The 288,358-nt window shown below is 42.4% G+C and overlaps 2 protein-coding genes across 2 annotated transcripts; one reads left to right on the forward strand and one right to left on the reverse strand.

Moving 5' to 3' along the window:
• Positions 1–36,587: 36,587 nt before the first annotated feature.
• Positions 36,588–43,811, forward strand: DYNLRB2 (dynein light chain roadblock-type 2). The gene is made up of 4 exons (XM_088026918.1): positions 36,588–36,695; positions 37,179–37,254; positions 42,731–42,898; positions 43,768–43,811. Exons 1-4 carry the CDS (start codon positions 36,588–36,590, stop codon positions 43,809–43,811), a joined length of 396 nt encoding a protein of 131 aa, XP_087883044.1.
• A 37,560-nt stretch (positions 43,812–81,371) lies between these two features.
• Positions 81,372–234,889, reverse strand: CDYL2 (chromodomain Y like 2). Its single transcript, XM_088027504.1, has 7 exons — positions 234,662–234,889; positions 130,313–130,901; positions 108,849–109,066; positions 101,287–101,459; positions 94,826–95,036; positions 90,163–90,306; positions 81,372–87,503 (listed from the first exon to the last, which is right to left on the reverse strand). The coding sequence occupies exons 1-7, from the start codon at positions 234,683–234,685 to the stop codon at positions 87,345–87,347; spliced, it is 1,518 nt and encodes a 505-aa protein (XP_087883630.1). The 5' UTR covers positions 234,686–234,889; the 3' UTR covers positions 81,372–87,344.
• Positions 234,890–288,358: the final 53,469 nt, after the last annotated feature.

Below are 288,358 nucleotides of genomic sequence, written 5' to 3' on the forward strand. Positions count from 1 at the left end.
AGGGGAGGGGGGAGGGGGGATTGGTTAGCCTGGTGATGGGTATTAAGGAGGGCACGTACTGCATGGAGCACTGGGTGTTATACGAAAACAATGGATCGTGGATCACATCAAATACTAACGATGTACTGTATGGTGACTAACATAATAAAATTAAAAAAAGAAGAATATTAGGCATATAAGACTCAATCTGGGGCAATCTTGATGCATTTGAGTAAAATAACTCAAGAGTTTATCTCAGGTGATGACTGACCAAAGATATTCTGAAATAGTCAAATGGTACCTACTGTTTGTGGACATCACATGTTCAGACAAAGTGGCAACAGGGCGGTGCGCTAAACTGAAGTGAACAGCCACCACAGGCTGGTATGGGAACAAGTGTGATCTATAGAGGAAAGCAAGCGACATGAGCAACAGAGGTATGCAGGGTCATAACCTGGCTTTGGATCATCTTGCATCTCAGCTTGCAAAGACAAGAGAGGGAGAAAGGTCACAACTTCCCAATGAGGTAGGTATACACTAACATTCTAATTTTGCAGTAGAGAAACTGGGGTTCAGGAAAGTGAAAGATTTTCCCAAACCCATGAGCTCCGTTTGTTCTTCACCCCACCCTTTCTACATCGCAACTCCTCCAGCCGCCAATTTTAAGGATGAAAGGAAGAAATGAACAGTCTTTCCAGGCATTTCCAAAAACAGGGACAGAAACCACTGTTCATGAAATCAGCTTACATGCCCAACTCTAACACACCGTAAACAGAAGCTGAGGTAGGTGTGGTGAATTACTGTGTTTAAAACTATTCCTACATTCGAATATGATTGAAAGGGTTCAACAGAAAAAAAAAATAGTTGGCCTCCTTCTGAGCTAAGGTTTGAGAGAAGAATCCATCTGGTAAGTGATGGAGGTTATAAAATTCAGCATTTAGTGAAATAAGTTCTTTCAATGTTAATTGCTGACTCATCCTAAATGAGAAATAAGAACTGGAAGACCATAGCACACACCTCATTGTGTCTGGGACAAACCAAGATTGTCTCTTATTGTAAAATGAGAAGCTTGAAATATTCTGCCTCCCAAGTGAAACAGATATCTGGAAAGAAAAGATGTTTCTAGAAGTCATTTATCAAGCAACAACGGAAGAGTAACACATCTTCCTCTAGAAAACCAAGGAGTCCAGTATTCCTGAATAAAGTCTATGGAAAACAGGTTAAACAAGATAATATATGAAGCTATATACTATATCCTCCCTTGGAAGAATAATAGAAGTGTATTAAAGGCTCTGATAAGTCCTGCACTATACTTACTGAATTTAGAGTATTTCATCTAATGCATGAAATAACCAAATATGTTTTGTCATAGAGCCATATTTCATAACACTTATTAGTATCCCATAAAACTACAATTCCTGGAGACATCTTTCATAAAAGGCAGAGGTATGTTGGTGGTGGAATTCCTAGAGAGTTATATACAGAATCTACTTTGTAAACCAAAAAAAAAAAAAAAAAATCAGGAATGGGTATTAAGCTCCTTAGCCCCAGATACTCTATTCAAGTAGACCTATAACCCAAAGTCAAGTTGTAATTCAAGTTAATCTCATAAAGAGACAATTAGTATGTAGACCAAGTGGTAAACTTAGACATGTATTCAGAAGAGTATGGGCTTGATTCTGTTGTAGTATTCAGAAACAACTACTTGAAGGAAATAGAATTTGAAATTAAGTATTAAAGGATAGCTTAATCTAGGTAGTAGAGGAAAGGAGGAGGAGACAAAAACTCATTTCAAGCGACAGAACGATATGCTCAAACTGCTTATGGCTTTACTCTCACTGAGCAAGCCATGTAGAGGACTCATTTTAATTATTAACTGTATTAAGTCTGGTAATTTTGTAAAATGGCAGAATTCAGGTGAAAACAATTCTGTTACTCAAAAGCAATTACAGAGAAACATCTTATTTTTCAGCCATTCAAAATGAAGAAAAGCATACAGTAAATGTGATTGATTTCCCCCAACTTCTGTGAGTGTGCGCTAATAGATTAAATTGAACTTCTGATTAGGGGTATTTTCTTCCGTCACTTCTTCTGTGTCTATCACACTTATAACTTCATCCCAGAAGGCTGTTAAGTGATTCTTATGAGCTAGAATTTTTCCAGTAATTTTTGCTTTGTGGATTTTACTCAGCCACAGTCTTGTGGGTACGGTTTCCAAATTAATTTTGTCCACTCCAGGGCAGTATTTTTCCAATAGAAGAGCCTGGGCCAATCACAATGCCCACTGTATAGTTACTTTGCAGAGGTAGTTTCCTTAGAAATTGTCTCCACAAGCCTTTGTTTATATATTCCTTCTGCCTGGAAAATCTTACCCACCTCAGCTGCCATCCCCATTTTACCTGATCAATTCCTATTCATCCATATGACTCAGCTCAGGCATTATATATTCTAGAAAGCCTTTGTACTTGCAGACAATAGAAATCTATCTTAAACTAACTTAAGGGGAAAAAGGTGGAGGAGGGAAGCAATTCATTGGCTTATATAACAAGATGGACAGGCCTAATGCCTAGCTTCAGGCATGGTTGGATCCAGGAGTTTGGATGGTATTAGACTTTGTCATTCCCTCCTTCTCCGGGGCCTGCTTTCCTCAGTTCTCTTGTTTCATTCTTAGGCAGATGCCCCCACAGTTCCAGACAATGTCATCACTAGAACAGGACAGGAGCACTCTAAAATTTAAGGGTGTATTTTCTGATCTTAACACAAATCTTTGGAACCAAACTTTAATTACTTTGATTGAGAGGAAGGGGGAGATCTTCAGTCATTTTAATGTGTGTTTTATGTTTCCAGATGCTCTATCCTACTTTTAGAAGGAAATGTTTCTCATTATCATAAAATTTACATGCTCATACATTTCACTGAAAGACTTATTCTTTCTAGGTGATAATAAACAATTCAGTAATTTGGAGGGAAAACGTCACAGAAATAATTGTGAAAAGGTACTACAGAAGTCTCCAGAAGAGAGGCAGCATGGTAAAGTAGAAAGAATGAAATTCAGTTCTGCTCCATCTTAGGAAGTTCGTGCAGACTCTGGGGACCTAAGTAGAACTATATGTAAAATAAAAGACATTTGTGGACAGAATCCTCCACTATGGCACAAAACTCCTACCTTGCTTCTAGTCCTAATTCTGCCAATAACTCATTCTGTAAACCTAAACAGAAGGTATTCACCTCTTTGGATTAGGTGATGATGATGATATTGGCAAAAGGAGACCACCATGGGTGACGCCATATTTCCCAAACTCTCCTGCAGTTAGGATACGGCCATGTAATTATTTCTGCCCAGCAGACCATGAGTAGAGGCAACAGTACCAACTTCCAGACCAAGGCAGAGGAGAAGCCAGGCCTATATAAATTCAAAGCCCAAATTTTTAAATTCTTCCCACTATGGTTTCCTTCATTTCTTTATCTAGATAATTAGGAGTTTGTTTCAATTGATCTATAAGGCCCTATCAAAATCTAAAATATTTTGTTAACTATTATAGTTTTTCTGAACAAATCTGGAATTCTGAAAATGGTGTTCAATGTGTCAGAGCTTTACAATGACATTAGATATAAGAGTAATTGGATTTATATTGATTAAAAAGAAATTACACATAATTTTTTTCCCAACACATCCATGTTCACTGAGCTTGGGATTTTTCTTTGCTGTTCATTTGATTATTTAATTGATGATTATTAAGCACTCTTAGGTTCTATAGATTCCAAGGCAGTGAGTTTGAATTGAAGGAATCAGATGCAAATGATTCAGATTTGTTTCATCTTTGATCAAAATTCACTGTTCTTTATAGACACAGTTCCTACAGATTCAAACCTAAAGTTCATGTGAATGATGTGAGGGTGACCCAACTCTTGGTTACTATTAAAATACCCACATTTGTCTTCCAGTATTTGTTGTGTTAACCAACTTGTTTGAATTTTAGATCGGTTAGTAAGCATGTGAGTATCTCTTGAAAAATTCTGAGTTTGAACCAGACTATCTCAGAAGAAGAGAAATCCAGTGAGGTTTGGAACGCATAAACATAAGGCCATAATGAGGATAGGAAGGAATAAAGCAGGATTAATTGAAGTTCTACACATGGAATAGTCAACTCCCCTCCCCCATGTTCAGAACATCCCAAAGGTAAGTGTTTACCTGCAATGAAAACAGCCACACACACACACACACACACACACACACACACACACACACACACACACACAAGCAATAATAGCCACAAGGACTTTTCCTCTAAAAATACTGCATAAACAGAGAAAACCCAGGGCAGCTAGAATGAGTGTGGCTGTGGACAGCACTCCACAAGCATTCGGAGGTACAAAGCAGTATGTCCAGATTCTTGCCCTCTGTCTCAAAAGAAAAACCTCACAGTCAACCATCCCACTCATCCAACAGATCCCACTCAGTCTTCCTGCAGCCTCATTCTTACATATGAATGAACGAGAACCACTATGCCTACAGCTCGCCTGAAAAAGATCAAGACAAATAAATGTGGTAACAGAGAAAACAGAGATAGATACCCCCAAAGAAAAACCCTGAACACTATCTTCAAAGACATTGGGAAAACATGTATATCCATAAAACAAGAATGGGATGTTCCACAAAAGGAATATCCCAAGAAAACATAAAAAGACAGAGTAGAGGAAATCCCTCAAAACAAAGTAACAAGTAGAGAAAATCTACTGGAGAAGCATCTACTGGTATCTATGCTTAAAAGTAAAGAGGCAAATATCTTGAAAGATAAAACACCCGAGAGTGAACTATGTGTCTCTGGAGAGAGGAACTGAATGAATTACCTAAGGTATTTCATCTTTTTTTTTTTTTTTCAAGTAAACAGGCCTTTATTTGGGCAATTAGAATTGCAATTTGGGAGACACAGATTCAGGTAGAAACCTGAACTGTCTTCCAAGGAAGACAAAGAGGGAGCAGAGACGTGAAGGTGAAAGGTCACGAGAGTGGTTCTCACTTAGGTCCTCCATGCAAAACAGGGATTGAGACTAGGTTGACTGGGATTTGCTGGGTTAAGAAGCAAATCAGGGATTGAAACTTGTCAAATAGAGTTGGCTCCATTTTAAAAAAAATTATAGTTGACACACAATGTTACATTAGTTTCAGATAAGGGTACTTCATCTTTTATGTTATACACTTCTGTACTATTTTATAAGCATTTATTAATTTGAATTAAAAATATAATCCTTGCATTAATTCACCCTCATCAAACAACTTTTAAGAGCGCGTTGCCACATAGACCTCTTAACAAAGCATAGAATATGGTGACCCTATAGAATAGACTCCTATTTCTGTTTATCAGCTGGTCTTTCTGAGGACTCTATTAGACTGAATTAATGCGTCAGAGCAGAGCTTCTTGAAATAGGTTTGTTGGGTTTTTTTTAAAGATTTTATGTATTTATTTGAAAGAGAAAGAAAGGGTGGGAGAAGCAGACTCCCTGCTGAGCAGGGAGCCAGATGTGGGGCTTGATCCCAGGACCCCAGGATCATGATCTGAGATGAAAGCAGATGCTCAACCGACTGAGCCATGTAAGCACCCCTCGAAACTGGTTTTGCGAATACACTTACCATACCAGAATTCCTAAAGATGAGGCCCTGGAGACTGCATTTTAACAAGCCCCTCAGGTGATTCTGTGCACACCAAAGTTATGCAAACGATTACATCAGGGCCCAGTTCCGTCTGAGACAACTGCCAATACTGCACCAACAAGGCACTGCCCTCCTCAGGAGGAGAGCAGCCTCCCTGGTAGATACGTGCTGGAGCTTCAGACGCTCTGAAGCACAGATCAAATTAATTATTGCTTGGCAGTATCACAAGATCTAGACGAGCGGACCTTGAACTCTAAAGGTATTGGGGGAATGAGGGATGCTCAAACATGTACCCGATTTGGATTTTCCAGATAAGGAATATAGCAAAAGCATAACTATTAATGTTCTGAGATAGTTCTAACTCCAGGTGACCCAAGGTCCTCACCTTGTGGCTGGAAGGCTAAATCACAAACTTCCCTTCTCAAGATCAGCACCAATACCTGACATTCTAACAGAAACAAAACAGGCTCCCCCAGTCAACCTAGCCTTGAATACAAGCTCTTTAGATGCTGAGCTTTTGTTTACTCCTGAATAAATTCAATAAAGTGCAGTAACCATTATAATAAATGTAGATGTCACTAATTACAACACTAGATTTTAAGTGCAACACTAGTGTCTCAAGTGGCCTGTAAAACTGAGTAAAATCACAGCCAATTCAAATTTAATTAAAACTATCAGTTTAATTTAGTTTGCTTTTACAATAAAAACTACACTAACCCATTAACTGCATTCCGAATCTCCCATTACACAGAACAACCAGCAGTGTGAGGGCCTCCACTTTGGTGAATGGTGCAATGCATTCATTTACCTTGTTATCCAGCAAAGTTTCAGTTGTTCTAGATCCAATAAACGACCAATTTTTGCCTCTGAAAATGAGGCTCTTAGATTCGTTCAGGCAATTCACCATGTGGTTCGAATGGGCTTTTGTCCAGTTTCTTGTGCTTTTGAAAATTCATCCCCAAGGCACCTTCTAAGGACTTGATCATGGTATCCAATCTTGAGGTGAATTTTCAGTGGCCAAGAAGGGGTCCTTGGGAACCGAATGAAAGAATATGGGGAACCCGGGCAATCATGACCTGACCCTAGTCCTGTTTCTACAAGCTGAGTTTCCTTGTACAAACTTCCTCCCTTTCCAGAGCTTCCATCTCCTTTTGCTGGAGGAGATCAGAGCAGATTGGTGCTTTCAAAGATGCTACTTTCATGATCTTTGTCATATCCAGGTATTACCTGTTAACACCTGCAATTCATATATACTGAGTACAGTAAGTTTCCAAGGTACCATCTGCTTCAGCCTCATCCTGAACAGTAATATTTATGAACTCATGCAGTTTCATGTACCATTTCTGCATTTTTTTCCAACAGAATTAAAGTAAACATATAACAACTAAAATTACTTAAAATATTTAGCTAACATCATCCTACATACCCCAGGGGATTATGCATCACATTTGGAGAATATTAGCCTCCCTGACCCCTGAGATCCCTTCCTGCTCCAGGGATTTGCAAGTCTATGAAAAAGAATTTTATCACTTGACCCAGGTGAGCAAATGAACATGCACAAAAATGAACTGCTTACAGGGCTTGCCTGCTTCAGAGCAGAGAGGGTAGTTTCTGTTGAGAGAGAAGCACTGATCAGAAACAAAATTCAGAAGGTCATACATTTTATTTTAGAAGGAGAGAAAGGCTTCCAGTAGTTTAGCAAATTCATGACAAACTGTACAGTTTGGTCGAATGTTGGGAGAAAGATAAACCCCTAGGAAGGAAGAACTAAAGTATAAAGAAAAAGTAGGCCTGTAAAAGGATTTGCAATCTTTTAACCACACAGAAGAGAGAAGCCTGGGGCTCAGAGGAGCCCGGGCACATCTGTTTGGGCCTGAATAGAGATTTCCCCAGGTACTCTCCACTCTGGGTCATCCTGGCTCAAGGATGCCTCTTATGGTGATGAAAGTATAATGAGAAAAACTGATGCAAATGAGGTAAGGAACCATGGGAGAAGAATCCACACATGACCTGGTTGGGTCTACCTCATGGGGAGATCTGGGAAGGAAGAATAGGGAATTATGCTGCCAAGAATGAGGTCATTAAGAGAAGAATTTGAGATATATGCAGGAGGGTTGACTTCGGGCTGAGTTTTATAAGGCATTCAGAGACCTGGGCTGTGGCTTCTCCTGGCAACAGTGACTGAGTCAGTGTTGTGATAATCAGGTACTATAGATCCATTTTGAGCCACTGCATGCCTGCACACATAGAAAGGGAAATGCTCTCTGTCATGGCAGCCTGTGTGTGGTGGTCAGAGCGAAGCAGAGCATCATCCAGGATGTGGCTGAGCTAGGACAGAGAATCAACAGTAACCTGTTGAGACTGAATATACAAATGACCTATAGCTGGACTATTCACAGTAGAACTCCCACCCACAAGCTCTGCAGCAGTCAGCCCAGGAAGCCAAACCACAAACTGCAGCTCTCAATCCAAAACATACAGGGCTTGATCAATAACATCCAGCTTCCCTAATTCTTGTCTCCTAGTTGACTCAGGACCAACCAGAGAAAGCCAAATATGCTCTGGAAACCAATCACATAGGCTGCCCTGCTTTTAGCCCACTTCCAGCTTCCCTGTGGGAACATCCTCCAATAAAGGCATACATAGAACCCTCCCTTGTTTTCACTATACCACCGTCCTTCTCCCATGCCTGCTTGGGAACCTCTGCCTATCACCAATTTGGGTTTCTTCTTGTTCTCATTTGGACGGTCATTGTTTTAATTCCACAGCCATCTGAAACTGCCTAAATTTTGACATGGACCCAGATCCATTCAAAGTCCACTGGTTTACCTAGGAGATAGATTACTTGCCTTTGGTAGTCAATCCACACATAATTTTTAGGTTGTCCTTTCATTCGTGACATACAACATAACACATACAACTTGTGCATGTGCACACACACTACTGGAATTGGCTTGAATCATTTATGTATTCAACTGAATTACTTATGTCCTCATTTCAAGCATGTCGAAGGCTTCCACCCAAATTTACCCTGGTGAGTGTGAAGCCTATATTGGGGCATTTGCTTCACTTAATGTGACCCACAGGGCAGAAACCAAGTGAAGGTAGGCCCCTACCAAAAACATGTAAGGACAAGCCTGTTGTTGCCTGCTGCTACCCAGAAACTGACTGTGTTTATGTGGGACTCAACATACAAATGATTTTCTGAGACCAAGGATCAGTAAACTATGATTGTGTATTTGTCCCACTACCTGTTTTGTAAATAAAGCTTTACTGGCACACAACCACACCTATTCATTTACTTACTATCTATGAATGCTTTTACTCTACAATGGCAGAGGTGAATATTTGCAACAAAGATGATATGGCCTATACCCAGATCCATTCTTTTCTGTCCTAATCTGTGCCTAGGAGCCCCCGCAGACCGCATCTCCCAGAGTCCCTTGCCTGCTAGCATCCAGGTGGGTTTGCTCAATGGGAAGTACCTGCAGGAAATCAGAGGGTAAAAGGAGAGAGAGGCCAGAGTATTTCTTCCCTGCTTTGCAAGTCCACAATGGTATCTGTGTCTTTCCATGAACACAGTTCCTTCCAGATGGCTCCCCCTCTACATTGCTACACTGCCAGTTCTCATCAGCTTCCCATAATTTTATGTACATCCTAGGGGTTAAGTGATCTTCTTATTACTGCTAGTCAGTAGGGAACTCACTCACCATCCCTCATCCATTTCTGTAACCCTACCCATACCTCAGTCCTTTTGTCCCTCCATTTGAATCATCTGGGAGCCACCCTGCCCATATCTTGGTCAATAAAGTCCCACCACTGACCCTTCTGAACCATGTATCTTGAACCATGTATCTTGCTGAGACCCTGATCAATACACCCCTTGTCTATATTTCAATAACTCACTTAGTTAATCAACTAGCCTAACCCACTCAGGACATAAGGTCAAAACACATTCACCCAACACATGCATGAACACACAACATTTTATCAGAGAAGAGACACTTAAAGCCTGACATTCACATTCATAAAAATATCTTTTTATCAGCCTTGCTCATTCCAATTCTGTAATCTACTTTAAGGAGAAGCTGCTCTTTCCATGAGCAATCAGAGTTTATGTCAGGCCGTCCATCCATATGAGCAGATGAACATCATTATAAGCCCGCTATCGAGATTGCAATGTTCCCAAACATTATTGCTACGCAGTCAACAGTTATAATGAGTCAGGAGCTCACTGCTCACCAATAAGTGGCACTGGCCTTTTTGTTCTCTTCTGAGTCAATCTCTTTATTGTTTCACTCCTTTGGTAGAGATTGTTTTAATATGTCCCATTCCTGAGCAAATTCTCTCAGCTCATCTTCAAAATTCTGAAATTCCACTTGGGTTCCCACTGGGCTGTGTTTGTTTATAAGGTCACAAAAGGTTTCTTTAAGCTAAATCAAGCTGGGTAGCATTGCTGTGCCTGAAGTTTTCTGTAAGCAATATCTGTAGCAAGATGAAGTGGGTTTTAAATCATTTGTAAGAGATTGAGTTCCTTGTCCACGCCGACCCTAAGGACATTTCTTGCCTGTTTTTTTTGTTGTTGTTGTTGTTGTTTTTTGGTGTTTTTTTTTTTTATGTTCAATGACATAATGGATGTGAAAGTTCTTTGTGAACCATAAAGACCTTTCTAATGTAGGGGATTATGACGATGATCTCAGAGTTTGGGAACATCCTGTCTCCTCGGGTTTATTTTATTCCCCATTTTTCAGGGGTCATCAGATTCTAAAGGAGACCAGAACTTTTTTCCAAGAGTTCCTTTTATATTTGGGATAGAGTAGAACCTAATTAATAATACAATTATTCACTTATTTATTTACAAAATATTTATTGGATACCTTCGATGTGCCAAGCATTGGCCAGGGTGCTGGGGGTAAAACAGAGTAAATAACACAGTTCCTGTCCTTCAGGACTTTAACATTATTTGGTTCTCACTCTGTGCCAGGCACAGTGCTAAATACTTCACTCACATTATCTCAATTCATATTTATAACTATACTAAGTTAATTACATTATCCACATTTTACAAATAACACGTAATAACAAAAGCAATGATATCAATGATGAACATTTATTGAGTGCTTACCATGTGTCAGGTAGTAACCTAAATGCTTTACAAGCATCTCAGCTAATATTCAAAATTCCCCTAAGAGGGGCGCCTGGGTGGCTCACTTGGTTAAGCAACTGCCTTCGGCTCAGGTCATGATCCTGGAGTCCCAGATCGAGTCCTGCATCGGGCTCCCTGATCAGCAGGGAGTCTGCTTCTCCCTCTGACCCTCCCCCCTCTCATGTGCTCTCTCTCTCTCTCTCTCTCTCTCATTCTCTCTCTCAAATAAATAAATAAAATCTTTAAAAAAAAAAATTCCCCTAAGAGTATTATATTGTCCCTATTTCCCAACTAACAACTAATATTTATTGACCACTTAATATTGGCAAGTATGATCTTAAGCACTTTACATGAATTATCTCATTTAATTCTTTCAAGAACATCATGAAGGAGATACTACTACGATCCAAGTGCTTAAGGAACATGCCCTAGTTCATATGGCTGGAGGTGGTGGAACTGACATTCTAACTCAGCTCTTTAGAAAGCCCATGACCTTAACCATGACACTAAATTGGCTCTCAAGAACACATTATTCCCAGAATAACTGACTATCAGGGGGAAAACAAACAAAAAGATATTAAGGTACACATCACAGCAAACACTGAAGGAGGATGGTTGAGAAATAAATCTGAAAGCAGATGTTGTCTTTATTTACCTTATAGTCTTTTTTTGTTACATGATAGCTCCCAAATTTCAAAAAAGACTTCAATTTATCTCAATTTACTATAGGATTTGCACTGTTAGTAAATATGGTCTCTGAAAAATCACTAGCAGAGAAACACAAAGGGCTTAAAACCTTTAATTCTCCTTAATTCACTGCTAGTATCAATGCTTTCCAGGTAAATCTTTATTCTGTAATAGTTCAGATTAATCTGAGACTTCCTCCTGAGTATTCCTACAGAGGGGTGCAGGAAATATGGAATGTCTGTCAAGTATAATGATATTCTGAAACTATTCCTCAAAGCACATGTGTGTGTGTATTACCCCCCCACAAACACACACATACACACACACACACAAGAGCTTTTTTGGTAAACCCTTGCATCAAGCCAGAACTCAATACATGGCTGTAGAACAGAATGGAATGAGAAAGAAAGTAATAGAGTAGAATAATATAGAATAAAAAGTCATCAGGTCAAATGAAATGAAACAGCATAGGCTAGAATGTCTAGTAATTAAATACAACAGAATACACTGGAATGGAAAACAAAGGAAGAGAGGAGAAGGAAAGAAAACTGATGCCTGACATCAGATTGTTTGGGTATATTAGCATTTCCATATACTTGCAGAATCCAGAAGGAGGGCTTGACTCAATAGCTGGTCCCTGAGAGCCACAGCAGCTCATGCTGGACTGTAGATCCAAATAGGGCTACTCAACAGTGAAGGAGTCTCCCCTCTGCCTCAAACCCTCTGTTCAGAGCATCCAACACCAAGAATCTTCTTTTACTTCCAGGTAGGAGAGGAATTGGGAAATCCTAAATTAAACCTAGTTCCCTTTTAAGCTCTGTCTTCCCTGGAGGTCAATAGCTTCCACGTTCAGGGTCCTTGCTGATGCTGGGCATGAGACACATCCAGAACAAACAGATTTTGTGGTAAAATCACATATAAAGAGTTTTGGCTTTGGGTAGTTTGTCTATAGCTTTCAGAAATCCTATGTTGAAGGACATACATATTTGCTATGAGGTTATGCAAATGTGTCTGGCTCTTAGTTGTCTAATAGCCTCAGAGGAGGCAGAAGCATGTCCAAAGAACATTATTTTAACAGCTCCCCTGGGTCAGCTTTGGTCCCAGGACCGGTATTCTCCCAAGAAGGGCTCTATCCTGCATCACCAAGGCATCCTTGGAGATCATGTCCTTAAACAGTAGGCTGTGAGCCTGGATATCAAGAAGGAAGACTGAGCCCAAGAAAGCTAATCTATTTAAAGGTGCTGGTGGGAATGACAAAGTCTCTGGTAAATTAAGAGAGTCAAAGAGTCTCCATGACATGACCACAGACATCTCACCAGCTCCCCTCATACAGGTGTGTATGTATCAGTTCTGTTTCCCTGGAGAAGCTTGACTAATACACCATTGCTTTGGCCTTTCCCCTATTAATATATAATGTATTAATGTTCCACCTATTAATTCATATATGTGTATGTGTGTGTATATACACATTTTTAGAAAGTTTGTATAAACATGGGAAAAATTCTGGAAAGATACACACAGATACAGTGGTTTCCTCCCCCTCCCTCCCCTAACCCCTCAGGGAGTAGGGGGAGTATTACAGTTTAGTGGAGAAGTTTGTTTTGTTTTGCTTTTTATAATAATCACTGAAATACACTAAGTGCATTCTAAATGTTCAGAAACATGCTAGTGTGCTACATATACAATGCCAATTAATACACATAACAACCCTGCAAAAATGCTCACTCTATTTTGCAGGAACTCAAACGAAGGCATTGGGAGGGTAAATAACTATCCCAAATATGTAAGACTTGAATGCTGCAGAGCCACAATTCAATCCCAGGTCTGTCTGATCCAAAACTGTGTTCTGTCCATGATGTACTTTTTCCACAAAGAGATGATTTTAATATAAATAATATCTATATACCTATACATGCATATAAACATATATACATATATGTATAAAACACATACATACATGTATATGTAAACATATATAAGATATATACATATATGTATATAGATATATACATATTATAATAAAAACATACATATACATATGTATATAGATATATACATATTATAATAAAAACATACATATACATACAGAAAATATTTTTTTTTCAATGTACCTATATTACTCCTACATTTTTTTAAGAATACCATGGAGGACATTAGGAGAAGGAAGGGAAAAATGAAGGGGGGAAATCAGTGGGGGAGATGAACCATGAGAGACTATGGACTCTGGGAAACAAACTGAGGGTTTAAGAGGGGAGGGGGTGGGGGGATTGGTTAGCCCAGTGATGGGTATTAAGGAGGACACGTATTGCATGGAGCACTGGGTGTTATATGCAAATAATGAATCATGGATCACTACATCAAAAACTAATGATGTACTGTATGGTGGCTAACATAACATAATTTAAAAAAAAATTTTAGTATTTACTCCCTAACAATAAAATGAGTAACATCTGGGAAAGGGAAAAAGAGAAATAAATTCACTGAGGAATAATAGTTTCCTTTTTACTGATTTAGTCTGCATTTCCCCAAACAGAAGAGCCTGAGACAAGGACTTGGGTACACATCACTTGTTTGTGAGGTGATCCAGAGAAATAGGAAAAGCCAAGATAAGGAGGTATGTTGGGGTCACTGCTGCAGACAACACAGATCGATTCTGCCAGGAGGAGGAGAAGCTGGGTCATTTTCCACTGGCTTCTGCCCCAATTCGTGGAGGACGGTCCCCAAGGGTGTTACCTCCGGGCCTGGAGAGAAAGCTTGAGGTGGGATCTGCCACTTGAGGTGTGTCTCATCTGAGGCTGACATACAGGTAGGCAAGGGGATGTGACACAGGATACCAAAGGAATCTGTTACAGGCACCATGTGAAGATTACCGCAAAGGGGGATCTTTTTTGTTTTGTTTAGATCATTTTTTGTTGTTTAGTTCATTTTGTTGCTTTTTTCTAAGGAAAAATACAGGAAGTAGCACAGACTATTCATCTGAGCCAACCCTGAGTGGTAAGGTGTGGGCACACAGTTCTGAATGGACATGGCTAGGGGAGATGGGGTGCCCGGGCAGCAAACAAAAACGCAGGGCAAAGGTGATCCACAAGAGAGCGGGGCTGCCTCGCAGAAAGGCCTTTCAGACCCTCATGATGAACCTCACAAGCTCCCTTGCTCTGCAGTGATGCTCAGAGAAAGGAACAACCAGCAGGGAGAGTCTCACGTCAAATTGCATCTGAACTTAAACTACATTCCTCCTAACAGCTGCCTGGGATAAGGATCCTGGCAAGTGCTTTTAGATTTTTATTCATGTGCAGACAGGAGAGGAGGTGAGGAAACAATTCGGAGATGAAGAACTCCAAATTATGAGAAGAATGCCAACTGTCAATAATCAAAATAATTCTTCTCTGCATAATCAACACCACATCGGCACAGCTGCTGACAAAGGAACAATAAACTCCAAGTAAAAATAAAAATCTTTTTTTCATGCTACCTTACAAGGAAAATCTGTACTGGAGCAAGGCTTTGTGAAGTATTTCCTAAAGCATGCAATCAACATTTTCTTGAAATTACAGCTGGCATCTTGCATCTAGCAAATGTCTTTCTTTCCATATTATTATTTATTTATACCTTGTAGAGATGCTTTAACGCTCAATTGCTAAGCCATTTGCTTGACAATTGATTGTGTACTGCCTGATGGCACACCTCACATTGGAATGCTCAGAGTATGTTCTTACATGTATGTCGATGTTGTATGTGATTTAGATGGTGTGACACTTGGCCAGTGCTAGTTATGCAGGAGTCTCAACCTCGCTACGCATTTCATAGCATGGCATCAGTTGTTTTGTGGAGAGAGACAAACTCAATATTCATAAACTGAACATCAGCGAGTCCAGAGTCATTAGGGTGTAAAGTGTTAGCTCTGGAGTCATACAGCTTGGGTTTGAATTATACTCTTGCCATTTACTAGCATGTAACCTTCAGAACATCACTCGACTTCTCAAGGCCTCAATGTACTCAACTGTAGAATGGGAATAAGAATGCTCCCTCAGATGTCTGTGGAGGGAATTAAGTAAAATAATGTGTGTGACAAGATCTGCACAACACATGGCCCATAGTAAGTGCACAGTCAATGTTAGCTGTTATAACTGCTCAGGAGTTGAGTCATATTTCATCCTTCTATCTTGAATTTCTTTCCATAAAATAGTAATGGCCTATTCTCTCTTTGTTCATGGAAGGATTTCTAATTCATAGGATTTCTAATTTCTAATTTCCCCCCTAGTTATTCACTGGGTATTCAGTTGGTAATGAATTGCCAAAACAGCTATTAAAATCTGGGTCCTTCATGGCTTATGGTCAGAGACACAAGAGGTAAAGAGTGCCTTAGGGCAATGAACACACATCTCCCAGTTCAAAGAGTAAGCTTGCGCAGGCTGATTTATTCCCTCTTTTCTGAACACATTCTCTTCATCTCCCTCACATATGATGCAAGTGACTTCAGTGTTGTATGGAACAGGGCTGAAATTCAGAGATGATGGAGAGCTAGTCCCCAAGGAATAGGTTCTCTTGAACTCCATCAGCCTTGGTCCCTCTTACCCCTCATCTCCCCAAAACAGGTCAGCACAATGCTTACAGATCATAAAGTGCTCCCCTTCTTCAAAACTGCGCTAATGGCATTCCACTGCCCTAAAATAAAGCCTGATTTCACAAATATGGACTAGCTTCCATGGTATGCACTACTCTGTGAGGGCACACAGTGCTCAGAGAGAAGCAGAATCAGGCAAGAGTGGAGACAGATGTGAGCCCACAAAATGAACTAAAAATCTTATCCCTGGTATAATAATCCCACACATCCCTGAGAACAGGCCACTCAGAAAGTGAAAAAGAAAAACAAGCCACATCACATCCAAGTGATGACCCCTCCGTTTCAGCCACATGCCCCAGTGGCATCACAGGAATTGGTAAGAGGACTTGCTCTTTCTAACATCATGCACATTGAGGGGACAGACAGTCCCCCAGTATCCCCTGGGCTATTTAAGATCCTAGGCTCTGGGCCGGTCAGTCCTGGCATGGATCCCAGCTCCTTAGGCAAGTTCACTTATCTCCATAAGCCTCGGTTGTCCCTCTGTACAATAGAGATATAAATAGCACCTGCTTCTTAGGGTTTAGTGAGAATTTAAGATGACAGACAAAATAGTACTTAGAGCATCAATAAATATTAGTATTAATTCACACAAATATTACCATTTACTAATGGTCATTCATAAATTTCTTCTCATATTCTAAAAAATGATAAAAACCATACTACATATCCAGAACTAAGCACAGGGCCTCAAACCATATACAGAGGAATGAGGTGAGAGATGGAAGAGGGGTAACCAGGTTCATAGACTGATGCTTAAATACTTTATTCTCAGACAACCACCTCAGCCTCAGTCACAGCTTATTTGTTCTTATTGTATGTGTTATTCTAACAGGCTTAATTATCTGGCTTCCAGTTCCAGAACCAATTCGAGGCAGCTACACCGATGGGAGTAGAGTAGTGCTAAGAGCAGGCAAACCATCTGAAGTAAGATGCCTATCCATACTTCCAGCCTCTGCTTCTCATGGGTCTGCACCTCCATTCCCTTCAACATCCCCCAAACCATATGATTTCAGTTCTCTTTGTCACCTAACTCTCTCTTTTAAATCTACTCCATTCTCCATTTTTCATACCTCCTTAAATCAAAATTAAATGCAATGTTGCATGTGTGGCTTGACCAAAACTCATTCGAGTCCAGGTTTTATGAGGTCACAAATGCAAACACTTTCAGAGGCAGTGAGATAGAGTAAATGACTGAAGAAAGCAAGAATAAGACAAGAGAGCACCTGGGTGGCTCGGTTGGTTAAGCGTCTGCCTTCGGCTCGGGTCATGATCTCAGGGTCCTGGGATTGAGCCCCGCATCGGGCTCCCTGCTCAGCAGGGGAGTCTGCTTCTTCCTCTGCCTCTGCCCCTGCTCGTGTTCCCTTTCTCTCAAATAAATTAATAAAATCTTAAAAAAAAAAAAAAAGAATAAGATGAGCAATGGTGTCTCGTCTGTGAGCAAACGAAAGTGCCCGGCCAAAGGCATTCCTGCATCCACCACAAGAATATCCAATAGTCTCACCCAGGTGATTGTGAAAGCCAATTGGGACAAAGCATTTGGGCCCAGTAAGACTGAAGGAAAGAAGGGATATTTCAAGTTTGCAGGACAGGTGTCTTCATCCCTCTTTCAGACACAAACAAGGAAACATGAGCCACAGACAAGGAAATGTGAGTCATCTTGCTCCTGGCTGCCATCTTAAAACTGTGAGAGAAGCTGCCCACATGGAAAAAGTCAGGATGGAAAGAACCGGTGTCCCTGATGAAGGCATGAATTGCTGAACAACAGACCCTAGAGAGAGCACAGCCTACCTCTTGACTTAAGAGAATAAATGTTCCTACTGTTTAAGGTGGTGAGAGTCGAGGTTTCTCAACTTGCCCTTAATAGTGTCCTAGAAAATACAGAACTAATATTTTAACTTTTAAGTACTGTGATAACCCAATAGGATTGGGAGTTCCTTGGCTGGGAGCAGTACAGAACTCTTAAACACTTGAAAAGTGAGATGTGCTCTAAGTACAAACTCAGAAAAACTTAGTACAAAAAGTACATGTCAACTATCTGATTAACAGACTTTATATTGTTTACATCTTGAAAAAATATTACTTTGGGTAGGTTGGGTTGAACACTTTTAATCATAAAGTTAATTGTATTTGTTTCTTTTTGCCTTTTTTTAAATGTGGCTACCAGAAAATTTGAAATTACGTCTGTTCTCATCTTGTATTTCCATCGGACAGTGCTGATCCAGTTGTTGTATTTCCTCCAATCAGCCTAAAGATATTAGATCATACAATACTATTTACTCATATTTCATTTACTGTCAGAAAAAATGTCTGAACTTTTCCTACCCTTCTGTATGCTAAATCATTTTTCTCCATTCTTTCCTCTGTATAGTTATTTTCTTGGCCCAAGTGAGGAACTTACATTGATCCTACTTACAGCTTATCTGAAGTGTGTTGCAATAGCCCAATGGTTCACCAGAAGGCATGCTGGAAATTTGTGGGGGCCAGCTTGGGTTGTCACATATGGGGAGCAGTGCTACTATTATTTAGTGGGCAGGGGCTTGCATGTCTCTTAGCAGATAAGACAACTGTCCATTTTCCCCATGCCATGATGAAAAATGTGTTCATATATAACTGGCCAGAATCAAATTGCATTTTAGTTATAAATATGGGGAAAGGGGAGTTTGCATGGGGTTAATTTAAATGAATTTTCCAGGAAAACAACTACTGTGTAAATCAAGACAGAGGTCTACTTTGTTTTGTTCAGAACTTTAGAAGTTATTCACCATTCTAGAAAATCACATCGTTTATAACAATGCCATCAATGGTGTCTGAGTCACTAGCACAGCTCAGCTGCACAGGTCCACATCTGAGCTGCTACAGTAAGGCAATTCTGTGCATATGTATTAATGTAGTTAGTTCACCTTTATTTCAAAATGTCCCACGGAGGAAAAAAAATCAATCCTATTCAGTTGAAAATTGTCTTACTTCTCTTAAATCCCAACTAACTCATTAGATCAGAGGCAAGCATCTAAGTACAGTCAGTTCTGACATAACACAATATATGCATTCCTAAAATGCCAGCTCACTCCACAAATCACACAACCCAAACCACAGGGTCTATGGGGAAGTTGGAACAAGGGGCACAACACTCAGGAACTTTGATAGTGACATAAAGAAAGAATGTAATAAAAGTAGTTGCATGTTAAATGGTTAAGAAATACACAAGTACTATCTAGAACGTGACACCTGACCTTGAAAAAGGCCTGAGGTTTGCTTGTAGAAGTATGAGCAATGGAAGGGTTGTGGCTTGTGGGTTGTTGGGACGGGTGAGGAGGGGAAGCAGGGCTGTCTGAATCAGAGGGAAAGGTGTCCACCAGCCGTGGATGAGTGTAGCTCACCACACTGGTGAAATGAGGCAGCTGGCTGATGTTTGGGCTGTGCTCATATGGAAGTTATATGTTTTCTATAAGCAAATTTAGGTACCTTTTTTCCTAATCTCTGCACCAGCGTGGAAATTTATAAACTGTTGATCTGTTTGCATGCTGTATGTATATGTGTGTTCTATGCATAAACAGAATACTATTTTTTGTCCCCCAAGAAAGAATCTTTGCCCCCTTGGGGACACTACTGCCCCAACCCGGCCGCTGAAAATGCATGCAATCAAGGTATAGAGAGAGGATGATAGGAGCACAGAGGGGGGGTGACTCACTGCCTGGGACAGTCAGGGAGGGCAGAAGAGGAAATGACATTTGAACTAGGTTTTGTAAGATGAGTAAGACTTGCCATCTGGGAAAAGGAAGGGAAGTGGTTCTAGAAGGAACAGCTTCCAGGCATGTTTGCTAAATGTTTGTACAGCATGGTATGCTCTGAGATCTACACATCCACAGAAAGAGTGGGGAACTCAAAAATACAAATTTTAGTACAATTTTAGATACAAACTGACTCTTACGAGGTATCAAATCCTAGAAACCTTTTGGGGGCAGGAGCGTATAAGGAGCAGAAAGTGGAAAAAACATTGAGTTACTAAAGATAGGTATTAGGTTCCTTTAATTTCAGCCTATGTCTCAGATGGAAAGACTCCTGAGTAATAAATAATAGAGCACACGTTGGGCACAGTTCATTCACCACACTCCCAGACACATTTCGAATACCATTCAAAGCGAGTAGTGAAAGCTCTGATTAATATACAACACAGAGCTCTCTATATATACTCCCAAGGGTAAAAATACTGCTGAAAAGCCAGTTCTTTTAAAAGCTGAGCATCTTACACCACCTTGTGAATGATAATAAATGGCAGGCTAAGCCAGAAGGTAGACTGGCCCTCTGTCTGGGTCTGCAAGTTTTATATGCACAGAACTAACTACAGACCTATTCTTTGGCCAACACAGCAGGATCGTCTTCCAGTGAGATAATATGTCCTATGAGACTCCTGGTATTTCCCAATTCTGACTCGGTCAAAAATAGCAACCCCAACTCCCATGGGTTGTTTTCCTTTTCTTCTTTTTTCTTCATATTCCCCATTCAAGCTCCATTAGGAATGTGCATCCATTTGCTATTAAAATAATATGGCAGTCATTTTCCCTAAGGCCAGGGAAGTTTAAGATTTTTCCATAACATCGAGTCCCTCCCTGGCCTCATGGAGCTTGTCATCCACTCAGAGACAGGCACAAAACCACACAACTAATTTCAAATGTGGTTGAAACAAGGGAGGATTAAGTAGGATCAGACACATGTGACAAATGTAACTTAGAACCCATAACTTCATGTGCAAATCAGGACACTTCATGCTGTGCAGGGCACCGTGACAAATACAAATGTATGTATGGGTGAGGAAAAAGAATGAGCATGGCATCCTCATGAAAGAAATATGACCACATTTGCCCTCTCTAATTATTGTAATTAGAACTCCAGCCATTTGAGTGAGTACTGTCCAGCAGGAGATTTACTTACTGGTCATCATGGACCCAAAGAGAATTACACTGGGACATTACAGCACTATTTGTAGAAGAAAAAGTAATAATCTAAGTACCCAAGAAAAGGAGATGAGTTACGTGAATGAGGCACTCTATACAGTATTCAAACAAATGGATGACAGCTACATACCGTAATGTGCAACTACATCCAGAAAATATTGTTGGGTAAAAAAAAAAAAAGTAAAATGCAGAACGACATGTAGAGTGTACTTCCATCTGGGTGAAATTTAAGTAGAGACACACAGGTTCAAGTAAACTTCCCCATACACAAACTGTCTCCAGAAAAATACACAAAACATGATGACAGTGGTTGCCTCTGGAGGGGAACTGGGTGCATGAAGGTCAGGAAGGCTGAAGAGACAGGTCACTCATTACACCTACTTTACTATTTTTGGAAATTTGCCACATCTGATTAGAGAAAAATGATTTCAAACAGTATATGGAGAAAAGTAGTATTAACCAACAAGAGAAACAATTCACTTTATCTGCCCTCCATCCCATGTGCTGGCTTAATAGAATTCTCTAAACATTTAGAAATAAGGTCAGAGGAATTAGATGGGTAGAGACCAAGGTTCAAATGTGATTGGGGGGAATCAGGAGAGTAAAGAAAGGGGGCAAAATTTCACATGAGCAACAGACAAAGATACATGGGCTGCTGATCACAAAAGCTAAAGGATGCACCTGGGCTGGGAAACATGATTTTAGGTGATAAAAAACTGCTGGAGAAAATTGATTCACATAATGAGAAAAATTCCCTTTTCCAATCTTTTTTTATTGCTCAGCTATAATCAAAGGGGAAGTCTGAGTTTGGCACAAGTATGTCTTTATGACCTCTGGACACTTTCCTGGAGTTAAAATTTGATAATGTGTTTTGATTTGACTGTATTTCTTTTCACTCCTGTCCTTCTAAGAGAAAGCAACTCCGATTTCCCATTTACGACTTTGAAACAAAGCCTCCTTCTAAAATAACTGTATTTAATTTTAACGTTTTAAAATGAGCCATTTTAAAGGAAAACATTAAGTAACACAAGAGGTGCAGGGGGATGGCAAAATTTGTCAGTGTGCTACATGAATGCCAGAAGTTGAGCAAGTAGTGCCCGGAGAGAAAAATCCTTCTCAGCCTACGGCAGAGAAGCTGCACAATTGTGTGGTTGTGATTTGTTGTTGATTTTTACTTTCATCCATTGAGCAACCACTGAATAAAAATGCGGGAGATTGTTCAGGAAGCTGCAGTTTTGTTCTCATTGCCGAGGGTACTTAACAAGAATATCATTAGTTTCCCGAGAGCCGATTCCTTGGATGATTAAGAATACCGAGAACCAAAAACACAGGCACAAACTCCGAAGGCCTAATTACAAGTGTGATTCTTGTCCCCGTGTGTAATGCGAGCCCTTTGGTTAGCATCCCAGGACAGAAGAAACACCTCAACTGAAATCACATTTTCCCCCTTTCTCCCTCTCCAGTTCTACCATTTTTTCATTAGCTAATCCCAATTAGAGTGCTTTTTTACTAAAGCCATAAATCTCTGCCGTTCCCAATAAGCATAAATTATATAGTAAATAACCGTATTCTGTGTCTCTCCAGAAAAATAAACTCCCTTTCTTACTTTTTTTTGGCAGTTCATGAGACTGAGTTGCTAAGTCAACATTCATGCTTTCTGATTTGGGATTTCACCCTGCTTCTCATCTATCACTAGTCTATAAAAGCCACACTTCTTTTAGGAAGAAAACTACTACCAATGCACTTCTCTAAAATTCATCATAATAAAAGTACACTTTTTTTTCCTATTTCTGAGTGATTCCAGGTAGTGGGAAAAGCTTGATCGTGGTGTTAAAATCTACCTCTGCCATTTCCTGGCTAAATGGACAGGGACACTCACGCTAACTCAAACCCAGGTCTGAATCATCAACTGAGGAGACCGGCTTCATAGAATTTTGTCCCAAAATAAATGAAGAACTTAATAGACAATGTTTAGCACAGTGCCTAGCACAGAATATGTGCTCATTAATATTAGTTGTTCATATTGTACAAACCAACGTGGTGATTCTGTTGTTGTTCTTCTGTGGTCAGTAGTTGCTTTAACCCAACATTTTCTGTGTTAAACTAATTAATAGAAACATACCTTATCCGTGATTGATTTTCAAACTCATTTATTACTCGTTTCTCTATGGTTTAATTTAATTAAATTGAGCAGCATATCAAATATTGATTTTAATAAAATCTTGATTAAGACTCGAGCAATTATCAAACACAATTTTCATACCATTCCTGCATTTCAGTGGAGTCAACCTGAAAACCAATTTGCTTTTAAAATAAAGAAGTGATTTTATATACATACACACACACACACCCTTCAGGCCATTTTCAGAAATAAAGGAAGAAATGGCCTCCCACTCTTTTCATTAGCAAAGATAAGCAGCAATATCTGACTAGGGTTCTAAAAAGCTGAATCCAGCTAGTCATCTCATCTCCAGTCGGGAGTGGAAGGGAAAAAACAAACTACAGCCAATTCCTTTGATAAACATTAATTTAGCAACTACTACGTACAAGCCACTATCCTACACTGTCCAACACAAGTAGAGGTAACCAAGAGCTAATCATATAGCTAGTTTTAATGTGTGTGGAAAAATCCATCAACACATGCAAGTCTTCAATTTTACTGAATAATAACCAGAGAAGTATGTGTATTTCAATTCTTGAAATTACTCTATGTAATTTATGTGTACAGACTCATTCTTAAGAGAATATAATGTAAATGTGATGGCATAAATTATCAATAGTATCATATTAGCAATTAACCATCAGTAAAAGACATTTAATAAGTTAAATATTTGGTTTGATAGTTAAGGGCTGAAAAAAAATGTCTGGCCAATAGCTATCACAGCAGCACCACCTAGAGGAATCTGAAAAGTAACACAGGGTCAATCCCCCAACTTGCCATTCTTCCTATTTAGGTGAAAAGAAAGGTAGCTACTGACTTTCATCATTTTATGTCATTTAAAGCATTTCAAATCTATCCACATCATTTAGCATCTTCTTAAATCTTGAAATTTTTATGCAATAGCTAAATGAAATTGAATGTTCTCAAAATTACAGTGCAATTAGACAAAGGATCCCAAATGTCCTCTGGGGGAGGCGGTACGGGATGTGTGCTGGAGCATCTGGGGCCAGGAACGCCATGGAACGTGACCTGAGTCCATGGCTCTCCACTCCCTCCAACACACACACCTCCTTATTCTATTTTGATCCCAGACACATCTGCGTCAAAGATTGGACATTTGGTAACATTTCAAAATCATATTCCTGAGCTACCGACCAGTATTTATTTAGAGGAGGTAAGAAAAAATTAACTTTCTATTGTTAAAACTGTTTATACTAGCACATCCACTTACTGATTCCCTTCTACTGGCCAAAGCTGAATCAATGTTCTGGGGTGGATTGACAGAAAAATAACAAAACATCTCCTTTTTTTTTTTTTTAATAGTTCTCATTCTCCTATTATTTTTGTAATTTTTCTGAACCAGAGAGCTACTTTGGAGTCCTGTTAAAAGGCCTACAACTGAGATAATAAAATATGTCTGCTATTCATAGGAACTGGCACTCTCCTTACGTTATTTGGTTTCAGAACCTCAGCCAACTTCGCAGACCCTCAGCTGACTGCAGCCTCACAGGGGAATGGTGAAAATGCACACGCAGTGTGGCTGGTGCCAGGGAGGCATGGGAGGAGCGCTTCATTTCCACTGGAGGGCACTGTCCACCTCAGTCAGAGGGGACTAATTCACAGTTTGCCAGGCAAATAGTAGACAGAAATCTGACTTAACCTGCACTCTGAAGTCAGGATTCCGAAATGAGCACACTAGTAAAGGGCAGATGGGACAGTGGCTCATTCATGGTGATTCTCTAAATTTCAGGTACATGCACTTGGGCCCAGTTTACCAAAGGAATATGAGCTTTTGCCTAGAGAAATCTTTTCCCCATTCTGTACGCTAAAGCCATCGCTAAAAGTCATACTAAGCTGCAGTAATTTTAGTTCTTTCAAATTTCTTTTCTTGTACATGTTTTACCCTCTATTCTACCTCCACACCTATCACCTCACAAGTGTCTGGTTCTCCTTTATGACTCAGCTTAGATACCATTAACTCCAGCAACCCTTCCAGGATTCCTTTACATTGGTTCAAGATGACCTCCGATGTGCCTCAGTTGCAACCTATACGTCCCCCATAAGGAAGATTGATATAATTACCGATATACTAACCATGTCCCCCATTAGGCCGTAGGTGCCATTAAAGCCGGGGATATTTCTGTCTTATTCACATATTCCCTGCATCCCAACGGGAATATGGCCCAAACCCTCCATCAATATTATTGAAGGAATGATTGCTCTATAGAAGTATGATTTATTTTGGGGAGGACTCTGATATTCTGTCCAGAGCCTCCATTTCTTTACCTTCCAAACGTGTGCCTCAATACCCACTGTTTTGCTTCCTCACTTAACTTGTTCTCTTGATGCCTACAGTGGTCAGAAAAAAGGCCCAAGATTCCACAAGGTAAACTGCCTCTTGCTATCAGGGATTATGGCAATTCTGCTTGGCCATCTCTTCACCATCTCCAGAACTTATTCTAGGATCCACAGACAACCCATCTGAATTCCTGAGTTAGCTGCAAGAGAAGTGGTCAACCAAGATATTGACAGTAGGGATCTTTCTCCGGTGCCTGGTGAGTCAATTGGGAGGGAGACAAGATCCCCTCCTCTTTCCAAGCAGCTAACAAAATCCTATCCTCCATTCTATGCAGTTGACATAATAGCAGAGAAGGAAAACAAGGGAGTTCAACTTTGTTTCCGGCTCAGCTACTTACTGTGTCCATGGAAGGACTATATTTTAGAACTAGAAGAGCATAGAGCCATCCAGGTAACTTGAAGAGTACATAGTAGGGACCCAAATACAGAGTCAGAGCCATCCCGGGAAGCTCTACACTGGTATTAAATAAGATTTACAATTCTGGACCTTACTCTGTCAGTTGACTTTTTTGCCTCAGAGTCTACTCAGGAAGTAAACCTGCCAAGCTCAATGGGTCACTGTGAGGGCAACTTAGTCAGGGCATATCAAAGTGTTTGGAAAACTATACCCAGCCAACAAAAAGTGAGAGATTATTGTTAATAGAAAGACCACAGACTGCCCCAATCATCCTATAGCCATTATCCTCAGTTTTTAAAGGTCTGCAGAGAATATTTCACTGCTAACATCTTGACTTAGGTTTAATTGGAAAATAAAACTTACAGCCAAATTATCCTAAGATATATGAAATGATAATCAGTAGATCCTGAGAGATCATTTAGGTTGTACTAAAGGGGGAAAAGTATATATAGTTGTGTTGTTTTGTTTACCTCCATACTTATAATTGTGTAGACAGGAATATACATGCGGAGTACCAGAAGTAAACATTTTTCAGCCAATTCCCTTAGATAAAGCTCATAGTCTTTAGTTATTCAAAAAAAAAGTTTTTTAAATTACTGGAAACTAGCAAAACACAGGATGAGAATTTTCCAAAACAGACAAGTTATTAAGCCAGTTTCAAGACTCAAAATGAACCCCTAGTGGGATAAATACAAAGAAAACCACACAAAATGAAACTTCAGTGTATGAGTGATCCCGTTTCTCAACATCCTCACTGACATTTGGTGTCGTCTCTATTTTGTGTTTAAGCCATTCTCATAGATGTGTAGTGCTATCTCATTGTGGTTTTAATTTGCATCTCCCTAATGGCTAACGATGTTGAACATCTTCTTACGTACTTAGTTGTCATCTTTACATCCTCTTCACTGAAATGTCTTTTGCCCACATTCTAACTGGATCGTCTGCTTTTTTACTGCTGAGTTTTGAGAGTTCATTAATTCTTCATTCTTCATTAATTATTTTAGACACTAATTATCAGATACATGGTGTACAAACATTTGCTCCCAGTCTGTAGCTGGTCTTTCATTCTCTTAACAGGGTCTTCCCATACTTACTTTGATTAAATCCATCAGTTTTTCCTTCTATATATTGCACTTTTGGTGTTAAGTCCACAAGCTCTTTGCCTAACTCTGAAGTATTAAGATTTTCTCTTTTTTTTTTTCTGAAAGCTTTACAGCTTTATATTTAAGTCTGTGATCCATTTTGAGTGAATCTGTATGTAAGGTGTGAGCCTTAAGTCAAGGACTTTGTTTTGGTTTGATTTGGTTGCTTGTTTTGTTTATAGATGTTGATTTCTCCAGCACCATTTACTGAAAAACCTATCTTTCCTCCACTGAATGCTTTTGCACCCCTGTCAAAAAATCAGTTGGGTGCATTTGTGTGAGACTAATTCAGAGCTCTCTATCCTGTTGTTCTGACCTGCTTGTTTATCCCTCCACCAATGCCACACACTCTTGATTACTGTAACTACATAACAGATCTTGAAATTGGGTACCGGGATTCCTCCAACTTTTTCTTTTTCAAAAATTGTTTCTCCCATTATATTTTCTGTGCCTTTCAATATAAATATTAGAATGATTTTCTCTATATCTGTAAAATATCTTGCTGGGATTTTGGCAGAAACGGTGTTAAGCCTATACATCAATTTGGAGAGAACAGACACCCTCCCCCATTTATTTTGACCTTCACTTTCTTTAATCGGAAGTTTGTAGTGTTAAGCATACAAGTCTTACTCATGTTTTGTTAGCTTTATACATGCGAGTTTCATTTCTAGTTGTTTTTCTAAGTTCCTTGGCATTTTCTATGTAGTCGTTTCATGACATCTCCAAACGGGGACAGTTTTATTTCTTCATTTCTATGTTGCCTTTTATTTCCTTTTCTTGCCTTATTGAACTGGCTAAAAGTTTCAGCCCTGTATTAAACAAGAGTAGTGAAAGAAGACTTGTTCCCGATTTAGGAGGAAAGCATTCAGTCCTTCAACATTAGGTATATCATCTGTAGCTTTTTTGTGGATGCCCTTTATAAAGTTATAGATGTCCTCTTTTATTTCTAGTTTGCTGTTTTTTAAAAATCATGAGGGTTAAATTTTGTCAAATTCTTCAACTAACAAAATCATGTGTTTTCTTTTCTTCTTTAGCCTATAAGCATAGTGGATTACGTTGACTGAGTTTTGAATGTTGAGTCCGCCTTGCATCCCTGGGATAAACTCCAGTTGGTAATGGTGTATAATTTTTTTATACATTGCTAATGCTATTAGCTAATATTTTGTGAAGGATTTCGCATGTACATTCATGGAAGATATTTGTGCATAATTTTCTTTCTTTCCATTTACTTATTAATTTTTGTATACTGTTCTATCTGGTTTTAGGATCAGGGTAATGCAAACCTCATAAAAGGAACTGGGAAGTTTTCCCCCTTCTATTTTCTGAAAGATGTTGTGTATATATCATGTTAATTATTCTTCAAACATTTCAGAGAATTGTCTAGTGAATCTCCAGTGAAGATTTCTTTTGGGGAATTTTCAAATATGAATTCAATGTCTTTAATAGTATGGGGCTACTCAAATTACCTATTTCATACTGGGTGAATTTTTGTGGTGGGTGGTGTTAAGGAACTGGTCCACTTCATCTAAGTCATCAACTGTATGCATGTGGAGCTGTTTACAGCATTCCCTCGTTTTTATATCTTCAGAGTATGTAGTGGTATCCCACGTTTCATTCTTGCTCATCTGTGTTTTCTTCCATTCTTATCTTTGACCATCTTGTTAGCAGTTTGTCTATTGATCTTTTCAAAAAAGAAACTCTTTAATTTTCTCTATTGTTTTTGTTTTAAATTTCATTGATTTCTGCTCTTATTTCTATGATTTACACTCTTCTGCTTACTTTGATTTTGCTCTTCTTTTCTAAGCCCTTCATGTGAGAGCTCACATTATTAATTTGTTTCATCTTTCCTAATGTAAGCATTTAGTGCTATAACCTTCCCTCTCAACATTGCTTTAGCTGTATCCCACAATTTTGATATCCTGTATTTTCATTTTCATCTAGTTCATCATTTGTTTATTTCTCATTAAGATCTCCTCTGTGACTCATGGATTATTTAGAAAGTATTGTTTATTTCCCAAGTATTTGGATATTTTCCTAATATCTTTCTGTTATTGATTTCTAGCCTGACTCCACTGTAGTTGGAGAACATACCCTGTATGAGCTCAATTCTCTTAAATTTGTTCAGATGTGTCTTATAGCCCAGGATATGGTCTATCTTGGTATATGTTTTGTAGGCACTTGAAAAGAATATGGATTCTACTGATGTTGATTGTTCTATAAATGTCAACTTGATCTTACTTGTTGATGATGTTGACTTTTCTATCCCTGGTGATTTTCTGTCTGATTCTTATATCAATCAATTTTGAGAAAGAGGTGTTGTAATCTTCAAATATCACTGAAGATATGCCAACTTCTCCTTTCAATTCTGTCACCTTTTGCTTTATACAGTTTGCAGCTCAGCTGTTTGGTGCATACATTTTAGATTTGCTATGTCTTCTTGAAGTGACCATGTTATCATTATTGGTCCTCTCTGTACCTGGTAAATTTCTTTGGTTTAAAGTCTATTTATCTGATATTAGTATAACTACTCATGCTTTCATTGGATTGTTTACATGACATATCTTTTTCCATCCTTTTATTTCCTATATGCCTATATTATTATATTTGAAGTCAATTACTGGTAGACAGCATATAGTTAGGTCATGTTTTTTAATCCACTCTGATGATCTATACCTTTTTGTTAGTATATTTTGATTGTTTATATTTAATGTGATTATCATATGCTACAGAGGAGGTGGCAGTCCAGGCTCCCAAATGGACTTCACTGAAACTGCTGCAAGGCATGGGGAGGTGCCTAATTAGTTAATACCAAGAAGGATGAAAGAACTGACTTCTTACTAAGCCTTCTCTGATATTGTCTGGTGCAGGATGGGGGGAGTTATAGTGAAGTGAGAGTGGAAGTCTATACTCTCCACCTGGCCTTTCTAGTCTTTTTCTGTGGTGTTCGGCTGGAGAAGAATGGTTATTTTCTATGACTTTCCATCTTGCTGGCTGGTCCTTTCCTGGTTCCTTGGCTAGAGAATAAACTTTTTTTTTTTAATTTTTAATTTAAAATTAATTTAAAAAGCTTTTTAAAATGTCCATGTCTGTCAGATTTTTGGGTTACCAGCTTCTTCAGCTCCAAGTCCAGAATATACGCAGCAAAAAGAAAACCCAGGTAACTTATGATCGTGTCATTCCTTGGGTCCCAAATTCCCTTGGCAATCTAATTCTTTCCATATTCCAGAGTCTTCTTGTGTTTGTATAATTTCCAGGCATTTTAGTTATATATAGTAGGAAGAAGAGGGAAAAGCACATCTACTCCAGATTTCCAGAAACACAAATCACTGACCATTTTTTAAAATTAATTCTAACAATCGTTTAATTGATGTGCTTAGACTATTTACATTTAATGCAATCACTGATATATCAAGATTTAATTCTACAATTATAATATTTGCTTTCTAATTGTTCCACTTGTTTTCCATTCCACTGTTTGCCCTTTTCCCTTTTAGATTATTTGAACAATTTTTAGTATTTCATTTTAACTTACCTATTATGATGTTTTGCTACATCTGTATGCTTTTTTATTGGTTGCTCTAGTAGCTATATACCTCATTTTTCAGTCTACTTAGAATCACTACTTAAATTCCTCAAGTGGAATGTAAGATCCTTACTCTTAGATAAATCACTTTCCCTCCCCGACTTTCTACTGTAATTATTTTACATACTATATGTATATATTCTGAAAACTCTGAACAATGTTATAATTTTTTTGTTTTCAACCATCAAACATATTTTGAAAACTAAAGAGAGAAGGAACAGACTATTACAGAGACTGGCAAATTTTTTCAGTAAAGGGACAGATAAATATTTTAGGCTTCTGAGGCCATACACTATGGATGTAATGATTGGAATTGGCCATGTGGATGCTTGTGGAATACAGATAGTGTTCTATTTCTTCACCTAGTTGAGAGTTACACAAGAGTTCATTTTTTAGTAGCTCACCACCCTAAATTTTATGCATCTAACTTTTTTTGTGTCATACCTACCAAATTTAACCTAATTTTGAAGCTAAATAGATCAGAGAGCTTGAAAAAAATAGATGAAAGACTTTGGGAATGGATTATCAGAAAAAAAGAAGGGGTACATAAGGTATGTGGGATTTACTGCTCCCTTCAGCCCTTCCTTCTTTGAACAAAATTAACAGATGAGAAAATACTTAGTTTGCCCTCAACTCTGAGATACTGAGAATCTCTACTAAGTGCAATTCACTGAGTTGGGAACTGCTTACTGGTGCTAGAAGTTGAAAAATAGGACTTATGGGGGCACCTGGCTGGCCCAGTTGGTAAAGCATGCAACTCTTGATCTTGGGGTTGTGAGTTCGAGTCCCACACTGGGCACAGAGATTACTTAAATAAATAAATAAAAATAAAAATGGAGCTTGTGGGAAAATGAGATTAGAGGTCAATGAAGAATATATTCAATATGAAAAGCAGGAGAAAGGGAATAAGAGAAGAAAGGGAAAGATGTCCTTTAGTGAGAAAGTCAATAATATGAATTCTGGATATTTTTTCCTAGAGAGGGCATGAAAGAAAAGGAGGTTGAAGAGAAGGTGGTTAAGAAGAGAGAAAAGAAACAGGGGACAGAAGTAGAGAGGAAGAGGCTAGAGAAAGAGATGAGATGGAGGGAGAGAGAAGAGAAAAGGAATGAAAGATAAAAGGAAGGATGGACTAAAGAAAGGAAAAGACACAAGAAAGAAACGTGGCAAAATGACCCATATTGGGCATCTGGTACAAGCCAGGCATTTACCCGTAGGATTTAAATCTCAATCAACTTCCTAAGGTAGATACTATCTTTCCTCTTTTATAAATGAGGAAATGAAAGCTCTGAGAATCTATTTTACTCAGGGAAACACACCTAGGAACATCACCCCAGCTGCATGCAACTCCAAATTCTGCACTCAAGGAAACCATTTAATTCCAACAGAGAGAATTCCTTTATGGCAAGTAAATGTTTATGTGACACTTGACTCCCAGAAAGAATTACCCTAGAGGGTGTCCTTGTCCTAATAAGTAGAAAATAGTTGACCTTCTGAAACCTTAAACCTATAATTCTGCAAATCTATGGCAACAGGCCATATTATGTGGAATACTTATTGAGATCAATGACATCCTCTAATTCTGCCTTACTACTAAGGGGCATTTTCAAAGAGTCTAATGAAAGAGTCTAACATTTCACTTTCTGAAGTGAAATAAGTACTAGAAGTTCTGTTTAAGTTGACAAAGAATGCCTTATCTTATGAGAAAATGGGCACCAAATATATTCCATGGCCCAGTTGATAGTATTTACCAACTAAACACGAATGCCAAAGATAGATAGATGTATGGGGTGGTATAGAAAATTCCAAGAGAGGACTCAAGATTGTCAAATTACCTGGATTTCTTCAGGCTAAGCAAAGAGCACTAGCAAACTACCAGTGGGAAAGACAGACCTCAGAAAAAAATCACCTCATTTTGACAAAATTATTTGACAAAATTATGTGAAGAATAATGGACTTTGTATGTACCACAAATTTGGGGGTCACTTCAGAATACTTGAAAAAAAATATGCATTAATTCTTTCACTTAAGTTCAAAGTTATTTAGCACTTACTGTAGGTTAAAAGGAGGGGTAACGGGATGGCAGGAGGAGGAGAAGGGAAAGGATAATTCACAAAAAGGCATAAAAACTAAACCAAGCTACCTCCAAGGAATAATTAGAAGTGAAAATCAATAAGGAGAAAATGGCTCATATTCTCTTCATTGATTTCCTGTGCACAGTGAGTCAAACTTGACTGTTGGTTAGAAGTCAGTTTGGCTACTTCTTATTACTTTTTCAGCAGTTGGGTACTCCTGTCAGTGCCTTTCACGCCGGAGTCTTGCTTTGCTCTAATCACAGCTGTCAGCTATTGAGCGAGTTTGACACCCTGACTCCGCAAACGAGGGGATTCACACTCTATGCATATGCAGTTGATTCCTTCATTAAAGCTGAGTGACAGAACAGATATGGTGAAGAGCCACCGATTTTTATAAGCAAAACAAATGGCTACACAATCAAGTAGGAATATCCTTGATCAGAAACACCCAGAGAGCCTTAGAATCAGTCTTTATAAAATTCAACCATTTTTATTACTGAAAATACCTACACTTTTACTACTTAAAATGCTAGATAGAGGCCATCAGTCAAGAGCCAGATCTGTACACACACACGACTCCACCCCTACAACCTTAGCTGTCCACTCCAAATAATCCTGGTTGGAGATCCAGGTGTTGGTCAAAAGGAGGATTACTTAGCTATTGTGATCTGGGTTTTTGGGAGGCATTAAGTTTCTTGGAGGAAAAAGGACAGAATGACAGTGACCATTATCTCCTCCCCCAGCACCAAAACAAGAAAGCAGAACTAGAGCTTCTCACAGTATTGTCATAATGTCACGAAATGATAGACTCTAAGCTGAAATGGACCAGCTTCAAAATTGTTTCAGAGCGTCCCTGACAGGGGTGAATTCAGATTCTGGTTGACATTCTTAACAGTAAGTCTGACTTGTTTGGCTGGAGGCTGCTCTTGGGAAATGGAACCACAAACCCCATCAGTAGCACAGGAAGTCCCTACGGCCCGGTCCAGTGGGGATGAATTCCCAACCTGTAACTTGTATCTAGCAATCAGTGTTTGCCCTCTTCAAACCCCAAGACATCATGACTCCAGCCACCACACGTTCCTGCTGCACTTCTCACAATGGTTAGTCTCTGCCTCCCAGGCCACAGAGACATTACCAATGCCCTTCAAAAGGTCAAGGGACTTCTGACCATCCCTAACTGACCTTTTCGTTTCCTCCATCAGCTCCTTAAATAGCTAGTGAAATGCTCTTCTATGGCAATTTGTTGAGCCTCCAACACTACCACCTGCAATTTCTCAGCAACTCAGAACTGCTGACAGATAATGACCAAAAAAAAAAAAAAAAAAAAAACACCAAAAATAAAACAAAACAAAACCCTAATGGATTAAACAAATACACTGGTGAGTAGAAACTCTCCAACTGACTGAAGAGCAGTAAAAGGGACACTACCACTTGAAGAGAGTGGAAGATGTAGCTTACCCTACTGTCTGGGGGGTAAGGAGATATAAATCAACAAATATATATATATATAAGTATATATACTTATTATATATATATATACTATTCAACGCTGCGATAAATTTTAAGGAAAAAAAAAAAAACTATCGGTGGGGGGCCGGGAAACAAGAGGACAGTGCGAACGGAAGTACCCTGAGCGTCGGCAAGGCCGCTGAGTCTGTCACCAAATCTCTAAAGCGGCCCAAGCCCAGAGTCAGACGGACCCATCCCCTGCTCAGTGGCTCCAGAGCACATGTCACACTGGGACAGTGTTGCTTCGTGTGTCGCATTTGGTCTGTCTCCTCTGCTGCAGTGTACTCAGGCCCAGAGCGCCCGGCACGTGGCAGGGCCTCAAGAAAACGTTCTTGAATGAGGAAGTGGCTGTTACATTAAAGCGTACCTCAAGGAATGAATGACTGAATGGACGAACGAATGACCAGGCCTATGCCCGCTCGGCTCCTCAGGCCCACGACCACGCGGGCCTTGGTGTACCCAGGTAAACGACCGGGAGCCACCCGCCTCAATCTCCGCCTACGGCGGCCGAAAGGTGTCAAGACCACTTCAGGGCGGAAGAGCCGCCCCCGGCTGCCGCCGGACCTGCATACGCGCAGGCGCGGGCACCGACACTTCCGGGAGGTCACATCCTCCCCCGTCTCCTAGCAACGGCTGGAAGCGTTGCTGACGTCCCGGGCTGCGGTGGAGCCGGACTGAGTCGAGTCTCGCCGTCCGTACGATGGTAAATCTGGAGCCTCCGTCTGCGACCCGTCGCTCCAGGGGCGCCGACGTCGGGGGCCTTCCCTGGCCGGCCCCCGAGGCCGACCCTGGCCCGCCCGTCCCGGGGTCGCGGCGAGGGCTGGGGGCTCCAGAAGCTTCTTGGAGGGGCGACGGGGAGACTCTGGAGGAAGGAGAGGGCGACCTTGGAGGGGAGAAGATACCTAGATGGGGGAAACTATCTTGAGGGATAGATACCTATGGAGTTGATTCCGGGGGCTGGAATTTGCGGGGTGTAGATATCGAGAAAGAGAGAGATTGGGGGGGAATGAAAGATGTTGAGGGGGTGAGAGACGTCGACAGCGAGGAAAAGTTTGAAAAGGAAAAGACGAGATGGAGAGGAGGGAAGTCAGATCCTGGGAAGGAAGAAAGATGCGACAGGGAAAGCAGGGGAATGGGGAGAGGGGAGACGGAGGCGACACTGAGAAAGAAGAAAGGAAAATAAAGAGGAAAAGGAGGAGAGAGAAAAAATGAAAAAGAAGGAGAAGAAAAGGAAAGGGGAGACTGGGGATAATTTGAAAAGGAGAAAGGTGAAAGAATTTTAAGAGGAATGAAAAGGAGATTGGAGATGGGGATTAAGAGATTGTATTGGGGGGCGCAGAAATCACGAAAAAACAACTGGAAGAGGAGAGGGAAAGGCTGACAGCAGAGAGGCATTTGGGAGAGAAGTAAAAAAAAAAAAAGATAAACGGGTGTGAGTGGTTGTAAGGAGCTGTGGACATTGTCCTTAAAGACGGCAAAAATGTAATACATTTTGGATCCCCTGTATAACTATTTCGCTTTAGTGCAGTGTTTCCCAAAGTGATATGCAAACTCTAGTTGCTATGTAAGATAGCTCGGAAATAACAAATAACACAGCAAATCACATCTGAAAAGTTATTCCTCTTTCTTTCTCCCCCCAGCCTGTAGAACTATATCCAGGAGAAAGCCCCCGGCACTGTTAGGTCCTTAATACCACTGTCATTTGGTAATTTCCATTTTTCACCTGAATATCAGAGTTCAGGCTCAGACCTTTCTTTGGGGTAGAATTTAATCATATGCTCTCTCTTCATTTTGTTTGCTTTTATGGTTATTTCTGTTTATGACAAATAGTAGCAGATTTCCATTCAGTAGTGGTAGTGATGTATAGTTTCCCTGTAAAATGTGTTTAAGTTTTTAGTAGTGAGATAATTTAAAGAGCATGCTAGGTAAATAATAGAGATGATATTCATAATGGCAAAAAGTGAGAGTCCAGCACACAAATGCCTGAAATGCAGAAGTTCCTGCTGTAGTGGTGGAAAAGAGGACATAAGTGTCCCTGCCCACATCAAGTGCAAAGGAAAACTATCTTTTTTACTAAAGTAGCATAATGTTCACCTCTGTGATACTGGAAGGAAAAAATAAATCACAAACCCTCATCAAGAAACTGCAGGATACTGTTTGAATTCAGAAAATCCAGTGATCACTCGGGAATCATGTGCAAGTTTGAAAAAGATTATTTGTGATTTTAGCATTGGTAGAGGGGAATAAAACTGGTACAATATAGTCTGTGCATAAGATTAATTCAGAAAGCTGAGTTAATTAAAGGAGTTCCAACATAATCATTCATGGTTGAACATCCAGCTTGCACTGAGACCCAGGCTCTCGTTACCAAGAGAATCCTGGAATGTGTTGTGTTTACAGAATATCCTGAATTTAATAATCTGAACTCCCAAGTAGGTAACATTTAGGACTAAAAATCAGATATCTCGTGAAGGGATACTTTTAGACAGAGGGAGGTAACCATATATCTCTAACTATTTGAAGGACTATAATACAGAGAAGGAATTTTTCATATGAATACAGAAAGATCAATGAGCAAAGCATGAGTAGGAGAAGATTTCTGTCCAATTTAGAGAATGCTTTTCCAGCAAATAGAGACATTAAAAGTTGCATGAACTCTTGTGAGGCAGTGAGCTTTCCACCCCTAGAAGAGTTCAGGCCAAGAGATGTGTCAGGGTTTTATGTAGGAGTCTTATATAGGCTTGGATACAGGACCTGACCACTTCAAAACTCTCTTCCAGAGGTCTGAGATTATAGTATCCAGTTCTTTATGTTAAGGAGATTGGGAGGTAGGTGTCTCTCTAAACTTTATTCACTTCAGGATTGGGGTTACCATAAAAGCCCCCTTTGGTTAATTGCCTTCCTGATCTCTTCAGGCGGAGGTGGAGGAAACCCTAAAGAGGATCCAGAGCCATAAAGGGGTTATTGGAACTATGGTCGTAAATGCAGAAGGTAAATATATAACAGGATGCCTTTTTGACATGCATAAGCCAACCAAGAACCTGTTTGTTGTGCCAAGCCTAGGACAGACATCTTAGAATTTGAAATAAGTATATTTTCCGTGTTTTAGCTATAACATTTACTTCTCAAACAACTACTGAGTCTCTGTTACATACCAAGCGCTCTGCTGAGAATTAAAGATACGAATAAGACATGTCTAGAAATACCTATATATTCCTAAGAAACACTATACATTGTCTAATTTGTAAAGCTTTGGTAACTCTCCTAATATTTCAGAAGTACCAATTTAATTATCGTATTGAAAATAGGGAGAATATCATTGTTGGTAGTTACTTTTTATTTTAACATTATAAAATATACGGAGTTTCAGTCTTCATTTTAAGTGAAATTGTTCCTTTACCATACTTAATAAAATCTTTGAGAATCAATTTTAATCACATATGGTATAGTCTTTGTGAATATAGCATTTCCACCTATGAAATCTGTAGACTTCCATCAGAAACTTGCTCTCATTCCACAATCACTGTTAACAATCCACAGAGCATTTTCTCTGGCACATCACTACCCACTCAGGTATGGTGGCAACCTCTCAAAGGCTCCTGCTAGTTTCATTGCTAATTCAGGCATTTGCAAGGGCAAGAAGTACCACAAATCTCAGAGCATTTGTTGAAATAAGAATAGCTACTTCACGCAATTCATCATGCAACCATGAAACTGGCACATTGCCATAGCACAGTACTTGCATCAGAATCTCACACCTATTCATTATTTTGGCACAAATCTATCAAATGTTTATTGAGCAACTGCAAACCACAGTCAAATTCGGACTTCGATCCCCTATCAATTAAAAATAGAATATAACCTACCTTACTGATGGTTGTGATCATTAAATGAAATAATAATAGTCAAGTGCCTGGCACAATACCCAACACTTAATGGAATTATAATCAAATAGTTCTGAGAATGTGGAAGTTTTTAATTGATTTGGACAGATAAAACATTCAATGTATAGATAAAACATTGGATGTGTTTTGCAAATAATAAAATAAAATGAAAAATAACACCAAGTGAATATAATAAACTCACCCACCTTGAGTGATCAGGAGGGAAAGGATTTAAGATCAGCCTTATAGGTAAGAAAGAGTTATGCCTAATATTTCAGGAAGTGGTACAACCCTAGGACATTGTTCTGGTTGAAATGATTTTAGTTCCTAGGATGTTCATAAACTCTGCACACCCCCTAAGACTGGCTATCTGTGTGGCTTCAGAAAGGTAATGTATCCGTTTCCCTCAGCTGCCATAACAAGGTACCACACACTTTGTGGCTTAAAACTTTAGAAAGTTGTTATCAGTTCTGGAGGCTAGGAGGTGAAACAAGGGTGTCAGCAAAGACAGACTGTTCTTTGAAGTCTCTAGAGAATGCTTCCTCGCTGCTCTCTCAGCTTCTGGTGGTTTCTGGATTCTGGTCCTTGGCATTCCTTGGCTTGTAGATGCATCAGTAGTTCATTCTCTGCCTCCAGCCCCACGTGGCATCCTCCTCTCTGTGTCTGTTTTCTCTCCTTAGAAGGACCCCAGCAATTGGATTCAGGCCCACCCTGATCTAGTGTGACCTCATCTTAACTAATTACATCTGTGGAGACCCTATTTCACATTCTGAAGTTTAGGGTAGACTTGAATTTGGGGGGGGAGGGGACACTGTTCTACCCAGGACAACTCATCTAATGAGTTATGTTGGAAGATCTTAGTCAAAAGTACATAATCCTAGCAATATGCATCATATGTCTGAAAGCACCCATACCCTGCAATTTGTAGTGTCACTCCTAGGAATTTATCCTAAGGAGTGAGGAAGAAAAGATTTAAGTATAAAGGATACTCACTGAGGCATCATATATAATAGCAGTAAATAAACAGACAAATAATTCTAAGCAGCAGAGAAAATTTTAAATTAATTATGTAATATTTACTGGATGAACCATTACTCTGTTTAAAACGTTAAGGAATATTTAGAGTCACGGGAAACTAAATATTAGATGAAAAAAAGCAGGGAACAAAGCGGTAAGCCAATACTTTCTAATCATAAATATATCCAATCACACATACACACTTAAAATACATATGGAAGAAAAGGCAGGGAGGTGTTATGGTGATCATCTCTGAGTGTTGGAATTACAATTGACTTTTGCTTTACTTTCCTGAAGTTTCTCAATATTTTTCTTATCCAAAGGCAACAAAATATCATTTTTAATACCAATTAACTTCATCTAATTAACCCCTACTAGGATAAGATTATATTAGGATTCAGGGCACTCGTCTGAAAGCCAAATTAACTTTTTTCCCACAAATATAAACGAAAGGTTTATTTTTGTGGTCACATTATTAATAACCAGAGTGTATAACAAGCATGTTTATTAACAGCATATGGTATAAGTTGTGTGACCAGAATTCATAAGATATTCCATTTCAGCAGCCTACTCGATTTTAGATGAAAGTACCATTTACTATAGCGCAGCTTTGCCGCTTTCAGAAGACCCATGATCCTTATACTGAAAATATTTAACTAAGATGGTGTTCATGTGTTCTTGTTTACTACTAGTGGTTTTAGTGTCATTTTCAGCAAATCATTTTAACATATTTTCAGGTTTTATTCCTGACGAGGTAGGCCTTCTACCACATTTATACATTTAGATCTCCTCATATGATGTGTTAACCAGAGTCCTTTGGTTTCACCGTTACTGAAACATAAGCCTCCTATCCATGACAATAAGATAGACTTATGGGTTTCGCCCACTGCTGAGTGGTACAGGTTTTTATTAGAATAGATTCTTTGTTAATGTTGGTTTCTCGTTTATAAAACCATTCATTGTTTACAATATTGCAGCACTGACTGTTGAATTAGATACTGGTGAATATACATATTTGTTTCCCAGGCAGTCATAACTATTATATATTCTTATGTATATATAAGCCTGATTTCTGTTCGCTTTTAATTTTAAGTATTCCTGACATCTCTAACAATCCATCATTTGAATTTCACTAAATTTTATCAGCCATCCAGCCAATTCCTTATACTTTTGAAATACAATCAACCAAAATACAAATGTACAGTCGAAGACTACCAGCTTACTGGGATCATAGAGAGTCCTATTTTAAAGTACTACCATAAATTCAGCAATATCAAATTCATATTCTTTGTTCTGGAAGTTCCGTCGTAGGGATTTATCCTACCCCTAGACACAAATGTGAAATGGCATGCACACAGACATATTCTGTAGCCTTGCTTACAAAAGTCAAAGATTGGGAACAGCCTAAATGCCCGTCAGGAGGATTTATTAGTTACATGTTCATAAGGCATCCATTCAACAATCATGTTATGCAGTCACAAACCTGAGTGGCCCAGCCTTATGTGTACCGAATGGAATAATTTTCCAAGTCTTGGAATGAAAATAAAAGTACAGAATAGAGAACAATACAATTAAGGAATGAAGAATGCAAACACAAACATACTTGAACACACTTAGAATGTCTCTGCAAGGTTACCAAAGAAACTGGTAGCAATGGCTATGTCTCAAAAGGAGACGTAGGTGAATTTTCTACCATGGGCTAAAATTGCTTTCTTAATAAATTTTTAATTACCTCACATGGTACCAAGAAAGAGCTCAATAAGTATTTGTTGATTGATTTTTTTCAAGTGGTCTGTAGTGGATATGAACAACTCCAAGAGTTTCCCCGGCGTGCACTTATTATTCAGAAAGGCTAGCTGTTTTATTTACTGACTTGGATCATGAATAGACTAACTAAATAGGCCTGAACACTGGATTCATAATCTTGTCATCTATATTTTAAATAATTTATTCTGGTTGTATTTCTTGTTTTGACACTGAGCAGTGCAGACTTTGTAGGTAGTCACTCTTCAGGATGCAAAATAAAACTAGTCCACGGGAGGTGCTCTCAAAAGGTGGAGTGCTTGCTACATTTCAGCCTGCTGCTCGTTAAAGACACAGGCCTTGCCATGTTTCATCAGCTGTGAATGATAGAACTGACTTCGAGGTACAGTGGCCAACAAATGATTATACAGAAATGAACACATTTGATACAAAATCTCATTTATTGAACAGATTTTCCTGTAAATATTGTCCTTGTCTTGTTTGGCAAGACCCATTCCAGAGGTAATGGTTTTCTTAAAAGAGAAAAGCAAGTAGTCTGTTTCATGGTCAGAATGGATGTTCTCAAAGAATATGAAAAACTGGGAAAATCCTTAGTTTGTAATTACTGTTCCACACCTGAAGTCCTCTCTTGTGTAACAGTTTTTGGAATTGCATTCTCTGAGGGAAAGCCCAGAGCTATGTTTGCCTCTTTCACTGCGTGGCCTTAATTCAGGTACTTGTAGAATCTGAGCAACCCCAAACTCACCTTCATATGTCCCCCTAAATTAAGGGCAAGTTGGCAAAACAAATCCTTGCAATTCCCTGGCTATCCGGTAGTTCTCAAAATCATCGGAAGGCCCTCTCAGATTCAACACAACATATGTAAAGTCCCTAGCACAGCACCTGTTCAAAAATAAGCCCCAAGCACCAAGCGACCTGAATTGAGCTAGATTGATTTGAACTGAATTGAATTATACTTGCATATTTGTCTGGCTAGATTTTCCCAGTTAAATTAATAGGTTCAGATTTAAATGCACATAATGGAACAATAGAGCACACAAGCAACCAAATTTAATAATGCTTAAGCCAAGAATGAGTGCAAACCAAGGGATGCCCAGCAAAACCAGAGTGCCTTCGCTGCTGTGTCCCCTACTATAAAATTTAAGATATGCAAGATACTGTATGGGGAGATACAAAGAAATGTTGTTTAAAATCCCTTTTTGATATACTCTTCAACATGGGCTGTGATATCCCTTTCTATTTCTGGCCTTAGGGGAGGAAACTAGCACCAGGTCACAGACCAAGCATTTCGAAGCACAATGGTTGTAGACTGGCCGCTTGGAGGTACATTTTGTAGAGTAATATGTTACCTTAGTTCTGAAGTAATCAATTCACAGCTTCCAAAAAACGTATGCACAAAAACGTTCATCACACCATTAGCTACGACAACAACAGTAACAACAAAAACCGTTCCTAACAATCTAACAATGGGGGATTGGTTATATTATGTTTATAAAAGTGGACAGCCATTAAAAACAATTTGATGACATTATCACTGACAAGAACAGCTTGTATATGCTATCATTTAAATGAAGAAAAAAAGCAAGAGTCAATTTTGTTATGATAGTTTGAGCAAGTATATTTTAAAACCCATGTAAAGACAAAAAGATTGGCAAGGAATAAGCTAAAATTGTTACCAATGAGTAATCTCAGCCATAACATTTTCTTCCACTTTACAATCACCAGTATTTTCCAGTGTTTCCACCGTGTGCATATTCTTTTGATAATCAAAAAATGTCAACCCAAAGTGAATCTCGTAACAGGCATTCCTATCCGAACAACGTTGGACAACTCGACAACGGTTCAATATGCAGGTCTTCTTCACCAGCTGACGATGAAAGCCAGGAGCACGGTCCGTGACATTGATCCTCAAAACGACCTCACTTTTCTTAGGATCAGATCAAAGAAACATGAAATCATGGTAGCCCCAGGTAATGTGGCATTTTGTTTCATATTTAAAACATCTTTCTGCTTTACTGGATAGAAGCTTTGTTTCAAAGAACTGGAAGTATAGATTTTAACATGCAACATGGCTCATAATGTTCTTCAATTACAAAATGAAGATGTTTGAATCTGAAAAATCCAACCTGGAAATTTTGTGAAATTAGTGACAAATGTAACCTTTGAAGAAGTTTAAATTTTTGCCCATTTGTATTTATTATCAGTAATCAAAATTTTTAGGAGATGTAGGTCCCACATTAGGTGAACTTAGGACATTGAGACTTTCAGGAGAGTGGAGAAATGTCTCCTGTCCAAGGGATAAAGTAGGGAGTGGATCAAAGGCCTGTAGGGTCTTATACCTTCCCTGGGAGAGAACACATTCACTTGGTCTACGGACAGACAGCAGCCGTAAAAATACTTCTTTCCCTGAAGGAATTACATGCACAGTATCAGCCAATGTCTGTATAAAACAGGACTCATGCTCCAAAGTCTAGTCTAGAACAAACTTCTCTATAGAACCATCTATAAAATCAGAATGACCCACAAACTGAAGCTTTTTCTCCACCTGTGTTCTCACCCTGGCTACACATTAAAAGCACTTGGAGAGCTTTACAAAAACAATTACTGACACCTGAGGCCTCACCCCGGGCCAATGAAATCAGGACCTCTGGAACTGGGCCCCAGGTCATGGTAGCTTTTGAAAGCTGGACAGGTGATTCCAAAGTGCCATGAGGATGGGAAACCATTGGTCTACAGAAAGTCCAAGTGATGTTTTGAAGAGAAAAGTAGGTTAGCTGAAGTATTCATTTATTAAGTTTAATTTTTCAGGTGGGTTAATTTTGTCCACCTCTCTCCACAGATAAGGAATATCTTTTGATTGTCATTCAGAATCCATGCGAATAGCCTTGCTACGGCCCAGCTTGTCCTGTGACTCCTGGCTGAAAACGCTTTACTCTTTATTACTAAAATTATATTCCAATCGAACTGACCTTTTGGACATTGTTTTCTATTTTTACATTTAAACTACTGTGCACGTCTCATTTAGTCCCTTTTGAATGTATTGTAAAGTTGTGATTTAGCTATGTAATAAATGAATTCTGGTATGTGGGTCTCTCTTTTTTTCTACAACACACAACTGAAGGATTCTCATGAGAAGACAGGCTTCCTTGCGACAGTCTTTGAAGTCTAGAGATACACCAAGAAGCAGCGGGGCTGTGTCCTTTTGCCCATTTCCTTAGCATGTGGGGAGATCTGGTGGAGCACAGCAGGAGCGACAAGGGAAGTAGGAAGTCCTGACCCTCTGGGGGCGCTACATGCTTTCCCAGGTTAAACAAGGGAAGTAAAAAGTTGGAGGCGTGGTTCTGGGCAGGGTCAGCTCCAAGGCTGAGCGCCTCCTCCCACCTGCGCAGCAGACTCCTCAGAGCACAGCCTGCGGGACCAGCAGAGGGTCTGGGGCCAGGTGCACGCTTGGAGGGCTGACCAGAAAACTCCAGAGGGTGTATTTTTACTAGGCATTTCAAAGATTCAGAAAATAATGAAGCTAATAATAGGGCGCCTGGGTGGCTCAGTTGGTTGAGCGACTGCCTTCGGCTCAAGTCATAATCCTGGAGTCCCTGGATCGAGTCCCGCATCGGGCTCCCTGCTCGGCAGGGAGTTGGCTTCTCCCTCTGACCCTCCCCCCTCTCATGTGCTCTCTCTCTCTCTCTCTCTCTCTCTCTCATTCTCTCTGTCTCAAATAAATAAATAAAATCTTTAAAAAATAATAATTAAAAAATAACAGAACAAATATAACAGATTTCCAAGCCCCATTAGAACATGTTAATATTTTGCTATATTTGCCTTCTATCCTCTCTTTTCTCAATCAAGACTTTTATTTTTGAGATAACTGGGGAGTCACATGAAATTGTAAGTAATAACACAGAGATCCTGTGTACCCTTTACCCGGTTCCCTAAACTATAGCACGTATCTGACTTTCAAGTCATTTTTCCACACTTTTTATTGTAAAAGACTTCAAACTTGCAGAAGTGTGGAAAGTATAGTACAGTCAACTCCCACATAAGCTTCACTCACATTCACCAACTCTTAATATTCTACATTTGTTTCATCTCTTTCTCTAGATAGTGTATCTATTAGTTATATACATAACCAGAACCCCAGTTTCACATTTAAGACAGTTAACATTGACATAATATCATCTAATACACAGTCATATATTCATATTTCCCCAATGGTCCCAATAATGTCCTTTATATCTTTTTCTTTTAAATCCAGGATTCTTTTTTTTTTACTTTTTTTTTATTATGTTAGTCACCATACAGTACATCATTAGTTTTTGATGTAGTGTTCCATGATTCATTGTTTGTGCATAACACCCAGTGCTCCACGCAGAACGTGCCCTCCTTAATACCCATCACCAGGCTAAACCGTCCCCCACCCCACTCCCCTCTAAAACCCTCAGTTTGTTTCTCAGAGTCCATCGTCTCTCATGGTTCATCTCCTCCTCCAATTCCCCCCCTTCATTTTTCCCTTCCTTCTCCTAATGTCCTCCATATTATTCCTTATGTTCCACACATAAGTGAAACCAGATGATAATTGACTTTCTCTGCTTGACTTATTTCACTTAGCATCATCTCCTCCAGTCCCAACCGTGTTCATCCTTTCTGATGGCTGAGTAATATTCCATTGTCTATAAGGACCACATCTTCTTTATCCGTTCGTCTGTTGAAGGGCATCTCGGCTCTTTCCACAGTTTGGCTATTGCGGACATTGCTGCTATGAACATTGGGGTGCATATGGCCCTTCTTTTCACTACATCTGTGTCTTTGGGGTAAATACCCAGAAGTGCAATTGCTGGGTCATAGGGTAGCTCTATTTTTAATTTTTTGAGGCACCTCCACACTGTTTTCCAAGGTGACTGTACCAACTTGCATTCCCACCAATAGTATAAAAGGGTTCCTCTTTCTCCACAACCTCTCCAACATTTGTTGTTCCTTGCCTTATCAATTTTAGCCATTCTAACTGGTGTAAGGTGCTATCTCAAAGTGGTTTTCATTTGAATTTCCCTGATGGCTAATGATGATGAACATTTTCTCATGTGTCTGTTAGCCATTTGTATGTCTTCTTTGGAGAAGTGTCTGTTCATGTCTTCTGCCCATTTATTGACTTGATTATTTGTTTTTTGGGTGTTGAGTTTGAGAAGTTCTTTATAGATCTTGGATATCAGCCCTTTGTCTGTAGTGTCATTTACAAAAATCTTCTCCCATTCCGTGGGTTGCCCCTTTGTTTTGTTGACTGTTTCCTTTGCTGTGCAGAAGTTTTTATCTTGATGAAGTCCCAAAAGTTCATTTTTGCTTTTGTTTCCCTTGCCTTTGGATGTGTCTTGAAATCCAGGATTCTATCAAGGGTCACATCCTGCATTTGGTTGCTGTGTCTCTTAATTTTTTAGCTGTTTTTAGAACCCTGTTCTCTTTTTTCCACCTCTAGGTGGGATCAAATTTGTATTTCCTCTCCGCAGAGTCCCCAGTGCCACCTGCTCCCCACTCTGTAGCCCCCCCCCAATTGGACCCAGACACAGCCTGTAAGTAGAGGAAATTCAGCCCAAGAGAATGTCTCAGTCACAGGCTTTCCCTTCCTTCCATGCCATGACTTGGAGACCAGATACACCACCTTGGACCCAACCTCATCCTTCAGCCCAGTGAGGTGTGGGTACCATAACTCACTCACGCAGGGACAGCTTCAGCATCCGCTGGCAGTTCCAGACATAAACAAGGCCTTGTTAGAATCCAAATGGCAAGAAAATGCTTTATTGAGGGAAAGGATCACAGAGATGATCTATCCAACCCCTCAATTTTACAGGTGAGGATTTCACCTGAAACAACAGTCAGGTGTCTTCCAGGAATTGGGTATATGGGCTCATATCGGACTGATCTTGTCTATGGAATTGGTGCTTATAATCTCTTCAGAGGGCTTTTGCTCTTGTGAGACCTGCTCCACATTTCCCCCCAAAAAAGTGTCTTTAGGAAGTAAAAATTAGCTCATTGTTATAAAATGTGCCAGAGGTAACATTTGATTCCAATACCTAAATCTGTCATCTCCCCATAGCTTCCCAGCCCACCCAGAGCTCATCAGCAGGTGCATGGCTGAGTGGTAAAGCCACTTCCTTCCTTCTGGCCCAGCCAGAAATTTCAAGCCCCATTTGAGATGTAGCAGTGGGAAATCTCTGGCAGGTGCAGATGACACCATTACAAGTGCCAGGGCTCTGTGTGGGCTCTTCCTGGGAAGAAGACTCTTCCGTCCTACTGGGCAGGGAACTCTGGCTGCACTTCTGCATCCAAAGGACACCGTAACCCTTTGTTGGAGACAGAGACCATGGCAAAAAAAGTAGAACTGGCCAACACCAATTGCAACAAAGGAGGATATGATCTTTGGGAACTTGTACCACCCCTCTCTGCCTTCCAGCACACAGACATTCACGTTCCCCCCTTGGATTCATAACAGCATAGTTAATTAGCCCTATGGAAAAGACGCCTGAACCGATAGACTAAAGATCCACAGCCATACAAAACCATTGCCAAAGCCTTCATTTCCTATGAGAAGTACAAGCCTGGACACATTGGGGCCTCCCCTTAGACCAACTTGCTATAAATTTTACCCGAACAATAGGAGAGCTATTTGCAGACTCACTGGAGGAACATATCGCAGCCATAAATATTAATGATAATGAACCTGGAAAGGCCAGCTTAATAAAATAGCTGAAAATGCATTTACACATCATTAACGTTACAAACTCCCAAATCTTCATCACTGAAGAACAGGACCATCCCCGCAGAGAATGGGTAGGAGCCTGTCCAAAGCTCCAGCAGGTACTGCCTCTCACAGTTCCTTTTGCAGGGTACATTCTGGCTTTTGAGCTAGATTGCCTATCATCTTCAAAATCAAAAATTACCATAGACTAAGACTTGGATTTCCTCCCCCTTTCTTAGTCTTCGACAGATTACAATTATCCCTAGTATGTCTTTGACATGGGGCAAAATATTCTTACTTTTCTGACATTAGAAAAGAATGTACTGCCCTTATATAGGACACTATAGCATGTTTAGGTGAAATGGCCAAAGATATTCAATCAACCAGTATTTGGTCTTATACTCCATTTCTTTAAAAAAAAAAAATAGATCATGTTTGGGGCCAAAACTGAGCTTTCAGAATGGTGCTAACAACTCCAATCAGAAGCCTTACAAATGATAAACTGGTACCTGAAATCCTGGGAATCATGGGGCTAAAAGTGCTCCCACAGTAGGAAATCATCTCTACTAATGGAAACTCAGGCATCGGCATGGCAGTTTGGAATATTCTTAACATCTTGAATATTTAAGGTTAGTAACACATTAATGTATATTTCTTATGAAAACTTGGTATAGAAGGTTGAGTTAGCCATGTACCCAACCATTCCTTGAACACAGAGAAAAGAAGACTGAACCCCTTCCTTTCTACTGGGTTCTTTATCTGGGAAACCTCCACGCCTTGTTTCCCTTCACCATATGACCTCAGGACTCGCTCTCTGGAGGTCACCAACCTTAAACATTCCTGTTGCATACAGAAATGATTTTAAAATTCTTCTTCTTATATGGTATATGTATACAATGGAATATTAGGCAGCCATCAAAAGGAATGAAAGTTTGCCATTTGCAATCATGTGGATGGAACTGGAGGGTTTTATGGGGAGTGAAATAAGTCAATCAGAGAAAGATATGTATCATATGACCTCACTGATATGAGGAAGTCTTAATCTCAGGAAACAAACTGAGGGTTGCTGGAGTGGTGGGGGGTGGGAGGGATGGGGTGGCTGGGTGATAGACACTGGGGAAGTTATGTGCTATGGCGAGCGCCGTGAATTGTGTGAGACTGTTGAATCACAGACCTGTACCTCTAAAACAAATAATACACTATATGTTAAAAAAAAAAAAAAAGAAGAAGATAATAGGAAGGGAAAAATGAAGGGGGGGTATCGGAGGGGGAGATGAACCATGAGAGACTATGGACTCTGAGAAACAAACTGAGGGTTCTAGAGGGGAGGGGGTGGGGGGATGGGTTAGCCTAGTGATGGGCTATTAAAGAGGGCACGTACTGAATGGAGCACTGGGTGTTATATGCAAACAATGAATCATGGGACACTACATCAAAAACTAGTGATGTAATGTATGCTGATTAACATAACATAATAAAATAAAATAAAATTCTCCTTCTTTGGTCAACCTTACAACTTGAGGTGTAACACGGTGCAGCTGAAAGAGCATGAGCCTAGAGTCTGACTTTACTACTTACTGGTTAGCAGGATCCACACCTCTCTGGACCTGAGTTTACTGGCCCAGAAATGTGCCCACCTGCTGTGGCCTAGCACTCCAAACTACAACACAGCATAGATGCCAATCATTATTATGAATAATAGCAATATCAGAAAATAAGCCAACTTTACCAGAATACGAGCCATTTAATACATCTCACTGTGGCCTCTTCTAATATTTAACCACATGCATAAATAGATTTAAAGAGTTGTAATGCTGTTAAGGACACAATTCTGTCAAATTCCTTTATCATTTAATAAGGATTTCCACATTCCTACGTACTGGGTTTTTCTTAATATCTCTATGCAATTCTATCAAGTTTGTCAGTGGTGACCTGACCCAGAGGAGGCCAGTGAGAGACACTTCCTTGGTATTTAGATTTGGAAGAGAGTCAGAGAGGAAGTCCCCATGTGGTTGGACTGATGCACAGGTGTTGGGGGTGCCCCTATTTTCAGCAGAGAGTAGCAGAGAGAGCCAGGTCTCAGGAGCGAGGAATGCATTTGCCACGCTTTATAACACAGATTCCCTGCAAATGTTCCAGGTCCTCAACTACAGTTTCACCTTGGAGTTTATGAAGCACCTCCAAAGCCTGCTAGTAAGTCTCCCTCTGTTGTGTACACTACCAGAGGGGGTTTCGTCTGTTGCCTGAAACCAAAGCATCCTTACCTAACCACTAAACTATATCTGGCTCACCCCTGGCCGCTTTCATCAGACTCAGTCCAGGAGCCCAGTGGCTCCCTAGGAAGTGTATATTCATCAGAGGCCTTGACCAGATGGATTGTGGTCACCCACTCCCTTGCTTCAACACACAGCCCATGGCTTTGGCTAGACAGGAGGAGAAGCCATTGCTGGTCTCCTCAGGAGGCAGAGCTGTGGCAGGAAAGAGGTACTGAGACATCCCTCTCATGAGGTGCAGAGTCTCTACCTCATTTCCACCTGGTGAGTGGCCTCTGCCTCTGAGGTTGGCTGCAAAGAGACACGGCCACCTGGATTCCGGGCAGATGCATTCTCCAAGCACCACTCCGGGTGGCCCCGGGCGTCTGGGATAGCGGAGAGCCATACGGGAGACAGAAGGGATAAAGAAATACAGCCCAGACCCCCCTGACAACCAACTATCCCCTTGGACCCAGAACTCAGTGTGGAGTCGAGGAAAGGACATTGCTTTGTAGCCAGACAGGTCTGTCTTTCACTCCCAGCCCTGCCATAAATAATATTCATATTCATATTCATATTCATATTCACAAGAAGAAGTTGTTATTATTTTTGGAAGAAGAAAAAGAGGAGAAGGGAGGGGAGGGGGAGGAAAAGAAAAGATAAAAGTAAAAGGACAAGAGCGCAGAGGCCAAGCTGTGTTCCTCACTTCCTGTGTAACGGGCGTGTCGGATCGGCACAACAGACAGGAACAGCAAGGCTGAGAGAGGTCTCACAGCTGGCCCAAGGTCAGTCAAGCTTTTAGGCAGCAGAGGAGGCGCTGCAAACCCAAAACTTGACTCAGGCACCCACTCCTAACCACTCCCTTCCATCGCTGACTCACCAGACCTGTGCCAAGGAAATTAAAATTGCCGAGCCTTAGAATCCTTATGTGTATAGTATGGACCATAAAGAAAAAAAAATAATATAAAGCACCTGACACTGAGTAGATGTTCAACAAAGGGTCGTGGCAATTGTCACCATCCCCCTCATCAATACCACATCATCATAATCACCCTTATCCGTACTACCCGGAGAAGCACTGAGTGCTGGGAGATGCCCACCACAGCTGTTATGTTATCATTATAAGTATAATCGATGTCACAATGTGGACATTTGACAGTATTCCATGGAGGTCATCAGATAGAGTAGTTGCTCCTAATTCTTTCATCAGTCCCCTCAAATCCCCAGCGATCAACCATCTGTCTGGGTCTAGAGGATGTCAGACCACCCTCCCCTTCATGGAATGTCATCAGATCCAGAACAGCTCAGGGGACTAATGTCCCCATCAATAGTGCATCTTCTGTTGTGTGTGTTCAGCAAACCTATGCTTTATCTGCCCCCCACATTTTGTCTACACGTGTAACCAGTTTGAACCATTCCTTCCTCCCCCCTCCCCACTCTGCCTACACATATAACCAGCTTTTCTATTTAGCCTGGATTGATAAGTCAATTCAATCCATAAGATTGATTTTCTGGGAAGTATTCACCGGCTGCATTCACTCAACAATCCACTCAAGAGAAGCTGTGCATTTGACAGTCTGTGGGGCTTAAGAACATGAGCTCTGTCTTATTCTTACACTCCCCCAGCCTCTGATCTCAGTGCCTGGCAGAAAACCTGACACAGGGTCTGTGGGGTAAATAGTCAATATCCATCCCTACCCAACCCTATCTTAGAAACACTGTTCCCTGGATCACGGGACTGGTTGCAAAGGGGTTCACCAAGTTAATGAGCACCTTTGAAGTAGATATAATTAGCTACATCCCCCAAGAATACCCAAGATGGGATTCTGACCAAGTAGAAGTTTTAGAACTTCTCAATTCAGATCGCAAAATGAATTAAGGCAGGTCACTGAATCTCGTGGGCCTCCTTCTGCATCTGGTCCTGGACAACCTCCTGCTTCCTGACTAGCCCCAAGGAGCTGTCTGGGGCCTCCCCATCAATGCCAGGGGAGCAGAAGGCCTGGCTCCTCACAATATGTTCCAGCACTCACAGCTGCACCCTCCGTGGGGCAGGAATGGGAGGCCTGTATGGGCAAGTCCCACACCTCTGGGGAATGGGCTGGCGCCAGCGTCAACACATTACAATGGCCCAAAGGGTGCTGTCAGCCAGCTCCTTTATCCAACATGGCCTTCAAGTTGTTCACAAACTCTGAACCTTTCAGTGGGCATTTGATTACATCTCAGGGAAGTGGGGAGAAAGTGAATGTCCAATATCTCTAAGAGAGAGAGAAAAAAAAAAGCACAACACCATCAGTGATGCCAGGAGGCTGGGAAAGAGGATATCATTTGAACATGTTTACCTGCCCTTGCCAAGCCCAGCAATTTCCGGGAGATGCAAGCAGAGATTAATAACCTTTTATGAAATCTCAAATTAATAAAAATACAGGCTCCTTTTGAGAATTTAAAGAAGGTGTGCTTCTTATTCAGGGAAGCATTAACCAGGTAGTGCCCATTTTGCAAGCATTGAACCAGGAATTACTTTATGCTAGGCACACTCTGTGCCCAGAAGCAGACATGGGTGATGTCATCCTGCTCCCCAAAAGCTCCTGGTCTATAATGGAGATATGAGTGCAGAATACATTTTCAATACAGTGAGATAGTAGGAATCAGCGTAGCATGTGTAAGGGACGGTGATAACGCAGTACAGGTAAGGGGCTGATAACAGCTTGGTGCTTAAGGAAGGCTGCGTTCAGGCACACATACCTGAGCTGGGTGCTAAAGGCAGAATAGGAGCTTATAATGTTAAGAAGAGGGCGGGAGTGATCTGGGCAGAGAGAACTGCGGAGCGAGGCTTATTCTAGGCCAGCGGTTTTCAAACCTTGCTTGAGGAATAGCAATCTTCGTTCCCACACAACCTGAATCAGAGGTGAGCAAAGCTGTCCCCTCCCCATAAAGCACGGCGGGACCCCTTCCATTCCACCCTCTTCTCGTGCCCTTCACCACCCCACATTTCCGCACCATGCTCCTTAGGGGGCTGAGCCCCGACCTGCTGCTGAATCGGGATCTGCATTTAGGAAGATTCCCAGCAGACTCCTGTCCTCATTAAAGTTTGAGAAGTGCCTGCTCCAGGATGCAGAAATCTGTTTCCCCCAACAAGTACCCCCGGGAGAGGGGCTCTGACTGGGCAGGCTTAGGAAAACTCCCGCTCTACTATCTCTCTCTTCTTGAGGTTTTTCCTCCATTGCCAAGCCCAAGCCACTCAAAGCCACCGCTAAGGACAACTAGGGGAAGAAGTACAAAGGTGTCACCCCAATCCTGACTAAAAGAAAGAAACAGGAGATGCTCTGGAAAACCCAACCAAAGCTGATTCCCCAGTCCGGTTTCCCCCTCCAAGCATTTGGGGATCCCCAGGGTACCCTGGCCTTCCAATAAGCCAGTCCAGCTAGTTTCCATGTGGCATCTCCTGATCATTACCTTCACTGCTACAAACTTCTTCCCTTGGCACTGCTATGTCCACAGGACAATGGGGCTCCTGCGGGAACCACTGATACCTCTGGGAACTACCACCCTGGTGGGCACTACCCCCTCACCAGCCACCACCTTCTCCTCCCATGCCAGGCATAATGCCCCACCCGCGAGGTCTACTCAGAAGTAGCGGAAGGAAATGCCTCACTCCTCATTCTGGAGTCCTTCTGCTTGGGCTTCGGGTGAAGTCACCCTTTCCGTTTTTACAGACAAAGACCTTACCTGGGTCCAGACCCCATTCAATAATCAGACGGTTCTTCCACCCAGAGATGTGAGTCTCCCCTGGCAGATTTTACTATCCCCATTTTCCCGATAAGAAAAATGAGGCTCCCGTGAAGGCAGTATCATGCCCAGAGTCACACTACTCAACTCAAAGCCCCGTGAGGTCAGAACCCAAGGGTAATTTATCACCACAAGCCCAGGCATGAGTCAGAGTCAGCATTTAGTCTATACGTGGCTTAGAAAGCCTAGATGGAGAATACATGGATTGTGTGTGGTGTAATCCATGCTGTCGGTTAGGAGGGGCACATGGGGGCACGCACTTTAAATCCATAAGGGCAGATTTATCACTGGACCCTCCACCTCTCAGATGCATGGAACACTTACAGTCTCTCTCAGACCTCTTCCTTCCCAGCACTTGCCTGAATATCGATTCCCGACTTGGGGTTGCAATTATTATTTCTGTTGCTGTCAGTACCGAAAACAGGCTGTTCTACTCTCAAGATGAGGATAATCGGCTCCAACACAGCCAGAAATTCTGTCGCATGTGTTTGTGTATGTGTGCACACACACGTGGAAAGATCTTGAGAAATACACACCAGGCATTAACAAGGATGATTTCTCAGTGGGCAGGATTATGCTTTATTCTATTGTCTCCCTTTTGCCCTTCTTTATCTTCTGTTTCTTTCACTTTTTTCTTCAACTTCAATTTTTACCGAAGCATGATGATATGCATATAAAAAGCACACATATCATAAGGACCTAGTTTGATGAATTTTCACAAACTGAACACACACATGTAACGAGCACCCCCCCCCCCAAAATAAACTAAATGCAACCATCCCTTCCTTCAGGTCTCTAATGCACCCAAGGAGCACTAAGAGCCTGGCTTTTGTCACCAAAGGTCAGTTTTATCTCTTTGTGTACTTTATATACATGGAATCTGACTCTTTTGTGTCCAGCTTCTCCCGGCCATCCATGGTGAGACTCACCTGTGCCGTGTGTGAGTGGTAAATCACTCATTAACATCGCTTGTTGCTTTTCTCAAGCATAGAAAAAATTACTTAAATTGTTTTTTCCTTTGGTGGCAGGAGGGAGTCAGAAGGGTGGAGCCAGTTGTCTCTTCCTTGCAGGAAGTAGGTCTGGGAAACCAGGGCAGGAGTATCTCAGAGCGATGGTAAAAAGAAGCAAGAAAAGTCAACCCTTGCAGCCATGGATCCCCAGGTACCAGCAGGTATCACCGTGCCATGGAAAGAACATCCGAGTTGAAAGCCTAGGTTCAAATCCTGACCCAGCCACTAACCTCTCCAGGGAGTGCCAGTTCACGCTCTGAGCCTCAGTTTAGTCATCTGTACAATGGGAGATCTTAATTGTTCCCTGTAGAAGATACTGTTGGCTCCCACCCAGATCCCCTTAAATACTTTATTATCATTTCTATGTACTCTTCTGCTGGCCTGCGAGGTGGGGTTTGCTCCCGCCTGCCCTGGGGTACCCAAAGCCACTTTGTAAGCACAGAGAGAGAACCCTCAGTGTCTGGGCGTTTGCTCATGCTGACCCTCGAGGCCCTCAGCCAGGGAGTGCTGGGTGCAGGGGTGTGCAAGTTCAGCCCCTGTGCACCCAGGGGAGGTGCACTTCGCCCTTCAGAGGCCCCTGCAGCAGACTGCAGCCCCCCGCCAAAGGGTCTTGGCCTGAAATCCCACCTTTGCTGGGCAACTTCTCCTTCCCATCCAACTCCCTCTCTCCTTGGCTGGTTTCCCGTGAGCGCCTCCTGAATTCATCACATGCACAGGAATCCTTGCAGAAGGCCCACTTCTAGGGCACCCGCCTTCAGACACGCCAAGGGATGTTGTGAGGTCTACGTGGATAATTGTGTATGAAGCGCCTGGCCCATGAGAGTTACTGGCACCTGTTAAATCTCTTCCTCATGTCAGCTGCTGGCTGGCCTGGCTGTGTGGCCGCACACCTTGAATCCTAAAATCCCTGGGGTTAGAAGGAACCATAAACATCCAGGACTCCTAGAGTCCTGAATTACCTTGAATCACTGCCATCTCTCCCTGAAGAGTATTACAGTAGCCTCTAAATGCAATAACCAGGGACAGCAGAACCACCCCCCTCCATAACGCCAGCTTTATTGTGCTACAATCAGCATGGCCATCTTGAGTGGAGATAAAGCTGTGGAGAGCGGATATTAAAGCCCCCGGCAGCTGAGCGTCCCCAGATCGGAGGCTAGATTCCCCACCAACTGTTCCACAGCATCTGCACCCCCTTGACCCTACGCGTTCTGGCAGGGAAGGCGGCTCTGTCCTTGAGCAGTGGTAGGCAGCCCTGTGTGTTAGCATTCACTCCTCTCAAGAAGGGGGTCTTCCTGTACCATAAGCTAAGAAGTGCAAAGGATATCAAAAAGAGAAAGAGAAAACATGGCATGCATGGAATTATCCTCTCTTTCGAAAAGAAAATGCATTGCTTTTGAATAATCTATGGCATTGATCTCTATTTGGGGACTATTTTAGAGTCACCGCCCAACCCCCCACAACAGGATGGGATCATGGGAGCCAGAAACTCACAAGGGGTAGGTGTTTCATGTCAACAGTGGCCGTTTCTGTGCCAGGCACTCCTTTAAATGTTTAACTGTGTTTTGTTTTGTTTTTTAACATATAACGTATTATTTGTTTCAAGGGTACGGGTCTGTGGTTCATTAGTCTTACACAATTCACAGCGCTCACCATAGCACTCCCCAATGTCCATTACCCAGCCCCCACCACTCCAACAACCCTCAGTTTGTTTCCTGAGATTAAGAGTCTCTTATGGTTTGTCTCCCTCTCTGGTTTCATCTTGTCTCATTTTTCCCTCTCTTCCCCTATGATCCTGTCTTGTTTCTCAAATTCCACATATCAGTGAGATCATATGATACTTGTCTTTCTCTGATTGACTTATTTCGCTTAGCATAATAACTTCTAGTTCCATCCACTTCGTGTAAGATTTCTTTTTTTGATGGCTGCATAATATTCCATTGTCTATATATACCACATCTTCTTTATCCATTCAGCTGTTGATGCACATCTAGGCTCTTTCCACAGTTTGGCTATTGTGGACATTACTCCTATAAGCATTGGGGTGCACGTGCCCCTTCGAATCTCTACATTTGTATCTTTGGGGTAAATACCCGGTAGTGCAATTTCTGGGTCGTAGGGTAGCTCTATTTTCAACTGTTTGAGGAACCTCCACACTGTTTCCCAGAGTGGCTGCACCAGCTTGCATTCCCACCAACAGTGTAGGAGGGTTCCCCTTTCTCCGCATCCTCTGTTTAATGGTCTTTGAAGGAGGTATGTTCACCTTGGATTTACAGATGAGGAAACAGAGACCCCAAAAAGGGAAATGGCCTATCCCGACCCCCATAGCCGGTGGTGATAGAGCTAAAGAGCCTCCAAGGCTGGGTTTTCCAGCAAAGCTACTGGCAGGGGCTTAGGCACAAAGGACGTTTTAGTTTCCTAGGGCTGTTGTAACAAACACCACACACTGGGTGGCTTAAGACAACCGAATTTATTCTCTTGCAGCTCTGGAGGCTAAAGCCCTCCTCTGTGTCCTCCCAGCTTCTGGCGGTGGCTGGCACTCTGGGGCGTTCCTGAGTTTGTAGCTATGTCACTCCAATCTCTGCCTCTGCCATCATGTGGCCTTCTTCCCTGTGTGTGACTCTGTCTCTGCCTTCTTCTCTCCCTCCGACGACAAGCCATATACCACGCTTCTTTAAAGGACATCTGTCATACCAGACGAAGGGCGCACGCCACACCAGTATGCCCTCATCCTAGCTACTTACATCTGCAATGAACCTTTGTCCAAAGAAGGTCACATTCTTAGGTCCTAAGGGTTAGTATTCCACTGCGTCTCTTGGGGGGACACAATTCAACACACAGCAGAGGACAAGCAGGCAGAAACTCAGTTTCTAAATGAGGAGATTCTGACAGAGTGAGGAGAGGCTTGGCCTTCTCCTGCACCCAGGGACCCCAGGATGGACACTCAGTGCCTTTGACCTTGAGTCAACAGCTCCATTCGGTCCCCCTGCTACTAAGAGATGGCCCCAGAGGAAAAGATGAGCTCACCACTGCACTGCAGCAGGAAGGAGTAAGAACATGGGGGAGGGGGGTGGATCTCTAAAACGCGGCGCTCTCTCTCAGGCAAGACCTCTATGAACCTGCCCTGACTAAGACTCTACTCTTATGGAACACTTTGCCTTAAACGGAGACAAGGCTTCTCAGCTGCAAGCATAGAAACAAACTCTGGATGATTTTAGCTAAGAGGGGATCTATTTTCAGGATAGGGTCTGGCTCACACGACAGCTGGGAAGGCGGGAGGACCCGGCGGAAACCGGGGTCAGGAACGAGGGAGTCTACGAGGTAGCCAGGACTGCATTTAGAATCAGAGCCAGCCCAGTGAGGACACGGGTGCCACTGAGCATGGCTCCACTGAACGGACCCACCGCCAAAGGCCTGGGACATCACTGCTGAGGCCCCCACAGCTACCGGCCAAGATTCTCCACTGTCTTTGCTTCTGGGGGGGCCACTAGCTCCAGATTTAAAGTCATTGGTTGAGCTAGCTCACACATCTGAGGTCTAGCTGCAAGGGACTCTGGGAAAGCACGTTTCTAGTTTTTTGCTTTTTTTTTTTCTTTAGTTTTAAAAGAGAGAGATGGCCTCTCCCTCCTACGACAAGCCATATACCAAGGAATTCCACAAATACGAGAAGGAGGTTCAAATGGTGGGCAAACAATGGAATGTAGCTCTTAGGTAAGATGAAAACTGCTTCTTGAGAAAGCAAAAGAAAGAATGAGGATGGCAGGGCCAAAGCGGTTAGAAATGGAGCTCATGGCTCACAGACTTGAGATACTGGTGCCAGAAGCTTCTGAGGGGCCATAGACACAGAAAGTAGAATCGCGATTGCCACGGGCTGCAGACGGGGGATGGGGAGTGGCTGCTCATGGGCACAGGGTTTCTTTTTCAGGTGAGGAAAATGTTCTGGAATTAGTGGTGATCATCACACAACCGAACTGTATACTTTAATGTATTATACTTTAGTGTATTTTATGTTATGTGAATTATATCTCCATTAAAAAAAAAAAAAAAGGAGTCTCAGAGAGCGATCCAGGCCCTTCAAATTTGCAGGAGGAAGAGGTCTCCTGGTCATAGAAAAATAGTGGGATGGGCATTGAGGCATGTGTATATGGGGAGAGGTGCATTCCCTCAAATTTTCCCATGATGGTAACACAATCTGATAGACAGGTGTTGGTCTGGGGGAACGGGGCAGAGCGGACCAAATATGTCAGCGGTCCCAAACATCCCATTTTCTTCTTGGAAAATATTCCACCTCTCCGCTCATTGGCTCACCATGAAGACACACATTCCTGCTATTTCTGCTCAGGATTACAGAAATATAAAGCCCAGTGGTGATGGTTTTCTATTTGAGATGGAAACTTTTTCTCTAACGAACTCATTTGAGAGCAGTCAAGGGTAGGTCATACGCTACTAGAATATGGATTATACCATAAATGGCCTAGACCGTGTGCAAGGTCACCCCACTGAATCCTCTCCCCAGTTTTGCAAGGGGTGGGGGGTTATTATCTCCCTTTTGCAGATGCAAAAAAGTGAGCCGCAGACAAACTAGATGATTGGTATCTCGGTTTAAAGCCCTGCTTCCTTCACCAGCATGGCTTTCTTGAGTATATTTAGACAAGGATATAAACTTCCATGAGGGTAGCTGAGGTTGGGGGCAGGCAAGGCACCAAGAAAAGGGGGCACAAGAGTAGCTACAGGAGACAGCAAATGACTTTTAAGAACAGGAGTGTTTAATTTTCAACATTTTACTTTATGGGCTGTGCCTCCCCAAACCTTTAGCGAAATTGGCTGTACAAAGGTCGTGGGTGAGCATGGACTTTTTTTTTTTTTTTGGCAGGGACTGGTTGACTGATTGATTAAAGAAGATGTTTTCCATTTGGATCCATGCTGGCAGAAATAAAGCAACAGAGATAAGATTTAGAGATGGGGACTTCCCTTCCCAACAGAAGCCAGAAATCTGATCGAAATTTGAACTTGAGGTTGGAAAACTGCCTTGGAACTAACAGGCATTGCAGCTGACTATAACCAGATCTTAGGGGACAGGGAGCCCCATTTGGTATGAAGATTTCACACTTCTTAACTCTCATATTAGACTCTGAGCCCTTTCAAGGTAAGATCAAAATCTGAATTGACTTTGTAGTGCCGCTGTCTAGCACGTGGTAGGGACTCAGTAAAAGTTTGTGGAATTAATACGTTTGGGGATAAGGCCCCATGTGAACAGATCACTATATAAGTCAGAAACTACATTTGCCTACAAGCAAAAGAAGTTGATTTCACTGTTTAAATGGGTAGGAAGTCTGAAGGTGAGCAGATGCACTCTAATGTCACGATGCCACAAATGTGCTTCTACTATTCTGTTCTTGCACCTTTATCATACACCTTCATGGTCGCAAGGTGGCTGCTGTGCCTCCAGACATCATGACCTTGTCCAGAGGAAGAACAGGGGAGTGATCAGTTGTTTTCCCTGAGCCAGGCTCTAGTTGAGATGGGAAGCTTTTTCCAGGAACTCCTGTCTACATTTCACTTGCCAGAACTGCCTACAAGAGGTGCTGGGAATTTAAATAGAAGTGAGTTAAATAAATAGATGATGAGAGCCAGATACAGTTTCGGCGGGTTATGGGGCAGGGGGAGGTGACTCCCTTCTCATTCTTTCCAACTGAACTGGGAATCTACTTGGAATTTGAGCACTGTTCACATCACTCCGAGAGTGATAATTGCCACGAAAGAGAATGGCAGAGGCCTGCACACAAGGAGATCGTGGCCTGGACAGATGAAGTTGCTTGAAGGTGCACAGCGGGGGCTCAAAACCAACTCCAGGGCACTTAGAAGCTCCCTGTCTTTCTCTCCCCTCCCCAGGCCAGGCCCATGGGATTCTCAGGGCCCTGGGAGAGGGTGGCCCGGGAGGGAGACATAAGCAGGCCCTCGTTCCCTTGTTGGCTTGTCCTCCAGGCTCTGTCCTGTGAGATCCGTGCATGCGCTTTCTCAGGGGCCAAGCCAAGCCAGGCCTTGCTGGCATCGTGCACCGTCTGGAGGAGAAATCTTACATCAAATAAGTTCAAGGTCTCTCAGCTCTGCACCCTGCTCATGCCTTGCAGCCAGAGATGGAGGGATGCTGCTGGGGCCACTGGAACTCTGACTCAACACCGGGGGCTGACAGCATGGACCGCTGCTGCAAATTCCACGGGGGCAGCCCGAGCTCTCAAGGAGCACGGTCCGGACCGGGCCGGAGCCAGAGGTACGGAGGACTCTCGGGGCCTCCCCCTCAGCCCTGCCGTGGTGGCTCAGGCAGGGTTCACAATACTGCTTTATGAGAAAGTGGACGGCACTCAGAGAGTGGGGGATTGCCTCTCCTGTGACTCATTCCCGGACCCGGCGTCAGCAGGAGAGGGGGTGGAGGTGAACACAAGGGCAGCCTTTCCAACCTTGTCTGGGCTCTGTGTGACCAGCCACCAGAAGGACATTTTACATCGCAGCCTGGCACACCCACCTATGGATATGCATACAAAATGGAAACAAATCTGCAGGAAGCCTCGTTACCTTTACTACGTGCAATACCTTGTGACTTATTTTATTATATCCTGGTTTTTCCTTTCTTTCTTTCCTTCTCTCTTTTTTTTTTTTTTTTTTTTTGCAAGTGTTGGTTCTGACCCACAGAAATGATGTCAAGAATCCATGGGGGGGAAACCAGCAGTTAGGATTTCGGTGCCTTAGTACAAGGGCTTCACAAGACAACTGAACTGGGTTTGAACTTGCTGGCGTGTGAATCCAGCCAAGTGACATAGCCTCTGGCATCCGGCCACTTTTCTTAACCGCTAACACCAGGATCCAAGTTCCTGGCCTTCTTTCTGGACCACAGCATGGCTTCCTGATGGGTCTCCTTAAAATGCATCCTGAAACCCCCTCCTCACACATTCCACGTGTAGCCTGCGGCATATTTCTAAGTGCGGGCATGCCGGCCCTTACTCAATGCCTCCATGCTTTCCCTTTGATCTCTCAGTAAAGACAAAGCTCCTACCTTGGCTGACAAGCCAACAAAGCCTGAGCGGTTTGGCTCCTGCCCACCTGTTCCATCCCCCACCCCTCCCCACCCCTCCCCACCTTAGGCACACCCTACCCTACTCTCCCTCCCCTTTCTCACATCCCCTTCCAACCCATTCCCTGGCTCCAGCTAACCCGATTCCTCCTGAGGGCCTTGTCAATGTCCTCACTATGCTGTCTCTTGCCACAGGGCCTTTGCGTGTGCTTTTTCCTCCTCTTTACCGGGTTCACTCCTACCTATCTGTCCTTCAGATCTCAACTCAAAGTCACTTTCTCTGAGAAGCCTTCCCTGGCTTCCTAAACTAAGTCAAACCCCCCAGATATCCCTTCTGGATGCTACTCCCCACCCCCAGAGTGGTTATCAAGGTTGCAGTTTTACACTATTTAGAGAGTCATTGGGTTAACCCATTTGACCCCCATTGGACCCCCAGACCCCTCCTCAGTCCCACTGGTCATTAGAATCAACCACAGCCATTTCAAACAGTACAGAGGCCTGCCTCCCCCAACGCTATCATAACAGCAACCCCCACCCCATTCCAACTCGGTCGCTCTGGGACATGACTGGACATCTGCACTTTCTACCAGCAAAGACAACCACTGGGCTTGACCTTCAACTGCATGATGGCAGGGACAAGGTCAGCTTTTCACCCCTCTGTATGCCCCAGTGCCTCCCTCTGCTTCTGTGTTTGTGGAAGGAAAGGAGGGAGAGGAGAAAAGAGAGGGGAAGGAAGTGTGCGAGTTCCAACGCAAAGAAGCAGTGGCTTTGCTCTCAGTACCAGCCCCTGGAAGATTCTAAGGGCCTGTTGAGGAACAGAGAGGGCTAACACCATGAGGACCTGTGCTCTTGATGTCCCAGTTCACCAGCCCTGCAGCCTCCCCCAAAGCAGAGAGGGTGCCCCCACAGGTGGTTGGACAGTGCAGGTTGAGGGGGGGTGGGGGAGGGTACAGAGCTTGGAGCACCTGGAGGAGAGGATGGGATGTCGCCTCTGTGCCCTCTGACCTGACTCTGTGTCGGGTCCTGGCCAGGAGAACTGCCGGGTAGGGACAGAGCCAGTCCCTCAGTGAGGGGTGCTGGGGGAGAGAGCACAACAGTCCTTGACATAACAGACCTTGTCCTCCCCAGGCTTGTAGTATGGTGTAGAAGGACCTCCTTGATTCCTTGCTTTTCTTTGCAGCCCACAGCCCATCCATCAACAAGCCCTATTGGTTCTGCCTCAGAAAGACCGCCAATCTGCTCACTTCTCCTCACCCCACTGGCACCATCCTGGCCTCCATCGTGGCTCACTTCCTGTGGTCAGCAGGGTAATGGCCTCCAGAGATGCCCACATCCAAATCCCTGGAGCCTGTGGATGTGTCACCTGACATGGCCAAAGGGACTCTGCAGATGTGATGCAGTTAGGGATCCTGGGAAGGGGGGGTATGGCCCTGGATTGTGTGGGTGGGTCCCATGTAATCAGGAGGGTCCTTACAAGAGGGAGGCACGAGGGAGGGTCAGAGTCAAAAAGGGAAATGTCCGGGGAGAGACTGAAGATGCTACAGTGCTAGCTTCCAAGACACCAAAGGGGCCCCAAGCCAGCAAATGTGGGTGGTTTCCAGAAGCTGGGAAAGAAAGGCAAGGGACAGGTTCTCCTCGAAAGCCTCCAGAGGAACCAGCCCTGCCTTCACCTTGATTTTACCCAGCAAGACACATTTGGGACTTCTGACCTCCAGACAGCGGGATAATAAATTTGTGGTGTTTGTTACAGCAGCAAGAGGACCCTCACCCACCTCCTTACTGCCCCCTGCTAACAGGTGTTCCAGGTTTCTCTGCTCCCTTCCGTCCACTCTCTACTGGGCAGCTAGCCTGGGCTGTGACGTGCATGCAGCACATTGCACCATCTGGGACGTCATGCCCCAGTGGTGCCCGCTGTACTTAGAATTTTACCTCTTTACCGTAGGCCAAGAAGCCCTTCAATTCCTGGCCCCTGCTAGTCTCTCTGGCCACCTCCTCCTTCCTGGGACACCCCCCCCCCGACTCCTCCAGGTTCTACTTTGCCCCGAACACCTTTCTGTTCCTTGAGTAATTCAAACTTGTTGCCACCTCCAGGCATTTGCTCTGCTGCTTCTTCTCCAAGAATACTTTTGTCATTTTGTCATTAAGGGCTTGTCCCAGGGTCTTCTCTGATGACACCCTCATGTTGAAGAAAGAAGGCCTTCTCACCTTAGCAGATCTTGGTCATATTCCCCCATTTTATTTTCCTCCCAGCATTTACCAGGAACTGAAATTATCTTGTCCATTCATTTTTTTTTTTTTTGGCCTACAATTGTGGGGTCGTAGGAAGGGACTTGTATTTTGGTCTTCCCTCTACATCCCCAAAATTGTCAGCTCCCCGGGAGCTACTAATTGTCTAATTGCTTCTCACTGCTCTATAATGACGGCTGGGGTAGAGCAGTACTCAACATCTGTCTGGTCTCATGTCTGAATGAATGAATGAATGAATGAGGGAATGAACGACCAAACAGCAAGGTGCTTGGCACAGAGGCGGTGCTCAATACAGGTTTATTTAATATTATCCTTATCATGATGATCACCAGCAGAAAGCTTGTTGCTAATAAGGGAGCCCTGCACACATGGGTGGCATCGTCATTAACTTCATTAGCCCCCTCTAGGGGGATAGCTAGCTGGGGTAGCTTTGAGTTTCTGCAACCCCCAAGAGTCTAGTTGGAAGCCACAGGGGCCTGTGATGGGGTGCAGGAAGTCTGGGCCAGCAGGGACCAAGTCTGGTGGCCAGATGTGAGGGCAGCAACTTCCTTGGGGGAGACACTCGTGTTATCACAAGCGCTAAGTCAGAGAGGCAACAAATGCCCAGTCTCAGCATGTGGGGACACGGACACACGGACACACGGACACACACACACTCCAGCCCCACCAGGGCCCTGCCAGGAAGATCCAGCAAATGAGGAACCTCTGCAAGGTGGATTTGCAGGCGCCTCCCCGGGCGCCGTCTGGAGCGACCCTCCTATCATTAATACCCCATGCAGCTGAGCACATGCTTTTTTGGGGGATGAGTATAAATAAACAGCAACAGGAGCCTTGAAAGAAATGACCCCCAGAGGAAACCTGATCCTCAGGCAATTAGAGCACTTCTGTTCAGATAATTGCCAACTGAAACAGTGAGCCGGGTGTCAGTCGTCAAAAGGCGCCGGCGCAGGCCACCCCAGGCTGATCTGATCGTGGCCCCCTGCCCGGCCTCACGCTGGGATCCCTGCCTGGGTCTGCCGCACGGGCAAGGGGCACAGACAGCGTTCCGGCCTGAACGGCATGTGCCATTTGCAGTGAATCGGAATGAGTACGGCTCAGGCAGGGGTTCTCAGTTAGCAAAGTCTGAAGACATTTTTGGTTGTTCCAACCTGGACTTAGGAGAAGCCAAGGATGCTGCTAAACATCCTGAGATGCACAGGACAGCCCCTGCCACAGACTGTCAGCTCAGAAGGTCAGCAGTGCCGAGGCGGAGAGACTTTGGGCTGGGGCAATGGGAAACCTACAAGGGCAGAAATTTCTGATGTGCCCAGACACCCGCTGTGGGCCACAAACACTTTGTCAAACACAGACCTCAATCATCGAACTCTAAAAACATCATTATGAGGTTTGATTACCATCCTCATTTTACAGGTAGAAAAACTGAAACTTAAAGTGGTTTGTATATGTTTTTAAGCAACTTGCCCAAGATCTCCTTGCTGGTCAGCACAGACCCCGACCTCAAAGTTGAACTGATACCTCAAATCCTTGAGCTTTCGCCTCCAAGCTGGACTGTCATCACAGCCAAACAACCCCTACCCTGTACTAGTCACGCTCACATGAGCATCCTCTGAGCCCTGAAGGAAGTGTGGCGTGGTGGGAAAAGCAGGACCTTCGGCTTGCTGTACACCAGAATTCACTCCCCTGCTCTGCCATTTCACCTGCCATGCACCCTTGGGCGTGTTAGTTCATCTTTCTGGGCCTCAGTTTCCTCATCTGTAAAATGAGCTGAGAATGTGGCTCACCAGAGGGTTTTTACAATATTGTATGTAATCATCTTCGAGCAGTGCCCAGTTCGGCAAGGACCTCAACAAACAGTAGCTATGATTACGATCGCCACTAATGGTTTTGGGATTAAGAGCCACAGAGGTGCCGATTTTCATCAGAGGGTGAGGGTGGAGGGTAGAAAGGAAGAAGTCTAAGGGGGTGGAGGGAGTCTGTTGCTGTAACTCCCAGGACTCTTGCCCCCAACTCTCCTCTGCACCCCTTCCTTTGGGGAAAGTGTTGTATTTTGTTTACTGGTGAAGGTACCATTGATTCTCTGACTCATCAAATACCCAAACCTATAAAAATAAAGTTCTAACAATATGAACAGGACTAACCAGGTCTAGAGAGGCAGGCTGAAGTGTGTGTGGTGGAGCATCTGGGTGGCTTGCTGGGCCACCCCGCTCTGATCCCCGCCCCACCCCAGCCTTTTCTCGGGTGGAGGGCAAGAGAATGAACACTTCTTCACAGCCTGCTCTGTGCGAGTGCTTTTGACACAGCTCATCCAGTTTTCCCAGAAGTCCCTGTGAAGTTGGCAGAGGCATAGCATACCTGATTCACAACTGGGGAAACTGAGGCCTGGGGAGGTGTATTAATTTGCCTATAGTTGCACAGCTGGGAAATGGAGATGTGAGCCCTGACTCCAATGCCAGGCGACTTTAACCACTTCCCCTCAAGCCCAATGTGCTTATAGGAGATGCCAATAAGACTGATGGGTGCCCTAGAAGCTTCTCTCTGGCTCCTCTCTTTGTCCCACTGGTATGTTGGCCACAATGAGCACATTTCCCAAGCCCCAGATCAGCTTCCTGGCCTGGAAAGATTAGTGTACCCAGAGGGGACTGAAAATCAGGACCTTCCAGAACAGCAGGAAAAACACTTCCTACAATGATACTAATGTTCTAGATGTACACCATCCAATATGGTAGCCACTAGCCACAGGCGATGGTGCATTTGAAATGTGTAACTATGGAACTGAGTTTTCCATTTTATTTCATTTTAAATAATTGAATTTTTAAGTTTAAATAGTCACAGTGGCTTCCATATTGGACAGTGCAGAGAAAATGTAGAACTCTTAGTCTCTGGACTTTTTGCTAACCATGTGCTTCTCAGAGCTCCTGTCTACAGAGATTTCAGGTTTAAGATCCACAGCCCTCAATTTCTCTGGGTGCAGGAGTAAGAAAGTCTCTTGGATGAGTTGAGTTCATAGAGGATTGCCCTATTCGTGTTTCAAGTCAGTCATAGGTCATTCAGCCAATTCGCATACACAGGCTGAGACCCTCCTGTGTCCAGGCCTGACCTGGCTCTACCCTGGAGGAGCCCAGGGCTAAGAGGAGCAGTTACAGAACAACAATAATCATGATAGAATGATAGTGATGATGATGAGGGCAGTGATCATGACAAAGGTGATGATGATGGTGATGACTGGATGATGATGATGATGGTGGTGGTGGTGATGGTGGTGGTGGTGATGATGATGGTGATGATTGGATGATGATGATGATGGTGGTGGTGGTAGTGATGGTGGTGGTGGTGATGATGATGGTGATGATTGGATGATGATGATGATGGTGGTGGTGGTGGTGATGGTGGTGGTGGTGATGATGATGGTGATGATTGGATGATGATGATGATGGTGGTGGTGGTGATGATGATGATGATGTGGTGGTGGCGATGGTGGCGGTGGGGATGGTGGTGATGATGATGGTGATCATAATGGTGATGACGATGGTGGTGATCATGGTGAGCATGATGGTGGCGATGAAGGCAATGACAGTGATGATGACTAAGGTGACGAAAATGATGATGGCAAAGGTGATAATGATGATGATGACAAAAGCAATAGACATGAGGGGAGAATATGGACTTGGAGTCACTCTCTGGATTCAAACCAACATTCTGCCATTTACAAGACCATGGGCAGGTCATTTCCCTCCTTTTACCCTCAGCTCTCTCTTTTGAAAAATAAGGTCAATAAAAGCATGTCTCCCTAAAGCGGCTGAGATCATTAAATAAAATACGTACTGTGCATAGCATAGACTGACATAGGAAGGACGGAATAAACATTAGCTTTTACTATAATTCACTAACATTTATTTGGGATATACCATTTCCCAAGTTAGTGTCTTATACAATCGAGGCCTTCACACGAACTCTGCTCTCATTCCCACTTGACAGGTAAGAAAACTGAGACTCAGGTAAGTTTAGAGGATTTGCTCAGATTCTTAGAGCAGGTGGCAGTGCTGTGATTTGAGCCCCAGTTTACATGACTTCAAAATTTTTAAAGTTGCTTAATTGCTACAAATTAGAGATGATAGCAGCTCTCAACATGACATGCGGAAAGAGGAAGTATTTTGGTGCACCAGCTGTGCAACTTGGACCAGTCATTTCTCAGATCCTCAGGTGCTTTCCCGGTGAAACAGGACAATTTCAGTCCCTGGATCTGGTACAGATTATATGGAATCACATGGGTAAGAATGACAGTCCATGTAACAAGCGTGGCATGGAGCTGGGACACACGGGACACGCACTAGCAGCTCCCAGTATTAACCAGCATTAAATCATTTAGCACAAGCCTGGCACAGAGCACTCTGTATGGATGCTCCCCCCGGGACCTTTCCTCCACGCCCCCAGCCCCTTTAAAGACCAACAGCACTAACCTCCAAACCCCACCATCTGAGAGGGCCCAAGGAAAGTGTTACTCCCCATATGACTTCTGACTGCCTGGCGAGGCCATGGCGAGGAGGAAAGCACCCTGTCTGGTCACGCCATGCCTCTGCCGCAGGGACCTCCCTGAGGTTGGGGGTGACCCGCCACCCTAGATTATCACCCCGGGGAGTCAGAGTGCAGAGGCTCCATGAGAAACCCTGAAATTACTGACAATCAGCTGGGGTCAGAACTGCCAGGGAGCAGAGAGGGTATTTATAAACCTAGCGCTGTCTGAGCCCTCAGGAACCTGAGAGGGGAGCAGCTTCCCCGCCCCACAGGGAAACCAAAGAGGAAAAACACCAACACGCTCTGAGTTTGGCCTCTAGTCAAAAGCCGCGGAGGGCACATCCAAGTCCTCTTCTAAATTTAGAACATTCAGCCAAACCCGTTCTCCAGCTCACCCAGCATCTCTCCCTTTGGCTGGACTAGGACTTTCTTCTGAGAGCCAGGGACACAGATGGGAGCCCAGATCCCAGCCCACTTTGTCTCCATTTTAAAAAGGTCCCATCACGCTGAGCGCCGGGACCTCTGGGGCCTTTCTCCCACCTGGGACAGCACCTTCCGGCAGGAAGGGATTTGAAGGCAGAGGCCAGAGTTCAGAAGGCGGCACTCGTGGCTGACTCTAAGCGGCCTACAATCTTCAGCAAGCCTCTGGGGCCTCCTCCATCTCCATCACTGCCTCTCTGTGTGAACAAGCCCTCAGGCAAGCGAGTTTACATGCGCGAGCCTTCATGTCACCATCTCTTCTGAAGGCACAATGGGACTCCCAGGAGATCTCCCGGTCCCTGAGCTTCAGATTCTCTACCTTTCACAGGGGGAAACCACCCCTCAGAAGAATCCTGCAAGGATTAAATTGATGGGAAGGAGAGAGTACTTAACACGGGGTGCACTCAATCCATGTGGCTGAACCAAAATGGGAAAGTGGAACCGTAAAGTCCCTTTTACTGAGTTCAACAACACATTTATTCAAATATGACCTGTGTGTTCCAGGCTCTATTTTTAGTCTGGAGATAAAAACAGGGGTAGTGGTAATTATAACCAAAAAGGATTTCCCTATCCTGGACCCCGTCTACAACTGAGTAGTATCTGGTCTATTTTTAAATGTCTGCTGCTCTTCTAGTACCACTATCTCCATTAATAATTGTAATAACAATAATTCATACTGATAATAATACCTAACAGCTATTGAGCACTTACTATGTATAGACATGGAGTTGAGGGCTTTACATAAATGATCTTATATAATTTAATTCAATTATTAACAGCTAATATATAAAGAACCAGGATTCATTTGACACAATAAAAAATATAAAACAGCAATACTGGTACCAGAGCTCTTATTCTCTCATTTAATCCTCACATCAGCCCTCTGATACGCTACTCAACACCCTAGCTGGGCCCATAGGGGGAATTGTGCATGAACGTGTCCCTCTTGGATATTCCATGGAGTCCGCCATATCCTTCCTGGCCAGTTCTAGCTTCATCTCTCTATGAGAGGGTCACCGTAGTGCCCCAAATCCCACTGCCCTGCAGCATGCCCTCTAGTGTGACGTCATTCTGTGCTTCAACAGCCACCCTGACTGGGAAAGTACCTGTCCTCATTTGTCTACATCCTGTTTCCCTCGTTACAAAATACTGCAGCCATGGGCTCTCAGTGCCTCACCAAGTGTTGACATGTAGCAACTCTCTAATTTTGTGCTCAGGTTTTATTGCAGCTGCCTTGCCCTTGGGAGTTCAGCAGGAAAGTGTGTTCCTTACACACGGGCCTCTGTTCTCAGACCAAGTTCCTTGGTCTAGATTCAGTCTTCCCTCAGAATGGCTTTTCTCAGAGGCCTCTAGCAAATCACCCCATGAGGCCACCACTTCATCCTCTCGACTTGCCCCAACATTTGATTCCCGACAACAGTTTGTCCTCCTGGCTGGGACTTCCACTCAGAAGATGGAGCTACCGGCCGTCCACACAGAAGTTCAGATCTTTCAGTTATCTTCTTAGTACCTGGTTGGTTTCACAATGACTCATCCACAGCTTCTCTCTGCTATTGTCGGGAACTGTGCATTGTTGAGGCAACTGGTTAGCATTAGGAATGCTTCTGTGCTCATGATGATTGTTTGATAAGGGCTCGATGATTGAGACAGCATTTCCGTCATGCATCATGCATCCATCAGGAAGGTAAAGGGTTCATGTGAGGTCAGACTCATGCCTTCACCTCTTCAGTTCCATGTCCCAACTCCACGGGCTAACTGGAAGGAAGGTGAGGTTCTCAAATATCAACCAGGAACTCCAAAGCAAGATGTGCTAGAGTTCTGCACATGTTTGGAATGAAGAAATGTCACTTGGTGTGGACCAGTCATCAAAACCTGTGAAAACAGCCTGACCTCTGAGACCAGCCAACACAGCCATACCAAGATGGCAACCGGCTGATGAAATGTTCTTGCAGAAAATAACCCAGGCCCCTTGGCTCCCAGCCTGTGAGTCAGCAGCCCTGGCTACTGCTTGTTACTCACCGCGAAATTGCACGTGTCTTGAAATTCGGCGACATCTGCAGTTTCAGTCTTAATCAGGCTGCTTTTGGCATTTCCCTTCCTGGCATCGAGCTGTTTCTGGGTATTTTTTTCAAACGTGTATATAGGGAATTCCATAGTAAAACCCCTAAACTGAGTCCTGCTAAAGCCACAGCTGAAAATCCCATGACTTGCACATTTGTCTCATGGTTCGATGCTCAGGTTCTGGTGTAACTGCCAAAGACTGGCCAGAGACAGTAAAGGTAGGGTGCCAATCTATAACTAGGCAGAGCAATTTCCTTCCAACCCTCCCCCCGCCCCTGCCGGCCTTCAGACCCAACTCTGCCATGTACCAGGTGTGAACTTGGCAAATCACTTCTCTGGGTTTTTCTCATTTCATCTAAAAAAAATGGGGGAAATGGTATGAGACATAAAGCACATAGAAATTTAATTAAATGCTTAATTACATATTTCTAACACATAAGGACATTTTAAAAAAGCATAACCACAGTATCATCCCATCAAAAAATTACCAATAATTTCATAATATTCATAATCTCTCTCTCACGCGCACACACACACACACACACACACACACACACACACACACTGTTTTTTGTTCAAATCACGATCTGAAGTAGTCTATACATGGCGATTGGTAGATAATGTCTCCATAGTTTCCTCCTCTCATTTATATATTTTTCTTTGAAATTCACTTGGTAAAGGAATCAAATGCTGCAACGCTTTGTTGTGTGGTTTTCCACATTCTAGATTTGATTAATTACACTGATGGAGTTTTGTTCACAATATTTCTTTCCCCTGTATTTCTTGGACATTGGAAGTTCAATTTAGAGGCAGGTGGTATTGTGTTCTGCCATGAGGAGGGAAATATCATCTCGTTGTCTCCCTTTTGGTGAAGTTACAAGGAATGGTGATTATCTAAATCTAACAATTCATTAAGGGTTGCAGCTCAATCCCTATTAAGCGCATAAAAGGGGCCTGAGACAAACAAAGTATAAGGACCACCATTATGGAGTAAAGGTCCCCAGGGTTTAAGATGAGACCACCCCATGCTCCAAATTCAGCATGCTATTTACTAGCTGGGACTTAGTGCTAGACTTGGAAAAGTTACTTAAACTCTTTGAGCCTCAATTTCCTCATCTGTATAAAGAAGAGAATAATATTACCCAACCAATTGGGTTGGGCGATAAATAAAAACCAGTGTGTGTCATCCAACGCATGGAAGGTAATAATGTTCTCCCCGCCTTGATAACAATATAATCTAGAAGCTGATAGGGAAAACCATTCTGAGTGAGGCCCAAGGCAAAGGATCTATGGTAGACGGAAGAGAGAAAGACAAAGAACTGCACCCCCTCACCTCCTTCTCCCTCCTCCACCATGCTGTGACCTCCAGAACTAGTGTGGGCTTTGACAACTAGAACAAGGTTCAAGGTTCACCATTTCCCAGCTGTGTGGCTTCTGAGAGCCTCAAGTTGCTTGGGGGCAATAATACACAACTTTTGGGTTCATTGTGAGGATTAATGATATAGCATAGACAGTACACTGGCTATGGGGCCTGACACACTACAGACAGTCAATAATGGTAGTGGTTGTTTGCATACTGTGAATAATAACTGTATGAGGAATAGTTGTTGTTGCTCTAGGTGGTGGTGGTGGTGTGGATATTACTGAGGATTTGGGGAAGCCTAACATCTCTCAGTTTCTTAACTGAGAAACACAAAGGGTAAAAAAAAAAAAAAAGTGGCCTGTCAGGATTGATTAATGGGATATGACTCTCCAAGTTGAACTCCCTGATAAAACATGACTAGCAGCTGCCACAGGATCCCCTACCTACCTGCCACCCCAAGTAAACCTACTCCTTTTCCGCTGAAAGAATGGCAGCTCTCTGCCCAAGGGGGCATACCCAACCCTGGGGGACAGATGCGTATTTTGTCTCTGAAACCCAGTCTTTCCTTGGAAAACAAGGCCCAGTAGATGTTGGGCTTTCACTGATCAGGGGGAACCTTCCTCACCCATTGAGACATTTAAACAAGGGGTAGAAAGCAGTGGGAGCTGTTGCCACAGCACCCTGGAGCCACTGGTGGGATTTCTTCTAATACAGGCAGAAGTAGGAATATGGGAAGGGGGAAAGAGGGCTTCCCTTGCAGTAACAGAAATCCAGAAGTGCCTTCTGTGGCTAAAATCCCCCAAATGACAACATCAAATGCTGGCAAAGCATGTGGAGCAAAGGAACTCCCGTTCATAGCGGTGGGAATGCAAAATGATATCACTGCTTTGGAAGACCCTTGACAGTTTCTTATGAAACCAAACATAGTCCTACTATACCATTCAGCAACTGCACTCCTACCTTTACTCAAGTGAGTTGAAAACTTGTATCTACACAAAAACCTGTGCATGAATGTTTATATTTATAGCAGCTTTATTCAAAATTGCCAAGACCTGGAGGCAACCCAGATGTCCTTCAGTAGGTGAATGGATAAGCAAACTGTGGTAAATCCAGACAAGGGAATATTATTCAGCAATAGAAAGAAATCAGCTACCAACTCACAAAGAAATGTATGTTGCTGAGTGAAACAAGGCCATTTGGAAAGGCTACAAACTGTAGGATTCTAACTCCATGACACTCTGGAAAAGGCACAGCTATTTCTGTCTAACAAGTTACCACAAACTCAGGGACACAAATTTATCATGTTACTGTTTCTATGAGTCAGGAGTTTGGGCCCAGCATAGCTGTGCTCTTGGCTCAAGGTCTCACAAGACTGAAATCAAGGTGTCCATTGGGGCTCGGGTCTCATCTGAGGCCTGAGTCCTCTTCCATCCTCACTCAGGGTGTTGGCAGAACTCAGGGCCTTTTGCGGGTAAGGTCCCTGTTTTCCTACTGAGAGCTGTTGACTGGCGGCTGATATCAGCTCCTAGAGACCTTCCTGACATGGGATGCTTTCCATTTGGTCCTTTTAGGCCAACAGGAGAAAATGTGCTTTGAATCTCCCACTTTTTCCATCTCTGACCTCTAGTCCCATAAAGGTTCACCTGATTAGGGCAGGCCCACCCACACTGAAGGGCAGGGCATGACCATCAAGGGGTGGGAACTTTGAGGCCATCTCAGAAACCATGGCCCCAAATCATTAAGCAGCGGTCTTAAACTAAACAGCTTTGGTCTCCATCTGCCCAAAACACCAAGAACAACCAAAGATGAAAAACTATTTATTTTAACACACCCAGGATCAAAGCAGGAATGCCTTTATTTAGAAAAGAGAAAGAGCTGCAAAAAAAAAAAAAAAAATTTTTTTTTTAGATAAAACAGCCATTCTTTTCTTCCTCCTATAAGTAAAGAAACATCCACCAGGAGGATTTAGTTTTATTTACTCAAATTTAATTGAGTACTTACTGTTTGCAGAAAATAAAGGGATCCATACAGTATATTTTCCTGCCCTCAGGGAGGAAACCGAACAGAGAATCTCATTCATTCATGTGTCCATTATTTTATTCATTTATTCATTCAGTGAACATCATCTTGGCTTTTTCTCTGTGTGAGGCACAAAAGCCCCAGAAATTCAAAATTGGTGTTTGCCCGCAAGGAAACTCCCAGTGTGAAAGCAACATTTTGAGTCACAATATCCTTTAATATGATTTTCCAATACTTTAACAGCAGTATCAAGTCTGACAGCTTGAGTACGGTACACAGACATCAGAATGTGGGCCGCATGGTGCAACAGAAAGAACAGAAGCCTTGAAATCTAAACTCAAATGGATCGAGTTAACATCCCCAGCGAGGGAACAGGTGCACATGATGTGCCTCTGGATATGAGGCACTGGGAAAGACAGAACATCACTTCTGTGATTGTTCTTACAAAACATGCATAGCCTGAATTTAATAATAGGGCAAGATGAGACAAACCCAAATCTAGGAGCATTCTACAAAATATAACAAGCTGGTTATACACTTTTCAAATTGTCAAGGTCAAGAAAATCTCAGACAGGAGAAGGAATGGTTCCAGATTAAAAGGAGACGAAGGGAAAGTAAATACAATGTGTGATCCCGGACTAGATTCTGGACCAGAAAAAGGATATTCATGGGACAACTGGTAAATTCTAAATCATTGGATCATAATATTGTTATTAAAGTTAATATCCTGATTTTTACAATTGTGCCGTGCTTATATAAGATGTTATCCTTGGGGGGAATCTAGGTGATGGGTAGGGGAGATATTGGAGGGTACCATTTTTGCAACATTTGTGTTAAGTCTGGAATTATTTCAGAATGAAAAGACAAACAAGTAAGTTGGAATTCCTGCTCATTGCTTACCACTGTGTGTCCCTGGGCAAGTCGCTTTGCCTCTCTGAGCCCCAGTTTTCTCTCCTATTACATGGAGGCATTAAAAGAGATCGGACATGAAATACCTTATAAATAAGGAACTAGCCTAACCCGAGTGCCCATTATTCAACAGCAGGTCAGGATGCTATTTCTGAATCCTTAACAAAACAAAACAAAATCTAGAAGTACCGAAGCCAAGAGGAGCTGGGTCATCACGCGATGTCACATGGTGATGGAGGGAGAATTTGAACCTGGCTCTATGTGATTCCAAATGGCATGCTATTCCTGCCACCCCGGGGCTGTTGCTATGATGAACAATGCACAGTTTACGGCTCTTGGAGGAGGAGAAGGGGAGAGAGACTCCACCAAAAAACAGGAAATGTGGCCAAGGGTAGACACCGTCTTAAAGACACAACCGCAGGACTTCTAAACAAAAAAATCATCAGGCACAGATCTATTCCTCCAGGAACTGGCCCACAACATCTGAATTTTCTCCACTTTCTCAGTCACTGCTTATTACTATCCAAGGGGCTAGGAGAGCAGCTCACACGCCTCTCTTTGGAGATGAGTGTGAACAAGTGTGTGTGAGCAGGTGGCACCCTGGGACACCGAGTGTGCCACGAGGCTAGGACCCACCAGGTCCCCTGTCACCTGGAGATAGCTCATTTGCCATCTGTCCTGGCAAAGCCTAGGGCTCTATATCTGACAATAGGTGGAAAATCGCAAGGACCAGCCTCCCCCCGCTCACCCAACGGGCATGGCCCCAAGTGCTGGAGTAGCACTGCGTGTGTGTTCGTCTGCACATGGGGGCTGAACCTATGGATTCCGACCATCCTACAGCCGCAGATCATTTCTAAGGCCCTTAATCCAGGAGGTTATTAAGTTACAACCCCCAAGTCACCATCTGGCTAGGGGATTTCCCATGTGGTGGGGTCTCCTGGCACTTCTCAAATGACACAGCTTGGATGTCAGTCTCTGATGAGTCGAAGGGACCCCGTGTCTGCCTCCCAGTTGGCCCCCATTCCTAACCAGGTTTCCATTGCTTTTATGGGAAAGGTGAGAAGGTAGACATCAGGGAATCAACATTTAGGGGATGCACCTGCTCCCCTCTTCCAGGCGCCTTCTGCGTTTAGCTCACATAGGCCTCAGCATAACCTGTGGTAGGAGTTACTGTGTCCACCGTACAGATTAGGGAATCAAGACTTGTCATTCATTGAAACTACATGAGACATTTCAATCTCAAGGTTGTCTGACTTCAAATCACGCTTTCTGCCACGGCCTTAGAGTCTCTACCATTCTTGCCTTTGATCTCTGCAGTTGCTTCTCAGTGCAATCTCCCCACATTTCTTACAAATTGACAGTCCTAAAGGAGGAATTGTTGATTCATGCACACACTGCCACTTTCCGCCCGCCTGGTGCCCTGGATGGCCCCCTCCCCATCCTTGGGCAAGAAGGCAGTTGTCCTAGGAAAGTGCACAGCCTCCCCCCTGCCCTCCCTCCTGGATCTCCCACGGTGGCTCATGTCCTTATTTGCCAATTCTGTCCCTGGGTGCTGGCTCTAGGCCAGCCTGGTGCCCCGATCAGCCTTGTCCCCTCCCTGATGCTGACATCTCCACCTGGCTCTGTGCCCAAAGGGCTCTCATTCTCACCCCAGCTTAGGAAGGTTCCCAGTCCATCTCTGGTCCAATGCCACCACATCTGCATTTCCAGGAAGGAATCTGCAGGATGGAGAACTACAGACCTCCCTGGAAACCTCAGAATCCAAGAGCTTCTGACGGGGTCGCTCTGTGGAATCCCAGAGGGAAGGTGCACCGGGTCTCACACCGGCTCGCATTTCATCCTCACGACCCTGAGAGAGACTAGGACACAGGGCCAGCAAGCAGGAGGACGTGCCAGGTGTCACCACCAGGGAGGTTTTCTGGGGACAACACTCCATTTGGCTACCAGCAGAGACAAGTTCTCATCTGAGAGACCAGAGGGACTTGACCCATCCTGCCCGACTTTCTCCTGGGCCCGGGGTGGGGGGGAATGTATGTATGCGGGTATCTACTCATCTAACCTCAAATAAATCTAACACAAATATAATCTCATGCATATATGTAAAGCTCATTTCCTCACTACAGAGTGACTATGTACCAACTTTTCAGAACATTTTATATTTAGATAAAATCTCATTTATATATGTACATAATCTCATTTATATTTTTCATATATTTGTATAACTTTTATATATATAAAACATTACACATATATGTAGATCACATTAAATCATTTGTGTCTATCTGCCAACTGTCCTAAAAATTATATATTTCATTTATATAAATCTTATATATATAAAACCTTGCTTATATATAAGAATCTCATTTAATCATTAGTGACTATATGTTAGCAAATGTTTTAAATACTATATATATAATTTCACTTATATATAAATCTCATTATGCAAATCTCATGTAATCATTAAAAAAGATATATGCCAACAACTGTGTTAAATATTATATATACAATCTAATTTTATATGTGAATGTCATTTATATAAATAAATGTCATAGATATAAAATCTCATATATAATACAGTCAAAGATATATGTGTGTGTGTGTGTATGTGTGTGTAAATGTCATTTAATCATTTAAAAAAACCCTACAAGACAGGCACAACTGTAATCCTCAAAGACTGAGCAAGGTCAAATATCTGTGCATATGATACCAGGTCTCAGCAGAGCTCTTGGGACCCCCACTCAGACCTGCTCTCCTGAAGCCCAAAGCTCTACCTGCCTCAGTCAGGGGCAACTCCAGTTTTCAGCCATTCATGCCCCCCAATCCCAGGCTTTCCCTTGACCCTGCTCTCTCTCTGACTTCACAACCAACAACCAGTAAATCTTGGTCTGCCTTCGAAAGCAGCTCAGGACATCACTCCTTCACTCTTTCACCACCTCAACTGCCCCACTTCTGGTTCAAGCCTTCATTAAGGGAAGATGAACAATTGCATGTCTCCTACTCCTCACCCCACTTTTGCCTACTGTCACAGAGCAAATCCGTTAATGCACAAGTCAGTCCAGGTCACTCCTTTCCAGATCCTCCAGGGGCTCTCATTTCACTTACAGGGAAACCTTGAGCCCCTATCACAACTCAAAAGGCCCTACGGCATATGCCTTCCATACAAGGACTCCCCATCATGTTGAAATCACCACTTACAAGAGCCTGAATAGTTTCTAGGGATAATGCATCTAACATTTATTAAGAAGGGTTTGTAAGAGCTTCTTTGGAATTCTACTCACTGCGACACACCCATACTGGGCAAGTAAGTGAGGAGGACTCCCCTTTCATCTGAAATCAAATGGGGCTTCAGTGGACCCCAAAAAACATAAGGGACACAGTGGATTGGCATCTGACTCGTGCCTGAGAAATTCTGTGGACAAGAGACCTAGGCTGACTGGCTACTCCACCAGTGAGGCAGTCGCCGATGTTCAGGAATTAGCGTGCACCCCTGTATCTGCTTGGGTAGAAGGTGCCCCAGTGAGCCACATGTGGTCCAGGCATGGCAAAGAGCAGGCTGGGGACTGGCCTGCCCTAAAGGGGCCAACAGACTTCATCTGGAGGAACTGGTAGTGGAATCAGACCCCTAGGGGCTGAAGAGGGATCAACAGGCTGATGATACAGGGTTCATTTAGCAATTATAAGAGACAGGCCATCATCAACTGAAGGAGGGTATCAAGAAACCCATACAAGTCCCCTGTGGGAGATAGTCGGCTGTAAATATCTGTGAGGCCCAGAGAATGAAAACCCCTCAGGCAACAGCACCACTTGGTCCTTGTACAACTTTCCTGCTCCCCACCAATACAACCAGAAAAGACAGCGAGGTTCGGCAAGAGTAAGTGGAACCTAAACCTTGAATGAAGGCAAAAACATTGATTCTTAACTGGGACATGGCCATTTTTTAAATGATCTTTTTAAATTCAAGTATAGTTGATGTACAGTATCGTATTAGTTTCAGGTATAACATCATGATTCCACAGTTATGTACATTACACATTGCTCACCATGACAAGTCTAGTTATCATCTACCACCGCAGTTATTACAATACCATCGACTACATGCCCTGTGCTGTACTTTTCATCCATGATTTTTTTTTTAATTTTTTTAGAGAGAGAACACGCATGAGCATGGGGGGAGAGGCAGATGGAGAGGGAGATAGAGAATCCTAAGCAGGCTCCAGGCCCACCATGGAGCCCGATGTGGTGCTCGAACTCATGACCCTGAGATCATGACTTGAGCCAAAATCAAGAGTTGGACGCTTAACCAACAGAGCCACCCAGGCGCCCTAATTTATTTATTTTATAATTGTAAGTTTTTACCTCTTAATCTCCCTCCCCTATTTTGCCCATCCCCCACCCCCATAATTATTGAGTTGAGACTGTGTTTGTGACTTTAGTTTTTTTAAGATTTTATTTATTTATTTGACAGAGAGAGACACAGCGAGAGCGGGAACACAAGCAGGGGGAGTGGGAGAGGGAGAAGCAGGCTTCCCGCCGAGCAGGGAGCCCGATGCGGGGCTCGATCCCCGGGATCATGACCTGAGCTGAAGGCAGACGCTTAACTGACTGAGCCACCCAGGCGCCCCCGTGTTTGTGACTTTAAGGAACATTTACCAGAAAGTTCCTGCATCCTACTTGTGTTTTCATCTCAGATTAGGACTATCCCATTAACCAGACTTAAAGGGACAGTGAGAAAAAAAATAAAGTTCCTTTTGGGATTACACTCTGCTCCTGCTTATTTACTACACTGGTGAATCATTTAATTGTTGCTCTTGATGTTGGACCAGATGCAAGTCCCAACCCCATCTCTGTTTATTTCCTCTCATTGTTGGTGAAGGGACTCTTGAGCAGAATGTCCCATCAAAGTTAGCCTGCGAGAGGCAGTCAAAGGAACAAGGTTTGGCTCATAGACGTCACATTTGGAATATCCGAAAGGCCTCCTAGGCTACTGGAAGAACCAGAGGCAGTTAGAAGTAAAGGACTTTTCAGGTGTGACCTTGACCACTTAGAATGGCGTCAGGACCTTGCAGAAAGGCCAAAGAGGCTCACAAAGCAACAACGGGGACAATGATGACACCAGAAACAACAGAAAGAAAAAGGGCAGGAAGGCCAGCAGAGGGAAGATCCTGGGCTCCAGCCGAGGCTGGCTGGCCCACAGGGACTGAAAGGTGACCCAAGGGAAAACGAGCAATCACTAGTGCACCCCCTTCTCCACTCTGAGGGTGTTCACAATCGGGCAGGAAGGTGTTCTCTCCAGTACTGCATTGTGGACAGTTTCAGAAGCATGGCAGTATTACCCACCTTTCCCACATTCCTAGACCCTGAGCCCCTTGGCGACAGGGACCGTCTGAGTAAGCTCCGTCTTTTAGCAGGTCCTGCGACAGAACAGGAGGCTCGATCCTGCTGCTGGATGGACAGTTAGACGTTGACCTCGTGCAAATCCCTTTCCCAGGATTCTGTTGCCATGAACTCCGAAAAAGCTCCTTCCCTGCGATGTTGCCGGAGCCAGGCCTTGGAGGCCAGGGGTCACCCCCTAAGGGTCCCTCTCTTAAGAGCCGTGTTGTGATGATCGAAGCAACAAGATTGTGTGTGTGAAAGGATTTTACACAATTCCACAGTGACAAATATTGTGGTTAGCCACGTATGGCAGCTGGGGTCATGCAAGGTCAAGCTCTATGGGGGTTTATCTTTGGTGAGGAGTGAGCCCTGTGCAAGTAAACTTCCACCTGTACCAGGGGAGGAACAAATGCTTATATCAACCCCCCTGAAAAATAATCCCTGGGTCCCCCCATTCTACGGTCCTCTGGGGTCATGCTGTTGTTGCCCAGTGGCTACCGGCCTGAATCACTGAAGCCTCAAGTCAGGAACCCAGACACCACCTAGAGGCATCAGGTGTTTCAACCCCCTGGGGGTCCAGAAGCTTCTCTATTCAGAAACCACAGGTTTGTGAGTCTCATGTACACAAGCAAATGCAGACGAAGTTTCAACCTTTTTATTCAAAGCAGCTTCTCACAATGTATAAATACTGCATATTAGCACACATGAAAAATACAACTTCTAAGGCACCCAGAAATGTGTTCATACACGTTACAGGACCATTCACAAAGAGAGTGTACAAGTTGCTCTAGACAGTCAGCATTTGATAAGTCAGAAGATTATTATCCCTCAGTCCTGCACCCAGTCTCGGGAAATATTTACAACGCAGTGAGAAAGGGCCAGCTGTAGCTGCTTTTATAATTCTATGAAGTACTCATACTTACAAATATTCAGAACTAGTTAAAGACTCTCCCATGATAACCTGGCAAAATAAAACAAGTAGCCTAATTTGCAAAGGTCTCCTTGGATTTTGGTGTGTGTGTGTGTGTGTGACACCCACGATCAAATCCACACACTCCTAGGGTGGGCTGGATAAGTTTTTGGTAGCCTGCTTCATTATCAGAAGTTTGGTAATAAGCCTTACCACTAGAATGCCACTTCTTCAGCATCAATCATTTCTCAACCAGTTAATGGATTGGTGACTTCATCATGAATTAAAAATGGAGCATCCCTTGGTGTGAGAATCGAGGGAAATTCTTCTCATGCCAAACAGGAATTGGAATGGGTCAATGAAGAACAAAAGGAGGTGGAAATTTAGCAACTGCAGGGTGCTGCTCAGTGTAGACACATTTTTAAAAACTCACGATGGAAGTTCCTACTCAGATGGAACAGTCTACACTGGTGAGATCATCTAGAAGAATGCCAGACCTCCACCTTTCATGATATGGATAAGGGCTGGGACTGCACAGCAGAAACACCACCTGAGATAGCGAGTTTCAATCTGAGAAACTCATCTTTCAGAGCCTTCTCAAGGTGATAACAAATCCCTCTGCATGGCCAGCCAGGTTGGTGGAAGTGAGCAGCTTCTCTGTGCCATAAAGCGTGCACACCTCTGTCTGGATGTGCCCACACAGTCTATGAAACACGTGCTTTGTTGGATTAATGGAATTCTTTGGTCCTTGGTTTTATGAAAGGCAATATTTTCACAATCCTGTCAATGTGGACATCAGCAAATGACTTCCAGCTGGGACTAATGGCACAGGGACAAATTTAATACCAGATGGAACACTCTACACCCTCCAAACTTCCCGGAGTCCCCTGAATGAGCGAGCTCCAGCATCAGGTCAGGTGCTGGGCCAATGAGGCACGGTCAACCCGGATAGACACCAGCTGAGGCTTCAGATCCAACATTCTGTTCTCTGGACTGCACACACACTGCAAACACGGAAAGCAAATCTCCATCTTGATGACAGACTTTATGAACGCTTATTGGAGATGCACTCAATAACCTGACGTTTAGCCATACGAGAGCCCTGGTCTCCAGTCATCTTTAAAGCCTTAGTAAGGAGAATCAGTTGGTGGCTAGGGAAGTGTGGCCAACCGAAAGGAATCGTAATCTTTAGAAAAAATTTAAGTCCAAACTCTAGATGGTTTTATTAGACCCCAGACACAGTGGATGCACCACCAATGAACTCCATGACTTAGACTCCACTAAAACAGCCCTGGGTGACTGGCCTCAGCTGATGTGATGCTCTTAATCTAGTTTGCCTTTGCCCTGCTAAACTCAGGTTTAAGTATGGCTTCACACACATAGTTCATTGATAAGACACTCAGGACACATGGGAATGCTGATTACGTAACTGAAATTGACTTCAGATTGTCTACACAGTAAGACTCACATGTAAACTTTGTTAACACCTCTCAAGGAGTGCTGACCTCAGCCAGGCTGGATGGTGCCAGATCATCCACGAGGGACCTGGGGTCAACCGCCAAGGTCAGGAGTAGGAAATGCCATTTGTTCAGAACAAATGATGGACCAGCAGCCCTCCCTGTGACCATGTCTAAACCATGTGAATAGTGCGAAGGGGGCTCCAGAAAACCTATCCTTGGTCCATTCATATGGCCAAAGGCAATCACCAAGCTGCCTTTCTGGCTCCTGCTGCCATCAGCTCAACCAAACTCTTCACATTAGCCATGACTTACGGACTGCGTTGAGTCCATCAACATGGCTTATGTTGCTTGGAAGAAACAACAACCCGTATTACCTTTTTTTTTTTTTTTTTTTTTTTTTTTTTTTTTTTTTTGCAACAAGCTTAAGGCTCTGTTCACAGACACCATCAACTGCCACACAGTGAGACCTTACGGGGAGGTCCTAAACTACATATGTGGTTGCAAAGGCTGCAAAATTTACTGATCCTAATGGTAAGGCTTATCCACAAATTCAGTACATTTTCAAATTATACTTCAAACTCAATTACTCTGAGAAAAAGAAAATTAACCTGCTCTCCAACAATAAAAGAGCAGTAGATTCTAATGAAAAAAATAAAACCATTGGCACCAAACCAGTATGCTATTTTTTGAAAGAACAAGTGATGTTAATGGAAAAGATTGCCTAAAACGCATATCCTAACTTACCACAGAAATATAAAAGTTTATATTCTGAAAATATATACTGTATTAAAGTCTGTAAGCATTTCAACCAAAATTTGCAGAAATAACTGAGCAACACTTATCTACAACAAAAATATACATGCAAGACAACCCCCAAATGGTTTCCCTTAAATATCTACAAAGGCAAAGTGTAGATTTTTAAAGATTATACAAAACCATTTACAGAGAATAAAATAAAATACTTATGAAATCTCATTTAGAGTCTTAAATACTGTGTATATTAGTGAGAGTGTCTAAACTAATATGTACAACAGATCTAAGTGTCTGAATACAGAAACACAGAAGAGAAGCAATTCTGCATTTTAAATATTCACTTAGGAAGATTTGAAGATGTTTCTATTTGTTTCTCTTAAAAAAATTTCCACAGAAACTAGATTGGAAAATTGCACGAATGTGACTCAATTTCAAATTAAAAAAAGTTTACAAAATCTTTTAAACCAACAATTAATGGGAAATGCAATTCAGCATTCAGTCAAGGCTTTTTTTTAAATGTGGATACTTGGAGCTACAATTGCATTGATCAGAGTCCATTTTGATCATTATTTTTCCATCCTTATACTAAACTTCATATGGAAGAAACATATTATCATGCTTCAGAGAGAACATTTCCTAGTTTAATCTATACCGAACAAGTATAACATTTTAAATCAATTCTCTACTACCTTCTCAGAGCTAGCCGATTCCATTCTTAGAGGGTAATTCTTGATGGTTTTTGCCCACAGACATTATTTAAAAGCAGGAAGGGACACATGGGTACATCAGCGTTCGTGTGGTTTCCAAATGGTGAGCAGCTCTGACCACCTTGGCCAAGTTTGCACAGAGTCCTCTTGGAATGGGGCTGCTAACTCCAGTGGTCCCATTACAGGACGCTGGGTGCTAATCACCTGGGGCTGGAGCAGAGCGGGGAGGGGAAGTCTAATGTGGGGCTGGCGGGACGGCAAAGTAAGTAGGTTACCTACAAGGTTCCTCATCTGAAGAAGTACCCTCACTTGCCACCCATGGCGGTTCTTCCAACCCCAAGGTGAATTCTGGGCTTGGGCTGCCAAGACCAGGAAGCTCCTCAAAGACCTGCCCAGACTCTGGGAAGGGACAGAATGTGGGGGTGGAGGCAAAGCAGGGTGAAGAGAGGGGGAAGCAATCCTATGGGTGGAGAGAAGGCGCTGTGACCAAAGATAAAAAAGTGAAAACCTGAGCCCCCTGTCTTGAGAAAGCTCTTAGGGTAAACCCAGACACATGCACAGATCTGGCATTTTCCATCCCAGGTCAGTTTGCTAAAAGTTACCTGGATTTCATCTCCATATCATCAAAACAACTATCCAGAAAGTGGAGAATTCAGTGATGCAGTCTACCCTGCAGCAAGCAGATTTAACCTACTTTGGCCCAATTTGTGGAACATCCTCCTTGAACTGACTGTGTAGAAACAACCAAAACACAGACCGTCTTTCAAAACACCTCCCGTTATACCCAGAACCTACAAATTAACAGCAGAAATTCTACCCAAGTAACGGTTTCACATTCTTACCCTATCCTCAGAGATCCTTCCAACAGGGAAGGATAGTAAGAAGAGGGGCTTTCCATAGAGAGACACAAGGCCACCTTGGGGATGGCATCCAGATGAACTTCATATTCACTGTCAACAGGACCATGTCTCGAGGCTTAGTGTAGACACTCAACCCGCTTTTAAAACACAAGGCAGACAGAAAACTGTGGCAACAGCCTCCCTGTTCCCAGCCAGCCTCCCCTCCCCCCACCATGCCCAGCGCTCCCTGCTCCGCTCACTTGTCTCCAACAAGGGCCAAGACAGGCTGGCGACCACAGAGGGAAAGAGAAGAGCAGGGAGGCAAGGCGGCCTCTGAGAACATACTCAGGGGCTGTGACGGACATGGAACAACCCCAGCACTCCGAGAATCTAACTGGCCCACAGAAGGGTGACGCCTCAGGCAGAACACGCTCCTGCCGCTTCACTGCTCCAAACCCCAGGTCCACCTTTCTCTTCATCAACCCAAACCCAAACCAAGTCCCGCCCCTTCTCCTCAGCTGATCCATGGACGTTGGGGTGATGGTCTAAATGCAGATGTTGGCAGGCAGCCCAGGGACCCTGGCCCAGGAGGCCTCATCCCTGGTTATTTCGCCCTGATGTAAGTAAACAACTAGCAACAAGATCGTCTGCGCTTCCAGACACGAAATGATTCAGACCAACTGACCGCTCAACGGAGTGGGAGCTCTTTGCCCACCTCCCCGGAAGGCCAAAACCAGACAATGCTGTCCACATGGAAGAAATTGACTCTGAAATCCAAGTTCAGTCATTTGCCCCAAAAACAAAGGGCTCACTCTAGACAATATGCAATCTCTAGGCAGGGACTATTAGCTCTTCCTGACATCACGAGTCAGGGAGTGGGTATGTCTCAGTACCATTCAGGCTGGAGGCCCCTTTATCTCCTTCAAGGCAGCAGAGTGAAGAGAAAACTCTCCTGTAATCTCTCCTAAGAGCAGGTACTCAATTATTACAGCTGAGAACTGTTTTACATGAAGAGGATCTGGTGCAGAGCCTTTTATCCACGGGGATCCTTCCATTTACATCTCTCCGAATTTTATTTCTGCGTGGTTCATTGCTAGAACGCACCAAACAGCATGAACCTTGTACGGGATTTGGTCCAGGGCAGTATGAAAATAATATCTGTGTCAATGACAGATATCATAATATATAAACAAAAATAAATAAATTAAATAAGTTTGATTAAAGAAAAAAAATCTCCTAGTAGTTCATGTTTTTGTAAAACTAGCTTTACATATAATACACATAAATTATCAGAATTTCCACTTATTGTTTTAAAAATATATATTTAACAAAACATTCCTAAACGTACAATATCTGGGTTTGCAAATCACTCAATTGGGTTTTAAGACCAAGCCCTAAAAGTCACACAGATTTGCATCAGAGAGAAGACTGAGGCTGGCTCCACACAACCATTTTGCTCAGTGGTCTGGAAATTCCCTAAGATTGATTGTCCCCTGTCACCGGATCTGCACTTAACCGGAGAGAGCCATACAGCCACATCTCCAAAGCAGAGGCACTGTGTAGACACAGCCTGAGTCAGAAGGATGGGGGAAAACTGGCCTTCCCCTTCCCGGACTGGGATGGTGCATTTCAGCGAGTGCGGAGAGGACCTGGGAGAGTATCTGGCAGAGGCCTGGGAAGATATAGCCCTCGATAGCTCTCTGGCCAGTGGAGGGACGGGGGTGGGGGCGGGGGCACCCGGGGGGAAGCCGAGTATGCTGCGTTTCCCATCTGTTATACAAAATCAAACCAATGCGGAGCAACCAAAGGACAGGAGGAAATGGACACAAGAGAGACACCTTGACAAACACCTTAGCCGGCGCACACCGTGCTCGGATTTCTGAAGCACAGGGCAAAGCTGGAAGTCAGGTGCCCTCGAGCGCTGGGGCAGGTGGGCTGGGGCTCTTCAGACTTCGTAAATTTTGTCCTGCAGGTAGCTGAACAGGGAATCCAGGCCCTTGGAGGAGCTCCAGAGCTGCTTGAGCATGAGGCATTCTTTCTCATTCACATCTTCAAGCACGGACTTCAGGAAGCTCCGAACGAGGCATTTCGACTCTTCCAACACCTGAAGGGAAACGCATAAGCCTCGTTAGCCGGCCCCAGGGACTCTGCTCCAGAAGAACGTACTTGGCCTAGGAGGCACCAGTTAACCTTCCGATGTCCAAAGCCAGAGGAGACTGCCTGCTGTCGTCCAGAACTTCCCAGGCCCCGTGTCCCCGGCAATGCCAGGAATGGGCTCCGGGCACGCCAAGGTGTTGAGCCCTCGGTCCCTGGGATGGCGCAGTGGGGCCTGTGTGACCCCCTGACCGCGAGAGCTTTGTCCTTGACCCTAGGGTGACATAAGCTCAGTATCATTTTCTATGGGTGTCATGAAAAAGTTTGGGAAACACCGCTCTCACCTGCCATGTTTCGCTCTGATTATGTGCACCCGCGTGACAACAGCGCCTACCGTAAGGATGGTTGGCATCACTGAGTAAGAGAACTAGCTGAGGGCTATCTGAGGATGCGGAGGACTCACCCCAGCAGGAGTGTCTCTTGTTGAGGCTTAGTAGGAAGAGCAGCGGCAAGAGAACTAGCAACCGTTGTAGTAATGAGTAATACCAAGTGCGGTAACTGCAGTGATGCCTAGTAACAGCGAGGACAACAGTAATAACCCTACGGTATTGGAGCAGCAACAGCGGGAGGAGTTAGTAATGCCACCGTGGGGACGGCCGTGGCCGTGCTGATGCAGCAACGCAACGACAGCAGTGACATCAGGACTACGGCAGCGATAATGGTGGTGACAGCGAAAATCATCACAGTCATGAGTGACAGCAAATGTGCTGATCACAGTAATAAGAGCAATGCTATTAGAAGTATATATGAGAAGTACTCTCCCTGCTTTCTTTCATTTCGTCCTCATGCTAGCTGCAGAAAGAGGTAGTGATTTTACCTCCACATTATGACGAAGGACCTGAGCTCAGCGGAGTAAAGGTGCCCGAGCTGTGCAGCGCACGGGGCCTGCAGACGCCCGCTGACCAGGGCGGGCCAAGCGCAGACACCGCGGGGGACTGAGGCACCCGAGCATCCTTCGTCCTTCCACTGGCCTCCGCCCTCCTCTGCTGACGTCAAGGCTTCGCTTCACACTTTCCCAAAGTGCTTTCAAAGAGAAAAAGCAGGACAAGGGCTCCCTTGCTCAAACAGGCTGGAAGGAAGCTGGGATCTTCCTCCTCGGCGCCGGGCTGGAGGCTAAGGGGAGTGAGAAGGGGACGGTGGACCAAGGCCGCCTCCCGCCTCACAAGAGCTCCCCGGAAGAACCCTGGCTCCCAGGTCCCAGAGCAGAGTCTGTTCTCGAGCAACTCACCCCCAAAGCTCCTGAATTCACAACCGGGGACAGGAGAGATTTCCCTGCAGTATTTCTTCAGCAGCTCACTCGCCTCCGTACCTCTACTGCCCAAAGACCAGACTCCTCGATGGAACTTTGAGGCCTTTCTCCCACCTTCCTTTTCAACTTTATTGTCCCTCACTCACCCCGTGAACCTGCTTCCACCACTGCGTGAACTCCACGGGGCTTTTCGCACGTGTGTGCCCTCACACTGCTTCCTCTGCTTAGAATGTCTGCATGCTTCTCCCTACAGCTGATCCTAGGCTCATCAACCGTCCCTGTGTGCCCAGGACACGGGGATTCCTGAGACATGGGATTTCCAGTGCTAAAACCAGGAGAGTTCCAAGCAAAGTGGGACGAGTGGGTCACAGCAGTTATCAGGAAGATTAAAAGACAATCCGCATAAAGAGATTAGCAGAGGGCATAGCTCATAATGCGTGTTCACCAATGAGGCGGACCTCTCCCTCACCATCACTGGCACTGTCAGGTTTCCTGGGAGCAGAGCTTACACACAGTAGGTGCCCAGTCAAGGCTGATGAGGTAAATTGGGAGAGGCACGGCGGCTGGGGCAGGGGGGAGGGGGAGAGGCATGGCGGCCGGAACCTTGGGGGCGGGGTGCAGACGGAGAGAAGGAAGGGACACTCACGGGTCTGATGCCATAAATCCACCCCAGCACCTCCCTGACTCCGAAGCACAGACAGAAGCCCCCTGACCCCAACCTTATTCTCCCAAATCACCTTTCTCATTTCCTAGACTGGCCCCGTGGCTCCAGGAGCAGGCTTTACTCCACCTTTCAACAAGATATTTCCATACTGCGCTCCAAGTGACTTTTATGAGATAAAATCGACACTTAATTAAAATCCGGCGCCTCTGCAGAGGTGTTATTTATTTATCTGTTTCTCGATGTGTCCTCAGAGTCAAATGGCGACGGTTAAACATGCCACGCACTCGGTGGGTAGAAGAAATGAAATACGGGGACGGCATGTGCTGGCTTCTCTCATCTCCAGGATGGTTTCACACCCTTTGTCCTTATGTGACTTTGTTTCTCATATTCTTTTAAAACTACAGATGTTTTGTGCTTCCGTGTGTGTCTAGGACTTTCTTTTAAGGCAATGCACTCTACCCCAGGGTATAAATCTCTTCTGTTAGGTTTTCAGGCTGGACATGGCGGAGAATCTCTAAGAACACCGACTGTCTGTCTCCGGATGTAAGCTCTCGACCCCGAGAAGAGGCACTGACGGCTTTACACACACACCCTGCATGACCTTTGGCAAGTCAGTTAGTCCCTCTCAGCCTCATGACCCTCATCTATAAAATGGGTCTGTTGCACAGACAAGCACACAGAGACACAGGAACTCACCACTGCGCTGCAGGAGGCCATCTCCTTGACCCGCAGCATGACCTCCTGGCTGAAGGTGGTTGGCCAGAAGACCTGGGACACAAGTCCCCTGCTGCACGCCTCCTGGGCAGTGAGCTTCCGCCCACAGAACAGCATCTCGTTGGCCTGAAAAAAGCAAAGGCAGGGGAAGGCTGAGGGCCCAGAGTGCCTCCCGCGTCTATTAGCGAGGCCTGGGCTTGACTTGTACCACTGTCCTGGTTCTCTAAGACATGGCTATAAACTGGGGGCGGGGGGGGGGTCAGATAAGCTTTGGGAACTACCTGCAAACATCTGTGTCTGTGTGCATCTTTCTGAGCAGAGGGTCCACAGCTTTCCTCCAATTCCCAAAGGAAGCCACATACCGACTGTGGTTTCGTCTGCCCAACACCCCTCCCCACATCTGGCAGCAGGCCCACAGGAGTGAGCAAGCATCTCAGGCTGGGTACATTTCAGTGCTGACACCCCAGCCATGACGACTGGTCCACAGAGGAACAGATATGTGCCCTGTGTAATAAAGCTCTCCGCGAGGCTTCCCAGCTAGAGACGATGGGATTGCATGAAAGTCAAGGAGCCCATGGCCACCCACTGCTGTGTCCCCACTCTTTGGAGAGGTGAGACCACAAAGAAAGGAGGGCTAGAGAACAAGAGTCCTAACTGAGCTGGGATTCCTGGATCCCAGCAACCCCAAAGAAGGCTCCACTTCTGCATATGCAAGTTATGGCAATCACTGCATTCTTTTCTTCCTGTTTTAAGCCAGTTAAAAGTGTCTACATCACCGGCAGCCAGAAAGGTCCTAAATAATACCATCATACCAACGCAGGGGCACACATCTCTCCTGGTGACCCAGGGCTGTGCATACCTCTGCCCAGTTGGAAAGGGCAAAAAGCACCCTTCCCCACCTGACCACCGCCCTCCCTGCCTTCTGTGGTTTCCTCCACACCCTACTCCCCAAAGAATTTCCTTTTGCTTTGTAGTTCACAGCTGTTATACGTGTTCTGGGAGGAGGCTGATGGATAAAGTCCTAGGCACAGACAGCGCAAGGCAGTCACCACTAAAACTTACCAAGTGACTCTCTGGCTGATAATTAGGGTATAATGGTCACCACCATGTGATGGGGTCCCTATCTCCTTCAGGATAAACCCCCACATCCTTCACGCAGCAGACAACCCCTTCCCTGACCTGCCATCCATCTGCCTGCCCCTATACGCAGAGCCGCTCTTGGATCAATGTGGAATCGCCAGGCTCTCTCGGCTGCTGGGTCTCTGCGTGTGTTTTCCCCTTTGTTCTCGTTGTAACTGATGGGTCATGATGACCCAAAGGACAACCTTTCATGCCAGAGCAGAGAAATTTATCAGGCTAGTAATGAGCCAACAGCAGGCATTTGGTTAGAGGTTTGAAGACAAATCTGTCATTATACTTATTTAGAAACACCTCTGTCTCGGGAAGGAGAAATGAAAGGAAGGAACACTACAGAAGCAGCCAAACAGGACACGGTCGGCAAGAACATGTCTCAGTCAGCAACATTCTTGGAGTTTCAGAAATGATTGAAATAAAAGAGAGACAGAAAGAGATAAGACGCACAATGTTCACATTTTCGCAACCACAAAGGACAGGGAGGAGCGGGAGTGGCCCTGACTTTGGGTAGAGCACGGTGGCCGAGATCAAAAAGGGAAGTGTTTGCTTCCCAGGCTCCCCACCCGCCTCATTTTTCTGCCATTGGTGAGACTGTGAGTGGCCTCAAGCAGCCCCAACCCCAAGTCCCTGTATCCGAATGGCCTCCCCGATCCCACCCGCTGGCCCAGCTGCGTAGACAAGGTGGTGCTGGTGGGTGTGGGGCTGCTGGTGGTCTCCACCGATCTCGTATTTTCTTCCTGTTTCATGCTACCATCAAAGAGGGACAAGCCTACACTCAAGGGGTAGAGTGGGGTTTCCCATCCTCCCAGACTCACTTGGGAGGTGCCCCCGCCGGGAGCTTTCTCTAAGCACCCCTGAACCTTATCACAGTCCAGCAGTACGGCCGCTGGTGTAATTTCCCCGCCTCCCCAGGTAGGAAGGCCAAGGTTTCAGGACCAGGGCGGAAGAAGGCACAGGCTGCAGGATCAGACACCCTTGCTCTGCCTTCTGCTTTGCTCTGGGACCCTATGCAAATCTCTTTGCCTCTCTGAGCCTATTTATTCATCTCTAAAGTGGGTACCAGTTACCACTTGGGAGGATCCAATGAGATAATGAAAGAGCAGGGCAACACCACACCAGCCATGCATCCGTACCCACAGACCGGACTGTCAGGGATGGAGCCCCCCTGTTACTCATCTTTGTACTTCTAAGCAGGTAAGGCAATGCCTGGTGCCTACTGGAAGCTTACTGAGGTTTGTGGGCTCAAAGAAGGAGCAACACCTGCCAGAATTTCACCTCAACTCTCCATGCCTCAGTTTATCTGTAAAATGGAGAGCAGTAGGACCTACCTTTGCAGGTGCTCAGAAAAGTGAACGAGACCATCCCGTGGGAAGAGCCCAGTAAAGTGGCCGGCAAGTAGGAGGTGATTAGTGCAAGCTTAGAGAATCTCGCTGGGACAACCTGCTCAGTCCTTGGTCATCAGAATGCCCATGTGGTTTGAGTGTGTAAAGCAACACAGGGGACATATTTTTCAGAATGGAAATCTCAAAGAGACAGCAGGGAGCATCAAAATGATCGGGCATCCCCGTGCAGAATCCCAGTACCAGTAACACTTCAGTGAGGACCCACAAAGCCCCGGGTGAAGCTGACACCTGAGGGTTTCACCCACACACCTCAGCCTGGGGTGCGGAGAGGGAGAATCTCAGGAATCCTAAGGGTGGAAGAGACACTAAACTCAGTCCGCTGGGTCAGGGAAGCAGGTGGTGAGTATGCTGAGCCCACAGGCCTTTGCAGTCACCTGGGAGTTACCTTTTGGAGTTGGGGTATGTGAACGTCAAGGCCAGAGACCAAACAGGAAATGGAACAAGAAGGGCTGGGGTCATTAAAACACTCTGAGCTTTGCCAAAGACCTCAAACTCAAACCAGAAGACCCATCAAAGGCTTTGTAAGAGACAAACAGATAAATTATTGGAGGACCAAGGAGAAGTCAGGAATGGCGAGGATGGAGGAAAGTGTTTCCAGGAGCATCTGTTACAGCAGAGCGAGCAAACAGTGTTAGAGCTGACCACGGGCCCACTGGGTTCAACAAACAGGAGGTCACAGGTGTCCCTTGCAATGGAATGTGGCAGGTTTCTTCTTCAATATTAGAATGACTATACCCACACATGCGGGTGCTGGGACTTTCTAGAGCTAGTCTGGAGGACACACCAGATCTGCTTACTCCCATTCTAGAGGGACAAACTGTTACAAGGAGATGCAAATTGATTTCAGAGAGTACTGTGTTTCAGAGACCCCCAATTTCAAATCCATTCCTTGGATGTGGGTCCTACTTTATGATCTGCTGGTTAAGAGCACAGACTTTGAAACCCCATAATCTGTGTTCCGATCCCACAACTGCCACTCCCACTGTGTAACCCTGGACAACTCACCCTCTCTGAGCCCCAGTCTCCAATCTGTCAAGCGGGGATAACGACTGTCCTCCCTTACCGGGTTGTAGGAGGATGCACTGAGTTAGCAGCTCTCAAGCGCCGGCCACGGTGTGTGCTTTCTAAGTGGCCCTGACCACACTTGCCTCTGGCTGCTGGTGCAGGATTGACTGCAGCCCACGGTGGACTCCACCACTCGTTCAACACCACTCTGACGGTGACACGTGACACGGTGAGTTCCTTACCTTCTCCAGTTAAGCTTGCCCACTGTGTGATGGAGACCATAACGCAGGTTCTCCAGGTGGGACTGCCTGTGATTATCAAATCCCTTCCTGCTTCTGGGACATGTGGCAAGACTACATTTCCCAGCCTCCCTTGCAGGTAGGTGTGGCCATACCACCGAATCCTGGCCCATGAAATGTGAGTGGAAGTGAAGAAGCCCCTTGCAGGCCTGGCCCAGGAAAACCTCCAGGCTCTCTCTTCATGTCCACCAGATGAAAGTGAAGGTAGGTCTACCAGACAGAAGATGCCTGGGCCCCCAGTCAGTGTTGACAGCTACATCTACACTGGACTGTGGCAAGAATGAGAAATTTTTGCTGTTTGGACCCTAGAATTGTGGGATTGTTACAGCACACAGTCCCTTCTAATACATGGTCTTATCAGGTTGTTGTGAAGAATAAATGAGATAATGTAGGCAAAGTGCTAAGGTAAGCAAACTGAACTTAGTTTAGTTAGCTTAAACTATTATGTGCTTTAACTAGTTAAGTGCTTAAGTGAACTAACTGAATTAAGTTAACTTAGGTGAACAAAGTACACCTTTGATAAATGAACGTCCCCATCGACCTCTCGACCCTTGGCCACACCTGCCACTGGCATCTGGCACCAGTGGTTCAAGGCTCCCAGATCAGCCTGACCTCAACCCAGCTCCCCTGCGGAAGGCAGAGGAAGCAGAGATACTCAGCAGATTCCACAGAGCGGGTGCACCCCTGGGCTCCTTACTCATCTGAAGGGCCATATCCTAAATCCAGGACAGAGAAGGGGTCTTGTTGGGACCCAAAGCCACTTATCCCAGAGAGAGATCCTGCCCGAGGAACGAGGGGGCTTACCAGTGCGACGCCCAGGATCTGGGGGAAGGTATATGAGGAGCAGCCAGCAGGTGTGAGGCGGATGGTGGCATAGGGGGTCTGAAACCAGGCCTTCTCGCTGGCCCACACAATGTCGCAGAGGGGCAAGATGGAGGCACCCAGGCCCAGGGCAGGCCCATTGATCGCAACCACGATAGGCTTCTTAAACTGGATAAAGGCCTTCACAAAGTCCCTGGGAGAAAAGAGAAGACCCTCTTTAACAGGTGGGTAGGCCTGCCGAGACCTATTCGACACCCTTTAACCTGCCAAGGCTGAAATAAGTTTTCCTGGTGCTATGAAGCACCCTCAGATGGTCAGAGGGAACCGGATGCCAGGCAAGCATCTCATTCTCCTGAACACCGAGCCCACTGAGCTGCAGCCACAGACCTGGCACACTCGGTGGTCAGTGGCATACTTTCCAAAAGAGATGTGTGGAGTGACCGCATGTCCCACTTTTCCCAGAGGGTCCAGAGTCATGCCCATTGTCCCAGCACTGCACCCAGTTAGTACTCCCTGGATATTGACAAATTTTAAATATCCTAAGGAAGACAACCTGAACATCAATGTCTAGAACCAGAAAGAGAACCAAAAGGGGGGCATTACAAGGAGGCATATTTGAATGCAAGGAGAGAAAGAATGTTCTAACAGCACTGGCTGAAGGTGGAATGGCTGGCATTTGGAGGTATGAACATCTCATTACTGGAGGTATTCCAATTTTGGCTGGATGACCACTTTGGGCGATGCTGTAGAGGGAATTCAAGCTTCAGATGGTGGGCACAGGTGATATTTAACCTTTTTTAATCGTACGACTGTTTGGTTCTGAATCACCCAAAGGGACACCAGACTAGTCAAGGGTGGTTCTAGAATGCTGACAAGGATCCATATATTGTGGTGGTTTTGACCAAAACTGGGGAAGGACACTGAGCTCCCCTGGAGGCGTGAGGCATCTGGGGTCATGGCTCTGCAATTAGTAGACATCTTATCCCCCCTCCCCTTCCTCATCAACCAAAGTTCAGAGTGCACCTGTACCTATTAAGCAGAGTCAACTCTACTTTCTTTGCCCTAGAATGCTTTTCGCCTCTCCCATAGCTGCTATCTAAGATCCATAAAATGTTAATACTCATCTGGACATGGAGGAAAGATCCAAGATGTCTAGTAAAGCCTGCATCCTTCATTATTCTCAGATGGAAGACTGGAAACTACGAAGAACTCACAAGAATAAAATCCATACTCCCGACCGTGACCTTGGTCTGCTTCTGCTTACTCCCCCAGGCTCATCTCTTGTCTCCCTCAAGCCTGCTCACAATGCATGAGCTGCACGGGCCTTCTGAGAGTTCTCAGAAAACACCAGTATCACAATGTGCAATTATCCTAATTATTTGCTTGCTTACTTGTTTTTGGATTTTCCTCCCTCTTCAGCTCCTTGTGGAAACCTGCAGGTCTGCCTCATGCATGGCTTGGTGTCCATACCTACTGCAGTTCACCCTCAGTAACTGCCGGATAGATAAAGGAGTCTTCCAGGACGAGAGTGAAAACTGCAGATGTGCGGCAGGAATGCACTCGCCGCTTGCCACACCCACTTTCCCTTCACTCCTCTTCCTGAGTCTGCTGTTGGAGCACATTTCCCCGTCTCCTTCACAGTTGGCTGTGGCCAAGTAACTGAACGCTGGCTGATGGAATGTGAGTGGAAACCTAAACCCACTTCCAGGCCCGAGCACGGAAGCCTCCTACCGTGCAGCCTGCAAACGCTTTCACCTGACAAGCATGGCCGTCTTGGAGGGCGTGTGTGCTGAGCCACAAGTTGGAAGGAGTCAGGGTTCTTGAGTCACACTTGGAGGACAGCCACGGGCTGATCAATAGCATCCGTTTTAGGTTCCCAAATATAAGAAGTAAATTTCTATCATAACTGAGCCATTACACATATTCAGGGTTCATTCATTACAGCAGCTAGTACTTCACTAATACAAACGTCCAGCTGATTTATGCCTTCACGGCTGCTACCATTTCCCTGCAATCCTTACCAAAACATGTGGGCATCACGGTGATACACTGGGATCGGATTTCACTGTGAGAAGCCTGGGGTGGGGGGTGTCTCACGACCTGAATGTTGTCATGTAAGTATGCACGCTTGCCCAGGCTCGACACAGCCCGTCTCCTGACTCCCGTGCAGTGGTTTGTGAGTAGAAGGCAGAGCTCTCTCAGCCACTGCTGACCCCCGAAAAGGACACTGCTGCACTCTGGCACCACAGCCCTCTGATTCCTGGTTTTCCAGTGGCCCATTTCCTGGTCTGACTTCCTAACTTCATGGCCTCAGTCACTGGCTTTAACATGTGCTTTTTAACCAAATGCAATTTGGAGCCTGCACCATATGTGGGGCTTCTTAGCAGGATCCTTGGAACCACAGGGTCTGATTTGGGACCAACATTCCACATCTAAACCCCTTCATACAATTCCAGGACCTTGAATCTCCAAGTTGGAAAGGAATTCAGGAGCCATTAAGCCAAATCTTCCACTCAGTGCCGGATTCCCTCCCTAGCATCGTAAGGATATGCCATTATCCAGCCATTGTGGAATACTTTCAGTAAAGAGGGTCCTTCCTATCAAGACGCCTCCCCACTGTGGACCTCATGAGGGCCTCTCTGACACTCCCACTCTGCTCCAACCTCCGCACAGCAGCACTTGAGGAATTCACCTCCACCCTCATGACCTTATGGGAGCATACCATTCCAGAGCCCAGAGCCTTCCCTCTTCGGTCTCCAACCTGAGCCCTGTGCAGAGGGATCACACATCCCGAGGAGGGCTAAGGGGACCGAGTGTGCCCAGCTATGCCCCTGCACCCCCACGCCATCCTGTTTCAGTCCATGCTGTCCTGTGGGCTCATGTCCTGGACACGAAAATGCAATGCACAGACCACTCTCCCCATCCTCTTCCTCTCAAGCAGAAGATCTCTATCACAAGGGCCCAGTGGACACAGAAGCCCAACAGCAAACAGGATATTGCATTACAGATGCTGCCGCTCAGCTATCTGATCCTGACTCGGGCAGCGGGATGGTGCGGGGGAGATGGCTTGCCATCTTCTTCAGCATCAAAGTCCATCAGTCATGCTGACTCCAGCCCCCACAGCTTCCTCCACTCAGCCTAGCCCTGTGCTCTCTGCCTGCCTGAGTGTTGGGCTGCTCCAATGTGGCAGAAGGAGCAAGAACTTTGGGGTCAAGTCTCCACTCTGTCGTCCCTAACTAGTACTGAGATCTTGGACAAGTTACTCACTCTCTGGAATCCCATTTTCCTCCCTGTCAAATGGGAAAGCCAACGGTTTGTCCCTGTAGGGCTGTATGGGAATTGAAGGAGACAGTGCCTGGCCCACAGGAGACCTGGGCCACGGCTGCTTATAGTATTATAGTCAGTGCACCTGCTGGGTGGGGCTGGGGGGGGCGGCTGCTCTCTCCATTCTCAGTGGCTGGTGATCCGCCCTCCAGGCCCAGGGGACACTCTGAAGCAATGACCTGCATACAAATGCCACCTGGGGCCACTGGCCTTTCCTGTGTGACCTGGCTATCTATTCCCTTTAACCAGAGCGCCGGGGTGTAGCTCTCCCACTGCCAAAGTTCAGAGCCAAGTCAGCCAGTACGAGACCTCTGAGCACCAGATACACATGGTGATAGTCATCCTGGAGCCATCAGACAGGGGCTCTTGAAGCCCACTCCATGGTCAGAGCAGGCTTAGCTAGAGCTTGTGGCCGGACATAACAGTACTAGCAATGAAAATAATTCCTTACCCCTGTCCTGAGGACTAACTATGTGCTGGGTCAATCCAAGTTTTTCACACGGGTTATCTGATTAATCTTCATCGGCAGACCATGCCATCACCTGTGAGGAGTTCAGGTGAGGGCAGCCTCTCTTTCAGGATGGGGCTGACAGCTCTGTTTGGGTCCTGGACAGAAGCCTGTGCTGAATGAATCATCTGAGCTCTTCTCACATCTGCTAGTTCATTCAACAAACATCTGCAGAGTGAACACGGCATACTGGGTCACGTCTGCGCATGTTTTCTCTAGGATACGATGAGGTTGGGGCAGGAGCAGTGCTGGGGGTGCTGCCGCCGTGCAGCGTGCCCGGATCCTGAAGGTCAGCCCAGCCAAGAGCATGCATGTCCCCAGAGAACTGCAAGGACTCTCTGTAGGTTATAAGGTTCTGTGGCCAAAGTATGTTTCAGCCATAGACTTTGAACAAAGTTCATAGACTTTGAACAAAGTTCTTTCACAAGAGAATTCTCAGACTGCAAATATGTTCCTATGCCTGGAAAATCCACAGAAGCAGGGACAGAACTTGCAGCATAGCCCAAAGTAATTTATGGACAGTGCCCTTCACTCATGACACTTCTCTGGAAATCTGCAGAACATTCTCTGGGAAATGCTTCTCTGCCACCTTGCGTCCCAAACTCTGGAGCATGGCTGCCGGGGGAAGCACTCCAAATTTGGTGGAGCGGGAGCCTCCCCTAGGACTTGGTGATGATGGGCAAGGTGCGTTTTCTGACCCCGTGGGCACTCTTCGCTTTGAGGGCCATACTGTACACAACCCCATCCATCCTTGTGAAGCTGCTCATCCACCCTTGGTCCTTTCAAAACCAAAGATGAGCTGGTCACACCCCACACTCCCTGATTCGGTGTCTTCTGGGGTTGTCAAGCAGCTGGGTTTTAGAAAAGCTCCCTGTGGATTCTCTGTGCTGTTCGGGCTGTGAACCGCTGGTCTGGGGGCATCCCCCATTCCCTCTCCTGGTGTTGCTGCAGGCTCACAAATTAGGAACTTCCACTCCCTTTGAGCACTGGGAAGAATTCCCTCAGCTACAACCCCCTCTACTCTGCCTAAGAAAAACTCACCTTCCTGATGTGATAGCAAATGTCTTAAATCCCACTGACCGTGTTTCTCAAGACATAAGCTAATGCATTCAGCATCTCCTCAAATCTGGGACTCCTGGAAATCCAGCTAATGCCTCCGCTGAAGTTCGTAAACCACATGACGGCGATGGCCAAGGCTTTCCTCAGGCCCCAGAGATGAGCACCCCATCTCTGATGGTCCCACAAATGAAGGAAGCTTACGGGGGGGACCCTGTTGCCCCCCTCGCCATGTGACGAGGCAGCTATTAAAAGGGACGGCTGAGTCCGAGGAGAGAGCAAACCGCTGAGGATACAGCCAGGGCTGTCTGTAGCCAGGAAGCTTGGGAGCAGTGTGCAACCACGATGCCCTTTCCAGTAACAGCATTCAGCCTTTTTGTGTCTCTTTGGGCAAGAATTCTGCAATGGGAAGCATGCATGTGTTTTGGAGCATACTTCACTGGATGCTTCACCCTGAAGAGGGGGCTTGGAACCCCACCTGTGACAGCATCCCTACGTCATCTCTTGGAGACCGCATCCCATGGAAGGCTCCCACAGCCACATGACAATCAGCATCACGTGACGCTGCCAGGCACAGTGAGATTGGAGGCCCAGCAAACCCCTCCCATGAGGCCTGAGGCTCCATGACCCCACAGGGAGAAGTGTTCCTTTCCCAGAGACCAAGTGGCATTACCACAATGTGACTCTTGTCAGAGCTTGGGGCAAGGTGCAGCAGCAAGCCTGAGCCCTTCCCAGGGTGGAGGCTGAGTGACAGCCCTTGTTGGAAATAATACTTACTTGCTTTTGATAAATCTAGGAGTAATGGGGAAATAACTACCCTTCAGGGTCCTGAAAAAGATACCAGTTGTCGGGATTGTTGGGATGTCAGCCCCAGGATCCCAACTTTTGTCCCAAAGGCAACAAGAGAGGGGGAAGCACTCCTCACCCCACCGGGTCTGCAAATGCACAGCTGCCCGGGGTACCCCTTCCATCCTCTCCCCAGTGCTGGGCCATGTCAGCTTCGGGACACAGGAACACCCAGAAAATTGACGATTTCACCATTGGGCAGAGGGTGGGAGTAGCATGGATAACACCTGGGCATTATCAGATGCTGGGCTTAATATAAAGAAATAAAATCTCTTTTTGATAAAAAAAAAAATAACCTAGAGAACAAAGGCACCCCTAATTTTGGCAGAAAAATACAGGATGCCCAATTAAAATCCAATTTCAGATGAAAAAAATAAGCTAGAGAACAAAGGCACCCCTAATTTTGGCAGAAAAATACAGGATGCCCAATTAAAATCCCAATTTCAGATTAAAAAAAATAAGCTAGAGAACAAAGGCACCCCTAATTTTGGCAGAAAAATACAGGATGCCCAATTAAAATCCCAATTTCAGATAAACAACAAATAATTTTTTTAGTGTAAGTATATCCCAAATATTGCATGGGATAGACTTATGATTAAAAAAATGTTGTTTGAAATTCAAATTTAAGGGGAGCAGGCTGCATTTTTATGTGCTACATGTGACAAGAACAAGGCAGGTCCCAGAGTGTCCAAACATGAGCAGAGCTCACCTGATGGCTTCTGCAATCCGGGTACTCTCCTTTCTCCGGTCACTGGACAACCGGCCAATTAGGTAGGAGTAATCTAGGCCGCTGCAGAATACGCTGCCCACTGCACTGAGAAGTAGCAGTTTGCTGTCATCTGTGGCCGCGTTGCACAGCGCTCGCCGGACCTCCTTCATAATCTGCGGGCAGAGATGGATTGGCAGGGATGTTAAGTGTCTGCCTATACGCCAGTGGCTTTCAGACCTCAAGCCTGCCAGAGGCCTCACCCTTGAGGGCAGAGGTGAGTACATCTTCTCTTCCTGTGCAGGAAGACTCTCCCGAATTCAAGCCACATCCAGACTAAGCAAAGAAACACCAAAACCAGAGCTCCTCTGCAGCATCCCCAAAGCAGGCAAAGTGCTAAGAAGGTGGCAGTGGGGTCACTGGCCTCAGACTCGGAAGTCTGGCTTGGAGCTGTGTAATCCCTGGTAAATCCCTGCAAATCTTCTCCCAGCATTAGCCCTTTTCAAGGTGTGGGAAAAAAAAATTCCTATGCACAGCCCAGGTGAGGTATGTTAGCCTTTTCTAGAAGGCTAGGTTTAATTATACTCTTGCTCATCCTTAATTCAACTAAGACTTTTGATTGGTTCGTAGGTAGCACGTGGGAAGTGGGCTTTGGCATCAGAACTCATAAAATTTTCAAGGTGCCACGGAAGACAACCATCAGACACCGATTCTGTATCCAGCTAAACTATCATCCAAAAGCAAGGGCAAGGGTAAAAATGAGGCATTTTCAGCAAAAGAATGTTTACCACTCTTAGACCCTCGCTGAGAGAATTTAAAAAGGATGCACTTCAGAAAGAAGAAAACTATATTCAGAAAAACAGACATGCAAGGAATAACAGCCAACAAATAAACGCGGTGAATGTGCTGATAAATCAATATAAGAATGACTATAAAATCATCAGACAGATATTGACCAACTGAGGCTAAGGGTTTGCACAAAGGTAGAACTGGGGTCCAGGTGGTAATAGCACATCAGATGAGAGAAGGAATGATGACCACATGCCGGGGTCCTAGGTCTGGGCATGGTGGAGAGGTGAGGGTGATGTTTAGGCTTCACGATGTGTACAGAACTTAAGGATAACTTCTTAAAAGTACATGGATTACAATGAATGGGGAGGGGGTTAAAATAAAGAAAGCTCAATCAGTCCAACTGAAGTGACAGGAGGATGGAAAAATAAGTGAGTAAGTGCAAAAAAGGCATGGTAAGAGAAAACAAGGCATGCACTTGCCTGGGTGGAGCTGAGAGTCCAACTGGGGAGACAATAAGTGAATAGGCTTTTAAGGGATCGTTATTAGTTTTTCAATAGGCATAATCATAGGGTACAATGGGAAACTACTATGGGAGCTGTGTTTTTAAAATTATACTTTTTTAAAGAACCCATTTATTAAGCACTTGGAGGTGCCAGGGATTGCAACAGGTAATTTCCACGTATTTTACTCTGAATGAAAATCCCATCTAGGAGGGAATGGTATCCCCATCTTGCAGGTAAAGCAAGGGAGACTCAGAGTAGTGGTGTGAAGCTGCCCGAGGTCAGCAGCAAGAGGCAGAACCATGATACGAATCTCACCCCCAAATCCCTTCTCTTTCTACCACTCCATATTGTAGGATGAGTTAAAAAAAAATGGGTGAAAAAAAATAGGGCTGGATGTCAGTGCGAATGGAGAATCTCTCAGCCTGTGTTCTGTGAGGATGGGAGAGGCACTTTCCATTCTAACAGGGTATGAGCCACAGATTCATTTTGAACATCAAAAAAGCGAAGAGGCCACTATCTTGTGGGTCCTTTAATCCATCTGCCTCCAGAAATAGACACACTCTGAACAATCCACGAACTCTATTTCTCTGAGAGGCAAATAAAAGAAAACCCCGCTGTAAAGACGTGAGCTGCCATTCCGCACACGACTCAGAGAGCAGCCTCTCTCTCTGAGGCCACATTTACTTGTCAATTAGTAAAGACAAAATCAAACAAAACAGCCACCTCCTTTATGAGTTAAATGGAAAGTAAATTTGTGTTTCATTCATGTGATAAAAGTACAAACTATATGTATGTTTTTAATTTAAAGAATGTTATATCTAGTTAGCATAGCTTTCTTTTGCCTTTCTCGTGTCGATAACCCAATTTGGACTGATGGCTGAGGTTCCACCTCCTTGAAGGACCCCAAATTGTATAACGTACCTGGTTTGTTCAAAGTAAAACATTCTAAAATGATTACTCCCTTGCTTCCTTAAATTCCTCTGCTGCACCCACATGGTCACTTGCTAGGCTATAACCGACCAGTGCCCTCAGAGGCTCCTGGGGAATGCCTCTGTAACAAATGGTCCAAGACTGCTATGCATTTTGAAGCCCTAAATATGTTCTTGAGATTTATTGCCCTTGTTAGACCCTTGCTAGCTGTAACTTACTCCAGATGTCAGTATCTGCCAGAGAAAGCACACGCCCCTGCTACTTCTACCTTCTGATCTGCCATGGGTTGGAACCGGATAACCAAATTCACTAGAAGTAGGTTGAAAGGGGGAGTAGACCACAGTCCCTCTTTCTACTTCATCTTTACTTGCTGAAATCAGCCACCCAGGGCCCATCTCACCTGTGACCACCTTCCTGAACGCTTTCCCAAATATCCCTGACTAAACGCAAACTCTTCCTTCTCCCAACACGCCACGTGTCCCTCTGTGACCCTTGTGACAAGCCCCCCTGTAGAATGTGAGCGTCCTTGCCTCACCCTACCTCCTGCTTGACGATGATCCCCTCCATGGGAGTCATACCCTTGTGGAATGCCCTCCCCGTGGGTGTAGACCGGATCTAACGGCTCATGCCTAACCACAAGGTACAAGAATGACAGGACGTCCCGTTCAAGAGGAGACTGGGATACAAGAAGACACAGCTTGTCTTGGCTGTCCTCTTTTGCTCTCCCTCCTCCTTGGAGCTCTCAGTCTGGGGAAGCAGACCATGTCATGAGGAGCCCATATGGAGTAGCCATAAAGGGGAGACTGATGGCTCTGGCCAGCACGGACCTGCCAGCAGCCACTTGGGTGAGCTTGGAATTGGATCCTTTTCCATGCCTTCAGCAGAGACCACAGCCCCAGGCAACATGCCTTGACTCCAGGCTTTGAGAGACCCCGAGCCAGAAGCATCCAACTAAGCCATGCCAGGATTCCTGACCCAGAGAAACTGAGATAATGTTCATTGTTTTAAGACGCTAAGTTTAGGGCAATTTGTTATGCAGGGATACATAACTAATACAATTCCTTAAAAGCTAAAACAGATGAGACTTCTACTTACCTGTATAACCCTTGTAACACCTAGTCCAGAACCTCACACATAAAAAAATTTAATAAATGTTTATTGATTTGAATGAGTGGCATAATATTTACCTCTTCAAGAAGCTTACAGTGTAATGGGGGTGGAACCTGATATTTAACAAATTATCACACAAATGCATGTACATTAACAACAGTAACAAGTTCCAGAAGGGAGGGGCGCCTAGTGCTGGGAAAGCTCCTGAGAGGGGCATGTCACCTGGGCAGGGATCTGGGGGCTGGGGACGGATCCCATGGAAGTAGTGGTTGAGCTGAAACCTGAATGAAGTGCAAGGCCACTAGGCAAGGATGTTTCAGTCAGAAGTACAGGTATATGCAAAGGCCCTGGGGGCAGGTGTGAGCATGAAAGAAAGCCAGGCTGACTGGAGTGCAGGAGAAGAGAAGGGGGATGTGTGGTACGAGGCAAGGAAGCTAGCACAGGTGGGCAGGTCAGAACATACCAGCCTCGCAGGCCACATGAACAGCTGTGATTCTTAATCAGAGCAACTAGGAATCACTGAGGTGTTTGAAGTATGTGCACACACATGTGCGTGTGTGCAGGTGCGTGTGTGTGTGTGTAGAAGGGGTGACTTGATCAGATTTGCATTCCTGGCAGACCACTGTGCCCACATTGAGGGGAATGGATTATAGGGTAGGAAAGATGAAAGAGCGTGCTTGTTAGCAGGTTATTACAACAATCCGGACAGAATATAATGGTCCTGATGGAAATAGAGAGAAGAAAGCCTATTAGTGGGCTATTCAAAGATGAAAGTTAATAGGCCTCAGGGGTATGTGGATGTGGTGGGTAGATCAAGATGGTATGAGGTGTGACTCCCACATGTCTGGTGTGCTCCCTCGGACAGGGGTGGTACAGTTCGCTGAGGCTGGGAGCACTGCAGAAAACCGGGAGTTGAGAGAGGGCTTGGCGTCTTCAATGGGGAAGTGGATGGGCTTTTAATCACCAACACTTTGGGCAATCTATTTTGCTGGTTCTTTCCTAAAGGGGCATTTTCATTATTTTCCTGGTTCTGTGCTATATTCCAGACAGGAGCAATATTACCACATACCCACTGGCCTCAGAATCTAGTTAACACACTCAGTAATGTATGAATTTCTGCCCATGAGGCCAATCCAACCAATGTCCCATATACAACTAGAAAAAGAAATTCAATTATGACATGCAGGGTGGCCTCGTCCCAGTTGCTCCATGAGTAAGTAAGGCTGGGCCTGCTGGAGGCTGTTAAATCACCTCTGCTTCATCTTAATAATGATGGGAACACTTACTGAACACTTCCTATGTGCCAGGCATTCTGTGAGCCTCTCTGCAGACATTATCTCTAATCCCACAAGCAAGATACACTATAACTTCTACAAATGAGGAAGCTCAAAGAGGCAAGGTGACTCCCCAAGGCAAGCTGGTGGAGGCAGGATTGGAACCTAGTCCACCAGACTCCAAAATCTATATTCCTCTGCTAACACCACCTCTTCTTTTCACTGAGATCTTTCTTTCAGGGCTACTTTGCCCAGCTGGCCAGCTTATCTACAGAGTCAATCCACTTTGGTTGTCGAGATGGCTGAAAACACCAGATCAGTATTTTTTCTCCATTTTCCTCCCATTCTGTTACTGACAGACACCAATTAGGAAAGGAACCCCTAAATCACCAAACCTCCATCTCAGGAATTGGAAGCCACACATGTTCCGTGGTGAGTAGGCAATGGTTAACGCATAAAGCTACTCCAAAGAGATAGGATGAACTGGGAGACCCCATATTGATTCAATTTATCGAAGGAAAATGCTGTGCCTTTTAAAAGCATGCTTTCAAAAAGTAGTGAAGGAGAAAAAACTCCGAGAAGAGTTGGTCTCGTACAGATGTTTCACACTGAACTTAAAATAACAAGGCTTCCAGGTGTATGTATAAACGTGTGAAGGGCAGCCTCTGGGGTAAACCTTGATGGTTTACACCACTTTCTGAGGGTGTAAGAGAGAGACCCCAAAAGACCATGCTTAGAGGAGGGGCAGCAAGTGACCAGCAGCCCCACAAACTGCAAAGGTTGTAGCTACATCTCTTGCCTTAAGGCAATCATAGTCCTATCACACACACAGTCCCTTGAAGGAACTATAGTTTACGTAAATCATAATGATAAGACATGTGATTACAAGTTCAAGGACACAGCACCTCCCACCCCACCCCACTTGCTGGGCCTCCCCAAGTGTACCGGATACACTGGGCAATGCCAGACCACCCTGCCGAGCCCAGTCTGGGCAGATGGCCACTCCTTGACTGTGTCCCTGTGGTTAACACACCTCTGTGGTTTAGCCTCTGTGTCTTCACTACTACTGTGGAATCAGTACAGGATATCACAGGACAGGGAAAGGGAGGTGGGGACTTTGCTGTCTTCCATGGGCCAGGTGCTGGGCTGAGTGTGAGAAACAATATGGTGGGCACGGGTGGCAAGGGTCCTGCCCCCTTAAGCTGACGGGACCCTAGGCCTAAGTTCTCTAAACCTGCATTGTCTCATCTGTAAGAGGTGGATCAGGAGAACCGTACATCAGAAGGGTCCTGGGAGAAGGAAATGGGATAAGCGGCAAATTCAAAAGACAAAGAGCCGCTGGTAGCTGGTGTGGTCAAGGTTTTTGTCATTGACCCCTCTGCCGCCTTGTGGCAGTTTGGTCTAGTTGGGGAGGGCTTCTTGGATGAGTCTTTTCCCACATTTGCACCATCAAGAATCTCTTAAAAAACATTAATCATTTCTTCATTGCTCCCACTCAGTACCCCAGATCTTAAACGGTGCTATCTATGTAACGGCATTAAATATCCATTGTCTCCCCATTCTGTTCACCTAAAATATAAGCATGGTTAGCATTAAAAAGGTAAGGTGGAAGAAACAGGTAAAAGGGACTTCATCAAAATTTTAAACATCGTACATCCAAGGACGCCATCGAGAAAGTAACAAGTCCCAGAATGACAGCGTATTTTCAGATCATACGTCTGACAAAGAAGTCTTAAAACTCAACAGTCAAAAACAATTTAAGGAACAGGCAAAAGATGTGAATAGACATTTCTCCAAAGAAGACAGACAGACAGACAGCCAATAAGCTCACGAAAAGATGCCCAATATCATTAGTCATCAGGAAAATGCACATCAAGACCTCAGTGAGATGCCACCTCACACCCACTCCAACAGCCAAATAACAAGAACAGATAATAACAAGTGTCAACAAGGATGCGGAGACACCAGAGCTCTTGGCCAGTGGGAATGGAAAATGGCACAGCCACCGTGAAAAACAGGCCGGCAGTTCCTCAAAAAGTTAAATACAGAGTTACCATATGACCCAGCAGTTCCGCACAGAGGAATATAGCCAAGAGCACTGAAAACACGTTCACACGCAAACTCGTACACAAACGTTGGCAGCGATACTCATCATAACACAGTAGTCAAAAATGGAACCAATACAAATGCCCATCACTGTCCATCAGTCGATGGACAAAATGTGGCATATCCATACAAGGGAAGGAAGGAAGCACAGACATGCACTACCCCATGGATGAACCTTGAAAACACTATGCTCGGTGCAAGGAGCCGGTCACAAATCACATATAATACACTTCCATTTACATGAAATGTCCAGAATAGGCAAATCTGTAGAGACAGAAAGTAGATCCGTGGTTGCCGGGGACCATGTGAGGGAGAATGGGGAGGGGATGGCAGTGGGCATGGGGTTTCCTTTGGGGGTGATGGAAATGTGCTGGAACTAGATCGTGGTGATGGTTACATGACCTTGAGAATATACTTAAAAAGTGTACATGTTAAAAGGGTGAAATTCATGGTATGTGAATTCTATCTCAATTGAAAAAAAAATAAGTGAGCTGAGTGAATAGGATTCCTTCCAAAGCAAGGAAATTTGACACACTTGAAAAAGCCCAAGATATGGTGTTTAGAGTCTGGGGCTGCCCTCTGACTAAAGCTGGGACCCAGATTGGTTTTCTGAAACTCTCCACTTACTGGGGTCTTCATCTGTAAAATGGGATAGTATCATTACTTGGTCATATAGATCAAATGGATAATGTATGCAAAGTGATTAGCACATGGTGTCCCACAGTCAAGTTTGCATGTGTGTTGGCTATAGTCACTGGCTCCCTGATGGAACAAAGAGAGAGCCAGTGCCCCATTCTGAATGAGAAGCCCTCTCCAGCCTGACCCTCCCCTCAGGTCCCCTGTCTCTCACCTCGGGGGTCAGTGCGTTGTTGTCCGAGGTCTGGCTGGACAGCAGGATGTGTGTGAACCCCTCTTCCTTCCGCACGACAATGTCCCGAAACCTACAGTTGCTTTCGTTCTGGCGGACGCTGTACCTGAGCCTCTTGTCAAAGACATAGTCCTTCTCTGCTTCCAGCTTCCTCTTCACGGGGCTGTGCAGGTTTAATCCCCCGTTGGTCAGAGCAGAGCCTTCCAAAATCAGATAACCAAAGTGAGAAACTGACATAGGAACAAGCACACGAGAGGGTGATCACAAAACGTTCAGGCTGGATGTGGCTGGGACCTCCATGCACCCTCTGTTCTTGGGTGGAGAAGGAACCAGGGCTTAACTGCTTCATCTCCAAATGTGAACCAGGACAGAGAGCGCTCTCTGTGGAGGGCCCCAAGGGATGACCCTTGATCCCCCTCCCACACATCTACCATGAGCCTCCGCCTCTGCTCATGCGCCTTCAGTAGCAAGGAACCCACTACTTTGAAAACTGATAGCCACAAAACAAAACAAACAGACCCACCAAAACACTGCAGCTTTATTCATAATCACCACAAACTGGAAGCAACCAATATGTCTTTCACTAGGTGAATGAATAAACAAACTGGTACATTCGTAGTGTGGAATATTATTCAGCCATAAAAAGAAATTTGTTAGCAAGCTGTGAACGTACACAAATGAATCCTGGATGCTATTTCTAAGTGAAAGAGGCCAGTGTGAAGGGCTAGGCCTGGCACAATTCCCATTACACAGAATCAGCCAAACGATCAGTGGTTTCCAGGGATCAGGCAGAAGAAGAGAAGATGGAACAGGGAAAACACGGGGTATTCTGAGGGCGGTGAAACGACAATGATGAATGTGGGACATTAAACCTTTGTGAAAACCCAAAGAACTTTGCCGCACAGACAGTGAAGCTTAAAGGATGCAAATTAAAAAAAATAAATTTAGAAGACTGAGGAAATCCAAGGATGGCATGCAGCATGTGATCAAAGAATCGAACCGTATGACCAACGTGTGAACCACCTCACCCAACGGGGGCGGGAGGCCCTCGGCACCTCAGAAACCCTAGGAATGACTGGAGTCTGTAAAACTAAAGGCAAGATAGCCCATAGAGAAAGCTTGTCCTCCAGCTGGTGAAGCCCATTCCCATGGAGGTGGATGAGAGTTCAGATTCTGATACCATTATCCATGTGTCCTGGGACTGAATGGTTAAATAAATGGATGGCAGATGGTAGGAGCAACGCTTCTCACAGCTGGAGTGGGAGTTTACAGATCAGCAAGGGGAGAGGGCTAGAAGGATCCATGTGGCTGTGGGTTCAGAGTGGAAGACATCAGGATGAACTCATGTTTAGCTTAACACAGATACAGATAGTTACATGTGGACACAGTTACAGGTACGTGTGCGTACGCAGGGCACTATACACATGTGTATTTCCTCCAACTGTCAGCTGAGAGGGCCCAGAACCATCGACACCCCAATAGCAGCGAGCATACCAAGGGCCCAAATGTTGGTTTCTGATACGATTCCCAGTAAAAGGAACCAGGACTCCCTGAAGAAATGGCAGATTCCAGGCCTGGGGCAGGAAACACAGAAGATAAGCTTGTAGTGGTGGGAAGGAAGGAAGTAGTAAAAAAATAAAAAATAATAATCTCTGCAGTGAAGAGACATGTCAAAAGGACAGAGGCGCCAACTGAAAGAGCTCCCAATGGCCAAACGTGCAACAACGTGAGCAACACAATAGACTAGAATTGCATTATAACTGAAAGTATAAAATCAATACCCGTGAGTCCATACTGATGTCAGTAAATAATCAAATTCATAAATAAATGGGGGGAGAAGAGACAAATCTCCCATGCAGAGGAAGTCCAAACAGTTTCTGTAGATTCTCTGCCTGCAGAGAGGTGGAGCCTAAGTCCCCAGTTGTTAAGTGTGGGCTGAGCCGGTGACTTTCTTCCGCATCGCACAGCATGGAAAGTTGGGGGACGGGGGTCATAACTAGACAGTGGAGAAACCTGACTGGGGCAGATGGAGAAGCCAAAGCCCCTCAGCCAGGTGACGGAGACCAACAACAGCAGTGATGAGTCACGGTGATGGCGTGTGCCCTCAACACAATGTGTGGTCTTCCCCCCCCCAAAAAAAAACCCTACATTCCCCCATTTCTAGGCATGAGAAAAAGATCGAACAAATTCAAATCGAAGGGCACTCTATGGAATACTTCCATCAGTACATTTCGAAACAGTCAAGGTCATCAAACACCAGGAAAGTCGGAGAAACCATCACAGCCCAGAGGAGCCTGAGGAGACATGACAACTTACTGTAATGTGAGATCCTACATGGGATTCTGGAACAGACGTTAAGCAAAAACTAAGGAAACCTGAATAAAGTAAGGACTTTGGTTAATGACAACGTATCATGACTGGTTCATCAACTGTAGCAAATGCACCACTCTAAGGTAAGATGTTAATAACGGGAGGGAGCTGAGTGTGGCATATAGAGAAACTCTGTATTACCCTCCCAATATTTCCGTTAAGTCTAAAACTGTTTTAAAAAGTGAAGTTTACTTTATTTTAAAATTAAGTTAATAATAATAATTTTTTAAAGACCGAACAAAACAGTTCTCAGGCAATTCTGACATGCAGGCAGGTTTGAGAACCTGACCAGCGGTTCTTACACTTGAACGTGCATCAGGATCACCTGGAGGACTGTTAAAATTCCACCTGCTGGGCCCCACCCCAACCACTGCTGCCACTGCTTCAGCAACCAGGCTCTGAGAACCAGGGTCCAGACAAATCAGGGGGTCATCCGTCACTAGGCACCTCCCTGATGCTCAGGTGAGCCCTCTGCTTGAACACTGGTGAAAGTCTGAAGATCTTGTTGAGTGTCCCCATTGCTGCTGGGGGTGGTGGGTGACTGCCCCCATGCAATCGGTGAGTTGGGCACTGCAGGGAGGTAGGAGGAGGGGGTACGAGGAAACACAGAGAGGGACTTACTACTTGTTGGAGCCTTCCATTTAGTTTTTGGCAGGGATGCTGGAACCCAATCAGAAGCTGGCCCCCCAAAGCCCAGCCTGCCCCGTACTTGGGAAAATTACTGCGTGGACAGAGTGAACATGCCCTGGTGGCTGATCCTCTGAGAGCAGCTTAGGAGTATCAAGAAAGAGAACATATTTAAAAGACCTAGGACATAGTAAGCAATGTATGAATGGTGGCTCTTACTTGCTTTATAATCATTATTGCCTGGCTCAGCACAAAAGTAATCCAGCAATATTTTCTGCATGAACCCTGTCTCCCCAACAATACTGTAAGCATCTTAAGGGCAGGATCACTGTCACACACAACACAGCCCAGCATAATACCTGTGCACCAAGAAATCCACGGGAATTATTCCGTGGCCCCTGGAGCCTTGAGTCACCCTGGGGGTGGACTCAGATCCTTACTTAGCCTCGTGGGCCTCAGAATCTCAAGAACCAAGTCCAAGGCAGGGAGCAGGAAATGATTCCCCGGACGGACCCCTCCTCCTACACACCGGGTCCCCACCCAGGTGGGCGCCCAGCCACAAAGTGGCAGAGAAGCAGCGGGGCCTGTGTTGTTGGGCAGCTTCCTTGAAGCCTCCTCCTTTTGTACTGTTCCATTACTCAAAGCAACTGGGCTTTGTCAAGCCCCACTATGCGGGTAAAATGATTCAATGAACTCCGGAAAGTAAACGCAAGCATTTAATTAAAAGGCTGGTGTAGAGGGAGCTGTTTCTTCAGGGTTAACCTCAAAACCTTCGGCTCCTCGGAAGAGCTCCCTAATTGGAGCTGGCCAGGGTTTCTGCAGCGGCCCGGGCAGATCCGTGCCATGGCCTTGCTGGAAGAGGTTAGCATATCACAGGAGCTGCTCTTGGAGGGCACTGGCTCCCGCCTGTGAGAAGTCAGAAGCTCGGGGCTTGTGCAGGTCAGTGCCTTCCAAGTCTGGAAGGTCCGCCCCCTCCCCCAATCAAGTCAAGGCACTAATTAACAATTGTATGAGAGAGGAGGACGGGAGGCTTACCTTTTGTGAGCAGTTGTCTAGGTTGTCTACAAATTTCTCAACAGGCCTATGAAACTGCCTGTCTTTGTCTATTTTGCAGGTGACGAAAAGTGAGTAACTGGCTGGAAGTCACAAAGATTTTAAGTGGTGGAGCCAGGGCTGGAGCCAGCTCTCCCTCATTTTATTTGTTCATTTGAAATCTGATTATTTATCACCTCCTATGGACCGGCTAGAGGCTAGATGATGGAGATCCAACAAAAATCAGAGAGCTAAGGTCCCTGCCCTCACAGAGTTTGCTTTGGGTCGGGGAGATGAAAAGTCAACAAGGAAACTATTACCTAAAATTGGGACACATGAGAAAATATCAAGTGACGTGACAGAGAATAATGGGGGCGGGGGGGGGTCTCTGAGTTCAAAGCCTGTGGTCTTTCTGCAAGAGCACAGGATAAAGCAGCCCCGAAAGGACCATCTGACCAAATAAACCACAAAACTACCTGAGGAAAACAGACCTCTTTATTCTCTATCAGGCCACTGGGCTCCCACTTCTGATGGTGACTTGAAGGATGTACCATCTCTGGGCCAAAAAGAGCCTCCTTGAGAGCCTGAATTCACATCTGAACCTAAGTGGCTAACATGGGCCCTGCATTTTAGGAGATTCCGAGCAAAGCTGCCCTCCAGAGACCCTCAGGTGCTGGCCTCACACCGAGCTGCCCTCAAAGCCTCTCCCCCTCTGTGGCATCATGCTTCCTGAGACTGTGGCGGGCTGACCGGAAAGACACCACGGGAAACAGAACATGCTGGAAGCATGGAAGCTGAGGGCTCTGCAGCCAGACAGCATGGAAATTCCAGCCCCGTATTTGCTAACTGGGGGAAGCTGGGAGGCCACATGAGCTCTTGAGCATTGGCCTCCTTGATGAGAAGATGGGGCTAACAGGGCCTGCTTTTCAGGGTTGTTTTGAGTTCAGTTACAGAGCCAATAGGGGATTAGCAAGTGCCTAGTCATCCTAGGTACTTCACAAACGTTGGCTGAAGGACCCCAAGTCATTCCAAAAAAGAAGAATTAACTGCTGAGCGCTCCTCCTCCCAGCCTCTAAGGCTGAGGCACAGACCCAGGCCAGGATGCGGTGTTCCAGACACAGAGAGCTGACCGCCCCGTGAGTCCAAAAATCAGGGGGAAACCCAACAATAGGCCAGCCTTCAGCCCCTCACATGCCTTCTCATGAGCCGCAAGGCTGGGCGGCTCACTCATCCACACTCTGTGCCCCCATTACCCATGTGTGGATTGGGAAAAAAACATTCCTGCCTCACAGGATTGTTGCCAAGTAAAGGAAGTGACGGCAGCTGCATTCCTGGGACACAGGACAGTTTCCTTCCTTCTTTTCCCCTCAAACCTTCCCACATTCCTTCCTTCAGGGTAAGTACAAAGGAGTTTTTGACGTTAAGAAGGTTCCATAAAATCACGCTCTGACACAGCCCCTCTGCTCCAAACACGCGGAAGTGGCAGATAAATACTGGGCTCGCAAATAAGATAATCATCTCTGTGCGTGAGACGCAGAATGTCGACACAAAGCACTACATGGCGCTGGGGGCTGGGAGTGCTGGGCAGGAAGCACACTCCAGGGCGGCAGGAACCAGTGTCCCACACAAGACGGAAGAGGGGACCCAGGCCCAGGGCTTGACCCCAGGGGATGGCCCGAGGCCCCCTCCATGAAGGCAGGCCAACAATAAGAAAACCACCTGCTGCCCACAGCCACAGCTTTGTTGGGAGCTCTGGGCCAGGTGGAGGCAAACACAAACTATCAGAGAGGGAGGGGGGGAAGAGAGAAAGCAAAGAAAATCAAAACACAACTTTCCCTCTTAACACGAGCCTGTACACCAAAATTCCAAAACCTGCAGACATCTAACGCTTAGAAACCAAGCCAACAAAATCAACACTTATGACATGAGTTACTCCAAAGAAGATAAAATGAGTATCATGGAACAATCTGACAAGGACTTTAAAACAGGAATGTTTTGAATGCTCAAAGTGACAGATGAAAGGGGAAAAAAAAATAGATTCATTGAAAATAAACAAGAAATTCTCAAACAAAAACAGAAGAAAAAAAAAAGGGTGGTAGTAAGGTAAAGAACAAATGAGAAGAAAAATGGCAAATGGGAGAAAAATATTTGCATATCATGGATAAAAGACTAAGACCCCCAGACTGTAAGAAGTTTTAAAGACGAGACAGAAGGCCCCAAATTCCTCCTTTAACAAAGAGTGGACAGAAGATAGGGGCAGGCACCTACAAATATTACATGAAAATAGCCCTTAAACATAAAACCTCAATTTTCTTTGATAATGCAAATTAAAATCCCAAAATAATGGAGTAAGAATTAAAACTACACTGAGACACCATTTCTCACCCACCCACTTGGTGGAAGTTCAAAATCCTGACACTCTGCTCTGCTACAGAGGATGTGGGGAGTCGGGCATTCTCTTAATTGTGGGTGGAAGGCAAAATGGCATAAAAGCAATGGCAGGGAATTTGGCAACATGTGACAAAGCTGTTTATGCACTTACTCTCAAGCCAGCAATCCAATTCTGGAAACATGACATCAACATAAATCTCTAACAGTACAAAAATAAATGTGCCTACGATGACTCCTTACAGCACTCTTTGCAATTGCAAAATATTGGAAACTATTTAAATATTGAAGCATGGGTTGGGGACAGAAACTAGGGTGCATCCACACGATGGAATACTACGCAGCTGTAAAAAAGAATGAACACTCTCTCTATGCACTAATAGGGAGTGGTTTCCAAAATATATCTTCAAGTGGAGAGAGACCAGGTGCAAAAGTACTTCACATTTAGTGTAAGAAAAAAAGGGAAAGAGATAAATCTGATTTTTTTTTTAGAAAGAAACACAGGCGGAATATACCAGAAGATGATGAAAATATAAGTGGGCACAAGCCGTTTGGCAGGGAGAATAGAGGAGAAGGGGGAGGGGAGAGATGACATTGTTCTGAGTACATTTTTTCTGTTTTAAGTCATGTAAGTATATTAAAGCATGTCAAGAAAATAAAATCAGGGAGGATGAAGAATAACTGAATGCAAACAGAAAGAGAGGAATCTAATCCTCTCTCAAATGAATAACATAAGCACACTGGGAGAGGGTAGAGAACCAATATAAGTAACTTTTGAATACAAAATTATGACTTATACACCCTTGAACTCTCCCTAGTGGGTTTGTTTTCACAGAGCTTAGGGTGGAACAATTCCAGAATTATTTTATAGGCAGTATAGGGTTGAGCAAATGAGTAAATGTGTGATGTTGTGGAGAGACAGGGTTCACTCAATGGAAGAAGGGTCAAACAAATACGGATTGGGGATGGTGAGGAAGAAATCAGTGGGATTGGAATGGAAGAAATTTGGACCATAATAGAAAAAATTGGAAAATGGATCATAGATTAAATTATTGTACCAATGTTAAGTTTCTGAAATTTGTAACTGTACTGTAGTGGCTTAAGAGAGTATCCTTTTTCTTAGAAAATACCCATACTGAATATTAAGGGATAAAGAGGCATGATGCATGCAATCCATACTCAAATGGTTCAGAAAAAGAATAATAATCTGTATATAATTTATAGTAACTTATCAATTATAGTAACTGCTGAGTGTGTATGTATGTAAATCTATATCTAAACATATATACACATACATATACATAAACATATGGAGAAAGAGAGGGCAAACATGATTAAAATGTTTAAAAAAACCCAATGAATGTGAAAAGAGCCTCTTTACGATGTTTTCTGTAAGTTTTAAAATTACTTCAAAGCAAAAAGTCAAACACACTTTTAAACAAATATCCTGCAAAATAAGAATCAAACTAAAATTCCATTCATGGGATAACTCTAAGAAAAGAATATATGAAGAGGTAATAGCTGAGTATTTTCTAGAACTTAAAAAAAAGGGCAAGTTCTTAGTTTGAAAGAGCACTCTGGTTACTAAGCAAGATGAAGACACAAATGATAATGAAACTGCAGAATGTCATGGGTAAAGAGAAGATCTTAAAATGTAGCCTGGAGAGGGAAAAAAAAAAAATCACATTATCAGGAAGGGTTTACAGACTGATAGCAACAGTGACAACACTGGCCTGGGAAGAAAAAGGAACTTCTGCCAGCATCTTCTTCTGCTGAGAAAACCAGTACCAACCAAGACTTTTATACCCAGCTAAAACAGCATTTAAAGGCCTGCGTAAGTGGGCATTTTTCAGATACCCCAATGCCAACAGCATTTATCTACCAGAGTCTAAAGGAATTACAAAGAGAAACTTCACCATGTAAAACAGTTAATTCAGAGGAAGACATAGGACTCAAGAAACAAAACTGGTCTTAAAAATTTTCAATATGTGAAAAAAAATTCATAAATGTAATCACTTGTATTGAAAATAATAAGCACAGTCTTTGGTGTTTAACAACATTGGGTGTACAAAACAAAAACAAGGTGTCCAATGAGAATTTAAAGCCAAGTAGTATCCTCCTTGCTATATCCAATAGGAGGACATCCTATTTGTTTGAAAAAAATTCATAGTTGAGTATGAATGCTAAAATTTAAGAATACAAATACAGTATGTGGCTGACTTCCAAGTCAGCCTAGTGCGAGGGAACCTATAAAATGTGCAGTTCAATAAAAAAGCTTCAAAATGTCAGGGAATGGGGATGGGAGAAGGAGCAGAGAAACAGAATGCAAAATAGAAAAAAAATCCAAATATATTAATAATTGCACTAATCTGTGAGAAGATTAGGTTAATATATTAAAAGATAGAGATGATCAGATTGAACAAAAGATGAAAGAATCCAGGTGGGTGAAGGATTCCCTAAGGAGAGACCTTTAAAGACAGAAAAAGTCATCTCAGCTCAGCTATAGGGAAGAGGAAACTGGGCCAATCAACTGAGAAATGGAGGGATGGCTCCAAAACTATCAAGAAATGGCGTGCAGCTATCAATCACAAGAAGGAAAGGTGTGTCAGGAAATGCACTGCAGTTTGTAAGATCCACAAAGAGAAATAGGAAAACAAGGGAAGCTGCCTTGGGATGGGGGAGGGCAGAGGTAAAGGGCTGGAGGGGGCCACAGAGGACGGCGTAGACGAGTGGTGGACCACAGGAGACTTCTACCACACAGTATCAGGTTTCAAGAAACACGTGCAGTCCAGGCAGGGTTCGGGGTCTCTGCCCATTTTCCCCACCAAGACCACGTCAAACCTCAGGTGCAGAAGGGCACAGGGAGGAAGGGAGGGAAAGTTCAAACAGATCACCAGAGGATCCCAACTGAGGGATGCACTATCCATGCTACTTCCACACTTACATGGTCTCTCTCAGGAACTCAGGCACCTCTTTGATTATCACAGGCAGCGGGGCTAGGAGAGATCTCTACACCTGCCCAGAACTATCCAAAATGGAGACTTCAGGGTCAGTACAGCCTCATCTCCAAAGTCCTTTCTCTCGATGGCTCACTATATGCAATACCTATATGTTGTTGGGTACTTAGTACGCAATTCACATAGCTTACCTCATCTAACTCTAACACTAACCCCATAAGACACAATTTTATCCCCACTTTACAGAAGAGTAAACCAAAAGCCAAGGTCATCATGCCAATCAGACAGTGCCAGGATAGGGTTTAACCTCCAGCATCTTGATGTCAAACCTGATGCTTAATTCAAGCACCAGGGCTCAAATCTAACACTAGTCCTGGGCCATCCCACTGGTGTTGGTTCTGCTTTTCTTTAAGAGCCCAGTCTTTACTGAACAGTGCAGGAAGGAAAATTTGGACATTACACCTGGACAGGTGTCATGTGATGCTATTACCAAGCCGACCTCATTTTGCTGTGTTATCATCATCTGTACACCTGCTTGATGCCCCCACTGAACTCTCTGGGGACAAGCCTGAGAGTTACTCACTTCTGCACCTGCAGGACTGAGCACAGTGCCTGGTAAATAGCAATTGCTCTACGAAGTGCTCATCAGGGAAATGAATGAGTGAAAAACAAATGGAGCAACTCCATTGTACCACGTGCCAACTTCGTAATTAACACTCCTGACGTTGGGATGCATTCCATATTCATTTCTCAATGTACTGGTCACACTTCAACACCTTTGTACTAGTCCCGTGCGTGAAAACATTTGTTTTTTTGAAATCAGATTGATCTTACACCTAGATGACTCATATCACACCTGGCCCTTCTGCCTCATGGCAGCTGAGCGAGATCTCACCTTTCAGAGACACCCAGGGAAACAACACAATGTCAGTGCTATGAATTTTCCTTCCCTTGCACAGAAACTAGTAATACCATTCATGGTCTGAGCCATCAGAACACAGAAGGAAGAGGTCAAGAAACCGGAGCCCCTCTCTGTTCTCGAATACCCATGCGCTAAAGGCCTCACTCCTCTCAAGGCTGCTCTGCTGTTACCTGCTTGGGAAGTCTTCCAGAGCAGCTCATCCCTCTCCTTGTGGCTGTTTGTACATCCTTCTTCTTTTACAGCCTTTACTCTCCCTTCCACCATCCACTCAGCACATAATTAGTGAGTGCCTAAGAGATGTCTGGCACCTGGGACACAGTGATGGGCAGAAACAGACAGGGATCCTGCTTTTCAACAGAACGTCCCACCATGATGGAAATGTTCTATGCCTGCACTGCCCAATACAGCAGCCAACAGTTGCACACAGCTATTGAAATTTTAAAATTTATGTTTAATTTTCATTAACTGAAATCTCACCACATGTGACTGGTAGCCACCATACTGGACAGTGCAGGTCATCATGCTGCAGGATAATTATCTTGCATACCTTGTAAATCCTGACATGCCTCTTCTGGACTGTCTGACTCCCACCCCACCCTCAGACAGAGTCATAAAGACAAAGGCCATGTTGGTCATTCTTAAATCTCCAGGACCAGTGCAGCCCAGCACACAGACATGGTTCAGGCATTGCTGAACCCAATCAATGAGTGGATTAAGGAATAAGTCCTAGACATATAATAGAGGATCTGCAGAAGTTTCCATCTCCCAACCCAAGGAGAGGGAGTGAGAACAAGAGGCCGGAGAGCAGGATAGGGGTCTGCTACTGGCCCCATGGAAAGATGCAAGCCCAGGCATCACCCGTCCTGCCCATTCTCCCTACTACTCCAGTCATGATCAGTGCCTCGGGAAGCAGACAGATTCACAGAGAGGTGGGACGGCTGGGACCACCTTAAGGGTAAGTCACACTGGAGCACCTTCAGCTACAAACTATGGCAGAGGGGTGGGTGGTAAGAAGGCTTAAAGTAAACAAAAGAGAAGACTCATCAGTTCCACAGTTGAGCGAAACCATCACTTTGTTGACTGTAGGGTTAGGGTTTTCCAGCTGCAGTTCTTAGAAGAGAAAGTGATAGTTCTTGTGCATGAGAGCCATTTCCTGGTCTGTGGTTGACTCACCCAAGATCCCTAAAGCGTTGTGGACGGTTCTGACAGCACCCCGAGAGGGGAAGGCGGGGGTGGGAGTGGGGGTGCAAGGTTTACACGGCCAGCGCATCGGAAGGAATCAGACCCAGCAGTTGGGGACAGCGGTGTCTTTCAACAGAAGCATGGCTGGGCAGTCAGGATCTTCAGAGGGGACGAGGGGGGGACCTGAAGTTGAAAACACCCTCTGTCACTGCACCCACTAGTGTCACGAAGAGTTCAAAGTACCCAACCTGCCCCTGAACTCAATATGTGTGTGTTATTTCAAGCTGGTCACGGTCCCAGCCCCAGTCCCCAAGTACAGAATCCCTGAATTCAAAAGCAAAGTCCAAATTGATGAATTTTTAAAAATCATACTTAGTCATGTTAGCCATCATCTGGCATGTTATAATGATGCCTCTTGACATGTCATGAATTTTAGGAAAGTTGAGGTTCCAACATTACTTAGAATTGCTGGGAGGGATAGAGCCTCCACAAGAGGCAGAGTTTGTCCTTGACTCACAGACCTTCTGTCTGCAAGGCCATCCTTGCCCAGCTACCTCCAGAGTTGACAGCAAGTTTAAACGAGAAATCTAATCCTTTCTGCAACTGGGATTTCTATTAAGGAGTCCACTGCGTATTCTCTTCCATAGCAAAGGACTACACAAAACACAGAAATGCAACCCAAATGAAATGCACTCTGAGAAATGGACCCGCGGTACTCTTGACGGGGGGCAGGGCCAGGAGGGGCAGGGCCAGGGGCGGTGGAGGGGGGAGCTCAGGCGTTTAATTAAGAGCCTGCGAGACCCCAGAATATTAAGGGAGAAGAAGCGTAGCAAGGAGGGCCCTCACGGCAGATGGTGAAAGCAACTGTCAGAAAGACAAGGGAAAGGGGGTTGCTGCTGGAAAGAACCTGACAAAACATTAGCTCTCCATGTCATGTCCCCAGGAGCAGGGAGTGCAATGTGAGAACGCGGGACAGCCCGAGGTGGGGGGGGGGGGGATGACAGTGACATAGTGAACGGGGGCGGCGGGGTGAACCTGGCACAGGACCCACATCTTACAGCAGCAAGGGATTCTCACTTTCTCCCTTTTGTCCGTTCATGCATCCACTCCCTCATTTGGCAGGTGTTTCTTAAGCACCTATAAAAGGCCCAGCACTGCGAGGTGCTGGAAACACAGTTGTGAACAGAATAGAGACCACGCCCGCCTTCATGGAGCTCAGGATCGCATGGAGTGAGGGAAGCGGAGAGCGCTACATGATCAGGTTGTGACCCTTACACACTGAGGTACGTGCTGTCTATGAAGAAATACTGCTCTATGTGTGCAAACAAACTGGACTCCGACTGACACGGGGAATCGCTCTTTGGGTGAGCCATGAAGGAGGAGGAGAGCTCAATCGCCCACATGAGGGCTGGTGGGAGGGGAACACACACACAGAGCACAGGGAGACAGGTGTGGACAGGGCGCCAGGCAGGCTGGATCGGGTAGGCTCTGGAGGCCTTGCAGAGTCTGGGTTCTATGAAGGACTTCCTCAGCCTCTTCCAGAAAGAATCCAAAAACACCCTCCTACTGCAGGCTCCACCTGTCTGGTTCTCCAGCCAACCCTGACTGCACAGGGAACTCCCTGGAGCTTCAGCCTCCCCTGCAGGGTAGACTACAATTGGCTGGACTGCCACATTCCTTGTGATATGGCTCCAGGCACCCACATGTGGATCCTTGGCTCTGTAGCCCCGTGCCTTCCGTCACCAGCCCTACCATCCCTGCCTTCTTCCTGACTCATTCTGGCTCCTTCTATCAGATTTCAACTTGTGCCTCACCTCCTCCAAGAAGCCCTCTCTTTGGAAAACAGTGTGGAGGTGCCTCAGAGAATTAAAAATAGAGCTACCCTATGACCCAGCAATTGCACTCCTGGGTATTTACCCCAAAGACACAGATGTAGTGAAAAGAAGGGCCATATGCACCCCAAAGTTCATAGCAGCAATCTCCGCAATAGCCACACTGTGGAAAGAGCCGAGATGCCCTTCAACAGGCGAACGGATAAAGAAGATGTGGTCCTTATAGACAATGGAATATTACTCAGCCATCAGAAAGGATGAACATGGATGGGACCGGAGGAGATGATGCTAAGTGAAATAAGTCAAGCAGAGAAAGTCAGTTATCATATGGTTTCACTTACGTGTGGAACATAAGGAATAGTATGGAGGACATTAGGAGAAGGAAGGGAAAAATGAAGGGGGGGATCGGAGGGGGAGACGAACCATGAGAGACTCTGGACTCTGAGAAACAAACTGAGGGTTTCAGAGGGGAGGGGGGTGGGAGGGGATGGGTTAGCCCGGGGATGGGTGTTAAGGGGGGCACGTACTGCGTGGAGCACGAAAACAATGTTATATGAAAACAATGGATCATGGATCGCTACATCAAAAACGAATGATGTATTGTATGGTGACTAACATAACATAATAAAATAAAATAAAATAAAAAAAGAAGCCCTCTCTAACTCCCTGCCCAAGATGGCTTAGGCATCCCTGCCTATAGTTACTTCAAGATCATCTGCTTATCTCTCCGTGGTACTGGGAACTAGAGTTATTTGTCTAAATAGTGCCTGGCATATCACAGTCACTCGACGAGGACTGGTTGAGTTAACATCTATTAGAAAGGAGTGATACCCACAATCTTAACAGATGCTCTAAAACACAAGTAGGAAAATACAAAGATCCAGCTAGAAAACCGGGAGAGGTTTGAAATAATAGGAGCTAGTATTTATCAAATGTCTACCCTAGGGCAGGTAATATTCTTAGGGCTTTCTGTGAAGGAGTTCACTTATTCTGTACCCTAGTCCCATGAGACAGGACTGTATCTGCAGTTTATGAATGAGGAACTTGGCCCAGAGAGGCTGAGCCACTTGCCAGAGGCGATGCAAACGAATGCCTTGGTCTACCCACCACACTGAGCGTTGGTGGCCAGACGAGGTTCGGGCCACTAGCAGGGAGAGAAACACCCCCGGCAGGAAAACAAGAAGAGGCTCAGGCTCATTTGTAAACTGAAATCACAACGACAGAGCTTGGAAAAGCATGACGAAGACTTGGCAAGAGCTAGGGTTGGCAAGAGGGTGTCTTTGGAGGCAGCTTAAAATGTCTATCAGAGAGAGGACAGTCTGGACACTGGAAAACTCCGGGCAGCTCAAAAGGGGAAGCAGATCCACATGCCTGACACAAATGGGTTTTTAAGTTAAATCAAGATGTTCTCATCATTTCCAGTCTTTACTTGGATGTCACCTTCTCACCAAGGCCTCAGATTCTTGTTGTGTGTGTGTGGTGTGTGTTCCTTTTAATCTGAGGCCCACAGGGGAATCGCTCACTACAAGCCATTCCTGGAACGCCAAGTCAGCATCTTTGGAACCACTACAGATGTCTCAGAGGCAGGCCCCAGGGGCGCTGACCAGAATCATGCCCCAGGACACAGGGAAACATGTGCTGGTTTGAACTTAAATCGCTGCAGTGCCTTTTTTTCCTTCTTAAAACTGTTCACAGACCTCTGAGAGTGTTAGCATCGCTGGGCCTGGCACCACGCCCCAAGTCCTCCCCTTGACTCCCTGTGTCTCAACCTCTTTGACTGAGCCTCAGTTTCCCCATCTAGAGGCAAGGCCAATCATGGCAAACCTTGTTGTGTGGCTACGTTGTTCCGCTGCTAACTCAGAGAAACGCTGAGGGGAATGAATGCTATTCCGTATGCCGGACACAGAGGAGGAGCTCAGCACCACCAATATCATAATCATCAAAGAAGACTGGCCTTTTGTCCGAGTGCTGGGGGTGTGGGGATAAGCCATGGGCCTGGGGGTCCATCCCGACGGGGAGGAGGAGCTTTTCACCAAAGTTGGCAGGCTGATTTTCATTTCTGTTCTGAGACCCTCTGTAGACAGTGCACCCCCTTACTGCTCGTACCCTCCGGGGGGGACAGGGTAGAGGTCGCTTCCACTGCTCACCCACTTGCTTGGGTTCACCACTGATGAATGGCGGCTTGGAAACAGTTCCTAAGACTTGTTCTGAGGTAGTCGAGAGGGGAAGAGAATATCTGAGCTGACAAGGAAAGTGATGAGTCGATTTCCGAATCCTGACATCAGCTTCTCTGGATGCCAAAAATCAAATCCAGGAGTGGGGAACTGACCCCAATGTTGATTTCCCCCTTGGACTTCCCATGGGTCAGGTGACAGTCCGATTTTCCATCCCCGTCTGGTGCTTTCGCTCCGAGGCAGCGGCCAAGTTGGAAGGTCTTCACATTACCCCGTAAGAGAGTTTTAAGTTCATTCATTAGCACCCACCACTTACTTGCCACACTTTGAAAGACAAACCGGACCAACCCCCTAGGCTGCAGTTGTTGCTGTTACTGGTTTGGAAAATGACCCACTTCTGAATCACAGCAGGACTGGTCAGAGTCTGGGCCTGGGAGTGGGTGTCTAAAGTGTGTCGTCCCAAGAGGACCTGTACCAGGGAAAACAGATACCTGCGTTCGTAAGAGGCCGCTGATGTGGTTCACTCCATGGCTGGGAGCTGCTGACCGTGACACTCGGAGCCAACAGCCCCTAGGCCTCTTCCGGAGGCAGGCTGAGCACCTCAAGAAGCAGTGGTGATTCTAAAGGTCATGAACTGGGGTCATTTTCAGGACATGGAGTGAGAAGTTTCTGGAGGTCACGATTTTGAGGAAGTATCCGGGACTGTGAGCACTATATCCTTAAGTAGAACTGACCTATGATTTTCCTTGCTCTTCCCTTCCTTGTCTGGTTTGGAAATCCAGGTTACACTCACCTCGTCAAAGGAGTTGGAGTGCCTCCTTTTTTTTCTCTTCTCCGCAATCATTTGGATAAGACAGGGATTATCTGTTCTAAAGTATTTGGTAGACTCGCCTATAAAACCATCTGGGCCTTGTTTGCCTTCTTCCTGCTATTTTTGAGAGCTTCGTAATGATGGAGTTAATAATTTCTTTAATAGTTATGGGTCTATTCAGGTTTTCTGGTCGTCCTTGAGTTCATTTCCTTAAGTTGTATTTTTTTTAGGGAATGGCCATCTTGTCCACAGTTTCAAACTTAATGGCACAGAGTTAGTCACACTGTCTCAGGCTTAGGAGTCTATCCTTCCAGTAATGAGCAACAAGGGTAAGTCCAAGTGCCCCATCAGCACCCCCACCCTCCCAAATCAGGGCATGTGTTTGTCAGGGATCAGGGTTTTAGGAACTGTCTTATACTGCTCGTGAGCTAGAGGGGCAGTGGTGGAGAGGCCAGCTCCGGAGTCGAATTGCCTGGATTTCTCTCCTAGTTCCGACCTGGGCACACATACCCTTAGTTTCCTCCTCTGTAAAATGGGTAGAACCACCAAAGCTAGCTCTCAGGACCATATGAGGATCATAAAAAGTACTTCGTAAACCCCAAGGCCTCATCGTAGGGGAGTTCTCATCCTCTAAAACTTTGAACTTAACTTTTCATTTCACAAACTTTGAACTTAGGATTCTTGTGAATGCCAACTCAAGGTCCAGAGCAAAAGCACTCCCGCTCTGTCCAGTACCACCAACTGGTATTCACAACTACCATCTGTCATTTTCGTCTCAACCCTCTTGGTGCTCTTTAGTCTAGAGCAGTAGATCTGCAAGTGGTGTCCCCGGACCGGCAGCAGCATCTGGGAACTTTCTAGAAATGCAGACTCTCGGGCTCTACTCCACATCTACTGAATCAGACACTTGGCAGGTTGGCCTAACAACCTTGTGTTTTGACATACCCTTCAGGGGATTCTGATGCCGGCTCCATGTGTGAGAGCCCTAAGTTCTTAAAAGCCACAGGGCACTACCCACGCTCCTGCTGAGTCCTGAGGTGCTTTTAAAACATGCTTATTCCCCAATGATCAGTGAAGGGCAAAATGATAATCACGCAGGAAAAGGAGTGGGAAGAGATAAACAAACATTATAGAAGTGAAAGCTGAGATCATTTTAAAAGATCAATGGAGAGAAATGGCAAATGTTGCCTGTTTGTGTGGGGTGACTCATTCAGTGATAGGAACCATTCTGAAAACACTGAATCAAGCAGCATCCGAGCTGCAGTCCCTGCATGACAGGCAACAGTTATCAGGACGCAAGGAAAGGATTCTCCAGAATTCCAAGAAAAGCGAACGTGGGGCCACAGGCTTGGCATCAACACTGGAAGCTCAATGGCTTCACGGACATTCGGGAGAAAGCTGGGCACCTGTGGGTTGTGCTCGCGCTCAGGGTGGAATGCTGGCTCGCAGTTAGGGATGTTGCCACAGGTTAGAGGCTCATCCGAATCTTAAAAAGTACTGATGCTTTGGCCCGTATCAGACAAGAGTGAGCGAGCCAGTTCTCCTGGACCAGGCCAGGAGAGAAGCCAGCCAACTCAACAGCTTTTCCGTACAGATGAAACCGGTCTATTTTAGAGAAAAAGAGAGAGGGAGAGAGAGTGTAAGACAGAGAGAGATGCCTGGTGGAAAAGTGCATCAGCAAGAAGTGATGTCAAGTTTTAAACCTTTGGAGGACCAAATCACATTCCCACTTCCATAAGCTTAGCATCTAACGTGTAACTTTGGCTCTACCAGCAAATGGATCCATGAACCACTGCTGAGAAACCAAATACTTCCTCTGCAATGACTGTATAGTTAAAATTCAGCATTTAAAATGCATAACCCACACCCTGCCCCTGAGATCTGGATTCATTCGATTGGGGTGGAGCCCATTTTTAACAAGCTCCCCAAGGGATACTGAGGCAGATGGTTCCGGACCACAGAGCCATTTGTCATTACCAGAGGAGTCAGAATCGAGAGCAGTATTCAGTCGCTGCACACATTTCACAAACATCGCTGGGGAAAATGCAGGCTGAAACCAAAACACCACCCGCCAGAGCCCCAATTTAGCATTTGTTCCCACAGCACAGATCAGGGAAGTCAGCAGTAAATGAGTAACGTGTTACATAAGTTGCTTTTCTGTATGCAGAACCTTAATTCACCAACGAGAAGTTAAAATCATATAAAAAGCAACAGCCCACCCCCAAAACAAATGCTGGGAAGGCGAAGCCAGGATCTCCCCAGCCCCTTCTGGGAGCCAAGGATAGTCCCTTCTCTGTGCTGCAAACCCGACTGGCTCACCTTGTGCCACTAGGCACCAGATCCTTTGGTGGAGGTGGGGAAAAGTGGAGTGAGGGAAATGGGGAGGAAGACAACAGTCAAGTTTCCACGTGGGCATGGACACTGGCTGCATCGAGACTTTCCTCCGGTTGAAAACATAAGTGGAGCCATGTTTTACTTGACTATGCCTCTGACCCCTTGCTGGCAAGTTCTGGAACCACAAAACCCCTCTGTTTTGAGTCTTAGCTAAGAACCCCGAATCGCTTTCTCTCTTTGGTTAAGGATTCCCAGTCTTTCCTTTTCCCCAGTTATCCTAAGACCTAAGATAGTAAGCTAGTTCTAACTAGAATGTTAAAGGCTGATAGTGGAGAATTTATCAGCCCAGTGACCACAGAGGATGTGAATGTGGGCATGGCAAAGCTATACCATGTATGTAATATACATGTCACCTCTTCCACTGAACCTCTCAGGAACCTCTCAACACTGACCTGGAGCCATCCACTCTCATCTTACTGGGAGAAGTCTTTACCTATCTTTTTATCGCTCCAAGCACCTAGCATGGTGACTAACCCTTAGGAAGAGCTTTAAAAAAAAAAAAAAAAGCATTGAATTGACTTAAATTGACATCTAATGTGAGCCTTAATTGCCACCCCCATTTTGCCACAGAGCACGTTTCAAAATGCATTAGAGTCACCTGGGGTGCTTGCTAAAAACCCATGTTCTGGGCTCCACCCCAGACTTACTAAGTCAGACTCTATTGGGACCGTCATTTTAAACAAGGTGCTAGGTGATCTTACACACATAAAATGTGAGAACGGCAGCTTTGACCTTACAGGGGAATCTCAAGGACACCAATACCATGGAATGTAATTAAGCCAAAGAGCCCTTTGAGCATGCCCAAAACAGAACAAAATAGAAGTAGGTATTTTCTTCCTCTCTGTCCAGGTACAGGCCCAAGTAGAGAGCATTCAACAGCGGTGAGAAAAATGAGGCCAACAAGAGACCAGAGACAAGACAGGTCTAGAGAAGCATTCTGGAGTTAAGAACGGGGTTTAACAAGGCCACCTCGGATCCCAGCAGGCGCGTCCTCACCCTCCCCCCCGGTTGTGGGGTACCATGCCCCATCGGCAGATCATGAACCAGGGGGCATCGACGAGGCCCAAAATGGAGAGCAGACGGCAAGGAGCTCTGCTCCACCTTGGAAAGTCATGTGGAATGAGAGGTGTACCTCCGTCTAGACTTCTCTACAAGCCTGGCTTCTCTGCTCCACCCTGCAGGCTGGTGGCTACAGTCAGCAAGCCGCCCCCCGCCCCCCGCTTCTCCTCGCACTCTTGCAGCAGCCACACTCTGAGCCGGGCAGGGGACTGCTACCAGCCAGGGTGCGGGGCGTCATGCGCAGGTTCCTTGCATCCACACCCAAGAAACCTCAGAAGTTCCCCTCACCAGCCGTCCTCCCCGAGACAGGGAATCCCTCTCCCGTAGGCAGCTGTCAGGGGAACGTCAAACACGGATGTTTATGCCAGGCCTCATTGACACAAGCCCACTCCTCCCCGAGAGATGAATTTTTAAAACAAACAGTTTTTACATATGCTAGCAGGCAGAGTCATGTCAGCATCAGGGATCCCCAGACGGAAACGTGAGTCAATCTGGGGCAGACACTGCTAAATAAATCTTGTTTGGGTGAAATTCCTCTCTCTGGAGAAAGAGGAACCTCAAAGCAGATCGCTCAGATTCCCTGGCAAGATTCCCTAAAGGCGCCCCCGCTCTGGCAGTGGGGCATGCCCTGAGCACTTGGCACTCTAAAGTCACCATCGCTCTCCTGTGCATTTGCCCCCTCCTGGGAGTTCTGTGAGCCCGTCCCACCTGCGTCCCACACCTCTATGCCCACATACACTCTGGTTCCACCCAGGGCATCAGATGTCCCTTCCCTGTTGGGCCCGGGTTGTCCACGCTCATCCTGAGGCTTAGGTTCTGACAGCTAAAGAGAAAAATGCCACCACCTAGACACACAAGTGTCTGAGAAATGAGCGAGTGTAGGGAACGCCTACAGATGGCTAACCTGGAAGATCCGCTAAGGCTTAGTCAAGAAGTAATTTCACTATTAAGGAAATGTCAGGTTTGGGAGCTTTAATTACCTGGGTCATTGCCTCCTCTTAACTTTGCCTGTGGGCACCTGGTAAAACGGAGGAATTCCGTAACCTTTGCTGGGTTGCTTCCAGGGTGGAAGAAGAAGGTGCAAACCCAAAGAATTAGCAGAGGATGTGGTCGGGGAAGCATCCAGGACCTCTACAGACATGGGGCCAGATCCCCCGGGCCAGCAACAGATGAGGAGCAAGAGGCTCCAGCTTAAGAACGGGTTTGGAGAATTTCAGTCCAAACTGGGTCTGAGAAGGGGGGCAGACCCCACCTTTCTGGGCTACACTGCGGAAGGCTCAATGAGATTGAAAGCATGCTCTTCCCTGGGAAGTGCATGCGACCCCAGAGAGACACTGGCCCTCTGGGGACATGAGTCTCAGGTCCCGGCAGGTGAGGACGTGGGAGCTGCCCTCAAAACAGAGGCTCGAGAGCAGTTACCATGGCCCTGGGTATGTTCAAGTAGTCAGGAATTTTCAGCCCAATTACAGGCCTTGACTGGAGCACCAGTAGCTTGGCCTCCCCCCATGCACAGGTGTCTGTAACCAGTGTGGGCCTATGACCAAGGCCACACAGCCCTCGGTGAGAGAGACGGAAGGAGAATTACTACCTAGCTAAGAGTCAGGGTTGTTGGGGTGGGGGGTGGGGTGGGGAATCTTATGTAGCTTCCTACGCTGCATGAAAAGCCCCAGACCCAGGAGGGAAAGACAAGCCACGTACCGAGCCCGTTCTCTGCCAGTGCCCCATGGTTGACACCACATTCGGCCAGTTCTTGCTCTCCTACATCATTCAAATCCAAGCCAGGCTGGTGGGACCCATTTCCAAAGTGCCTCTCATCCTTCTCGGAGCCGGCGTCCCCATTCTCCATCCCGTTCTGAGCCTTTTTCAGCGGCATTATCTGCAAACCGCTGGGGGTAGTCCTGTAAGACACCGTCTTGGCGGCCCTGTCGCCTCCCGCAGGGGGCTTGGCTGAATAGCCTTTTTTTGGCTTGGACAGGGAAGGGTTGATTCGCTTCCTTTTATGGGAAGTCCCTTTGCTCTTTCCAGATTCTGAAGGTCTGAGGGGGGGTTTCTCAACCGACGGGCCTCGGCCGTCACGCAGGAGCTTGGAGGCACTGGCCTGCTTCCCTGACTTGATCCTTTTGTCCTTGGACACGTGCAGCCCGTTGAATTCGTCGATAAACTCCTCACAGTGCAACAGATGGTGCTCTGGCTCCCACGTGTCCTCCGTGCTTCCGTAGCCTTTCCATCGGATAAGATACTCCCATTTCCCTTTCTTGTTCTTCCTCTTGTCTACAATCCTTTCGACCTGGGACACAAGAGGAGAGAGCCAGAAAAGAGAGAGAGAAAAAAAAAAAAAAAAGGAGAGAGGAAAGAAATCAGTCCCAGGCAACAACAGCACAAAGCCCACACCCAGGACAAAAGCACCTGCCCAGCCCTGGGCGAGCCATTCAATGCTGGAAGCTGACACTTCCAGGAGTGTCCAAGAAAGATGGTTTATTTTAGGACACCACTGAATGGAACCAGAGGCCCTCGGCCGTCCCCCCATGACAACCATGTGATGCCATGCCTGGCTGGTGGCATCTGCCCGTCCATCCGAGGCTTCCTCTTGCTTGAAATCACAGTGCGAGTTTTCACTAAAGGTCTTTATTCTTTTCATGGCACCAAAGTAAAATCAGACATTTAAAGACCAATTTGGTGTGACTTTTTCACCCTTACTTATGGTAAGTAACATTTATGGAGCACTTACATGGTAGGCACTATGCTAAATGTATCCTTATTTATAATAATACGAATGCTTAGTCACACTCATTGGCCAGGCACTAAATGCCGGGCATGGAGGGTCCCATTGCATTTTCCCCTGATGATAACCCAGTGCAATAGGTATTCTTTCTACCCCCGGTCTATACTGTGGAAATGAGGGAGGTCAGGTCACTCAACCAAGTCCCAAGCTGGTAAGGGCAGAGCTGGGATTTGAACCACTCTCACCTCCAACTTATTTCCTTAATCACAAGCTACAAAAATCTTCCATACTGACCCAAACTGATTTGAATTGACAAAGCCCAATACCCCTCCCTGACCCCTCCCACAGTAAGCTCCCCCACCAGCCTACAATGCAGGGCTAAGAGGTGAGACCTGAACCTTTATCTGTCTGGGTCTAAAGCCATGTGCTACTGTCTATGTACCTTCAAAAGTACGAAAATCTGCCCTGTCTTCAAGGATTCTCATGGAAGAACACACTTAGAAAAAAGCCAGTCCTGATGCTAATAACTGGTCAGTTGAGGGGAAGAATACACGAGGGTTCATTTATTATTTTTTCAACTTTGCCCTAGATGTGAAATTCTTTAAATTAAAAAAAAAAGACAGAAAATTCCCAATACTCTACACCCCAAAAGCTAAATTTCAATGAAAAAGTGAAACAACTACATTCAAAAGTTCATTACACTTCAACGTCAACATAATGGAATTCTGACCCAGTGAAATTAATGAGTGAGGAATATACCCTTGAAACTCATGAACAGAAAAACAAGGTCAGAAGGGAGAAGTGAATACAGGTATAGTTGATCATTTTTCAAGATGGGTACCAAGCGCATGAGGGTTAATTATATGACTGTTTATGTGTACATGTCTGAATTTTTATGTTTAAAAAATTTTCCACAATAAAAAGTAAAAAAACGTTGAAAAGTGAGATTGCCTCCCAATGGCTGAAGTACAAAAGAGGCTATGCAAAACAATTAAATGATTTTCACTGCTTTGCACTTAATAAATATGCAAATGGCAAGGCCATACTGCCTCTTCGTAACACTGCTTCTTCAGAGACAATTTAAATGGTTTCCTTAATTGATTTATCTACAATCAAATTGGCCTATTTCTATTAAGTTCTTTTCCTTACAAAATGCTCCATGAACATCTGTTTTAGATTTATTACATAATTTTTAGATGTATCACACAAACTCTATAACAGTTTTAAAAAGTAAAACCATGCCAAACTAATCCAACTTCCCAATCTCTGGATCAAGGAATGGGGCAAGATGAGTTTTCATTTGTGATGATGCTTCAGAAAGTCAAGAGTGTTTCTGGAAGAGGCTGAAGCCTTGCACATCTGGAGGTCTTTGAAGGGGAAAACGCGCTGCAGGTTTATAGAGGGAGGAAGGTGAACAGCACCCTGGCCCTACCTGAAATAGCAGCATTCTCAAGAACACCAACCTAGGAGTATCAGAAGGAAGCCCAGATATTTTTCAGGAGCTAAGGGATTTGTATTGGCACGGAGGTCTCCAGCTTCAGAAAGCATATGAAGAAACTTTTTCCCTAAGAGAAACTTATTCCCCAGGATGAAGCAGAAAACCACGTTAGACAAACAGCCAACACAATGGATGGGTGGGTAGGTGGATGAATGAACAGATGGGTGGATTGTGGGATGGATGGATGGATAGAAAAATGGATGGCTGGTGGATGGATGGACACCTGGGTGGAGAGTGGGGCTGTGGGTGAATGGAAGGATGGGTAAATGGGCAGATGACTGGATTCATGGGTGAAAGGGAGGGTAAAGAGGTTGGTGCAGAAACGGATGGGCGGATGGATGGATGGCACTCACTCATCAAAACAAACCTAGTATAAGGCTATGGAACAAGACTATCTGGTTTCAATCTCCTGTAAGCCTTTTATTATGTGTTCTTAAGCAAGTTAAACCTCTTTAGGCCTCATATGACTCATCAAGCAAGGGGGAAATAACAGCACCTACCTCACAGGGTGGTTGTGGAGAATATACAAATAAGCAGTTTTTCATTCCTTGGTAAAGGTCACTTAATCTTGCATATCCTCCTGAGAATACAAACCTTGGTGGTATCTAAAGACAGAATGTTTCTCCACCCTGCAGCATATGACCCCCTAAGGATATCAATTCCTCCCTGGGAAGGAGAGTCAACCTGCTTACATAAGTCCTTCTGAGTACGGGAGACAGCTATGCCGAGCAGCCTTACTCAAGAAGACCGGGGAGTCAGCAAGGGCACAGTGTCCGCACAGCTACCGAGGGCCACACTGCGGCTGGGGGGCTTAGTTTCTTCCCTCCTAGCTACTGGAGAATTGAGTCACAGTCACAAATGGAAACAGAAAGGTTACTGCCGCCACCTCTGCTCCCATCCACAAAGCCACTGGGTGGCTTGACAGCCATTTCTACCTAAATTAACCCAATACCAACAACAAATAGTACTTCTTTAAAGATTTTATTTATTTATTTAGAGAGAGAGGGTGTGTGTGTGTGCACAGGTAAGCAGGGGGAAGGGCACAGGGAGAAGGAGAGAATTTCAAGCAGACTCCACACTGACCATGGAGCCCAATGAGGGGCTCGATCTCACCATCCTGAGATCATGACCTGAGCCAAAACCAAGAGCTGAATGCTTAACCTACTAAGCCACCCAGGCACCCCCAACAACAGACGGTATTAACAAGACCATCCCTAATAGCCTGATTGTGCGGGGAAACTGTGGGCTCTGCCACTTTCTATCCACATGACCCTGGGCAAGTTGCCCAACTTCTCCGGGCCTCAGTCTCCCCATCTGTAAAATAGGTTCACAAAGCCTATTTCTCTCAGGTTCACAACATGAACTGCTTTTACTGAAAGACCAAAATGTTCACAAGGAGCTTAGAAGAAAGCTGCCTCCGAATTTCCCATCATATTTGGAATCTGTAATCTCCAGGGACCTAATTGCCTTCTTTACATCCCTGTATAGGTTTTCTGACCCTCTTTACTTCTTCTTCTCAGGAGATTCTCAAACAGAAGCAGAATTCTAATTTGTGCTGGTGATAACAAAAGCCCACATGATTTAGGACATGATCTTGCTAAGATTGCAGCACTCGCTGTCTGGGGACTCCTTTCTTCCCCTTAAGGTCTCCCAGCCTCTTCCACTGTCCTCTGACACCTCACACCTGTTGAAAACACAGACCTGGGCCTCCAGGTCCACCCTCCCACCTCACCAGCGCAAGGCCTCCCGCACTCCCTAAAGTCCAGTCCCTCCAAATGGAAACAGCCATCAATTCCTTCCTCTTGTAATTACTGACAAACACATGAATGATATTAAAAATTTGTGTGTTCACACACACCCACCAGCTCCTTTCTTTCAAAGATAAAGCAGTCTGAGACCTTGAACTGTTTCTCAGAGTTCAACCAAATCATTAATTAACATTTACTCCCTGTGATCCCAGCCAGCATGAGACAGTCTCCTAGGGCAGAAGAGGGCAGGGAGCTTCCAATGCAATTATGACCACCACCGCAATGATGAGCGGATGGCTTTCTCATTAGGAAAAGTAATGATGATCATCACCTTTATTGGTACATGCTGTTCCAGGAACTGTGCTGAGCACTCATGAGGTTTTAGACTTCACCTTCATACCCAGGCCAGCAGCTGGGCATGACTCTCACCACTGGACAGGTGAGAAAGCTGAGGCTCACAGAAGGTAGGTAACTTTCTCTGGATCACAGAGTCAGTAGGTGGTGAGTCAAGATGGGACCCCTCGCTCGTCAGACTCCTCAGCTGGAGTCCTCAGTCCCCCGGGGCCACGCCTCACCAGTGGGAAGCCATCGGGCTGGTGGGGGACACAGCCCTTAAATAAGCCAGCATGAAGTAACATGTGGTGACAAATGACAGTGAAGAGAAGGTAAGACAGGAAACAGTGACGGAGGGAATGGGGCCACTTGGATCGGACGGGCAGGAAAGGCTCCCGCGAGAAAGATCAAGTTAAGCAAACACCGAACAGGGCCTTCGGAGGTGGAAAAAATTTGAACCAGGGAGAGGCCTTTCCGAGCAGAGAGAGGTCGCTCCCCACCTTCCTCTTCAACCTTCCACTAGCAGGCCAGTCCAAATAATACGACCACCTCACACGCATCCAGCATTTATGAAGTGTCAGCCGCTGCTGTATGTGATACCTACAGACTGACTATATATTATACACACGAACTCAATCTTCACAGTAACCCAAGGAGGCAGGTCATTTTATTCTCTCCTTTTTTTAAGAGAGGTTAAAACTGAGGCACCCAGAGGTTAAGGCCCTTGGCCAAGGCCCCACCTCCGACAATCAGCAGAGAGCTAAGACTTGGCCCAAAGCGTCTTGGCTCCAGACCCCATGCTTTCAGTGAGTGCACTATACCCACCACCCGCTTTTGTCCAGTGGGCCCAACCTGGCTGAGGACCCAAGCTGAAAGTGTATCTACAGCTTCAGATGCTTGCCTTCAGCGCTGCCAAGGTCACAGAAGACCTAAAGCACCTTTACGTGCCTTAGGAGTAGCCTCCTGGGCCTGACTCTCCTAACTTGCCATGGGGGGGCCTCCCTCCCCTTCTGCTCCAATTCTCCATTGGTTCAAATGGAAACAGACTAATCATCAATCATATTCCTATCCCAGCTTCCCACCAAACAAAAACAGCATGTGAAATTACAGTAACTCAGAAACCTGGGGTGACCAAAGATTTTCCAGACTCTTGAAGGAATGCCTCCCGCACCAGATGGGACTGGATTGATAAACTTTGTGTTACTAAGACATGATTGCCCTGTGAATGCCAATAGCAAGAGCAAGAAAGAATAAAGGAAAAGGCCCACACCTGCTGTGTGCCCACACATTCACCAGAGCAGCCATCCCTACACATCCCCAGATTCTGGACCTCAAGCCCCACACCTGCAAGGACCTCTCTGTATCCTTTCAATATCCTGGGACAACTTCTTTGGGGGTAGAAAGGCACGGGGACTCCGTCATTACAACTTGGGGTACGAGGTCCTCAGCAAGGATAAAGATAGGACAGGTCCGGGAAGCAACTAGGTATGGACTGTTTCAGGTCAGGAACACTGATTGTTTCAGATTATCTCATCAGAGAAGGCAGTAAATTTAGGCAGCGTTTCCCACTCAGTTCAGCAAACCTACACTGGAGAAATAGCTGCTGGACCAAGAAATTCGGCTCAGAGCCATGTGATTTAAGTTAGCCACCAGGTGAGGGTCTGAGCAGGGAACTCAGTAGCATCCAAGTGATGAGGGACCAAGAGGAATTCCCACCAAGTGGGAATTCCTCAATTGGAAAACACTGACCCAGAGAGATCTCTCTTTGATCAAGAACACGCCGGCAAAACCTGGCAACAACATCCATCGCAGACACATCTGCAAGAACTTCTAAAATGTATCAGAACACGATCATCACTAAAGGTTCTCGGAAAATCGTAACTAGGGAAAGCACTACTGCACATTTTTACATAGGGTTTGTGTCGTGTTTTCAAAGATGGCAGAAAATATGAACTCTGTTTTTAGAAGAGAGAGAAAGAAAGGTAAATGATGAAATGAAACCAACCGGTTGAGCAGGAGACTGAAATGAAAGACTCATTTACATAAGAAAGGATGCAAGGAAACCAAAAGAAAAACACAAGCAAAGAAATAAAATTCCCATCAGAACCAGGAAAGGACAGAATCAACAGGCAGAAAATCAAATCTTTGAGAGAGACAAGGTTCTTGAAAAGCTTTCCAAGGACACAGCAGTTTTTAAAGAAAACCTTAAGGCACATGAGAAACAAACATCCAGGAGGGTCAACAGAGATCCAACCAAGGTAAGTCTGGGAGGGGGAAAAAACCAAAATGGGACAAGAACTAAAGCCTACCAGAGGAAATCTCTGTCTCTTGAGTCTGTAGGTCAAGGAAAGATCTCCATGATGGGGAAGGCAGAGGTTGAGAATAAATTGACTTTATTTCTTTATTCCTATTCTTGCAAAACTACTTTTTTTTAAGATTTTATTTATTTGAGAGAAAGAGCATGAGTGGGAGGGGGAGGGGCAGAGAGAGAAGCAAGCTCCCCGCTGAGCAGGGAGCCCAACACGGGGCTCCATCCCAGGACCCTGAGATCATGACCTGAGCTGAAGGCAGACGCTTAACCAACTGAACCACCCAGACGCCACACAAAACTTAATTTCAAAAAATTAAACTCCTCACCCTCACACCCCAACTCTCCCTTATCCAAAATGATAGGGAAAAAATCATGCAGACTTCAGAGAACATTAAAATACCAGAATAAACACTGAAAAAAATAAATATTGTAAACTTAAGAATTCTAAAACCATTGAAGTGGGCCTTCAGATGAAAAGGAAGGAGGAAGACATCTCATGTGCTAAGGAACAAAATATATACAACTACCCATTTGAAAAATGACCTTGAGGATCCTGCAGTGCCAGAAAATAAGAAAGTATTTAAAAATTAAATAAATAAGCTCCGAATGATGGGAGAATGCCAAAAGGAACCAACTGAAAGAGCTCCCAGTGGCCAAAGCTAGAACAATTTGAATAAGAAAATAAATAGTGAGAGTACTACATTTATAACCCAAAGAGTAAAATAAATATCCATGAGTTCATTTGATATAAATAAATGAATTACTTATCAGAAGTTGCCTACAGGCCAAATCTGGCCCAGGCCTGTTTTAAAAATAAAGATTTATCGGAACATACTCATGCCCATTCATTTATGTATTATCTATGGGTGTTCCAAACCACAAAACTAACAGAGACTGCATGACCCGTAGGTCTAAAATGTCTGCTATCTGGCTTATTACAGAAAAAGTTTGCTGACTCTGGAATAAATAAACAAATGGGGGAAGAAAAGACCAAGATTCCTTACAGAAGAATTCCAAATAATAAATGTAAGAAGAATAAGGCACACAGAAAAAATCACTACTGGAATACCACAAAAATAATTGCTATACACAGACAGATGCTAAAATTAGTGGGTAAAACTTTAAAGAGAAATCAGATATTTGCATAGCATCAAAGTATCTCCCCAACATACCTGTTAACTACCATGGTAGTTTTAACAGATGCCCATCAATTGATACCCCTCCTTTAGGAGGTGGAGCTTAATTCTTCTCCCCTTGAGTGACAGGACTCAATAACTTCTTTCTAATGAGAAGAGTATGTGAAGGGAAAAACAGTAACGGTACAGTGGAGAGACCTGGCAAACACCAGTGCTCAAGGCCGTATCACCCACAGTAAATCATGTCGATGCCATGCATACTCTGACACGATTCACTTAGAAGGGTGTTTCCCTCTGCAGTATAACTCTTCAAAGCCATTACCTCTTGAGGAAACGTCAGACAAACAGATTGAGAAACAATCTACAAAACACCTGACCGATATTTTTGAAAAGTGTTAAGGTCATGTAATGCAAGGAAAGATGGGGATACTGTCTGGGATCAGAGGGGCACTGAGAAGGTAATGACCAGATTCAATGTGGTATCCTGGACTGGATCCTGGAAAGGAAACTCACGAAATACTGGTGAAATTCTGATGAAGTCCACAGTTTAGTTCATAATGCAACACCAATGTTAATTTCTTAGTTTTGATAGATGTACATGGTGTAAAATGTAAGTAACTGTGAAAACTGGTTAAGGGGTATATGGGAACTCTGTGTACTATCTCCATAATTCTTCGAAAAATCTATAATTATTCCAAATAGGGTTTTTTTTTTTAGATTTTATTTATTTATTTGAGAGAAAGAGAGAGAGAACACAAGCTGGGAGGAGAAGCAGAGGGAGAGGGAGAAGCAGACTCCTCACTGAGCAGGGAGCCCACTGCGGGCTCAATCTCCAGGACCCTGAGATCACGACCTGAGCTGAAAGCAGATGCTTAACTGACTGAGCCACCCAGGCACCCCTCCAAATGTTTTTTTAAAAGTCCAAGCATAGCATTTAGTATACACAATTGTATACTAAAACTAAAAAAAAAAAGCATCTGAATATTAACAACAATCATAAAACCTAACAATTTTAAGCACTCACCATATACTTATTTACTTAGTGATAGAAATTAGAAGGATAAGCAAGGATATGGGCACCTGGGTGGCTCAGTCAGGCTCTAGGCAGCTGGGATCTGCTAGGGCTTCTGTCTCTCCCATCCCCCAACTCGTGCTTGCTCTCTCTCTTCTAAAATGAATGGATAAGGGGTGCATGGGTGGCTCAGTCAGTTAAGCAGCTGCCTGTGGCTCAGGTCATGATCCCAGGGTCCTGGGATCAAGCCCCACATCGGGCTCCTTGTTCAGCGGGGAGCCTGCTTCTCCCCTGCCTGCTGCTCCCCCTGCTTGTGCTCTCTCTCTCTCTCTCAAATAAATAAATAAAATCTTTAAAAAAATAAAAAAATAAAAAATAAGTGGATGAATCTAAAAAAAAAAGAATAAGCTAAGATATATCAGGCAGTACCAAATTTTGTACAGAGTATCAAAGTAAAATTGAGGAGCAAAATGCATTAGATAGAAAAGGAAGATTTTCTTCATTAAAAATACTAAATATATAATAGGCATGAACTTTTCTGCAGCAAATAACAGATCAAAAAATTATTAAACAATTCAACAGAAATTGATCGAAGCAATTTGAACTGAAGACTTAAACTCAATACTTTCAGGTATGGAACGATAAAGCAAATGGAAAATTGGGATATAAGAAACCTGAATAATATAAATATGATGGTCATTCCATTAAATTGCAGGTATTTGTATAAACAGAAACTTTTAATTTTATAATTTGTAAAGAAAATAAAATCTACAAAACTTAAAGAAAACCACTTTTGGAACACTTATAAAAATTGATTATGTACTAAAATATCAGAGAAAAACTAATAAATGCCAAAAAGAAAATATTGTGTAGACTGCGTTCTACATGGTATACTACCATGCTATAATACTAGATGAAAGCACAATTTAAAAATAAATCCCAACCATTTTTACAAATGAAAAAAATAACCCTCAGGACCGTCAGATAAAGATCTAAGGAAATTTATAATAATGATTTTTTTGAGAAGTAAAAACTAAGGACACACATATTATGAAAGTAGTTGGGATGCAGAAGGAAATGAAGGAAGGAAGGAAGGAAGGGAGGGAGGGAGGGAGGGAGGGAGGGAGGAAGGGAGGAAGGAAGGAAGGAAGGAAGGGAGGAATTCAATATCGACTCTGACTAATCAGTAAAAGAAAAAAATTGCTCTTGGGAAGTAAGAGGAAAGAATAAATATCAAAGTAGAAATTAACAAACTAGAAAACACATAAAAGCTGAAAGTACTGACATTCAAAAACTAAAATAAAGGGCAAAATGGCAGAGTAGGCAGCTCCAAAAGCCTGTCCCTCCACAGAAATGTTGAAAAACTCAAACAAAAAGTCAGAATCAACTCTTTAGGAATTCTGGAAAACAAAGTTTATAGCAACCACACAAACACTGAATCAAGAAAAACACAATTAAAAAAAAGAAAGAAAGAAAAAGAAAAACACAACTTAAAAATAGAAGGAAAACTCTGCATCACTTTTGCTTGCCCTTGACCCTCCCACTCCCCAGCTCATCAGCAGTCTTGAATATGGCAGCCCACATTCCCAGTATAAGAACATGGTCCTTGGTTCTGGAGAGCACAGAGCAGACCTTATCCTCAGAGAATTGTGTTTGTTCTAACTGGTCTATGGGCTACCTGAGAGACAGACACAAGCACTTGCTTTTGTTTTTTTTTTTATTCCTGAAACTTACTCAGGTTGGAAAAATGGCTATGGAGAGTCATTCTTTCAAAACAATGTAAGGCAAACGAACAATCTGCTGCCAAGTGGGGCAAAAGAGTGCTGTTGAGAAAAACAATAGATGCACAGAAAGCCTGGAAGGAAAAGCTAGAGAGTTTCTTCAGAAAATTAAAACATTCAAAAATGTCCATGTATACTGGAAATTTAGAAAGTTGAGCACTTGCCCAGGGCAGAATGCACGCTCAGAAAAGACTTGAGACAGCCCTACACTTTTCACTTCTGGCTGATCTCTAGGCTTATTTCAAGGACAAGTGACAACTAAGGCAGTTGTAAATGGCCTGGCTAAGCAGTGAAGGAATGTCCCAACAGAGTCAGTCTAGGAGAATCAGTCTTTCTCTCCTTCATTCTTTCTCTTTCTTGCTCTCTTTCTTTCTCTATTTCTTTGTTTCTCTCTCTCTCTTTCTATTCCTGATTTCTATATTTATTTCTCCTGGAATACAAGGAAATCTGTCACAACTAGCTTAACACAAGCTAAAGGAACAGAGACTTCAGACACCACACATGACTAAGAATACAGATTTTACAAAACGGGCTCAGAGAATTCTCTAAACAAACAGCAACAGCCCACAAGAAGAAACAAAAACAAACCCTGAGAAGGGGGAGGAATCTGATTTTCAGAGTTACCATATACATTCTAGCTACCCAGTTTCCAACAAAAAGCTATGAAACATTAAAATAAAGAGAAAAGGGGCACCTGGGTGGCTCATTCAGTTAAGTGTCTGCCTTCAGCTCAGGTCATGATTCCAGGGTCCTAGGATTGAGTCCTGCATTGGGCTCCCTTATTAGTAGGGAGTCCGCTTCTCCCTCTCCCTCTGCCCCTCCTCACATCGTGTGCTCTCTCTCTCTTGCTCTGCTCTCTCAAATAAATAAAATCTTTTAAAAAAATGAAAATAAACAGGAAATATGACCCATTAACAGAAGAAATTAACAGGCTATCCCTGAGGAAGGACAGACATTGGACTTGGTTGACAAAGGCTTCAAATCAACTGTCTTAAATTTGCTCAAGGAAGTAGAGGAAACCATGAACAAAGAGGTGAAGCCAGGGTAACAATGTCTCAACAAACAGAAAACATCAATAGAGATTTTAAAAATCAAAAAAGGAGCCAAACAGAAATTTGAGAGCTGAAAAGTACGATAACTTAAATGCAAATTCCACCAGAAAGTTTCAGTAGAAGATTTATGCAGGCAGAAGGAAGAATCAGCAAACTTGCAGACAGCTCAATTGAAATTATCCAGTCTGAGCAGAAAGAAAAAAAAAAAAAATGAAAAAATAAAAAAATAAACACAACCCAAGAGATCTGTAAGACTCCACCAAGGGTAACAACACACACACAATGGGTGTTCTAGAAAGAGAGGAGGAAAAGAAGGGGGCAGAAAGAATATTTGAAGAAATAGGAGCCAAAAATTTCCAAATTTTATGAAATATGTAAGTCTATACATTCAAGAAGCTCAACAAATCCCAAGTAGGATCATCTCAAAGAGATCTACAAGAGACACATTATAATCAGATCATTCAAATACAAATCCAAAGAGAGAATCTTAAAAGCAGCAAGTGAGAAACACCTCACATACAAGAGCTCCTCATTTCTCATCAGGAACGATGGAAGCCAGAGGGCAGTAGAATCACATTAAAATGCTGAAAGAAAAAACTGTCAACCAAAAATTTTACATCTGAAAAACCTACCCTCCAAAAATGAAAGAAAAATGATATTTCCAGATAAACAAAAACTAAGGTAATAATATCACTAGTAGACTTGCCCTAAAAGATATGCTAATGGGAGTCCCTTAGGCTAAAATTAAAAGATAACAGATATTAAATTGAAGCCATATGAAGAAATACCAAACTCCAGAAAAGATAACCAATAAGTAAATATAAAAGACAGTATTGCTGTATTTTTCATTTACAACTTTTTGTTTCCTATATGGCTTAAGATAAATGCATTAAGCAATAATTATATATATATGTTAATGGGTATACTATATAAAGATACAATTAGTGACAATAAAAACAGTGGGAGGGAGCTGTATATAAGCAGAGTTTTTCTATGATATTGAAGCTACACTGATATTGAAACTTAGGATGTTAATGGTAAAGCCCATAGTACCGCTAAGAAAGTATCTTAAAAATGTGCAGTCAAGGAAATGACAAGGCAATTAAAAACATATATTACAACAATTGAACCTTGAGACAAGGGAATAAAATAGAAGAATTACTGATTAATCCCACTGAGGAAAAAATTAGAGCAAATACAAATAAAATGAATCAGAAATGCAATAACAATATAACAGATGTAAATTAAATGCATGCAATAACATGCATTCTAACACGCTGAAAAGTTTGGAATACTGGGTGAAATGCATATTATAAAATAATATATGCATTAGCAAAAATGACTCAGAAGCAGCTGAAATTGGAAAGAAACAGATAACAGTTACTAAAATTAAATATCTGAACAGAATGATAACTACAGGAAAAAATGAGTAGTTACTAAACAATTTCCTAAGAAAAGGTTCTAACATAAATTAGTCTACCCAAGAATCTTTCAGATATTTAAGATATAGGTAGTTCCAATAGTACAGATATTATTTTAGTGCATAGAGAAAAAAATGGAAAGCTTCCAAATCCACTGAACAAATTTAGTGTTGCTTTCATGAAAAATCTTGACAAAGACAGCATAACAATAAAAATCTATATAAAAATTCCACCGAACAATAACAAATGTCTTAAATGGAACTAGAAAACAGAAAGAAATAATATATTTAAAGAATAAAGTATCTTTAAGTTACAGATGGTTAAATTTTAAAAGCACTAAGGTAAGTTTCATATTAATTGGTAAAAGAAGGAAAAATGACATGTTCTTAATAGATGCATCAACTGAACTACCCAAATTTTAAATTCATTCCAGACCATCTTCTCCTGCAAAAAAAAAAAAGGACTAAAAATATATATGACAAAGAAAAGCTATATTAAATTAGCAGTTTGCATCAATGCTAACAGTAAAATCTAATAGGCACTCCCACTGAAGTCAAGATCAAAACAAAGATATATACAATGATTTCATTATTAAGCTATTTTGGGTGAAAAGAACAGCACAAGAAAATATTAAATAGGAAAAGGAGACATGAATATATGACAAAAGGGTCAAAATTATCATTATTTGTAGACAATATGATTATACATCTTCTATGCCTAGAAAACATGATAGTAGAAAAAATTTGACTTGACCAGAACTTAAAAAGTTTAGCAAATGATTACGTATAAAATATGAATAATTCACTATCAACTTTGTTCCAGAATGAAACTACACATTCTCTTCAAATATTCATTAATTACTCACAAAACAAGTATATATTATACTGCAAGGAAAATCTCAATACACTAGAAAAACAGAACAGAAATCACACAGTCCATAATTTTTAATTTGTTCTAATAAAATTCTGAATCAGCAACAAAAAAAATGACAGAAGAAAAATCTATGGACTAGCTTCTAGTTTCTAATCAAAATGTGGAGTTGGAAAAAGGCACTTCTCCCTACTTCACAACAAAGATCCAGACGAACCTATGTTCCTGACTTGTCTAGAACTCATCAGAGAGCAGATACTGAAAAGAAAAAACAACTAGCTCAAAATCTCAGATGCTGGCAGAAAGAGACTGAAAATGATACCTTGAGTAGGTGCTCCTGGACACCAGCTCTAATGGAGAAGGTGAAAAATGCAAGATCAGATGGGAAAATTCAGTGGAGTTAAAGAAACTACAAACAATAGTCAAATAAAAACGCAAGAAAACAAGATCATAATAAAAGAGATGAGGATTGCAGTTGATAGAATGATTGGTAGACTCAACATAGCTAAGGGAAAAAATAAAAAAATTTGAAGATAGATCAGTAGAAATTAGCCAAATTGAAACATAAATTTAAAAAGTAGGGAGAAAAAAGGACATATAAGATCTGTAGAATGAAACCAAATACTCTTAACACACATATCATTGGAATTCTAGGGGGAGAAGAAAGGGGGAATGGGCAGAAGAAATATTTAAAATATGAATAGCCAAAAATGTTCAAAATTAATGATAGTACCAAACCACTAATCCAGAGTTCAGAAAACACAGAGCAGGTAAATGCTGCCCCCACAAAAGATCATAATATAATACAATATACCAAGTCATATGATATTGAAATTGCAGAAAACAAAATACAGAGAGAAAAAAGGACACATTTCATAGCAAAAAAATGAAAATAAGAATACATCAGACTTCTCATCAAAAACCATGCATGACAGAACACAGAGAAATAGTATCTTCGGAGTGATAAAAAAAAAAGATTGTTAATCAACTTGGTATCCAGCAAAAATATCTTCCGTAAGTGAAAAAGAAAGATTTCTCAGACAGAAACTAAGGGACTTCATCACCAGCACACCTACTCTACATAGGATGTTGAAGGAAGTTCTTCAGATGAAGAAATAGGACACCAGACAGAAACTTGGATCTACACAAAGAAATAACACTGAGAGTGGAATAAATGAAGGTAAAAATAAAAATTCTTTCATTACCTTGAATTGCTCTAAAGTTAAATGAGTGTCTTAAGTAAAAGAGCAGCAATGTACTGTGTGTTCATGGCAAATGTTAAAGTAATGGGTTAGATGACAATAAGAAGAAGGAGGGAAATGGGAAGATATTATCACAAGATCCTCAAACGACATGTGAAGCAGTGTAAGTTACACGTAGGTAAACTGGGTAAAGATGTATCATGTAAGCTTGAGGGCAATTACTTTAAAAAAAATAAACAGGAGGTATAAATAATTGTGAAGATTAAAAAGCATCATGAGAAATGCTAAACTTTAAAAAAAATTTTTAACTCACAATTGTGCAGAAAAAAATGAAACAAGGAACGGATGGGGCAAATAAAAAACAGCTAGCAAGATGCAAAACTGTAATACAATTACATAAATAAGCACATTCATGTAAATGGCATAAACATCAAATTAAAAGACTCATGTGGTCAAACTGGATGAAAGAGCAAGACTCCAGTATATGTTGTTTTAAGTCATCTACTTTCAATATAAAGACATAGCCAATAATGAAAAGAAAGCTCGAATAGTTATATTAATATCAGACAAAGTAGAGTTCAGAACAAAGAATACTACTAAAGAAAAACAGGAACATAACAATGAGAGTCAGTTGTCTAAGAATATATACCAGTCCAAAATGTTTATGCACTTAGCCAAGTTACAAATATATGAAGCAAAAACTGCCCAAACTGGAGGGAGAATTAGACAAAATACATAATTATGGTTGGAGACTTCAGCATTACTCTCACTAATGAACAGAATAATAAAATATAAAATCAGTAAGGATACAAAATACCTAAAAAACATGATGAGCCAATTTGACCTAAAGGACATTTAAAAAATATCTTACATAGAAAGAGCAGAATACACATTCCTTGTAAGGGCACATGGAACACTTACCACACTTGGGGCCATAAAACAAACCATAAAAAGTTCAAGAGAATAGAAATCATCAAAACTGTGTTCTCTGACCATAACAAAATTAAACTACATATTAACAAAAATATATCTGGAAATCTTACCCTTAATATTTGGAAATTAAACCACACACTTCTAAATTGGGTCAAAGAAGTCTCCAGGAAAATTTAAAAATATTTTAAACTAAATGATAATGAAATGAATGCATCATATCAAAGTTTGCAGGAGGCAGGTAAAACAGTGGTCAGAGGGAAATTTATCGCATTCTATGCTTATCTAAGAAAAGAAGGAAGGTCTAAGCTTCCACCTTAAAAAAAAAAAAACAAAACCTACAAGGAAGAGTGAATTAAACCAAACGTAGCAGAAAGAAGAAAGTAATAAAGATAGGAATGAAATGAAATTAAAAACAAAATTATACAGAATATCAATGAAATCAAAATCTGGTACTTTGAAAGCATTATAAAACTGTTAAACTTCTAGCCAGACTTAGCACAATTTTTTTTAAAAAATGAAAATACAAATTACCTATAATGGGAATGAAAGAGTGAAGGACACCCACAGAGACCCACAGATATACATGTAGGTCTATGATCCATGGTTCTCATGGGGTTGGGGAGAGAGAGATGAATATGTGGAACACAGAGGATATTTAGGGCAGTGAAACTACTCTGTATTATAATGATGGACACATGTCATTATACCTCTGTCCAAACCCACAGCATGTATGATGCCAAGAATGGCCCTAATGTAAATTATAGACTTTGAGTGATAATCATCAATTAAAAAAAAAGACAAATGACAGATCATGAAATACTGATATTTGTACAAAGGGTTGATGTCTAGACTGTTAAAAAGAAACACTTTTTATTTTTTAATTTTTTATTATTATGTTCAATTAGCCAACATATATACATCATTAGTTTTTGACTCATTAGTTGCCTATAAAACCCAGTGCTCATCACAACATAAAATACCTTGTAAATCAATAAAACAATGAAAAACCAATAAAAAATGGGAAAAAAACATAAAAAATTCAAAGAATTAAAAACAGACACAATTTATTCAAAGGCAGGGTCGATCTCATTCCTAACCAGGAAAAGTGAAAACAAAACAATGAGAAAGGCAGAAGTAAAGTTGATAATATACGTTGGGAAGGGTGTGGGGGAAAAGAAAGCCACCAGTGCCCTTGGTCAGAGTATAAACTGGTACCCCCTTTCGGGAGGGTCATTTAATAAATATACAAAAAATTTTAAATGCATATTTAACAGACATCTTAAAAAATTTTAAATGCCCTCCCTTCCCCCAACACACCACACACACAGTATATAGTCACGTCACACTAGTTCAGGCCAAGGGACCCTGAGCAGAAGAAATGTGGGACCTCCCCGAACAGAAACATTTCACTTCCTGCTCCCTCCCTTCCGGGCCAGCAACCAAGGAAGCCATGAGTTGCTTTTGGTTGCAGCTAAGGGACAGTTCAGCCACCAAGATAGGCCCGGGCCCCTGAGGGACTGGGTGGAGCTGAATGCCCCACCAACCTTCCCTGCATGTGCAGCAGGAATGAGAAATAAACCTTTGTCGTAATAAGCCACTGGGAATAAAAATCTGCACAAACCCTCGACCCAGCAATTTGCATTCTGGGTATCCAATTCTGGGAAAAGAAAGAGATGTGAACTATAGGTAACCATCTATCAAAGGAGAACGGTTAAAGAAATTAAAATAGACCTATATGCTTTGACTAATAGTAGGATCCCACTTATGTCAAAATATGCACATGCAAATGATAAAGGTCTAGAATAACCCACTGTTGTAATTATTGCCTAATTATTAACAAGGTCTGGCTCTCAGGCAGCGGGTGGGATATGGAAGAGGCACTAAGGGGGTCTTTCATTTTTATTCAATATTCTTCTGTATTGTTTATCTTTTCTCAATTGCAAGCTATTTATAAAGCATCGGTGCCATATTTAAATCAATAAAAATATTTTTTAAATGAATGCATTTCCCGTACAACTTAAATGACCAGTGAGAAGACATGAGGGAAAGCGTGAACACATTCCCAAAAAAGCAACCAAAAAGATGAAAATAGCGAAGCCTAACTTGAACAAGAAATATTGAGATATAGAAGAAGAAAAGCCACAAAATCCGGCAGCGATATTTTAAAAGGCTCAGATGAATGGAGCAGTACACACAATGTGTTTGGATTGGAAAATCTTCAAATATTAAAGGTGTCAGATTGCAACAAACTGATCGATAAATATAATGCAGTTACAATCAAAATCCCAATGGGTCCCATTTTCAGAACTGCACAAAATGATTCTCAAGTGCCTCTGGGAGAATTAAAGAAAAATAGTTGAGAAGTTTTGAGAAAGAAGGGTAATGAGGAGGCAATGCCACAGCTCCATAATAAAACAATACAAAGCTGCGATCATTGTCAGTGTCACATTGGGGTAGGGGGAAAAGAATTAGCTGAACAAGAGAGAAAGTCCAGAAGAAAGCCCTTAGTAAACAGAATTATTAAAAAAATGGTAGCATCAAAAATCAGCGCCAAATGGAAGAATTCTTGAGTAAGTGGCACTGGAACAATTAAATAGGGATAGGGTGGAAAACACATCTTCACAATAGAGGGATCAGAGTGCGGGGTTTGTTTAAAAATTAATTCCAGGTGGTTTCAAGAGTCAGCAAGTTGAAACTCACGCACACACACCACCACACACAAAACCATGAAATCCAAGGGGGTGGAGGGAGGAAGAAAGCAAACAGGTAAATAGCCATCAGATTTTTAGCTGAAAGATAACCTACATCACTCAGAAAAAAAAATTGTATATAAGCAGAAACAAAATTAAACGGCACACAGTAAAATGGAAAAAATCAGGACAAATGTCAGACAAAGCTTAATCAATCACCGTATGAGGATCCCAGGAATATCATTAAGAGAAGTACATGCACGAGCAAAGGACAGGAAGAAACTATTCACAGACATAATAAACCAATGGTTACTAAATATGTAAAAACATTTTATCTCAAAGGAACAAAGAAATATAAGCAAAAACAAGAACGGGGTTCTGGTGTTTAAGCCATCAAATTAACAATGATTTCTCTGAAAATTAATAATGCATAATGCTGACAAGGTGAAGGTGAGCTGGGCGCTCCTAGTGTCCTGTTGTGAAGTGGACAACTTTCAGAAGGGAATTTTATGGTATGTAGTAAGAGCCTTAAATGATCCCTATGCTTTGACCTAGCAAGGTCTCCTCAAGGACTCCAAAAACTTGGCAAAGCATCATGCATGTTTTACATTACACGGAAATGCACTACACGGAAATGCACTAAAACCTAACTCTCTAACGAACATGTTAGAAGGAAACATGCATGCCCTGAGAATTATCTCTACAGATAGAGATAATTATGGGAAAGTGATGAAACATGAAATGAAAAACCATGATTTTTCATAATTGCAGGGAATTCTAGGTCGTTCCAGGAATCACTCGCAATGAAATCAATCTTTCTGTGTCTGTGCCCCCTTTGCAATGTGACTTTGCCTCTCTTCCCATCAAGGGTGGAGCTCAGTTCCCAACCCTTGAGTCTGGACTACCTTGTGACTTGCTTTCGCCAATGGGAACGTGGTAGACGTAACTCCATTCAACTCCAGATGCTAAATAAGCCTGAGGACATTCTGTGGCTTCTCCTTTTGCCTCCGTGGTTCACTGCTCTGAGACCACTATGTGGAGAAGCTGACTGAGCCTACTAAAGAATGAGAGGACACCAGGTGCCCAGGCACCTGCCGTCACTGCATACCAGAAGGGTGGGTGTGGCTCCCTGGGACCCTCCATCCCAGCTACGTGAGTAAGCCCAGAGGGCACAACACAGGCATGGCCCAGCCTACCCACTGAATCAGGAGACATGATAAACTTATTTCAGCCACCCAGTCTACAAATGATACACCAGGATACAAAATTTTATTGAAGAGTTAGCTCGGTCATGTAGCGTATCACACACACATCCCTCGACAAAAAGAAGAAAATGTGAACAGGAATACAAAACCTTATTTATAGAATTATCTCAAACATGGAGAATACAATACCCACGAACACACATACCTGGGCAAAAAGGGAGGAAGTTAACTATCTTCTTTATATTCTTTTCTTTTATATTTACAAAGGGTCATTTTATTCATAGAAAATGCATGTATATAGCGTTATGTTTTAAAAATTAATTTATCATCTCCCCAACTACACTGTGAATTCCTTGCTGGTAGAGGCTATGTCTTTGGACCCAAAGGCTGGTCACACAGTAGATGGCCAAAAAATGTTTGATAAATGAAAGAACATGGGGAGCCTTAGGCTTGTTACCTTCCCAGATTCAGGATTGGGCCGCAGCTGCTGGAGTCCTCACGGTTTCCTGGATTGCCTCTAATGTTCACTGGCGCAGACCAGCGCCCACGGGTCAATGACCACCCACCCAAGCTGCCCAACAGCAGGCCTCCTGGTCAGCCTGTGCTCAGATCATACAGCCTTCCTGTGGGGTCCCCTAGGGACCATTCTGGCTACCTGCATTATCCTCTGACTCAAGGAGAGAGACGAGTGACCAGCCCTTCTTCCAGAACTGGAACATGGGGGCCAGAGTCTGTTCCATGCCTGGCTCCTAGGTACGGGCTCCCTGGAGACCTGCCTCCCTGACCTCCCACCCCGTCCCAGACCTCTGTTTCCAGAACCACACGTAGCCTTGCCCACCCTTGGATAGCAACCTCACCCTGTGGAACCAACATACTGGAGTCAAACCTTGCAGCCAAGTAAGGGTAGGGCCCCCCCACCCCCTCTCCTAGCTGCATGGCACTGTGTGTGCCCCTCACAGCACCTTGTACTCAACCCCAAAGCTCACATGGGACGACCCTTTGAGCTGCAGAAGGTGGTGGATGTGTGCATGTGGTCAGGGGGGATCGAACATGAAGGTGACTAGTAAAAACTCAAATATCTGAGGTGAGCAAAATGTTTGTTTCCTACCAAATACATCAGGCAGTGCTCTTTGGATACTCACCAACTAACTCCCTCCTTTCCTTTCTTACCCTCCCCTCACCCCTGCCAGATATTGCTAATCAATCACAGTCCCCACCCCAATCACCGTGACCCACCCAAGATGCTCGGCACAGGATGTAGTACACAAAAGCACTCAGTAAATTATTTTTTCAGTAGAACACTCTAGACAGTCAGGGCTACCCTCTCTAGTTCTGTGATTTTAAATGTCCCTAGTAGGGAAGCAGCTCAAAGAGGCCTCCTCGGGTTAGCTTCTCCAAACTCCAAACATTGTACTGGCATCATTCTGATGTCCAGACCCAACACTGAAGTCATAATCCTTTCCTAATTTTTTAACAGAATTCATGTTTGTACAAAAAAAAAAAAAAAATCCTTGCTTGTAACAGAATGACCAAGTCCAGCACTCCACAGACATAGCCCCATACGGTGAGGGGAATGCAGTTTATGGGAACCCTGGCACAGGTCAGGTATTGGTACTTGAAGGGGGTTATAATAAAAGGCACATTGTTTCCTCACCTTTCACTGGGAACATTCCAGCAAAAGATTGTTGATGTCTCTTGGACCATGAGTTTTTCTCCCCAGAAAAGTGTCAGGGCCCTGAGGAAGGCTACATGACCTTACAGTTACCCAGAAAGCAAGAGAGATGGTGCCTCTTGCAGCAGAAGGGCTCAGACGACCATATCCTCAATGCTGAGGCAAAGACAGTGGCCTTCCCTCCTCTGTACCCCGTGGGAAGGCTGAGGAGAATGTTGGGTCAATGGAAAAACCAGAATGGGACAGACACATAAAAGGAAACTCTCACTCGCCCAAGAGGAACTGAGGAAGTCACATCCTTATCAGGGGACAGCCTCACCACTCTGCCCTAAGGGTGACAACACCAACCCATTTTGAGGATGAGACTCAGAGAGGATTTCCATCCAGGAGAAAACTCAAACTGCCCCTTGACAGTAAAGGTCATCACTGTACCCAAGAGGCAAATGATAAATATGAGCTGATAGTCACACAGTTTTCCCTTGAAAACTGAATGAATGAATGAATGAATGAATAAATAAATAAATAAATAAATAAATAAATAAATGGCATGCTGTTTTTTAACTTATAAATGTAAAGTACTAGAAGCTCATTTTGTAGTTTAAATTGTTCTCCGTCCCAAAGTACAAAGGCAGACCAGACACGCATCAGGTAATGATGGACTCTTTATTATAAAGTAAAATTGGTGCAATCTTTATTTATTATAAAGCAAAATGAGGCAATTTCCTTCCTACATTCTGAGTGTTAAATCTAAAGATAAAAATGCTCTTCTGGCAACACAGCTCCTGTTTGCAAATTGAAGAGCAGCGTAAGTCGCCAAACAAGAGGAAAAACAAATAGAAAAGGTACAGTGAGTTCTGCTATAACTCGTTTTGAAAACACAAATTTGTTCCAACGCAATTCATATGAGGGGACAATTTGAGCATAATGTGAATCCTGCGTGTGCTTGTGCAGATTTTCGTCCACGAGAAACACTAGGGCAATGTAGAAACCCTCAGCCAGCTGACCAGAGCCCCCGAGGGTGCGCCAAATGCACACTCACACAGCTCCCTGTGTGTGCTGTCCACTCGGTCAGCAGGTCAGACAACTCTCCTCGCCCCTCCTCACTGTCACTCACGAGCTGCTGGCCTTCCCACACCCACCTTCTGCAGTTCACACATGCAAAACTGTGCGCCCCCCTTCTTTTTTTACTGTGTCACCGACAAAAGTTTTGAGTTCTGTGCCCTAAACCCCACTTTTAGTCACAGGACAGCACAATTTACTGTACGTGGAAGAATGTTCTTCCACGGTTGATTTAATTTCCAAAGGAAATACATGGCATTATAAATTGGTACAACCCTTCCAGCAATCATCTGGCAATATTTACCAAGTGATGCCCATGTCTTTTGACCAAGGAATCCCGTATCTTTTGACACATACAATATAATTCAATGAGGATTACAGTCATAATTCAATAATTCAACAGGAAAAAGGAAACGAGATGTGTGCATTAAGATGTTCATTGTGACACTGGTGTGTGTGTGTATGTGTGTGTAGGTGTGTGTGCATGTGTGCATAAAGCCACCAAACACTGTTACTACAAAAGCAACGCAACCAAACAGTAAATGATCATAACATACTGTTTGTTAAGCGAAGAGGGAAAAGAAGTATGTAAACTGATTAATAGTATGAAAACAAAGACTGGGAAGACAATGATTTTGCTCACATGTGCGCGCACACACACGCACGCGAGCAGAGCTGTGTTTTAAATTTTTAGAAAGCTAAGTCACCAAGAAGCGTTTTGAATATGCTAATTTTCAGTTTTGCTAAAAATCAGAAATAGTTCTTCGCTGCATATCACATACCCAACGCACTATTTATTTCAAGATGTGAAGGAAGTGATTTGAAATTTTAGTTTCACGAATACATATTTTTATAACAGTACAAATCTGAATCCTGAACTACAGCTGGTTATCTTCAGTATGTCACTAAAACCAATTTGCAGCCCTGCTGTTTGCTGTAAATATGGAAACAATAGTCCTTTTGCAACATGCAGACACACAGGGCAAAACACACCAACAGAAAGTAAGGGTTTTGTTGAAAGCCTGGGCAAATTGCACAACGCTTGCACGTTGACTGTGTTAATGGGAGAGAAACGGGTGGGAGGGTTTGAGTCAAGCAGGGCTATTACCAAGAAGACAACTTTCTGGACAAAACAGACGGTCAACAGGAAGTGGGGCATTTTCGTGGTTAGCACAGGAGGAATCACCCACTGGAAAAACATGAAGCCCGTATCTTGAACCATCGGTGTCAAAATCTCTTTATCAGCCCAATGTCTCATGCAGGGAACCAGACGTTGACAGCACGTGGGGGCCGGGGGTGGGCAGACAAGCCAGTGTGCACACCTGAGAAGGGCAAAAGATGGGATTGCTTTGAATGCCTAACAGAAAGTCCTGTGTTTATTAACATTTCATGAGTCAGCCTGCCCATGTCAAAAAGCTCTCTCCTCCTCTAAACACCTGGGATGTACTGTAGAACAGAGCCCTCAAGCTTTGGATCCTAACAGCTATGGGGTTTAATGTTAAGATACGTGCTGTGTGCCCTGAGCAAATTACTTTACCTCTCTGAGCTTCCCTTTCCTCCTCAGAAATGCAGGTGTAACAGTATCTCTCACATGGTTGTTCTGTGGAACAGATGTTTTTAGAAGCAACACACCTGGTCCTAAGAGGGGCTTAATAAATACTCATTACATCTGAAGTTCCATTTTTCAAGAGACACTCGGTACTGCTTCTACTCCCAAACTCTACCCCATGTCTGATGTCCCCCAGAAGAACACAGTGCCCATGGTGAACACACTTGAACAGCACTGAGGGACAGAGACCCCAACAGGATCCTGAATTATCCATTATCCAACCAACACTGGATTAGGCCAACCAGCTTCACCCCTATGTGCGGGAGATGGTGAGATTGGGAGGCCAAAGGGAGAGAGTGTTAAGAAATGTTCTTCTCACTTAAAAAAAAAAAAAAGAAAGAAAGAAAAATCCAACCGCTGATTGTTGTGATTCAACTGAATGCGATTAAGTTTGTGTCTGTTTTAAAGCAATGTCTAAAAAGTCCCTCAAAAACAACCACCTGGTCACCTGGAGTCTGTGCGTGAAATTGCTGGTGCAAATTATTGCTGCCTGGTGCCCTTCATTTGCCCTCATACTTCTCTCTGATTCATTCGTCAGCATTATGAGGAGGCTGGTTGCTGACTTCTCTACACATCAGCTAGCCCCTCATGCCTCCCAGTTGCCTGGCCACAGCAGCAAGAAATTGATCACTTGCAGGCAGGATCCCATCCTGGGCAGCAACACGGGGTCACGGGCACTTCCCTCCACGTGGGGGAAGGCAGGTAGCCAGAAGGAGGCAAGGACTCTGTAGGCCTGAGCCGGGTGCTTGGGAAGGAAAATCTTAATGTCCCCACCCTGAAAGGTGCATATGGTAAAGGAGCCCTGACCTGCAGGGCACAGCTCTGAGAGGAGAAGAAAATGAGTGGCTAAAAGAAAATGCAATTGCCACCAGACACATACATCTATTCCGCCCCCCCGTTCTGATTTTATGTAGGATGCTCAGCTGGCTCATCAATTTGATACCCATTGGGTATCGCCAGCTCAATAATGTCCAGCCTAAAAGGGCCCTGACCTCCTTGGTAGCAAAGGTGAACTTTCTGCCATTACCAAGACAGGGCCGGGAGGAGGAGGCCACACAGATATTGGAAGACAACGACACCGAGTCCAGGACGTGGCTTCATTCATAAAGCATGTAGCGGCACACAAGTGCCTCTCCATGGCCTCCGGCAGCCCCACCTACTTGAACAAGAATATCTCTCTAAGACAGTGCGGGTGTGGTCTGGAGGATATGGCCTAAGCCCCTCTGAGCTCTGTCTTCTCTACCTCCTCCTGCTTGTAATGTCCCATGCGGTGTCTGGCACAAAGTAAGCACTTATTAAGTGCTAGGTGGATGTGTGCAAGAGGGGGTGGATGCATGGATGAACAGGTGGATGGATAAAAAGCAGGATGACAGGGCACCTGGGTGGCTCAGTTGGTTAAGCAACCGCCTTCGGCTCAGGTATGATCCCAGAGTCCTGGGATAGAGTCCCACATCGGGCTCCCAGCTCAGTGGTGAGCCTGCTTCTCCCTCTGACTCTCTCCCCTCTCATGCTGTTTCTCCCTCGCTCGATCTCTAAAAAATAAATAAAATCTTAATAAAAAAAAAAAGATGCGTATCACCTGACCATCATAAACAGAGCTGACGTATACTCTGAGGCAAGGCAGGCTGGAGTAGAATTGGCCAGGCTAGACAGACACAGTCCTTGCAACCCCGTGAGCTTGAAGTTCAGGGTAATGTCTCTCAAGCCAGAGTCTGGGGACCCACTGGGGGTGACTGTAAATATGCAGATTCCCAGGTCCTGTCCCAGACCTGCTGAAGAAGGCTAGGAGTGGGTGCCTGTGTTGGCCTTCAACAAGTCATCTAACCTCTCAGAGCCTCAGTTTCTCCATCTATAAATGGGACCAGGAACAGGACTGGCTCATGGGCTGCTGTATGAAATGATTGTACTCAGCACATAACGGATTCAACACAAGCCAAGATCATCATGATAATCATTTTAATTTTATGCATCATCATCTAGGAATAGGATCTATGAGTCTTCATTTTAACAAGACCACTCACTAGTCACTGCCATGCACTAAATTTTGAGAATCACTGCGTTGTTTTTAACTCTGGGGACAGTTCCTGCTTTTCCAACATGGGGACCAGCCAGTGGCAGCTTAAAATTGAGACAAACAAGTGATCTGTACCCCAAGCTGCCTGGCAGAAAACAAGGTCACCTGGGATCCAAATTCTGAACCTCCGTCTCTCCTAGGAGGCTAGACCCAGTGACAGGAAACAAGGAGGACGTCCCCAACAAGCTTCACACTGTGCAGCCATGGAGGACAGGAAGCACCTTGCTCATAGCTTGTGTCTGTCTGGGCAGAGATTATGACAACAGAATCAGTCCAAGGGGAAACCGAGGTCTGCCTTGCTCACCTTCTTTCCCACCCCGACCCTCCTCTGGCATTTCTGCATCTCAAGTCCCATTAATTCAGGGGGGCTTCAAAAGCATCATCAACATTCCCTGTGCTGGATTGTTTCCCAACAGTGTTCCCTTCTCCCATGCCTCAATATTCTAAAGCTACCAGTCTTTAATTACAGAGCAAAACAACATTTACGCAGAAACAGGCAGGTCAGGAAGGAGAGTGGGAAGAGAGGAAATTCGGGCTTCTTGGGGCCCTCGAACTAGACCAGATATGCCTGCAGACTAAGGAGATGAGCCCACTCAGCTGTTTCAGGGAGCACACCTCCACTTCCCCCTACCACTTCCCTCCCCGTGGACCCCTGATCCATGCTGGATCCCGGAGACCGTGGACATCTCCAGAACCCTAAATGCCAGGAAACCCATGAAGCAAAGAGGCAAAAAACAGGAACCAGGCTTGCCTGTGAGGATTTGATGCTAATTCCTGCCGTGTTGGTGAACAGTCACCACTCAGGGCCCAGTGACCAGGCGAAGCAAAAACATCCTCCACACAGAAACACCTCCAACGAACCTTGCTGTCATTTTCATTTGATCCCAACAGGAAATACTCTGGCGATGAGTGCGTGCTCTTCTAAAGAGCAAGGAATGCGGGGCTCTGCTGACAGTCTTTCAACATTGAGGGCACTGTGCCAGGAACTATCCGCTCGTGCCCTCAGTGTGGCTTCTGAAAGACTAGCTGTTGCCTGGAATACCTGTCCCTAGCATTTCAACCAGGGACCCAAGATGCATTTTCCTCCTGATCCGACGTACAAATGAGTGTTGGCTGCAGCTACGCACGCATCAGTGAGTGACCATGTCGGTGGGGCTTGCAGTACCTGCAATACTGTTTCTGGTTTAAAATTAGACCCTGAGAACCCAACCACTTCAGAAATTGAGCATGTGTGGTTGCTTAAAGGCTTTCTTTAGAGTCACCACTGGGGTAACATATCTTAAATAAGAGAACAGACTGAAAATAACAGGAGAGAACCCACATCGTATCGTCATAAGGAAGTGGCTACAGAGAGAAAATGATGTGTTCACACTGAAGAGACTCTAAACATAGTACACACATTTCCGCTGAGACCCCAGAAAAACGCCACCTGCTTCCAGGCACTTAGAGGCATCCCCTTCAGTGTCCCCAGTGCCGTGCCAAAGCAAGGAGTACAATCGAACACGATGAAAACAGCGCCCACGGGACAAGAGCCCCCAAGGAAAGCAATCACTCCTGTTCGCTGGCCGTCCCCGTGGGCAGGGTCCTGGGAAAGGCTTCACATGCAGGAACTCAGGGACTCCTCACAGCAATCCTCTGGCTCAACCACTGCTCTTGCTCCCCTAAGACAGGTGAGCAAACTGAGGCTCAGGAAGATTAAGAGGTCTGCCTAAAATCACATCCTGGAGGCTGGATTCAAACCCATAGCTGACTCTGAAGCCTGAGCTCTTTCTTGAGTCATGAGCAGGCCTGAACAGAGAAAGGCTGCCCCGCAGGGAAGTCCCCCCATTGGCACTCTTGGAAGAACTGGCTCTGTCCACCTTTCTACCTCACACAGAACCCAAGTCCAGCAGCAATCCCCGCCCCCAGCCCACTGGACCCTTGGGGACCAGGCACCAGGAAAGGCATGGGAGAGATTCCAGTCATTGCCCAGTTCTGGCATCTACCAGCTGTGCCAATGTCCCCATAGAGACCCTCCTTGAGGAACAGGTGGATGAGAACGCCTCAAGAGCTGAGGGAACTTCTAAAAGAGCTCTCTAAACAAATCAAAACCAAAGTGCCCGGTGATAAGGAAGCACTGAGTCCTCATACGGTGGACAGCAGTATTCTTTTTTAGTGCAGAGGTTCTTGGCTGCACATTGGCATCACCTGGGGAGTTTTTAAAAATACCAATAAAATATAAACAAATAAGGAAAGACATGAAGGACTAAATGGAGGAATGAGTGAAAACCAATGCCCAAACCCCAAAGCACTGAGGTAACTGGTTTGGGGTATGGCCTGGGCATCAAGATGTGAAAGCTCCCCAAGTGATTCTAACGTTTAGAGGTACGTAAAATAATGGAGCACCTTCTGATCGATGGTGTCTCAGAATCAGTGAAAGCAAAAGTAGTGCTGGACGCTCAGGGTTTACCCAAGGAACTCAGCCAGATCTCCCAAACACTCCAGCTCCTTTTGCTGAGAAACTGCATCAGGTCAACAACAGCATAGCTGTCAACAATAGAATGTGTATGCAGGCTTCATACATCAATGTGTCTGTCATCCTCAGAACATACCTAATACTGGTTTTATTAGGCTCATTTTGCATATTAGGAAACTGAAATTCAAAGAAGTCCAATTGCTTCCTCAAGGATATAGAGGAAGTCACTGGCAGATCCTCCCCCATGCCCCCCCCCCCAAAATCTATGCCCTTTCCAAAACATGATACTGGCTCTCTAACATATCATGTTCCTTCTACATACAGGGCTAGGAGACAGAATACAAGGATAGATGGGACACAGACCAGGCACTCCAAGAATTTATGATCCACTCCAGCAAGCAGACTGCTCCCCTAGTCATCATCATCCAGGCCACCCAGAGCTTTCCAGCATACTAAGGGCTGAGGAAATCCACCAGAGGAAAATTTATTTGTGACCAGAAGAGTCAGTTTCCATAGAGAGGAGCAATTTGGACTTGGCCCTTGGAAGGTCAGTAGGGTTTCTACAAGCACAGCAGAGGGAGAGGGTAAAGGCACTGAGGGGCTCAGACTGCCATGACCCCCTCCTGCTGCAGGGCAAAGGCCTCTCCCCTACCAAGGTCAGTAGGAGGGCTGTATACCTACCCTCTACAGCCCCATGTGTCATGGTACTTGTTTCCAGCACCTGCTCAGGCTTATTGTTTGCCTCTGGGTGCATTTAGGTGCACAGCGTAGGTCTGGGAATTCCTGGACAGGAGAAGAGCAGCCCCAAGAGCCACCTCAAGCTGTCTGCTCTTAGGAGCTGCTTCTCCCTGCACAAGGCTACATTCCTGGTGCACGGTCCCAACAACAGGGAGCTTTGCCCAGAAGGGTTGTATTAATTAATCCCTGGCCTGGTATCAAGCCCAGCTTTGGCCTCACGGCCCTCAGAAACTGAGCCAAACATCCAATTTACAGTTTGTATCCTGTTTGTGGCTGAATCTGAGGATGGGAGATGGGATGTCTCTAAGTAAGGACCTTAAGTCCAACTGCTCCTGAACCCCAGGCTCACCAAATGCTAACCTCAAATGTCAGAATGCACCCTGACCCCACTAGGGCTCTCTTGGGAGGAGCCACTGCCCTCCAGATGCTGTGATCTCCTCAGAGGACCAGGTGGGACAAACAGCCCTCCTCCACGGGCACCCTGATTTTATCTACACAAGTCCTCCTCTTTTCTACTTGATCCTACAAGTTATTCCCCCTCTGTTCCTCAGTGCAGGCATCGGCAAACTACAGCCTACAAATCTGGCCCACTGCTTGTTTTTGTAAATAAAGTTTTATTCATAACACAGTTACGCCAATTTTTTTTTTACATATTGTCTATATGTAACTACTTTGTCATCACGAGGGCAGATCTAAGAAGCAGACAAAGAATGACTAGCCTGTAAAGTTAAAAATATTTACTCTCTGGTCTTTTACATAACAAGTATGCTGACCCCTGCCAGAAACAAAGAAAAGGAGGATGAGGGGACTCAGAGAAATTCCTATGTCTTAGTGTTTCTGTCACAGGGCTCTTTTATCCACGCTATTAGGGTTCCTTCTCTCAGAGAACATATCTGTCTTAAACCTCTGGAGACATCCCTCTTCATTTAAGACGAAGATCCTGATTCATTAGTAAGGTTCATAAAATCCCATAAGACCTTCTGTCCACCTCAAACACATGACACACACAGGGCATGAAACATATGTGTGCCCTGCCTAGAGTAAAGAGCATTGTTTTATGACGCTTTTGTTTCACATACATATGCACACATACACATCTGTGCACTGAGCTCATGGTACAAATTGCTTTTGTAGGTCACAGTCAAAAAGTCTGAAAGCTACTACACTAAAAAAACCCTCTATGAATTAGATCTCAAATATGCCCACTTCTCTGCATCACCAAGTCACAAAACCTCTCACCTAGACCTTTGCTGCAGCCTCCCACATGGGCTTCCTGCTTCCAGCCTTGACCCCTCCCACTGCCTTTGGCACACAATGGCCAACTCTGAAAGGCCCTGTCCTAAAACACCTGGGTGGTTTCCCACTGCCTTAGGAATTAAACCCAGGTTTCTTATCACAGCCCATAGCATTAGTCATAGTCTGGATCCCGCCTGCCTGCCCCACTCTGCCCCACAACCCCAGCTGTGCTGTTCTAGCAGTTCTCTGGACATGTTCAGCTCTTGGCCACTGTAGAGGCTTTATGGGTGTGCATTCTCCCTTTGGATACAGGTTGAATTGGGCTTCAATAAGTTAGGTAAATACATTAACTTACTATGTCAGGGATATAGGGGGCTTCTTGAATATTCTCAATTCCCATACACACACACTTGCACATGTCTCACCAACTCCTATTCATCCTTTTGTTCCTACTTTAATGTCACTTCCTCATAATACCTTCCCTGACACCTTGTATCAGGGACCCTGTATTTTTAGCTCTCTTTTATATCCCTTACAACACTTACCACGATTGTAACTGGTGATGGATGATTTCTGATGACTGTCCCCTTTCAGTCCTAGACAGCATGCCCCTTGTAGAAAAGTCTAAGTGTGTCCTGTTCACCACTGTGTCCCCAGCATAACCCCTGGCCCACAGTAGATGCCTAAGAAACACTTATTGAATGACTGAGTCAACAAATCTCATCCTACTCTCTACAAATCTCCAGTCACAAATGTCAAATTCTCATTTTTGCATTTAGGAACTCTATACTCAGTCACTGTGCCCTAAACTATATCTGAAGTTCCAGCAGTGCACAAGAAATTATAGGAATGGGTGTGTTTGACCAAACTAAGAAACCTGAACCTAGGCAGAACTGGAAAATACTTGGCATATTCTTCTCCTAAAAGCCTACCAGCCCCATGTGAGCAGGATGTTTCTGTGACAAGCACATGCCCCGCTATTCAAGAGGCATGAAGATCAGAGTTCTATGGTCCAGGTAAGTGAACCCCCATTTTTTTCAAGTTCTCACTTGCCCCAAACATTCTTGGTGTCATTCCATCCACAAGCTTCCAATGTGCTGGGACATCAATCTTTCAGATGACAATTAGTCACTGATTGGCTCTTAAAAAGGGCAACTGGGAAGGTCCCTTAGCACATATTTAAGCTTCTTCCATTATGTGTGTCTGAGTCACAAAAAAAAGCAGTGACATCTACTTCAAGTTCGAAAATGATTTGCTAATTCACCAAAAAATATCAAGTTCAGATGAATTAAGACTGGCCATGAGTTCAAATTGTGGAGGCTGGCTAATAGTCCTTAGAAGTTCAATATAATATTCTATTTTTGTGTATATTTGATATTTTCCACGTGAACACTGAAAAATTATTTGATGAGCATTTAGTGGCTCTAATCAATATTCATCCATATGTTTGCTCCCAATAATAATTTTCTTTTAAAATTCACAATGAAATGAGTGTGTAAAATAAAGAGATTGATTTTAGTACAACAAACAATAACTGTACAACCCTATCTCTAATTTAATTATAATCCTTTACATTAAACTATGAATGAATTTCTAATTACTATATGTAAAAAAGTAAAACTCTATTTAGAGCAACTTTTAAATAACTAAAAACACAACCCCAAGTACAGAGCTTGGCATTTAATACATATTTACTGAATGAAGACAAGCTGAAGCATCTTAAAAAAATGAAACTACTTTTAACTTAAGCAAAATGAAAAAGCAGATTAATAGTGCCTAGGGTTCAGATCCCAGTTCAGATACTCTCCAATAAAAGGAACAAGAACTCCTTAGAGAAATGGTTGATTCTAGAGTTGAGGCAGGGTATATACAAAATGAACCTGGAGCACCTTATAGTGCCAAAAAGTTAAAAAAGTGACCACAAAATTAGGGATGGGGGGCAGGCAGGTGGGGTGGAAGCATATCAAAAAGACAAAGGAGCCGACCTGAAAGAGCATCCAGTAGCCAAAACTGGAACAACTTGGGCAAACAAAACAAATAATGTATTGGTGGCTCATAACCCAAATTATAAAATATCCATGTGTCTAATCATATAAATTAGTGATTAAAAAATTAGATAAATTAGGGAAAAGAGACAAATCTCCCATAGAGAAGAATTCCAAATAATTTATGTAGCTTTTTGCCCCTCAAGAAGGGGATGCTTAGCTCCCTGTCCTTGAGTGTGGTTTGAGCTTCATATGAAAAGAGAACCATCACAGTGGAGAAACCAGACAGACACAACCTCAGCTAAGTGATCAAGGTCAACACTAATAATGACAAGTCATGTTGACAACATGCACCCTTGATATGATGTGATGAGAAGGGCACTTTCCCTCTGGGGTCTTCCCTGTAAAAACTCATAACCCAATATCATCATGAGGAAAACCTCAGACAAACCCAAATTGAAGGACATTCTGCAAAATACCTGCCTGGTATTCCTCAAAACTGTCAAGGACACCAGAAATGAGGAGAATCTGAGAAACTCATAGATTAGAGGAGGCCAAGAAGACATGCCAACTAAATGTAATGTGCTATCCTGGATGGGATCCTAGGTTCCACAAATGAGCCAGAGATGGCCTCTGTCAACTGACCTCTAGGTTGTTTACTTCTTCAAAGCAGGTTGTGAAGCTTGCTAGTGCAAAACTCAAAATTTTACACATCTAATTGTTTTAAGTATAGCCCAAATGAGCAGTTTTTAGCCATGTACAGTCTGCTTGTTTTGCATACTCTATAAAACTGTGCCCATTATTTGCTAGTGATAGGTAAGATAAACTGTAACTATAAAGACTACAGGATCCTATTGCCCTTTGGAGCTCTCTGACCCAGAGACTCTCCATTGGGCTGGGAACAATACCACCTCAACACAGAGCCATGTCACCTGCCCTTTCTCCCCTGGGAGTTCTCTGCCCTCCCCCTTCTGAGTAGTGACCCCTGTGTACCATAGCCTCTGGACAGTCTCATGGTGTCCAGTCACATGCAAAACTGTCAAAGCATCACCCAAATAAAGCTTGTGTATGCTGCTGCCACCTTCACTGTCATATCTTTTTCCCTGACCAGCCCCCAAACCCCTTGATTTGGGAACAAAAGAAGAAAAAAGGATGTTAGAGAAAATCCAATGAAGTCCAAATGAAAGGTAAAGTTTAATAATAGTTATCTACCAATACCAGATCCTCAGTTGTGACAAATGAAAAGATCAGGGGCTATCATTCTTTCTCCAGTCCATGCATAGAGAGTAAGTATCATTCCAGGAGACATGAGCTTCAGTCCCTAGCCCCAGCCTTGGTGCAGTGGTATAGAGGTTCTGCCCAACTGGAGAGAGGCCATCAGGACTGGCCTGGGGAAACTGACATTATTTGAAACACAGCATGGAGAAGATCATGCCTAGGGACATTGTGGAAAACAATGGAAACTTTCATGACAAGCAATTAAGAGGGAACAAATAGCTCCATGAAACTAGTAACAACAAACAAAATGACAGACAAGTCCTAAGTTTAAAAGAAAGAAGCAGGGAAAGGGAAAATCAAGAAGGGACCTTCCAGGATCATACTCATCACTGGAAATCCAGAAGCCTGGGCACATGTGTTAGGCTATACCCATTCAGCAGCATTCAGAGCTGGATATAGATTAAACTTGAAAGCATTTCCCACATGGACCCATTAGCAAGGGGCAGGAGCCTTACTGATTCAAGGGGTATTAAGTATAACCTCTGATCAAACATTGATTGAACAATAAACTACAATACCCCTAGGAAGCTAGGTTTAAAACCCACTCATCCCTGGTGGTATGGAAGACCATGCATATGCCCAAGCTGTACCCTTTCAGAAGTGACCAGAGAGGGAACACCCCAGATACCAGTCCCCAGCATAGAGCAAAATCATAAACCCTCTAAATAGTGTAAGTAGTCTCTAAGCCACACAAAAATCCAGTGTTAAAGAGTGGTTGAAAGCACATAAGCACCACTTTTGGCCATTAAGTATCTTATATTAACCCAGGAGGAATCATCAAGGAACCAGGCTAAAAGATAAAAATAAGAGGGAAAAGCTGAGCAGAGACATCAGAAGCTGCACACTGCAAGGAAAATAGACTTTACAGAATTAGTTCAGCCGAGCTAATAAACACATAAATAAATGGCCAAACATAAACAACAACAAGCCCTAGTGGGGGCTGAATTAGGAAAATCAGTATCCAGGTTTGCCACAATATATTATCTAAAATGTCCAGTTTTCAACCAAAAATTATGAGACATGCAAAAAACCATGAAGGTGTAATGAATACAAGGCGGGGGGGGGGGGGGGAAGCAGGCAATAGAAACTGTCTTTGAGGGGTCCCAGGTGTTGGATATACAAGACAAAGACTTCAAAACAGCTGTTATAAATATGTTCAGAGAACCAAAGGAAACCATGCTTAAAGAATTAAAGGAAAGTATGTTGACTCTGACATACCAAATAGAAAATATCAATAAAGAGACAGAAATTATGTTTTTAAAGAAAGAACCACATAGAAATCTTGGAGTTAAAAAGTACAATAACCAAAATGAACATATTATTAGCAAGGCTCAATAGCAGATTTGAGTTAGTAGAAGAAAGAATCAGCAAACTTCAAGATAAATCAATAGACATTATTCAGTCTGAAAAGAAAAAAGAATGAAGAAAAATGAACTGAACCTTAGAGAAATGTGGAACACCATTAAGCACACCAATATACATAATGGAAATACCAGAAGGAAAGAAGAGAAAGGGGAAGAGAAAATATTAAAAGAAATAATGTCTGAATCCATCTCAAATTTGATGAGAAACAATAATCTACCAGCCCAAGAAGTTCAACAAACCCTGAGCAGAATAAACACAATGATATCACATGTAGACATACCACGGTTCAATGACGAAAGCCAAAAATAAGGAGAAAATCTTTAAAGCAGTAAGAGAAAACTGACTCATCACATACAAAGGAACTATAAGAAGATTAATAACTGAATTCTGATCGGAAACAATGAAACCAGAGGGCAGTGGAGCAACATATTCAAAGTGTTGAAAGAAAAACTGTCAACTAAGCATCCCATATCTAGCAAAGATAACTTTCAATAATGAAAGGAGGGTAAAGATATCTCAAGATAAACAAAAACAAATTATGTTTTGTAAAGCAGCCACTTAAATGACAAAACAAAGATATACAGCTGATACTCCAACAAAGGAGATTTAAAATTTTTTTAGTTATTCAATTACTACAGAAGAAGGTAGAAAAGTGGGGGAAAGGAACAATGTACAGATAGGACAAATAGAAAACAAACATTATGACGACAGAATTAAGCCTAGACATATCAATAACAACATTATATTAAAATGGCCTAAGCACCCCAATTAAAAGGGATTGCCAAATTGGATTTAAAAAGTAAAAGCCAAAATAATGGCTACATAAAACATACTTGAAATATAGAGACACAAATTGGTTAAATGTAAAAGGATGGGAAAAGATACGTCATGTTAACATTCAAAAGAAAGCTGGACTGGCCACTTTAATGTCAAACTGGATTACACAGCAAGGTATATCACCAGGGAAAAGGAAAGTCATTTCCTAATGTTGAAAGGGTCAATTCATCAAGAGGACATAAACTTAACATCTATGCACCTAATAATAGAGCTTCAAAATACAAAAAGCAAAAACTGATAGAAACGGAAGAAGACAGATCCACAATTACTATCAAAGGCTTAAATATGCCTCTCTCAAAAATTCAATAAAACAAGTACACAAAAAATCAGCACATATATAAAAGCACAATACAGAAAAACCTGAACAGTACTATCAACCAACTTGACCTAGTTAGCAATCCACCACTACTACTGACCCGTTGACTAGAACATCATGCCCAATGACAGTAATATTAACATTCTTGCCAAATGCATAGAAAACATCTATCAGTATAGCCCATAGGCTGGGCTATAAAACAAGTCTCAATAAAATTAAGAGAAGTGAAGTTATACACAGTCTGTTCTCTGACCAAAGTGGAATTAAATTAGAAATTAATAACAGAAGGATCTCTGGGAAATCTCTATTTTGAAATTAAGGAAAATACTTCTAAGTAATCCATAGGTCAAAGAAAAAATCAAAAGGAAATTAGAAAGTATTTTAAACTGAATGAAAATGAAAACACAACATATCAAATTTATGGTATGCCACAAGACCCTGTATTACTAAAGAAGTAAGGCCTCTAATCTATTAACTCAGATTCTACCTTTATAAACTAGAGAGAGAGAGAGAGAAACAAATTAAACCCAAAGAAGCAAAAGAAAGGAAATAAGTAATATTAGAGCAAAATTAAAAAATGGAAAGCAGAAAAATGAGAGAAAAATCAATGAAACCAAAAGCTAATTCAATGAGAAAAATCAATAAAATTGATAAGCCTCTACCAAGACTGATGAGGGAAAAAGGGAGAAGATACAGATTAATAATAACAGAGAAGAGGGAGGTGAAATCACTATAGATTTTACAAATATTCAAACAAACATCAGGAAATATTATCTTTTTAGCGTTATTCCAATAAATTTGACAAGTTACATGAAATGAACAAATTCCTGGAGGGACACAAAGACAATTCTCTTGAATTCAAGAAGAAGTAGATAACCTGAATAGCCCTATATCTACTGAAATAAGTTTATAGTTTAAAATCTTTTCACAAGAAAACTCCACTTCTACCAAACATTTACTGCTACTACTACTACTGCTAGTAATAATAATAATAATAATAGTATCAATTCAACACAAATTCTTCCAGATAACCTAAGAGAAGATAATACTTCTCAACTCATTCTATCAAGGCAACATTAACTTGCCACCAAAACCACATAAAGATATTACAAGAAAAGAAAACTAACTACAAACCAGTATCTATCATACACATAAATTCAAAACCTCTATAATTTTTGGAAATACAATCCAACAATACATAAAAAAAGATTATACAACATAATCAGGTGGAATTTCATCCCCAGAATGCAAGATTGGTTTAACATTCAAAAAAATTCACGTTAACAAAACAATAAAAAGATGTGAAAGACTTATAGATTGAAAACTACAGAACACTGTCAAGAAATGTTTTAAAAGACCTAAATAAATAAATAAGAACATCATATTCATAGGTCAAAAACTCAATATGCCCTGATGTCAATTCTCCACTGGTCTATTCTATCAACACAATTCCAATAAAAATTCCAATAGGCTTTTTTGTAAAAATAAAAAGCTGACTTTAAAATTTATATGGAAAAGAACCTCAGTCACCAAAACAACTTTGAAAAAGAACGAAGTTGAGTTGCTAACACTATCTAATTTCCAGACTTATTATAAGGATACCATATTCAAAACAGTGTGATATTGGTGTAAAGATAAACAGACCAGTGGGACAGAATAGGATCCCTGAGGTCAACCTAAACACATATATAGACAACTGATAGTTGACAAAGGAGCAGAAGCCACTGAGTAGAGAAAATATAGTCTTTTCAACAAATGGTGCTGAAACAATTGAATATCCATATGCAAAAAAGAACTTTAATCCATACCTCACACCTTATACAGAAATTAATTCAAAATGGATCATAGATGTAAATATAAAACCTAAAAATATGAAACTTCAAAAAGAAAATATAGGAGAATATCTTTGTGATATTGGGTTACACAAAGATTTCTTAGATATGACAGCAAAAGCACAACGCATAAAAGAAAATAATTGAAAAACTGTACTTCAACAAAGTTAAAACTTCTGCTGTTTGAAAGAAACCATTAAGAGAATGAAAAGGCAAACCATGACCAAAAGAAAATATTTCAAATATGTATTTGATAAAAGATTTGTATCCAGAATAAAGAACTCATAAAACTCAATAATAATAATAATAAAACATTTTTCTTAAATGAGCAAAAGATTTGAGCAGAGCACTTCACCAAAGGTGGCATAAGGATGTCAAATAAGCACATGAAAAGATTCTCAACATCATTAGTCATTAAGGAAATGCAAATTAAAATCATAGTGAGACGCCACTATACATCTATAAAAATGGCTAAAATTTGAAAAAGTTTGGCAGTTTCTTAAAAATTTAAAACACACATCTACTGTATGATTCCTGCATTCCACTCCTATGTATTTATTTTATTTTAAAATGTTTATTAAATTCTAGTTAGTTAACATTTAGTGTAATATTAGTTTCAGGAGAATTTAGTGATGTAAATGATGAATCACTTACATATAACACCCAGTGCTCATCACAAGTGCCCTCCCATCACCCATTTAACCCATTCCCCACCCACTTCCTCCCCATCAATATTCAGGTTGTCCTCTATACTTAAGAGTTTCTTATGGTTTGCTTCCCTCTTTTTTCTTCCCTTCCCCTATTTCCATCTGTTTTGTTTCTTAAATTCCACATATGAGTGAAATCATGCAGTATTTGTCTTTCTCTGACTTACTTCACTTAGCATAATACACTCTAGCTCAATCCATGTCGTTGCAAATGCCAAAGATTTCATTCTTTTTGATGGCTGAGTAATATTCCATTTGTGTGTGTGTGTGTGTGTGTGTGTGTGTGTGTGTGTGTGTGTGTGTGTGTGTATCACAACTTCTTTATCCATTCATCAGTCACTGGACATTTGGGCTCTTTTCATAATCTGGCTATTGTTGATAATGCTGCTATAAACATCTGAGTGCATGTATCCGTTTGATTTAGTATTTTTGTATCTTTTGGGTAAATACCTAATAGTACAGCTGCTGGGTCATAGGGCATAGGGCAGTTCTATTTTTAACTTTTTGAGGAACCTCCATAGTTTTTTCCACAGTGGCTGCACCAGTTTGCTTGCCCACCAACAGTGTAAGAGGGTTCCCCTTTCTCCCCATCCTTGCCAAAATCCGTTGTTTTCTGAGTTAATTTTAGCCATTCTGACAGGTGTTAGGTGACATTTCATTGTAGTTTTGATTTATATTTCCCTGATGATAAGTTATGTTGAGCATCTTTTCATTGTCTGTTGGCCATCTGTATGTCTTCTTTGAAAAACTGTCTATTCATGTCTTCTGCCCACTTTTAATCGGATTATTTGGGTTTTGGATGTTCAGATAAGGAACTTATCTGAACTTATTCCTTATCTGTTTTGGATACTAACCCTTTATCAGATTTATCAGATTTGTCATTTGCCAATATCTTCTCCCATTCCGAAGGTTGCCTTTTTGTTGACTATTTCCTTTGCTGTGCAGAAGCTTTTTATCTTGTTGACAGCCCAATAATTCATGTTTGCTTTTGTTTCCCTTGCCTCCAGAGACATGTCTATAAAGAAGTTGCTACAGTTGATATCAAAGAGGTTGCTGCCCGTATCCTCCTCTAAGATTTTGATGGCTTCCTGTCTCACATTTAGGTCTTTCATCCATTTTGAATTTATTTTTGTGTCTGGTGTAAGAAAGTGGTACAGTTTCATTCTTCTGAATGTTGCTGTTCAGTTTTCCCAACACTATTTGTTGAAGAGACTTTTTTTTTTCCTGCTGTTGAAGGTTAGTTGACTATATAGTTGTGGGTCCATTTCTGGGTCTTCTATTCTGTTCCATTGATCTATGTGTCTTGTTTTTGTGCCAGTACCATACTGTCTTGATGACTACAGCTTGGTAATACAGCTTGAAGTCCAGAATTGTGATGTCTCCAGCTCTGCTTTTCTTTTTCAAAATGGCTTTGGTTATTCGGGGTCTTTTCTGGCTCCACACAAATTTTAGGACTGTTTGTTCTAGCTCTGTCAAAAATGCAGGTGGTATTTTGATAGGGATTGCATTAAATGTGTAGACTGCTTTGGGTGTATAGACATTTTAACAATATTTGTTCTTCCAATCCATGGGCATGGAATGTTTTTCCATTTTTTTTTTGTCATCTTCAATTTCTTTCATAAGGCTTCTGTAATTTTCAGAGTACAGATCTTTTTACCTCTTTAGTTAGGTTTATTCCTAAAGTATCTTATAGTTTTTGATGCAGTTGTAAACGAGATTGATTCCTTGATTTCTCTTTCTGCTGCTTCATCACTGATGTACAGAAATGCAACAGATTTCTGTACGTTGATTTTGTATCCTGCAACTTAATTCGTGTGTCAGTTCTAGTTTGTGGTGGAGTCTTTCCATTTTCTACATATAGCATCATGTTGTCTGCAAATAGTTGAAGTTTGACTTCTTCCTTGCCTATTTGGATGCCTTTTATTTCTTTTTGTTGTCCAATTGCTGAGGCTAGGACTTCCAGTACTATGTTAAATAACAATGGTGAGAGTGGACATCTCTGTCCTGTTCCTGACCGTAGAGGAAAAGCTCTCAGCTTTTCCCCTTTGAGGATTATATTAACTGTGAGTCTTTTGTACATGGCAAAAGCATACATTCTTATAAAGATCTGTACATGAATGTTCACAGTGGTTTTATTTGTAATAGCCAAAAACTGGAATCAGCCCCCATGCCCAATACTACGTGAGTGGATAAACTGCAGTGTATCTACACAATGGGATATCACTTAGAAATAAAAAATGAACTAACTATTGATACACACAAGAACATGGACAAATCTCAAAACAATTATACTGAGTGAGAGAATCCAGATGAAAGAGAGCACACACTGCCTGATTCTATTTATATAAAACTATGGAAATGCAAACTAACAGAAAATAGATCAGTAGTTGACTGGGGTGGGGGGGAAGCAGTGGGAGGGGTAGGAGGGATTACAGCAAGGCAAGCAGAAACATCTGGAAGTAATGGATATGTTCATTAGATTGACTGAAGTGATGGTTTCATAGGTCTACATATGTCAAAACATTAAATTTTAAACTTTAAATATGTATGATTGATTGTGTCAGTTGCATCTCTGTAAAGCTGTTAGATAAATACCCTCCAAGAAATAAGAAAATATAAGATCACTCGTATGCAAAATAAGAACAGGATTCTATTAAAATGGAATGTTCAAAGACTCAAAAAATAAAGTTCTTGAAAAATAAAAACAGGCGGACAGAAACAGAAGGGTTGGAAGATGAAGATGAGGAGACACAGAATATAAGACAATAAGACAATCAGAAGGAACACAGGAGAGTTAACCGAAAAAAACCTAACTCCAACATCTGAATAACGGTTTTAGGAGGTGAAAACAAGAGAAATTTAAAAGGGAAGAAACTGACTTAAAAAAAATTCTGGAAAATTCCCACAACAAATAATATGAGCTTCTAGATTCACAGAGCCCCACCAGGTATCTCATACAATAACCAAAAATGGTCTAACCAAAAACACATCCCTATTGAAATTTAGACCTGGATTTCAAAGTTAAGATTCTAAAATCTGTCAGAAAGGAAAAAGGAAGTCTTATATCCAAAGACCCAGGAATCAGAATGGCTGCTGCTTTCTCAAAGGGCAACACTGAACACTGCAAGCAGGAGAGCAGTACCTTCAAAATCCTAAAGAATTTAGGATTCTAGAATTCTATACTTAGCCAAATCAGCAACCAAGTGGAGGAGCAGAATAAAGTCATTTTTAGAAATGTACAATCTCAAAAAACTTAACTTCCCATCAACCTTTCTTAAGAATCGGGGAGACGAACCATGAGAGACGATGGACTCTGAAAAACAAACTGAGGGTTCTAGAGGGGAGGGGGTGGGGGAAGGGGTTAGCCTGGTGATGGGTATTAAAGAGGGCATGTTCTGCGTGGAGCACTGGGTGTTATATGCAAACAATGAATCATGGAACACTACATCAAAAACTAATGATGTAATGTATGGTGATTAACATAATAAAAATAAAAAAAAAAGAATCTACTTGAGATTGTGCTCCACCATCAGGATGTATGTAAATGAAGAACGAGACTACATTAAAGATGCAGCACAGTTGAAAAGGCAGGAACTCCCCATGCTGATAGTGAAGGGGCTCCAGGGGACAGCTGTGCACTAGACAGACCTTAAGGGAATGCAGTCCAGACTGGAGGTGAGACCTTTTCTTTCTTCTTTTTGTGCCTACGATAGTGCGAGGCTCTGTGCTCAGAGCCACTTTCTCTCCAAAATAAAGGGACATAATGTAAGTCACTGGAATCATCATTTCTGTTGATGACCTCCATAATGATGACAGGGTAGGGATGGGACTAGATGACAAGGACATAGAGCACTATATTCACTGATGCTGAGGCCCCTTTTTTCACATTTCAACATTCTCCAAAATCAGAATATATATTACAACTGAGGGAGCATCATATTTGGCTGCCTATTGGGTCTGTCTTCGTGGCATATCTTATCATTGACAGCATTTTAGATTCAGTGAAATAGGGTATGTTACCTACATGAGTAGCTACACTTAACTCTGGAGGCCCTTCTAATCATGGTCTTGGCAAGAGCCTTCTGCTCTCCATCTGCAATACAGAGCAAAACACCAATCTGCCCAATCAAGTCTCCTCTCTAAACATACTTAAATGTGCACAGAATTCCTTATAGGAAGCTCGTAACTCATCCCAGTCTTACCTGGGAGATGTTTGAGGAAAACTGCTTTCCCTATTCGCCATTTTGCTCCATTTGTATTTGATATCATAAGCATGCTTTTTACTTATCATAAAAATGAATAAGATCTTTAAATACCTAAGTAAATGCATACACACAAAGTATATAGAAGAAGTCTAAGAACACGGGCAATCAGCTGTGATGAAGATGACTTTGAATTGCCAGACGGTGGTATAAGGACTTCCTTCTGTTCCATTTGTTCTCAAAAAAGTAAACTAACCTCTCTTAAGGTTCTTTGGATTGGTGACAATCCTCCTTAAACAAGAGTCAGGTTGGGAATACCAAGGAATGGAGAAAACACACACACACACACACACACACACACTTTTTAATTTTGTTGCCTGCCTCAAGTTGTCATAATCTACTCAGTCTATCAAAAGACATGAAAAGTCCATTGACCAAAAGAGACCCAAAGACACCAGCAGGAAAGGGTAAAGGTTGTAGCAAAAAGCTGACATATCTTTAGGGTGATATTCTTCCCACAACTAATTCCACCAACCCTCATACCCTGGTGGCCCTGGTGGACAGGACCAAGACAGTTTACCAGAAGGAGTATGAAGTCAGGAGGAAACTGAGGAAATGGATTCATAAAATCAGCTGTCAAAAAAAAAAAAGTTCCTAACATTATTCCAGAATCTCGGCTATACATATTTTAAGACACCCTGAAGCCCGTAGGGAGGCCATACTGCAGGCTTGGTTGCAGAGTGGTCAGGGATGAAACCAATTTCTGTATCTGTTGAAAGCACTTGGAATAGTTTCACAAAGCCACCTCAGCTACATGATGTCCTAGCCTATTCCAACGTTTCAGAAATTTTTAAAATTCTGGACATTTTCCAAGGCCCCCTGGACAGGTTTATGGAAGCTTCCTGGAAGGCAATTATGGCCTCTCTTGATATCCAGTATGGCATGGCAGTTTCTAAACCCCTGTCCCCCCGAGGTGTATTGCCGCTACGCCAAGATGGAGAAATGCCCGTCTGAGCAAGAGGAAGTGGAGCATCTTGGATGTGCCTCTTCCCCAGTGCAGTGTCAATAAACTCAAGCGAAGCAATTTTTGCCAAAAAAGAAACTACCCTGGGTGCTCTGAAGATAAGTAATGCAGCACTGAGATTGTCGAGGGCTTGAGATGCTCTCCTAGCGGGTCACGTACACAATGATTGTTGTCATCATCATGCAGAACTAATGTGGCGGCTCCTAACTGATCTTCTACCCTCCGTCTTCTTCCTCCAATCTTGTCTCTGCTTAGAAGCAGGCTGAGCTTTCTAAAATACAAACTTAGGGTCTTATCCTCCTCTTAAAACTCTGCAATAGCTCACCAATGGGATTAAGTCCCTTCCTGGTGGCAAGACATACTACGTCTCCCAGAATTATTCCGAATGAGAAACTGGCTTTGCTAACTATTTATTGCCAGGTAGAGGTAACAGATAAATTAGTATATGCCAAAAAAAAAAAAAGAAAAAAAGCTATATTCAATGGACCTAATGATACCAAACTGCCATACTTCATTTTATCACCTGGATGGACATTTCACAGTGGTTATCTTCTCATAGACTATATTAAAATTGCCATCACCCAAAGTTTGGTATTTTGGTAGTGTTATGTGGAGACTTTATTTGGCCAATGTATAAGTCTTGTTGAATCTCCTGGGGAAAAATAAAGCTTTCAAGTTACAATCATGGTAGCCAGGCTACATGGAGTAGAACGTTGGGCTCATGACCACCTGTGTGTCAGTATTGTGGAGTTTTTGAGGGGCATTTTACCTGGGCCATGGGGACAAGGGAGTGCTCGGGGTGCACAAGGGTGACGGCAGAGCTGGAAATCAGACACACTGTGCTCCTGAAATAGCTGGGCAGAAAAGATGTCCAGGTAAAAAGCAACTGGACAAAAACTCAGCAAAGGGAAGTAGGTTTGAGAAAGGAGATAAGAGAAAGCTCTTCTCACAGGAGGTCAATCTATCTGGCAATTAGCGGCAAGGGATTTGGACTCATTCATACAACAAGGCTTACTGCATTTGCACCTACTATGTAAAAGACACTCTATTGAGTCTTGGGGATATAGGCATACTCCCTTAAGTTTCAGGATGTATCCCAGGAAATGGAAGCATTGGATGACACCCTGCATGTGCACATTCCCACAAGAGCTGGTCCCCAATTTTGTAAACTGTCACTACCATTTCTTTAACTTAAGGCACAGGAGGTCATGATGGATCTCCCATGACAGTATGTTCCAACTTTCAACAATCATCAGACACCCCAGCCTAAGGTGATATTGCTGAGGCCCCTCCAGTCAAAGACTGCCCAGATATCACTGAGCACTGAGCTTCATACTGTCTCCCTCACCCATCCTACAAAGGGGCACCTGCCTCAAGTCAGCACAAACTGCACTGCTCGCCCAGCTCAATCCTCTTTCCTGGTACTTGGTTGGTTCTTCTAGCCATGCCACTTGCTCATCTTCTCTCCACCATCAAGTCTTAGGAACTCTTCAAAAGAGCATGAAATGACAGCAGAAAGACAGGCCCCAATGAAGTAAATGGACTGTGATGTAACTCAAAAGCAAGCGACATGCTAGAACCCAACAGCCAAGAAGACAAATGGTGCCCAAGCTACTGAACTTGCCAGTAAGCCATGAAGAAAATTTACATTAGTTGTACTCCTCCGTATTATAATGGGTCTGTACATAGATCATAAACGTATCTGAGACAAAACAGTGCTGCATAGAGCAGTACAAAATGAAATGCAGTCCCAACACATCCATACAAACTTTAGCAAGCTTCCCCCCCACTTTGTGCCTCAGTTTCCTCATCTGTAAAATAGGATTAGTAATGACCATCTCATTGTCAGAAATAAATGACATAATTCCTAGAAGCACTTTGCTCCATGGTTGGTGCAACACTGGCACTCCCTGAATGGGAGTGATCCCCATCATCACCATGCCTGATGTTATGAGGCTCCAGTGGCCTGGCTGGGCATGAGAAGGGAATTCTCAGAGACAGCATGTACCCCCCAGAGGACTGCTCCAGATTCCAACTACAGCTCTGAGGATTTCGTCGAGAAGAGCACCCTGGAAGTTTTGCTCACAGACAATTTTTTCCCAAGGGACCTTACAGAAATAATAGCTGGACTCCCTAGAGAGTGCTCTGCAAGCCACAGTACTGCTTTCAGCCCACACCTTCCATTAGCACAGCGTCTCCAAAAGAAACCTAAGTCAGTCAGGGAGCTTCAGACAGCTCCTACTTTTGGACAAGATATCTGTCCCTCACCAGTCTCCAACAGGGCAGGGCCACGACAAAGGCCACAGAAGGGACTCTGGAAGCACACAGGCCCCAGGGCTGCACTTACTAGCTCAGAGGCCTTGAGCAGCTCAACAACCACTCCCAACCTCGGTCAGCTCAGGCCTCTGGACTAAGGGTCACCTGCCCAGCTTGCCCTAAGTCACCAGCCTTTAGGGTGTAGGCCAGTGACCTTGAAACCATGGGACACCCAGCTGTCACACTGGCCACAGGCCCAGGGGCAACGAATACAAAACTTCTTGCAGGCATTTGTCTGCTCCTGAATCTAATCGCAAACAGTCACACATCCTTGCCATCAATACATTTATGATCCACAGTGTTTCAGAGCTTTTAATGAACATTTTCTCATCTGTCTGTTCTCATTTCGAATGGCAAAGCATGGCACATAACTGCCATGCACAGGAATACTAATGCGAATGCCCCCTTACATGTGTTTAGTTTACAAAATGGTTCAACACCTAAAAAAAAAAAAAAAAAAAAAAAAAATGGTTCAACACACAGCATTCGACAAGTGAAACACTTATTTTTCACTCACTAATTTTTAATTTACTAAGCGCTTACTAGGTGCCACAAAAGCAGTGGGCAACAGAAGTACAAAGCTGGATCCCTGCCCCGTGATCCGAGGAAGAGCTGGGAAGATACAGCCAGTAAACATGACTTTGTCTACGAGTGAAGGGAAGGCAGGACAGCACTGTGGTTGAAGGATGGGACTCCGGGTTTAGAAAGTACCTCTGGGTCCCGAGAAGGAATAAATACATGCTACAACTGAATGAACCCTGAAAACACGATGCCAGGTAAAAGAAGCCAGTCACAAAAGGCCACACAGTGTATGATCTCACCTATAAGAAAGGTCCGGAATAGGCAAATCTACAGAGACCAAAAGTAGATTTGTGGTTGCCAAGGGCTGGAGAGGAGAGGGGAAGGGAGAGGAGGGCTGCCGATGGGTATGGGTTGCTTTTTGAGGTGATAAAAATGTCCCAAAGTTGACGTGCTCATGGTGGCACACATGTGTGAACACACTAAAAACTACTGACCCGTTACCCTTTAAGTGGGTGAATTTTAGCTCAGGAATGCTGTTTTTAAAATAAAGTAACTCTGGACAAAAACTCCTCCAAGCCTCAGTTTCTTCATCTATAAAATGAAGATGATGACAGTGGCAAATTTAAAACGATGGTGGAAGAGGCGCCTGGGTGGCTCACTCAGTTGATCAACTAACTCCTGATTCTGGCTCAGGTCATGATCTCAGGGTCATGGGATCGAGCCCTGCTTGGGATTTTCTCTCTCCCTCTCCCTCTGCCCCTCCCACCTGCTCTCATGTACACACACACTCTTTCTCTCTCTTTCTCTAAAAACAAGGAATAAATGAAATAAAATGACTGTGGAAAATCAGAGGGATAACTTTGTAAAAAGCACTCAATGCTCTGCCCACTATCGCTATCCGCTGCAAAAGAGGGGGGTCCTTCATAATAGGCAAGAGGTGGTGACAACTCAAGTGCCCATCGAGGGAAGAGTAGAAAACAAAATGAGCTGTACATACACAATGGAATATTATTCAGGCCTAACAAGGAAGGCAATCCTGTCATATGCTGCAACGTGGATGAACCCGGAGGACATTACACTGAGCGAAGCAGGCCAGTCACAAAAAGACGAATTCTGTATGAGTCCGCTCCAAAGAGGTGCTTCAAGCAGTCAAATCCATAGAGCGAGAAAGTAGAATGTGGTTGCCAGGGGCTGAGGGGAGGGGAAGTCAGTGTTTAAGGAGAACCCAACTCAGTTTTGCAAGACGAAGAGCTCTGGAGATGGACAGCAGGAATGGTCGCCCAACCACGCGAATATACCTCCTTCCACAGAACTGCATGCTTACAAATGGTTAAGACACCAAATTTTATGTTATGTGTATTTTAATGCAACAAAAAAATTACTTAAAATAGAAGATAGAAATACTTAAGATAGAAGAGCTGGAGAAAGGAATGCTGTGGGAAGGAGGGAGAAATTTGGGGAAGGACTCACAGGCCCGGGGCTAAAGCCTCAGCAGTGCAGACACATGGAGCAACTGCGCGCCAACAGTCCCAGGACAGACCTGGGCACTGCCTTCCAGAAGTGCTCTGGCTTCCTGCCACTCCACCATCCGCTCCGCCACCCAGCACCGGCCCACGGAGCACGATGTGCCAGCTCAGAGCTTGGGGGTGTGGGATCAAGCGTGAGTCATGGGAGCTCTGCTTTCAGACAGACAGACTCACTCCCTGCCAGCCGAGGGAACTCCCCAGAACAGAAGCTTCACACCTGGGACCTCCCATCCACGCACAGGCCTTACAGCCCAATTCCCCAGAAATGCCCAATGGAACAGCCCAAGTGGGCCAAGAGTAAAGATGAATCACACTGATGTGTGGGAACATCAGACTTTGGGTTAATCTCACAGTTCCCCTTGTATGTTGGGTTTTCCCCAGTGTGGCTGTGCAGGGGGTTAGTGCAGGAGGTAGGACAGGGGGCTAAGGAGAAATTACAGAAGACAGGAGAGCTGCTTATAGGTCTCTAACTCAGAAAAAAAAAAAAAGAGAGACTAAATTATGTAGGGTTAACACCCACAGGATGTTTGTCCTTTTAGTGTCCCTCGTTAAACCTGATGCAGCACGTGGAAGTAGCATATCCCAGAAGATGCAGCAAAAACCAAGATGCCTAAAATCTACTGCTTGTCCCCTACTGCAGCCCCCATCATTTAAAGGCCCAAGATCCTACAGATATATTCTCATTCTTTATTTACTTCCAAAGCAACAGAGGTTGGGGGAGGGGTGGAGGAAATACAGAAACCGCCAGACGTAAGCATAGACATACAAATCTGCAAAGTAGTTGGAAGGCCTAACCCAGAGGTACAACTATGATACCCACCATTTCAAGTTCTATAATGCATAGAATTCCACCATTAAAAATGCAGCCCTGATGTCCAAAACCATTATTTTAAATATTGTTTTAGAACTTCTAGCCAATGCAATAAGGCAGGAAACAAAAATATGGATGTAATCTATAGGAAAGAGTCTAAAAAAATATTATTTGAATAAATGATCATTCATCTAAATAAATAAATAAATAGCTCAAGAGAAGTAATTGAAAGAATTTAAAATGACTAAGAAAATTCAGAAAGATGTCTGGTTTCAAAATAAAGATCTAATCAACATTCAGCAACAACTGGTTAAAAAATACAATAGGAAAATTGTCCTATTTGCGGCAGCAACAAAAATATAAAATGTCTAGAAATAAATTTAACAAACAAAATGTGCAGGATTAAATGAAGAAATCCACAAAACAACTGTGATACATTAAAGAAATAATTTTACCAAATGGAAACACTTCTATTACTATAAACATGTTAATTTTCTCAAAATTAACTTTAAATTTAAAGCAATTTCAATCAAAATCTCATCTGGATTTTTAAGTAAACAATTTTAAGTAAATAAAAAGCAGGAATATCCCAGAAGTTTTTTAAACATAGACAAAAATATGGGGCACCTGGGTGGCTCAGTCAGTTAAGTGCCTGCCTTCGGCTCAGGTCATGATCCCAAGGTCCTGGGATTGAGCCCCACGTCAGGCTCCCCGCTCAGTGGGAAGTCTGCTTCTCTCTCTCCCTCTGCCCCTCCTCCCACTTGGGCTCTTTCCCTCTCTCTCAAATAAATAAAATCTTAAAAAAAAAAAACAAAGAGAAAAATAAATTCAGGACTTGTACTACCATTTATTCAAACATAAAACTACAATAAAGTAGTAACTGGTATAAGCACAAAGATGAAATTGTATAAAAAGCCCAGAAACAGATCTGTGTGTGTGTGTGTGTGTGTGTGTGTGTGTGTGTGTGTGTGTGTGTGTGTATAACTTTGTATATTAATAAAAATGGCATGTTAGATTCTGGATTCAGTAAAGAAAGTGGGTTTGAATAACTGGTTAACTGTATAAAAGAAAATTGTGAGGTGCCTACATCGTATCAAAAATCAACATGAATACAGCTTAATTCAAGAATTCAATGTAAAATAAATAAATTAACATGTGATTTAGGGTTAGAGTTCTTTCTAAGCTTACAAGAAAATTTTAAAGCTTTTTTACATAAATATTTTAAATTTCTGTATATCAAAGAATGTCATAATCTAAATTTGAAAAAAACATTATGAGGGAAAGACTCATAAATGGTAGATAAACATTTTCAATATTGAAATGAATCTTATGATTTGGTAAGAAATAGATGAACACATCAATGAAAAAGATAAGGAAAAGAAGTGTAGGAGGTAAAAAAGAAACATGAAATGACAGGGAAACAAATAAAAGACACTTAAACTCACCAGTAATAAAAGTTTGAAAAATAAAACAATGAATGGACATTTTTCACAAAATTGGCAAAAGTTAAAATAATTGCCCAGTGTTGGCAAATGTTCAGATAAATATACTGCTGGGGAGTTGTAAATGCTGGACTAATTTACAACATTCCTGAAGGGCAATTTGGCAATGCCCATGAAAAACCTTTTGAAATAGTCACATCTTTTGATCAGTGGTTCCACTTTTAGAAAATAGCCTAAGGAAATAACCAGAACTATGTGCAAAGTTTCAACATCATCATCACATGTCATGGGCACCATGTGCACTTACATATTAGGCACAATTCTATACTTTCAATTGACTCTGTAATTTAATCCTTTAAAAACTAATACCTAGATCCTGATATGATCCCCATTTCTACAGATGAGCACACTAATGCACAGAAAAATCAAGAAAATCATCCAAGGTCCCACAACTAATATGTGGTGGAGCCAGAATTCATAGCTGGGTGGAGGGGAGGGGAGGGGGGAACTGCCTAGGCCTGGACTCTTAATAGGAAGATGCCAATAGAGAAGCTTCAATACCAACAGCAAAGTTTTAACACTACCTAATATCCAACAACAAGGGATTGATTACATACACCCTGGCATATACACGTAACAGAATTAATGGCTGGACGGATGGATGGACACATGATGGATACAGACGGGTGGATAGGTTTACAGATGATGGATAGATGGGTGGGTGGGTGGATGGATGGATGGATGGATGGATGTGCTGGAGGATGGACGGGTTGGAGGATGGACGGGTTGGAGGATGGATGGACAGATGGATGGATGGGTGAACAGATGGATGGATGATGGGAGGGTGGATGGGGGAATGGGTGGGAGGATTGATGGCTCAATTCACAAAACATTCATTTGGGAATCCGTCCTCATATTTCTTTCCACTCACATGCATTAAACATTAACTTCATGGCCGGCAAATTTTCAGGTGCCATTTAGCCCTTACCAAAACAGGTGGGAAAAAATTAAACAGCAAAACCCAAGGCTTCTGCTCCCAGGAAGAAATGGCGAACACAGACATCATGGGGTAGCCCTCAAACCAGAAGGTGTTCTCTTTCCAAAGTTCTCAAAACCTCTTTGTTTCCTAAAGTAGAGTTCAAAAGAAGTCACAAAGTGTGAAACCTTTAAAGTCTAGGTCTCAAACACCAACAGACAACAAGCCTGATAACTGTCTGCATTGATACAGTAGCTCGGAGAGAAGGAGTCAGCGTGCCACCGTGGACTGGAGTTACGGGATACAGAAGATCTGCCAAGGAGAAGATAAAAATAAGGACAAGATAAGAGAATTCAGAACAAGTCAGGAGAGATGCTCCCTACATCCTGGTGTAGGAAATGGATCTCACCTACTTCCCAGGTGAGGAGGGACTGGCATTAACCCCCAAAACCACAGGGCATTGTGAGCTCTCCGTTCGTTATTTGTTATCTTCATCCAAGTAAGATTGTTTTCTATGATAAACATTATATTACTTTAATTTTTTATATTCATTTTTTAAAACATGTAACCCCTTCAAATACGATTAGGGATAAAAACATCTAACAACTAAAGACAACATCCTGGTGACCAGGAAACCGAAAGAAAAATAAAGTGCCCTAACACAGAAGTGGCACCTTCTAAGTGCTCGAGAAATCACAGTGGTTAGGTGGTGGTGGGATTATACTGCTCCTGCTTACTCTGCTGATACTCATAAGTGGAAAGGGAATGTTCTACTCTTTGACGGTGTCATAGGGAAACTTGACACCCACTGACACATTTATTCACTCATTTAATACTTGCAAACCCCTGGGAGTTAGGTATCATCATTCCCATTTAAAAAATAGAGAAACCAGGGCGCCTGGGTGGCTCAGTCATTAGCCGTCTGCCTTCGGCGCAGGTCATGATCCCGGGGTCCTGGGATCGGGCCCCACATCGGGCTCTCTGCTCGGCGGGAAGCCTGCTTCTCTCTCTTCCACTCCCCCTGCTTGTGTTCCCTCGCTCGCTGTGTCTCTCTCTGTCAAATAAATAAATAAAATCTTTTAAAAAAATAAAGAAAGAAAATAAAGAAACCGAGGCACAGAGGAGTTAAAGCAACTCATCAAAGCCACATGATGAAAGCAGCAAGAGATGCAAGCCAAATCAAATCAAATCAGTGTCGTTCTAGGTCTAGAGATGCAGAAAAGGCATGTGTCCCTAGGAACTCACTCTGGGAAGGGATGAGCACGTGTGGAAGAAGCTACCCAGGTCCCCATGCTTTTCCTTTCCTGCCTTGATTTCCCCCACATTCCCAAGGCAACTCTAGAAGCCATAGAAGAGCTCCAGAAAGCTGCTGGGGATTCTTCCATTTCACACATTGAATCCTTTAACACCCGCTTCACAGCAGACACCATGAAGATCTCCTTCCTGCAAGAAGCCTGACTCTGGAGTCCTGACCTCAGAAGGCAACAAGTCTTGACTCAGAAGTCCTGACCTCTGGAAAGGAAAATGAAATCGACATGCGGGAGCACTCCATGCTAGGTAATTCCCATCCATCATTTTATTTCATCCTTTCAACAATCTTCCAAGAAAATGTCACTGTCCCCAACTTACAGGTGAAGAAACTGAGTCTCTGGGAGGTTAAGCAACCTGCTTAAGCAATAGTTGTCACACCAGCTCACCAAGACCCACAGAGAAAAGGCCACGTGGGGGCCTCGCCCAGATGAAGATTCTGACCACATGTGTCTACACAGCAAAAGGACTTTCTAGGTAAGTGAGCTCTGACAGGCTCTCTTCCCAGCTGACAGGGTAGCAAGGCAGTAACTCTGTCCCTGTGACAAGAGGCAGCACACTTATTCATGACCAGAAAGGTGACAATCTTGGACCACCCCCCCCAATTATCAGTTGTACAAGCAGAAGAGACCTGCAGCCCTGAGCCACCTGTCTCCTCTCCCCTTGGGAAAGCTCTACAGACAGGCACCCCGGGGCCCTTCTGGTGCCACAAACATGCAAAATCCATGACCTAGGGATGAGTGACAGACATGCACCATTGCTAGAGTCCCCCCAGCTAATGAGGTGCTTCTACCACACTGGTCTCCCTCACCTGCACAAGCACCATCAAGAGCCAGGCATTGTTAGCATCCTGCCCCCATTAAACAAGACAATCAATATAAGATGTTCCAGCAACCTGCCTGGGGGTCCTGCAGGTAGAATGTAGGGGTGTGGGATTGTTTTTTTTTAATATCTGTTTTATTTAGAGAGAGAGAGAGAGAGAGAGAGAGTGTGTGTGTGTGTGTGTGTGTGTGTGTGAGCAGGGGGAGGGGCAGAAGGAGAAGCAGAGAATCTCAAGCAGACTCTGCACTGAGCATGGAGCCCAACGCTGGATCTGATCTCATGACCTTGAGATCACGACCTGAGCTGAAATCAAGAGCCCAACGTTTAACCAACTAAGTCACCCAGGTGCCCCAGGGGTGTGGGATTTTTAACTAAAAACCCTCTGATTCCAAATCCCAGGGTCTGTGCATGACACCGAGCAACCTCTTTTCCACGAACTGAGCATCTGGAAAGTCAGATGTCCACTCCCTATGACATTTGTGACCCTGAAACCAGGAGAGACAAATGAAACCTTGTCGACAAATACTCAAAACCTCCAAGGCAAATTGTAGTCAGCAGAGTGGAATCAAGAGCACCTGGGCTACATAATCCCAGCTCAAACACTTACTAGCTGTGTGACCTTGGGAAAGCTGCCTCACCTCTCTGGGCTTTAAACTTCTCAGCCGAGGAAGATGATAAGAGCAGCCACCAATCAGGGCTGGTATGAAGATAAGGCGAGCTAATACCTGTAAAACACTTCAGACGACGTCTGTTACTATAGGCACCCATCATGTTCACCAGCATTACCAGTGTGACTGTGACTACAAAAAGAATGACAGTGCACAAGTCAGCAGCGTGTAACAGGAGGTGATGTGGCCCCTAGATTTGGCGTTCAGCAACAAAACGGCACAACTGTAACATCACTCCCTGATGCCTGTGGGGAATTTGAGATCGACTCTACCCATGACTACAGCTTTCACACCAAACACCGAGGTGTCCTTCTTCACTTGAAAAGGTTTCTATGCTCACCTTCCCTTCATGCTGCCGCCCTTGCCCCAGAGGACCGGCGACACCACCGGTTTACTCAGAGCAGGTAGCACGTTGCCACCCCCCGCAGAAACAGCCCTGTGGCTGGTAAGCCACCACTTCCTACCATCCATCACCAAGCCCACCGCTGAGCCGACTCAGCATGACCCACACCCGATCCCTTGGAATTTGAAGAGTGGCATGGAAAGGGAAGGGAACAAGACTACTCCTGTTCTCAAGACCTTCCTTTGCCCCTTGGCTCTGGGACGAGGCGCCTCTTTACCGGGTCCCATGCCAGGGTGAAAGTAAGGGCGATCATCCTCCCATCCGCATTAAGATCTGCACATGGTGGGAAGCTGAGCAGAAGCATGGGCTGAGTGTATAATAAACTGACACAAAATTATCCTACCCCGCTGACCGGGGAAAACGTGACTCGCTAATCCCCAGCGCTATGAATCCAGGAGTGAATTGTGCCACGGGGAAGAAAAGGGCTTCTTTAAATGTGCTCGAAATGTTCCATTTGTCCCTGACCCCAGTAGTCACCTCTTATTTTCTTCTTGCAGCCAGATTTTTAAAGTGCAGATTCTGAGCAATTTTCCTTGCATCCTCTCAAGTGTTCTGGAATCTTCTGCCCATTCTGAATCGGGTGTTGAGGACAAGGAAAGTAACCCCAAGAATGTAAGGCACAGGAAGTCAAGTGCCCAGGACACACTGAGAACAATTCCTGGCTCAGACAGCCCGGGCAGGATCTTCGCTTGGCCACCAGCCATGCCAGGAAAGAACTATATGATGTAGGTCAGCAAGGCCCCTTCCCGGGGTGGGAGGGAGCCCATAAGGTTGCAGGAGGGCCTCGGGCAGAACAGCACAGCATAAAGGCCACTCACTAGGAGACTGTGCTCTCCTCCCACCCCTATTATTGTTGGCTCAGGGTCATTTAAAAACTGAGCTGACTTAAAAACTGGTAGACTTTACTTAAAATCCAGATTCCCAGTTTCTTTAAAAAAAAAAAAAGATTAAGACAAGGGGAGAATTGGCAGCCTTGGGTCTACATTCCAACTACTGGCTGGATTTTAAAAAACTGATTACCCCTCCTGGATTTGCTTCCCACAATTCCCACTATTCCCGCCGTGTCCCCAAAGCTCAGGGCCAGTCGCCGTTCACCACCATACGTGTGCCGTCGATTTTCTTAGGGCATGGAAATATCTCTTTGTATTCAAAAGCGTCAAAAAAATACAAGTAAAACAAAAGGTAGCCAGAAAGGCCACGTGTTTCCAGAAAAACGGGAAAAGGTCCAGCACATACCAGTTTCCTCATCTGCGTTACCAGCCTGGACGCCAGGCCAAGAGCATAGCATCTGGGGTCAGAGGTGTCTGCGTTCCAGTCCCAGCTTGGCAATGTCTTAGCTTATGGGGCCACAGGTACGTCCCTACCCTCTCCGAGCCTTAGCCTCCTCATCATTAAAGGAACCGGCATCACAGGGCTCAGGAAAAGACTTTAAAAAATACTGTATCCAGAGCACTAGGCACAGGACCTGGGACCCAGTAAGTGTTCGGTAAAGGTTAGCAGCCACTGTTACCCACGCTGTCAGGAGTGGCCATGGCAGAGATAGCTGGTGGACACAAGACGGGAGCTTGCCATCCAGAGCCCCTTCTGGAATCAAGAATGCGCTTTGTTTCCCTCCTAACTTCTGAGGCCAGAGAAGCACAGGACACCCAGAAGAGGCATGGCCACGGCCAAAAGCTGTCCTTACAGATTCCTCTAGAACCACCGAACATGCACCCTAGTTTCTTGGCCTCACGGCCTCATACACCCCTGCCACATCTCCTTTCTGTGTCCTGCATGCGTGCCTGTTTATCTGGCTTCTGCCTTTCCCTCTGAACAGAGCACCCTTCCCCACCTCTGTCTCCCTAGCAGGTCCTTAGTGGCATTTGAAGATTCTGATCAGACAGGGGCACCAAGAAGGCTTTCCTGAATTCTTGGGTGAGATTCCTGGACCCTGAATCCTGTTCTATGCTTGTTCGTCTTCCCCACTAGGGTAAGAGCCCTTCAAAAGCAGAGCACACAAGACCAACCATGGAGCCGAGTCATGCCGGTAGGTGAGTCTCAGAAAACAGCAGGGTAAATAAAGGGAAGATCACAGGTTTGTATCCTGCTCTGCCATTTAAAATTCAGCTGGGAGATCCTGAGCTAGTCTGCTTAATCCTCAGAGCCTGGGTTTGTGCAAATGGAAGACTGAGTTAACAAAACACACCACGGAGGAACACTGTGAAAAATAAATATCAGCAAAACAGCACAGTAAATTATTATTGGCACTCCCGAACCATCATCAGACCCAATACCACACTACTACCAAAAACAACTCCTCCTCTCCTATTCCCAACTTAACTTGGGAGCCCTAAACTTGAACTGTGCCCTCTAACTCTCTTGACTTCCAGCTCTATGCTGAGAGCTCTAAGGGATCCAGTATGGCCACAGGCTCCAAGTCAGCTCACCTGCACAAAGAAATCCAGCAGAGGGGAATGTCAAAGAAGGAAACTAAGTGGAAAATACATTTTTCTAAAGAAGACATACAGATGGCCAACAGACACGTGAAAAGATGCTCAACATCACTGACCATCTGGGAAATACACATCAAAACCACAGTGAGATGTCACTTTACACCTGTCAGAATGGCAAAAATCAAAAGACAAGGATACCTGGGTGGCTCAGTGAGTTAAACATCTGGTCAGAGGTTTGGCCTCAGCTCAGGTATCAATCTCAGGGTCTTGAGTTCAAGCCCTGTACTGGGCTCTGTGCTGGGCATTGAGCCTACTTAAAAAATAAAAAGAGACAAGAGAGGAGGTACGGGAGAAAAAAAAGACAGGAAGTAACAACTGTTGGCAAGGATGTGGAGAAAAAGGATTCCCCTGTGCACGGTTGGTGGGATATGCAAACTGGCAAAGCCACTATGGAAAACAGTATGGAGATTCCTTAAAAATGTAAAAATAGAATTACCATATGATCCAGTAATTCCACTACTGGGTATTTACCCAAAGAAAATGAAAACAATAATTCAAAAAGATATACGCACCCCTATGTTTATTGCAGCATTATTATAATAGCCATTCATCAGTAGATCTGGGCGGCTCAGTTGGTTAAACGACTGCCTTCGGCTCAGGTCATGATCCTGGAGTCCCGGGATCGAGTCCAGCATCGGGCTCCCTGCTCAGCAGGGGGTCTGCTTCTCCCTCTGACCTTCTTCCCTCTCATGCTCTCTCTCTACCATTCTCTCTCTCTCAATAAATAAATAAAAATCTTTAAAAAAAATAAAAAATAAAAGGCCAACATTAAAAAAAAAAAAAAGAAATAACTCAGACAGGGAAAAACAAATACCATATGATCTCACTCATATGTGGAATCTTAAAAAAACAGGGGTGCCTGAGTGGCTCAGTTGGTGATCATCCCTCTCTTGATTTTGGCCCAGGTAGTGATCTCAGGGTTGTGAGACTGAGCCCTGCATTGGGTTTGGAGCCTACATGGGATTCTCTCTCTCTCCCTCTGCCCCCATCTGCCCTGCCCTCTCACACTCTCTCTCACTCTTTCTCTCTCTCTCTAAAATAAAAGAGAAAAACATAAAAAACAAATAAACAAAAAAGAGACAAACAAAAACCAGACTCTTAAATACAGAGAACAAGCTGGTGGTTGCCAGAGGGGAATGGGTGAGGAATGGAGGTCATAAAAGGGATTAACAGTACACTTTTCGTTCTTGAATCACTGTATTATATGTCTAAAACTAATATAACACTGTGTATTAACTAACTGATATTAAAATAAAAACTTAAAAACAAAACAAAAAAACACCCATTTCCAGTAAGGGATATTTGGGCCTAAACCACTATATTTATATATACGTAATCATTATATAGAGAGAATTATTAAAATTCTGTTGATGTTAAAAAGAGAATACATTAATCATGATGAGCACTGTGTAATGTATAGAATTGTTGAAATATGATGTATACCTGAAACTAATATAATGCTATATTAAAAAAAAATGAAGCTAATTGTATATCTTTCCGTACATGCTTGAATACTGCCATAAAGAACATTTAAAATAGAAAAATATAATCAAGATATAAGAGTAAGGCTTGAAATACAAAGTGGATATAAAACTGTATGTACAGGGGCACCTGGGTGGCGTTAAGCGTCTGCCTTCAGCTCAGGTCATGATACCAGGGTCCTGCAATCAAGCTCCCTGCTTGGCGGGAAGCCTGTTTCTCCCTCTCCCTCTCCCCCCACTTATGTTCCTGATCTATTTCTCTCTCTCTGTAGAATTAATAAATAAAATCTTAAAAAAACTGTATGTACAATGTGGTTCTATTTTGTGTCTAAATAAAATATATATAACAAACTAGTTTCAAAGAAATGACCAAAATGTTAAGATAATGATTAGGGGTCACCCATGTTTATTACTTATACTTTCATTTTCCAAATTTTCTCCAGTAATCACATTTTATTTTATGATTTAAAAAATTAAAACTCTACTGAGTGCCTAGCAGTGTCATATTTAGTGTAAGTAATCAATTAAGTGATTGCTTAAAATCTAAATAAATTACTGAAAATATATAAAGCAATTGGTGATTTTCCTATAGTAGTCTTAGGTTTTTCACAATAATAAAAACAAAACACAGTCTTTTTTAAATGTCCCTGGAACATTTACAAAAAAATTGAGCAAGTATTCATCCACCAGAAATGCTCAATAAAAATCAAAACCCAGAAACTGACCAGCTATTTTTCTGTCTGCAAAACAATAAAAAGCAAAATCAACCGCTAAAAAATAAACAAAACCTAAAAAGTGTCCAATCAAGAGTTAAGTCTTGGCTAAGGAAGGTAAGCCAAATAAATCATGGGATACTGTAAAATAATGATTAACAGCTCCAACACATATCAAAATGTATAGGATTGAGCCAAACCTGAGCTCAGAGTAAAAAAAAAAAAATTAACCTTATATAAAACTTTCAAAATGAAAGAATTAAAATATGTTAAGTACTTAGTATAAAAAGCTGAAAAAAAAACCAACAAAATGATCCTAATCAAAGAAAGAGAAAGGGATTAATTTTTAAGCACAAAATAATTAAGAAAAATAAAAAATAGAAAGGGCAGATTGGGTCAGAAAAAACTAATAATTGGTTCTTTATAAAAGGAATGGTTTAAAAAAAAAGACAAACCTCCAGCAAACCAAACCAGAGTGAGAAAGAGAGAGAGACAGCACACAAAACCTGAAACATATGAGAAAAAGGCTATAAAACAGAGATCTTAAACTATTATATTTCCTCTGCCGCCAATAAACTGGAAAATGCAGAAGAAATTAATGATTGTATTAAAACAATACCCAAAAAATCAGTTATCAGAAGACCTGACAAAACTAATAACCAGGAAAGAAATTAGGAAAAGCTGCCAACGAACAAGCAGGGGGTGGGGGGAGGATGTGCCACGCCCAAATGGTTTCATTAATAAGTTCTTCAAACTTTCAAAGGATAATGTAAAAACTAATCAACAGACTTTAGATTATAGAAAAATATGGGAATCTCCCAGTCTATTCTGTAGCTGGCATAACTCTGATTCCAAAATGAACACCAATAATCAGGAAAAACAAAAACAAGAAACTTCAGACTTCTATTCCAGCCAAGACTGAGCAACTTTTAGGAAACCAATATTCCTGCCAAGAACAACTAGGAAAGCTGCTAAGATATATTACCTGTTCTGAGACACTCAAGAACTGCCTAGGCAGCCAGGATCTAAAGCACCAAAATCCCAGAGAAAGGAATTCATGGAGGTGTGCCTGACCTTCTGCATCCTGGTCCTCCCCTCAGGTTATTCACCAGCACTTAAATGGTGTGGGTTAGATGCTGAAAGGGTTGGCAGAAATACAGACAGAAAGCAAAGAAGTACAAGGAAGCTAAGGAGAGCTTTATACAGTCTTTCAGGGCTGGGAAGACGAATACTGGGGCTAGCATCTAGCAAGGGATTACGGGTCCAACCAAGACTTGAGGTCCAAAAGCTGGGAGAGAAGGCAGACAGAGAAAGGTATGCTTGCACTCTGCACAAGCTTTCTCTTCAAAGAATATGATGATTCTTATCACAAAAGGGTGAAAGACTAAAGTGACTCAGAGACTATCTGAACTTAATTTTGAGGACATTTGTGGTTCTGGGAAATGATTTTTTGAGGTCAGGATTGAACAAGGCAAAAATAAGCACACAAGGTTCTCAGAAGTAACCCAGCCTCACAAAGTCTGCAAACCAGCCTCAGTGTCTGATCACAATAAGATGATCTGCCTCTGCCTAGTGGAACACAAGATAAATCCTCTAAGGAGACAGGCTGGGTGGATCTTCTTTGCAAGAAGGGCACATCATCCAACACATGAATGTCCAGCATTCGATCAAAAATTACCAGGCACACAAGAACAGGACCAAGAGTCAAATTAAACATTAGACACATGGGCAATAGAAATAGTTGCGTTATCAAACACAGCCTTCAAAATAACTGAGACAAAGATAACCATACAGAGAATTTAACTAAAATCATCTAAAACTGAAAAACAGAATAGCCGAAATCAAGAATTCAATACATGAGTTTAATAGCATATAAAACACAGAATCAGTAAAGTGACAGATTAGATGATGATACTCAGGTAGAAATGGAGAACAAAAACAGAAAGAAATTTTTAAAAAAAGTAGGCTAAGTCTAAATAGGTGTGACAAGAATCCAAGAAGAGGAAAAGAGAAAGAATAGTGTAGAAGCATTATGTGAAAAGATAATTACCAAGAATCTTCTAAAAATAAAGAGAACATCCAGTCACAAAGATCCAAAGCAGAATGTATAAAAAGAAAAAATATACCTAGAAACACCACAGTTAAACTTCAGAAAACCAGGAGCACCTGGCTGGCTCAGTAGGTAGAGCATGCAACTCTTGATCTCAGGGTTGTAAATTCCAGCCCTTCACTGGGTGTAGAGATTACTTAAAAAAATAAAATTTTAGGGACGCCTGGCTGGCTCATTTGGTTGAGCATCCAATTCTTAATTTCAGTTCAGCAGGGTGGTGGGATTGAGCCTGCACTCCACATGGAATCTGCTTGGGATTCTCTCTCTCCTTCTCCCTCTGCCCCTCCCCCCACTGGTGCATGCCCTCTTTCTAAATAAATAAGCAAATAAAATCTTTAAAAATGAATTTAGGGTGCCTGGGGGGCTCAGTCAGTTAAGTGTCTGCCTTCAGCTCAGGTCATGATCCCAGTGTCCTGGGATTGAGCCCATGAGGCTCCCTGCTCAGTGGGGAGTCTGTTTCTCCCACTCCCTTTGCCCCTCCCCCTGCTCATGCTCTCTCTCAAATAAATAAAATCTTTAAAAATAATAATAATAAATAAATAAAAATAAATAAAATAAAAATCTTAAAAAAAAACTTCAGAAAACCAAAGACAAAGAGAAATTCTCAAAAGCAGTCAGATGAGAAAAAAAGCCATATTATCTGCAAAAAAAAAAAAGCAACAATAAAACCAACAGCTGAGGTCTCAATAAAAACAACAGAAGAGCTGAGAGAAAATAAATGCCATTTAGAATGTTTTATTCTATGGAAATATCCTTCTAAAGTGAAGTAAAATAAAGATACTTTGAGATGCACAACAACTGAGAGAATGTGCCACCAAGCAGTGATGGGCTAGTAAATATTTAAAAACTGGCTTAAAAAAAAAAAAAAGCTCTGATTTGTAGTTGCTGATTTCTTGGATCTACGTATTGCCACCACAGCTGAGTTTAAGCTACCAATGTGGTATCACTGAATGGAGAGTCAGAAAGAGATGCACCCAATCAGTTCCTCAGGAGCACACTACTGTCACCAACAGAACGAGAAAAAAGAACTCTTTAGGAAGAAGAAAAATTCTCCCATACTGAAATTTGGAAATGCAAGAAAGAGTGGAAATCAACAGAAAGAATAAATATGTGAGTAAATATAAGTGAATAGTCATGGTAGAAAACATGGCTTGTGGTATCAAAAACAGAATTAAAATGAGAGAAGATTAACAAAACAAGACATGGTATAAATCAAGTCAATGTTTTTTTTTTAAGATTTTATTTATTTGAGAGAGAAAGACAGATAGTGACAGAGATAGCAAGAGTGAGCACAAGCAGGGAGGAGAGGGAGAAACAGGCTCCCATTGAGCAGCGAGCTGGAGGTGGGGCTCGATCCCAGGACCCTGCGATCATGACCTGAGCCAAAGGCAGACATTTAACGGACTGAACCACCCAGGCGCCCCAAGTCAATGTTTTCTAAGGCCTCATTTATATTAGCCTTTAATAAGTCAAAGAGACAGAACCACACATATATGGCCAATCAATTTATTATAAAGGGAGCACTGCAATAGGGAAAGAATGGCCTTTTCAATAAATAGTGGATTCCCAACATTAAAAAAAAAAAAAAGAATATTGACCCCTACCTCACATCATATACAAAAAAATCAATTCCAGATCCCCCACCTATCTAAACACAATAGGTAAAACAATGTGACTCTTCTAGAAGCTAACACAGGAGACTATCTTCATGATCATCTTAAACTGGACCCAAAAAGCATGAAAGAGCAACAAAAAGGAGACTGATAAACTGGACTTTATTTAAAATTAATAACTTCTGCTTATCAAAAGACACAAGAGAATAACAAGGTAATCCACAGACGATGAGAAGATATGAAAAATACACATTCCTGACAAAGGATTTGTTTCCAAAATATAGAATCCATTTTGTCAAAAGCCAGGGTAAATACCTAGGTTTCTAGGAAGAACAGATGAAGGAGACCCCAGGAGTGTGGGTTACCGTGGGATAGTGATGATGTAAGCATGCCTTACGCACGATCTTATTTAATCCCCACCATAATCCTCTGAGGCAAACTTCAATTTTTAGCCCCATTTTACAGGTTTGGCACAATCCTAGTCTCCAACACACACTCAAGTGCCACCACCATGCATGGAAAAGGGAACTGAGCTATTTGGTTAGACATAAGCTATAATCAATCATTGCCCATCTGTGATGCATTAGCAAGGAGGTGAATATATCACAGGTCTACCTGAGGTCAACCAACACAGGGTCAAAGCCCAAGGTGAAATATTTAGACTATATGGCTTTCTGAGGGCTACCTGGACAAGAGTTTGGGATTCAGGACAAATGGAGATTAAGCCAAGAGTCAAGTCCTCCCCAATATCAGAAGTTAGGGGGCATTGCCATTAGAGAAGAGGTTTTTTTGCAGAGAATCTTTATATAGTTTGGAAAATATGCCAGAATCTGAGAACTGTCACATCTATCATGATCCATAAAGTGTGGCTTCATGTGGCCAGGAGTAATACCATGGAGGACAGTCCAGAGTCAGGCCACAAGGCTCCACAGCTTGTCAGTGGTGTGACTCTAGACAAGTCACTTGGCCATTCTAAGCCTTACTTCCCTTATCTGCACAATGGAGGTAGCAACAGCCCTCTATCTGGGAGGACTTGGCAGGGGAATTCACGGAGGAACCCGGCAAAGAGTATGAGCTCAATATATTACTGTGTTACAGTTTTTTAAAGTTCATTTGGGAGCATGACGGGGTTTGGCTCTCTTTCTTCCCAAATATTAAAGAACTAGGGAAGCAATGGGCTAACAGGGGATCCTTGTGCAGCAGGGAAAAGCAGGGTCTCAGATGGGAAGGGGGACACTGCTAGGTGGGTGAGATGCCATGTGACTTCCCAGAAGTATCCTCAGAATTGCACTCCTGAACTTGGGCAATGGCCCACCTACACAACCCACCCTTTCAGTGAGTGGAAGGAGCTGAGGCTGGTAAGGGGCTCCAACCAACTTCAGGCATCAGCTCTCACTTCCCCTCCTCAGAGTCTTTGGTTCCTCACCCACATGCTATTTCATGCATAGAGGTATTTTAAGATGGCAAAGCATGCAAAATGCTGTACATTTCCCGGTTGCTCAGCAAGTGTCGGCAACTTCCATGTGTCAGCAGGGAGGCAGGGAGGCTGGGAGGCTGCTCGCATTTGCAGAGTGGAGAAAACTGTGAATTCTTACCCCTTACTCTACCAAGGAGTCTGGGCATCTTGGTGTAAGTCAGGATGAATAGGAAGGACTTCCTGACCCCTCACCCCAGAGTCCATGCCGGAAAGAGAAGAAAACAGTGGGGAAGCAGAGCACACACTCGGCACGTCACTGTCTACAGAGACCTGACAGCTGTGGGGAATGACTCTTAATACCTACAACCAAGAAGAAGCATAGATGTCTTTGACAGCCGACACGGCCAATAAAGAATACGACAGCACCAAAGGTCATGTAAGGTTCATTGACTATGAGTACGCTGGCTACAACTACCAACCCTTTGACATTGGCAACCATTTCAATGAGTTTGCAGGGGTCCCTGTCACACCCAAGACCATGCCTCGCCCTACAGTCTGCCTCTGTGCTTTCCTCCAGCCCACGGAAAGCAGAGCCCCCAGCTCCACACACTGGGTGTGAACGAGGTGGATTACTGCTGGTACCCTGGCCGGGGTACAGCTTCAGTGGCTGCGCTATTACCTGCAGGCACAGAAGGGCATGGCCGTGACCCCTAGGGAGGTAGAGAGGCTCTATGTGCAAGTCAACAAGTTTGCCCTGGCATCTCACTTCTTCTGGGCACTCTGGGCCCTCATCCAGAACCAGTTCTCCACCATCGACTTCGATTTCCTCAGGTACGCAGTGATCCGATTCCACCAGTACTTCAAGGTGAAGCCTCAAGTGTCAGCCTTGGAGATGCCAAAGTGACCAGCTTCCCCATCTCTCCCTTACCCATCTTCCCGGCCAGACCTGTTCTCCAGGGCTCTGTCCTGCTCTGGGGGCCACACACTTGGACAAGGTAGGAGAGGGAACAGGTGGGTGTCCAGGGAGAAGGCTCCACCCCTGCCACCAGCCCCCAGTGGATGCTGCTGGAGACCACATTTTTTTGTTTGGAGAGGCTGATAGGACCCAGCTCTGGGGGGGTCCCCTTCACCTTGCCAGACTTGGGGGGAGGGGGCTGGGGGGTTGGGGAAGTGCCTGTAAGTCAGCCAGGGCCTGGACCACAACCACCCCTGGGAAGCCCAGTATTCCTGGCCTCAGGCCAGGCTGGAATCAGGGCTGCCTTAGATGTGTCTTTGACCTTCCTGGCTTGGGGAAATCCATCAAAGACCCAGAAATACTCTTCCCTCTGACCTGTTAATCCTGCTTCTGGAAACCTATCCTAAAAGAATAATTTTAGATATAAAAAAATGCAAAATATTCATTAGGAGGTTGTAAAAAAAATTACAAACATAAACAAAACCCTCGGCCATTTAGGAAAGACTCTCTTAAATGATTATTGGGTCAACGGGGAAAGAAATGAAATCACAAATTAGTCAGAAAACAGCCGTAATGATCAGACCATATAGAATACTCCAGAATAGAGATATGGCCAAAGCTGTAATCATAAGGAATTATTAAATGGTTTTATTATTGAATATGAAAGTGTAATGTGCCAATAATCCAATGCAAGAAGATAGAGAATAAAAGAAAACCTAAGAAAACCAGAATCAAGGCATTAATAAGGTTAAAAGCAGGAATGACTTCATTAAAAATCAGCAGTAGAATTCAAGAGCTGGTTCTCTGAAAAGCACTACTAGAAATAAAAACTACAACCAATAGACAAACCTCTATCTAGTATAATTAAAGAAAATGAGAAAACACAGAAACAATAAAGAATGAGAAAGGAAAATGTGGCAGGGATTCAAAAATGAGGGGAAATTATTTAAAACTTAGGAAATTTGAAAATTCTCAATGAAATAGAGAATTTTCTGAATAAATACAAATGAACACAATTGACTTAATAAGAATTTAAGAACATCAAAATAACCAAAAGCTTTAGACGAATACGAAACGGTTGCTAAAAAATATCTCTGAAGCTTTATAAAATATTCCAGATGCAGTAAAAAAAGGAATGGTTCCCCTCTCATTTTATGACCTTTAGTGACCTTGACAGAAAAAGCTCTCTCTCTCTCTCTCTCTCTCTCTCTCTCTCTCACACACACACACACACACACACACACACACACACACACACACACACTACAGCCTGGTGTTATTTAAAGATATATAAAAAACAATTCTAAATAAAATATTTTCCAAAATTCACCAGGCTAGTAAAGAAAATACAACTCTATCAGCAAGGATTTGTCCCAGAAAAAAAAAAATTAATAAACTAACAGAATCATCACATTAATTAGTGAAAAAGAATCGCATGATCTCAACAATTTTTAAAAGGCATCTGATAAGTTGTTACCTATTTTTAAAAAAATAGGAAAGTAGAACCAGAAGAACATTCTTAGTCTTAAACCACCAGCCAACATTGAACTTCAGATGCTACGATACAGGCATTCTCATTAAAATCCCGGGTAAGGTGCCTATCACAACTAGTAATTCATCCTGGTAAAGAAACCTAGAAGTATTCAACACTGGTAAACAAAGCAAGTAAAAGAAATTAGAGCTTCCATTAATGGGAAGGACAGAGAAATTGACAGTGATTTGCTTAAGATAAACTTGAACTTTAAAAATATACAAAAAAAAGAAAACCATAATAACTAATAAGAAAGTTGAAAACAGGGGCGCCTGGATGGCGCAGTCGGTTAAGTGTCTGACTCTTGGTTTCAGCTCAGGTCATGATCTCAGGGTCATGAGATCGAACCCCACATCAGGCTCTGCGCTCAGTGTGGAGTCTGCTTGAGATTCTCTCTCCCTCTCTCTCTCTGCCCCTCCTGCTCATGCACTCTCTCTCTCTCTAAAATAAATAAATAAATCTTAAAAAAAAGTGGAAAAGAGCATGTTATAAAATAAATATTCAAGAAACAATAATTTACCCTATAAAATTAGTAAATAAGAAATATAATAGAGAAAGATGTATTTCTCAGTAACAACAAAAACAAATCAGAATACATACAAAAAAGTATAACCAGAAATATGTAAAATTCACATGAAGAAAGCAAACAAACAAAAATCACTGAGGGGTATAAATGAGTCCTGGGATAAGCCAACTGATCTATTATAAATAAGCCAATTCATCCCAAGTTTAATAAATAAAGTACCATTCTGATCCCCAGCTTCCAAGATTTTAATTTTTTTTACTTGAAAATTGATTCCATAAATCGATAGGAAGATAACTGGGCTAGTGTCAACAAAAAAAGTTTCAAACATAAAAGTAAAGGTATTATGTAATACAGTAAGACATAATTATGTAATAGGTATTGACAATTGTTAAATACACAACAAAGTTTAGTCCTAAGCAGTGTGGTTTTTTAGCAAGCCCTTCAACATGAACCAGCCTCACATGTGTACCCTGGGGTAACTGAATTATTTTAACTACTGATAAGGGTTGTGACCCATATGCCAATTGAATACTATCTCATTTTAAAGCAACGTGCTGAAAGAATGGCCAGGAAAAAATAATAAATCATAATCACTATAAATATTGGAGTACTTTTGTGCTGATGGCTATGAGCCCAGCAATCAAATTATTCTTTTTGGTTGCGGATAGTGTTTGCCGCTTGAAGGTAACAAAGCAGACCACACTCAGGGGCACGAGACAGTACCTAGAAGCAAACACATAACTACAAAGATGCAGTTGTGTTGAAGGAACTGCGCTGAGAAAAATAAACACACAAACCTATAATACTAACAAGTCCGGGGATTGCCCAAACCACTTCAAGTGTAACCATACTTGCAAAAGTTTCCCTAAGACCAGGAAACTATTAGGGGAATTCTACGATTCCCTGAAATATGTGGAAAAATCTTGAAGTGTACTTTTTTTCCTTTGAGGTCCTGTCCTAAATTCTATGCGAATTGACTCAGACAATTTTGAAATTACTAGAGTTACTGGAATTCCTAGAAATTACTGTCTTCAGGTAAATTAACTGCAGAAACACAAAGACTACGTTTGCAGGTCAGTGCTCCAACCTGCAAGGCATATTTCATTTTAAGGAAAAGGTGAAAACCTAGATTTTTAAATTGGGTGTCACCATGCACTTTACAAGGATGGTTTGCTATAGGACTCCTTTAAAAATAGCAGGTTGCCCCCCAGAAAAAAGCAGGTTGCCCTCATGCAATTACAATATCATCCAACTTGGGAATGCATCCACCTACTGTACAGGCAAGGCACACCTAAGCTAGGCAAGAACTTAATGTCAATAGAAATTACCCCTAAGGAAGCATCCTGCTATATTTCTGAGAACGTGCACTGTCTCTGGTATGCTAAAAAAAAAAAAAAAATGTAGGGGTGCCTGGGTGGCTCAGTCATTAAGCGTCTGCCTTCGGCTCAGGTCATGATTGGGATCGAGCCCTGCATCAGGCTCCCTGCTCCACGGGAAGCCTGCTTCTCCTTCTCCCACTCCCCCTGCTTGTGTTCCCCCTCTTGCTGTGTCTCTCTCTTTCAAATAAATAAATAAAATCTTTAAAAAAATGTAAAAAAGTTCCATAATGGTTGTATTCCTTGCATCATCTCACCTAGACTTCTATTATTGGCAGGAGGACAGAAATCTTATAAGCTGAATAGATCACTAACTACAACACTGGGCAGTTCATCTAGAATGTAGGAGGAAATGAAATGAGAGCAAGAAGATTCAGTGGTGACCAGTTATCCAGGGCTATATTCTCAAAATCATAGAAACTTAGGGGTGGACTCACCCTGATAACAAGTTCTCTCTCAAAGGTTAAAAGAATCACTGAGGACAAGTGCTTCTGTGGATTTAATGCACAAGGGTGACAATGTGAGTTAACTGGGCCAACAGGAACCATACTCTGTGTCAACTTCAGACCCTGTGGACCACACCATGTCAACTTTAGAACGGAGTTGCCCATTAATGAAAAGCTACAAACTCACTCCAGCAAAAGGAAAGACGGTAAGGGACTTAAGCCAAGGAGCCTATTAGAAATGCAAACTCTCAGGCCCCACTCCAGACCTAATGAATCAGACGCTCAGGTGGTAGGGCCAGTAATCTGCTTTAAACAAGCCCTCCAGGGCATTCTGGCCAGTGGAAGCTCAGGTTGAACCACTGGCAGTTGACTAGCCATCTGGGTTCCAATCCTTTGCCTAGAAGCTAAGTGACTTTGGAAAAGGTACTAAGGCACTGTGAACATCTGTATCCTCATCTGTAAATCTGGGTTAGGGTATCCGTGGCAAACAGTTGTAAGACTGAGACACATATATTGCTTGACACCTACTGAAGGTATCATTATAAATGCTGGTGGTCGTGGTTCTGTATGGTTTCTAATTATTGTCGTCTTCATCCCAGCTCTCAAGAGAATTGCCTCTCAAGCTTCGCTCCAGAGTCACCCGTGGAACTTTCTCAACAAGTCTATACACGGGCCACACCCTTTGCCATTGTTGACTCAGGAGGTTTGGGGTGACGCCAGGACAACGGAAGTTCATAAAACCCTGCAGGAGGTTTAGCTGTGCACCTTCATGTGAGAACCAGAACTCAGAAAAGTCAACTCAAAACATGTTGAGATTCAAAGGCTATGTCTATTATCCAGGGATGCTAAGAAAAAAGATGGTTCAAATGAACTCCACAAGAGCCCACCCCCCCGGAAGAAATTCTGACCATGGAGGTGGGGGACAATCCCAGGAAAGAGAAAAAAGCAAGTATCTGAGAGAGAATGTGAGGTGAGTTTGGCTGCAAAGGGACATGAACCAACGGAGCGGGGGGGTGGGGAGCAGAACAGAACGGTGCACAACGCTGAGACCCAGAGGGAACCCAGGGCTGCCAAGCTGTCAGAATCAAGTCATTTCAGACAGAAAGGCCATGCAAGGAAGGCCGCTCCACCACTGGGGAAAAGATGCTCCAATCATACCAGATGAAACTACGCTCCATCCTCATTATTTGCAGATTCCCCATTTGCAAATTCGCAAAATGGGACTCATCCTACTAGCACGTTCCCAGCTGAGATGGGACAAGGTGATGCTCTGCCTTTTTGTTTCAGCTCATACTGTAGACAGGTGTTCTCTGTGGGGGTCTATTCGTGTCACATTTTGCATTTTTGTGCTTTTGGCTGATTTTGCTGTTTAAAATAGCCCCAAGAACAGTGCTGAAGTGCTGTCTGGTGTCTGTAAGCGTGACAAGGCTGGGATGGTCCCTATGAAGAAGACACATGTGTTAGATGAGCTTCCTTCAGGCCTGAGTTATGGTGCTGCTGGCTGTGGTGAGTTCAGTGTTCGTAATGAATCAACAGTGTGTGTTAAATAAGGGGTCTTTGAACGGAAACACACACAAAACAAGGATATATATCGATAGGTTGACAGAAATGTGAACAGAGGCTGGAAAGAACAAAACCCTCTGCTTCCTCTAAGGGAATAGTTCAGCACCAGGGCGACTTCATCAAGAACACAACTGCTAGAACAAGCAAGCACTGAAAGAAGCAGTGAGAACCAACTGTAGCTACTCAAAACCTGGTTTGCTTCTACCACATCCAACAGAGGGGTAAGAGACAAGGGAACACCAAGCCACCTTAAAGGTTCATTCATTCATTCAACAGGTATTTACTGGGTACTGTGTCTTAAGAGATACAATGGTGAAGATGAACCAAAAACCCTACTGTGAAGGAGCTTACACTCCACTGGGAGACGATAATTTTTTTTTTAATGGAAATATACATTTCCACCAAGGAGTGTTCAGAACTGGGGAAAAGACAAAATAGGGAAGGGGCTATAAGGTAAGAGAGAGGGGTATTGAAAAGAGAACAGGGTAGCCAGGAAAAGTGGTGGAGAAATGAGAGTTACAAATATTGAAAAGGACGAGACCAAAAAAAAAAAAAGGATTTAAATATGGTATGATCTAATATGTTTTGAAAAACAATAATGTGGGGGAGCCTGGGTGGCTCAGTCAGTTGAGCATCCAATTTTGGTGGCTCAGGTCATGATCTGAGAGTCGTGAGATCGAGCCCCGCATCAGGCTCTGTGCTCAGCAGCTTGAGATTCTCTCTCCCCCTCTGCCCCTCCCCCCACTCATGGGCTCCCGCTCTCTAAATAGACAAAATCTATTTAAAATTTAAAAATTTAAAATTTAAAGTTTAAAAAATCTATTTAAAATTTTAAAAAGAAAGAAAGAAAGAATAACATGAAATATAGGCATTTGATAAAAATAAGCATCTAATAAAGTGGGTAGGTGTAAGATGAATGAATAAAAATCACTTGCTGTCATACATTCCAGCAACAGCTATTATAAAACATGATTTTAAACATTCTTTATGGGGCAGCCTCAAAAGCTATATAATACCTAAGAACGGCCTTAAGAAATATACATGACCTATATAAAGACAACTGCAAAATTTTTCTGCGGGATATAAAAAGAGATTTGGAACAATGGAGCTAGGTGTCTTATTCCAGAGAGGAAGACCGAAGAGAGTAATGTATCGAAATCTCCCCAAATTAAATTTTAAGACTGGATCAATTCCAATCCCTATCCCAGTGGGAGAACAGGAAATAAAATCTTTTACTGTGAGTAATTAAAAGAGACAAGCAGTATCAATACTAAAATATTTATAATGAGTAAAAGGGTATGTTGCTGAGACAAAAACAGATCCACGGAGAGATCAAAAACTCGGTGGTGTACATTTATGTGCTGTAGTAAGATACCAGCTCGCGTGGCCTTTGATACGTACCGAGGGAGTCATCTTGGTCAGTGGAGAAAGACACGTGGCAAAAAGACAGAGCTGTGTCCACTGGTTAGAAACACAGAACGGGATGAATTCCACTCCTCATAGAATATGCCTGAATTCATTCCATACTGATTATAGGCCAAGGAAAGCTAAATTAATATTGCATAAATGAATTCTTAAAGTTCCCCCATTTTTTATCTCAATGTAGTGGATGAGCAAAAAAGGCAGTGTCAGTCTGGCAACAGAGAACGGTGCACAAACTACTGTTATCATGGTTTCCCTTCGGAAATACAAGAATTAAAGACAAAAAAACCCAAAGAATGCTGTCTACTTTTAGGGTCTGACAGGACATTTTTGCTTAAATGTGCAATAAAGCAGAGTTCATTTTGCCATGGTCAGACTATTCTGATTCCCCCTGAGTAAAACAAAGTAGCGGGACCAACATCATACATAGACCTGGACTGTCTAAAGGGGGTTTTGAGAAGTGAGGCGATGAGGAGCCAGGCTGATTCAGAGAGGAAAGGCTGGGCAGATGCCAGCTGATTTTTGGTGGAAAGACACATGCGGGTGGGGACAAGCATGGGGGGGTGGGGACTCTTAAGAAAACAGAGGCCCTAGGGCACCTGGCTGGCTCCGTCGGTGAAGTGTCTGCCTTCAGCTCCGGTCATGATCCCAGGGTCCTGGGATCAAGTCCCACATCAGACTCCCTGCTCAGCAGGAGAGTCGGCTTCTCCCTCTCCCACTCCCCCTGCTCATGTTCTCTCTCGCTCTTTCTCTGTCAAATAAACAAATAAATAAAAATCTTTAAAAAAGAAAATAGAGGCCCTGCCAAGAACTGAGGTGGTCTTAGCACCCACCTTGTTATTTCAAGAATGCTCTGGGAACCGACTTAACTCTGATGACTTCTCTCATGAAAACAAAAAAGCAACTGGAAAGAGGACCCAAGGGAAACGTCCTCCCCGAACCACTTCCATCCTGAGAGCACCTGGCCTGGGAGATACTGGCTTGGTACTGAGGTAGGGGAATGGAGTGGGGAGTGGACAGGGGGTGCCACCTCTGCCTTGTACATCTTTATATAGAGCCCAATAAATAGGCCTTTCTGCCTTTGTACAGGTCTGGTGTCAAGGGTCTTCAGTGCAAAAGCTCTCTGCAAGGTGGGGCAGGTGAAGTCTGGACAGACTGGCCCATATACATCCTGCTACTCATTCATCTAACATCCATCTAATCCCTGGTGGCAGAAGGTTTCTAAGTTTAAAAGTGATGGAAGAAATGACAAAAGACACAAGTAGCAAATTTAACTACACAAAAATTATAAAAAATATATATATATTAAAAAACAGATTAAATGTTTTCAACAAATCTGACAAAGATCTGAAATCCTGAACATAAAAACAAAAAAAAACAAATAAACCAATAAAAACAAACAAACAGAACAAAACAAACTCCCTATAAGAAAAGCACTTCTACCTGAATAAAAAAATAATAGGTCGGGGAAATGCAAATCAAAACTACAAAGACATATGACCTCACACACATTTAGTCAGAATGGCTAAAATCAACAACACAAGAAACAACAGGCATTGTCAAGGATGCGGAGAAAGGGGAGCCCTCATGCACTGTTGGTGGGAATGCAAACTGGTGCAGCCACTCTGGAAAACAGTACGGAGGTTCTTCAGAAAGTTAAAAATAGAACTACCCAACGACCCAGCAATCACACTACTAAGTATTTACCCAAAAAACACAAAAACGCTAATTTAAAGGGATACCTGCACCCCGATGTTTAGGGCAGCATTATCTACAATAGCCAAATTATGGAAACAGCATGAGTGTCCATCGACTGATAAATGATAATGGATATCTATATAGAGATACATATCTACACACACACACACACACACAATGGAATATTACTCAACCCTCAAAAAGAATGAAATCTTACCATTTGCAATGACATGGATAGAGCTAGAGAATATTATGCTAAGCAAAATTAATCAGAGAAAGACAAACACCATATGATTTCACTCATATGTGGAATTTAAGAAACAAAACAAATGAGCAACGTGAAGAAAAGAGAGAGAGAGGCAAACCAAGAAACAGACTCTTAACTCTAGAAAACAAACTGATGGTTCCCGGAGGAGGGACGGGGAGCATGGAATGGGGAAATAGGGGACAGGGCTAAGGAGTACACTTGGCTGAATCACTATATGGCACACCTGAAACTAATATTATGTCATATGTTAACTAAATGGAATTTAAGTAATAACTTGAAGAAAAAATAATAGGGATGCTGGGGAAAACAGTCTGGCAGTTCCTGAAAAAGCTAAACATAGACTTACCATATGACCCACTAATATCCACGGGAAATGAAAATCTACCTCCACATAAAGACGTGTACACATGGATGATGGGCAAAAAGTGGAAACCATCCAGATGTCTACCACCAGGTGAATGGATAAGCCAAATGATGTGTCCACATGCAGTGGAACATTAATCAGCAACCAAAAGGAATGAAGGACTGATAATTATGCAACATAAACCTTGAAAACACTGCTAAATTAAAAAAGCCAGGCATAAGGACCACAGAGTGCATGATTCCATTAATAGGAAATGTCCAGAATAGGCAGATCCATAGTAGTTGGTAAAATCACTGCTGAAGGTTGGGGGAGGGGGCTCATATAGACAGTGACAACGAACAGATGCAGGGTTTTTTGGAGGGGTGATGGTTGCACAACTCTGTAAATATGCTAAAAACCATTAAATAGCATACTTTAAAGGAGTGAATTGTACATTATGTGAATCATCTCCTAATACAACTGTTGCTGGCAAAAGACAAGGAGAGGAAATTTGCAAAGGAGGACATGCAAATGGCCAACAAAACACAGAGGGGAAAGTATAACCTCCACTATCAAAGAAGAATGAATATGAAGTGAAATTCCATTTTTCAACTATAAATTTACTGATGGCTTTTTAATAGTAATAGTGTTGGCTACTGTTTAATGAAAACAGCATTCTCTAATTGGTAATGAAAATTAAAACTGGTATAAGCTTTCTAGAAAAAAAATAAAGTAATAAGTATCAAAGCTTTAATAAATAACCCAATCTTAACACAACCCACCAAGGTAGGTACTCCTCTTATTTAAGCTGTTATACATATGGGAAAATTGGGGTTCAAAGAGGTGCAGAAATTGTCGAAGATGACACAACCAGTAATTCATGGAGCTGACTCCGTGTGTATCATATATCTGACCACAGATTCTGAGCTCTAGAACACAAGGCAAAACTGCCTCTCCAAACAGAAGTATAAACAGCACCACCACAAAACAGAGATCCATGTTTAAAACCTCAGTGGGGAAAAAAGGAAGAAGTAACAGTCATGCAATCTTTGCAGGTGTAAATCACAGTGAAATGTACTAAGTGCTTAGTATACACTAAGGGGGCACTGTTTTTTTTTTTTAATATATATATGAGCTCACTCAACACCTTACGACCACCCTATGAAGCCTATTATTACTCCTATTTTGCAGATGAGTAAACTATGGCACAAAGTGGTTTAGAAAATTTTCCAGTGGTTACACTGCTACTTAGTGGCAGGGCTGAGTTCTGAACCTACCCATGTGGCCCCAGAACCCCTACATCCCCGCCTACCACACTACCTCTTACACTCTCCCAAAAGGCAGAGAAATAGAAGACAATTAGCCTTCAAAATGAAATAACTTTCACTCGACTTTATAACAACTACATTCCCCAATTGCCAAACTATATTGAGAAACACCCCCAAGTACTTTTTTGCATAGCACTTTTCAAAGAACTCTCTGAGCATATTCTACTTTGGAGAAACTAAATAGTCCATGCTGCATTTCTCAGGGAAGGGGAGCTTCATTTGTTACTTTTAACAGGTATTTAATGCAACAGGGAAAACCTCTGGCCCTTTATTCTGGCATGGGGTTGGCATAGGGGTTCCAATGCGCTCAGATGCCACTATTCAACCGCATTTATAGAAAATGAAACATCTAAATGAAAAACCATCAGAAGGTCCTAAGATCTGAACACCTCATGGAAAATAATTTCGTTTCTAATCATTTCTTTCTTGACCAAGACATCCCCAAAGACTTTCCAAATAATGAACATGGTAGATGAGGCATGAGTGGAAGTGGCCAAAGCTACTCTCATTCACTCTGTAAAAGCTCACATCTATGCAGTCACAGGACACCAGAGGGAGATGCTGACTGGTGCCAAAGAATTCAATCTACCAATTATTTACTGAATACCTACTCTATGTCAGGCACTGGTAGATCTCGAGCTTTCTTAAAATGCAGGAAAGGAGCTACAGTTAAAGTTGTCACCGAATGGTACCATATTGCCTGTGGAATGTCACTGGTCGGCCCTCTGCTCCCTGCTCTTGTTACCAACCCTGATGTCAATGCTGCAAGCATCTCTCGCCTGCCCAAACTGCTGTCCACACCTCTAGGGCTCCTGCTTGAGAGGCAGCACAACAGCTCAGGTCAAAACCCTGCCTCCTCCATCTACTAGCTTTGTAACTTGGATTTATGGCCTCTGGGTGCCTCAGGTTTCATGTCTATAAAAAAAAAAGGCGCTTGAAGATTAAACAACATGATGCAGATAAAGCACTTTAGATGAGCAAATGCCATAGAAGTATTCATACACGCTAGCTGTTATTACTAATGTGATTCTATTACTCAGAAAGCCTGTACCATCAAAAGCATAGTTCTAATCACCAGTCCCCTACTTAAAAACCTTCAAGGGCTCCCTAATACCTATGAATAAAGTCCAAACTTCTCAGCATGACATTTGAAAGCCAACATGAAACAGGCACCAACACCCATATCATCTCCCACAACTCTAACCCAGGTACTTCAGTCATGCCCAGAGCCAATGGCTCCACACTTCATGAGTAAATGGAAGAAATGGAAGTGTTTCAGGTGCCAAAAGTCATGTGTATTTGGGCATAATCAGTTGTAATGTATTAAGTCATCATGTGATTGAGATGATGGGCCAAAAAGCTATAGGACTAGAACAGTAGCCCAAGCATGAGCTGAGGGAGGTGATGGTGGAGGCCAGCATTTACTAGGTGCAAGTAACGGTACAGAAGCTGAACAAGCACTGTCTCAACTAATTCTTTTACTCTAAAAGGTAGATGCCATTCTTTTCCCTTGGTCTTGGCATGCTAAGTAAAAGAAGAGTCACTCTGTGGCTGCAGCTAATGAGGAGAGCTTCACTGGTTAGAGAAGGGACCCGGTGCCTGCTGATAATGAAGCTGTCACCATGAACATAAGAAGGAATCCTTCAGCAGAGATTGGAAGCTTCTGGTCACATAAACACTCTGGCTACAGTTCCTTCTTGCAGGAAGTATAAACTTCTCCTCGTTCCCTGCATCTCAGCCTGAAAATTCTGAACAGAGACCACTACTTTTACTGGTAGGATCTCAGCTAAACTCCTAACACTCGACAAATAAACAGAGATAAAGACACAGAAAAAAAAATCAGACAAATTTGCATAGATGAAATTAGGAAGACAACAGAAGAGTCAGGTTGCTCATTTCCGAGTCCAACAGTAATGAGAAAATTCTTAAGACTCTACAAAATTCTTAAGAAAATTCATTATACATTGTGCATTCTCAATGATGTTGAAAATACAATACCCATGACAAGGAAAAAAGGGTCTGAGAATAAAGTAACTACAGAAGTATTAAATAAAGTGGATGTTTCTACATTGCTTATAGTATAAAGTACCAGGTTTTATGAAAACAATTTTATAAAACAAATGGAGCCAGTTAGCAATGGTCACTGCAAAAAATCAAACGATTGAATTAAAAGACCAGCTAAAAAATTCTCTGAAAATTAAAGAGGAAAAAAAACGATGAGCAAAATGTTAAAAAAAAAAAAAAAGATATTGAGACTATATCCAGGAAAACTACTGTATATTAATCATTGTAGTATGATTTAGGGAAGAAAGTAATATCCAATGACATAATTCTGAAGGACTTCACTACAGATCAAAAGACTAGGTAATAACCTATATTAATGAAAAGAACATATTAGATATATACTTCTGAAATTTATTAATTTGAAAGATGAAAGAACAAGTATTTTAAGAATCAGAAAGAAAGGTTATTGATTATTCAATCATGTTAGCATCAGACTTCTCCTCCACACCACGGTTTTCAAAGAAACAAACATGCAACAAAATCTTCATAACCAGCCAAACTAAATATTGTTCACGTGGATGGACAAACACATTTTCTATTTTCAGATCTGTAAGCACGCAGAAAGTACACTACCCATACAGATGTTCTTCCTGAGGAAAATATATGTATGTATATATGTTGACCAAAAAATGAATCAAAACAAATTAAAAAATGAGACTGAGATGCCATGAAATAATTCATGATAGGCACAAAGATAAAATATCTAATAATGTCTAATTCTTATCAATTATCAATAAAAGCTAATAAAAGTTCCTTAAATAAGACACAATATTTAAAAATCTATAAAAACAAATATAAAACCCTTGGTTATTCCAACAAAAACTGGTTAAAAGTTTACACACCAGACAACCACTACAAATTCTGTTTCATGGGGAGCGTGGGTGGCTCAGTCAGCTAAGCATCTGACTCTTGATTTCGGCTCAGGTCATGATCTCAGGGTCATGGGATCAAGTCCTGCATCAGGCTCCGTGCTTGGGGCCTGCCTGGCATGGAGCCTGCTTAAGATTCTCTCTCTCCCTCTCCCTCTGCCCCTTCCCTTGCTCGCATGCTCTCTAAATAAATAAATAAATAAATAAATAAATAAATAAATAAATAAATAAAATCTTTAAAACTTTTTTTAAATTGTTTCATTCTTGACAAAACAGAAGAACAAAATAATTTAAAACTACTTTCCCTATTTGTAATTTTGCTCCTTTTGAATTTTGTGCCATGAGTGTGTTTTACCTTAACTAAAAATGAATAAAATTTTCAAATAACTAAATAAATGAATGTATAAAAAATACTTAGAAGGAAGTCTAAGAATCTGGGCATCTCCAACATTTCATCTGAAATTATTTCCTGAAGAACACTCTTTATTATTTCCTTCAGGAAGAAGCTGATAACAAATTATCCTTATTTTTGTTCATCTGAAAAATCTTTATTTCACATTGATTCTTGCAGGATTTTTTCTATTGAGTGGAGAATTATCAGGTTGCAGTGATTTCTTTTAACAGATTAAAGATGCCATTCCATTGTCTTCTGGATGGCATGGTGCTTATTGGGATACCTGAATTTATGGAGTTGATATTTTTCATCAATTTAGGGGAATGCCCAACCCTCCTCTCTCCCTCCCTGCTCTTCATCTTCCTTCTAGCATTCCATTTGAAATCATATTAAACCTTTTCACTGCAACTTCTTTGTCTTTTAATCATTGTTTTCCATTTCGTTTTTGTTATATTCCAAAGTCACCTTCCAATCCACTAATTATTTAATCATCTGTGTCTAATTTGTCTTAAAATTCTTCCACTGAGGACTTAATTTTGGGTACTGTATTTTTTAGTTCTAGAAAGCTGTTTTTCAGTTTCCATTTCTTTGTGGAAATTTTCAGTGTTCTCTTTTAGCTCCTTGAACATACTAAGCATAGTTATTTTAAAGTCTTTGTCTGACATTTCAACATCTTGAGCCCCTGTAATTCTGCTTGTACTGTCTGGTATTTCTTCCAGTTCTCACAAATGTTGTCTTCTCTCCCCTTGTGTCTGTTTATCTTTGATTGTGTTCTTGGAATTGTATTTGGAAAAAAAATGTTTGCAGAATTAAACTGAGGCATGGAATGATTTTACTTCCTCTAGATTGGAGATGGAAGACAGGCATCAGCTGTGATGAAGATGACTTTGAACTGCCAGAAAGTGGTATAAGGACTTCCTTTTGTTCCATTTGTTCTCAAAAAAACTAAACTAATCTCTCTTAAGGCCCACAAGCTTTCTTTGGATTGGTCTTAGCCCTCCCTAAACAAGTCAGGCTGGGAACACAACAGCATCTAAGACATAAGAGCACATATTGGAACATAAAGATTTCTAAGACCTCTGCATTATCTGAGGAGAGTGTAACTGCCAATTAACATTAGAATTTAAGTCAAATGTGTATGTTGTAATCTCTAAAGTAACTACTTAAAGAAAAGGAAAAATAATGGGGGGAAATGGAATAATAAAATTTTCTTAATCAATAAAAAGACAAGAAGGAAAATAAAAAGGAATGTAAATAGGACAAAGAACAAGCCCAGGAAATGGTAGTTTTAAGCCTAAATATATGCATAATTGTATTAAATACAAATGGTTTAAATATTCCCATAAAGTTTATCTGATTGGGGTATTTTTCATACTAACTATATGCCATATACAAAGACACATCTAAAACATTTGAATACAGAAAAGCTACAAGTAAAATGATGGATAAAGAAATGCCATGCCAACATTATTGAAAGAATATGCTGTGTTTCTACTAATATCAGACAAGGTATTCTTTAAAACAGAAAGCTTTGCTAGAGTTAAGGGGGATTCCTTTATAACGGTAAAAAGATCAGTTTCCTAGTACTATATAAAAAGTATAAATCTGTATGCACCTGGTTTTATAAACTCAAAATATATACTGTAAAAATTGACAAATCCATATCAAAATACAAATGTGATAAAATTACAAGGAGAAATAGACATATCCACAATCAGAATAGAAATTTTCATACACTCCTCTCAATAACTGATAGAACAAGCAGACCAAAAATTCAACAAGGCTAAATATTTGAAAATACAATTAATAATCTCGACACAAAGGACATACATAGAATGCTGTACCCCAAAAATTGCAGAATATGACTGCTTTAACACATACGAAACAGAAAGAGTAGCCACAAAATAAGTGAGTAAGGCAAGGGTCAACATTAAAACATGACAATATCATTCGATGAGAAACAATCAACAAAACTAAAAGACAACCTACTGAATGGGAGAAGATATTTGCAAATGACGTATCTGATAAAGGGTTAGTATCCAAAACATAAAGAATTTATACAACTCAACACCCCAAAACACAAATAATCCTATTACAAATGGGCAGAAAAACAGACATTTCTCCCAAGAAGACATACAAATGGCCAACAGATACATGAAAAGATGCTCAACATCACCCATCAGGGAAATGCAAATCAAAACTACAATAAGATATCACCTTGTACCTGTTAAAATGTCTAAAATCCAAAACACAAGAAACAAACAAGTGTTGATGGGGATGTGGAGAAAAAAAGAACCCTTGTATACTGTTAGTGGAAATGCAAACTGATGCAGCCACTCTGGAAAACAGTACAGTGGTTCCTCAAAAAGTTAAAAATAGAACCACCTTATGATCCAGTAATCACACTACTGGGTATTTACCCAAAGAATACAAAATTACTAATTCAAAGGGATACATGCATTCCAATGTTTATAGCAGCATTACCTACAATAGCCAAATTATGGAAACCACTTGAGTGTCCATCAACTGATGGATGGATTAAAAAGATATGGTATATATATATATGTGTGTGTGTGTGTGTGTGTGTGTGTGTGTGTGTGTGTGTGTGTATATAATAGAATATTGCCCAGCCATAAAAAAGAATGAAATCTTGCCATTTGCAACAACATGGATGGATTTAGAGAGTATAATGCTAAACAAAATAAGAGAAAGACAAATATCATATGATTCCACTTATATGTGGAATTTAAGAAACAAAACAAATGAACAAAGGAAAAAGAGAGAGGCAAACCAAGAAACAGACTCTTGTTTTTTAATTTTGTTTATTTATTTGAGAGAGAGAGAGCATGAGAAGGGGGAGGGTCAGAGGGAGAAGCCAACTCCCTGCTGAGCAGGGAGCCTGATGCAGGACTCGATCCTGGGACTCCAGGATCGTGACCTGAGCTGAAGGCAGTCACTTAACCAACTGAGCCACCCAGGCGCCTGAAACAGACTCTTAACTATAAAGAATTGATGGTTACCAGAGGGGAGGTTAGTGGGGGGATGGCTGATGGAGATCAAGGAGTACACTGGTTGTGATGAGCACCCGGTATGTATGTTAGTGTTGAATCATTATATTGTACACCTGAGATTTATGTAATATTGTATGCTAACTATACTGAAATTAAAATAAAAAACTTAATAAGAAAAAAAGTGTGAATATCAGAATATGTTCTCTAACAGTACAATTAATCCAAAGCTCAATAAAGAGAACTAAAAAATCATCATGTTTGGAAATTAAGAAATATACTTCTAAATCAAAAGGGAAATTATAAAATGTTTTGAACATTTTATGTTCAAACAAAACATTTCATGTTTTGAACATGAATATGAAAATATTACATACTAAAACATATGGGCTATGGCTACACTAATCCTTAAATAAAATTGATATACTTAGGGGGAAAGGTAGGCTGAAATTTAATGAACTAACAACCATGTTAAGCATTTTTTAACAAAAAAAATTTGTTTTAACAAAAAAGAAAAACAAAGAAAAAGTAGAAGGGAGAAAATAAAGATAAAAGCAAAAATAAATAAAATAGAAAACATAAAGTAGAAAAATCCACAAAGCTAACAGTGAGCCAAAATGTTAAAAAAAAAAAAAATTAAACCACTGACAAGAATAATCAGGAAAAAAAGGAGAAAAGGGATAAATATAAGCAGTCTCAGGAATGAAAAAGGGAAAATCACTATACAGCTTAAAAAAGTAAAAGAATATTAAGAATGAATTTTATGCACATGGGACTTCCAGGGGCTGACAGCATTGTATAAGATGAAAACCTGATGACAATGAGACAGGTATTCACCTTATAATACACTAAGGCACATATCTATAACTTTGGCAATTAATAAATAAATATTTAAATAAATGGATAAAATAGACCAAAAAAATGAAAACAGAAAGAAATCAAAAGAGACCAAGACAAAGCAGAACTAATTCAACAGATACTTAATGCATGTTCCTATGTATCACTCACTGGACTAGGTGACAGGATCATACAACAGTGAGACAAACTTCTTTCCCTCATGAACTTTCGAGGAGACAGAAAAAACCAACAGTCACGCAAATAAATTCCAAACATAATAAGTCCTATGAAAAAAATAAAGAGAAGATACTAGAATATATACAAGAAAACCTAATCTGGCCTTAGATATGAAGGAAGATTTCCTATAGAAAGAGACATCTGAAATAAAAGTCAAAAAATGAATATAAATTAACACGTGTAGTAGGACGAGAACATTCCAGGCAAAGACTGAAGAGTATTTTGAACAGTTCATAAGATGAAACATGATACAAGCAAGGTCAGTAGGAAGGTCAGAAAGGACAAAGCACAAAAGCCAAAGGTAAGATTAATAAGATACTGGCAGAGGCCACAATAGTAAGGATAGGAAGCACAACAGCTGGATTTATCAGAACATTAAACAAACAAGCAAAAAAAATCACCACCAAGTAGAACTTATTCTAAGATAAAAAGGGTTAGCATTAAGAAATTTGTTGTAAATTGGGGCACCTGGGTGGCTCAGTCGGTTAAGCGTCTGCTCAGGTCATGATCCCAGGATCCTGGGATCCAGTCCCATGTCGGGCTCCCTGCTCAGTGGGGAGTCTGCTTCTCCCTCTGCCCCTCCCCTTGCTTGTGCTCGCACTCTCTCTCTTTCTCTCTCCCGCTCTCTCTCTCTCTCAAATAAATAAATAAAGTCTATTTTTTTTAAAAAAAGGAAATTTGTTGTAAATTATATCAAGTACTCAAAAGAGGAAGATTTAATTAAACAGAAAGAAAACTTTTCTATAATAGAAAATTATAATATGTTCAAGGATTCAGAAGACTTTTCCAGGGGCGCCTGGGTGGCTCAGTTGGTTGGGCATCTGCCTTTGGCTCAGGTCATGATCCCATGGTCCTGGGATGGAGCCCCACATCAGGGTCCCTGCTCATTGAGGAGCCCACTTCTCAACCTCTCCATCCACCTCTCCCCCTGCTTGTGTGCTCTCTCTCTCTCTCTCTGTCAAATAAATTTAAAAAAAGGCTTTTCCATGCATTCTTCCCATCTGAAAGAGCCACTTGAGAAAATACTCCAACATCATGAAACACAAGTCCAAGAAAAAAGAAAATTCGAAATATATAAAAGAGTAATAAGTGAGAAGATAAGTAAATTTATATTTAAATCTAAAGAGTTGCTGATAATTTAACTATTATACTTAAGGAAATGTTAAAAATGTAATACTAAGAAAGTAGGTACAGTATAACACAATAGTAACAACAGTCTGTATATAACATTAAAATAAAATAATTAAATTAAAAGACAGTAGAGGGGTTGAGTAGAAGGATAACAAAGAGTGACTAAGTTGCTTACCTCGCTCGAGGGAGATTATAACAATTGTTTACTCCTAGACACTACTAGAAAAAGTAGTTTCAAATATGTTTGTTAAGAATTTAAAGACAATCATTACAAAGGTAAGAGGCATATATATAACTACCAGAACACTAAAAAAAAAAAAAAAGATGGGGCACCTGGGTAGTTCAGTCAGTTAAGCAACCAACTCTTGATTTCAGTTCAAATCATACCTCAAGGTCCTGAGATCAAGCCCTGGGACAGGCTCTGGCCTCAGCATGGGAGTTTGCCTGAGGTCCTCTCCCTCTGCACCTCCCCCCACTTGCACTTGCTCTTTCTCTCTAAAATAATAAAAAATAAATCTTTTAAAAAAAAGAAATGTCACAAAATAATCAATCCCAAGAAAAAGAAAACAAAAAAGCATGATAAACAGAAGTATGATGTCAAATTTTTTCAAATGTATCAGTATTCACAATAAATATTACCCATATGCATTGACATGGAAACCTATCCAATACATCTGCAAGGAGACCTTGAGAGTTCCAAGCTGCATCTCATGACAAAATCAATAAGGTTCTAAGCAACTTACCTGCTATAATTAATCAGCTTTATTTACTATGTATATATCTTAATTATCAATACATATTTATTTATATAATATCGATCCCAAATTTTGTGCTCTCTAAAAACTACACATTTTTCCAATATCAATAAAATACTGATCTCATATTAAGTCACAAAAAATTCAGTAACACTGCAAAAAGAAGTGAAATATACATCTTAACCTCCAACCATAATGCATAAAAACTTGAAGTTAAAAACAAAAAAAGAGAATCAAAAGGATAATATTAATTTGACCATATGGAAATTATAAAACACTCTCCTAAATAACTCTTGGGTAAAAGAGCAAATAGCAACTGAAAATACATTGTACTTAGGGAAAAAAAAAATGAATTAGAAGACATCATAAGACTTCTGTAGTTAAGACCGGACTCTGGAAAAAATTCATAGCTATAAATGTTTTCGTTTCTTATTTTCGATTATCAAATGTGAAAATAAGTAAGTTAAATATTCAACTCAAGTAGCTAGAAAATTAGAAACAAATGAAGCCTAAAGAAAACATAAATATTTTCGTATGATCTAGTAAAGGTGAATATTTGAGTACACTAGGACTCAGGAATTCTGCATCAAAGTATTTACCATGGATAATCTCTGGTGTGGATGCACCAGGAGACAGCTACCAAAAATATTCACAGCAACACTCTTTGTAATAGCAAAGCATGAAAATAAAACAAGAAACTGAAGTAAGTCCAAATGTCCATCCATAATAGAATAGATAAAAGAATTCCATACATTTGTTTATCTTATATTTGTATATTACATACTAAGTATTGTATTTTAATAGATTTCTGCATTTATATCTATAAATATATATACTCGTAAGTTCTTACAGAGAAACATTATACTCCAGTAAAAAATGAAATACACTAACATGGATAAATCTCAAAAGCGTAATACTGAGCAAAAAGCAAGATACACAAGAATTCATACAATTTGATTCCAATTCTATAAGATTCAAAACCAGGGAAATTCAAGCCACGTAAATTTTAGGGATGCAAAATTGTTGTAAAACTGTACAGAAAATAAAGGAAATAATCACAAATTCAGAATAGTTGCCTCTTGGGAGAGAGGGATGGGCATACACTGAGAAAGGAGCACCAAGAGGGCTGAAAATATATCCTATTTTTAAAAGTATGTGGTTAGTACACTCATGATTAATATTATTAAATTATACATATACACTATGTACATTTTTGTTGGCATATTATAGTTCATAAATAAAAGTAGAAAAGGTAAATAGATGAAGGAATAAATAATGATAAATTAGAAACTGACTAATGTAAAGCAGAAAATAGTAAAATGGGAAAAATAAAGCTTAATTAAGGGTTGATTTTATGGAAAAAATTCAATGTAAGAGACAAACTGCTGGTAACCTCAAAAACAGGAAAAAGCAGGAAAGCACGAAGCTACAACCTTAGGCAGAGAAGAGCATCACCAAGTATATGAAAGAGATATTTCGAAAACATAAAGCTATTTACACCTCTTCAAATAAATGTTAAAATAGAGACAATAATGAATGGTATTCTTACTAAATATAAATTACCAAAAATTACTCAAGAAGAGGACATATGAAAAAATATCAACAATGGAAAATACTATCAAAAATTGTCTCCAAAAATATTCCAGACACAGAAAATACCGTAACCAAGTTAGTTTTTTCAAAAAACACTCAAGAGAAAGCTTAATTGGCATGTTGTATAAACTATTCTTGAAAACAGAGGAAAAAATAAAAGGTTAATTAATTACTTGCATTTACCAGCATTATCCTGACATTAAAATTTGACTAAATTGGTACACACACAAAAAGAAACCAAAGACCAACCACATTTCTGAATATTAATGCTAAAATTCTAAACACACATAGCAACTGGCCAAACTTCGCAAAATATTAAAATTTAAAAAAGCACTGGCACCAAGGGTGTTTCTTTCAAAATACGGAAAGTTAGCCTCAGGAAACTGCAATTACTAAATTACAGCAAGTTTATGATAGAAAGATTATATGATCACCTCAGTAAGCATGAAAAAATCACCTAATAAAGTATAACACCCCTTCATTGTTAAAAAGAAAACAGTTAACGAGGTATAGGAACTTTAATTAACAGCAAACATACTATCTACCTTTTATCAACAGGCACTGCCTTAATTAATGGTGAAACAAAGGGTAGTTTTATTAAATCAGAAGGAAGAAACAAGACACAAATCCTAACTATTGAACCATTATATAGTGCTTTCTGAAAATTCTGGCTAACAAAGTAAGAGTAGAAAAATACATAAAGGGTCTGTCTAACAGAAAGAACAGGTTAAGAGGGGCGCCTGGGTGGCTGAGTTGGGTAAGCATCTGCCTTGGGCTGAGGTTGTGATCTGGGGATCATGGGACGGAGCCCCCGTCAGGCTCCCTGCTCAATGGGGAGTCTGCTTCTCCCTCTCCCTCTGCTCCTCCCCCCCCCAACCTCCCTCATGCTTGCTCTCTCTCTCTCAAATAAATGAATAAAATCTTAAAAAAAAAAAAGAACAGGTAAGATAATTTGGGGATTATGTGACCAGAATTCCAGGAAGAACTGAATGAAATATATTAGATTGATAAGAATTCAGAAGGTAAATAGTTAAAAACAAATATCCTAAAAAATTATGCTTCTAATATATAAACAATAATAAATTATATATAAAACCCTATTCACAAAAGCAACAACAATTTCAACTACCTAATAATACATTTAGGATCTGTATCAAGAAAACTAGAAAGCTTTGCTAAAAAAAGAGGTTTAATAAACGGAGAGAAATTGGTTCTTAAACGAGAAGACTCAAACTCACAAAGATGACAACTCTCCCCAAAGTGATCCATAAATCTAGTGCAATTAAAGGAAGAAGCTCATCTGGATTTTATTTGGGAACTTTATCAATTGAAATTATCAAAAACATTTTGAGAAAAGAATAATGAAAGTGGACTCCTATTACCAAACAATAAAATGGTTTCTAAATGCACAATAACTAAAACTGTATGCAAGAGAATGCCTGTAAATATATTCCTATTTACTTACTATCTGCAATAATTTCATAAAAGATAAACCTGGCATTTCAAATCAGAGGGAGAACAATGAATTGTCCCATAAATAGTGTTGAAACAACAGATTAGGGGCGCCTGGGTGGCTCAGTCATTAAGCATCTGCCTTCGGCTCAGGTCATGGTCCCAGGGTCCTGGGATCGAGCCCTGCCATCGGGCTCCCTGCTCAGTGGAGAGCCTGCTTCTCCCTCTCCCACTCCCCCTGCTTGTGTTCCCTCTCTCTCTGTGTCTCTCTCTGTCAAAGAAATAAAATCTTTAAAAAACAAACAAACAAACAAACAACAGATTAGCCATGGCATTGACCATATCCCTACTTCACGCCACACAGCAAAATAAGTTAGTGTACAAAAAGTATCTCATAAAAGAAACAGAAGGGACTACAGATCAACGGCTACATGCTTCAGCACAAGGAAGACCTTTTCCCTACTTCAAGGAAGGAAAGGCGGAAGTAAAGAAGGAAGGACGGAAGTTGGAAGGATAGAGACAAGAAGGAATCTTAAATACATACATATTTCATCTAGTAGGAGCATTTAAGTTACTCTCCTTATAAAAAAAAAATCACAACAGGCAAAAATAACAACTAACCAGAAAGAAAAAAAAAATATTTTTGGTTAATGTATGTTATAGACAATGATTAAATTGTTTTTAAATCTTTATAAATCAAGAAGAAATGAAAAACACCTCTCAAATTGCATTTTTTAACAATAATACCAGTAATGCTAAGAGCCCACTAAAATAAACATGCCCAGTTACTGCTGGAAATATCTTTTCTGGATGGCAAGCACGTCCTTTCTGGAGAGCAACTGGCAGTATTAGCAGAAGTCTTTATAAAAGGCATACTCACTGAACTTCCCCATCTAGGAATTTATCATAAGGAAGTATCAGCAACAAATACAAAGATTTTGACTTAAAATACTGAAAATTTAAAAACAAAGCATGCGTAGAATCTAATAGACTACAAGGTAACCAATTACATGGTATAGCATACTGATATTATGTTATAGGATACTACTAAATAAAAGAAATACTTACATTGTCTAAAAGAGTTGCATAATGCTTTGTAGAGTATGGCCATAATTTTATATTTTGTAGTTATCATATATTGGATATATGATAAGGAATTTTGATATTTCTTATGTAAGTAGAAAAAATCAGAAGGCTATCCATCTATGTTAACAGTAGACTGCTAAATAAAAGAATTGTGAGCTATTTTTTCTTTTTTGCTTTTTCTATTTTTTTTAAAGATTTTATTTTATTTATTTGAGAGAGAGAACACAAGAGGGGATAAGGTCAGAGGGAGAAGCAGACTCCCCGCTGAGCAGGGAGCATGATGCGGGACTCAATCCCGAGACTCCAGGAACATGACCTGAGTCAAAGGCAGTCGCTTAACCAATTGAGCCACCCAGGCACCCTGCTTTTTCTATTTTTTAAAACTTTTTGACAGTGAGTACGTATTTGCTTTATAATCTTATTTTTTAATGTATTAAAAAAACATATAACGAGGAGAAGGAACGGAGTTAAGATAGTTGAGAAAAAGACTATATGTCTTTACTGTAGCTGATTTCAAACCTCCAGACCCAAACTTATTATAATCCGAGGACCTGAAAATCTTCCAAAGAAAGTTGTAGAAGTATGACTGGCAATTTTTTTTAATACTGAAAAATAAGAATTGCATGCATAAAAGAAACACATACCCTGATTTTCCTGTTCTACAAACTTCTAACATAAGAGCTTTCTGTGAATTCTTGGTAAAAATCCTAAAACTGTTTTGTTTTTTGTTTTTTTTTGAAGTCAGTTGTAGATAGGTCTACATTTAAGTACAGCAATGATCTAGCAACACCAACATGGAACCACAACAAGCAGGAATATTTTCTGGTTCCTTTTGTTCTCAATGCATTAAGAACCTACCCATGCCTGGGATTCTGTGCCAAGCACAGTACCTGACAAGCTAGGGCAGCAGTGCCCCCAAGTAACAAAAGGAGAGATTTTGGAAGGGAAACCATGGGCATTTTATAATTTAACAAGAGAGAAGTAGTGGTCCTCCCAGAAGACCTAGTTTAAATCTTGGTTCTACCATCTGGTAGCTGTGAGTCTCAGTTTCCGAATCATTAATGGGGATAATGAAACTAGTACCCCATCCCATAAGAAGTACTAAAGGAGATAATGCCAAGAATTTACATAGTGTCTGGCATATAGTAAAAACTCAATGAATGCCATTATTACTGTTTTTACTCTTAAGATCATTTTATGCAAGCATCACAGGAAGGTGCACTTCAATAACCTCTTTATGCATCAGCCAGGATCAGAGATTAGATTTCTTCAAAAGACATGCCGATTCATGACGTCAAGCAAATGGGATTACACGAGCTTCCCCGAAATACCATAATATCATAGACATGGTCATACAAGAGCGGGAGGGTCGGGGGTAATAAAACAGAAATGCCTCATGATATCAAAGGCTTTGCCATCTCTTCCATGTGTGATAACCGAGGCAAGAAAACAATCTACAACTTCCTACATAGTACCAAAATACACATCAATTCAGAGAGAAAATTAGCTCTATCATTTGAAGAAGGTCCATATGCGTTTGCATCCCCAAGGCAGCCACTGTGTGGTTCTCTTCCTCTTCCTAGTAACTACAAGACCCTTACCAAAGTCTGTTTCACAGATCTCCAGGTGTACCATAGTCTTCAGAGTGAATGCGGTTTTAGGTGGCAACACGGACAAGCAAGTACAGCAACATAAACATCAAGACACTAAAATCTTATCCATTCACCTTTTAACCAGTAGAAGTTCACAAATAAGTTTGGGATTCCAGGAAAAGTTTAGACATCAAGTGTTTCCCATAATGTCAAGGCCTGTGGTATCAGCTGGTGAAGTGGGTCCTGACCCCATTCTTCATCAACAAGAGAATTAAACAAGACTCAAGGCTGTGTTGAGCCTCGCTGGCCTCCCTTACTAAGCCTTGCATAAGAAAGCAATAATGACGTCAAGATTTTCAAGGCAACTCTCCGGAAGAGTCCAGCAAAATACTGTCTGTCTCATGTGTGATACACTCAGATTTTAGTGAAGGCAAATAGCCAGTTTTAGCTAGGTTTTCTCCTTCAATAGAGTAAAAGAGGTCCTCGCTTTTGATCCCTTCTCGGAGATGTTGGTGAAAGACTAAGCAGATGACTTAAAAACTTCCCCCCAACCCCAAGACTTAGCAATCCTTTGACTACAAGACTGCATTAGCTTTACTGATAATACAAAGCCAAACACTGACCATGAGTTTTGCTTATAAGAAACCAAAGTCCACTGATCAACTGATCAATGAAAGACATAGAAAAAAGACTTGAGAGTTATATGCCCTTAGGAAAACTGAAAGACCGACAGTCCAAACTTCATGCAAAACAGACGGTCAAGATCAGTGTCAATTTTTACGTAAATGGGAGTTCTGAATATATTCATTCCTTCATTACAGATTGCTTTTTGCGTCCTGCACTGGGCTGGGTGCTAAAGCTGGAACAAGACAGAGAGAATACCTGCCCTCCCCCAAAAAAAACTTACAACCTGGTAGGAGACTTAGAAAATAAGATGATAAATTACAACATACTGAAGTGAGTACTATAATGAGGGAAGAATGGGGTCCTCCAGGAGCCCAAAGAAAACCCTTGATGAGCCAGGGAAGGTTTGCCAAGAGTAACATCTAAACTGAGACAGAAAGGATGAGCAGGGTTTAAGGAAGCAAAAAGGTGGCAGGGTTGGTAACAGAGAGTGCCCCAGTCATTTGGAAAGGTACAAATAAAAGAGAGTGTGTGGAACATTCCAGGAACCAAGAGCAAATCTCTGGACAGCATACAGCGGTAAGCAGAGAACCAGCAGGAGGTGAGATATGGCAACCCTGGTATTTTAGAGAGTTCCTCACGAGTACAGTATGGAGAAAAACTGGACTAGATGCACAGGTATCAGCTGAGAGGTTTTGGAGTGACCCAAGTTGTGGGAGTTGCCTCCTGAATTCAAGTGGGGAGAGAGAATATGAAGGGAAAAGGTCAGATTTGGGAAATACGCAGGATGCTGATCCAACAGAACATACAGGGTGTCTGGGCAACACAAAGGAGGCCGTATTTCTAGCTGTGGGACTGATGGACAGAGGTACTACTGAGGCCAGGAACTCAGAAGGAGAAGAAGTGAGATTTACATAGGAGCTCCACTTTGGATATTCTGAGTGTAAAGAGTCCGCGTGGAGTAAGAGGGGTAGCCCTGGAGTTGAGAGGGAAAACCCAGGCAAGTGTCAGAGACTTGGAAATCATCCATCCAGTCACTCATCACAATGAGAGAGAAGAACCTTGGGTCAAAACTCTAAGAATCTCCAAAGTTTAAGAAACAGGCAGCAGAAAGTGAGGACACAGAGGCAACTCAGGAGTGGGCGAATCAGTCAAGGAAAATGTTTCAAGAGTAAGGGATGGAGACCCAGCAGAAATGACAGCATGTGAACTACTTCCCTGCATGCAATGCTGTGCTACATGCCAAATGGAAAAACAAAGGAGTCACAAGCACAATCCTAACACATGGCCGGTCTGTCAGTACTCAAGACCCAGGCTGCCCCAAGGAGCTGGCAAGTGACAAATGATGTCTTCAAGCGAGGCACCAAAAACCTAAAATACAAGCAAGGTGACAGATGTGTATGCTGGAGGACTCAGAGCAGGACTCACCAATCAGTGAAATCAGCTTACCAATCGGCTCACCAATCAAAATGGCAAGAATGGATGGTGCAGTGGATCATATGTACTACACTCAGGTCCCCTTGTCAGGGTCTATGTGCCCATCCCCTCAGCTTCTGGGAATATCTCTGCCGCAGAAGGTTCAAAGATGTGGCCCTCGAAGGGAACTGTCCTGCCCAAGAATACACTCCCCACCTCTCCCCACCCCACTGTGGGACAGCCTGCTAGCAGTGACTGGATGATATAGGCAGATGAGGACCCAGTTCCCTGCCCTCAATGTAGGACATTTCTGAAGTGCTATCCCAGATCCAGAGCCTTCCATAGCATCAGGTGAGACCTCAGTTGTGACCTCACTGCAGGTCAGCTTCTCCATCTGTCCCACCTTGCCTTCCTCACTTCCTTACACGTGTTTCTCCAGAGAGCCTTCAGTATACCCTCTAGATAGAACTCTCCATTTCCTCCAAATCAAAACCTCAATGAGATACCACCTCACACCAGTCAGAATGGCTAAAATTAAGAAGTCAGGAAATGACAGATGTTGGCGGGGATGCGGAGAAAGGGGAACCCTCCTACACTGTCAGTGGGAATGCAAGCTGGTGCAGCCACTCTGGAAAACAGTATGGAGGTTCCTCACACAGTTGAAAATAGAGCTACCGTACGATCCAGCAATTGCACTACTGGGTATTTACCCCAAAGATACAAATGTAGGGATCCGAAGGGGTACGTGCACCCCGATGTTTATAGCAGCAATGTCCACAATAGCCAAACTGTGGAAAGAGCCAAGATGTCCATCGACAGATGGATGGATAAAGAAGATGTGGTCTATATACACAATGGAATATTATGCGGCCATCAAAAGGAATGAGATCTTGCCATTTGCCACGACGTGGATGGAACTGGAGGGTGTTACGCTGAGTGAAATAAGTCAATCAGAGAAAGACATGTATCCTATGACCTCACTGATAGGAGGAATTCTTAATCTCAGGAAACAAACTGAGTGTTGCTGGAGTGGTGGGGGGTGGGAGGGATGGGGTGGCTGGGTGATAGACATTGGGGAGGGTATGTGCTATGGAGAGTGCTGTGAATTGTGCAGGACTGTTGAATCACAGATCTGTACTTCTGAAACAAATAATGTCACATATGTTAAGAAAAAAGAAAAAGAAGAAGATAGCAGGAGGGGAAGAATGAAGGGGAGTAAGTCGGAGGGGGAGACGAACCATGAGAGACGATGGACTCTGAAAAACAAACTGAGGTTTCTAGAGGGGAGGGGGGTGGGGGGATGGGTTAGCCTGGTGACGGGTATTAAAGAGGGCACGATCTGCGTGGAGCACTGGGTGTTATGCACAAACAATGACTCATGGAACCCTACATCAAAAACTAATGATGTAATGTATGGTGATTAACATAATAAATAAATAAAAATAAATAAATAAATAAAAATAAAAGCAAAAAATAGCAAAAAAAAGAATTCTCCATTTCCGAGTTTGGGTCCAGGCAGCTCAACCTAAAATGGATGGTGTATATCAAACTAGACCAAGTCACTAAGGCTAGAGCAGAGCTATGAGGCAGAACTGCAAGGGGCAGAGGCAGCTGTGAAGCACAGTTTTGTGTGTGTTGGTGTGAAAGGGGCTCTGTCACATGCCAGATTCAGAGAACGGTCACTCTCAATCCAGTCATCACTCATCATGAGGGACAATGCCTTAAATGTTTGAACTTGCTTTAAGGGACTTTCATTACCTAATAAATTTATACAAGATCTGGTGGAAGGCAAAATGGAATCTTGAATGTCAAGGACAATCTGAAGGAATCATCTTAGAGTAAAACCCTACAGGAAGTAGTAAAGGAAGCTCACTCACGAGAAAGGCAAGGTGGCCTAAGAGAAAAGGTTTCAAACATTTTCACTCACTCATTCAACAAATATTTAATGAAAAGCTACCATGTACCCAGTAGAGGGTCACGAGTTAGGAATGCCATCATGACTAATACAGACATGGTCCTGCCCTCGTAGAGTTTAGGGCCTTGCAGAAAATGCTGGAACTTAGCTATGGAACCCTTTACCTAATCAAAAATGGTTCTGGGAAACCTAACACATAAACTCAAATACGTGCAATAATTTCTTAGTGTAGATGTCTATTATAAGTTTAACTTACGCCACTTTTTTAGCACTGAGCTAATTCATGAGAGCAATAATGCCTATTTTGATTAATAATGAAATTTTTCAGTGAGGTCCAAGACTGTTAGCTGTCTTCCTGCTACAGCCTCAACAATTTATTTCTGCATTTGGTTTGCTTGTAAATAAGAAAACAATCTTTAATTTGCTAAGAAAAGTGGTTGTAATTGGTATCAGGTTTGGCTTGCTTTGTTTTTATGATCTTGTATTGTAATCTCAGGGTATTCTGCATTCTAACAGATCCTGAAGTCTGAAAGAAGAAACGAAGGAAATGTTTGTTTTGTGGCTGACCCTCTAACACATAACAACTACTGATATTCCTTCTCTCAAATTAAAAAAGGGCAGAATGACCTAGAACTCTCAATAAACCACCCACACTCTCTGTTACATAATATAAGGAGGCAAAGCATTAGATGGTCAGTTATCACACAATGATTATTACACCATGTCTAGAACATTCAGTAACCACCATCATCTGAACCTTGAGTAGTTTTTAATTAAGTGGGGTGCACTGTGCTGTAAAGCATATTTGCCTATATAATTGTACGTGAGGAGCTATAAACAGGTCTGAATTTTTTTAAGAACACTGCAGACCTACAACGTTGCTAAAACAGTGCATTTCCCAGAAGTTCAAATATATGTCCAGAGATGGCAAGAAAAGCTCTATTCTGAGGTCTACTCACAAAAAATAGTTGACCTGGCTGTTCCTTTTAATGTACTGAACACTCCAATGTGTTAAAAGTGTGGTATATAACCATATGTGGGTGTTAGGCCTTTGTCACATTCTGAACAACAGCTTAGAAGACATTTGTGGCTGCAGCCTCAGCATCTGGTATGGTTCTAGGCACAACATTGACAAATAATAAATCCTTGATTGATGGATTATTAAACAAATGACTATTTTTTTAAAGAAAATTCAAACCCAGACTTTGTATAAGTTCCATGGCTTGTTAGTAAGGCCCGCTGAAACGTAATTTTTAAAACACTGGACTAGAAGACAAGGAAATGAAAATCAGAGAGGAAAACTCCCTGGTCAAGAAACTGAGAATAGGGTGGTGGCCCCTTGGTCGGGAAATTCCTAGCATGGCAGTGTGTGCCATGCTCAGGAGCAAGCCCTGTGGGCCAGAACACTAAGGCCTGGCAGGGTTCCTGAAGCTCTTCACACATGCAGACAAACAAGATGATGACACTCCCTACTAAGTGAGGTTTATTTGAAGAAGTAACAGGCACAATCGCACAATCAGAGGGAGAGATTTCAAAAACAGAAGAGATCTCCCTGTACAGCACAGGCCATCCAGGTTCAAAAAACCTAAAGGACACATCTAGGAGCATGCTGTTTTCAAGTGGTAGAGGGTGGACCAGAAACCTGGCTGTAACGGTCAGGATTCAGTCAAGGAAGCAGAACCACTAGGATATATACATTAAGAGATAGACTGTAAGGAATTCGCTTATGTGGGGGGCGAGGGGGGGGTGGCTAGGCCAGTCCAAAGTCCACAGCGCAGGTCATTAGGGAGAGCAAGCTGGAACTCTTCCCAACAGCACCTGCTATCCACAGGTGGAATTTTTTCTTCTTCAGGTAAGCCTCAGTTCTGACTGAATCAGGCCCACCAAGATTATCTAGACTATCTCCCTTAAATTCAACTGATTATGGACTTTAATCACATCTACAAAACAGCCTCACAACAAGACCTACATTGGCGTTTGACAGAACAGCTAAGTTGACACCTAAAACACTCTCATGCCCTTTTATCTATAGCCCCATGGTGATCTGTCCACCATCCCTCTCCTCCCAGAAAAATGCTGGTATGACAAACCCTTAATGAAGAAATTTATCTCCTTGTCCTCAATTTAGCAAGATCTTTTCATTGACCAAGATCTTTAGAGACGTTCTGTATCACCACATTATATATGTTCTACTTTTTTCTCCAGCTAAAATTACTGAAGATGCCAGACCCCACTGTCATAGGTCAGCAGGAGAGGGGTTTGTAGGGTTTACGGAAAATCCCTTCTTCACAAATGCAAGTCCCACAACCCGCTGTCTACATGACAGTTGTTATCAAGTCATCCAAAGTAGCAGAGCCATGTGCAGAACCAAGGGAATGGAGATGGCTGATCCATTCTCCCACTTCGCCCCTGGATATCACATTCACTCTCTCTACACAATCACGCCCAAGATTCTTAAAAGTGCTGCCCACAGATGATGTCTCTGCATCCACATTCCCCACACCCCCTTGCTCATCATCATACTGCAATCAGGCCCTCCCTTACCCACCAACACACTATGGAACAGATGCTCCCTAAGGTTACCAATGACTTCCTGGTTATTAAATCCAAAGGACACTGTAGACTACACCTTCTTTCTTGAAATACTGTTTCCCACGCCTTCCATAACAGCAGAGCCTCTTGTTTTTCCTTCTGTCTTCCTATTCCTTAGAAATCTGATATCACTTCTTTCTTTTCTTCCATCCTTTAAATGTCTGCTTTCTCCATTATTCCATCACTGGACCCTCCTCATGTTTACACCTGGTCCTTCAGCTTTAATTATGATCTATACACTAATGATTCCCAATCGCCCGTGCCAGGTGCTCCTTCTGAGCTTCAGGCTCACATGGCTACTGCTGTGGACCTCTATACCCGGATGTTCTACAAACACTCTGAACTCACTGTCCTTTCCACCACCCCACTGCTTTCAATTAATTCTTCTTCCTGGGCTCTCCATCTCCATGACTGGCTCCACTAGCCACCTAATGGACCAAAACAAAAATCAACTCCTCAACTCCTGCCTTTATCCTGCCTATTATCCCTCAACTCCTGCCCTTCTCTCAATTTGAGGGGATGAGGGGTGGGTACAGCTCATTTTCTTACACTCCTCCATGGCCAGCACCTCTCCTAAGAAGCCTTCCACTCCCCCCAAGGCTGGATTCCCCCCCATCATCCCAGAGAACCCCATCTTCCCCTGTATTAACACTTTTCCCATTGCACTATAAACTGCATATTTTTTTTTTTTTAGATTTTATTTATTTATTTGAGAGACAGTGAAAGTGAGAGAGATCACTGTGGGAGAGGGAGAAGCAGTCCCACAGTCCCAATGTGGGACTCGATCCCAGGACCCTGGGATCATGACCTGAGCTGAAGGCAGATGTTTAACCAACTGAGCCACCCAGGTGCCCAAACTGCATATTTTCTTAACTATATCTCTACTAGACTATGGACTTATGGAAAATACAATCTCATCTTTTCCCTAGTGACTGGCATATATTTGGGTTCTAGTAATATATAATGAACAAATCAAAGATGGTGCTATGAATTCAGCCATATCTATACCTTTCTTCACCATCCAAGAGACACAGAAAGACCTGTAACTTTGGAATCTAAATGTGTGTCTCTAATACTTAAGATCTTAGATAATTACCATGTCTGAACCATTCCTTAGCAATTGGTCAGATTGCAAGGAGCTGTATAAACCCCTTTCAAGGACAGTTTAAGCCCCTGAAGAAATGATCTTCGCAATGAAGAATAAGTTGACATAAAAGTCTATCTGAAAATAAGCTGATATCTACCCACAGGGGATAATTTAAAATAACTTTCAAAAGACAGGAGAATCATAGTTCCATTCAATACTCACCAGGTGCCTACTACGTGCCAAGGAATCAATCCAACTCAACCAATATATTCTCTTTGAAGATATCTGTTTCTTCAAATACTGGTACAGAGAAGATATATCACTGACCGTCTACTCGGCTACTACACGTTTGACAGGAATTACCTCGGGTATAACTGGCAAATAGGGAAATGATGTCAGTATAACAAGTAAGTTGTATTGATTCTTATGTTGTTTCCTAGCTTGTTAATATTCTGAAGCAATCTAGCAATGCACACTCACAAAGAAACAGAAAGACTTAATGATACATGAAGACCTTGGAACAAAGCTGAAAATGCACTCCGGTGCCTTCCTTTAACACGAGTGGTAGCAGATTATGGCTTCCAGAACCACTATGCTTTCCACTAGGTTAACCTGCCTGGTGAAGTTGCAAGTTGCAGATGAAGAAGCTATGAAAACATTTCTCCCAATAAAGAAGAATGAAGAGGCCTATGCCCTAGGCCAGATGTAATTTTGATGAAAATGGTGTCTATTAGAAACAAATGCCCCCTGCGATCTACAGAGAGGAGGCATGAGCCCAAAATTCCCTCTTACAAAATTCCGTAAGTTTTCAACAGTCTGCCTCAATCCCATTTTTCCCATTAACCCATATTTTCCCATATTTTTAGAGTGTGATTTTGCAGAATACAAAGGCAGGATGCCCACGTTCATCATTGTAGCAGAGTCGATTTTTAACGAAAGTAAACTTCTTTCAACAAAACTAAAATTACCCTATTATTATTGTTATTTATCTTATTGGGAATGAAAGGAAGGCAGTATTTTCATACGCACACACACAAACATACACATAATCACACACACATATATATATTAGAGATGGATGGATGCATGCATGTTTGTCATTCCTCCCCCAAAAAAAGACATATGGCACATTTCATTCTTTTAAGAAAGAACTCTGGGGTGTATAAGTAAACTGTTGACAAACACACAAGGAACTATCCCTGTCAAGTCCATCTTAGCTACAGATTTTGACTGTAGCTGACAGATTTAGACTGACTTTGTCTACAGATATACAGCATTCTCTTTGAACAATTTTGCCAAAGAAGGAGAGAGAGACCTCCTCCACAATTGTCAACTCATCACAAGGGAGAGGGGTGTTAAACACCACCCAACAGTCACATGGAAAGCCACATGGTTGAAGCTTAGTTGCATTCAATCCTTCTAATGAGTAACAGTCTGAGTCTCTGGAAAGGGACTCAGCCACACTTCCTTCCAGAGAGAACTGAGAACCACCCAGACACATGGTGTTACCACCACTGAGTGATCACAAGCTGGGGAGGAAAAGAGTACAGAAGGTAAACACTCAATACAAGGATAACAAAGGCCAGCCAGCGAACTTTATAAACCCTTAATTCGGTCTTCTGTTCCCTGATTCTGTCAATGAGTATTTGAACGTGCAAGGAGCTAGGGACACAGCGAGGGACTAGACAAGAGAACTGGGCTCCTTATTCTCTGATTATGTCTTCCTGATACCCAAACATCTTAGTGAATGATCAGCTATATTCCTGGGGTTGCCAACGCTAAGGCTTGCGGGAGCCACGTAAGTAATGTAAGGATGGGTACGTGGTAATAGGGAGCAATTGAGACAAGGACGAAATAGAGACGACAAGTACCATCTAAAGATACTCAAATCCATTCTTCTTCTCTACCATGGAAGGCAAAGCAAAATACACAGAGAGCCCAGACCTGCTCACAGACTGCCACTTTATGACACTTATATCTAGCAGAATGTAGACCAGAGCATCTGAATGAGAATTTCATTTGGTATCCAGATGCCTGACTCTAAGATCAGCCAATATTTAAGATGACCTTTCTGTAAGTGATGACTATAATACACCACAAGAGGATAAGAACTCTTCTATAGGGGAAACAAAGAACCACCTTATCAAGATCCAAAATTTTGGAAAGGGAGCTTGATTCTGTATTTCCTCATTGTGACTGAAGAGTGCCATTACAGAAAGTTTTTACTTTCTGACATTTTCTAAATCATATCTATTCCTTAAAAAAAAAAAAAAGCTATCTGAGGAAGGTTTACTCTTTACAGTTATCTAAAGCACCAATGGGAATATGAAGAATCTCTATAACCCAAATTGTATCTTCACTATAAAGGGTCAAGGATAGTGTCAGTAGACACACAGGTAAAATACACCAATTACAAATATCATTGTTCTCAGCCCACTTCAAGGTATGGTTTCTTGGTTAGAGGTTATAAGAAGCCATCTTTATATACTTAAATATAATATTTAATCAATGTAATACCATAATTAAGAGTAAGATCAGTTTTCTTCTTTTTTGTCTTTCAAGGTCAATATACTAGACATTCCAAGATCTGTCCTTAAATCAACATCCTATTTTTTACACACATAATTTTAGTTAGAAATATATATGCTAATGTACATTTCTCAGCACTTAATTGTTTTTAAAGCTAAATTTGGACAACAAATTAAATTCTTCAGTATACGTTATGTAATGTAGACACAGCCCATAAAAATGTTAACATTGGTTATATTCTCATAATGCAAGTTAGCTCTTTTAGTAATGACGATGCAAATAATCAGCTATGGGAAAACTATTTTACATCTAGTACAATTACCTACTATCACATAAGTAATTATTATTATTGTCCTGTTTATCAAACTCCAGTAAGAACTCTTGAGGTGCTAAGATAGTTCCATGGCCAGTGTGAAAATTCCCCTTAACATATTAAGATTACCAATGTTAAGGAGGATAGTTTCAGGTGAACATTAAAAAAGAAATTATCCCCAGAAGGTTCATAAGTTCCAAACTTCAAAGGCAGAAATACTGACAGCTCCTGATACAGCCTTTTAATACCTTCACAATGCACCCAGGCAACGTGAGCAGCTCTAGGTTGACTCAGTATCAACGGGCAGAAAAATCCACACTGCTCAGGAGATGAGCTTTGCCCCTGAAGAATGTCTACTCTTGACCAATGTCCTAACAGTGCTGGTTATACTTGGAAAAGCTCAATCAGACCTCCCATTTTACTGTGCTTCAACTTTTGGTTTCAGACATTGTCCGCCATCTTGAAACAGACCTAAGTGCTTGCATGACACATTGGCCATGATCTGTCAAAGTTCTTCATCAGATTTCTACCGAACTTCACCTTCCTTATTAGCATAAGGATGAGGAAGGCAGTAGGGTTGAGGTCAATTTGCAGCATTCTTTCAAGCAGTGCTAAGATCACACCTATCTGTCCTATCTGAGCCCACTGGTTAGTAGTGTCCATGACTGGGCCTCACCAAGTCCAGCATCATCTGAAAGACCGCAGTCACACAGGACGCCAAGACGCTAACTTGCCTGTTTTCCATTCTTCTCTCACCACAGCCAGCAAATCTATCATCTGAAAAGCTTCAGCCGCCCAGAGGGCCCACAGGAAAAATCTCAGGGTAGGTGAATCACCCCTACAGTCTCTTGTGGGTGAATCACCCCTGCAGTTTCTAACCTATTAGGTTAATTCCACCCCTTCAGGGTGCTCATCTCAATTTAGTCAGGAGCCTTGAGAAGCAGGGCTAGTGTTCGCGGACTTATTTATTTAGGGAGAGCAGGTCCAGGCCGAGCGCTGATACTGGTTTCTTGGAGGATCAGTGGGCCTTCTGGTTGAAGATGGCTGGTCTCTTAGCTTCCGTACTCTGACCCTCAGCTTGGGGCCAACACCGTTTTGGAGGCATTCGTCCCAGGGAGTGGGGCTTGTTTCTCGTTTTGTCCACTTGTCGGGAACCCAAAAGCTGGAACAGTTGTGTCCAGAGTTAGCTACAACCTAGCTCCGGGAGGCCAAGGCTATTCCTCCATTGTTTCACAGATGCCAGACTAACATCTTCCTTGACCACTTTTAAGACGCTTTCAAAGTCTCCAAGGCTGGCCGCTACCTGGGTGGACCTGGGTGGACCTGGAGACAGGTATCCATTGAGGGTGACGCAGAGTGTCGGGAGCAGGGCTGACATCCCAGGTCCTCCAGCAACATGTTACCACCCACCTCCGACTTCCATGTTCTCCTCCCTTCCACACCGGGCCCTCTGCAGCGCCCCCTTTCGCCCCCAGCGAGCACGACACCCGCAAGGACCGCCCCCCCGCCCCGGCCTGGAGGGCTTCCGAGCCGGTGGCGGGGGCAGCAGGTGGGGGGAGGGAGGCGGCGGCCCGGTGGCCCCGGGGATCGGTTTGGCGGGTGTCTCCCGAACCCCAACCCGAATGCCCTCCTCGCAGTCTCCCTCCATCCCCCCCCGGACCCCGCCTCGCCGGGGCTGGGCTCCGCTCCCACGCCCGCCCCCCTCCTCTCCCGCGCCCCCGGCCCAGCCCGGGCCGCGCACCCCCCGCCCCGCACCCTCGCCGGTCGCCGCGCGGCCCCCCGCGTTCCCGGCACGTCCGGCGCCGACTTTTACCTGTACTTTCTGCACTCGAGGCGGCTCGTCGGGCGAGAAACACCTCCCCGGGACCGCTACCTCCCCCGCCCCGGCTCCGCCCGGCTTCCTCCTTCCCCTCCAAGGCCGCAAAGTAGATGGAGTAAGAGAGTGTGTGTGCGAGAGAAAGAGAAAGAGGGAGCGGGCGCGGGCGCCGCGGGAGGGCGGGCGGGCGGGAGGCGCGCCCGGCCCCCGCCGCCCTCCGGCCGCCGCCGCCGCCGCCGCGGGCTCGGCAACTCCGGCTCGCGCCCGGCCCCGGCCCCGGCCCGGTCCCGGCCGCCCGCCGCCCGCCGCTGCCCGCCGCCCGCGGGCCGGGGCCGGCCGCGCCCCCGCGTCCCCGTACCTCGTAAAGGTCCCCAGAAGCCATGCCAGGCTGCGGAACTTGGCTCGCCGGGTGTGCGCGTCTGCTCGCTCGCGCCCTCCGTGCGTGTGCGCGAGGGGGCCAGTGTGCGCGTGTGTGTGCGCGCGTGTGTGTGTGAGTGTGTGTGTGGTGTGTTGAGTAAACTGTGTTTTTGCAGAATGACAGGCTTGGGGGCTGCCTATGCGCAGAATCAGAGCGGGCGGCGGCGGGGCTGGCGTAACCGGCAGCGGCGGCGGCGGCGGCGGCGGCGGCACGAGCGCGGGCAGCAGCGACGGCCGCGCAGCGCGCCCGGGAGGCACCGACGAGGCCCGAGCGCTGCGGCCCCCGCGACCCGGCGACCCGGCGACCCGGCGGCGGTGGCTGCAGCGGGCAACGGCTCGCCCCGGCGCCGCCTGCAGGAAGCCGCCCCGCGCCCGCCGCCGGCCCGGACGCTGCTGCCACTGGGCGAGTCCCCGCCCCCCGGGAGCCCGGCCCGGCCCCCGGGGAGGGGGGGGCGGGGGCGGCTGCCCGGCCGCGCCCCGGGGGACCGGTCCCGGAGCCGTGGAGCGCTCGGGCCCGCCCCGCCGCCCCGGGCCGGCTCCGGAGGCGGCGGCGGGGCCCCCCCGGGGTGGCGGGCCAGGTGCCCGCCGGGCGCACCCGGCCCGGGGCAGCGAAGGGGCGGCCGGGGAGGCAGGTAGAAAGCTGCCGTGGCAGGTCCCAGGGAAGGGGCCCCAGCTGGGCTCAGCCAGCCCGGGGCCTCGCCTCTTCCACCCCCTACCCCCACCCAACCCAGGGAGGGAGTGGGCGCTGTACTAGGAGACCTGGCCCCTCGGGGCTGCGCAGCCCCTCCCTGGCTGCATAGCCCCTCCCTCCAGTCTGGTTTGTAAGACGTGGAGGCCCCGGGGAGGAGGAAAGACGTGGCCCAAGCAGAGGCCCCAACACGGCACCCCATTAAACCCTGGAAAGTCTTTAGATCCAGGTATGGCCTCCCATCAACAGCTGCCCTCCGTCCCCCATTCATTCGCTCATCCACTACTCAAAACATTTTCCACAGCCTACCCAACTACACAGTGTCCCTAGATAGGCATAACGGACCCTGCCCTCGAGGGGCTTTGAATCCAAGAAGAGAGACTAGCCACAGGCATGTGAACAGGATTCAGTCGTTTAACAAAAAGGAGTTCCCACTACGTGCCAAACTCCAGAGCTCAAAGAACTGGAGAGGCACTCTCAAATACAAACTCCTTAAAGTCTCTCCCTACCAAGATCCTGGATTAATGTTCACCCTTCTGTTTAAAGGCTTCTCTCTATAAGTGATAACGGTTAATTCAGAATCTGGAAAGACAGGCTGTTCTGAACTTGGAAGGAAGGTCTTTCTCATCCCATCACCAAAAATGCCCAGTTGGTCATTTTCTCCCGATGAGAAGTGGACATAACTCACATCCTTCCTCCTTCATTTCCTATTTGTGAGACTTTAGACAAGTCACTTTACTCATCTCTAAATTGGGAATGGTGATAAACACCTAAAATGAAGTGAGAATTAAATAGAGATCTATGTGTATATATATGATGTGGCCTATAGCAGTGGAACCCAATAAAGGTTATTTGTTTCTGAATCAGGACCCTGAACTGCCCTTGTGGAAAGAGAGATGGTGGAGGAGAGTGTATGACAAAGAGAAAGGGTTTCATCTAGAGGCTGTCAAACGTTTAAAAGTCACCAAATTTTTTAATTAAAAAAAAAATTGCTTAGAATCTGAACCACAGAGTTTTCAGGTCTGGCTCATTCCAGGACACACGAGTTTGCATATGCTGTTCCCTCTGTCTAGAATGTCCTTCCACATGGAATCCATCTGGAAAACTCTTCTTCTTCCCACAGGGGCTTGTTTATCTTTGTATCACAAGCATCTATCACTATTCCTGGCAGAGAGTGAGTACACAATGAATGTTTGTCAGGCTATGCCAATACAACAGATTTTATACCAATTTCTAGTTAAAATCCCATATTAAAACAATGAGGGGGGAAGGGTGAGTGTGTAGAAATAAACTGTATTTGGTTTAAAAACTGAAGAAATTGTTATAGCAGTCCTCTCCCCTTTTCGTACTATTTTCCCAATGGTTATGGTTTTAAATAACAACATTAATGATAAACAGTATTCAATCTGTAGGTCACAAAACAAATCTTAATGATCCTTAATTTGTACTTGGGAATAAATGCGCCATCATAGCATGAGGATGTAATTTGGAAGTAGAAGACAAGAAAGAAACTTGGTTTGGAAATAATCTGCTCAGACAAATTTGAATATATAATCAGTAGTTTTATAAAAACACCAAAAACTTGACTTGTACTGGCCAAATTCTCTTTGGGAGTGTGAGCACACTTTGAAAAAACCTTGTCTAGACAAAAATTGTTACAGAGTTCACAGAAGAGGATATTCACTGTGGATTGGCATGCTCAGGGAATATCTTACGGAGGAGGTAAATTGAAATGTATCTTGAAGACTTAATGGAAAGGAAGGACAGTATTTTATTTAGGGAAAGAGGTAAGAGTAAATGGTAGGTGGTGCTGCAATGGGAGGGGTGCTGGAAGACGAGAAGACTGATCCATCGAGGTCATAGGACATTGGAAAGCAAATGTGGGTCAGTTCATGGAGAGTCTTGAATGGTTTGCAGTGTAACAAGTCAGCAGTGAAAAACTGGAGAAGACTTTTAAATCATCAAGAGCATGTATCAATCAAAAGTGTGCTTTAGAAAACAAATTCTAGAAGAAATAGGAGAAATGGACTTGAGGGGTTGAGGTTAGAGATAGGGAGACCAATTGCAGTGGTCCATAGAGGTAGCAGTAGAAATGAAAAAGAAAAACTGGATTTTGCAAGGAAGAACCCCACCAGCCACCAACGTTCATTATGGTCACTCCATTTACTTCCATAAAGCATTTGATCCAAATCAACAAGACTTGATGACTAACAGGATGTGTGTGTGTGTGTGTGTGTGTGTGTGTGTGTGTGTGTTGAGAGTTGGGGGAGGGGTGAGCAACTAAGGAAAGAAAGGATACAGAGATGACTAAGGTTTTAAACTGAGTGACTGAACTACCCATCCGTCATAACATTGTTCTATTTTGAGCTTGCCTCCAGACCATCACTGGCTTCCAGAAAATCCAGATGCTTCCTGAAGGATGAAGGGAAGGTTCTTTATCCTCTGCGGGAAGGGTGACCCAACCAATGCACAGTTCTGTTCCAGATTCTTCAAATGACATAGAACCATTGTTGCTTATGGAGAATGGGAGATACCTATCATATTCCAAAAACTAGGATAGACTCTTCGTACTAGTCATAACTTAAGGGCAAGTGATAAAACTCAACTCAAACTGATTTAAAACAAAGAATTTGTTGACTCACATAGATTAGAAAAGGATGGAATTGCTCTCAGGGTTGGCTGGATTCAAGCTCTCAAAGGACATATAAAATATAATATAATATATAATATAATATAAATCGCATGGAAAGGCTCTGCTTGGCTGATTGTAGATCATATGCTCTTATTGTGGCCCAATTACTGTAGTCAATCACTGAGAGTCCTCTATGATTGGCCACCTTAAGTCACATACCCACGTATGGGGCAAGAAGAGTACAATATTTGGCAGCTTTACCAGAATTACATGATTGGAAGTGGGAATGAGCAGAAGCCCAAAGGAATGGGAAAAGGCGTACTGGTGAGAGAGATATCCACTATATGGTGGAACAAACCTGGGGCAGAATGAGGACTTAGAAGCAAGGGCAGTGGCTGCTTAGAACATGACTTTGTGATGGAGCAAGACCAGCCAGTTTAATAGCCAAGAACAGATTGTATTCACTACCCTGACAGTGGATTAGAATGTGGCAATTACTTGAGACATGAGCTTGACCTCCTACATAGTATGGTGGTTGAACCTGTAGACTATAGAAGCAGAATGCCTGGATTCCAATTCTTGCATCATAACTACTAGCTATATGCTGTGAGCTTCTTGACTTAACCATGCCGTCCTTCCATTTACAAATGTATTTGTTATTTTTGGCCACACAATCAACTATCCCCAAAACTTAGTGGCTTAAAACAAAAGTTATTTCTTCTCTCATAGTATCTCTGTGTTGGAGATTTAGGAGCAGCTTAGCTGGGTGGTTCTGACTTAATAGTCTCTTATGGGATTGCAGTCAAAATGTTGGCTAGGATGGCAGTTATTTGAAGGTTTCACTGAGTCTGAAGGTTCTACCTCCAAGATGGTGCCCACACATGGCTGATTGGCAGGAGGCTTCAGCTCCTAGCCATGCAGATCTCTTCATAGGTTTGCCTGAGTGACCTCATGCCATTCTCATCTAGTCCCCCAAAATAGAGCAAAACTGTGGGGGGTGGGAGGATGGGTTAGCCTGGGTGATGGGTATTAAAGAGGGCACGTTCTGCATGGAGCACTGGGTGTTATACGCAAAAATTGAATCATGGAACACTACATCAAAAACTAATGATGTAATGTGTGGTGATTAACATAACAATAAAAATTTTAAAAAATAGAGCAAAACTGTCAAAGCTTCAGCTCTTTCTAGAATAGAGTCCCCAATTAATCTGATGTGTTGGTCCATGCTAAAGCTATTTGATGCAGAGGCAATTTACCACACGTCAGACTGTGTGACTGGGGATGTCAGGCCCATGCCTTTTGCGTCAAAGATGAGAAAACTAAGACCTAGGTTGGGTGGTCCAAGAGAAAGAACAAGGAGGAAGTCACAACAGCTTTGACCATCTAATCTTAGAAACCAAGCATTGTCACTTCAACCAACTTCTATTCTTTAGAACTGAGCCACTAAGCCTAGCCCCCCCCCAAGAGGAGGCAAATTAGCTCCCACCTTTTAAAGGGAGGGCTATCAAAAAATTTGTGGACATATTTTAAACTACCACACCACGTCTGTAAATTGAGGTGATAAATACCCCGTAGAGTTGTTTTAGGAATTAGATAAGATAATCCATACAAAGCATCTGTCACTGTAATAAGGGCTGAATAATGGTATTTGTTATAATTACTATTAAAACTACTAAAACCAGCTTCAAACTTGATATGTATCACTAATATCCTTGAATGTTCAGGATTCCTATAGAAAGCCATTAAATCAAATAAAACCTTCAAAATGAATATTTTTCTCAAGCCATACAAAAACTCTTGTTATTAATTAAACTTTATTTTTAGCATTAATTTAAAAATACTTTGCTTTAGTAATAATAATAATAATTGAAGTAAAGTCATACTTATTCAGTACAACATGCTAGGTATTATTCTCACTGAACACAACAAATAAAGCCTTGCCCTCACGAAGTTTACAGTATAGTGGAGGAAAGGGACAAGAAAACAAAATGCATATATAGTATCATATCAGGTATTGATAACAAGTATGAAGAAAAATGAAGCTAGGTAAAAAGACAGCGCGAAAGTGAGTTGGGTGTATACTAGGGGCCAGGAGGGGAAATTGGTTTAGATAAGGTGGGTAGGCAAGACCTCACTAAGGCAGTGACATTTGAGCTAAAACCTGAACAAAATGAGAGAACAAATCAAATCAGAGGGCAGAGAATGTCAGCGGGAGAAAACAGCAACGGCAAAGCCCTGAGGTTGAAGAACTTGGTATGAGTTCTTCATAGAACCGGTGAAGCTGAGGGAGCATAGGAAGAGGAAGTCATAGAGCTAACCAACGTCCAGGTATATGTTGGGACTTGTAGGTAGGCAAAGAATTTGGATTCCACTCTAAGTGATACAAGATGAAAGGTCAGTGGGGAAGCTTTAAACAAGAGAATGACATGATTGGATTGGCTCCTGGGTAGAGAATGGAATGGAGAGGGACAAGAGGGATGCTGGACGCCATTACAGAAATCCAGGTAAAAGATCCTAGTGTTGTGGCCTAAGAAGGACTGCATCAAGATGAAGGGGAGTGATTGGGACTGGGGGAACACAGGAAGATATGTGTAGAAGCAGAAGAACACTAAATTTTTGGTCTGAGAGTCTGGAAGGAGGGAGGTTCCATTTACTGAGCGGGGGGAATGAGGGATGATGTATTTTGTAGGTGGCATAAATGCTGGGTGGAGGGAAATCGATGGTTCAGTTCTAGGACATGCTAATTTTAAGATGTGTATGCAAGTAAAGATAGAGGGGTATTCAAGAGGTGAGTAAAGAACTGGGACTGGACATGTGGCAGGAGTGATCAGCATACCAATGGCAAGCAAAGGGACTAGTGATGGTCACTGGTGGAGTGGGCACAGACCTGAAAGAGAAGAGGGCCTAGAGACATTTGGCATTTAGAGGTCAGGAAGAAGAAGGTGAGGAGCCAGCAAAGGAGTCTGAGAATGGGAGGCTTGAAATAGGAGGAACCAAGAAAGCATTGTGTCCAAAATCCAAGTGAGAGACAGGACTGATCATTAAATATCACTGGGAAGGATTTGGCAAGATGGAAATCTCTGGTGACCCTGACAGGACTAGTTGTATTGGAGCAGTGAAGTTGAAACCTAGACCAAAGTGAGTTAAAGAGAATTTGGGCAGAGAGGAAGTGCAGATGGTGAGCACAGGTGACTCATTCAAGGCCTTTTGCTATAAAGAGCAGAGAAGTGGGTCAGTAGATGGAGGGGAGCCCTGCATGTGGGAAGGGTTTTTAATATAGATAATATGACAGCATGTCTGTGCCATGATAGGAATGACACACTAAAGAGGAGGAAATGGTCATGCAACAGAGAGAAGAGAGAACTGCAGGAACAGAGTTTTTGAAAAGGCCAGTGGGAAGGGGATGCAGACAGCCAAAGTGGAGGGGTTGGATTTGGGAGTCCATCTGTACTGGGTTGAATAGGGTCCCCCTAAAATTCCTGTTCCCCTGGAACCCGCGAATGTGACCTTACTTGTAGATGTAGTTAGTTAAGATGAGATCATACAGGATAAAGTTTGTCCCTAATCCAATAACTGGTGGACACATCAGAAGAATGCCATGTGACAATGAGAACAGAGATGGGAGCAATGTGTCTATAGCTAAGGAATGCCAAGGATTGCCAGCAACCATCAGAAACTGGGAAGAAAGAATTCTTCCCCAAAGCCATTAGAGGGAGTGTGGCCTTGCCAACACCTTGATTTCAGACTTCTAGCCTCCAGAACTGTGAGAGAACACATTTTTGTCATTTTTAGCCACCAAGTTTATAGTAAGTTAGTATGGAAGCCACAGGAAACTAATACACCGTCCACTGGAAGAACAAGGAAGGCCAAGAACACAGCTGCAGATGAAGTTGTTGTCAGATTTGGACCTCATTTCTATTATTTCTCTATTCTCCATGAGATAAGCCATGAAATCGCCAGATGAAAGTGAGGAGAAAGGAAAGTATCAGATAGGAGGATGTGATTTGCCTGGAACAACACTGCTTTAGTCTGTTGTCTCCCAAATCTATTAATAGGACCCCTTTTTACTCCCAAGGGTACCCGGATTTAGACAATAAATGTATGGTTTTTTAGTGTTTGATGTTTGAGGACAGATTTGAAAATATGAGAAGTCAAGTCAGAGAGAAGAGTGGAGTGACTGGGAAAATACAGTGGCAATCCTGGGAGGTAATGAAGGCCCACTGGATATTTGTATTTGTAAGTTAATCAGACCAGTAAGCATGGTAGTGATTTCTCCAGTCACATTCAGTTGTTCAGGGGCAAGTTGGGTGTTGGGTTTAACCAAGGCTGGAATTAGTGGGATTAGCCATGTGTGTTCAATGGAAGGAGAGAGGGGAAAGGGAGTTAAGAGTATATGTAAGGAAGAGATCATAATGACAGAATGATGGGTGTGATAACAGGAGGGCTGGGTTGGAGGTGATAAAAACAAAGGTGTTGGTCAATGGATTGGAACAAAAATTGATGGAGTAAGGACTCTCTAATGGGCCAGTCAGTAAGAAAGGCTAACCACTCATGAGCAACTACCGTGGGCTACATGACCATCCTATTTCCTTCACCTCTTTCTAGCTTCTCCTCCTTACACTGTAAGGAACTGCTGCTGTCCCAGCATGGCAACAGGATCAATGTTCAGAACCTTGAAGACATTAGAATAGAGGGTGAATCTGGGGTGAGGACTGAGGGGTGAAAAAGACTAAAGATATTGAGATTGGGAGAGGGGCTCAGGAATGAAGGAAGGGGAGCCAAAAAAAAAAAAAAAAAGACCTTCCAGAAACCCAACCAAGATATTCTTTGAATGACCTTAAGGAAGGGAAAAGTAATGTGTTGAGCCATCATGATCTCCAGTGATTTCAGATAATGGAGTGAACCGGCCATTCCTTACAGTCACTGTAGGCAGAACCCAGTTATTATATGCATGTTGTATTATTTCATCATTTCAAGAAGGTAAGAACCATTCACTGTCCGCTATTTTATAGATGCAAAAAGAAAGGGCCATGACCCAAGGATATGCTCTGGAAGGGGCAGGTAGAGCTTCTGTGGCCTAAAGTAGCCCAGACTCCCTGTGGGCTATGTGTTTGAGGAAAAGTTACTTTTTGCAGAGACCATCAGGGGAGAAAGAAAACCCAAGTGTTTGGCCTTGAGCCTTAAGTAAGTATTTGTCCTATGACTTTGAAATCTTGGGGTAGGAGGTGAGTGGATTCTGGGAAGCAAATAATATCAATTTGTGTGTGTGTGTGTGTGTGTGTGTGTCTGTGTGTCTGTGTGTGTCTGTGTGTCTGTGTGTCGGTGTTTTGCAAGAAGAAGGAATTTGGAGTTGTTACATTGAAAAAATTTTAAAACACAGGAACTCAACCACATAAAAATAACACACAAGCTCACACTCTGTTAGCTGCCAGAGCAATCAAGATATCTAGAATCATGTACCTTCTAGAAAAGTCTCCAGTACCCTGTGAAAGACTGAGTGAAAAAGGCAAATATATCTTAGTATTATTATAAAAATAGTTTTGACCATATGGATTCCTGAAGTGGTTTCAGGGGCCCTGAGATTGCCTGGACCACACTTTGAGAATTCTAGTTCTACAGAATCCTGCAAAAGCCTATCTTTGTTATAGGTAAAGTTGCATCTTTGAAGATTATATGGAATTTTTTTTTCACTAAATAGACTTAGGCTGCATTGTTCTTACATCTTGGGAGGTGAGTGTGCATGTTCTCATTCACAAAGTTCCCCCAAAGAATCCCAGAATAGAAGCCCAGAGGCCCCTGCATAGGACTTGGGTATGCCCTTCTTCACCACAAGCTTCTGAAGAAAACACCACTAAATGTACTGGTAAAACCCTACAGGAAGATTTTTCCTCCCATTTCTCCTCCTTCTCCTATTTCCCTTCTTCTTCTTCTCCTTCTTCCTTTTCTTTTTTTTTTTACCTTTTTATATCATGAAAATTCCAAATATATGCAAAAGAGAAATAATGATGTGAGCCCCCATGTACTTGTTATCCAGGTACAAAAACAACAGTCCAAGGGGCACTTGGGTGGTCAATCAGTTGAACAACTGACTCTTGGTTTGGGCTCACGTCATGATCTTAGGGTCATGATTTCAGGGCCATGGGATTGAGCCACACCCATTGGGCTCTGCGCTCAGCAGGGAGTCTGTTTGAGATGCACTCTTTCCTTCCTCTGCCCCTTCCCCCCATGCTATCTCTCTCTCTCTCAAATAAATAAACAAAGCTTTAAAAAAAAAAACAGTCCAAGGCCATCTCTATCACCCCATTTCCTCACCCCACATGCTAGATTATTTTGAAGCAACCATATAATTTCTTCTGAAAATGTGTCAATGTGTATCTCTAAAAGATAAGGACTGTTTTCTTAAATATAACCACAATACCACCACCACACCTAAATTAACACTAATTCCTTGATATCATCAAATATTCAGTTGATGTACAAATTTCCCCAGTTGTCTCATAAATACTTTTTGACAATTAGTTTGTTTAAATCAGGATCTAAACATCCATATGTGCATTTGCTTGCTATGACTCTTAAATTTTTATTAACCTTTAGGTATCTCCTTCCTTTTTTTTTCTTGCCTTTTTGTTGTTGTTGTTAGAGAAACTAGATCATTTGTTAGCAGTGTCACTTAGCATGTGCTTCTGTCCCCAGTATTTTCTAAATGTGGGTAACTAGATCTGGTTTGAGTTTGTTCTGGGGGCAAGAGTGCTTCATAGCTGGTGTTGTGCATGGCCACCATAAGGCACATAGTCTGCTTATCTTTCCTTTTGTGATTTTAGCAGCCACTGATGATCCTTGACTAGATTCATTTCACTGGGGTTGCAAAATGGCGATTATCTATCATTTCTTCTTTATTTATCAGCTGGATAGTTCTAGGAAGTCTCTCCTGATCAACACTTTGGCTGTCCTAAGATGCATTTGTACAGGAAAGGCTGGCTAAATGTTTCATTCTTTCCTTTCACTTATCAGTTTTCCAAATCATGAGTTGGTTCTCTAACATCTCCAAAGGATCATGATGTATTTATTTAACTGTCATTATGAACGCATGAATTTTAACACGTTTAATATATTTCACCCGTTGCCATTGTTCCTCTTCTTATTGTTCAAATTGCTCCTGTTTTGGTCAGGAGGAGCCACTTCCAGTTGGTTCTTGAGACTTTAAACACATCCTAGCTTTCTGGTTTGAAAAGATGCTCAGACATCTGAACCACTTCTTGTACCAGACCTGAAATCCACCATTTCACCAACGATTCCTGGTTCTTTTTACTGAGAAATAGCATTAAGACACCATAAAGTGAACACCAGCTTGTGGCTATAGATTGGTCATTGCTTTCAGGCTTTTTCAATGGACAAAGCTAGAAATTTTTCCTAGGTCTTTTAGCCCTTAGGATATATGCCACAAGGGATGTCCAGTCACCTTACTTTGGTTTATAGCCTCTTCAAATAACTTCTCCATGCTTGGTTAAGTCACCAACTCACTACACATTTAAATTTATTTGTCTCTATTTTGATATTAATTTTTAGGGATAATATTTTTATTTTTACTTAATTTTTAATTATGTAAATATTTACACGGTTCCAAAATTAAATCTACAAACAAGGTATATTTAGGGAAGTCTAGCTTCTACCATTTTTTTCTCCACTCTGTTCCCTCCCTCCCCTTGTAGATAACAATTTTACTTCATGGTTTATAATTAAACTTTTAATATAATCAAATATGCACATACATTCATGTATCCTCATTTCCTAGACAAATGTTAGTATACTACGCACATTTTTCTCTACCTTGCTTTTCTCACTAAGCATTGTATCTTGAATATCATTCTTTAGCATTATTTGGAATTCTTCTTTTTATAGTTGCATAATGCTTCATGATGTGTCAGTATCATAGTTGTTCATCCTGTTGATGGACAGCCTTTTGCAGTTATAAATTGTACAGCAATGATTAGCTTTATGCCTGTATCTTTTCAATTTTCTGCTAGCCTGTAAGGAGATTTGAATTTTATACTTAATAATCTGACTTCAAAAAAAGTACGAATCATCATGATTATGTTGGGAGAGAGGGTGTCCAAAAACAAGCCCCACCACTGTGGGCAGAACACTAGGTTTATTTCTATTTCTGAGAGGAGTGGCTGCTGCAACTGTCAATCAGCATGGCAGGGAACCCATCTAGAGATGACAAATGAGTACTTTCAGTGGGGAGGGAACTTGAGGCTCCAAGAAAGAGAAAGGCATTACCGGAAGCCTTTGAGAATGGAGGCAAATGAGGTGAACCACTACCAGAATTACCCAGTCTTGGAAGTGGCCCTGGTAGTGCCAGCTGGGGACTCAGATGAAGGAACTTGGATACGTGGTCTCAGGGAATAATCCACTAATTGATTTTAACTTTCTCTTTGTTCAATTTACCTTCTTTCATTGTAAGGTCTTTACCCAGTCTTTGTGAAATGTTAGAGCAATATCTTAGTCGTGCTATGGAAAATTCAGAGACAAGCCTGTATATATGATTGGAATGTAGTGATAAAGCAGAAAGTAGCCATCCCTCCTATTCCCTGCCCCAAGGCTAAGAGAGCAGCAGCAGCAGCAGCAGTGCCAGGGAACACAGTGGCTCACAATTCCAGGAAGTAGGGTGAGTACTAATCCTGTAGAAATCGTGTGGCATGGAGAATAGAGCCATGGAAATAGGAGATGGTCCAGAGTTGGGTGTTTATCAACCTGTTGAATGGAGTCAGACTGCTTGATGAAGGAAGACTGCAGAAAAGACATATAGATGCATGGACGCTCATTCCCAAGAGGTCTTTGCTTTTAAGTAGAAAAGGACATTGTGAGTTGGTTGAGGAGATATTAATGATATAACCCTAAGTGATGAATAATCAGGCTACAAAAGAAGGAGTCAGTGTATCATTTTTCTAATTAGCCATATATAAAATGTAAAATATTGATTTCTGGTGTGTAAATAGACACATTAAAATGAAAATAATAGCAATGAAATCAGAATGAGTGATGAGATCATGGGTAATTTTTTCTTTGTATTTTTCTTTGTTTTTAAAGTTTTCTATATTGAATACACATTTGTTTTCAAATTATAATATTATTTTGAAACAATAAAAAAGTAAAAATACCTAACAAAACAAATAGGCAAGGGTATTAATAGGTAATAGAGAAACAAACAAATATAATGTGCAACTAATTTAGGAAAGGACTATCCAAACACACTGGTAATAAAAGAAAATCAATGTAAAAAAAACCAGCAAGATGCCATTTTAATTAATTGATTGATGATTTTTAAAAATTATTCCAACATCTCGTATTGCTAAGGATGTAGAGAAAATGGCTCATATACAATGACAACAGGAAGCTAAATTGCTGCTATCTTTTCTGGAAGAAAATTTTTCATTGTTTATCATTCTCCTTAAAATGGTCATACCCTCGGGCCCAGTAATTTTATTTCCATAAAATATTCTAAATAAAAATCAGGTATGTACTTAATGACTCCTTATCTTTAGGAGTATTTATTACCATTATTTGTAACACCAAAAAGTTATTAAAATGTAAAAGTCCAAAAGGCTAATATTCTATAGGTAATGAAAATCATGACCTTTAAGAATAGTTATGACATGGAGGAAAAGCTCATTATACATGGTTGAGTGGAAAACACAGATCACAAAATAGTATATCTAGTGTGATTACAGTTTTGTTCATAAAATTGGGGGGGATTGTTAACAGTGATTGAATATAGGAGATTTGGGCTTTCTTCCATAGACATTGTTGAATTTTCTAAATATTCTACAATGAGTATGTCATATGTACACACATAAACAGGCATATTTATAGAACCAGAACTTTTTTTAAAGAAAAGGTTATTTTAAAAGTAAAGCAAGGTTCTGGAGTGGGAGTTTACAAAGCAGCAATAGGGGGAGGCTAGAATGGTTCATATAGTAATGAGCTGGAGTTGGAGACATCACTATGAACTCATGTTTAGCTTGATATAGATACAAGTAGCTTCATAAAGAGATATTTACAGATGTATGTATATACAGGTTAGTATACACACATATATCTCCTTGCTCTGTCAGCTGAGAAGGCCTAGAAGTAATGACACCTCAGTAGCATTGAGCACACCTAATGCCCAGATCTTGGTTTCTAATACCATTCCCCAATAAAAGAATAGGGCCCTTTAGAGGAATTGCTGATTCTAGGACTAAGGCAGGAAATATACAAAATGAGCCTGGAATATCTTATAGTACCAGTAAATAAGGAAGTGCTCAAAATGAAAAAATAAGCCCATAATAATGAGGGCATGTCAAAGCAGCCAACAGAAAAAGTTCCCAAAGGCTGAAGCTGGACAATCTGAGCAATGAAATAAATGAAGTGGTATTGGATTATATCCAAAGTATAAAATAAATAGTCTTGCATCAGTACTGGTATAAATGAATTATTGTATAAATAAATGGGTGAGAAGAGACAAATTTCCTTTGCAAAAGTATTCCAAATAATTTATGTAGATATGCCATGCTCAAGGAGGTGAAACATTACTCCCCACTCCTTAGCTATGGGCTACACACAGTGAGTTGCTTCCAAAGAGCACAGTGTGAAAAACAGGAGGGGAGAGTAATTTTATAGTGGAGAAACCTGACAAACACAACCTCAGCCAGGTAATCAAGACAAAGATCAACAGTGAAAAGTCATCCTGACAGTATGCACCCTTGATATGATGTGGTGAAAATGGTATGTTAGCCTTGTGACTTGTCAAAATCCCATGATGCCAGTCTACTCAAAAGAATCTCGGGAAGAACCAAGTCTACAAATCCCACCTGAGGAACATTCTACAAAATATTCCACCACTACTCCTCAAAAACTCATCAAAAATAAGAAAAGTCTGAAAAAAAATGTCACAGCCAAGAGGAATCTAAGAAGACTTAATGACTAAATGTAATGCAGTATCCTGGATGGGGTCTTGGAATGGGAGAAATAATATTAGGTATAAATTAAAGTAATGTAAAGGAAATATGGCCTTTAGTTAATAATAATGTATCAGTGCTGATCACTAATTGTGATAAATGCACCATACTAATGTAAGGTGTTAATAATGGGGGACCTCCATGAGAAATATATGGAAACTCTCTGTACTATCTTTATAATTTTTCTGTAAATGTAAAACTATCCTAAGAAATAAAGCAAGGTTGTTGTTTTTTTAAAGCATGGTTCTGTAACAAAATACAATAAATGCATTTTTAGAAATTATCTCTGCAGGATAGGGAGGAGGCCATTAAAGCCAAGTTTTTTTCTGTAGAAAAATATTGTATTAATTTCAATTAATACATAGCTTAAAATACACACTAAGATGAGGAATATTTTTCTCTTCATTAAGGAAGAGTGAAATATTACATTTTTCTGAACATACAGATGTCCGTAAGGCAGTGATTTCACTCTTCTTTATCACCAAGTAAAATATTTTAAAAGGAGGAATCTAGGGAAGAACCTGCCTCTGAAGATAAACTACTCCAAAATCCAGAAGAAAAGTTTAAGAACCTGGTTGGGATTCTCAAAAATAGGACAAAAAAATAATAGGTTCTAGAAATAATGATCAGCATGTCATAAGAAAAGATCAAGATGAATAGGCAAAGGAAAAAGATAAAAAGGGAGATAACTGATACAGAAGATTTGAAAGAAACTTAAAATGTAGCAGAATGAGAATCAACATTACAGACAATAAAGGACAGACAAAAAAAATACAGACAATACAGGAAACTTAAGAATACTTCTCAGAATCTAAAATAAAAGGACAAAGGATTAAAATGAAAAGAGAAAATATGATAACCAAGGGAGAATGGAGAACAGAGATGATGTTTAAAAAGTGCAACTGAAGAAATGAAAAACTAGAACAGAAGGAAAATCTGGAGATAAAATAGAAGAAAACAGTGGTGAGCTTAAGACTTACCATTTAATAGACATCTAACATGTTAACCATTGTATACAAAGAAAGTAGTCATTTACATGTAAAGGTAACACAATGACATTCTCATATAAACAAGAACTCAGAAAATATACCTTTGTTGAAAAAATTACCTAATTATATACAAAATAAAGTAAAAGCCTCAGGAATAGAACAACCATAAAGAGACCAGCAATAAACACTAAAATAGTTCAACATAGTTAAGTCTAAGTAGCTGTTTTAAATCTAGTTTTAAAACTGAAAGTGAATGTAAAAGTCACAATGTAATAATATCTTGTACTAAAACCTGTGAAGAAAGGGGAAGTAAATTGTACTAAATACTTTGTCTCAAATGGGAGCTGGAGGGTTGGGAAGCCCAAAGATCCTCCTTTGCTCCCGACCCTGCAATTAGATAATAAATTTGAAACACTGAAGATAACCACTACTAGAAGTCACATGATCTATTATCATCTAAAACACAGAAAGCAAAGTCAATATAATCCACACAACATAAGACAGAAAACAAAGGAGATACCAAGGAAGTGCAAAAGACAAAACACATGAGTTAAGGTTTCAACAGTAACATTATTATAATAACCAAAGAAAAGGGGATTAATGCTTGTAAGAGTAGTAAAGACTCTTAAATCAGGCCCCCAAAACATGTTAAGCCAAAAACCACGTTTTTCATGAAATGTGTGTGTGTGCGTGTGTGTGTAAATATATATATATATATGTATATATATATATATATATGATATAACATGTTTTTAAAGTAAGAGAATACAAGAAGGCATGGTAAAAATGTAAAATGAATACTAGAAGGGAAAGAAATCTAGACAAGAAAACTAAATGGAACAAAGGGGGGGACACTTTATCATAGTAATGGACATCATTCCAAATGAAGAAGATATGGTGCAATAGTCAGCAAGTACTTATCAATTTCCACAACTGTTCAGGAATTTAAAAAAAAAAAATGCATGTGAAACATTGAATGCCCAATACTACTAATATTTAAAATAATACATATCACTTTTTTTGAGTTGCTCTGTTCCTTACAATATTTCTTTTAAATATATAAAGAAAAACCTGTCAGAAATATAAAGAAAAACTAACATAAATACTGTGATTTTGTGAAATGTCAACACACCATTATTGTTACCAGAGGATAAATCAGACAAAAAATAAAGTATAAAGAATCTAAATCATAAAATCAGTAAGTTTAATTTTTAAAACGGGGTGAGGAAAGAGTACATTTTCCTGGCAATTAGAAAATTGATAAATATAGAACACATAAAAATAAAATGCAAAATACATGTTAATAACAGACATTACTGAAGATAATTCATCCTGAGAATAATCCTTTTAAAGTAAATCCCTTTAAAAGGAAGTTCGAAATTTCACAACGAGCACTGAAGAAAAGTTGGAGTGGAACTTTATCTTGAAAAATAAAACAAAATTGCCAAGGTAAGTTTATTTTATTGCACATTTAATCAAATTGAAGAACGAAAATATTGATTTTGACATATTTGTTCTGACAAAATTTGGGATCTCATGACATAACACCCTTCAGTTTGAACAATATAAAGAGTGGTTTTTCTGAAAAGAAAGATCAAAACTTTATCAGTCTTCCAAGGGTCCATTCAATGCTTTTCTATTTATATATTCATCACCTTGTAGAGTTTCCTCTTCTGTCTCTTGCCTTCCACCGCATCCTCAGTTGTCAAAGAAATTTGGGTAAATCCAGCAGTTCTCCAAAATTCTTACAAAATTCTACAGGCTCTGTTTTTAATCAAAAATAATGTGTTTGCTTTGTTTTATCAGGAAAACATCCTACAATCAAATCAGCTAGAGGTGACTGGACAAAGAGATCTAACCAGTTAGACAGGTAAAGACCCTGGTCTCACTAGTGAAGAGACCTTTAGGATAAGACCAATTTCATAAGTGATTAATTTGTCCATGAACATTTCACGTTTATGACAGTTTTGCTCCCCTATACAACTTCATAATTGTAAGGAGTTAGATACTGAAGTCTCCCCTTCATGGAATGTAAAATAAATTCTGTCCTACTTAATTTTGTCTAAGAAGATACCAAAATTGCAATGACAGATTATTTAGAAGTTAATCACAACAACAACGGGTGATATAGAACTGCTAGAATACAGTCAAGGTGTTACCAGTGGGGCGAATTTATGGAGTTAAATGCTTTCATTATTAAATAACACTGAAAATAAACTAAGCACTTAATTTTATAAAAACTGGAAAAAGATACGAAATTTAAAAACAAGGAATTAACAAAGATATAAATGGCAGTTGAAGAATAAATCTAAGCTCTGATTCTTTGAAAAGATCAACACATTCCAGGACTAGGCAAGAGAAAGAAGGGACAGAGAGAAAAAAGGGGGAAGGGGGGAACGAAAGAAATGAGAAAAAAAATAAAGAATTGAAGGAAGCAGGAAGGGAAGGGAATGCACAGGGCACGGTTATATAATGCTAAGTATGGTGAAAAGGTCCTCAGTTCTAAAGTGATCAGGTTTGGGACGACTCAAAGTCCATTTTTTCTTAAATTGAAATTAACAATATATAGTGACTGTTATCGCCATCTGTTGGTGGCAGATAAAGTTGACGCTTTTGCTCTGGCTCTGTTCACATCTAAGAATCTTGTAAGCTGAATTTTCAAAATGGTTCTAAATTTATAGCTTCTGAATATTTTAAATGGTCCAAGATACTTTAGATGCTACGTTGATTTTAGAATCTTGATGAAATTGAAAAGGTGCTAGAGATTATAAATAGTTAAAATTGACTTAAGAGGAGGTAGAAAAGTCAGAAACACAAATGCCAATGTAAGAAGTCAAAACAATTTTTGTTAGAACCAGACAGGTGAGTACTTTTAAGAAAGGGATTAATTCCTATACTCTTGAAACTATTCCAAAACGTAGAAAAAGAGGGAGACCCTCTGATTAATTTCATAAATTTAGTATAATTCTGATACCATGAAAAAATCTGAAAAAATACCCCCCAAAAAAGGAAATTTGAAGATAAATTACAATATCAAATATGGAAGCAAAAGTCATTAAAAAAATTATAGCAAGTTAAATAAAACCATATATTCAAAGAATAATACACTGTGTCCAATGAGCATTAATTCCAGATGTGCAAGGATAGTTCAATATTATGAAATCATCAATCTGATTCACCATGGTAATAGATCCAAACAGAAAAGACCTGTGAAGATCTTGAAGGATAAAAAGAAAACGCTTTGATAGCATTCAACGCATGCCTGGTTAAACAATGCTACTACATTAGGGTGAGAAGAACAGTTCATAAATATCAATAAGATTTCCTCTCCTGAAATCAAGAGTAAAAAAACAATGCCCAAAATGACCACTGTTATCCAATATTGTCTTGGAATTTTTGGCCACTGCAATCAATCAGAAAAAGAGATAAAATGTAAATTACAATACTCTATATAACTATTTGTTTTCAAAAATCAAAAGAATCAACTAAAAACAAATAAGTAAACAAGCAAAGGGAAAAAAAGAGAGAGACAAAGCAAGAAACAGACTCTTAACTATGAAGAATAAGCCGATGGTTACCAGAGGAGCAGGACTAGAAAAATAAATCAATAAAACCCAACCCAATGTCCAGAACTAAAAGAAGGATCTGTAAGAAAGCAGCATGTGATAAAAGTAGCATCACAGAGCATCGTGGAAAATAACATTATTAATAAATTGTACTGAAACAATTAGATAAGCACTTGGAAAAATATAAAGTAAAACCCTATTCCACATATACATATGATAGATTGTACTTAGTTCTTAAACTGTCTACTGCCCTTCCTATGAGACTATACTTCCATGCCCCATTGACATAGACTTAGCCATGTGGCTTGATTTTGCCAATGAAATATGACAGCAAAAGAGACACGGCACATCTTCGTACAAGTTCATGGTGCCATTCACTGGTTCCACCATCACCCTTTGTCCCTTGGGCAGGAGAAACAGATAGAAGCTGCTTCTTTAGGGTGGGCCCCCTAAAAAGGCACACCTGGAAAAGCTCCAAAGCTTGCCTGCAGCCAATATGTAAAGTGAGTGAGAAATAAATAGGTAATATTACAAGTCATTGAAATTTGGGGATCGTTTATTACCATGAACAAGCTCAAGAAAAGTTAAGTGATAACAGAAATAGAAAGAGGAGGGGCACCTGGGTGGCTCAGCTGCTTAAGCATCCCACTCCTCATTTCTGCTCAGATCATGATCTCAGGGTCGTAATACGGAGCCCTGCCTTGCGCTCTGTGTTCAGTGAGGAGTCAGCTGGGGATTTTCCCTCTCCCTCTGTCCCTCCCCAACCACCCCAACCACATGCTCTTTCTCCCTCTAAAACGAGTAAATCTTAAAAAAAAAAAAGAAAGAAAGAAAGAAAAAGAAATAGAAAGACAACGTATAAAAAAGAACCTATGAAGTCTCTAGAGTAAGCTATTGATAAATGTTTATATAATCTTGTATCTATTTAAATATAATGCAGGGGAACAACATTTAAATGAAACAAAAGCTTTGGCTACGTCAAAGGGCAAAATTTCTTTTCTACAAAATATTCAGTCAACAAACTGAGAAATTTTATATGCAACGTATATGCCGAAGGGTTTATATGTAAAAAGTTCATGGAAAAAAAAAGATTAATGTTCTAAGGGGCCAGGGACATTAATAAAAGTTAATTCTCAAAAGAAAGGACAAGACTAACCATAGAAATTGTTAAAATACATTTAACCTCAATAATCACCAAATAAATGCTAATAAATACTGAGATTTCTTTTTTGAGTATCTTATTAACAGATAAAAAGTATGATCATGTCTGATGTAGACAAAGGAATAGAGAAAGTGCCACTATCCATACTTCTTTTAAGAGTGTAATTTTTTTTTTTTTTTTTGGAAAGCGATTTGGCAAATTTAAGAAGACTTAAAAAGTGACTCAGAAAATCTACTTCCTGGAATTTATCCTTAAAAATAACTGGACAAATGGGCAAAAATGTATATATATCCCAGTGTCATTTATGATAGGGAAATATTAAAAGTTTTAAATGGTTAAGTAAATTATGATACAGTTATACAATGGAATATTATGCAGCAAGTACAGATGATTATATAAGTACATATTTACAAGGAAAGACATACATGATTTAAAAAGAAAAAAAAAATGTTAAAGTATTTGGTTATATCTGATTATTTCATTCTTAATACATATTGTATAGGTAATATATACATATGTATATTTTGTTGTGTGTGCATATTTATATATATACAAAATTTATTAATATCTAAGGCTGGAGACATGGCAAATAGTCTTTGGTGTATTTTTTCTTTTTGTTCATATGTATTTTTTTAAAATAGTTTTATTGAGATGGTTTGGATACCATAAAATTCACTTATTTTAAGTGTACAATTCAATGAATGTTATTTACAGAGTTGGCAACTTTTATTTTTAATTTTTTTTAAATAATTTTGTTCTATTTTATTATGTTAATCACCATACATTACATCATTAGTTTTTGATGTAGTGTTCCATGATTCATTGTTTGCATATAACACCCAGGTCATATGCATTTTTTAAACTACAACAAGGTAGTATCTATGTATTTTTAAAAAATTCATTTTTTAAAGATTTTATTCATTTATTTGACAGAGAGAGACACAAGCAAGAGAGGGAACACAGCAGGGGGAGTGGGAGAGGGAGAAGCAGGCTTTCCGCTGAGCAGGGAGCCTGATGCGGGGCCAGATCCCAGGACCCTGGGATCATGACCTGAGCCAAAGGCATGATCTTAACGACTGAGCCACCCAGGCGCCCCAAAATAATACATTTTTAAGAGAGGATCCTAAAGGGCTATGTTTCTTCAGTCCCATTAAGGTCACAGAGCTCTAAGACTATATTGAAAGTTATTGATTGGCCTTGGAAATGCACACGTACAGCTAGACAGAGAATTTTGTATGGATTTCCAGTGACTTACTGCTCTTGAATATAAATCCATGGACATCTAAATACAGAGCCCTTGACATAGAAGTATTGTACACCTGATTTGTCTACTCTGGACGTCATAACCTTGGGTCCACTCAGCCCAAATATCTATAATGAACAAGACTGGAGGGGAGGCGGAGCAAGATGGCGGAGGAGTAGGAGACCTAGATTTCGTCTGGTCTCAGGAATCCAGCTGAATAGGGATCAAACCATTCTGAACACCTACGAACTCAACAGGAGATCGAACAGGAGAGTAGCAACAACTCTCTGAACAGAGAAGCGACCACTTACTGGAAGGTAGGACGAGCGGAGAAGTGAATCCGAGGCGATATTCGGGAGGATAGACGGCGGGGGAGGGGCCTCCGCCGGCCGCTTCTGGCAAGTGCTAGAGCCGCGGAGCACAAAATCGGACCTTTTAGAAGTTGGCTCGGCGGAGGGACGTCGCTGCAGTGGCTAAGCGGGGGGTGGAATCCTCCCGGGACAGTGTGGTCTCAGGACCCTTGGGGTCACAGAGAGACCGGGGGTGCCTGAGTGCGGCAGAGCTCCCAGGTATCGGAGCGGGGAAGCCGGCTGCAGAGACGGAGCCGAGGTGCGGGCTCTCAGCTCGGGGTTGCCATAAACTGTGATCTGCGGCGCAGTCGGGGCACGGCTCCCCCAGCAGGGACCCAACAAGCAGCAGATCCGGGGAGACTCCCCTTCCTTCCCGGGGAGGAGCGGCGCGGGAACGCACTGCAGGGATCTGCTGGGTTTGGAGACTCCGAGCGGGGTCGGGTGCCAGAGATAGCAACGCTCGATCACAGGCCGGGTGAGCACGGAGTGCGGCCGGAGACCGGGGACACGGGAGTGACTGCTTTTCTCTGGGGGCGCACTGAGGAGCGGGGCCCCGAGTTCTCAGCTCCTCCGAATGGAGATTGGGAGGCCACCATTTCTGCCCTGGTCCTCCAAAGCTGTACCGAGAGCTTGCGGGGAACAAAAGCTCCTGAGAGCAAACCGGAGCAGCTTCCTTAGCCCGGACCGACAAGGGCGGGGCAATTCCGCCTCCGGCAAAGACATTTGGAAACCACAGCAACAGGCCCCTCCCCCAGAAGATCAGCACAAACAGCCAGCAAGCCAAGACCAAGTTGATCGATCAAGGAGAATAGGAGAACTCCAGCGCTAGGGGAATACTGCACATAGATTCATGGTTTTTTTTTTGTTTTTTTTTTTTTACCATGATTCATTATTTCATCAAAGTTAATTTTTGTTGACTGTTTTTTTTATTTTTATTTTTCCCTTTTTCAACCAACATCTTATAAATCCCTTTTTTAAAAAAAAAAACAAAACATTTTTTATTTTTCATTTTTAGAGTCATATTTTATCCCTTCATAGTAGTTACCCTTATTTTTGGCATATATATATGTTGTTCTCTCTTTAAAATTTTGAGGTACAGTTTCTTCTAACAGATCAAAATATACCCTAAATCACTAGTGTATGGCTTTGTTCTAGTCTCCTGCCTGATCACATTCTCTCCCTTTTTCCTTTTTTTTTTTTCTTAAATCTTCTTTCTTTTTTCAAACAACTTATCTTACCAAGTCCTTTTATAAGATCTTTTATAATTTTCATCTTTACAGTCATCTTCCATCCCTTCATTGTATCAACCCTTATTTTGTACATATATGTCTTTCTTCCTTTAAAATTTTAGGAGGCACTTTTTTCTAACAGACCAAAATACACCCAAAATCTAGTGTGTGGCACTGATCTATGCACTAGCCTGATCATATTTGATCATATTCTGCCTTTTTTGTATTGTTTTGTTTTTGTTTTTATCTTTTTTTTTCTTTTTTTTTTCTTTTTCTCTTTCTTTTTTCTTTCTTTCCCTTTCTTTTCCCCTGGTTTCAGGTCTTTTCTGATTTGTATACAGTATATTTGCTGGGGACGTTGTAAACCTGTTAGCATTTTGTTCTCTCATTCATCTATTCTCCTCTGGACAAAATGACAAGACGAAAGAAATCACCTCAGCAAAAAGAACAAGAGGTAGTACCGTCAGCCAGGGACCTACTCAATACGGACATTAGTATGATGTCAGACCTAGAGTTCAGAATCATGACTTTAAAGATACTAGCTGGGCTTGAAAAAAGTGTGGAAGTTATTAGAGAAACCCTTTCTAGAGAAATAAAAGAACTAAAATCTAACCAAGTCGAAATCAAAAAGGCTATTGATGAGGTGCAATCAAAAATGGGGGCACTAAATGCTAGGATAAATGAGGAAGAGAGAATCAGCGATATAGAAGACCAAATGATGGAAAATAAAGAGGCTGAGAAAAAGAGAGAGAAACAACTACAGGATCACGAGGGCAGAATTCGAGAGATAAGTGATATGATAAGACGAAACAACATTAGAATAATTGGGATCCCAGAAGAAGAAGAGAGAGAGGGGCAGAAGGTATATTGGAGCAAATTATAGCAGAGAACTTCCCTAATGTGAGGAAGGAAACAGGCATTAAAATCCAGGAGGCACAGAGAACCCCTCTCAAAATCAATAATAATAGGTCAACACCCCGACATCTAATAGTAAAACTTACGAGTCTCAGAGACAAAGAGAAAATCCTGAAAGCAGCTCGGGAGAAGAGATATGTAACCTACAATGGTAGAAACATTAGATTGGCAACACACCTATCCACAGAGACCTGGCAGGCCAGAAAGGACTGGCAAGATATCTTCAGAGCACTAAATGAGAAAAAATATGCAGCCAAGAATACTATATCCAGCTAGGCTATCATTGAAAATAGAAGGAGAGATAAAAAGCTTCCAGAACAAACAAAAACTAAAGGAATTTGCAAACACGAAACCAGCCCTCCAAGAAATATTGAGAGGGGTCCTCTAAGCAAAGAGAGAACCTAAAAGCAGCAAAGAGCAGAAACGAACACAGACAACAGACAGTTAACAGTCACCTTACAGGTAATACAATGGCACTAAATTCATACCTTTCAATAGTTACCCTGAATGTAAATGGGCTAAATGCCCCAATCAAAAGACGCAGGCTATCAGATTGGATTAAAAAACAAGACCCATCAATATGCTGTCTGCAAGAGACTCATTTTAGACCCAAAGACACCCCCAGATTGAAAGTGAGGGGGTGGAAAACCATTTACCATGCTAATGGACACCAAAAGAAAGCTGGGGTGGCAATCCTTATATCAGACAAACTAGATTTTAAAACAAAGACTGTAATAAGAGATGAGGAAGGACACTATATCCTACTTAAAGGGTCTATCCAACAAGAAGATCTAACAATTGTAAATATCTATGCCCCGAACATGGGAGCAGCCAATTATATAAGGCAATTAATAACAAAAGCAAAGAAACACATTGACAACAATACAATAATAGTGGGGGACTTTAACACCCCCCTGACTGAAATGGACAGATCATCTAAGCAAAAGATCAACAAGGAAATAAAGACTTTAAATGACACACTGGACCAAATGGACTTCACAGACATATTCAGAACATTCCATCCCAAAGCAAAGGAATACACATTCTTCTCTAGTGCCCATGGAACATTCTCCAGAATTGATCACATCCTAGGTCACAAATCAGGTCTCAATCGGTACCAAAAGATTGGGATCATTCCCTGCATATTTTCAGACCACAATGCTTTGAAACTAGAACTCAACCACAAGAGGAAAGTCGGAAAGAACTCAAATACATGGAGGCTAAAGAGCATCCTACTAAAGAATGAATGGGTCAACCAAGAAATTAAAGAAGAATTAAAAAAATTCATGGAAACCAATGAAAATGAAAACACAACTGTTCAAAATCTTTGGGATACAGCAAAGGCAGTCCTGAGAGGAAAGTATATAGCAATACAAGCCTTTCTCAAGAAACAAGAAAGGTCTCAAATACACAACCTAACCCTACACCTAAAGGAGCTGGAGAAAGAACAGCAAATAAAGCCTAAACCCAGCAGGAGAAGAGAAATCATAAAGATCAGAGCAGAAATCAATGAGCTAGAAACCAAAAGAACAGTAGAACAGATCAATGAAACTAGGAGCTGGTTCTTTGAAAGAATTAACAAGATTGATAAACCCCTGGCCAGACTGATCAAAAAGAAAAGAGAAAGGACCCAAATCAACAAAATCATGAATGAAAGAGGAGAGATCACAACCAACACCAAAGAAATACAAACAATTATAAGAACATATTATGAGCAACTCTATGCCAGCAAATTAGATAACCTGGAAGAAATGGGTGCATTCCTAGAGATGTATCAACTACCAAAATTGAACCAGGAAGAAATAGAAAACCTGAACAGACCTATAACCACTAAAGAAATTGAAACAGTCATCAAAAATCTCCCAACAAACAAAAGCCCAGGGCCAGATGGCTTCCCAGGGGAATTCTATCAGACATTTAAAGAAGAATTAATACCTATTCTCCTGAAACTGTTCCAAAAAATAGAAATGGAAGGGAAACTTCCAAACTCATTTTATGAGGCCAGCATTACCTTGATCCCAAAACCAGACAAAGACCCCATCAAAAAAGAGAATTACAGACCAATATCCTTGATGAACATCGATGCAAAAATTCTCACCAAAATACTAGCCAATAGGATCCAACAGTACATTAAAAGGATTATTCACCATGACCAAGTGGGATTTATTCCTGGGCTGCAAGGCTGGTTCAACATCCGCAAATCAATCAACGTGATACAATACATTAACAAAAGAAAGAGCAAGAATCATATGATCCTCTCAATAGATGCAGAAAAAGCATTTGACAAAGTACAACATCCTTTCTTGATCAAAACTCTTCAGAGTATAGGTATAGAGGGTACATACCTCAATATCATAAAAGCCATCTATGAAAAACCTACAGCGAATATCATTCTCAATGGGGAAAGGCTGAGAGCTTTTCCCCTAAGGTCAGGAACGCGGCAGGGATGTCCACTCTCACCAATGCTATTCAACATAGTATTAGAAGTCCTAGCCACAGCAATCAGACAACAAAAAGAAATCAAAGGCATCCAAATCGGCAAAGAGGAAGTCAAACTCTCACTCTTTGCAGATGATATGATACTGTATGTGGAAAACCCAAAAGACTCCACCCCAAAACTGCTAGAACTCATACAGGAATTCAGTAAAGTAGCAGGACATAAAATCAATGCACAGAAATCAGTGGCATTCCTATACACCAACAACAAGACAGAAGAGAGACAAATCAAGGAGTCGATCCCATTTACAATTGCACCCAAAACCATTAGATACCTAGGAATAAATCTAACCAAAGAGGCAAAGGATCTGTACTCAGAAAACTATAAAATACTCATGAAAGAAATTGAGGAAGACACAAAGAAATGGAAAACGTTCCATGCTCATGGATTGGGAGAATCAACATTGTGAAGATGTCAATGCTACCTAGAGCAATCTACACATTCAATGCAATCCCCATCAAAATACCATCCACCTTTTTCAAAGAAATGGAACAAATAATCCTAAAATTTGTATGGAACCAGAAGAGACCCAGAATAGCCAGAGGAATACTGAAAAAGAAAAGCAAAGCTGGCAGCATCACAATTCCGGACTTCCAGCTCTATTACAAAGCTGTCATCATCAAGACAGTATGGTACTGGCACAAAAACAGACCCATAGATCAATGGAACAGAATCGAGAGCCCAGAAATGGACCCTCAACTCTATGGTCAACTTATCTTTGACAAAGCAGGAAAGAATGTCCAATGGCAAAAAGACAGTCTCTTCAACAAATGGTGTTGGGAAAATTGGACAGCCACATGCAGAAGAATGAAACTGGACCGTTTCCTTACACCACACACAAAAATAGACTCCAAATGGTTGAAAGACCTAAACGTGAGACAGGAGTCCATCCAATCCTAAAGGAGAACACAGGTAGCAACCTTTTCGACCTTAGCCGCAGCAACTTCTTCCTAGAAACATCACCAAAGGCAAGGGAAGCAAGGGTAAAAATGAACTATTGGGATTTCATCAAGATAAAAAGCTTTTGCACAGCAAAAGAAACAGTCCACAAAACCAAAAGACAACCGACAGAATGGGAGAAAATATTTGCAAATGACATATCAGATAAAGGGCTAGTATCCAAAATCTATAAAGAACTTATCAAACTCAACACCCAAAGAACAAATAATCCAATCAAGAAATGGGCAGAAGACATGAACAGACATTTCTCCAAAGAAGACATCCAAATGGCCAACAGGCACATGAAAAAGTCCTCAACATCGCTCGGCATCAGGGAAATCCAAATCAAAACCTCAATGAGATACCACCTCACACCCGTCAGAATGGCTAAAATTAACAAGTCAGGGAATGACAGATGTTGGCGGGGATGTGGAGAAAGGGGAACCCTCCTACACTGTTGGTGGGAATGCAAGCTGGTGCAACCCCTCTGGAAAACAGTATGGAGGTTCCTCAAACAGTTGAAATTAGAGCTACCGTTCGATCCAGCAATTGCACTACTGGGTATTTACCCCAAAGATCCAAATGTAGGGACCCGAAGGGGTACGTGTACCCCAATGTTTATAGCAGCAATGTCCACCATAGCCAAACTGTGGAAAGAGCCAAGATGCCCATCGACAGATGAATGGATAAAGAAGATGTGGTATATATACACAATGGAATATTATGCAGCCATCAAAAGGAATGAGATCCTGCCATTTGCAACGACGTGGATGGAACTGGAGGGTGTTATGCTGAGTGAAATAAGTCAATCAGAGAAAGACATGTATCACATGACCTCACTGATATGAGGAATTCTTAATCTCAGGAAAGAAACTGAGTGTTACTGGAGTGGTTGGGGGTGGGAGGGATGGGGTGGCTGGGTGATAGACATTGGGGAGGGTATGTGCTACGGTGAGCGCTGTGAATTGTGCAAGACTGTTGAATCACAGATCTGTACTTCTGAAACAAATAACGCAACATATTTTAAGAAAAAAGAAAAAGAAGAAGATAACAGGAGAGGAAGAAAAGGGGAGTATGTCAGAGGGGGAGACGAACCATGAGAGATGATGGACTCTGAAAAACAAACTGAGGGTTCTAGAGGGGAGGGGGGTGGGGGGATGGGTTAGCCTGGTGATGGGTATTGAGGAGGGCACGTTCTGCATGGAGCACTGGGTGTTATGAACAAACAATGAATCATGGAACACTGCACCAAAAACTAATGATGTAATATATGGTGATTAACATAACAATAAAAAAATTAAAAAAAAAAAAAGACTGGAGGTTTGTTTCAGTTACTGTTTTTTTAAGTTGACAAAGCATGTTTTGAGAATGAATGATTCCAAGGCTGTCATGAGGACTGCATCATTTGTCCTCCATCATTAGAAACATTATATACCAGGAAGTATATATATAGGATCTCTGATCCGACTGCCTGTGCTTCTGAAGGAATGCATGACGGCCAAGAGAAATGGAGAAACATGTTCTGCTCTGGTCTGGTCTGACCTTATTCCCAAGTTTGAGGCTCCATATGTGCCATGCTGGGATTTCTATCTACTTTATCCAGGCTGAGTGATGCTCCAGCTATCTCACCAGAATGTTGTCCTGCATCTGTGTCCACTTCACCTTGTTCTGTTCTCTTAGCATCTTATTCCCTAATAGTGAAGTGAAGGAGGGTCTGTGTTCCTCCCCACTATCTGAAGGGCACTGCTGGCTGAGGTCCAGACTAAAGAACCATTTACCTCCTTCCATGTTGGAGGGGAAGCAGCATTAGCCCTGAGGATCATTACCTAGCCAGTTCACATTTTCTAACACAGGACTCTGAAAATATACATATTTCCCTTGTAGACAAAGCATTCCAAAGACTCCTGAGATCCTGAGATCACCCACCCAACCAGAACCACTGCTGCCACTTAGAATCTTCTAAGTGTGACACAAACTCTTGAAAGTAGAAGCAGAAAGATTAAATGAATGAAGTTATAATGCCCAATAGCCTGTGCAAGTAAAGGTAAGTCAAATCAATAGGTCCATAATCGTTTAGCTCCATAGCAGGTATTAGCAGAGATATATAGGTTAAGAATTGAGGATGATAATCTCTAAACATGAGAGATATCCAGGCAACCAAGATAAAATGTTTATCCAAATATTTGAAGTGAAATGTTACAGACAGGAGACATTTCCTGTTTTCAACCAAAAGCTTAAAAACATAGAAATGATTCAAAAGAAGCTAAAACATTTCCCTGCCTTAGGCAGAATATATGGAGCATAGATTAACCATTTCTATATGTCTCTGGATAATCAGGAATGTCAACTTTCAACTGTACTGTGATATAGGGATCCCCTTAGGAATTTTCAAGTGTAGAGGGTGCCTGCAGCTACACTAAATGACAGAGCTACTATAATGCTCACTTCACATTTTTGCTTTTTATAGGTTTTTTAGTTCCTTTCTATGTTGTCATAACTTCCATGCTTTGAGCATCCTTCCAATCATTTAGCCAAGTTCTGATTAAAAATGTATCTAAAGTAAGAATATATAAGCTCTCGGTAAGAACTGAGGTTCTCTGCTTAGGTTCTAGCTACTTTTAGATTCAGAGTACTTGTAGAGTATGAAGGTTTTTGCATCTCATTTTCTGCACAACTGCCCCTAATTGTTTTTTTTTTTTTCTTTTCCTGGATTCTCAGCTATGTTGAAGAAAGGTAAGTTTGGTTGGTAGACAGTTGGTCAAATAAGATGCTATTGAATAAAATTAAATGTGTAATGAAGGTATGCACAAAACAAAGAAACAGGTCCTTGGGAAATAACACGGAAAAAGCAAAACATAAACCAAACCAGAAGAAAGGCAGTAAGGCAAAGTCCTGGCATTCATTGACTCTCACTATTACCAAGTACTGGGATGAGTACATATGGTTTCACATTGAGGATTCACAGTTAGGATTGCATTTGTCTGCAACAGAAAACAGAAGTTTATTTAACTACATAACAAAAATCCTAGAAGTTAGTGATTGCTGCCTTTGGTTCAACTTCTCAGTGATATTGTCAGAACCTGGGCTCTTTCTCTTACTGCTCTGCCATCGCTAGCAAACTGCATATATCCTTGTGGTTATAAGATGGCTGCTGCAGCCCCAGACATCACATCAAACATTCAAAGCAGAATGAAGAAGGGCCAAAGGCTATATTCCTGTGAGACTTTGTCTTTTTATTTGGAAGACTAGCCTTCTTTGGCAAACTTCCCCTTTCATCTCCTTTTCCAGATCTAGGACATAGGCCACCAGGCTGAGACAGATTCTGTTATCCTTGAATAAATTGGGATGCTTTTAGCCAAAAAAAAAAAAAAAAATGTATGGGTGGGGTAAAAGTCAGCTACAATGTCCACCATTTTACACTAACAACTTTTTTTCACTCTAGTAGGGAAACTGAGGTTCACACATGTGACTTATCCAAAGGCACACAAGGCTAAATTTGGATTTGAACCTATTGCTCTTTCTCTCTCTATGGCCATGCAATGGTAGCAAAAATATACCACTTATGTTTAGAAAATATATTCCAGCATCCCAGTACAGCTATTTCCTAAATATATAGGAATCTTCCAAGAAGCAGTATCTTTACCTTTGCCCCAATTTGTAAAGGCAGAGTAGCCCCTGCCACAGAGCTGTGAGGGAAGGTGGGATCCCAAGAGGTGAAAGCCCCACTCGATGCACTGTCCCTTCTCCATGGCTCAGGGCTAACAAGGCTCTTCCTGCCTCCACCCAGAGCTGCTCAGTCATGGCCACCAACTTCATCAGGCACCTGCCTTGCCCCAGGTATTGAAATTTCAGTAGCAGCCTCATCTCTAGCCCCAGAAGTCACAAAATTCAACACTCCCACCCCCACTTTTCCCTCAACTCTTCATCTAATTCCAGAGAATCGAGACAAGACAGTATTTACTCCTGGATGTTTTTCCTCTTTGCAGCAGTACCATCATTTTCAAGCACACTGCAGAAATTAAAATCATTGTTCCTTTTTGTTTTATTAAAAATCCTGCCTTGGGACACATGATAAGCAACCTTATTAATTTTCTTTTGTATTTAAATATTTCCAGGCAAAAAATGCAGTATTTTGCAAAAGTGTGAAAGGGGAAGTGATTGCACTAATTCTCAGTATTTAAAATCTCTTAGTTCCTATTCATCTCTATGTGGCTTCCATGATTACTGTTCTGAAATTCAGACCCAATTGGCTTAACGGTGCCCCATTATCGAGAGGAAGAGTGCTTACCCTTGGGCCCCATGGATGAGCTTCAGAACATCCATTAAATTGAAAGCAAAATTGTACGTCTGTGTGCATACATGCCTGTCTTTTTCTGGAGAGGGGATCCATAGATTTCATCAAATTCCCTAAGAGATTGGATTAGTTTCCTAAAGCGGCCATAACAAATTACTTAAAACTTGGTGGCTTAAAACAATAGAAATTCATTCCCACACAGTTCTGGAGGCCAGAAGTCCAATATCAAGAGGTTCACAGGACCACTTTCTCTCCAAAGGCTCTAGGCGAGGATCCCTCCTTGTCTTTTCCAACTCCTAGTGGGGCTCCTGGTGCTCCTTTGCTGGTGGTCACATCATTCAGACCTCTGTCCTCATAAGGCCTTCTTCCCTGTATCACTGTGTCCTTTTCTGTCTCTTATAGAGACATTCATTGGATTTAGGGCCCCAATCCAGCATGTTCTCATCTTGATCCTGACCTTAATTGCATCCGCAAAGACTCTATTTCCATACAAAGTCACAGAAGTTTGGAGTGAACATTAATTTGCGGGGGGCACTATTCAACCCACTAGGGATCCATGACCCTAAATAGTTAAGAACAAATGATATCCCAAGCTCCTGGGATGATACTGCAGGATGTCCTGGATGACATTCCAGGGCCTTGAGACTGCCACCATCCCATATTTCTGACCTCATCTTCTGCAGCCACACTCAAGCTACCTAGGCTGCTCCCAGCTCCTCACACCACTACCTGGTCTGCTTCTTATCCTCTCCAGATGCCTTCTCTCCAAGGCTCTTCCATTTTGCTATGGACACAACACACAGCTCAATCTTTGACCATTCACATCCTTGCTCCACCCTTGTCCTACTAGAGAACACAGCCATACCCATGACTGACTTTTTATTTCCCTAAAAAAGAGTTGCAAACTGAAATCCATAATCCTGACCCAACCATGCTGTGTTCATAAGAGTTAACATTCACAGAGACTTCCTTAATTCTCCGAGTATGTGGCCCCATGTGCTTACCACCTATGAGGTAGGGGCAATCATTACTTCCATTTTACAGTTGAGGGAAATGAGGGTTAAAGAAGGTAGAGAATTTGCTCAGTACCACAAGGCTAGCAACAAACAGAGCTGTGGTCAAACCCAGATTTAGCCAAGTCCAGAGTCTGTGCTCTTGACCATCAAGAATTTTCCTGTTCAAATAACAGGAATAAAACTGCAACTGGAGCAAGGCAGAGTGGCAGGAGACAGAAAAGTAGACTAGCCCCTAATTAAATAGGGCTTTGTATGCATGGAAATATAAACAGTCATTCTAAATGTGGTGGGAAGCCAACAGGGACACTAAAAAGCATGAGCTCTAAGAAAAGACCATAAAGTTACTCATTACATAGAGTAGTTTCACTCATTCATTCTTTCGTTCATTTACAAAATGGATAGTTATTGAGAACCCATGACACATAGGGCACAGTGGGAGATAGTGGGGGATAGAGGGTGAATGTGTTAGATGAGCTCTTGGTCTTCACTAAGCTTATATTCCAGTAGAAGGAGAAAGGCAATAACCAAGAAGGGATTAAACAAGCCAATGAAGATAGTGATAAGTATTATTTTTAAAATGACTAGAGAATGGGAGGGAGATGGGGGAGCAATACTCTACACCGGGAAGTCGGTGAAGGTATCTCCAAAGAGGTAACATTTGAACGAAGACATGAGCAATAAGGAGGAATCAAATGAGTGAGGATCTGGGGGCAAGGTCCAGTGGAAAGACAAGACAGAAAGTAGAAGGGAGGGAGAGAGAGGAGATGAAAGTGTTAGATTTAACTGAGGGAGCAAAAACCCAGGAGTAAGAGAAGTTTATGGGACCTAGAGCACAGCAATAATGCACAAACATTATGATTTATACAGCTACATTTAAACAGCGTTGGTAAGATTGGGGAAAAGTGAATCACTGTCATTTGGACACTCCGTGACGGTTCGTTAGCACTCCTGACTAATGGAAGATGACAAAGACTGGGCAAGAAAAGTGACTGCAGCAAATGCCTTGGCATCTCCAACTCTTCATCTTTGGCAAACAGCCTCTTAAACAGTCCCTTGCACTGGGTTTGGCAGCTGGGCACTCCCAGAACTGCAAGGAGGCACAGCAGATATGATCCTTGAAATGCAACAAAACCAAGAGATCTCCAGGGGACAGGTTCTAGAAGATGACATGGAATTCATCCATCTTCTGAAGAAAGCAATACCAGCAGAGAGTGTGGGCTCCAACCTATGCAACCCCAGGGCATCCCACCTCAGAATTGTTCTATCACATCTCCCTTCCTCTATTTCATGTAGACAGATTAGGCAAGAAAGGATTATACTCCAGCTCCTGGAAAAAGCTTCAGGCTGCACATGTCACCAAAAGACCTTGAGAAAGCCATGAGAAAGCTTTTAGGTATCTGTGCAGGAAACAGTTGCCAAAGGAGACTCATGAAAAGGCAGGACTCACTTCGTCATTTCTGCTTGACAATTGTCATTGACTCAGCTCTGTAAACCAGATGTTCCCGGTACTCTGGCTTGCTGAGGGCACATTTTCTTTCATTACCCAAATAACATGGCTCAAGCAACCATGTCATAACTAACAGAAGTCCTAGGACTCTTCTTGTGTCTGAGAAAGAGGGAATGGGGAGGAGGAGTAAATGGAGTAAGGCTTGTATTTCTACTGGTCATCTCCCTTCCTCTGACAACAATCTTCCTTCCTTCCTCTTCCCTCCAAACACTATCCAAGGCTATTGTGTGTGGCTAACTTTTACTGGGGCTTTTAGGGATGACAGAAGTGGTTTCTTGAAAACCACTTCTTCACAACAGCACCTAAGCGAAAACTACACCATTTTTGTTTGCATAGTTCCCCATAATTATTCCTCCACAGGCAGTTTCTCCCTGACACCATTTTACCTGAGGTGCTGCCTCCCGTCATATTACTGGGACCCTCCGCTCACATGCTGGGCCCCTAGAGCCCTCTTTCTTGGGTTGCCCACCAACACTAAAATCCTTACTTCCTTAGTGGGAGCAGTTAAGTTCCTTCTACTCACCCTTAAGTCTAGGCTTTGCGTGGAATTTGGCAAAAGAGCAAGACAGAGGTTCATCTTTATGAACCACACAGTCCCATCAAAGTATTTTAGTCCATCAGAGAGCCATTCACCTCTGATATTCATACTGTTCTTCCCCACCAAAGGCAGAAACTTGACACGTATATATTTTTAAAAAGTTTTTATTTATTTATATGAGAGAGAGAGTACAGAGGGAGAGTGAGAGGGAGAAGCAGACTCCCCGCTGAGCAGAGAGCCTGATGTGGGGCTCAATTCCAGGACACTGAGATCATGACTGGAGCTGAAGGCAGACACTTAACTGACTGAGCCACCCAGGCACCCCTATAACTTTCTGATAGAATTTTTTTTCTTTCTGCCATACTGCATCATGATCCTATCAAGATATATCAAGACAGGACACCTGGGCGGCTCAGTTAGTTAAGCGACTGCCTTCGACTCAGGTCATGATCCTGGAGTCCCAAGATCGAGTCCCACATCAGGCTCCCTGCTTGGCAGGAAGTCTGCTTCTCTCTCTGACTCCCCCCCCCTCATGCTCTCTCTCTCTCATTCTCTCTCTCAAATAAATAAATAAAATCTTTTTTTAAAAAAAGATATATCAAGACAAACACCATCAATGAATTCACTTTCCTCTACGGTACATTGAAATCATGCTTTAAAGAAGAAGAAAAAAAAAACCACCCCAAAATTAAATCAGGTCATTCAAATGTTTTGAATTGGTGAAACCGTGTGGTGTCAACATATGATGATGTTCTAGACTCAGTTTTATGGTCAATTAATGACTGTTGTGACTCATGCCTTATGTAAATCCTTCCAGACCACTAGGCTAGCTAGCGCCCATCCAGTGGTCAACCACATTCTGGGAGCACTGCTCATCTCCTAACACTGGGGCATGTGCTCCAACCCCATGCCTAGAAATCAGGCAAGCCCACTCCCACACTGCACAAGGTCAAGGAACGTCAGCCATTGCAAAATAGCTCATTGCAATCATCTTGCCTTCTCTCACTTTGCTCCTGCTTTTTGATTCTCATTTCCAATACTTCAGAACCTACCTGGGTTCTGACTTTCTGGCTTTGCTTCTTACTCTAAGCCTCCTTACTCATCGCTTTTCATCACTGGCAGATTTTTGCTTCCTGGTTTAGACTTCCCTACTGTGTGGCTTCTCAACCTTAGCCATACTGACACTGGGTCTAGATAATTATTTGTTATGAGGGGCTGTCTTGGGCATTGTAGGATGTTTAGGAGCATCCCTGGCCTCTTCCCACTAGATGCCAGTAGTACCTCTCCCTGGTTGTAACAAACAAAACTATCTTTCAACATTGCAAATATCCCCTGAGGCCAAATGGCCCTCACTTGACAACCACTGTCTACTGAACATGATTTTCACTTGTCATTTGGTCCCCTTAGCTCCTGGGTGCTATGTAACACCACCTCACAACAGCCTCAGACCTCCAAAAGGAACCAGGAAGAATGGGCTATTGGCTGCATCTTTGGTCTCCTGTGATGAAGCTGGGAGAAGACAAACCTGCCCATGACGCACTCCCTGAGGACTCCATGAAGATTCCTAAATACTTCAAATACAGCAATTGGCATTGTCTGGCTGGCCAAAGCCAAAGCATCTGGATGAACATTAATTTAGCCAATTTTAGTATGCTAGGAAGTCCCCATGATTGGATGAATTTTTCATCTTTCACTCATATTTGGGTGCTTGCACCCAGCCCATTCACCAGCAAACCAGTAGTACCAAGAGGACACAGTTGAAGAGAAGCACAATTAGGAGAAACTATGCTCTTTACCATCTATATTGAGTAGCTTTGCAGGTCGTAAAACCCCATGAGTCTATATGAGTCTAACAGGGCTGCACAATCTAGGTTTTTATTCTCAGGTCTCCTTTAAATTTGATATCCCATTACTCCTGGATCTTGACCACATCGAAAAATTGATCCCATCCTCTATAAAAATAAGCTTGGCTAGAAAGGAAAATGGAAAGACTATGGTAATCCACTAGAAGAATAGGAGACATCCTTTAAGGCAGGGGGTGGGGGGGGCAAGGAAAACATTGGCCTCCTTCCATGCTTGGCCAAGAGCAGCCCTGTTTCTGTTTATTCTGTTGCCTGGGCTGCTTCTTCTAATTTGCCACACTCTCATTCATTCATCCATTCAATAAACATTGGCCAAGAACTGCTTCGGGCTATGATCTCTATCAGTGACTGGAGGTCCAAGCATGAACAAGCCTTGACGAAGCAGAACATCATGCTGAACTCAGGTCACAGAATTGGATATATCTGGGTTCTAACCCTGGCTCTACCACTTACCCCCATGCACAAGTCATTTACCCTTCCTGGGCCTCAGTTTACTCTTCTGTAAAAGTATAAAATTTAAACAAGACAATGATAAAATACACTTATCACAGGCCTTGGCACATAGTAATCTGTAAATGTTAGAGATGCTGATGGTGATAAGAATGATATTTCTTATCACTATTCTCAGGAAGCTCAAAATCAACTAAGTATGTGTCAGGAGAGGGGAGATCAGGAAAACAGTTAACTACAGCTAAGTGTTGGGTGCTAGTGCAGAAATCTCATGTTGTACAGCGATGCCACACAAAAGAGAATGGTTAACCATACTGCAAAAGAGGAAGAAGAAGGAAACCTTCCTAGATAAAGCAACCTGCATTGTGAGGGTCACTGTATAATCAATCACTCCTCCCCTCAAGAATGTTGCCCCTGCATCACAGTCTCAAAGTGATTCTACTTGAGGACGCAAAAGGATGACCATTGGAAGCACCTCCAACACTCCCGCACAGGGTCTTCTACATCAGGAAGAGGGATTAAGTTGCCCATCATCCGTGTCAAAGGAAAACAAGTCAAAGCTAAGAAGGTCAAGAAAAGTGGCAACAGGAGAATGTGGTCCTGCACAAAGCTGGAAGGCTTAACTGCTGCACTCTAATTGTTTACACTCCACATCTGTTTTAAGGTGGCCAAGTTTACAAATACTCTCAACCCAACAGTGAGAAGACAAGGGAAAGAAGGCAAGGAGCCACTCTTGTTTCCAACAACTAATATGTTCCATTTACATAGCTTTGAGTCTTTCAGATGCCCTAAGATTCTGGAAAGGAGACAGTATATAATAGAGGAATTACAAGGGTTTTATAGAGGAAACCTATAGTTGGTATTATAAAGATTCCTTTATCTCCACAAATTAGAAGAATGGAAAGCTGTCATACCCATTTCTTATTGTAATTTAGATGCATATTTCATTCTTGAGATGGAGAATTTGTAAAGAATATAGTTTTATTTAGGGACTGACATTCAGGGCACATTTACTCAAGAACAGGATGAAAAAAAAATGGCACCCAAGTCACCATTAAAGCTTTCAGAACAAGGGGAAAGGTCAACAAAGAGACTGCTCACTTATTTCTAGAGAATAAATGTTGCCTTGGGAAAAAGTATTTGTGTTTTAATTGCATCTGCTTTGGGGTTTTTCCTGTTTTGAAATCCCATCAGTTCTATACAAATCAAGATATTTCCTTCAGTTTATTTATGTAAGAAGAAGTTTCCTTATTGATATTTACTTCACAAAGGCATTGAGAGTCCCGGGATAAGGTGTTATTCACAGCTGCCTATCTTGGCATATGCTTTGCTCTTTGCCTTTTTATTTCAAGTCCTTCAAAATCAACTTTATACCTTTTTCTGATTGCTAGGGGACACATTTAAGCTGTCAATGGAAACGTAAAAGACTGCTTATATTTTTGAAGATCCTTAATATTTCTTGTGTAATTATTGGTTACTATTTGAGATAAAATAAAATTGAGGTTTGTTTTTTCTTTCCACGGTGCTCTTCCTTCCCTGTGCATCCCACTTAAATTGGCACATGCTATTCCCAATATATCACAAAATTTCATGAAGAGATTGGTTAACAGAGAGGTTTAAGAGCTTGTCCTCATTTTGAAGGGGGATACTTACCTTAAAGATTTATAGATATTGAGATTCACTCCTCTTTGATAAAAAAAAGAAATGCATCATGAAATGAGTTTTTAAAACAAGTAACAGATTCTTCGACTGTTTTCTTCTTTAGCCTTAGCTGGCCGGTTATTTATGAGTCTGTAGTCTTTCCCAAACACCACTGTAAATGAGTTGTAAAATCTGGTGACATTTTTGGGATCAAATGCATAAATGTGAATGAAATATGCTCTTGTCTCTGGCGGACAATCTCTCCTTCCTTGAAGGAATAAAACCCATTTGATGCACACCTGTGATATCAGGCTCTTAACTTTTTGTTGATTTAATCCTCCATTGGGCTAATATTTATAGATGTCCTGTTATGTTCTAGGTACTACGGATACACCAGTGTGCAAAACCAGAACTCTCTGAGATCACAGAAATGCTTTCTACCTGTTCCAATGCAGTCGTCACTAGCCACCGGTGGCTCCAGCTACAGGTGTGGCTGTACTAGACAGCACAGGATGAGTCCTCTGTTATATTTCCTGCAAAACCACACCCCTATGCCTCCTCTCTGATTTTCAGTCTGGGTTTCTTTAAAATGGACTGAAAAGTTAAGGACAATTGTGACGCATTCTAAGAACGGAATCCTTTTAAATTTTAATATTTAAAAAAAATTATTGGTCTTTTACCCACGCCCAGTCTAAGAGTTATTTTCTGTAGCAATTTGCATCTTTTAAGTCTTTTGATGCATTCAGCACCCATCTACCCTTTCCACTCCCATCTGGTTCCTCTCTTGAGATGGTCAGTTTCTTGTGTGTACAGACTTAGGGGGGAGGGAATGGGTTCCAGTGGGCAAAGGTTCTGTAGGGTTCCCTCATTCTGAGCAGAGCAAGAGCCATGAGGCCAGCATCTGAGAACCCTGAGGCAGGTATTATAAATGACAGATCCCAGAAAGAGTATGGTCCGTGGGGATACAATGACTCTTGAGGTGAGAGACAGCATCAATCTTATATGACTATATCTGGTATCCATGGCCCCTAAAAGTCCATAGGGATACTGAACAGGTAGGCTTAATCCTCTGTATCTTTGAAGCTAGAAGAGTACAAAAACCTAGACACTGAGATACTCCTTCCCAGGCCCCCAGCAAGGGACTACTGCCCATCTTCTGGCACACATAGCATCCCCACACTGCAGTAGAAATCCCTTTATCTTCCCACAGTTGGAGATCAGCCTCTATTTGGAGAGCTGTAACAAGCAGATCTATGACTGTTTTTAAAATAATGCATTAAAGGAAACTCAGCAGCTAGAGAAAGGAAGACTAATTTGAGCAAACAAAACATTTGGCCAGTGAAATGAAGCTTCTAGAAACAAAAGAGGGCAACCTAGACAAATAACAAGGGCAGTTAGGAGATTCAAATGCAGCATACAAAAAGAATGCCTAGACCTCAGAAAAAAATGACTTCTCCACTGAATAGGGTTTCTAGATTTGGCATATACAAGAAAAACTTCAGGAGGTTCCAATAAATCAGAATTTCACAAAAACAGTAAATAATTTTAGTATATTCTTCCTATGCTATATTAAAAAAGTATTCATTCTGAAATCAAATTGACTAGCTGTTCTGTATTTTATCTGGCAGTCCTATCACTGAACAACTCAGTGGACGAACTGAAAAGAGGTTAGTCATCGAATTGATATGAACTGGTGACTGGAAAACACATGGAAAAAACTCTGACTGCACAGAGCAAGCAAAGAGGTGGGCAAATGAAAGAAAACGTGAGATCTGGAGCTGGGTCTAGGAGACACAGTATAATCAATAATATGAATTCCAAGAACAAAAGCCAATAATTTTAAAGTGTGTAATAAAAGATATATATGCCTCTATGTTTATTGCAACATTATTTACAAGAGCCAAGATAAAGAAGCAGCCAAGTGTCCATCAGTAGATGAATGGATAAAGAGGATGTTGTATATACACAATGGAATATTATTCATCCATAAAAAAGAATGAAATCTTGCAAGATGCAACGACATGGATGGAGCTAGAGTATTATGCTAAGTGAAATAAGTCAGTCAGGGAAAGATAAATACCATATGATTTCACTCATATGTGGAATTTAAGAAGCAGAACAAATGAGCAAAGGAAAAAAAAAAATGTGAGAAAGACGCAAACCAAGAAACAGACTCTTAACTTTAGAGAACAAACTGATGGCTACCAGAGGGGAGGTAGGGAAATGGGTAAAATAGAAGACGAAGATTACAAGTACTGCGTGGAGCACTGGGTGTTATATGCAAACAATGAATCATGGAACACTACATCAAAAACTAATGATGTACTGTATAGTGACTAACATAACAATAAATAAATAAATAAATAAATAAATAAATAAATAAATAAATAAAATGAGGATTAAAGAGGGACACCTGGGTGGCTCAGTTGGTTAAGCGTCTGCCTTCGGCTCAGGTCACGATCCCAGGGTCCTGGGATTGAGCCCCACATTGGGCTCCTTGCTCAGCAGGGAGCCTGCTTCTCCCTCTGCCTTCTACTTCCCCTGTTGTGCTCACTCTCTACTCTCTCTGACAAATAAATAAATAAAATATTTTTAAAAAAAGAAACCTGCTCCCCTTAGCCATCATTCCTCCATCCTTCCCCACCTCAGCACGAGGCAATCACTAATTTGCTTTCTGCCTCTCTAAATTTACCAACTAAACATTTCACATAAATGGAGTCATACAATATGTGGTCCTTTGTGTCTGACTTCTTTTACTTAGCATAATGTTTTCAAGGTTCATCCATGTTGTAGCATGGATTAGTACTTAGTTGTTTTTCATTGCCAAATAATCTCCATTTTGTTCCATTCATCAGTTGATGGACATTTAGGTTATTTCCACTTTTTGGCTATCATGAATAATGCTACAGGAACATTTGCATATCCCATAGCATTTTATAAAAACCTAGACGACAGCTCTTACTATTCTGTGCCATAATCACTTGTTGGCATGTCTATTCTTTGCCCCATTCCCCACTCCCTCACCAGGCAGTAAAATTCCCCTGGGCAGTGTGCATGTGGGGGTCACTCCTGCTGTATACAGGAACTAGCACATAAAACACATTCTACAATGTCTGCAAAATAATGAATCTAGTCATTCCACCACCTTTGACAGCAGCAAAAATAGCCATGGCCATGTCTGTATTTGGCAATTAAACAAGCAAAGGAGGAAAATTCTCTCTTCTGATATTTCCTTCCACCTTCTTTGATCTAGGGTCTCAATAATCTCACAATCAGTTTTCAAAAACCATTTGTCTCACAGTTCTTCCTTTTCCTAAAACACAACTCTACTTTTTAGAAAGGTCTTTAATCTCGCCTAGATTGTTTGGATATTTGGGAAATTTTATTAAACTTATACTATGCACCGGTAACAGGACACACTACACAAAAACCACTGTCAACCTCAGGTACAGGCGAGAGTACCAACCAACATCCATATCCTTTAAGATTGAGAGGATTGAGAACAATACTAATTATTCTTCAATACTGGATATTGAAATGTTACCATACATTCAAGGAACAGACAGAAAATAGAAATCAATGTAGAGTCTGGTGGGTCATAAGAATCAAGACTGAAAAGCAGTACATTAAATACGAAGACATCTGTGTCTGGTTAAATATCACATCTAGGGAGTGGTCATGGTATGAGGTCCTGTACGTGGTGATAAATGCATGTGATTACATAGCATGTAATGTTGTAATAACTGAACAAGAATTACTGAATCAGAATTAAACATGCATCTGTTTAAAAAAAATATCATGCCTCTGAGAAACACTGAGCCTGTGCACCTGATGAAGAATATAAATGTAAATGATAGAGAGAGGTGGAAAGAAGTGTGATGTAGTTGGAGAGGCGTGTTTGCAGCTGACAGATAATAAGCTCCTTTCTGGATAAGTAAAACAGATATATTGAGCCTATATGCTTGAGAGCACCTTAGTATGGTATCATCCTGCCATCCTTCTCCATCTTTATGCATGCAACATTGCAAGCATGAAACCAGCTATGTTGACTCACCTCTCTTGCTTAAAAGCTGTGCTGTGTGAAAAAAAAAAAAATGGGTAATAAGATGATTAAATTACTTGTCTGAAAATTTCTGAATGTTGACTGGTGATGCCATCTATTATAGCACCAATCAATTGCTCTTCCTGTCCCTTGCCACATCAAAATTAGCACAGGCCACCTGGAGATGATAGAAGTCAAGAGGGATCATAAAATATTCTGAAGTCCAAGAGAAAGGAGTCAAGTTCAAGCAAGGTTCAAAGAAGATTTTTCTGTAAAATAGTTTTACAAAGGAAGATCATTTGGCCATCATGTCCATGATCTAACCTGTTACAGAATAAAGTGATATTTCCAGATTTAGATATCTTAGCTTCAAGCAAGCACAATGATTTTTTTAAAAGGCATTTTAGAATATTATGTGAGACTTATGGAATAGAAAAAAATAGATTAGTTTTAAAGATATATGTATCCTAGAAGAGTGTTATCTAATATAAATGTTTCATGTAAAGTAACTGAAGAATGTGTTAAACACAAGTCACCATTTTGCACCCATGAAAAATATCTAGATAAACTTCTGCACCATGCAGATGGAAAAAATAACATAGATCTAAATATCTAAAAATGGAAACACAGAAAATACATTTTACTGATCAATTGTCATACACAGAATTAGCTTTGCACTCATTTCCTTAAAAAATGACACATATGTAAAAATGATAAATTCCTTCTTTTAATGAAGTTTTTATTTTCCAGGAAATCCTTGTTGATCTGAAGAGAGGGACGTACAAGAGTCCCTTATCAGCAGGATTTGATGTCACAGCAGCACAGAAGCTGAAGAATGGAATTGTGGTACAGCATTGATGAAAAGATCCATCATCTGCTTTTCCTTCATCTGCTTTTCTTTTTCGGGTTTCTCTTTCAGCCTCTACATGTGAGCCATCTCCTGCTCAGTAATAAATGACACTGGTCCCATGAAATTTATGAGCTTTTCACAGTATAAAACAGCATCAGATAAAGGTATTCTTCATCCATCCAATACCACTCTTACCATCACAGACCCAGCTCAGTGGAGCTCACCATCATCAGGAAATCATTCTTCAGTTATTATAATAAGTAATTTTTTTAAAGATTTTATTAATTTATTTGACAGAGAGAGAGAGACAGCAAGAGAGGGAACACAAGCAGGGGGAGTGGGAGAGGGAGAAGCAGGCCTCCTATGGAGCAGGGAGCCTGATGCGGGGCTCAATCCCAGGACCCTTGGATCATGACCTGAGCCGAAGGCAGACACTTAACGACTGAGCCACCCAGGCACCCCTATAATAAATGATCTTTAAAAGCAGACAATGGTTTTACTTTTAAAAATACAAGGAAATAGCAAACATATAATAATTCCATCATATACTTTTTTTAATTTTATTATGTTATGTTAGTCACCATACAATACATCATTAGTTTTTGATGTGGTGATCCACGATCCACTGTCTTCATATAACACCCAGTGCTCCATGCAGTATGTGCCCTCCTTAATACCCATCACCGGGCTAACCAATCCCCCTCCCCTCTAAAACCCTGTTTGTTTCTCAGAGTCCATAGTCCCTTATGGTTCATCTCTCCCTCCAATTCCCCCCCCCCCCATTTTTCCCTTCCTTCTCCTAATGTCCTCCATACTATTCCTTACGTTCTACAAATAACTGAAACCATATGATAATTGACTTTCTCTGCTTGACTTATTTCACTTAGCATAATCTCCTCCAGTCCCATCCATGTTGATGTAAAAGTTGGGTATTCATCCTTTCTGATGGCTGAGTAATATTCCATTGTATATATGAACCACATCTTCTTTATCCATTCATCTGTTGAAGGGCATCTCGGCTCTTTCCACAGTTTGGCTATTGCGGACATTGCTGCTATGAACATTGGGGTGCATATGGCCCTTCTTTTCACTACATCTGTGTCTTTGGGGTAAATACCCAGGAGTGCAATTGCTGGGTCAGAGGGTAGCTCTATTTTTAAATTTTTGAGGAACCTCCACACTGTTTTCCAAAGAGGCTGTACCAACTTGCATTCCCACCAAGAGTGTAAGAGGGTTCCCCTTTCTCCACAACCTCTCCAACATTTGTTGTTTCTTTCCCTGTCCATTTTTGCCATTCTAACTGGTGTAAGGTGGTATCTCAATGTCGTTTTGATTTGAATTTCCCTGATGGCTCATGATGATGAACATTTTTTCATGTGTCTCTTAGCCATTTGTACGTCTTCTTCAGAGAAGTGTCTTTTCATATCTTCTGCCCATTTTTTTATTTTTTTATTGTTATGTTAATCACCATATATTACATAATTTGTTTTGGTGTAGTGTTCCATGATTCATTGTTTGTTCATAACACCCAGTGCTCCATGCAGAATGTGCCCTCCTCAATACCCATCACCAGGCTAACCCATCCCCCTACCCTCCTCCCCTCTAGAAACCTCAGTTTGTTTTTCAGATTCCATCATCTCTCCTGGTTCGTCTCCCCCTCTGACTTACTCCCCTTCATTCTTCCTCTCCTGCTATCTTCTTCTTTTTCTTTTTTCTTAAAATATGTTGCGTTATTTGTTTCAGAAGTACAGATCTGTGATTCAACAGTCTTACACAATTCACAGCACTCACCATAGCACATATCTTCCCCAATGTCTATCACTCAGCCACCCCATCCCTCCCACCCCCGACCACTCCAGCAACCCTCAGTTTGTTCCTGAGATTAAGAATTCCCCATATCACTGAGGTCATATGATACATGTCTTTCTCTGATTGACTTATTTCACTCAGCATAACACCCTCCAGTTCCATCCACGTCTTTGCAAATGGCAAGATCGCATTCCTTTTGAAGGCTGCATAATATTCCATTGTGTATATATACCACCTCTTCTTTATCCATTCATCTGTCGATGGACATCTTGGCTCTTTCCACAGTTTGGCTGTTGTGGACATTGCTGCTATAAACATCGGGGTGCACGTACCCCTTCGGGTCCCTACATTTGTATCTTTGGGGTAAATACCCAGTAGTGCAATTGCTGGATCGAACGGTAGCTCTAATTTCAACTGTTTGAGGAACCTCCATACTGTTTTCCAGAGGGGTTGCACCAGCTTGCATTCCCACCAACAGTGTAGGAGGGTTCCCCTTTCTCCACATCCCCGCCAACATCTGTCGTTCCCTGACTTGTTAATTTTAGCCATTCTGACGGGTGTGAGGTGGTATCTCATTGAGGTTTTGATTTGGATTTCCCTGATGCCGAGCGATGTTGAGCACTTTTTCATGTACCTGTTGGCCATTTGGATGTCTTCTTGGGAAAAATGTCTGTTCATGTCTTCTGCCCATTTCTTGATTGGATTATTTGTTCTTTGGGTGTTGAGTTTGATAAGTTCTTTATAGATTTTGGATACTAGCCCTTTATCTGATATGTCATTTGCAAATATTTTCTCCCATTCTGTCGGTTGTCTTTTGGTTTTATGGACTGTTTCTTTTGCTGTGCAAAAGCTTTTTATCTTGATGAAATCCCAATAGTTCATTTTTGCCCTGGCTTCCTGTGCCTTTGGTGATGTCTCTAGGAAGAAGTTGCTGCGGCTGAGGTCGAAGAGGTTGCTACCTGTGCTCTCCTTTAGGATTGGATGGACTCCTGTCTCACGTTTAGGTCTTTCAACCATTTGGAGTCTATTTGTGTGTGTGGTGTAAGGAAATGGTCCAGTTTCATTCTTCTGCATGTGGCTGTCCAATTTTCCCAACACCATTTGTTGAAGAGACTGTCTTTTTTCCACTGGACATTCTTTCCTGCTTTGTCAAAGATAAGTTGACCATAGAGTTGAGGGTCCATTTCTGGGCTCTCGATTCTGTTCCATTGATCAGTGTGTCTGTTATTGTGCCAGTACCATACTGTCTTGATGATGACAGCTTTGTAATAGAGCTGGAAGTCCGGAATTGTGATGCCACCAGCTTTGCTTTTCTTTTTCAAGATTCCTCTGGCTATTCGGGGTCTCTTCTGGTTCCATACAAATTTTAGGATTATTTGTTCCATTTCTTTGAAAAAAGTGGATGGTATTTTGATGGGGATTGCATTGAATGTGTAGATTGTTCTAGGTAGCATTGACATCTTCACAATGTTGGTTCTCCCAATCCATGAGCATGGAACGTTTTTCCATTTCTTTGTGTCTTCTTCAATTTCTTTCCTGAGTATTTTATAGTTTTCTGAGTACAGATCCTTTGCCTCTTTGGTTAAATTTATTCCTAGGTATCTTATGGTTTTGGGTGCAATCGTGAATGGGATCGACTCCTTGATTTGTCTCTCTTCTGTCTTGTTGTTGGTGTATAGGAATGCCACTGATTTCTGTGCATTGATTTTATAGCCTGCTACTTGACTGAATTCCTGTATGAGTTCTAGCAGTTTTGGGGTGGAGTCTTTTGGGTTTTCCACATAAAGTATCATATCATCTGCAAAGAGTGAAAGTTTGACTTCCTCTTTGCCGATTTGGATGCCTTTGATTTCTTTTTGTTGTCTGATTGCTGTGGCTAGGACTTCTAATACTATGTTGAATAGCAGTGGTGAGAGTGGACATCCCTGCCGCGTTCCTGACCTTAGGGGAAAAGCTCTCAGCTTTTCCCCATTGAGAATGATATTTGCTGTAGGTTTTTCGTAGATGGCTTTTATGATATTGAGGTATGTACCCTCTATCCCTATACTCTGAAGAGTTTTGATCAAGAAAGGATGCTGTACTTTGTCAAATGCTTTTTCTGCATCTATTGAGAGGATCATATGATTCTTGTTCTTTCTTTTGTTAATGTATTGTATCACGTTGATTGATTTGCAGATGTTGAACCAGCCTTGCGGCCCAGGGATAAATCCCACTTGGTCGTGGTGAATAATCCTTTTAATGTACTGTTAGATCCTATTGGCTAGTATTTTGGTGAGTATTTTTGCATCCATGTTCATCAAGGATATTGATCTGTAATTCTCCTTTTTGATGGGGTCTTTGTCTGGTTTTGGGATCGAGGTAATGGTGGCCTCATAAAATGAATTTGGAAGTTTTCCTTCCATTTCTATTTTTTGGAACAGTTTCAGGAGAATAGGTATTAATTCTTCTTTAAATGTCTGATAGAATTCCCCTGGGAAGCCATCTGGCCCTGGGCTTTTGTTTGTTGGGAGATTTTTGATGACTGCTTCAATTTCCTTAGTGGTTATAGGTCTGTTCAGGTTTTCTATTTCTTCCTGGTTCAGTTTTGGTAGTTGATACATCTCTAGGAATGCACCCATTTCTTCCAGGTTATCTAATTTGCTGGCATAGAGTTGCTCATAATATGTTCTTATAATTGTTTGTATTTCTTTGGTGTTGGTTGTGATCTCTCCTCTTTCATTCATGATTTTGTTGATTTGGGTCCTTTCTCTTTTCTTTTTGATCAGTCTGGCCAGGGGTTTATCAATCTTGTTAATGCTTTCAAAGAATCAGCTCCTAGTTTCGTTGATCTGTTCTACTGTTCTTTTGGTTTCTATTTCATTGATTTCTGCTCTGATCTTTATTATTTCTCTTCTCCTTCTCCTGCTGGGTTTAGGCTTTATTTGCTGTTCTTTCTCCAGCTCCTTTAGGTGTAGGGTTAGATTGTGTATTTGAGACCTTTCTTGTTTCTTGAGAAAGGCTTGTAGTGCTATATACTTTCCTCTCAGGACTGTCTTTGCTATATCCCAAAGATTTTGGACAGTTGTGTTTTCATTTTCATTGGTTTCCATGAATTTTTTTAATTCTTCTTTAATTTCCTGGTTGACCCATTCATTCTTTAGTAGGATGCTCTTTAGCCTCCATGTCTTTGAGTTCTTTCTGACTTTCCTCTTGTGATTGAGTTCTAGTTTCAAAGCATTGTGGTCTGAAAATACGCAGGGAATGATCCCAATCTTTTGGTACCGGTTGAGACCTGATTTGTGACCTAGGATGTGATCAGTTCTGGAGAATGTTCCATGGGCACTAGAGAAGAATGTGTATTCCGTTGCTTTGGGATGGAATGTTCTGAATATGTCTGTGAAGTCCATTTGGTCCAGTGTGTCATTTAAAGTCTTTATTTCCTTGTTGATCTTTTGCTTAGATGATCTGTCCATTTCAGTCAGGGGGGTGTTAAAGTCCCCTACTATTATTGTATTGTTGTCAATGTGTTTCTTTGCTTTTGTTATTAATTGCCTTATATAATTGGCTGCTCCCATGTTCGGGGCATAGATATTTACAATTGTTAGATCTTCTTGTTGGATAGACCCTTTAAGTAGGATATAGTGTCCTTCCTCATCTCTTATTACAGTCTTTGTTTTAAAATCTAGTTTGTCTGATATAAGGATTGCCACCCCAGCTTTCTTTTGGTGTCCATTAGCATGGTAAATGGTTTTCCACCCCCTCACTTTCAATCTGGGGGTGTCTTTGGGTCTAAAATGAGTCTCTTGCAGACAGCATATCGATGGGTCTTGTTTTTTAATCCAATCTGATAGCCTGTGTCTTTTGATTGGGGCATTGAGCCCATTTACATTCAGGGTAACTATTGAAAGGTATGAATTTAGTGCCATTGTATTGCCTGTAAGGTGACTGTTACTGTATGTTGTCTGTGTTCCTTTCTGATCTTTGCTGCTTTTAGGCTCTCTCTTTGCTTAGAGGACCCCTTTCAATATTTCTTGGAGGGCTGGTTTCGTGTTTGCAAATTCCTTTAGTTTTTGTTTGTTCTGGAAGCTTTTTATCTTTCCTTCTATTTTCAATGACAGCCTAGCTGGATATAGTATTCTTGGCTGCATATTTTTCTCGTTTAGTGCTCTGAAGATATCTTGCCAGTCCTTTCTGGCCTGCCAGGTCTCTGTGGATAGGTCTGTTGCCAATCTAATATTTTTACCATTGTAGGTTACAGATCTCTTCTCCCGAGCTGCTTTCAGGATTTTCTCTTTGTCTCTGAGACTCGTAAGTTTTACTATTAGATGTCGGGGTGTTGACCTATTTTTATTGATTTTGAGAGGGGTTCTCTGTGCCTCCTGGATTTTGATGCCTGTTTCCTTCCTCACATTAGGGAAGTTCTCTGCTATTATTTGCTCCAATATACCTTCTGCCCCTCTCTCTCTTTCTTCTTCTTCTGGGATCCCAATTATTCTAATGTTGTTTCGTCTTATCGAATCACTTATCTCTCGAATTCTGCCCTCGTGATCCTGTAGTTGTTTCTCCCTCTTTTTCTCAGCCTCCTTATTTTCCATCATTTGGTCTTCTATATCACTGATTCTCTCTTCTGCCTCATTTATCCTAGCAGTTAGTGCCCCCATTTTTGATTGCACCTCATTAATAGCCTTTTTGATTTCGACTTGGTTAGATTTTAGTTCTTTTATTTCTCCAGAAAGCGTTTCTCTAATAACTTCCACGCTTTTTTCAAGCCCAGCTAGTATCTTTAAAGTCATGATTCTGAACTCTAGGTCAGACATCGTACTAATGTCCACATTGAGTAGGTCCCTGGCTTACGGTACTACCTCTTGTTCTTTTTGTTGAGGTGATGTTTTTCGTCTTGTCATTTTGTCCAGAGGAGAATAGATGAATGAGAGAACAAAATGCTAACAGGTTTACAATGTCCCCAGCAAATATACTCTATACAAATCAGGAAAGACCTGAAACCAGGGGAAAAGAAAGGGAAAGAAAGAAAAAAGAAAGAGACAAAAAAAAAAAAGATAAAAACAAAAACAGAACAATACATAAAAAGCAGAATGTGATCAAATATGATCAGGCTAGTGCATAGATCAGTGCCACACACTAGATTTTGGGCGTATTTTGGTCTGTTAGAAAAAAGTGCCTCCTAAAATTTTAAAGGAAGAAAGACATATATGTACAAAATAAAGGTTGATACAATGAAGGGATAGAAGATGACTGTAAAGATGAAAATTATAAAAGATTTTATAAAAGGACTTGATAAGATAAGAAGTTGTTTGAAAAAAGAAAGAAGATTTAAAAAAAAAAAAGAAAGAAAAAAGGGAGAGAATGTGATCAGGCAGGAGACTAGAACAGAACCATACACTAGTGATTTAGGGTATATTTTTATCTGTTAGAAGAAACTGTATCTCAAAATTTTAAAGAGAGAACAACTTATATATATATGCCAAAAATAAGGGTAACTACTATGAAGGGATAAAATATGACTCTAAAAATGAAAAATAAAAAATGTTTTTTTTTTTTAAAAGAGATTGATAAGATGTTGGTTGAAAAAGGGAAAAAGAAAAAGAAAAAAAAACAGTTAACAAAAATTAACTTTGATGAACTAATGAATCATGGTAAAAAAAAAGCCATGAATTCTATGTGCACTATTCCCCTAGCGCTGGAGTTCTCCCGTTCTCCTTGATTGGTAAACTTGGTCTTGGCTTGCTGGCTGTTCGTGCTGATCTTCTGGGGGAGGAGCCTGTTGCTGTGGTTTCCAAATGTCTTTGCCGGAGGCTGAATTGCCCCGCCCTTGTCAGTCCGGGCTAACTAAGCAAGCTGCTCAGGTTTGATCTCAGGAGCTTTTGTTCCCTGCAAGCTCTCGGTACAGCTTTGGAGGACCAGGGCAAAAATGGTGGCCTCCCAATCTCCACCCGGAGGAGCTGAGAACTCGGGGCCCCGCTCCTCAGTGCGCCCCCAGAGAAAAGCAGTCACTCCCTTGTCCCTGGTCTCCGGCCGCACTCCGTGCTCACCCGGCCTGTGACCGAGCGTTTGTATCTCTGGCACCCGACCCCGTGTGGAGTCTCCAAACCCAGCAGATCCCTGCGGTGCGTTCCCACGCCGCTCCTCCCGGGGGAGGAAGGGGAGTCTCCCCGGCTCTGCCGCTTGTTGGGTCCCTGCTGGAGGAGCAGTGGCCCGACTGGGCCACGGATCATGGTTTATGGCCACCCCGAGCTGAGAGCCCCGCCTCGGCTCCGTCTCTGCAGCCGGCTTCCCCGCTCCAATACCTGGGAGCTCTGGCGCACTCAGGCTCCCCTGGTCTTTCTGTGACCCCGAGGGTCCTGAGACCCCACTGTCCCGCGAGGGTTCCACCCCCGCTTAGCCACTGGAGCGACGTCCCTCAGCAGAGCTGACTTCTAAAAGGTCCGATTTTGTGCTCCGCGGCTCTAGCACTTGCCGAAGCGGCCGACGGAGGCCCCTCCCCCGCCGTCTATCCTCCCGAATATCGCCTCGGACTCACTTCTCCGCACGTCCTACCTTCCAGTACGTGGTCGCTTCTCTGTTCAGAGAGTTGTTGCTACTCTCCTCTTTGATCTCCTGTTGAGTTCGTAGGTGTTCAGAATGGTTTGATCCCTATTCAGCTGAATTCCTGAGACCAGACGAAATCTAGGTCTCCTACTCCTCCGCCATCTTGCCTTTGTCCCTGCCCATTTTTTGATTTATTTGTTTCTTGGGTGTTGAGTTTGAGAAGTTCTTTATTGATCTTGGATACCAGCCCTTTATCCATCATATACTCTTATGCTTGGACTCCTGGATAAATGATCTTATACTAAACTTCATGAAATAAGAGTTCAAAGAAGATCCACCTCTTATTTTGGTAAGATAGAAGTGATACATTTTCTATGAAATAACCATCTGACATAAACTGACAACCAATTTAAAAGACTGTGATTTAAAAAAACAGTTGTATGAAATATAAAAAGGACTTAGTGTTACCAAAGCTTGATTAAATGATGCAGAAGATAAATTGGAGAAACACAGCATTTTAAAAGATCAATCATTAAAGCAATATTGAATGAAAATGAAAATATTAGCAAAGTTGGCAGATAAACTGGATAGATTACAAGGAGTCCATTAAAGAGGGGATGTTTGGGCAGAGAAAGAGCAAGTATATTGAAGCAATATTCAAAAGCATGGTTAAGAGAAAATTTGTACAAACTAAGCATTTTTAACTTTTGAGAATGAGATAACCAACTATATTTCAGACAAAAATGACAAATAAACATCCTTCCCAAGACACATAATGGCCAAGTTTTCAAGGAAAAATAAAGAACTGGAAAGTGGCCTTTGGATTAGGCAACCCAGAAATCAGGGTAATAGTCAAACTTCCTGAAAGAGCAGTCTATTCTTATGACCTTCTTTTCTTTACCTCCAACATAGTCCTCAACCAACTCATTTTGACTTCCACCTGTTCCAATTCATCACCTGGAAATTGCTTCTCACCAAGAAAAACTGATGCTTTCTTGTAACTGAATCCAAAGGACACTTTTCAGCTCTCATATTGTTTGACTTGCCTGCAACATTGACTGTCTACTCTTTTTGAGAAATAGCCCTTTCCTTGGTTTCAAAGGTGTCAAACTTTCCTAGTTTCCTTCCCCACCATTTGAAATATTTGTACTCATTCTCCTTTTCGTGTTCCACCTTTTATCCATCCTTAAAGTTGGGCAATCTTCTAGGCTCAGTCTTTCTTCTTGATGCCATCTACACAGCTTCCATTACCATGGAAATGACAACAACTCCCAAATCCATATCTTCACATCTCTTTTCCCACGAGCTCCAGATCCACATATTTTATCTCCTGAATATGGCCCAGCCTGCCTTCACAATTTCTCTCCCTTCCACTCCCAGTCATGTTCCAGTGCCATTATTCCCTAACTCAGTAAACTGGCACCATAATCTATTCTGCTTCTCATGCTAGAAATCTCAAAGTGATCTGTTACTCTTCTCTCTCTCTCTTATATACACTCAAACACCTAGTCCTGTTGATTCAACATGTTGAGAATTTTTCATGTCTATATATCTCTCTCCACCTCCACCACTCCCACCCTTCTTGAAGGCACAATTATCTCTTAACTAGGCTCTTATAATAGCCTCAAATCTGGATTCCTAGCAACCAATCTTGTGTCCCACACCTAAATCCATTCACTATTATGCAACCAGAGAAATCTTTCATGTTACCTACCTACCAACCACTTAGAGCTATTTAAAACTTTTAAATTCGGTTCTTTTTTTAGGAAAATATCTCAAATCTCAAATAATCTTAGACAATTCTAGATCCTGTATACTTTAGGCATCATTCTTCTCTTTACTTGATTATCCTCCAGTCTTCTTTAAATGAGGCACCTGTTTCTTAACTCCTTGT

The sequence above is a fragment of the Eumetopias jubatus genome, unplaced genomic scaffold, assembly GCF_037043125.1.
Source record: "Eumetopias jubatus isolate StellerSeaLion01/CBP00866 unplaced genomic scaffold, mEumJub1_p1.0 scaffold_10, whole genome shotgun sequence".
In the NCBI taxonomy this organism is placed as follows: domain Eukaryota; kingdom Metazoa; phylum Chordata; class Mammalia; order Carnivora; family Otariidae; genus Eumetopias; species Eumetopias jubatus.

What these genes read in the sequence shown, in the direction of transcription:
- DYNLRB2 (XM_088026918.1), top strand. Translation starts at nt 36,588, where the DNA reads ATGGTTGAACATCCAGCTTGCACTGAGACCCAGGCTCTCGTTACCAAG. An exon ending in TTAATAATCTGAACTCCCAA is followed by an intron (nt 36,696 to 37,178) that starts GTAGGTAACATT and finishes TGATCTCTTCAG; the next exon opens with GCGGAGGTGGAGGAAACCCT. An exon ending in TGAAATCATGGTAGCCCCAG is followed by an intron (nt 42,899 to 43,767) that starts GTAATGTGGCAT and finishes CTCTCTCCACAG; the next exon opens with ATAAGGAATATCTTTTGATT.
- CDYL2 (XM_088027504.1), bottom strand. Translation starts at nt 234,685, where the DNA reads ATGGCTTCTGGGGACCTTTACGAG. An exon ending in CGGATTGCAGAAGCCATCAG is followed by an intron (nt 95,037 to 101,286) that starts GTGAGCTCTGCT and finishes CTTTTCTCCCAG; the next exon opens with GGACTTTGTGAAGGCCTTTA. An exon ending in AGATCCTGGGCGTCGCACTG is followed by an intron (nt 90,307 to 94,825) that starts GTAAGCCCCCTC and finishes TGCTTTTTTCAG; the next exon opens with GCCAACGAGATGCTGTTCTG.